The 227854-nt window shown below is 46.5% G+C and overlaps 4 protein-coding genes and 1 long non-coding RNA gene across 7 annotated transcripts; 3 read left to right on the top strand and 2 right to left on the bottom strand.

Moving 5' to 3' along the window:
• The first annotated feature begins 5288 nt into the window (after positions 1-5288).
• Positions 5289-138756, top strand: rxrga (retinoid x receptor, gamma a). The gene is made up of 11 exons (XM_055642007.1): positions 5289-5641; positions 105606-105862; positions 110418-110471; positions 125900-126038; positions 128483-128662; positions 129481-129641; positions 133228-133357; positions 135539-135671; positions 137477-137568; positions 138197-138302; positions 138586-138756. The coding sequence occupies exons 1-11, from the start codon at positions 5566-5568 to the stop codon at positions 138731-138733; spliced, it is 1476 nt and encodes a 491-aa protein (XP_055497982.1). The 5' UTR covers positions 5289-5565; the 3' UTR covers positions 138734-138756.
• A 13089-nt stretch (positions 138757-151845) lies between these two features.
• mrps14 (mitochondrial ribosomal protein S14) lies at positions 151846-158345 on the bottom strand. 3 transcript variants are annotated; one of them, XM_055642013.1, is made up of 3 exons: positions 158187-158345; positions 155748-155915; positions 151846-152657 (listed from the first exon to the last, which is right to left on the bottom strand). In XM_055642013.1, the coding sequence occupies exons 1-3, from the start codon at positions 158238-158240 to the stop codon at positions 152475-152477; spliced, it is 405 nt and encodes a 134-aa protein (XP_055497988.1). In that variant the 5' UTR covers positions 158241-158345; the 3' UTR covers positions 151846-152474. The 3 variants fall into 3 exon arrangements, with proteins under 3 accessions (XP_055497988.1, XP_055497989.1, XP_055497987.1); XM_055642014.1 differs by lacking the exon at positions 158187-158345 and adding an exon at positions 157002-157049; XM_055642012.1 differs by lacking the exon at positions 158187-158345 and adding an exon at positions 156972-157049.
• Positions 158346-158389: 44 nt separating this feature from the next.
• Positions 158390-164303, top strand: LOC129701060 (ankyrin repeat and SOCS box protein 12-like). Its single transcript, XM_055642009.1, has 2 exons — positions 158390-161240; positions 163514-164303. The coding sequence occupies exons 1-2, from the start codon at positions 160397-160399 to the stop codon at positions 163645-163647; spliced, it is 978 nt and encodes a 325-aa protein (XP_055497984.1). The 5' UTR covers positions 158390-160396; the 3' UTR covers positions 163648-164303.
• Positions 164304-181372: 17069 nt separating this feature from the next.
• On the top strand, positions 181373-194597 carry LOC129701065 (uncharacterized). The gene is made up of 3 exons (XR_008724146.1): positions 181373-181927; positions 187217-187383; positions 192255-194597. It is a non-coding gene; the product is annotated as an uncharacterized LOC129701065 (long non-coding RNA).
• Positions 194598-220900: 26303 nt separating this feature from the next.
• Positions 220901-222495, bottom strand: ier5 (immediate early response 5). Its single transcript, XM_055642010.1, has one exon. The coding sequence runs from the start codon at positions 222283-222285 to the stop codon at positions 221491-221493; it is 795 nt and encodes a 264-aa protein (XP_055497985.1). The 5' UTR covers positions 222286-222495; the 3' UTR covers positions 220901-221490.
• Between the last annotated feature and the right edge of the window lie 5359 nt (positions 222496-227854).

Genomic DNA, 227854 nt, shown 5'->3' on the forward strand with positions numbered 1-227854 from the left:
CTGACACCTCTCCGGCACTGCCCCAGAATCCATCTGCTGTTTGGTCTGTCACAGTAATCAGTAGATTGATCTATCACTTAAATCAGTAGTGATCTGTTACTGAAATCAGTAAACTGTCTGAAATCAGTAGTGATCTGTCACTGAAATCAGTAATCTGTCACTGTAATCAGCAGTGATTAGTCACTGCAGTTGGGGTGGAAGATTGCAACCTTCACATGGTCCGCCCTGTTTCGATGAATGCAATCAACCTGTTGTGCACAATCAAATAAGATCAAATAGAACAAGTTGTCCTAGAACTTTAGGCTGTGCACGCCATACGCAAGAAGTTACTGCAATCAGTAGTGATCCGTCTGTAATCGGTAGTGATCTGTCACTGTAATCATTGGTGATCTTAACAAGAAATCAGCAGTGATCTGTTAATTGAATTATCAGTCTAACTGTCTGAAATCACAGTGATCAGTCACCCCTGTCAATCAGTAATGCGAGTCGGGTCACTGTAATCAGTACTTCTCACTCAAACACTGTCATTAATCCTCCTGCTAAAAACATGTAAAAAGACAATTACCAGAATCATTTTTATTCATGACAAGAAGTTTGAACTGATATATGCCATAATCTAACCCACACAGTCACTTTGCATTACAACATTCACCACATTTCAGAAGTATGCTCCCTTTCCACAAATGTTAATCATCTCCAGTCACTCAGACAGCCTTGATCCTCTGCAGTTCACCTCTCAGTCCACTTTGGCAGACACCATGTTCCTGGCCCAACACTCAAAGCTGGGACACCTGGATAACATCTACATTAGACCCCTATTTATTGACCATAGCTCTGCCATCAACACCATAATCCCAGCCAAATCTACCGCCAAACTCCTGCTTATCACTATTATCTCTGTGATAATTGTCAACACAAGTACCCCGTAGGGATGTGTTCTCAGACCCTTACAATGCTGCCAATACAACACGACCATGTTGCCCACCTGCTCTGACTCCAGTTACATGTTTGTAGGTGGCACCACAGAAGTGGACGGGATGTTGAACAATGACAAAATGGAGTTTAGAAAGGAGATAGAGAGCTTGGTAGCAAAATGCCTAAACATCAACTTCCACTAAATGTCAGCAAGATGAAGGAGCTAGTTATTGACTTCAGGAAACGAGGTGGTGGCTCCAGTCAGCATCAACGGTGCTGAAGTGGAGATCGTCGTGAGCTTCAACTTCCTTGGCATAAATATTACTGACAATCCGTCCTGGACTAACCACGTTAAAACGAGGGCCAAGAAAGCACAACAACGTCTCTATTTCTTCAGAAGACAACAAAAATTCAGCAGGTCTCTGATGACTCTTACGATTTATACTAATGCACCATAGAAAGCATCCTATCAGGATGCATCGCAGCTCTGCCCAAGACCGCAAGGAATTGCAGAGAGTTGTGGATGTAGCCCAGTCCATCACACAAACTAGCCTCCTCTCTTCCTCCCATCAACTCCATCTACATTTCATGCTGCCTCAGGAAAGTAGCAAGGATAATCAAGGATAATTTACCCCAGTCATGCCCTCTTCACCCCTTTCCATCGTGCAAAAGACACAAAAGCTTGAAAGCACGTACCTCCAGATTCAGAAACAACTTCTTCCTCGCTGTTATCGGACTATCCCCTCATAAGATAGAAACATAGAAAATAGCAGGAGTAGGCCATTCGGCCCTTCGAGCCTGCACTGCCATTCAATATGATCTTGGCTGATCATCCAACTCAGTATCCTGTACCTGCCTTCTCTCCATACCCCCTGATCCCTTTAGCCACAAGGGCCACATCTAACTCCCTGTTAAATATAGCCAATGAACTAGCCTCAACTACCTTCTGTGGCAGCGAATTTCAGAGATTCACCACTCTCTGTGTAAAAAATGTTTTTCTCATCTCAGTCCTAAAAGATTTCCCCTTTATCCTTAAACCCATTATTCTGGACTTCCCCAACATCGGGAACAATCTTCCTGCATCTAGCCTGTCCAACCCCTTAAGAATTTTATAAGTTTCTATAAGATCCCCCCTCAATCTTCTAAATTCTAGCGAGTACAAGCCGAGTCTATCCAGTCTTTCTTCATATGAAAGTCCTGACATGCCAGGAATCAGTCTGGTGAACCTTCTCTGTACTCCCTCTATGGCAAGAATGTCCTTCCTCAGATTAGTTTGCAATCCCAATCTCCTAACCTACCTCTGAAGAAGGGTCTCGACCCGAAACGTCGCCTATTTCCTTTGCTCCACAGATGCTGCCTCGCCCGCTGAGATTCTCCAGCATTTGTGTCTACCTTCGATTTTCCAGCATCTGCAGTTCCTTCTTAATTATTGCAGACCTTGCATTTTTTTTACCTTCACTTTCTCTGCCACTGTAATGCTATAACGTTGTCACACTTTATTCTGCATTCTGGTATGTTTCTCTTTGCTCTACCTGTTGTACGTGTGTATGGCTTGATAGCACTCATGTAGAGTATGATTTGACTGGACAGTCTGCGAACAATATCGTCACTGCATCCCGATACGCATGATAATAATAAACCGACAATAATACGAAGTAGTACATTGGCTCACGTCATGCTAATGTTTTGAAATAAATAAATGCAAGCTCCTTCCTTTGTCTGTAACTCAGGGTTCAGTGACTTATGATGCCAACTCCGGTTCCTGGAGCTACCGACTCCAGTTGCCCGACATCACAATTATAGAGGCAGACAACAAGAAATAGGCCCTTTGACTCACTGAACCAATGCTAACCACATTTATTCTTCACCTACATGAATCCTACATTATTCCATTTTATTCTTCCCACGGCCCCATAACCCCCCCCCCCATGTTCTTACAGACTGGGACCAATTTACCATGGCCATTTAATCTATCAACCACCACAGGCAGAAACTGGAGCGCCCAGAGGAAACCCATAAGATCACAGGAAGAATGTTGAAACTCCACACAGACAACAGGTCAGGAACAAATCCAGTTCACCGTAGTAGATGGCAGGCAGTATCTTTCTGGAAATTTGAGGAAATCTCACAACTACAATTCAAAGAGACTGCATTTATATAGCACCATAAACTACTTCTGTCGACAAATACGCTCTTTAACATCTACAGGTACACAATAGAGAGCATATTGACTGGTTGCATCATGGCCTGGTTTGACAACTCCAACGCCCAGGAATAAAGGAACTTACGGAAAAATGGTGGGTACTGCCCAGTCCATACTGTCCTCCCCACTATCGTCGGCATCTATTGGAGGCGCTGCCGCAAAAAACATTAGCAAAGATCCACAACACCCTCCCAATGGAAAGAAGGTGGAGGAGTCTGAAAACTGTGACCACCAGACTCAAGAACAGCTTCTTCCCAACACCCATCAGGCTTTTGAATGCTATAAAACACAAACTAAATTATGAACTATGTACTAACTCTGGTTGCACTAAGACTTTGGGGCTTGTTTGTAGTAATATTGGGGGTTATTAATTTGCTACTTTTTTGTTTATTTTATGTTATCTATATGAGTAATGTGTTTACAGGCCTGTTATGCTGCTGCAATGAAGAATTTCATTGATCCGTTGTTGTGACAATTAAACATGTGACAATTAAACACTCTTGATTCTTGAAATGTGGTGAGTGTTGTAAGGCAAATTGAGATTAAAGGGATTGCAATAGAGGGAAATTTGCAAAGGTTCACTAAATTGAGTATGCAGAGTGATAAGGCTTCAGGAATTTTCTACAAAAATTAGAGAAAAAACTGCCGTGGGGAGAATGTTTACAACAGCGGGAGACTCTAGGTTCAAAGGGCACAGCCTCAAAGTAAAAGGACGTACCTTTAGAATGGAGATGAGTAGCAATTTCTTTAGCCAGAGGGTGGTGAACCTGCGGAATCATTGTCACAGATGGATGTGGAGGCCAAGTCATTGGGTATTTTAAAATGGAGATTAATAAATCCTTGATTAATATGGGTGTGAAAGGTTACGGGGAGAAGGCGAGAATGAGGTTGAGATGGGAAAACAGATCAGCCATAATAGAATGGTGGAGCAGTCTCGATGGACTAATTCTATTCTTATGTCATGGTCTTATGATCAAATTTAAATATATAAAATTGTTACAGAGCTTGACTGGGTAGATGTCAAGTTGATGTTTCCTTGGCAGGGAGCCTAGGAGTCACAGCCTCAGAATCGATGAATGGCCATTCAGGTTGGATCAAAAAAGGAAATTTCTTCAACAATAATAAAAACAGAAAATACTGGAAACATTCAGCAAGTCAGACAGCATCTGTGGAGATGAACCAGGGAGAACCCTGTGGAGAGAGAACCAGGATCAATGTTCATAATTGGAGACTTTTGTGAAATATTTTCACCCCGAGGGTGGTGAATTTTGACAAGAGGGCTGTGGAAGCTCCTACGCAAGTGAATTAACACAATTGTATTTTTAGATATTAAATAAATCAATTGATTATGGGGTTGGTACAGGAAAGCCATAACCTTAATAACAGAGCAGATGGGCTCAATAGCCTACGTGCATGTGCGTGTTTGATGCCTCCAGAGCATCATGGTAGAGGATAATGGGAAGCGCATTGAAGCCTACAGTTGGCCCAGGTAACTGGCCCACAAGTACGTCAATTAACAGGTGCCATGTAGATGCCATTTGTCTTTGTGCAGTGGAGATGGGGGCAGGGAATTGTGAGTTGAGAGCATACAATGGTTGACAGTGAGCTTCCTTGCCAACCAGCACTGGGTGTGGGGACATGAGGAGACTCCAGGCAAACAAGGGAGTTAGCGGCTCTCAACCACAAGCAGTGAGGGTGGCAACTGTATTGTGAGCAGGGGTGGCAGGTATGCCAATGTCTGTTGCGGGGATATGGTGGGTGGGTCAGGCATCACTGCATGGAGGGAGGAGGATTAATGCAACCATCCAAGCAAACACCAGCAGGGTATAGCCCAGTGCAAGACGACTCACACAGAACCACCTCTCTGCCCATGCCACAAGGGACATGGCATTCACGGCAAAGGGAGGGTGGGAGGCAACCGGGGAGGGGGCTCGCTTGCATTGGCCACGCTCCAGGATGCCGTGAGGCCGGCAGCATTTCCTGGGGCAGCAGAATTCAGAGGGGCCGAATGGCTTACTTCTACACCTCGGCCTCCTCCCCTCCCCTCCCCTCCCCTCCCAAAATCTATGTTGAACGCAACAAAAAAATCCCCTGCCTCCACACCCCAGCAACGAGGGTAAATCTTTGAAGACGCTGTTCACTTCCAAATATCCCGGCAGGCCAATTCATTAAAGGTCGGAGTCCTCCCGTAATCCCGGAGAGAGGGAGGAGGAAGGGGGGAGGAGAAGGAGAAGAGGGGAGCTGGCCAACCTCTCTATTTCTCTCTCCGTGCACACACACTCTTTCTCTCCCGGCGCCCCCTCCCCCCTCTCAGGGCCCCTTCTGATTGAAGAGGCTGAGCGCGGAGTGAGTGAGTGAGCCAGCGGCTGCGAGCGAGCGAGCGAGACGCCAGGATCCAGCCAGCTATCCAGCTGCAGTCGGGCCCTACCGCGGAGGGCCGCCGGCCAATGCTCCTTCCCAGCCCCGTGCGGGCGGCGGGGATACACTCGTACGCCATGGACGCGGCCACCTACCTCCACCTCAGTGAGTCTGCCTTGCTTATCTTTTATTTAAAAACAAAAAAATAGCGTTGTTGGGGGAGGGAGGGAGGGTTGGCGTGGACCCCTCCTCCCGCTTCTGTCGGGCTTGTAGTGGTATGTGGAGAATGCATGCAGCCCCGGCTCTGTGTGAGTGTGTGTGTGAGTGAGTGTGAGAACGTGTGTGTCTATGATTAACTATGTGACTGTGAGAGAGGCAGACTGTGTGTATGACTATGTGACTGTGTGGGTGAGACTGTGACCAGTCTGTGTGTGTGTGCACAGTCGCTCCCCCCCTGGGGACAGTCACAGGCGGGGCATTGCTGCCAGGTCACACACAGCTGACACCTGAACTCCCGGCCGGTCGACCTGCCTCCTCCACCCCCCCACAGCACCTTCACCAGACGTCCCACGCTGCTGAGCACAGCCCCCCACGCGGCGTTGATACCGCTCAGCTCTGTCGGGGAAAGGAGAAGGTGGAGGGGTAGCAGGGGTAAAGGGCAGATGATGAATGCTCCTCACGGGGCTGCGAAGGGGTTAAACAGTCCCACGCTCGCCCCTGACTGGAGGAAGAGAGACAGTGGGGAGCCGGAGCACAGAGGCAGACCCGGGGCAGGGAGGGTGAATTCAGGCCGCCTGGCAGTGACTCTGGTCGGTGATCTAGTCCCAGCACTCTACCCCCTCAATCCCCTGCCCCCTCCCTGCCCAGGCGAACATGGTAGCCTCTCTCTCCCTCCCCCCTCTATTTATTTATAGGAATCTCTCCCAGCCAAACTGGGTGACAGAAATAAACTGGTTAGCTCTGCAGCAATGCTGGGGAAGGAGGAGGGGGTAGCTGTGCAGTTGGGATGGAGATTGTAATTTAGGACAGAGTGGAGAGAGAGAAGGACAGGAGAAGGCAAGACTTGATGTGAACAAGAGAATGGAAGGGAGGAGGAATCAGAGGAAGGAGGGGAACCAGACAGCCCTGAGGTTGACCTCGTTTCACCTGAGGCTGTTCGCAGACAGCTCACACAGTTGGTGGGGGTGGGGTGGGGGGGGAATGATGATATCCCTGGCCTGGGTTTCTCATCAGGAGGCCAGTCAGCCCCACAGGCTGATCTAGTTACCTCCGCTGTGTAACCTCCAACCCCGGCCCTGCAGAAGGCCCGCAGACTCAGTTTTAAGGTGTCCATCAGTCCCTGCCAGAGGGTTCAGATCAACACCTCCCTTCCTTGTCACCAGTGTCAACGATACGGGCAGACTCTGCAACCTGCAGAGGAGACAGTCTCTCACCACCCACCCTCAACATGCACTGACATTATTAAAAAAACACCTCAATTAAATCGTCCAGTGATCCAAACTCAAGGCGACTCAGCGGTGGCACAGCTGGTAAGGCTACTGCCTCATAACTCCAGCAACCCAGGTTCAATCCTGACCTCAGGTGATATCTGTGTGGAGTTTACACATGACCTCGTGGGTTTCCACCGGGTGCTCTGGTTTCATTTCACATCCCAATGACGTGCAGCTTGGCGGGTGAATTGGTAGCTGTAATTTCCCCCTGACACCTGAACTCCCTGCTGGCCTCCGTTCCATTCCCTGCTCCCTCCCTCACCACCCCCCATCTGCTCTACAGTCCCCCGGCATCATTAAGGGCCTGTCCCACTTGAATGACCTAATCCGCGAGTTCTGGCAAGTTTGCCCTCGACTCGTACTCGCAGCATGGTTGACACGAGGTCATAGGAGGTCTTCATAACTCTCCTCAATGCTCGAGAGTGGTCTCCGCGTACTCGAGGCCTCAGCTAGGTCGCGGCGTTTTCTTCAATATGTTAAAAAATGCCCGCAAGTATAAAAAGGTCGCCATGGGAGAGAGTTGTTGGGAATGTGGGGCGAATGAGAAATGAGATTCATGTGGGATGCGTGTAAATGGGTGGTCGATGTTCGGCGTAGGCTCGGGTGTCGAAGAGTCTTTTTCCGTGCTGCATCTCTGTGATTCAAGAAGCCAGGTCTGTGAGGCTTTCCCTCTCCTCGCCCTCGACAACGTGGGCAGGGGTCTATGATTCGGCAATATCTAAAGATCAAACGTGACTTGATGCTGTTCACGCAACCGCACCCCTTGTTCTCCTCGGATGCTCCCCATCTGAACCACCTCCGTCTGCCACCCACTGTTAGCCATTTACTCGATGGCCCCAGATAGCAAGTTATAGTGAGGATCACAGGTAGAAGCCTTGTTCTATTTGTCAGTGCAGAATCTCAGTGCTCTAATGAGAGTGGGCTACACTGTTGAACGAGCTCACTTTGAGCTGGGATGTTAATCAGGGCTCTTGTCCTTTCTCTTGTGCTGTATTTGAACCCCCCCCAAGCCAGGCAGTTGGGGCCAATGTTAATCCTGGACAATTGCCTATCATCTGCCTGCTCAGTGTGGACAGGTGACTTTTTGTTTTACTCATTCAAGGGATCTGTGCTGAGCCAGCAATTAATTCACATCCATCAATTTCCTTGAGAAACTGGTGATGAGCTGTTTTCTGTGTGGTTCTACCCACGATGCTATGAGGAAGAGAGTTCCATGATTGTGACACAGTGGTGATGAAGGAACAACGCTATATTTCCCAGTCAGGGTGGTGCGTGGCTTGGAGGGCAAATTCCAGGTGGTATTTCCGACCTTGTTTGGCTTTGGAAGGTGCTGACTGGATAGTCTTTTTGAGTTGCTGTGGTGCATCCTATAGATGGTACAAACTGCTGCCACTGCATTGGTGATGGTTGTACGTAGAAATACAAAAAACATTTTTTTTTAAATAGGTGCAGGAGTAGGCCATTCGGCCCTTCGAGTCAGCACCGCCATTCAATATGATCATGGCTGATCATCTAAAATCAGTACCACCCCTCCCCCCGTTCCTGCTTTATCCCCATATCCCTTGATTCCTTTAGCTCTAAGAGTGAAATCTAACTCCCTCTTAAAAACATCCAGTGAATTGGCCTCCACTGCCCTCTGTGGTAGAGAATGCAGTGTATTTATCAAACAGGCAGCTGTTTGATCTCGAGCTTCTTGAGTGTTGTTGAAGCCGCTCCCATCCAGGCAAGGGGAGAGTATTCCATCATACTATGGTCTTGAACCTTGTGAATGGTGGGCAGATCTGAGAAGTCAGGAGGTGAGTTATCCGCCACAGGATTCCTGCTCTTGTAGCCACACTGTGTATTTGGCCATTCCAAGTCAACTTTTGGTCAATAGTCCATCACCAAAACTCCACAGTGATCACACTGCCAAGAGCATTTTCAGGGCTTTCAAGGTCACTCGTAAGCTATAAGCATGCTCTTTCCACGGAGCAGGAATAATAAAAGTGCAATTTAGAACTTTTTTTCACAACAACATCTCAAAGTAATTTTTTTTTTACAAAAGGCAAAACTTTTCTGGTCTGTAATCACTTCTACAATAATCAACATCTGCAATGTTAAAATTATTTTGTTCTAGACAAGGACAACATATTGTAGCAACAAAGAGCTGCAGTTGCTGGATTATACCAAATATAGTTACACAAAGTGTTGGAGTAACTCGGTGGGTCAGGCAACGTCTCTGGAGAAAAAGGATGGGTCGAGACCCTTCTTCAGCCTGAAGGAGGTCCCGACAAACAACATGTATTGCCCATCCCCATTAGCCCTGGACAAGAGGAAAATTAAAACTCAAATGCTGAAAATATCAAATAAAAACAGCAAGTGATGGAAATGTGCAACAGATCAGGCAGCAGCTATGTAGAGAGAACCAGTGTGAATGCATCAGACAGATGGCACTCCACCGGAATTGGGCTCTTCTATCTGAAACAATCACTGTTTCTATTTCCACAGGAGCTACCTGGTGCACTAAAGTGTGTCCAACAATTTCTGTATTTGGACCTTGAGAAGGTGGTGGTGAACTGCATGGTTGAAAGTGCTCCCTCGGTGCTATTGGGGAGAGACTCCAGGGTTCACACCCCATAACCATGGGGACCGGCAATAGATTTCTGATGAAGGGTCTCGACCCGAAGTGTAACCTATTCTTCTGCAGTTGTATCGGGCTCTGGTGAGACCACATCTGGAGTATTGTGTACAGTTTTGGTCTCCTAATTCTCTCTTCGGCTTAAACCAGCATCTGCAGTTCCTTCTCGCACAATGAGACCCAACAAGATGACTTTGCAGCTAGTACCACTCGGGTGTGGGAGGGACGGAGAGAGAGAGAGGGGATGTTAAAGAAATCGATATTCATACTCAATCGGGGAAATTAGTTGATAACTGTCTTTAAATTGATATTTTGTTCATCTTTAAATGCAAGTCATGGATTCATGTATCGCGGGAACAAATAAGCAAAGGCAAGATGGTAAATATAAACTAAAAATTAACAAGAAAATGAAACTTGTAGAGATGAACTTTGCCCTTCACTTTACAAAGAATAACCTTGGGGATTATGCAATAAATGCCAGTCAAGTACTCTGCAGCTTTGGGATTATATTGTTCATGTTCAAATCCGATAGGTAAGTCTTGATTTGTTCAATATTATAATTAATTCAAAGATATAGCGTGGAAACAGGCCCTTCAGCCCCTCGAGTCCGTGCCGGCCATCAATCACCCGTTCACACTGGTTCTATGTTATCCCACTTTCTCATCCGTTCGCTACACACTAGGAGGCAATTTACAGAGGGCCAATTAACCTACAAACCTGCACGTCTTTGGGATGTGGGAGGAAACCGGAGCACCCGGAGGAAACCCACGCGGTTACTGGGAGAACGTGCAAACTCCACACAGACAGCACCCGAGACCAGGATTGAACCCTGGTCTTCGACGCTGTGAGGCATTAATTGTAATGCTAATACTTGGGCCTCCACTAATATGCCGGAATGATTACCCATTATTACTGATTATTAATCCATTGTATTATTGATTATATTTGTTGTGTCGGATCCCCGTTATCTGTACGTTGTGAACGGCTTGCTTGCACTTACCAGATGGCACGGAACAAAAGCTTTTCCCTGTACCTCGCTACAGGTGGCAATAGCAAACTAAATCTATCTAATTACATGTACCTGTGTGTTGTTTCTTTAACCGGCCTGTTAAGGTGCAGCAACTGAGAATGTCATTGTTCTGATGTCGCTGCACGCGACAACTAAACACTTTTGTCTTCATTCTACACTTGAAATCACCACAATGACATTTAAACGGCATTTGGACAGGTACACGTGTAGGAAGGAACTGCAGATGCTGGTTTAAACCGATAGACACAAAGTGCTGGAGTAATTCAGCGAGTCAGGCAGCATCTCTGGAGGGAAGGAATGGGTGACATTTCGGGTCCAGACCCTTCTTCAGACTGAAGGTCTGGTTAATTGGCTTGGTATAAGTGTAAATTGTCCCTCGTGTGTGTAGGATAGTGTTAATGTGCGGGGATCGCTGGTCGGTGCGGACTCGGTGGGCCGAAGGACCTGTTTCCTCGCTGTATCTCTAAACTGAACCCTGTCTGGCTAGCAGGGCTATGTAGGGCCGAGTGCCGGGACACGGCGACATCTGGCTCTGATCTCCACAAAGCCAATCGCATATCGAGCAACGCCACAGGTCAATGGGCCTCTGGTGCTTGGAGTCGGTCCACAGATACAGAGAGGATATTGTCTGTTACTCCGGCTTTTTGTGTCTATCAGCGACTTGGAGAGTGGGCTGGACAACGAGTGACACAGCTGGTCGCGGCTCCCCTGATCTACGCTATTCACACGCACCTATGGGCCTGTCCCACTGAGGTGACTCTTTAGGCAACTGTCAGGGACTGGTTTTACTAGCATTCACCTACAACATCTCGCGACAGCCTGCGACAACCTCTAACAGCAAATATTGTTGCCACTGTCGCTTGTAGTCGCCCAGAAGATCGCCTAAGTGGTTCAGGCCCTTCAGGCTGCACCTCGATGCATCCTGGAGGACAACCAGTGGCTGCTGGAAGTAGGTACCAAGCACCTAGAATAATGAGATATGTGTAATATTAAAATGACATGCAAGGTGTCAGGCTGTCTGTCACAACATACAGCCCCGATAACCCATTATTTCCTTCAGTTAACCCTTCTTCAGACTGATGTCAGGGGAGTGGGTGGGACAGAGATAGAATGTAGTCGGACACAGTCAGACTAGTGGGAGAACTGGGAAGGGGATGGAGAAAGAGGGAAAGCAAGGGCTATTTGAAGACTTCTGCCTTCTCTAACTTAAAATAGCTCTTGCTTTCCCTCTCTCACCATCTTCCCCTTCTCGCCTTTCCCACCAGTCTTACTATCTCTGACTACATCCTATCTTTGTCCGGCCCACTCCCCTGACATCAGTTTGAAGCAGGGCCTCGGCCCGAAATGTCACCCATTCCTTCACTCCAGAGATGCTGCCTGTCCCGCTGAGTTACTACAGCATTTTGGGTCTACCTTTGATTTAAATCTGGTCTTTCCTAAACAAGTATTGGGGTCTGTGTTGATGAGCAATTAAGTGAGACTTTAACCTTCATGTCTATAGGTTGGAAAGTGCCATCAGAATAATTTCATGGAGTGCAGTAATGTTTCCAAGAGCTATACATTATGGATCTAACCACGGAATGGGGTGTGCTGGATTTGGTAATGGGCAATGTTTCAGATTAAATAAATTGCCCCAGAGTAAAAGATGCCCAAGGAAGTGGTGATCACAGCATGATCGAATTTTACATTTATTTTGAGAGAGGAAAAACTTGGATTAAAAGCAAATGTAATAAAAGGGACTATAATGAAATGAGACAATTGGCATCAATGGATCAGGTGAATGGATTAGCTGTGAAAAGAGAGGCAGTCACTGTTTCATTTGAACATCCTTCACCTGGTGAAAGGTTTAGTACAGAGATACATCGTGGAAACGGGCCCTTAGGTCCACTGAGTCTACACTGACCATCGATCACCCGTACACTAGTTCTATGTTATTCCACTTTCGCATCCTACACACTAGGGGGAATTTACAGGAGCCAATTAACCTGCAAACTTGTACGTCTTTGGAGTGTGGGAGAAAACCGAAGCATCCGTAGAAAACCTATGTGGTTTAATAGGGAGAACGTATAAACTCCATACAGACAGTACCCAGAGTCAGGATCGAACCCAGGACTCTGGCGCTGTGAGGCAGCTGCTCTACCGCTGTGCCACTGTTCCGCGTTGTGTCTCGGACCTAAAATATTAACCCTCTTTCTCCTTCCACTGATGCTGCCTGACCCACTGAGTGATGCCAACATTTTTGTTTTTGCTCCACGTTTTTGGCATCCGCAGTAGTGTTTTGCTTTTCAACGGACAAACAAAGTAGCAGGTAAAACAGTCAGCAATCTGTGACAGACGTTTAAGGAGATAAGAATGCTGGAGAAACTCAGCTTGTGAGGCAGCATCTATGGAGCGAAGGAAATAGGCAACGTTTCGGGTCGAAACCCTTCTTCAGACTGATGTGCGGGTGGGGGGGGGGGGGGGGGGCGGGAGGAAGAAAGGAAGAGGTGGAGCCAGAGGGCTAGAGGGAGAGCTGAGAAGGGGAGGAGAAAGTAAGGAATATCTGAAATTAGAGAAGTCGATGTTCATACCGCTGGGGTGCCAACTGCCCAAGCGAAATATGAGGTGCTGCTCCTCCAATTTCTGGTGGTCCTCACTCTGGCCATGGGGGGTTCAGGACTGAAAGGTCGGATTTGGAATGGGAGGGTGAGTTGAAGTGCTGAGCCACAGGGAGATCAGGTTGGTTATTGCGAGGTGTTGGGCGAAGCGATGGCCAAGCCTACGCTTGGTCTCACCGATGTTGACCAGCTGACACCTAGAGCAGCGGATGCAATAGATGAGGTTGGAGGAGGTGCAGGTGAATCTCTGCCGCACCTGGAAAGACTTCTTGGGTCCTTGAATGGAGTCAAGGGGGGAGGTAAGGCGACAACTGTAGCATATCTAAGCATTAAGGAGATAATTTGTGATTCCTAGTAAAAAAAAATCACAAATTATCTCCTTGTTTGGGGTTGGAAGTGGTGTGAACAAACCAGGGCTAACCAAGGAAGTTAAGGAGGTGTTAGGTTGAAGGTATTAGAAGTTAATGATACACCAAAAGACTGGGAAGAAATAAATTCAGAATCCTGTGAAGGAGGACTAAAACATCAAGAAGTAGAAGGTAAACTACGAGGGCAAACTGGTAGGAAATATAAGCAACTAACAATAAAAGCCAGGAGGACATAAAGGTTTCCTGGATAGAGTGGATGTGGAGAGGATATTTCCACTCAGGGGAGTTTAGGACCAGAGGTCATAGGTTCAGAATAAAAGGACATACCTTTTCAGAGGAGATGAGGAATTTCTTTATTGAGAGGGTGGTAGATCTGTGGAGGCTGTCAATGGATTTTTATAAGGTGAACATTGACAGATTCTTGATTCTTACATGTGTCAGGGGTTATGTGGAGAAGGCAGGAGAATGAGGATGCGAGGGAAAGTTAGATCAGCCAGAATTGAATGGGGGACAAGCCTTGATGGGCCGAATGGCCTAATTCAGAACCTATGAATTCCAGATGCTGAAACCTGGAGCAAAAAGCAAACCATGAGGAACTCAATACAGAATCTGTGGAGGCAGAGGAATGGTTGAGTCACTGCATCAGGACAATAAAATCAAAGATGGCGATGTGAATACTGGCCCCTTGGGGATGAAGTTTCGGGAAATAGTTAAGAGGAACAAGGAAATGGGAGACAAAATAATCAGTTACTTTGCATTATTCTTCATGAGGTAAATACTATGACTATCCCATTAATACTAAACACTATGGGGAGGAATAACTACCATCACCATCACTGGATATTTAGGATGAGGCAAACTAATGGAGCTGAAGGCTGAAATGTCTCCTGACTCCATAGCTTGCACCCTTGCATCCCAACAGAAGTGACAACTGAGACAGTGGATGCAGGCTTTAGCCCATATCACTCTAAACCTCCACCATCCATTTAAACAGACATCCATTCACCACCCAGAGATTGCAGACAAAAGTCAAGCTAAGGATACAATCCACACCCGGGAAATTTTGAAGACCTCATTGCCTACTCTGGGAGTTGTGAAGCAGAGAGGTTGTTGCGGTGCAGAAGGTGTACGGTTAATATGGACAGAGCAGGATGACGCAAGCCATAAACTGCCAATGAGCATATCCTCTCTGATGTTAGTTTGTGGGCTAATGGTGGTTGGGACATAAGGAGTCTTGACTGCAATCAAAACCAAATAAATAATGTATAGATGAGCCCCTCAGAGATCAGGCGGACAGCTCTGCGGGTAGTGCCCAGCAGCGTTGGTGCTATACCTCTGTAATTAAAGGCAATGATCTCAACAACATAATTCTCTAACGTGCCCACTGTGTGCAATTGAATTACTTTAATGAACTTCTAACAGTCCCTCTCTTCCCGTCAGAGAGCCCAAATCCCACATGATCCATAAAGAGAGGCATACGTGGCAATATATCAGGTCGCTGCAGCGTGCTTGCTGCAGATGAACACTGGGCTAATGCAGCCCTGTATCACTGCAGGGAGCTGGGGAAGTTGCATTCCAGGCAGTATTTTGGGAGTTGAGTGAAAAGCAACTGGCAGTGTATCTGGTTGAAAAACTCATCACCATGAGTGGAGACGCAAGAAAATTCCTGAGCATGGTATTGGTTTATTATAGTCGCGTGTACCAAGATACGGTGAAAAATGTTCCTTTACGTACTGTTCAGTCAAATTATGTCATCCATAATAAGTGCATTAAGGTCGTGCAAAAGAGAAAAAGAAACAGAATGCAAAATGCAGTAGAAAGTAACTGCAGGTGCTGGTATATACTGAAGATAGATGCAAAATGCTGGAGATACTCAAAGGGACAGGCAGCATCTCTGGAGGAAATGGATGGGTGATGTTTTGGGTGGGGTCCTTTCTTCAGACAACTAGACCATCCGTGGTGGGAGAGTAGTTGGCTGGTCTCTCTGGACAATTTACCAAAGCCAATTAGACCTACAAACGTGCATGTCTATGTAGTGTGGGAGAAAAACAGAACACCCGGAGAAAGCTCACATAATCACAGGGAGTACGTACAAACTCCGTGTAGACAGCACCCATGGCCTCTGGTGCTGTAATGGGCCTGTCCCACTTAGGCGATTTTTTTAGGCAACTACAGGCGACTAGTTTGTCGCCACATGGTCGCCGGGAGTAGTCTCCTCAGTCGTGCAAAAAGTCGTAGCGTCTTTCTGGTCACCGATAAATTTTCAGGATGTTGAAAATTGTTTGGCGCCAGTGGATTTGACACCAATGAGCGTGGCTTGACTTCTCCTGACGTAGGTGCTATGGTAGGTTGTCACCAGGATGACGTAAGTTGTCGCCGGTTTTCCGGATACCTGCTACAACTATGACAGTCACCGGCAGTTGCCTAAAAAATTGACAAGTGGGACAGGCCGATAAGGCAGCAATTCTTCCGCTGTGCCACTGTGCTGTTCTATGGTGCATCTCTATTTTGCATCTATAGAAAATGGTAAGAGTTATTGGAGAGATGCCGAATTTAAAGTAGAGGCGTTGGTATATTTTCTTGGCTGCAGTGTCAATGTAGTTGGATTTGGACAGACTACTGTGGATATTTACACTAGGCAACTTCAAGCTTTCAAGCATCTCCATTTCAGCACCATTTATAGATATGGGCATGTGCTTCACCCTCCTTCCTAAAGACGATAACTAGCTTCTTCATGTTGCTGACATTGAGAGAGCGGTTGTTGGCTTAACACCGTGTTACGGAGCTCTCTATCTCCTTCCTTGACTCCATCTTGTTGTTTGAGTAACGACTCACCACAGTGGTGTCATCTGCAAACTTGTAAATAGAGTTCGAGGACAATTTGGCTGCACAGTCGTGAGCAGTAAGTAGTGTGTTTAATAAGGGGCTGAATGCACAACCTTGCTAATTGCAGTCTGTAGATCTAAGGCAGCACAGTGGCGTAGTGGTAGAGCTGCTGCCTACAGTGCCCGACACCCAGGATTGATCCTGACCACGGGTGCTGTCTGTACGTGTTTGTACATTCTTCCCGTGACTGCGTGGGTTTTCTCCTCGTGCTCCGGTTTCCTCCCGCACTGCAATGACATGCAGGTTTGTAGGTTAATTGCCTTCAGTAAAAAAATTAAATTGTCCGTAGTGTGTAGGATAGTGCTAGTAGATGGGGTGATCGCTGTTCAGCACGGACTCGGTGGGCCGAAGGGACTGTTTCTATACAGTATCTCCGAAGTCAAGGATCCAGTTGCAGCGAAGGTTGTTAAGTCCCAGGTCCAAGAGTTTGGTTGGAATTATGGTGTTGAAGGTGGAGCTATCGTGAATAATTTGTTTCGTTTTAGTTTATTGTCACGTGTACCGAGGTAAAGAGAAAAGTTTTTGTTACGTGCTAACCAGTCAGCAGAAAGACAATACATGATCACAATCAATTACAAAGGCATCTGACGTGGGTGTCCTTGTTATCCTGATGCTCCAAGGATCCTGATGCTCCAAGGATGCTGCAGGGTGCAGCAGATTATGTCTGCTGTGGACATGTTGCCAATGTAGTTGTTCGACATACATTCCTCATCCTCACCTCAGTCTCTGAAGTTCCATTACTTAAACAATGTTAATAAAAGGGGAAATCAATACTCTTGTGAGGAAAGATGTGTAGGAAGACATTGCAGATGCTGGTTTATACCGAATATAGACACAAAACGATGGAGTAACTCAGCAGGTCAGGCAGCATCTCTGGAGAAAAGGAATAGGTGACGTTGTGGGTCAGATCCCGTCAGGAGAAGATCAAGCACTTAGTGTCTATCTGCAATAATAAACTGATTCTTTCTCTGTGCATCTGCCATAGTGGGTTGACCAGAGGGATCTGCAGAGAGATCCCAGAGGCTTGGACTACTGATCGGGGACCAGAGTTCAAATCCCACTGTGGCAGCTGGGAATTTAAATTTCTCTCGTAATCTGGAATTTGGGGAAACAAACACCAGCAGCTCTTAGCTGGTAGACCTGCATCCTCAGAGTGCCAGAGACTCGGGTTCGATCCTGACCTTGGGTGCTGTCTGTATGGAGTTCTCCCTGTGACCACCCGGGTTTCTACCAGGTGCTCCAGTTTCCTCCCATATAGAGGAAAAAAAATTGCCTCAAATGTCTACAAAGTGGATGAGAAAGTGGGATAACATAGAACTGGTGTGGATAAGTGTTTGGACTTGGTGGGTCTGTATCTTCAATCGTATCTTCAAAACGAAACTAATGATGACCAGGAAAAATAAAACTCCTGCTGGTTCACTGATGCTGTACAAGGGAGGGAATCTGCTGGCCTCACTCAGCCTTCCCTGTATGTGGTTCCACATCCTCTCTGCCGTACCATTACAGCTACATTTAATCAGGGCAGGGGATTGCCAGGAGTACTTCAGTGTTTTAAAAAAACCCTCCATGTACCTCCCTGTGCTTTGCTTAGATCCACAGTCAGTCTGCAGATGGATCAGCATCTGCGACCAATTTGAGTTGGCATCGGGAGCCAGAGTCTACCCCAGGAAGAGTGAGCCCAACTCGGGTACGTCGAACAATCCTTGTTCAATACATACCAGGGCCCCATCCCCGACTTCTACCTCCGCTACATCGACGACAGCTTTGGTGCCACCTTCTGCACCCACACACAACGGACTTACTTCACCACTAACTTCCATCCGGCACTCAAATACACCTGGACCATTTCCGACACTTCCCTACCATTCCTTGACCTCACTATCTCCATCGCAGGTGATAGACTTCTGACCGACATCCACTATAAACCTACTGACTCCCATGGCTATCTGGACTACACTTCTTCCCACCCTGCTTCCTGTAAGGACTCCCAATTCCTCCGTCTACGCCGCATCTGCTCCCAGGATGAGGCGTTCCACACCAGGGCATCGGAAATGTCCTCATTCTTCAGGGAACGGGGGTTCCCCTCCTCCACCATAGATAAGGCTCGCAGCAGGGTCTCTTCCATACCCCGCAACACTGCTCTCTCACCCCATCTCCCCCACTCGCAACAAGGGCAGAGTCCCCCTAGTCCTCACCTTTCACCCCACCAGCCGTCACATACAACAAGTAATCCTCCGTCAGTTTCGCCACCTCCAACGTGACCCCACCACTCGTCACATCTTCCCATCTCCCCCAATGTCTGCCTTCCGCAAAGACCGCTCCCTCCGTAACTCCCTTGTCAATTCTTTCCTTCCCTCCCGTACCACCCCCTCCCCGGGCACTTTCCCTTGCAACCGCAAGAGATGCAACACTTGTCCCTTTACCCCCCCCTCGACTCCTTTCAAGGACCCAAGCAGTCGTTCCAGGTGCAACAGAGGTTCACCTGCATCTCCTCCAACCTCATCTACTGCATCCGTTGCTCTAGATGTCAGCTGATCTACATCGGTGAGACCAAGTCTCCTCCCATCCCTCAGCCTTCGGGCTCCTCCTCCTCCTTTTTTTCCTTTCTTCTCCATGCCCCCCCCCCCCCCCCCCCCCCCCCCCCCCCCCCCCATCAGTCTGAAGAAGGGTTTCGCCCCGAAACGTTGCCTATTTCCTTCGCTCCATAGATGCTGCTGCACCCGCTGAGTTCTCCAGCATTTTTGTGTACCCCCAACTTCCCAACTTGCCAACTTGCCCGACCGATCTTCTGTCGCCTTCACCATCTGACTACCTGCTGGGGATCTGGTTTGGAGGGGATGAGGTGTGCAACAAAAATTGGCTGGAGCAGATAGCCAAGGTCAAGCAAAAATTGAGACTGTGGAAAAAGCGTTCCCTCGCGATAACCGGGATAAATGTGGTCATCAGGTGTGAGGGGTCATACCTGGCGCACCCTGGCAATCATGCAGGCTGTCCTTTGATTCATCTGGGGATCAAATATGGATTGGGTCCGACTAGTAATGATGCACAGATTGGCCAACGAGGGGGGGAAGCATGCCCAACATCACCCGCACCTTGATGTCCATCTTCATGTGTGACTGCATCAGGCTGTGCCTAGAGTCAAAGCACGTGGGCACTAAGTGTTATTACCCGCAGAGGTTCTACTTGCCCCATGTGTTGTGAAAGGATGGGTCTGGCACTGCTGCCGTGCAACGTGCCAGTCAGCTGGGCATTGCCGCACCTCCTGCCTTTTGTGGAATAGTTCTTCCACACCAACACCTTTGACACACGTCCATTGGACAATAGGCAGCACGGAACATCCTGCAGTCACTACAGGCAAAGGCTCGCCAGCCGGATCCTGCAGCGTGGTTCCTTGAGCAGGCTGCCCAGCTTGGCTGGTGAAATACCTCATAGCCAGACCTCACCAACAAGCATCATGTCTGGTGGTGAGAGGGGCCCTCCCAGTCAGACCCTACCTCCACCATCAGTCTTTTACTATCAATGCACGGTCCTCAGGACGGCTGCTACAGAGGTAAGAGGTTTCCTCTTGTGATTTGTCGATCCAGAGCGTGGATTTGCAAAGTGGATATGGAGAATGATACAAGGATCCCCATCACAATTCATCCCAGCCGGCTCCATAACTGAGGACTCTTTGATTTATGGGCTGTTCCCAGGGACACATTCTAAGCTGGACATTAAGTAATGCTGGAAGATCAACCACTGTGTGAAAAATGCTCTTTGGTCTGCCAGAAACATTTTGGCCTCCCTGCAGAGCGAGATGACCATCAGGGAATTTTGCTGACTGGCCCGTTCCAGATTGCAGGAATACATGCCGAGGGACATGCAGAAGCTTGGTGTAGTCATGCCAAGGCTCTGGGCTCGGTCCACAGTTTAAGGTCCTTCCAGTGCTGGGCATTGAAGAACAGAGTCTGGTGGGGGCATCCCTCAGACAAGGGCAGGGATATCACCTCAGTGGGGACATAAGAATCTTTCGTTCAAAGATAGGTGCAAATACTACTGAGTATGACACTGATGGATGCATAGACTACAAATACTAAGAAGTATGACACTAATGAAAGTATAAAAGCTGAGTATATGTGAAAGGTTTTTGCAGTTACTGTTTAGTATATATTTTTCATTCTGAATAAAATTTATTTTTAGGAAAAAGATGGTGATCCACAGCCTAGGGTCCTTTCACTGCTGGACATTGAGGGACAGAGTCCAGTAGCAAGATGCCTTAAACAAGGAGAGAGATATCACCTCGGGTGCCTCAAGAGTAGCAAGGGTGTTTTCTTTAAAGATAGGCTTCAACCCTACTAAGAACGACACTATTAAAAGTACAGGTCCTGAGAATGTGTGAAAAGTTTTTGTACATTTTTTATTATGCACATTTTTTAAGTCTACATAAAATATATATTTTGGGACCAAAGAAGGCACCTCACCACCACCATACCAGAGGGTACTTAGAGGTGGACAACAAATGCTGGCCTTGTCAGATTCCAAGCATTGAATTATGCACAAACAGTGCTTCCTGTAGATTTCCCACAGTATTATGCTTTCCTTCCTCTCACGTGAACACGCTCGGGTTTCCCCTTGTTCCCATCCACATTCACCTCTCTGCTCATGTGCTTAGTCATAGAGTGATACAGCGTGGAAACATGCCCTTCGGCTCAACTTGCCCACACCAGCTAACATGTCCCAGCTACCCTTGCCCCACCTGCCCGAGTTTGGTCCATATCCCTCCAAATCTGTCCTATCCATGTCGGACAGGTTTGGAGGGATGCTGTGCCGGAAACCCAGATTCAACCCTGACAATGGATGCTGTCTGTATGGAGTTCGCATGTTCTCCCTGTAATCGCGTGGGTTTTCTCCGGTTTCCTCCCACACTCCATAGGTTAATTGGCTTTTGGTAAAATTGTAAATTGTCCCTAGTGTGTAGGATAGTTCTTGTGTGCGGGGTGACCACTGGTCAACATGGACACAGTTGGCCAAAGGGACTGTTTCCACGCTGAATCACTAAAGTCTAAATGTCTACATTATGGATTGGTCTGAAAGCTGGCGTGGATGCATGGACCCAATGTCCTGCTGCTTTGTCGTTAGGATTCAGAAATGGTTTAGAAAGCAGAGGGTTGTGTTGGAAGGTACATATTGGGGCTAGAGGAGTGTGACCAGTGGAGTTGCGCTGGGACCTCTGCTGTTTGTGATATATATAAAGACCTGGATGTAAATGTCGATGGGTTGGTGAGTATGTTTGCTGACAACACCAACATTGGCGGAGTTGCAGACTGTGAGGAAAGTTATCAGAATATACAGCGATATATACATTAGCTGCAGAATTGGGCAGAGAAATGGCAGATGGGGTTTAACTTGAGCAAGTGTGAGGTGTTGCACTTTGGGATGAATGTAAGGAGAGAATATACAGTTGATAGCAAGGCCCTCATCTATTGCATCCGCTGCTCTAGATGTCAGCAGATCTATATCAGTGAGACCAAGCGGAGGTTGGGCGATCGTTTCGCCGAACACCTCCGCTCGGTCCGCAATAACCAACCTGACCTCCCGGTGACTCAACACTTCAACTCCCCCTCCCACTCCGTATCCGACCTCTCTGTCCTGGGTCTCCTCCATGGCCGGAGCGGGCAGCACCTGAAGTTGGAGGAACAGCACCTCATATTCCGCTTGAGGAGTCTGCATCCTGGGGACATGAATATTGAATTCTCCCAATTTTGTTAATCCTTGCTGTCTCATCCCCTTCCTCAGCCCTCCTGCTGTCTCCTCCCATCCCCCAGCCTTTGAGCTCCTCCTTTTTCCTTTCTTCTCCCCCCCCCCCCCACCCCCCCCCCCCGATCAATCTGAAGAAGGGTTTCGGCCCGAAACGTTGCCTTTTTCTTTCCCTCCATAGATGCTGCTGCACCCGCTGAGTTTCTCCAGCTTTTTTGTGTACCTTCGATTTTCCAGCATCTGCAGTTCCTTCTTAAACCCCTCATCTCTATTGATGTGCAGATGGATCTTGGAATCCAAGTTCATAGGTTAACTGTGGCAGCACAACTGGATAGTGTGGTAAATATGGCATATGGGATGTTTACTTTCATTGCTCGGAGCATTGAGTATGAGTTAGAAAGTCAATATGCAACTCTATAGGACGTTGGTTAAGTTGCATTTGGAGCATTGTGTGCAGTACTGATTGCCCCATTACAGGAAACATGTGGAGACTTTGGAAAGGGTGCAGAGGAGGTTTACCAGAATGCTGCCTGTATTAGGGGGTTTCAGCTACAAGAAGAGGTTGGATAGACTTGGATTGGTTTCTCTGGAACGTCAGACATTGAGGGGAGACTTGATAGAAGTACATACAATTATGAGAGGCATAGATAGGGTAGACAGTCAGAACCTTTTTCCCCAAGGTGGAAATGTCCCACACAGGGCATAGCTAAAAGATTAGAAGGGGAAAGTTTAATGCAGATGTGTGGGGCAAGTTTTTTACACAGAGAGTGGTGGGGAACTGGAACAGATATGACAGTGGTTTTTGAGAGGCTTTTAGATTAGCATATGGAAATACAGGGAGTGGTGGAATGTGGCTCGTGTACGAGCAGATAAGATCAGTTTAACTTACCATCATGTTGGGCACAAACATTGTGGGCCAAAGGGACAATCCTGTGCTGTAAAGTTTTATGTTCTATTCCATGGACTTCACGCCTCCCCATTTGTTTTCAGTGCTCTGTGCTATCGGCCTGATAAGTAATGTCCTGCAGGCATAACCATCCAGGCATTTGGAATGTTTCATGGCGACTTGCGTGTGATGAGCATTCCACACAACATACACGGACCCGGGTCAGCTGCGTGTTCGACACAACCTTCATGCATGTCTTGTACGATCCCTGGGTAGCAAACATGCCAGGCAGTGGAATCTGCCCAGGGGCATATGGTACATAGTTTTCTGTGTAACCTGTGGCACCGTACATGTATACCAGCATTGTGTGTGTGCTTGGATCGGTCTTTTCACTACTTGTATTTATAGTGATGAATTATTGTGTACTCCTTCTTTATGGAGACTTTATACAGCTTCATAGTGCAGTAAAGTTGAATCTTTCTGGCTGAATTCTGCGTGCACATTGTTTGTGTGTGCTGATTGCTAGGCTGGGTCTTTAGCGGGAGAGCAGTTTTTGTGTGTTTCGTACTGATGTCCCTGAGCTGCTCATGCTGCCACCCAGTGCTGGAGCCCCACATTTTCCAGAGTCCGGGAGCCTCTCGCGCAGTAGAACACAATCTCTGAGAAAGATTGGAATACAAGGGTGGCACAGTAGCACAGCGGTGGATTTGCTGCCTTGTAACGCCAGAGACCGTGGTTTTACCCTGACTACGTTGCATGTCTAAAGACTACGGTGGCGGTTAGCTAGATTAGTTGTCAGTTAATTATCGACGGGGCTCCACCTGGTTAGTGCGACCAGTGGCATAGCTGGTGTATGAATAGTGCCACTACTTGCATCCACCGGGGAAGGACGATGAGCCAGTTTCACATCCCTTCGAGACGTCATTAGCTTCAGTCAACTTTCGAGCCAGCGGGTGGACACTGAAACTGCTCCTTGCCGGGGATTAATCAGCTGTGCCAGCCCACCCTGATTCCAAATCCTTTAGACTACTTCCAGCAGGCAAGGGATTTCATTCAGCAGGCTTCTAGCGTGACAAAGACTTTCTTTGATACGGACATTCCCTTGTCAGCAAAAGGCCATTAACTCTAGGCTGCAGGATAAAGCCACGTGCAGCACTGTAATTAGTTCACAAGTTAATGGGGGCCCCCGTTATGGATTGTATCCATTGATCCTTGGTAATTATTCAGCTGGGTCAGCAAGGACTTGCAACCAGTAACGATGCCAATGAACCTCTCGTGTGGAGCAGTCGGCCGGATTCTCCCTTGGAAGCCTGTTCTCCCTCCCTAGGCCGGTAGGATTAGCACCGGCCTGTCATATTTTAATTCAGCCTGTTCCAACGTGCACAATTGTTGGGAGGTTGCTTTTCCCCTCGTCCAGGAAGTCCATTTGAAAGTCAGAAGAAAAGATCTCTGAATGCCAGTCCGATCTCAGCCAGATGATCCCAAGGCAGCTGGCAATTAGAGACTTAAGGAGAGAGCCTGGTTTGGAAAGGGGAATCTGCAAGGAGTCTCAGAGTCATACGATCTTACAGGAAACAGGCCCTTCAGCCCATTGAGACTGTACCTGCCCTCAAGCGTCCATTCACACTAATCCTCCATCATTCCTATTGTATTGTCCTTTGGTCAGCATGATGGCTCAGCAGTAAAGACCTTGGGTGCTGTCTGTTCGGAGTTTATACATTCTCCCTGTGACCGAGTGGGTTTTCTCCGGGTGCTCCAGTGTGTATTCTATATTGGACCTATGGGGCGGTAGAGTTGCTGCCTTACAGCTTCAGAGACCTGGGTTTAATCCTGACTACAGCTGCTGTCTGTACGGAGTTTGTACGTTCTCCCTGTAACCGGGTGCGTTTTCTCCCAGCGCTCCAGCTTCCTCCCACATTCCCAAAATATACAGGTTTGTAGATGAATTGGTTTTGGTTAAATTGTAAGTTGGTCCTAGTGTGTAGGATGGTGCTACTGTAGGGGATGATTGCTGGCCGGCACCTCCTGCATTGCCACTCTTTGCCTCCTGCCATCCAGCCAACTTGCTATCCATGCTAGTATCTACCCTCTGATACGATGGCTCTCCTCTTCTTAAGTATCCTCACCTGCAGCATCTTATAAAGGCCTTCTGAAAATCAAGGTAAACCCCATCCACTGACTCTCCTTTGTCTATCCTGCAATTTACTTCCTCAAAGATTTCCAAACAGATTTGTCATGCAAGTTAGACAAAAATGCTGGAGAAACTCAGCGGGTGAGGCAGCATCTATGGAGCGAAGGAAATAGGCAAAGTTTCGTGCCGCAACCCTTCTTCAGACCTGGTCATGCAAGATCTTCCTTTCACAAAACCATGCTGACTTCGGCCTATTTTATCATGAGCTCACAAGTACTTGTAAACCTCATCCTTTATAATGTTACCTAGCACTGAAGTCAGGCTAACCAGCCTATAGTTTCCACTCTTCTGCCTCGCTCCCTTCTTGAACAACGGAGTAATATTTGCAATTTTCCAATCATCTGGAACTCCTCCTGTGTCTAGTGATGCTTGAAAGATCACAACCAATGCCTCCACAATCTCTGAAGCCTCGTCTTTCAGACCCAGGAGTGCAATCCATCCTGTCCAGGTGACTTATCCACCTTAAACCATTTCAGCTTCCCAAGCACCTTCTTAATAATAGCCATTCCACTAACTTCCATCCCTTGATCCTCTTGAATTTCAGGCACGTTGCGGGTGTCTTCCACTGTGAAGACTGATGCAATAAAGTTATTCCTCTGCTATTTCTTTATTCCCCATTATCACTCCTCCATCATCATTTTCCAGGGGTCCAATGTCTATTCTTGCCTCTTTCGTACTCTTTCTATATCTGAAGAAACGTTTGCTATCCTCTTTATATTATTGGCTAGCTTACTTTCATATTGAATCTTTTCTCACCGTATTGCCTTTTTAGTTACGTTCTGTTGCTTAGTTTTTTGCTGCCTTTGATTTCCCTTGTCAGCCACGGTCGCCTCATTCTCCCATTTTGGAATGAAAAGATCCAAATTATTACAGAAATTCCTGCCGTTGCCATTCCACAGTCATTCCTTCAATCTGACATCTGAGATTTAGAGTCATAGAGTAAGACTTACACAACGTGGCAACAGCCTCTTGGGCACAACTTGCCCATATCGACCAACATGTCCCATCTACACTAGTCCCACCTGCCTGCATTTGGCCCATATCCCTCTAAACCTGTCCTATCCATGTACCTGTCCAAATGTTTCTTAAAAGTTGCAATAGTCCCTGCCTTAATTAACTACCTTCTCTGGCAGCTCATTTCATACACGTACCACCCTTTGTGTGAAAAAGGTGCTCCCTCAGTTGTATTCTGTGGGAGATGCAGGATTTGGACCATAAGTTTAGTGGTGTTTCTTTCACCTCTTCTTCTGTGCTCTTGAGGCAGAAGTTCTAAAGTCCAACTGACCTTGGAGGAAATGCGGTGTCATTCAGCTGATGGGGAACAGAGCACAGTCCTCGAGGGATCGCCTCCTGGATATTTGCTTCAGCATCAGTGGCATGTTTTGTACTGCCTTGGACATGGGCAGAGCTATTTACTGCAAGCCAGCAGTCAGAGGAGAATGTCAGGCCTGTCAAATACAATCAGATTCACGGTGCTTGAGCCTGGTTTAGAGCTCACCTGTGAGCAGAAGTCGCTCATGCCTTAACTGCACACAAGCGTTTATTGATTGATCCTGTCAACTGAAGCCCCCCCCCAACCAATCCTGGCTGCAGTCAAGGTTACGGAGAGTCTTGCAAAGTTTTGCAAAGTGTTCTCAGTTCTTTGCCATGATGCTCGGAGCTGAGATGGTTACATGCTCTCCCCTCGTTACTTTTTACACCTCACCACCTGGGGGCTTGAAGCGTTCAGAGAAATGTGAGGGAGATACTTGATCAGAAATCAAGCTGCTGGAAGAACTCAGCAAGTCAAGCAGCATCTGTGGAGGCAAAGGGTGAGTGGACATTTCTAAGTGTAGAAACAAAGAACTGCAGATGCTGGTTAATACCCAATAGCACCGCAAGTGCAGGAGTAACGCAGCGTATCAGCCAGCATCCTTGGAAAACAAGGATATGTGACGTTTCTAATCAATAGACAATAGGTGCAGGAGTAGTCCATTTGGCCCTTTGAGCCAGCACTGCCATTCAATGTGATCATGGCAGATCATCCCCAATCGAGGGAGATAACTTCATAGGACAGCAAATATAATCCTGGAACTGTACTGAGATACCCTATCCGGACAGCAAGGAAAGATGAAGCATACATTCATTTCTCCACTTTCTCCAACGTAGGATATCGTAAAAATACTTCACAAATATTTGGTGAAGAATAGTGGCAGTTCACCTAAAGCCACCTGATGTCATTGGCATTCTGCATGGAGTCAATCAAACTTTTTTGTGTTTCACGGTGTGGCAAATATCTGCGGGACATGTGCATTTAACGCCTATAATATGCAAGGAGACAATGTGTTAATACGTGTAGCTTCAAATTAAACCTACGGAATTAAATGCGGAAACAGGTCCTTCGGCCCACTGAGTCTGCGTGATCATAGGAAACTCCGCGGAGCACCCAGAGGAAACCCAGTCATGCGAACTCCACCCGGATAGGAATTGAGGTCGGGATCGAACCTGGGTCTCCGGCACTGCTAGGCTGAGGCTCTAACCACTGCACCAATGTGCTAAACCTAATAATTTAGAATTTCTGCTCAACACACTTATTGTAGCCAATGTTAGCCTGATGCCACCGAGTGCAGGTTATAAAACTGGGCGCAGGGTCTCGGCCCGATACCTCAACCACCCCTCTGGCTCAAAGTGCTGCTTAACCTACTGAGTTCCACCAGTTGTTTGTTTTTTGCATATGCACTGAGTGTGTAGACAGGGACACCGAGACAATTAGAAGCCTATCAATTTGTAGTCGTCTGTGATTGCATTTATTTGCCTGCTCTAGTGAGTGACCGTTCATTCATAAAGTGGCATCGGCCAGCGTTGTACAAAATGGGAATGCAAAGAGATTCCCGAGATAATCGTCCGCTGTTACTTTAATTACACGTGCTAGCCATCAGCAATTAGACCGCTCTCCGCCCACTATTAATCCAGTCATTGTATTCTAAGGATGAGGGAGGGTATAAAGAGAAATCCATTTGGAAATAACTGGCGGCTGTGATATAACTAGTAATGGTAGCACTGCCTCCTTTATTCAATGGTGAAAGCAAAACTGTTCCCAATACACATTGCAAACACTTAAGTTCTTTTATGAAATGCTGTAATTCCAAAACATTTTAACTGGACTGTTCAGACCATGTACCACACACATACATACATACTAACACTAGGAATGAACCGCATGAGAAGGCACACTGCTTCAAACCTGCTTCTACATTCATTGTGACAATATAGATACAAGGAACTGCTTTACTAAAAAGAACATAATGCTGGAGTAACTCAGTAGGTGGCGTTTCAGGTTGGGACCCTAGTCTGAAGAAAGGTACTGACCTGGTACGCCACCTATCCATGTTATCCAGAGGTGCCTTTTTTTAAATCAAGATAAGCCTGATCTAATTGTGCCATTTTCCAGAATCATTCTCTTACCATCACAGACCACCACACAAATCCAACCTCCCTTCCATTGACTGCATCTCCACCATGCTGCCTCGGACGAGTCTCACCCCTGTCGCTCCCTATTCTCCCCTCTCCCGTCAGGCAAGAGGTACAAATGTGTGAATATGCATGCACACCCCCAGATTCAGAGACAGTCTTCCCAGCTGTTATCAGGCAACTGAACCATCCTATCAACAACTAGAGAGCAGTCCTGAGCGACCATCTACCACATTGAAGACCCTCAGACAATCTTTAATCAGACTACTGGACCTGTTCTTGTATCTGTTACACAGTGGACGGCTTAATTGTGATGATGTTTAGAAAATACATCAAATTTATAGAAATACATAGAAAATACAGAGGCGCTGTGATGCACTGATAGAGTTGCTGCCAAACAGCACCAGAGACCTGGGTTCGATCCTGACTACAGGTGCTGAGTGTAGGGAGTCTGTATGTTCGCCCCGTGACTGAGGGGTTTTCGCCAGGTGCTCCGGTTTCCTCCCACACTGCAGACGCACAGGTTTGTAGATTAATTGGCTTTGGTAAAGATTGTAAATTGTCCCTGGTGTGCAGGATAGTGTTGGTGTATGGGGATTACTGGTTGGCACGGACTGGGTGGGGCGAAGGGCCTGTTTCCGCGCTGTATCTCTGAACTAAACTAGTCTTTCTGCAGGCTGGTTAGCATGCAACAAAAAGTACACCGGACACAAACTAAACTAAACTTGTCCCGCAATTTCCTGAACGTGCAGAGATTTGCGGCTCTCTGTTGGAGGAGACCCAGGACAGAGAGGTTGCGTGAACACAGTGACAGCCATCTCGGGGAGAGAACTCCAAAGATTCATCACCCTCTGAGTGAAGAACTCTTTCTGCATCTTCTCTGCTCCCATCCCAGCCTCTTCTTCATCCCGGTCAAACATCGTTCCCTGCATCCACTCGGACGAGCGTGTGCGTTTTAAAATCATGTGCCGGCGCTGCGCTCCCAGAACTGCGGTGTTATTGACCGAGCATCCGCTGTGCACTGCTGGTCACTGGCCAAGCATCCGGCTTTGTTACTCTGCTGGCTGCACCTCTCCTGAACTGGAGCTGTTTTGTAGCATTGACCGAAGGGATGTTGGTCCTGTCAGCCATGCAGAGACAGTAATTAGGCTGCAGCATCTGCTTACGCAGATAGTGCGCAGAGTCTTACCAGAAGATTAGTTTGTAGTTGGAGATAAGCTGGCCCGCTCTCCCCAGGGCCACACTCCCTCAGCACGGATTACGGAAATCTCGAGTGCAAGGCTTGGCATCCCAAGAGGGCTCTGTCCGGCTGCTTCCTATCACAGAGCTGTCACCTCCTGCTGTTTCTTTGTTTCGTATATATTTCACCCTCGTGGCTGTAGTACTCATGAAGGATTGTGAGAGTTCCTACTGACTCTGTGGAAGGGTGTGGGTGTGCTTCAGAGGCTAAAACAGTTGTCTTCTGCCCTCTCACACACTGGTACACACACTCACTTATACACACTCACATTCATATACCCTCATGCACGTACATATATACGCTAACACACACACACTCACAGACATCATACGCACACACACATACTCACATATACACACTCACATACCTCTATGCACATACACTACTCACTCACACACCCTCACACGCATACATATGCGCATACACTCACACTCACTTATACACACTCGCATACCTTCACATGTACACAAACACACACGCTCACAGATGCACTCACAAGCCTGCAAACACACCCCCCTCCACACATTCATTCTCTCACACACACACATCCGTGCACATGCACAGACCACATACACTATCTCACACGCACCACTCCCCGCACACCGCCTCTCACACACCCTCCCCGCACACCCTCCACGCACCACACCCCATGCACCCTCCTAGCACACCCTCCTAGCGCACCACTCCCCGCATACCATTGCCATGCACACTCACCTCACGCACACCCTCCACGCACCCCTCCTCGCGCACCACTCCTCACGCACCGCTCCCTCCATGCACGCGCACACACATGCACGTCACACGCATCACTTCCCACACACATCCCAGATGCCTACAACCACATCTGAAGATAAAAGACTAATGTTTAAACGTTTAATTGAGATGATAGTGAACTGGTGTGGCTGGTAATCCTGCAGATAGCACAGGAGCCATTAAATACTCAAAGCAATTAGCATTTCCGCTCAATGCGGATCTTGTTTTCCCAGGAATTAGCTGCGGATGACACTAGTGCGGAGGGCCATAACCACACTGCTCAGCCGTACGTGGGTCCCTGCCCCTGTCACATGTATATCACCTCTTGCTTCTGCCTTCCCATCAGCCCAGACACACCTTCCGATAGATGGAAAGTGCTCATTCCATGCACCTATCACCCTCTGTGTGAGAAAATTGCTCTTCAGATTCCTATTAAATCTTTCCTCCCTCACCTTAAACCTATGTCCTCTGATTCTCGATTCTCCTACTCTGGGTAAGAGCCTTTTTGCATCTACCTGATCTATTCCTCTCATGATTTTGCACACACCCGTGATCTACTACCTGTAGTTTGGACCTGGTGAGAGTGTGTGTGCGAGAGAAAGTGCCACCCCCGACAGCTCAGTGCATCCTCTGTTCCACTCAAAGTATCCTGGACATGAAGCCCAGATTGAAACCATGACATCCCAGCACAGAGGCACTGGTGCTGCCCGCAGGCCAGGGCTAGAGGCAATAAATGGAACCTTGCCCATTCCATAGCAGGGCTCTGGGAGCCACAGTGAAGCCTGGCGCTGTGTGCGTGCGTGCATGTGTTCCCATAGGTGCGGGGATGTATGTGTCTGGCGCGTGAGTGTGAGTGAATGAGAGTGTGTGTGGAATTGTGTGAGTGTGTCGGTCTGTGTTTGTGTGCCTGATGTGTATGTGTATGTATGTGTGTGGGTCTGTGTGTGGTTTATGTGTTTGCATGTGGATGTGAATGAATGTTGGCGTGTGTCTGTACATGTGTGTGCGGCTGTGTAAGTATATGTGTTTGCATGCACGTGTGGTTGTGAGTCCATGTTGGTGTGCATTGTACATGTGTGTGTATGAATGTGTGTGTGTGTGTAGTTGTGGGTGTGTGTTTTTTTGTTGGTTAGATTAGGCATCAGCGATTGTAATCCGGTCCCTTTGCTAATGGTTCCTTTAATGAGGCTTCAGACAATAAGCTGTAGTTTTACAAGGCTTGTTCGTTCTGGGCACCCAGACTTTCAATAGGTTAAGCAACTGGAGATGCTTAGCGAAGGATTAGAGGATTTGGTGTCATTACTGATTAGACTCACAGCCTGACTCTCCGTCAGTGGATATACATTGCATTGGATGTAACATCATGCTCCGTCTCCTCAACAAGTGTTTTTGCAGCTTTTCGACATTTGTTGTTTAAGTGCTTTTCATGTACATGGATAGGAAAGGTTTAGATGGACATGGGGCAAGATGTGGGCAAATGGGACTAGCTTAGAGGGCAGTGGAGGCCGGTTTTCTGGATACTTTCAAGAGAGAGCTAGATAGGGCTCTTAAAGATAGCAGAGTCTGGGGATATGGGAAGAAGGCAGGAACGGGGTACTGATTGGGGATGATCAGTCATGACCACATTGAATGGCGGTGCTGGCTCGAAGGGCCGAAAGGCCTACTCCTGCACCTATTGTCTATTGCCTTAGATGTGGTATCTCGGTGAGCATGGACGAGCTGGGCTGATGGGCCTGTTTTTGTACTGTATGACTCTATGACTTGACATTGCTTCCTTCTCCATCCATCACCTCTAGTGATCAGTATTAATGAAGGGAAACAAAACAAAAATCATTTGTCTTCATTTATTTTCTATTGAGCCATGTCCCCATTCCTCCCTTTCCCGTGAGCAGCCTGATGCTCCAAGATATGTACTCCAACAGATGCATGGATGCGTTATTATCCTTCCTCATCACCACTGCTCCGGGTGTGTGCCTTGCCCCGGCAACAGGCTGGGCAGGAGTACGCAGCATCACCAGGGATGTGAAAAGTAGCAGAGCTGCACACCATGCATAGCCTGGGAGTCTGCAAGTTTGGTGTTAAATGGGCCGGACATAATGGGAAGGAGAATGGATGTGGCTTGCAACCCGGAGCTACAGCAGATCTGGCAGACAGAGCACAAGCATTGGACAAAGCAATCGCCTAGTCTATGTTTGGCTTCACCAATGAAGAGGAAGCCACATCAAGAGCCGCTAATGCATGGATACTGTCTTGATGCTGGCAAATGCGATTAGTGTAAATGGGCAAAAAGATCAGCATGGACGTGGTGGACCAAAGGGCCTGTTTCTATACTGTGTAATTCTAAAATCCTGGCACCTTAAAGATTTGTACTTAAAGATCAAAGGACATCAGAGGTTCATGGCAATGTGGCTACCTACTTCCTCACTTTGAACTCCTATGAGGTTGACACAGAGTGTTTGCATTCTGAGCCTGGTACTTGGCTCTAGTGAGAAACGTTGACCCATCCAGGGCTCTAGGACACTGCTAGAATCCTTTAAACACCATTCAGAGCCAAATGTTGGAGCTCAGACATAAATCAGTGCCCAAGTAAAGACAGCCACCCTCTGTAGCGACCAAAGGCAACGCACACCGATGATGTAATGTGACTTTCTTAACAGGGCAATTGTTCCCTGCAAGTTATGTTCGGTAGTAATGTTTTCCAACTCATGAACTTTCTCTAACTACTCCCCTTGTGGTGTGGCATTGTTCTGGTTCTTGAGTCATCCATCAGACTGCAAAATCTGAAGGAAGGGGGGGGATGAGATTACATTACTCACACGGCTAAAACCGGAGACCTGTCATTCATGTGCAATGGCAACTGTGGTGAATCCGTGGAATTCATTGCCACAGACGGCTGTGGAGGACAAGTCAATGGATATTTTTAAGGTGGATATTGACAGATTCTTGATTAGTCAGGGTGTCGGGGGGTTATGGGGTTGAGAGGGAAAGATAGATCAGCCATGATTGAATGGCGGAGTAGACTTGATGGGCTGATTGGCCTAATTCAGTTCCTTCAGAACTTATGAATTTATGAACTTGTGCACAATCTCTCCCCCAGTAAATCTCACTGACCATTCAAGGATGTCCCACCCAAAATATTAATCTTTGAGTTTTGGGGATATTCAGTTTATCACTGTCTCCTCAAGTTAGCATCTCTGACAGAATGGCACCTCTTCTGATCTGCTCCGAGTTGCCAGCCTGTAAATGAGATCAGGTCTCTGAAGAAGACATTGAACTTCTCAGCAGGAGCACAAGGAATTAACTGACCTTACCATGGAAATAGGGTGCTGTGCATTCTCATTTGAATCTCAAAGTGGAGGAACCTATGGAGTAAGATTTGAATGCTCCATTTACTTAACCTAGTCTAATCACAGAAGCAGAGGCTATTCAGCCCTTCAAAGCCATTCCTTCATGTAATACTATCGTGATGGAACTTCTACTCAGGACCATTGCGGATCTCTGAATCGTCTAATTAGATCCATGCAAGTGTAACCCCAATGTTCGAGGGGAGGCAGAGAGAAGCAAGGAATGGCAACAATGCTATCAGGATATTGTGATGGTACCCTCTCCCTTGCATGTCGCTCTGATCCCTATCACTGGCTGACTGACCAGGACAGGCAAATCCCCAACATTATTGGTAACAGCTGGGCCTAAACATCTGGTATTGGTTGGCCATTTGAACCTTGCCAGTCAGCTCCCTATAAAAACCCAGGAATTCTAGGCAAGAGGGGGTAAGATGAGAAAAGAAGAAAGAAACAAAGTGGTGTGTCACCCTGATAGTTGTGTTCCCCTGTTGCAGGTTTGGGGAAGACTGAGCCACTGGGAAAAACCCAAGGCCACCAGTGCCACTGTGTCGTCAGGACTGGGCTGCCAGGAAGAAACCCTAGACACCCAGTACCTCTGCTGAGACTAAGATTGAGTGGCCAGTTCAAGCCACACACGATGAAAATGGGAAATTGCATATCTCCTTAGGCCAAGATCAGACAGTTCAGAATCTTGAGACTTGAAAATTGCAAGATGCAGCAGAATGTGGCGACTCTTTGCATGCTGCCCCCAGAAGTGGATCCACATGCACTTGTTTCGCTCATTTACTTGTGTATGATTGTATTCATGTATAGTATGATTCAACTAGATATCATGCAAAACATGTTTTTCAATGCGTCTCGGTACATGTGACATACTAAAACTAAACGGAATGAGTCAGGATTGAACTTGGTGTTGTGAGACGGCAGCTCCATCAGCTGTATCACTGTGTTGCCCTGAGAGTGAAAATAAGGAGACTGCCAGTCAGGACTGAGATGAGAAGAAATTTCTTCAGCTAAGACACAATGAATCTTTGGAATTCTCTCAACAAGGGACCATAGAGGCTCAATCTCTGAATATACTCGGGCGTTGGGAGATATTAAGGAAATTAAGGTGGCGCAGTGGCGAATCGGTAGAGCTGCTGCCTTACAGCGTCAGAGGCCCAGGGTTGATCCTGACTACGGGTACCAACAAATAATCCTCCGCCATTTCCGCCACCTCCAACGTGACCCCACCACTCGCCACATTTTCCCATCTCCCCCCATGTCTGCCTTCCGCAAAGACCGCTCCCTCCGCAACTCCCTTGTCAATTCTTCCCTTCCCTCCCGTACCACCCCCTCCCCGGGCACTTTCCGTTGCAACCACAAGAAATGCAACACCTGTCCCTTCACCTCCCCCCTCGACTCCATTCAAGGACCCAAGCAGTCGTTCCAGGTGCGACAAAGATTCACCTATATCTCCTCTAACCTCATCTACTGCATCCGCTGCTCTAGATGTCAGCTGATTTACATCGGTGAGACTAAGCGGAGGTTGGGCGATCGTTTCACTGAACACCTCCGCTCAGTCCGCAAAAACCTACCTGAACTCCCGGTGGCTCAGCACTTCAACTCCCCCTCCCATTCCCAATCCGACCTCTCTGTCCTGGGCAACACTGGAAATTGGAGGAACAGCACCTCATATTCCGCCTGGGTTGCTTGCGTCCGGTTGGCATGAACATTGAATTCTCCCAATTTTGCTAGCCCCTGCTGTCTCCTCCCCTTCCTTAACCCTCGAGCTGTCTCCTCCCATCCCCCCCGCCCTCGGGCTCCTCCTCGTCCCTTTTTCCTTCCTTTTCCCCCCCACCCCCCAGTAGTCTGAAGAAGGGTTTTGGCCCGAAACGTCGCCTATTTCCTTCGCTCCCATAGATGCTGCTGCACCCGCTGAGTTTCTCCAGCATTTTTGTGTACCTACGGGTATTGACTGTATGGAGTTTGTATGTTCTCCCTGTGGCTGCGTGAGTTTTCTCCAGATGCTCCGGTTTCCTCCCACTCTGCAAAGATATACAGGTTAGTAGGTTAATTGCCTACGGTAAATCTGTCTCTTGTACCTAGTGTGTGTAGGATAGCTAGTGTATGGTGATCACTGGTCACCCTGGACTCGGTAGGCTGAAGAGCCTGTTTCCACGCTGTATCTATAAAGTGTAAAGTCTAAAGAAATTAATGGATATGTGGTTAGAGCGGGAAAGTGGGACTGAGGTTAAAGGTCAGCTATGACCTCACAGCATGGTGGAGTGGGCATGATTGCCTCTTTTACATTCTTTGATATTCTTGGTATCAAATGAGGTTTTATATTAAACCATTTTGGAGCATTTGCTTGCATTGTAAGTGTTGCAGAAATGCGAGCTATTGTCGCTCGTCAATAGTGTCCATTCCTCACCCACACTTCTCACACGTGCAGTTGTATCTGGAAGTAGCTATTGCCCAGGTGAGCAGGGGTCACTGGTCTGTGGTGTGCCTTGCTTCAGTACACAATGTTGTCACCGATCAACAAGACCAAAAGTGGACTCCACATACTGGAGTAACTCCACGGGTCAGGCAGCATCTCTGATGAAGGGTCTCGACCCGAAACGTCACCTGTTCCTTCTCTCCAGAGATGCTGCCTGGCCCACTGAGTTACTCCAGCATTTTGTGTCTATCTTCGGTGTAAACCACATTTGTAGTTCTTTCTTGCAGAAGACTAAAAGTAGGATGCGATGAATATTAATGTGACTGCCCTTCAATATTACTGTGTGAAGTGCATACCCTCAATATTTTCCTGCCGGCTTCTCTCACCATGTTGTGCATCAGAGCACAGATGGGTTGTGCATCGGAGACAGAGGCCGCTCTGTTACGGTGGTTGGCACATTCAGAGAGCTTCACTGTGCATACAGTGGGAGTGCAGCTTCTGTATAACATCAGTGCTGACCTTTCAGAGGCTGGGAGTGATCAGCCTGTGATTCCCCCTTCTCTGGCATCCGCTCAGTGCCTGGGTAAGAGCGTGGGTTTCCATTCATCTCCTGGACCGTCACCTGGTCCTTGCAGCCTGATCAAATCTGATGAAACAATGCACCTCAACTCCAAGAGTCCAACCCTCCTCTTATCCATTCCACCCTGTATCTGATCGCATCACCCTCTTCCCCAATCCCCCTCCACCTCTTCCCAATCCCCCTCCACCTCTTCCCCAATCCCACTCCACCCCCATCCCAATCCCACGCCACTCCCTTCTCAATCCCACTCCACCTCTCCACAATCCCACTCCACCTCTCCCCAATCCCACTACACCCCCTTCCCAATCCCACTACACCACCTTCACAATCCCACTACCCCCCCTTCCCAATCCCACTCCCTCCCCTTCCCAATCCCCCTCCACTCTTCCCAATCCCTCTCCACCTCCCCAATCCCCCTCCACCTCTCCCCAATCCCACTCCACTCCCTTCCCAATCCTCCTCCACCTCTTCCCCAATCCCACCACCCCCTTCCCAATCCCACGCCTCTCCCTTCTCAATCCCACTCCACCTCTCCCCAATCCCACTACACCCCCTTCCCAATCCCACTCCACCCCTTCCCAGTCACACTCTTAGGGCTCTTTTATTCCAGCCCAACAGAAACGTTAAGCAAAACAAGGATAAAGCATGGAAACATGCCCTTCAACCCACCAAATCTGTGCCAACCATCAATTACCCATTTTTATTCATTCTACCCTAATATTTTATACTCTCTCCCAACTGGCATCAATCCCCCTAGGTTCTACCACTTATCTGCATTCTATGGGGCAATTTGCAGTGATCAATTAACCTGTCTATGTAATGTGGCTTTGTGTTCTGAGGTCGTGAAGGTATAGAGAGCTTTGCATTGTAACATGAGTAGTAGATGTAATTGTACATGTAATGTACATGTAAGCAGCTCAGCGTTGTAACCATAACAGCTACAGATTCCATTTTGACAACTAACCGCATCTATCCTACCCGCTGCAAAATAAACTATAATCTGTCTGAAGAACGGTGCAGACTCGAAACGTCACCTATCCTTTCTCTCCAGAGATGCTGCCTGACCTGTTGAGCTATTCTGGCACTTTGTGTCTATCTTTGGTATAACCTAGCATTTGCAGTTCCTTGTGTTTAAGAAGGAACTGCAGATGCTGGAAAATCGAAGGTACATAAAAATGCTGGAGAAACTCAGCGGGTGCAGCAGCATCTATTGAGCGAAGGAAATAGGCAACGTTTCAGGCCGAAACGCTCGGGTTTCGACCCCGAAACGTTGCCTATTTCATCAGCTCCATAGATGCTGCTGCACCCGCTGAGTTTCTCCAGCATTTTTATGTATCTGCAGTTCCTTCTTCCTCCGGTACATCTTGTAACTTTGCTTTAACCAAGTGATATGCTAGAATACAAAAAAAGACACAAAATGTTGGAGTAACTCCCCGAGTCAGGCAGCATCTTTGAAAAACCTGGATAGATAACATTTTGGGTCAGGACCAGCCTGAAGAAGGATCCCGACCAGAAATGCCACCTATCAATGTTCTCTAGAGATGCTGCCAGACCTACTGAGTCACTCCAGCATGTTGTGTCTTTTTTTGTAAATAATCAGCATCTGCAGTTCCTTGTATCTACATCCGATAGTCTAGAATGTCTGAACTGATAGGTTATCCCATTGTAGCACAAGTTGGTTTAAATTTGACAACTTGAACGTGTATGTGGATGTGGGAGGAAACCGGAACGCCATGGGGAAACTCACGCGGTCGCAGGGAGAACGTGCAAACTCCACACAGACAGCACCAGAGGTCAGGATTAAACTTGGGACTCCAGTGTAGCTGGTAGTGTCCTCGTGCTCGCAGTTATTGCAAAACAACCCTGTATGGCATTGGAAATTAGTTTCTTTTGGCATGGAATATCAATGCTTTGGATTTTAATAATTGTTGGAGATGTTAGGAAATGTTGTTAAAAGTTCCAGAAAGCCCGTGGAAGGATGAGCAGTGATACATAACCAGCCCCAGCAGATGTGCACAGAGAGATTTGAGAGAGAACAGCCGGTAAAGAGGGAATGGACAATAGAGGCACAGTCATGGTTGCAGAGCACAGAAATAGCCCCTTCACCCCACCATGCTTTGCTGACCAGACTCCTATTTCTCCTCCTTCTCACATTTAATTTTCAGTGGAGACTCTCAAACTATAGCCACTTACAATCTGATCCCAATAGACCCCCACTTGCTCATTGACTCTGGGAGTTCATGTTCATAAGTGATAGGAGCAGAATTAGGCCATTCGTCCCATCAAGTCTATTCTGCCATTCAATCATGGCTGATCCATCTCTCCCACTTAGCCCCTTCCTTCTTCCCATAAACCATGACACCCGTACTAATCAAGAATCTATCTATCTCTGACTTTAAAATATCCATTGCTTGGCATCAATAGCCTTCTGCGGTAATGAATTCCACAGATTCACCACCCTCTGGCTAAAGAAATTCCTCCTCATAAAGGAACATCCTTTAATTCTGAGGCTATGACCTCTGGTCCCAGACTCTCCCACTAGTAGAAACATCCTGTCCACATCCACTCTATCCAGGCTTTTCACTATTCAGTAAGTTTCCACGAGCCTTCCCCCACCCCCGCCATCCTTCTAAATTCCAGCGAATACAGGCCCAGTGCAGTCAAGCACTCATCATATGTTAACTCACTCATTGCTGGGATTATTCTCGTAAACCTCCTCTGGACTCTCTCCAGCGCTGCCACATCCTTCCTCAGATATGGTGCCCAAAATTGCTCACAATATGGGTATTGGACAAGTTGTAGAAGCAGTGAGATTTTGCGGAAACAAGGAAGCGGACAAGTTCGATAACTTTCTGAGGGCGCCGACAGAAGCTGGATAAGGCAAACTGTGGGATAGGGTTCTCCATTCTGTTAGCAGAGTCACCATGCACAAACTTGCCCTTGCACAAGGCGACAATTATGACAACAAATCTTTGACAAATCGCTCCCCTCCTCCACCCTTAAGCCATTCAGCCAGCTCAAATCTCATTTTGAAAGATTCCCTGAGTCCTGAGATCTAAGCATTTATATTACGCTTAATGTAATAAGATCTCGCAAATCTTTTTATAGTTTAAGCTACTTTAGCATGTGTTGTGCAGTGGAGATGGGGGTAAGGGGAGGGGGTGGAGAAGGAGGAAGTGGGGTGAGAGGCAGTGGGTGTGAGAGAACGTCGAGTTTGGAATGTAAGTGTTATGGGGCGGCTGTTAAAATGCAAGGCTGTTTATGTACTCAGCACACATGTGTACTGTTTAATAATTGACCCGGCGGAGATAGGGAGTTTAATGTTCCAAGTGTGGGCTTTGATTTGTGGCAGCGGATAATGAATGGATTTATGAAGAGCTCTGACAGTCTGGATTGAGGGATACCATGTCAGCCCGCAGTTTTGTTTAACCCCGGGCATCATCTGATCTTCCTGAGGAAGGCTGGAGGAGGTGGAAGGGAAGCGGTGCCGTTCGCGTTTTCTCTGTACGCCCTGACCTTTGGTCAAATCTGTTCAGCCTGTGTGGAGTTGCTGGGATTGTACTTGCATGGGCAACGTATCCACCCAAGCTGTTGTCCATCCTTCTGCCATCCCGTTCCCTCCTGGAGAAGCGATTGAATGCGTGCCTAGCGGGCAGAACTGCCACCTTGCTGCCCCGTGACGCCCGTGTAGCCTCGTGGTGCGGCCTCCTCCCCCTGGCCCCCCCGTCCCCCCCGGCCCCACAGCACCCAGATTCCCAGCACAACCCCTCGGTGGCGATGGAGGATTTCTGGACGCTTCGGCCCTTCTATGGTAAGATCAGCTCTGTTGAGGTTCGCTTGCAAGAAGCGGGGACCGGTGTCCTTACACGGGTTACCTGGTCCGTATTCAACTCGTGGTTAACTCACCACAAGGCGAAGCAGAGGTGAGCAGTGGAATTCACCTGATGCCGGGGTCAACACTGGCCTGGAGTTGTGTTGGCATTGAGTGTATTCCCATTTGCCTTGGGTCTGGAGTTTGGTTGTTGCTCCCCATCCTGCATCCCCTCCCCATCCCTCTCTATGCCACCTGCATATTGAATGTGCCCCATCTCCTCAGTCCAGCCAAGCAGCCAATAGAACTGGCCCTACAGAGGAACCGGGGGTTCAGAGAAACTTCATCGAGGTCTTCACCATTTTTTCTGCATGGTCTTAATGGGCCGGAGGGCCTATGTCCATGCTAATTGAATGTGAGGATGTGGGTATCAGAGGCAAGGCCAGCATTTATCACCCATCCCTAATGGCCCCAGTGCAGACTGGCTGACCACTGGTGAGTCGCATAAAAGCTGCACTGGGTGAGCTTTGCCAATTTCCTCTCCCGGGAGAGATGTGAACCAGAAAGGTTTGTATAACAATTCAACAGTCTTCTGATATGAGAACCAGCTGTGTGTTCATTTTTAAATTCCAGGATTGTTAACAAAATCTAAAGCCCAAAAGATACCATGGTGGGACATGAACTTGGGTTATTACCAAACCACTATCCTTATGAAAGTTTAACTAGAGTATAGGGTGGTCGATGTGGACTCTGTAGGCCGAAGGGTCACCCTTTAGTGTAGTAATTTTAGAGCTACTGCCGAAAGCTGTTCTGGACAGGGTGGCGCAGTGTTAGAGTTGGTGCCTTACAGCGCCAGAGGCCCGGGTTCAATCCTGACTACTGATGCTGTCTGGATGGAGTTTGTACATTATCCCCGTCACCTGCATGAGGTTTCTCCGGGATCTCCATTTCCTCCCACACTCCAAAGACGTATGGGTTTGTTAATTGGCGTAGGAAAAGACTAAACTATCCCTAGTGTGTGTGGGATAGTGCTAGTATTCGGGGATGGCTGGTCTGCGTGGGCTCGGTGGCTGAAGTACCTGTTTCTGCGTTTATCTGAGTTTATTGGTAAACATAATTAAACTAGACAGCAGTGGTTCAAGGAGACAGCACACCAGCACTAAGGGCAACTAGGGATGGGCAATAATGGTTCAATGGTGTTTTTATTGTCATTTGCAAATGTTTAGTTTAGAGATACAGCGTGGAAACTGGCCCATCGGCTCATAGAGTCCATGCCGACCAACAGTCCCCACACACTAGCACTATCCTACACACACCAGGGACAATTTACATATAGAGTAAGCCAATTAACCTGCAAACCTGTACGCCTTTTGGAGTGTGGGAGGAAAACGAAGATCTCGGAGAAAACCCACGCAGGTCACGGGGAGAGCATCCAAACTGTGTACAGACAGCACCCGTAGTCAGGATCGAACCCAGATCTCTGGCGCTGCAAGCTCTACCACTGGGCCATCGTGCTGCCCGTCTAGCACATACAGTCCGGCACAGTATTGCCATACCTAAGCACATCCTTGATTAGCAAAGAGTACAGAAATAGTCCACAGAACCCACATGTGAGAGGCGCCATGTCTTGTTGCCATTTCCACCACTCCGCTCTCTAGTTCTTATGAGCGAAGCTCGATCCAGGCAAGGTCTGGGCTGCTGTGGGTCTCCAGCCAACGCCATCCATGGATGTGATGTCCCTCTCCTCACCCATCCAGCTTTGTACCCTGGGGGCCTACCCACAGCCAACCTTGTGGGCGGGGTAGGCCCCTCCCCGGTTCCCTCTCCTGCCGGCCTTGATCCCCACCCATTACATCCATCGTTGGCGACATTGCTGGCTCCATCCTCCTGGTCTCTAGTTTTCAGCGGATGAGCAGGGGCCGGTTCAGCAGCCTCCTCCCTCCAGGCAGTTCTCCACTAGGTCTTGGGTTCAGTCGCAGGGATGAGTACTGGCCGGCTCAGCCGCCCTCTCCCTGTAGTCTCTGGTCTACCGGGTCCTCCAACACGTGGCCGTCTCACTCCCTGTAGACCGTGGTCTGCCTTGTGCTCCAACTAGTAGCCAGTTCACTCCCTGTAATCCGCGGCCCGCCGGGTCCTCCGACTAGTGGCCGGCTCGGCGGCTCGCTCTCTGCAGGCCACGGCATGATGGGAGCTGGTGTTATTAATCATAATAATAATAATCTTAATCATAATCATAGTTTATTAGCCAATTATGTTTTGCAACGTATGAGGAATTTAGTTTGCCATACAGTCATACCAAAAAAGCAACAAGACAAACAACTACATAAAAAATTGACATAAACATCCACCACAGCGGCTCCTCCACATTCCTCACTGTGATGGAAGGCAATAAAGTCTTACCTTCTTTCCTCCTTTTCTCCCGCAGTCGGGGGAGTCGATTGAAGCTCCCACGTCGGGGCAATCGAAGCTCCTGCGGCTTGGAGCTCCCGAAGTCGGTCCTTAACCAGGGACCGCGAGCACCATGTTGATAAAGTCCGCAAGCTACCGCGGTTGGAGCTTCCCAAAAAAATGATGCAAAGAAAAGTGATTTTGGTTCAAAGTGTGCTTTGCTAGTATACATTTAAGTTACGACAAAGTGCCTTGCAAATATTAGTCTTATCTTCCCGGCCGCAATGCCGTAACTTTATGACCTTTTATGAGCAGGTGAGCTGGCATTTATCCAAAACTCATGGGGCGGGATTATTTAGAGGACCTTGCCCTCTTAACAAAGCTTCCTCCTCGTTTAGTATCATTAGAAGTACGAGTTTCTCAGAATACTTTAACAGTAAATGTAGATGTGAGCAAGCAGATTTGCAACTCCAATAGCACGATGGCAGGAGATTAGTTTACACTTCATTACCGCGATTTGAAATAGGCACAATTACATTTGGAAAACAAACCCATTGTTTCCTAAGAGTGTGAAGTGCCAGTTAAAGAGGTATCCCAGAAAGAAAAATTGTGTAGAATTGCTTAAAAGAAGTGAAAAGAATTTCAGTGAGGGACAGCAGAGATGGAGTCTGTGGGGAATGGGGTGTTGTTTGTTGTTTGCTAGGAAGGAGGCATATAATTGTTCAAAGATTTCTTTCATTTGCTGTTAAGACATGGGCAGTGGTGGCAAAGCTGATATTTACTGCCTCTCCAACGGTGCCACTCAGAAGGTAATGGTAGGGGTTTGAACTTTATATATTTTCAGCGTGAATAAGAGATAGTCCTGTAAATTTTTAATTCCTGTAATGTCCACCATTGCCGTGTTATAGTCTGGTGCTCTGGCACTTCATCTCAATCAAGGGAGTGAGACATTAATCTTATGACACTAATTGCTCATTAATATGGTGCTCTTCACAGACAAAACCCCAGCTACAAATCTGACCTAGCAGGTTTATGAATCTTGTTTAAGAATAGGGGGATAGATGGCGTGAATGCGCAGTGTCTTTTACCCAAAGTAGTGGGAATCAAGAACCAGAGGACATAAGTTTAGAGGGTTCAAGAAGGAACTGCAGATACTGGAGTTGGAGTGGGGAAAGGTTTAATAGGAACTGAACAGGCAACTTTTTCCACACAAAGGGTGGTGAGTATATGGAACGAGTGTTCAGTGGAGGGAGTTAAGGCAGGTAGGATTTCAGCGTTTACAAGACTTACATGGAGAGGAAAGGCTTAGAGGGCTTTGGGCCAAACACAAGCAAGTGGGATTAGTGTAGATGGGGCATCTTGGCCGGCATGGGTAAGTTGGGCAGAAGGGCCTGTGTCCTTGCTGTATGACTCTGACTGAGATCTGGGCAAACCTTCTACTTCCTTCTGCAGCCACTTCCATTGTTATACCTTGTCTCTGCTCTTTCCCATTCTAATCAGCAAGTTCCTATCAGCAGTAACTCCGGTTTCCTCCCACATTCCAAAGACGCACAGGTTTGTGGGTTACTTGGCTTCAGTAAAAATTGTAAAGTGTCCCTAGTGTGTAGGATAGTGGCCAAAGGGCCTGTTTCCGTGCTGTATCTCTAAAGTAAAACAAAACTAAAAGCCTGATGACAGAGGGGGAGAGGCTGTTCATGAGCCTGGTGGTACGAGCCACAGCCACAGTTTGTCCCACACCTCCTGCTCCAGGTGAATATGGACAATGCTGAATACTCCCAGCATCATTCACTAGAATGATCCCAACAATGAGTCAGTAAAGGCCAAGTCAATGGACATGTTTAAGGCAGAGATTGATAGATTCTTGATTAGTACAGGTGTCAGGGGTTATGGGGAGAAGGCAGAAGAATGGGGTTGAGAGGGAAAGATAGATCAGCCATGATTGAATGGTGGAGTGGACTTGATTGGCCCGAATGGTCTAATTCTGCTCCTAGAACTTATGAACACGATAAGGAGGAGATAGATGACCAGTTACCACTGATCTTCCCAGCGATGCCCAGTTCCCCAAAATGAGTCGGAAGATTTAGACTTCAGTGAGTCAGGATCAGAGTTCACTGCACTCTGTGATGGGGAGATTTTAATATTTCAGGGCCTGGCGAGGCTCGAAGGTGAGGCAGACACATTGCAATCATGTAACACAGGTTGTATAATTTGTTAATGAGGGCAAGTTGTTCACATTGCATGATATGATAGTTGAATCTACCAGGAGTTCGGATCTCGTTACTAGTGCTGGCCGTCCAAACCATAACAGCAACATAGTTGCTCCTTAAATAAATGTACTTGATTGCCTCACAGATGCCAACAGAGCAATTGCGTTCTGTTGCACAGGGTTACCCTGAGCATGCTGAATTCATCAGACGCTTTGGTCTCTTGCCCCCCCCCCCCCAATTTCCATATTCGGTCCCCCCCCAGCTTCCAGTCACTTCAGCTTCCGTTCCTCTCGTTCCACCTCCCACCTGTTGTATTCACTGGGCCTTTCTCACCAGCACCATGACTACAGGTGATGTTCTCCCACCTGGTCTTTCCCCTGTCTGTTCTCTTCTCTTTGCCCACCGCCCCTATCGCAAAGCTCCACAGGTTTTTCCTGGTTTATCAGGTTGTGGCAAGAGCAGAAGGGACGCACGGTGGCGCAGCGATAGAGCTGCTCCCTTACAGCGCCGGAGACACGAATTTGATCCTGACCTCGGGTGCTGTTTGTGTGGAGTTTGCACGTTCTCCCTGTGACCGCGCTCCAGTTTCCTCTCATTATTCCAAAGACGTGCAGGTTTGTAGGTTAATTGACCTGTAAATTGCCCCTGGTGTGTGGGGAGTGGATGCGGAAGTGGGATAACATAGAACTAGTGTGAATGGGATTAATGTTTGCTGTGGACACGGTGGGACGAAGAACCTGTTTCCATGCTGTATCTTTCCATCAATCAATCAATAAGATACAGTCAGAATAACAAGTGAGGTCTTCACAATGCACAATACTAAATGCAAGGCTGTTTCCAGCACTTCTCTGCTTCCTCTAAGTGTCTATTTCACTTCTCCCAAGAGCTCTCCAAACCACCACCCATAAATATTTTTTCCCCTAGAATTCTACAAAGAAGTTTTAAAAGTTCTGATACACTTGAGATAATTTCTCCACATTCACATCCTCGCCCTCTTCCAAGTCACATTCCCTGTTTCCTAAACCCAGGTTACTGCCCGCCTTTAGCATTGGAGATGCAACCTCTGTAAGAGAGAGAGAAGAGAGACGGGGAGAGTGATGATGGGGAGAAAGAAGAGAGGGAGAGTCTGGAGAGGCAGGTGGAAGAGGGAAATGGACAGAGAGTAATGTGGAGGGACCAAATAAAAAAAGACTAAGATAGAGGGAAAGAAAAAGAAAGAGACACGAGAGTGGGGGTGAACTTGAGTGAGTCCACCTGATAGACACAAAGTGCAGGAGTAACTCAGTGGGTCAGGCAGCTTCTCTGGAGGAAAAGGATAGGTAGTGTATTAGGTCAGGACCCTTCTTCAGACTTTCCGTGTGTGTGAGAGTGTGAGAGAGAGAGAGAGAGAGAGTAAAAAGAGAGAAAGAGAGAGAGAGTAAAAAGAGAGAAATCGGGGAGCAAAATCAATGAGGAGAGAGAGATGAAGAGAGGGTGAAATAAAGGGGAAAAGAGAGACCAGAAAATAAAAAAGAGAGATGGGAAGGGAGGAAGGAAGGAAGGAAATAGTGAAAGAGGGAGTGAGAAAAAGAGAGTGTGTGCGTCTGCACTGTAAGCTCATGCTTATCCAAGCACCAGGCAAGCCTGAAGTGACAGGTTCTGGAGGACAGCTTGTTCCATTTTAGGATGCGCAGTCTATCGAGCAAAACAATCTATTTTTGGATGTACTCATTCATATTTACTTTTGAGCCCAAATGCACAGTTCTAATTAATATTTTCATGGCTTTTACATTTGCCGCCTCTGCCCTTTCTGCAGGCACATGGCAGCAGATGTGCGTATGTTTTATGTATTGTGTTTTGGTTGCACACGGAGTCATGATGAAGAATGCTCAGTGCCTGAAGATAGACACAAAGTGCTGGAGTAACTTGGTGGGGTGGGGGTCATGCAGCACCTCTTCCAGGAAATGGATGGGTGACGATTTGTGTCAGAATCCTTCCTCAGACTAAATGTAGTGGGGAGGGGGTAATGGAGATGGAAAAAGGCCTTTTCCTACTTTCAGTGCCCCCACCCCCCTTTTGCTTTCACTGAGGGCAGAGACCCTGGTTCAATCCTAACTGTATGGAGTTTGGGGCTGTAGGGTGCTGTCTGTATGGAGTTTGGTTGTACGTTGTCCCTGTGACCACATGTGTTTTCTCCGGGTGCTCTGGGTTTCCTCACACATGCCAAGGACGTACATGTTTGTAGCCTAATTGGCTTGGTAAAATTATAAATTGACCCGAGTATGTAGCATTGTGCTAGTGTGTGGGGATTGCTTGTCGGCACAGACTCGGTGGCCGAAGAGCCTGTTTCCCCGCAATACCTCAAAACTAACAAAACTAAACTGCTCAAATGAGTCACTACTTCCCTCACCATCTCAGGCAAGAGTAGTCACCATTGCCATGCACGGTGGTTTGTGTGGAACAAAGTACCAGAAACAGCAAGCTGATGAAGACCAGATAATCCATTGCAGTAATGTTGACTGAGGGGAAGTAATTGACTGGAAATAATTATCGCTGCTCTTCTTTAAAGTGCTGCTCTGGAATTTCTTCTATCTTCTTTGAGGTTAGACAGTGCCTCAGACGAATGTTTCATCTGCAAGATGCACTGCAAAGCAGGAGCCTGCACTGTGTCTCAGGAATCCTCCACATTCTACATAAGGCTTACTGAGTTCCTTTGGGACCCACTGTTCAATGCAACCAGAGGCCAAGTGTTCCATGGGGAATCACAGCACCAGCCGCTGGGCTAATGGGATGGATGAGCAAAAAATGTGGTGGGGGGGGGAATTGTTTACAGGACCAGAGACGCGGATTTGATCCTGACTACGGGTGCTGTCTGCATTGAGTTTGTACATTCTCTCTGTGACCGCGTAGGTTTTCTCCGGGTGCTCCGGTGCTCCTCCCACATCCCAAAAACGGGCAGGTTTGTAGGTTAATTGGCTTCTGTAAATTGTCCCTAGTATGTGGGATAGAGCTAGTGTATGGGGTGATCGCTGGCCGGCACGGACTCGATGGGCCAAAGGGCCCGTTTCCACGCTGTATCTCCCAACTAAACTAAACTTTACAGCCACTGACATGTGGTGACATTACTGCCAGACACAAGGAACTGCAGATGCATTGGAGTAACTCAGCAGGTCAGGCAGCATCTGTGGAGGAAATAAATAGGTGATGTTTGGGTCAGGACCCTTCTTCAGACTGATACATACTGATTAATGTGGTCTTTAGGAGGAGAGGAACACCTCTGTCCCCTGTCTCCATCAAGGGTGTGGATGTGCAGTTTACCAAGGAGTACAAATACCTTGGAGTGTACCTGGACAGTAAACTGGACTGGTCCAGGAACACTGAGGCCCTGTACAAGAAGGTACAGAGTCATCTGGACTTTATGAGAAGGCTACGCGCCTTCAACATCTGCAGTGAGATGCTGCAGATGTTCTACCAATCGGTGATAGCCAGTGCCATCTTCTTCACTGTCATGTGTTGGGGCAACAGGGCGAAGGCTGCTTACGGCAATAGGATTAACAAACTCATCAGGAAGGCTGACTCTGTCCTGGGGGTGGAGTTGGATTCATGGGAGGTGATCTTGGAGGGGAGGATGCTCATCAAACTGCGGAGCATCCTGGACTATACAGCTCACCCCCTCCATGACACACTGGTCAACCTGAGGAGTACCTTTAGCAACAGACTGGTTGCACCAAGATGCAGCACAGAACACCACAGGAGATCCTTCTTCCCTGTGGCGATCAAACTGTACAACTCCTTCCCCTACTGTCGTGGGGTAGACTGGTACAGCTGTGGAGGCAAAATCAATGGATATTTTTTTCTAGGCAGAGATTGACAGATTCTTGATTAGTACGGGTGTCGGGGGTTATGGGGAGAAGGCAGGAGAATGGGGTTGGGAGAGAAAGATAGATCAGCCATGGCGGAGTAGAGTTGATGGGCCAAATGACTCAAACTCAAACGTATGAAGAAATCTGATTCCCACACAACATCCGCCCTCTGCAGATTAGTGAGTGCTCTCCCACATTGAATAATAGTGTACGAAGCAACAGTGAATGGAAGGGCAGAATATGTACCCTGCTGCCTGGCTGAATTTTGATATTTTCCCTTTAGCCTCATGGTTTCTTTCTGCAACGTTAGAAACCTTTTCCTTTGATCCCAAAATATCTTTAACTTAAGTTAACCACAGTTGAACCACTATTCCGCCTGTGTTTTTGTGGTTTAAGGGTTATTTATTTGTTGTAAACTTGGTAGTATTTCGTTAAATGTTGGCCATTGTTTGCCCACTGACATACCTTTCAATATCGTTTCCTGGCTCAGCAGAGCCAACTCACATCTCACACATTTGAGGTTAGCTTTGTTTAGTGTAAAGTCTCTGGTTTCTGACTGAACTAAATCCCTTTTGGTGTTCATATAAAATTCCATCATACATGCCCTCTCTGGTTACAAACACCCAACTTTTGTCCAACCTGCATATAGTACTGAGTGTTTGGGAGAATGACAGGATGGATTTGCCAGCTGCAGCAGGATTGCAGGCATCTTCTGCTCTCTGGGAACTGGGCTTGCAATAATATCTGAAGGCCTGCTTGAACAACACTTTGCCCTTTGATGGCCTATGTTTTTATTTAAATATATTTGCGAGGCGACTGCATTTCCGACGTAAACTATTCGAGTTGCGTTCAGTTGTCTGGAACAGAACCCTGTCTCAAATGAGCGAGGACCTGTATTATAACGACCTTTCCCTAAGGACCCCTTAACTACTGAATTATTAATTAACCCTTGGTAGTTGCAAGTACTCGATCTAAAATAAACTGTTCACTCACGATGCAGGTTCTCGACCCAAAATTTTGACAATTCCTTTGGGCCTCCCCCTCCAGAGATGCTGCTCGGCCCGATGAATTCCTTCAGCAGTTTGTTTTTTGCTCCAGATTTCAGCATCTGCAGACTTGTTCTCACACATGGGCTGTTTACCATGGTGATCTAAAGATTTGCCTTGAATTCCAGAAATTGCTAATTATGTTCCAATGATAATAGTAAGATTAAACGAGAACTTACCAGTTTGAAGTTTGATCTGTATTTTATGAGGAGTTACGATGAGGGATTACGTGAAGAACCCGTCCAGCACGCAAGCACGACATACTTCAAAGCAGCGGTGTGGAATCACAGAAAGACACAGTAATTGAAATAAATATAGTAAAGAAAAGGAGAGCTTAGATACCAATTTGATCTCTATTATTGAGGGTGGGAGCGGAGGGCACGTAATCCCTCATCGTAACTCCTCATAAAATACAGATGAAACTCCAAACTGGTAAGTTCTCGTTTAATCTTACTATTTTACTTCGGAGACGTGAGTGACTATGTGAAGATTTTAAAGCGCTGTGATTTCAAACCGTGTAACAGTTCATACTTCACTCACTACCGAAGTCATTTGAGGGAGGAAGTATGTTATCGTAATCAACCATGAATCTGTTTGTAAAAAACAATAATGGTGTTTATTAACAATAACAAAAAAACAAATTGCTCCCCCCCCCCGGGCTAAATTATATATTTGCAGATTGTAATATTTTCTCTGCAAATGAAGCAGGTTCTGCCAACGGCTTATTATAAAAAGTTCGAAACATTCTTTCCCCAGACCACCCCGCTGTAGCCAGGATGTGGTCTATTGGTACGTCCATTCTCTTAGCCGCCGACGTGGATGCTGCCCTGGTGGAGTGAGATTTATACATGTTAGTATTTATACCAGCGGCTTTCAGCACCTGCTTGAGCCATCTTGAAATGGTTTGGCTCGTCACCCGACCATAAGGTTTCTTGTGGCTGACCCATAAGGCTTTTTCTCTCCCTCGATGGATTTTAGTTGTGTCAATATAGTTCAGTAAGTGGGTCATGGCACATAACCGTGGTTCTGTTGGGTAGGCCCGGAATTCCATGACTGGATTTGATGTTCCTGGCCTGCTCTGTTTGACCAGCCCCTGGATAGTAAATGAGACATGGTCTGGAGTTATGATCATGTTGTCCAGTCGTAATAGGTGAAGTGACTGGACTCTTTGTGCTGACACAAGTGCCATCAGCATGACCATCTTCAGAGTTAATTGTTCCAGGGTCAGGGACCTGGCTGGTGACCATCCCCTGAGGTATGTCAGGACCACACTGACATCCCAGATATGGGTGTACCTTGGTCTAGGGGGGTTGGAGTTAAATATCCCCCTCATGAGTTTGACCACCAACGGGTGGGATCCCGTGGCCTGTTGTCCTGGTGCCTGTATTAAATAGGCAGACAGAGCACTTCTGGCTGTGTTAATGGCGCTGTAGCTGAGTCCTTCATTATGGTAAAGGCCTGCCAGGAACTCCAGTACATTGGTTACTGTTGTGGTTGAATAAGTGGTTCCTGTATTCGAACAGTATTTCTCCCACTTCTTGATACTTGATAAGTATTGTTTCCTTGTGGATACACGGTGGGATGCTGTCATGGTGTTGATGGTGGTTTCTGACAATCCCAGGCCCAGCAGAGGCCTTTTCAAAATCTGCAACCCAGGAGTTTAATTATATCGTGGCATGGGTGGCTTATGCCAGATACTGGGTGGGTTAGCAATTCTGGGCTACTGGGAAAAGTCATTGGGGTCTCGACGATCATGTCGAGGAGCACTGGGAACCATGGCTGTGTAGGCCAGTCAGGTACTATCAAAATACCTGAAGCAGAGTCCATTTGTATTTTGCGTAGTACCCGACTGATGAGGCAGAAGGGAGGAAATGCATAAAAGAAGAAATTTCCCCAGTCCAGCGCGAACGCATCTACCGCTGCTGCCTCAGGGTCTGGTTCCCAAGCGACATACATAGGAACCTGGTGATTTAGTCTGGATGCAAATAGATCGATATCTGGCGTGCCATATTGCTTGGTAATTTTAGCAAATACTTTGGGATTTAACATCCATTCGGTGTTATCATTGAATTTGCGTGACCTGGTGTCTGCCACTGTATTTAGCTTACCTGGCAGGTAAGTTGCTGATAGCCAAATATGTCTGTCGACACACCATTGCCAGATTGTGTTGACCAATTTGTCACATGATATCGATTTTATGCCGCCCATATGGTTAATATAGGCCACCACCGTAGTATTGTCTATTTGTAACCGAACATGCAAGTGATGCATATTTGTTGAATATGCTTTTAATCCATAAAATGCACCCAACATTTCTAGATAATTTATGCCCAGTGTAAGTAGTAACGATGATTCTAGGTTAGTCCATCTACCACCTGTGCTGGATATGGAATTAGTTGCTCCCCAGTCTTGAGCACTGGCATCTGTTTGAATAATTAACATAGGGTTAACGATGATGATAGGGCTGGAACTATGCCAAATGTTCTCTACCCACCACTGTAGCTCTGATATTGCTTCAGTGGGTAATTTCATGATCCGGTCAAAGTGACCTGCATGTCGTTTTAGTGCCTGCACTTTTGCTCTTTGTAAGTTTTGATAGTGCAGAGGTCCAAATTGTGTAGCTGGAAATGCTGCTACCATCTTTCCAATTACTCTCGCCACTTGTCGAATGGTTGGTCGATCGTTGACCATTAAATTGTTACATGTTTGTGCCAATTCTGCTGTTTTGTCTTTTGGCAAAGTTACAGACATGTGGACTGAGTTAATTGTGAAGCCCAGCTAGTCCATGGTTGTGGATGGCGTCAACTTAGATTTATCTGGATGTAAGACAAATCCAAAGGTTTCAAACAATTGTTTGGTAGCTGACACAGCTGATATAGCCAATTCCATGGTTTTGCCTAATATTAAGATATCATCAAGATATGCCATGACAATATGTTTTTGTTTTCATAATATTGCCAAGGCTGGTTTTAGTATCTTGGTGAATAATCTTGGGGCTGATGTTAACCCATTAGGCAACGCTTTAAATTGCCATTGTTGCCCCATCCAGGTAAATTTCAGGTATCTGCGATGTTCCTTATGAATGGGTAATGAATAGTAAGCATCTTTAAGGTCGATGATTGCCATGAAGTATCCTTTGGAAATCAGTTGTTTGGCAGTTACAAACGTTTCCATTTTGAAATGTATATACTTAACAAACATATTTAGTGAAGTTAAGTCAATGATGATGCGACATCCACCATCTTTTTTGGTTTTAGTGAATATATTAGAGACAAATTCCAAGGGTTCATGTTTGTTTTTTTCAATGATACCCTCAGTGATTAGTCTCACCAGTTCAGCTTGTCCATCTCGTTTCTCTTTAACTGAGAGGGAAAAGACCCTTTGGGGTGAGTGCTGAACTGGTGGCAAGTTTTCTAGAGTAAACTCTATTTTGTATCCACGAATGAGTATATACTTGTCATTCATGATAGACTTCCATGCTTGCACAAACAGGTGTAATCTCCCCCCTGTTAGTATAGAACCCCCACTTTTTATATGCTGGTAGGAACCAGACCCTTCTGTTTCTTTGTCGGACGATGAGTCTTTGATGTGTTGTCTGGTGTGTTGCTGTTGGTTGGGGGTGGCGCATTTTCCATGGGGTCCGCTCTGGGCCTTGGCCTAAAAAAGGCTTCCGGTGGTAATGTGCGGACCCCGAGCTTTCACCAGTCCCATAGGGTTGACGTCGACTGGTGGACGCGGTGGGGTACTGCCGCTTGGGTTTAGTGGGTTTGCTCATCCCGGGGCCTGCCCTCATGAGGCCAAATGTTTTGGACTCCTCCTCCATGTCTTTTACTTTTTTGGAGAGGTCCTTGCCGAAGAGCAGGATTTCTGGCTCTGTGGTCGACGTTTTGCACAAACCCGCAAATTTCGGGTTGAGGGCAGGTCTTATTATCTCCTTACGGAGGTTGTTAATTTCGAACTGGGTATTGCACAGCAGTGCGAGTGTATCCTGCTGATTCGTGGTCATTTCCACCCCATCCACGGAACGAGCATATGAAGTGATGGCTGACGTCAGGAGCCTGAGGATCCGCTGTAGTTTGAGCTCTTGATTGCGGATGTTTGGCCCAACGTGCCCCCAGATTTGGCTATTGACAGCCGGCACGTTGAGTGAGGCGCAATTCTCTAGGGCCGAATACAGCTCTAGGGCCTCATTAACTACCTGCTCCTGTAGGGGCTTGAAGGACAGGTAGTTAGTGCTGGCCGCCAGTTTTGGCTCTAATGACCGTCCTGCATGTGGAGCTGCCACGTAGCGGTCTACCACACCCAGCAGCTCTTCCTGGTCCTGTACCCCAAGCGTACTCCCGACATCTTAGGCCAGTGACCCCTCTTCTTGACCAGCCCAGTCCTGGTCGCCAAACCTGCCCTCGGATGAGGGGGAAGCGATGGCCAGTGCGTTGTGAGGCACTGTGGTGGGAGTGCCTGAACTCCCTTTGCGAGACTGCTCCTCTTAAAGCAAATCTCGCTGGAGCATTTGCTCCACGAGCCGCTCCATGCGGCTCAGGCGGCTGTCTCTGCCCCGCGCGGGCGGTGAGACGTCCCCGTCCGAACAATCGGATACCACCGGCCGGTTGGTCTTCCGTGCTGCTTTACATCCAGCCCGCTGCTCAGGCTGCGCTAGCGAGACTGGGATCGGCACGGTGTCGGGGATGGCGGACCGCTGGGTTAGTGGTCCTACCGCCTCTTGCCCCCCACTGATGGAACGCTCCTCCGTTGGAGTCGAACGGGGGGGCGGACTTCTTGGTTTGTCTTGTTTTGCTCATTGTTCCTGGTGAGACAGAACAAAACACTTCTTTTTTCGGAAAAAACGACCTCAGAATAAACTTACCTGACGGTCCGTCTTTTTTAAGCTGTAGCGGGAACGCCCGACTCCCACTGCGTTGCTGTTGCACTGCGTGAACGTTCATGTCGCACATGCGTGCTGGACGGGTTCTTCACGTAGTCACTCACGTGACTCCGAAGTAAAATTGTGTTATTCTCTCTACATGTTTCTCTAATTTCCTGAGTTTTATTGTTCTTTGTGGTTCTACGTACAACTCCCTTCAATGTCTTCTGCAATTCATTTTTTTCTCTACCCAACCTGATCTGACCCAAAACGTCACCCATTCCTTCTCTCCAGAGATGCTGCGACACATTGAGTTACTCCAGCATTTTGTGTCTTATCTTTGATGTAAACCAGCATCTGCAGTTCCTTCCTACATACACTGATTCTACCTTGTTTGCCTCATAGTCTGTTTTTCTTAAGTACCCTCGTATATTTAATTCTCAACATTGATCAATTTGCGACCTGTCTCTCAAATGGCTGAAACCAGGAACTGCAGATGCTGGTTTACTAAAAAAGACAAAGTGCTGGTGCAATTCAGCAGGTTTGAAGAAGGGTCCCAACCCGAACATCACCCATCCATGTTCTCCAGAGATTTTGCCTGACCCGCTGAGTTACTCCAGCACTTTGTGTCTTTTCCACTCTCTGTAATGTCTGTTGGATTGCATCAATCATACAGAAATAGCGTGGAAAAAGGCCTTGTAGCCTGTTGAGTCCATGGCAACCATCAACCACCCATTACACCAGTCCTTAATTAATCCTATTTTTTTAAATCTGAGTCACAGAATATAGAAACAAACACTTCAGCCCACCGTGTCTGTGCCAACCATAATAATCTCTCTACTTTCTTACTAACCCCCCCTCCTGATTCAGCTTTACACGAGGGATCATTTACAACAGCCAACTAACCTATCAACCCACATGTCTTGTGGATGTGTGTGGAAACCGGAGCACCCGGGGGAAAACCCATGTGATTCCAGGGGGAATGTGTAAATTCCAAACAGATAGCACCGGAGATCAGGATTGAACCCTGGTCTCTGGCACTGTAAGGCAGTGGCTCTACCAGTCATGCCCCTGAGCATCCCGTTTATGCCATCAATTTATCTATCTTGCAATAATAATTACTGCTTGCAGACAGATAAAGTGTCTTCAATTTAGCCTTTTTTTTCAAATTTTCCTTGCATTGACATTAATTGGAGGTGTGAATTATTGTTGTGTGCCTGGTCCCTTCTTGACACACGTTGATTATCGTTACTAACTCTTCTCTTCAACACCAGATCCACCACCCCACACTGTGCCCAATGATCAGGCTAAACCCTGATCTACATATTGGTATTGGTTTATTATTGTCTCGTGTGCTTAGATACAGTGAAAAACTATGTTTTGTGAACCCAACGTGAGTACAACAAATAGTACAAAAGAGATTGCAGAATAAAGACTTGCAGTTGCAGAAAAAGCACAGTTTTTTTTTTAAGTTCAAGGGCTGCAACAAGGTTGCTTGGAAGATTTGTAATTTGTCCTTGGCAAATGGCAGTTCAAGCGTCTGAAAAAAACGGGGAAGAGGCTGTTTTTTGTTTAATTCTTTTGCCATTCCCTTACTCCAGAATACACTGACTTGTTCACCACACTCCTCCTGCTAATCCTTTCCTTTTGACATGTCCACAATCTGATTTAATATTTCTTATATTCTACTCTCACATTCCATTTTCCTTTCCTTATACATTTGTTGAAAATTCTTTGGTGAATTATCCATTCATTCCCAATGTTTTTCTAGCAACGTTGTAAGCCCTTTCTTCAATTTAAAACTGTTTTCGCCTCCTCCTTTAATCCATTGTCGGACTTCTCGTCATGTTTTTGTGCCTTGGAAGAATGTGTATTTTCTGCAATTGTACATTAGTTCTATAAATGTCAGCCAATGCCTGTCCGCAGGCATTCACTAATATATATAGTTTGCCGAATTACTGAGGCCAGATTGCCCCAAACTATTAGAGAGTTTCCCTTGTTTGGTTTAGAAACCTCGGTGTCTGATTAATCTACAGCACGTTTGATGTTGATGTAAAATTCTGTCACGTTATTGTCATTCTTCCCTCAGGACGCTTTAATAACATGAGTATTATTTAACCCTCTCTGGTTGCACAGACGAGATCTAAAACAACATGTTCCCCACTCAGTTCCTGGGCACCTTTTCCTGGAAATCTGTCTTGTCTACAGTTCAACATTCATTCTCTACAATGTTGGTGCTGATATGATTTGACCAGTGTTTATGGTAAATTGAAACCGCTTGTGATTATTGTATTACTCTTGCCACATGCGCCTCCAATTTCCTCATTGACATTATGCCCAACAACCATTATTACATAGTGACAACAGAAACAAAGAACTGCAGATGCTGGTTAATACACAAAAGGACACTAAGTGCTGGGGTAACTCAACAGGTCAGGCAGCATCTCCGGAGAACAAGGATAGGTGATGTTTTGGGTCGAGTCCCATTGTGGGTGAGAACAGGAGAGCTTCTTCAAAGTTCGCATATCTTAAGATGTGATTAGGGTGGAGCAATCAGTACCACCAGGGGGCGCCGCACGAGGGCAGCCTCGCCAACAACCTGTCTGTCTTTTCATCTTTGTTTTGTTATTTTAGTGCGTTTTAAAAGTTTGTGTTAATGTTTTGTTTGTTTTATGTGGGGGGGCGGTTGGGGACATTTTTTTTCAATCTCTTGCCGGAGATGCGATTGTTTTCTGGAATGTATCTCCGGTCGCTCTGCAGCCTAACATCATGGAGCTGGAGGCCTTGCTCGGGACTGACTTTGAGCCCAACCGTGGGGATGTGGACTTGCCATCGGAGCTTACGATCCATTGCCTGGGATTGACGTTCCAAACGCGGCCTGTGGATTTCACCATCGGGAGCTCACAGTCTCGGGTGGAGACCGATGTCGGGAAGCTCCAAACAACGCAGAAGGTTCGACCAGCCCCGACCCGAGGTCAATCGCCCAGCGCTGGGGAGCTGAGATTCCCCCCCCCCCCCCCCCCCGATGCAGGAGCTTGACCTCCCCGAAGCGGAGTGCCCAACTGCTGGCTACGGGAGCCAAGATCGTCCCGTCAACAGAAGGTTTGAGACCCCCATCCGTGGGAAAACAAAGAAGGGAAGAGATTGAACTATTTTTCGCCTGCCATCTCAGTGAGGAATGTGGACGAGTCACTGTGGTGGATGTTTATGTTAAAATGTATTTTTGTATGTTTTGTTGCTTTTTAATGGCATGACTGTAAGGCAAATCAAATTCCTCGTATGTTGCAAAACATACTTGGCTAATAAAGTATGATTGTGATGCAGAAACAAAGAACTGCAGATGCTGGTTAATACACAAAAGGACACAACGTGCTAGAGTAAATCAACAGGTCAAGTAGCATCTTTGGAGGCCTATGGTCCTCGGAGATGCTGCCTGACCTGATCAGTTACTCCAGCACTTTGTGTCCTTTTATAATATAATGACTGCACATTTTTCCGCCTCTCTTTTTGACCTTGGCAACAGTGCCCATGGTGCCAGGCTGGTGTATAATGCCCTGGTGAGTGAACACCCGGTATTTAGTTCAGGTATTTAGGTTTTTATTGTCACGTGCACTGAGGTACAGTGAAAAGATTTATTTTGCATGCCATCCAATCCAAACGGATAATACTAGATATAAATACAATCAAGCCAAACTCATGTACAATAGGTAGAACAAAGGGAAAAATACAGAGTGCAGAATATGGTTCTCAGCGATGTAGCGTAATAGTTCAAGAGACAGCGTTAACATCCGCAATGAGTCTGCGGAGAATTGGACTGTATCCTAGTTTGTGGGAGCCTGTTCAGAAGCCTGATAACGCAGGAGAAGATAGATTTGGTCCCCTACCTGAGGGTGTGATTGTGGGATAAAGCAAAGGTTCATCAAAAAGAGTACTAAGACTGAGGTGAATGTCGTAGTTGAGAGATTAAGAGAAAGGATCTCATACAATGATGAGGGCTTGACAGGATAGATGTAAAGATGATGTTTCCCCACATTGCTATGTCTCAAAGGAGTGGCACAGCCTAAGAGATTGGTTATTCAGGACTGAGATTAAATGTTTTCACTCAGGGTCTTGGACCCTTGGAATTCTTTACTCTGATGACCCAATGATGCTCAGTATATTCAAGCCACTTTCTGTGGGAGCTGTGCTAAACGTACACCTGGCTGCGGTTTTCCCAAGGTACAACAGTTTAGAAGACCGGGAAGGAGATAGTAATAGTTACAAAACATTGCAGGTAGAGATGAGCATTTTCCTCATAAGAACACTGAACCTTGAAGAGAATTGATCACAGAACTCTGGCTGGGGCTGAGTGACCATGCATAATCCCACAATGGTGTTGGATTGGTTCATTATTGTACCATGATGCAGTGAAGCACTTTGTTTTATTCTGCTGTCCAGGCAACATGTCCATGCATGAGTACAATCAGCACTCAAAAGAGAAACAGAGAGTGTACAATGTAACGTTACAGCTACAGATAATGTGCAGATAAGTAAAGTGCATGGGCTGGAATGCATTCATAGCATATCAGACCATTAAAGAATCTGATAGCAGGGAAGAAGCTATTATTGAATCTGGTGGTTCATTTTTTCAGGCTGTTGTATCTTCTGCCCAGTAGAAGAAGGGAGAAGCAAGAAGTGAGTTGTTCTTCATCATGTTGCCTGATATTCTAATGCCCCTGTCCCACTTAGGAAACCTGAACGGAAACCTTTGGAGACTTTGCGCCCCACCCAAGGTTTCCATGCGGTTCCCGGAGGTTGCAGGTGGTTGCCGGAGGTTGCAGGTAGTGGAAGCAGGTAGGGAGACTGAGAAAACCTCCGGGAACCACACGGAAACCTTGGGTGGGGCGCAAAGTCTCCAGAGGTTTCCGTTCAGGTTCCTAAGTGGGACAGGGGCATGAGGAAGCATGAAGTGTAGATGGAGTCAGTGGGGGGAGGTAAGTGATGGACTAAGCTGCTTTGCAAACTTCCTGCAGAGTAATTGCTATATGAGCTGTGATGCATCCCGAAAGAATGCTTTCAATAGTGAATCGGCGGAAATTGGTTAGAATCATTGGAGACATCCTTAGTCCTTTGAGGTGAGAGTGGTGTTGAGGTGTTTTCCTGGTCATAGTGTCAATATGGTTCTACGGGGACAAATTGTTGGTAATATTCACACCTAGGAACCTGGAGCTCTCAACCAACTCGACCATAAGAAATTGCAGAGAATTGTAGATGCAACCCAGACCGCAACCAACCTCCCTTCCATTGACTCTATTTACGCCTCGCGCTGCCTCAACCAAGGCCACCAGCATAATCAAGGATGAGTCTCACCCCATCGGGCAAGCGGCATAAAAGTGTGAAAACGCACACCTCCAGATTCAGGGACAGTTTCTTCCCTGCTATTATCAGGCAATTGAACCATCCTATCAACAACTGGAGAGCAACTATAGTTACCCAACCAGATGCAACTAAATTTAAAGTAGCTCTTTCTTCCCAATAACCCTTTCTGGCTTAAGCCCTCCCTTCACCACCTCCAGTTTAAATTCCATTTGAAATATTTTGGAGGACCAAGAAACCAAGAACCAAGCAGTCCTGAGCTACAATCTACCTCATTGGAGACCTCGGACTATCTTTGATCAGACTTTACTGGAAGGCAGATTATTGTCAGAATGGTGTCAGATTAGGAAAAGGGGAGGTGCAATGAGACCTGGGTGTGCTTGTACATCAGTCGCTGAAAGTAAGCATGCAGGTACAGCAGGCAGTGAAGAAACCTCATGGCATGTTGGCCTTCATTGCAAGAGGATTTGAGTTTAGGAGCAAGGAGGTCCTACTGCAGTTGTACAGGGCCCTGGTGAGACCACACTTGGAGTATTGTGTGCAATTTTGGTTTCCTAATTTGAGGAAGGACATTATTGCTATTGAGGGAGTGCAGCGTAGGTTCACCCGGTCAATTCCCAGGATGGCAGGACTGGCATATGATGAAAGAATGGATCGACTGGGCTTTTATTCACTAGAATTTAGGATGAGAGGGATCATTCTTAAAGGATTGGACAAGCTAGATGCAGAAAATATGGTCCCGATGTTGGGGGAATCCAGAACCAGTGGTCACAGTTTAAGAATAAGGGGTAGGCCATTTAGGACCGAGATGAGGAAAAAGAAAGTTCACCCAGAGACTTGTGAATCTGTGGAATTCTCTGCCACAGAAGGCAGTGGAGGCCAATTCACTGGATGTTTTTGAGAGAGTTAGATTTAGCTCTTGGGGCTAAAGGAATCAAGGGCTATGGGGGGAAAAGCAAGAACGTGGTACTGATTTTAGGTGATCAGCCATGATGGCCTAAGGGCCGAATGGCCTACTCCTGCACCTATTTTTCTATGTTTCGATGTTCTATGTTCTATGATTATCTTGACGTTATTCAAGTCATTCTCTATAATGTATTTGTGCACTGTGGATGGTTCGATTATATTTATGTATTGTCTTTCCGCTGACTGGATAGCATGCAACAAAAAATTTTCACTGTACGTCGTGACAATAAACTAAACTCAAACTCTTCTCACCTCTCATAACTTGTTAGGGTCGGTTATATTGAAACCTCATACCTCATTAAAAGCTGCGTGGGAGGGTGAGCTGAAGACGAAACTAACAGACCAGCAATGGGACTCTGCCTTGGATTTGATTCATTCTTCCTCCATATGTGCCTGTCATGGCCTAATCCAATGCAAAGTCCTTCACAAAGTCCACTACACAAATGCAAGATTATCTAGAATTTACCCCACTGTTAGGGACACCTGCAACAGATGTAATCAATCTCCTGCCAACCATAGCCATATGTTTTAGAAACAAAACATAGAAACATAGAAATTAGGTGCAGGAGTAGGCCATTCGGCCCTTCGAGCCTGCACCGCCATTCAATATGATCATGGCTGATCATCCAACTCGGTATCCCGTACCTGCCTTCTCTCCATACCCCCTGATCCCCTTAGCCACAAGGGCCACATCTAACTCCCTCTTAAATATAGCCAATGAACTGGCCTCAACTACTCTCTGTGGCAGAGAGTTCCAGAGATTCACCACTCTCTGTGTGAAAAAAGTTCTTCTCATCTTGGTTTTAAAGGATTTCCCCCTTATCCTTAAGCTGTGACCCCTTGTCCTGGACTTCCCTAACATCGGGAACAATCTTCCTGCATCTAGCCTGTCCAACCCCTTTTGGTCTTGCCCTAAGCTAGCAGCCTTTTGGAGGAGTGCTTTCGACTTGATAAGCAGAGCCTACGGCTAGACTATTCCTCCAAACCCACTGTCTTTTCGCCCCTAACACTCTCTGTTGAAACGGGTTCTAGCTTTTTACAACCTTGTTAGCCCCGACTGATCTTGCTTAACTGGAGGCTCACCTGTCCCCCGACACACACCCGCTGGATTAAGGAGGTGCATTACAATTTAAAGCTTGAAAAACTTAAGTTCTCTCTCAAAGGCTCTACCAAGACATTCCTAGATACATGGAACCCTTTCTTGGAACTTGTTAACTCTCACAACTTGTCCCCGGACTCGGAAGAGGACTGAGTGCTCTCCACCATTGTTCTGCTCTACTGCAGCTGCTCTTCCCTTAACCCCCCCCCCCCCCCCCCCATTTATTTAATTACTTACTTATTTACTGTTATTCGTGACTTTTTTTTTTTTTACAGTACTTTGTGTTTTGTTTATCTTACCATATTTGTGTGGAGTGACCCCTTTTGTTTTTGGTTCTTGATTTTGGGTAAGGGTACTTTTGAGGGTCGCTTACATACTGTTTATCTTACTGTCATGTCTTTATCATTGTATGTATGCAAATTGCTGTAAATTCGATTTAAATCAAACCTCCTCTGAGTGTTGTTTGGTTCCGACCTGATTCGGGTGGGTTGAAGGTGGGTAAGGGTAAGGGCTTTGAGGGTCGCTTACATACTGTTGCACAATTATGCCTTGACTGTCACTCTGTTATCATTGTATGTACGCAAATTGCTGTGAAATTCAAATAAAAAGATTTAAATCAAACTCCTTGCAGAGGGGTGCGCTGAGTCCTAGATTTAAGTTTGGAGATGTTTGGCTGGAATTATGTTGTTGAAGATGGAGTCAGTCTCCAAACAGGAGTCTGATCTAAAAATAGATGCAAAATGCTGGAGTAACAGGGGGCAGGCAGCATCCTTGGAGAACATGTATAGGTAACTTTAGGGTTGGTGCCTGAACATGTTCCCCATGGATGTTCTCCAGAGATGCTGCCTGATCTGCTGAGCTACTCCTGTAGGTCGACACAAAATGCTGGAGCAAGTCAGCGGGACAGGCAGCATCTCTGGAGAGAAGGAATGGGTGACATTTCGGGTCGAGACCCTTCTGTACTTCTGTACTTTGTGTAGTTGCTGCAGTTCCTAGTTTCTCCAGGAGTCTGATCTAGATGTCCTTGTGATCCAGATGTTCCAGGGATGAGTGTAGGTTCAGGGGGATGGTTTCTGCTGTGAACATGTGGCGGTATTAGGTCCACAGTGGAGGCCATCTGGCTGATTGCGTGGGTTATGTCTCATTTAAGTGAGGCTTCCAGCTGTTTAGTAGCTGAGGCAGTCAGGCCGAGGGGCTGAACGCCGGGCTCGGGTGCTGGTGCTGGTGCTGGTGCTGCCTTGTTCCTTTAAGAGAGCGGCGGTGCTCTGCTCTGCGCTGCGAGGTGTGCGAGCTCGCTGTCAGCGGCAGCGGCGGCTGGGAGACCGGGACGCCGGGACGCCGGTGGATGTGTGGCAGCCGGGCGTGGGGCGTGTTTAAAGCGGCCAGGAGCTCCTCGCATGTCCGGGAGCGGGCGAGCACCGTGCATTCGGCACCGTAGGACATGAGAGGCGGTCGCCGGCACCAAGTATGAAGCGCTAGTAGCAGCGAGGCAGCGACATGTACGGCCACTACCATCCCCTGGTGAAGCTCCCTGTCACCTACAGCCGTGAGTACAGCAGCCGCAGCTCCCCATCCACATCGCCCCGATAACCCTCTCCCCGCGATCTTTCCCTCCCTCTCTATCTCTCCTATTCTCATTCTGTCTCTCTATCTCTCTCTTTCATTCTCTCATTCTTTTTTCTCTGTCATTCTCTCTCTCTCTCTCTCACTCTTTCTCTCACACACACTTTCTTCCCCAACACTTTTTCTCTCTCTCACTTTCTCTCTCCATTTCCCTCTCCCTCTTTTACTCTCACTCTTTTTCTCTCTCTCACTTTTCACTCTCACTCTCCACCCCTCACTCTTTTTCATCCTCCCCCCCTCTACTTTTTTCTTTTTTTTCTACTCCCTTTCTTTTTTCTCCTTCGTTCTCTGCTCTCTTTCTCCTTTCCTCTCCTTTCTCTTCTCTTTTTCTCTCTCTCTCTTTTTCTCCCCTTCTCTCTTATTTGTCTCTCACCATTTCTTTCATCACTTTCATCCCCGTTATGCCGTTATCAAGTTTTATTAATTGAATCTTTCCGTCCACGTGTCTCGGTAAAGGGGACATTTTTATCTTTTCCCATGTTCTTTTTCTGGGTGTGTCTCTGGTCCCGGTACAAACGTTCCCTGAGATGGGACAGGGGTTGGACACTGGGATGGGGTGGGGTGTGGAATCTCCACTGCCAGGTTAGTGTTTGAGTCCTGGGGTAGTTTGGTCATTCTGCTTGAGGTGCTGGTCAAATTTGCAGTGAATAAAACTGTTTTTTCCTTTCCCAAGATCCCCTGCAGCATCTCCCCCTTCCCTAACCACCATTCCCCCTCCCACCCTGCTAGCCCACATGTGTAATGGGATGGGATGACCAGTCCCACCCACAAGAGGGACTTAGGACCAGCTCACCAGGCTTGTCATTGTGGTGTGTTCCTGGTTCCTTGTATATTCACCACAGACGGAGAACTCTACCAAGGCAGGATGATTGGCTACTCCCAGCGCTGGATCTGGAGCGAACATAGCGGAGGAACAGATCCTTCGGCCCACAATGTCTGTACTGAACACAATGCCAAGACCAACTCTATCTGCCTGCACATGATCCACATTCCTCCATTCCTTGTATATCCATGTGCACCAAAAGCTTCTTAAATGCCACTATCGTATCAGCCTCCACCACCTCTGGCAGCAAGTTCCAGGCACCACCTTCTGTGAAAAATAAAAATTGCCCTGCACGTCTCCTTTAAACTTAGCAACATAGCGCAACTTCAACTAAATATTGATGTGCAGCAGCCTCCATGGAGAACATTCTGGAACAAGCTACAGCACATACCCACCCCACTTCCTGTTGCTTCCATTTCTGGGCAGTAGCAACTCCTTTCATTGAAGGGCAGTTTGACCAGCAGGCAATATTCCCTCTCTGGGTTCTCTGAATTTGATGATGTTACAGCGCACCATCTGCGTGATCACTACTTGTGCTCCTGAAAGTGCATTCTTTTAAATATCCCTATATCTGATGATCACTGATTTTTATTTTTCACTGTCCAGCAATATTCCGATAATCAGGCATGCTCTGGACCTTGATGCATTTATAACCATTTTTTTCTAGATTACTAGATGTTATTAATAGTCCTACACATTTAATTAGGTTTCTTGTTAGATGTTGCACAGTGTTATACATTTCCAGTGTATTCACTAAGCTTCACTAAGGAAATGTGGGGAGCGGGGACCCAGTGCATTGCAGTGGAACGTGGGCTCCCGGTGAGTTTTCGGGCAGTTCGGGGCCCGGTGAGTTTTAGAGGTGCAGGGTTTCAGTGAGTTTTAGGGGTGCAGGGTCCCTGTGCATTGCAGGGGTGCGCAGAGCCGTGCTGTGTTTCAGGTGACATGAGGCCCTGGCGAATTACAAGGAAGTGCATCGTGTATCATCCAGTGAGCCAAACGCTAAACTATCAACATTTCCGAATGATCAGACAGCGGATTATCAGAATTTAAATGTATTTCATGATGCGGCTTGTTACTATGAAGTACTTCAGGGCAAGGAGAGGATAAGTTAGATATAGTATAAATTGCCATCACCGTTAACCTGTAACATGTTGATGAGAATGAGTTACGGGCTGGAGCCGACTGCAGAGGTCTAGAGTGGTCGACCTTTCATTGCTCAATGGTTAATTGTTCAATGTGAATTCTCCCTCGCGTGTAAGGAAGTGAAAGAATGTGGGTGTGGATAGAATAAGATGGATTGATGTAACGCGGCTATTTGATGGCCAATGTGGACCCGGTGGGCTGAAGGACATGTTTCCATTCCGTCTGCTTCTTCATCCAATGTATCCAGGGTTCCCTGCCAAAATGTCAGGTGAAGTTCTTGGGGTGTCTATTCACACCGCTCTAGACTCTTGTGCTGCAAATTGAGTGGTGGTCCTCTTTGTGCATTGATTGTACCATGAGGACAACATTGCTTTCCAGGCAGAGTGGTGTTACACAATGTAGACGTGGTCTATTCTACTGCAAAATTGCAGCTATGTGTAATTCAGTCTAAAGCCACAGGATGTAAATATTATGGAACCTTATGACCAACTAGAGTCCAATTAACTCTACAGTTAATTACTGCTCGCAGGACCTTTAATTGAAACCAATTTGTAAGTGGCTAGATACCGCTAAAGTCTAACATACCACATATCAGAAGTTTTAAACATTGACTCGCGTATCTGCAGTCCCACAGCTTGCGAGTTATGCTTGGAGTGGTGATAGTGAGGATTGCAAGAGAGTTCAACAAGACTTTGCTGCCTGACGAGAGGCAGGTGAGACTTAATACTGAGGAGAGCAAGCACGCATGTGTTGGTGGAACAAAAAAGGGAGACCATATGGGCCAAATAATATGGTTGTAATGTTTACTCTGGATTGGAGAGACTGAGGTACTAGAATCATAGTCATACAGCGTGGAAACAGGCCCTTTGGCCCAACGCCCAACATGTCCTATCTACACCAGTCCCACCTGTCTGTGTTTGGCCTTTATCCCTCTAAATCTGTCCTATCCATGTACCTGTCTAAATGTTTCTTATAGTCCCTGCCTCAGTTATCTCTTTTAGCAGCTCATTCCATACACCCACCACCCTTTGTGTGAAAAAGTTACCCTTCAGATTCCTATTAAGCCTTTCCCCCTCACCTTAAACCTACATCCTCTGGTTCTCGATGCCCCTACTCTGGGCAAAAGACTGTGCATTGACCTGATTTATTCCTCTCATGATTTTACACACTTCTATAAATCACCGCTCATCCTCCTGCGCTCCAAGGAATAGAGTCTCAGCCTGCTCAACCCATCTCTATAGCTCACACCCATGATTCCTGACAACATCCTCGTGAATCTTCTGTGTATCCTTTCCATCAATATCCATTTTTAAAAGTGGCAGAGCAAGTTGAGAGAGCAGTGGTAGAGCCCTATATATATATATATATATATATATATATATATATATATATATATATGGAAATGATACAGAAACAGGCCCTTTGGCCCAACTTGTTCATGCTGACCAAGCTGACTACCTGATCTAGACCTATTTGCCTGTGCTTGGCCCATATCTCTCTAAACCTATTGAAATCCTTTCAAATGCTGTAATTGTACCTGCTTCGACTACATCCCCTGACAGCTCGTTCCATATACCCACATCATCCGTGTGGAAAAAGCCGTTCCTTAGGTCTCCTTTAAATCTTCCCCTCTCTGAAGGATCCGGAGCCTTCACCAAAACGTTACCTACCCATATTCTCCAGGGATGCTCCCTGGCCCGCTGTGTTACTCCAGTACTTGGTGTCCTCTTTATGTAGTTCCGTGTTTCTACCTCTCATTTTAAACCTATGCCCTCTGGTTTTGGACTCCCTTACCTGGGTCATTCACTTTATCTGTGCTGCTTATGATATTACAAAGTTCTATAACCTCCAATGCTCCAGGCATAAGGAAGAGCATACTGGATAGTACATTGAACACGGTGGGAGTATTGCATCCAATTCTTGTCACCACACTTCAGCAGCAAAGATCCTGGAGAAGCTGGGGTTGCTCTCCAACATAATGGAGATTAGGCAGAGGTGTACAAGATCGTGTCGGGTTTGGACTCATTAGAGAGAAGCTGTTACCGCCAGCACAGAGTTCAAGAAGGTATTGGTCTTTGCTGCAGATCAACAGCGAAACGCATTCCTTAAACCCAGAGGAGGTGAAACGTCTGATGACTGGTCTCGACCCTAAACATTGCCTATTCCTTTTCTCGGGGGATACTGCTTGAACCGCTGAGCTACTCCAGCATTTTGTGTCGATCTTCCTTCAGAGGAGATGAAAGGATTGAAGAGATGGATCTTAAACAATGGCTGGCAACGAGAACAGTTTCGTAAGTTCATGTTATAGGAGCAGAATTAGGCCATCAGCCCATCAAATCAGCCCTGCCATTCAATCATGGCTGATCTATCTTTCCCTCTCAACCCCATTCTCCTGTATTCTCCCCATAACCCCTAACACCCGTACTAATCAAGAATCTGTTCGTCTCCACCTTAAAAATATCTATTGATTGGCCCCCACAGCAGTCTGTGGCAATGAAGTATAAAGTTTTATTATTATCTCCCCACATTCTCATCAACGTCTTCCCACACCACCTCCCCCACCAGACTCTATCTCTCATCTACACTAGTGGGAGTTTTCAGCAGCCAATTAACCTCCCAATGGACATATCTTTGGGATGCTGTCGTAAACGGGAGCGCCCACAGGAAACCAACTGAGGGAGCATGCAAACTTCACGCAGACAGCACCTGAGGTCAAGCATTAAAGTGAACAAATGATCGAGGAGGGATGTATGGGATAAACATTGTTGCACTGCTGCCCTCGGGGATGGTGAAGCAGGCTTCTCAGAAAGAATTGAATTGATGTTTGAGATGCATTAATTAGCAAGGCTGCAAGGAAACAGCCAAAGAATGAGACCGATGGGAGGCTCGACAAGGAACTACATACTGAACAATGTCCTAAAACAGAACAGTTCATCACTAAACTAAATGAATACAAGGTTCCCTGAAATGCAAATTACTGGCAGAGTTTGAGGAGGCATCTGATGTTACTGTTGGTTTTTCAGCATGTGATCATTTCTTATCGTGCAGTCTTGGTCAGCTTCTCTAAAGCAGACTACCTTGTTGCTGTGACATTACAGCTTTTGGATCTTGCTGTGCGCAAACTGATTCCCTGCATTACTGCAGCAGCTAGGCATTGCGTAATAGAGCTGCATGTGAAGTGCTGCAGGAAGCTGTGCAGTTGGTTGAAGGCGTAAGACTCAATGCAACCCCCTCTGCATTTTGGTAGAGTGGCGCATTTGCAACTGATAGCATTGTGATCCGTGTTGATGCAGACGGCTCGCAGTCGCTGTGCATGGAAATATTACCGGCAATGTTTCTGACTTGTGTTGTGAATTCGCAGTCATCAGGCCTGACCTTCCCCAAGGGGCTGGTGTGTGCAGACAGTCACCAGTAGTTTGGACTAAATGTCATCCTTCAGAGCTCACTGCGCATGCAGGATAAAGTCTGATGCTGGCAGCTGCGGCATCAATGGCACCACATTTAGGACATCCTATAATGGGAGAGGACCTCCTATAACTGGACATTTTGGGTTAGGATTGGGGTAGGTGGAGATGGGGCCCCCACTGAGTGGAAACCCTGCAGAGGCAGACAGAACTGTGCTCTCTTCTGAGCTATTAGTCCAAGAACCGCACTCTTCCTTCGCCTCCCAATTTCAGACTTTAGAGATACAGTGCGTAATCAGACCCTCCAGCCCACCAAGTCCATGCCACCCACGATAATCACATATAGTAACACTTTCTTGCACGCTAGGGACAATGTGCAATTATACCTAAGCCCATTAATCAGCAAACCTGTATGCTATTGGAGTGTGGGAGGAAACCGGAGCACCCGGAGAAAACACACCCAGTCAGGGGGGTGAACGTGCAAACTCCGTACAGACAGCACCTGTAGATAGGATTGAACTAAAGTCTCTGGCGCTGTAAGGCAGCAACTCTACTACTGGGCCACCGTGCCACCCCAGTTGCAGAATTGCTTAAATCCCAAGCTGAAAACCTACAGCAAAGTAAATTCCTTAAACCCAGCAGAGGAGGAGATGAAAGCTTGGGTGAAGAGATGGTTCTTAACTGAGAACTGGCAAAGAGAGCAGTTTTATTTTAATCTCCCCACATTCCCATCAATTCCCACCCATACCTTCACCTGATTATAAAGCTCATCTACACGAGGGAATTTTCATCAATCGATTGACCTCCCGATGGACACATCTTTGGAATGCATTAGGAAACTGGAGCGCCCATAGGTAATGGATGCGGTCACAGAGAGAACATGCAAACTTCACACAGACAACACCCGAGCTCAGGATCAAACTTGGGCCCCCAGTGTTGTGGGGACTGATTCTCGATTAGTGCGGTTGTCAGTGGTTGTGGGGAGAAGGCAGTAGAATGGTGTTGAGAGGGAAAGATAGTTCAGCCATGATTGAATGGCGAAGTCAACTTGATGGGTTGATTGCCCAATTCTTCTCCTTGAACATGAACTTATGAAAACTGATCTCGTTGCCAGCTCTTGTTTAAGATCTATCTCAACACTCCCCTCTTCAACTCTTTCATCTCCTCTGAAGGAAGATCGACACAAAGCGCTGGAGTAGCTCATCATCTCTGGAGGAAAAGGAATAGGTGACGTTTTGGGTCGAGACCCTTCATCAGACATTTCACCTCCTGAGCTGGGTTTAAGGAACGTGCTTTGCTGTTGGTCTGCAACAAAGGCCAATACCTTCTTGAACTCTCTGCTGGTGGCAACAGCTTCCCACTACTGAGTCCAAACCCTTCATGATCTTGTACACCTCTGCCTTCTTATAGAAACTTACAAAATCCTTAAGGGGTTGGACAGGCTAGATGCAGGAAGATTGTTCCCGATGTTAGGGAAGTCCAGGACAAGGGGTCACAGCTTAAGGATAAAGGGGAAATCCTTTAAAACCGAGATGAGAAGAAAGTTTTTCACACAGAGAGTGGTGAATCTCTGGAACTCTCTGCCACAGAGGGTAGTTGAGGCCAGTTCATTGGCTATATTTAAGAGGGAGTTAGATGTGGCCCTTGTGGCTAAGGGGATCAGGGGGTATGGAGAGAAGGCAGGTACGGGATACTGAGTTGGATGATCAGCCATGATCATATTGAATGGCGGTGCAGGCTCGAAGGGCCGAATGGCTTACTCCTGCACCTAATTTCTATGTTTTCTATGTAATCTCCATTGCATTAAGGAGAGCAACCTCAGCTTCTTCAAGGTCTTTGCTGCTGAAGAGTGGTGACAAGGACTGGATGCAATACTCCCATGGTGTTGACTTGGTGGCCTAATGGTCTAATTCTACTCCTACAACTTGAGAAATGCGCCACTGTGTCATCCTGCTGTACACAATGGTAAACTGCAAACAAGTCTACGTCAAAGGATGGAGGATCACCAGAGGGAGCAAAACATTTGGGTCTTTAGTCTTTGTGGGACTTTCGGGGATCTCGCAGACCTAAAGACTGACCGTGCACTTTTATTTTATTAACTGTTGTGAACCCCTTTCATCTGCCCCACTTAATGTGAAGCAGAAACTGTGCAGCTTTTCTACCTGTACGGGATGACTGGTTTACGCTCCCTACCATCCTGACTAATAGCCGTCACTATCTCCAGCTCCCTCATGCAGTGGGACATCTTTCCCCGATGACTTGTTCCTCCATGTCGCTGCCGGCCGACCACAGTGGATGTGCATCCCTTGTTTTTGCAGAGGGCAGCTATTAGATCGCTGCTAACATTTTGAATGCGCTCCAAAAGAATTTAATTTTCTTTTGAAAGGGAACAATTTTCCTCATGCTTTCCACAGCTTCACAAAGCACTGTTCATTCAGCGAGGCGCTTTTGAAATGTAGTTGCTGCTGGAATGTAGGGAAAGCAGCGGCCAATTTGTACGCAAGTGTCTGCCAAACAATGAGACTATGGGCAGACAATCTGCTCTCAGTTATAATGATGGAGAGATTAGTTAATGGTCAAGATGCTTGTCCGTCGTGACGTACTCCGCTCAAGAGGAGGTAGACACGGCTTTAACATCTCGTCGGAAAGACCGCTCCTCTGATCCCGGAGGAATACTTTTTTTTTGTACGCCTTACGATGTCAGCTGAGGATTTTCTGTCGAGTCCAGGGAGCAAGACGCATCAATCCTCTGACTCAGAAAATGTGGCCTTAACAATAGACCAGCCTTTATTTGCTGTTCACATTTCTGTTTTGCATGCGGTAGATTAGAAGAATGCCTCTTGGTATATGGTGCCTCCAATTTTAGGTAACCTCCCCCACCCCCTTCCCCAATACCCCACCAGACTCACACAGATTTCTCCCCGCCCCCTCCGCCTACATTCTTACCTCTGGCTTCAATCCTTTTATCTCGCACCTTTTGTCATCTCTGACCATTGCCCAACTATCTGCCTGTCAACCCCCCCCCCCCCCCCCCCCTCCCACCTGTGTTCACCTATTACCTGCCAGGCTTTACCTTGTCCCTCCTCTCTTTTAGCTTTCTTTCCCCCAACCCCCTCCCTCATTCGCACCTACAATCAGTCTGAAGTAGGTTCCCAACCCAAAACATCATCTGTCCACGTTCTCCAGAGATGCTGCCATTCCCGCCCGATCAGTTACTGCAGAATTTTGTGCCCATCTTCGGTATAAACAAGTATCCTACACATTTACTCAAGTCCTACACATTATGCCTGCTTAGTTACTCCAGCACTTTGTATCTTTTTTTTGTAAACCAGCATCTGCAGTTCCTTGTTTCTACATTAGGATAAGATAGCTGGATGATTTACATTTGAGCATGAAATTTGCACTCCCTCGCTGTTGTTCATAGAGGAGCAGAAACAGATCATCTGGCCCATCGATTCTACTCTGCCATTTAATCATAGCTGATCTTTCTTTTCCCCCTCCAACCCCATTCTTCTGCCTTCACCCCATAACTCCCTGACATCCTTACTGACCAAGATTCTGCAATCAGTCTGAAGAAGGGTTTTGGCCCGAAATGTTGCCTATTTCCTTCGCTCCATAGATGCTGCTGCACCCGCTGAGTTTCTCCAGCATTTTTGTGTACCTAAGATTCTGCAAATCTCCACCTTAAAAATATCCATTAGCCTCCACAGCTGTTTGTGGCAATGAATTCCACAGATTCACCACACTCTGACTAAGGAAATTCTTTCTCATCTCCTTTCTAAAGGTACATCCTTTGATTCTGAGGCAAGTCCCACTAGCTGTACACTGCTAACTGCACTGTCATCACATTGCATTGGCTTGGGATCATGTGCGTTGTGTTTTGAAGCATTGTGGGCAGTACAAGCTTGACAGTGACTAGCTGTGGCACTGCATATTTCCAGGACAATGACTTGTGGGTTAGTTAAGTCTGTCACAGGTATTGTTTATTGCTTAGCTCAGAGAGGTGAGTCATGCTTTTCCATAATGATGTCATTCGGGCAGCAGTCGACTTTGTACAGCGTGGAAACAGTAAGGCAGCAACACTACCACTGTGCCGCCACCATGCACCACTCTGCTGAACCTTGTGCATTTCCTATGTCCCCCTCTCGCTCTTCCAAACTCCAATACGTCCAACTCAAGCCGTTCCTCATCAGAACAGCTGCCTGTTGCAGGTATTAGGCTGGTAGATCTCCAAAATGTCTTTGCTTAAATAAGAAGACATGTACGGTATACTGTACTTCAGATGTGGGCTCCCCAATCCCTTAAACAACTGAAGCATAACCCGATGTGCCATCTGGGCTGAGCAGGGGTGAACCATTTAGGTTTGTAATGTTGCGTTAGCTGCATCTGATAGCCGTGTTGTGTAATTTTGTCGCAATGGATGGGAGTTCATGTTCCGTTGAGCCTACCATGCACCAAGCTTTCCAGATGACCTCTGCCGGGGAGGAGGTATTGTCCTCTTATTAGTGTGACTGCTGATGCCTTAACTGCTGTTCCTTTGGGTTATTTCTTGCCTGCGCATTGCAGATCTGGTTTCATCAACTACCTCTTTGCATTTGTTGTGAATGCAGTAGCTTTGGGGTTAAAGGGTCATATGGTACAGAAACCATTGAGTCCCTGCTGACCAACCAACCTTTACACTAACCATACACTAAGCCCAAAATGCTATACAAACTCAATGGGATGAGCAACATCTTTATGGGGGGGAGGGGAGGTGGTGGGGGTGGGGAGATTGGATTTATTGATTGAGGTTAAGAGTCTGTTTCATCCATCCATAAAGAGTCATGACTAAAAACTTGGCAATTCCTTTTCCCTTACAGATGCTGTTCAACTCACTGAGTTCCTCCACCATCTGCAGTCTCTTTTGTCTCCATTCACTGAGCCCATGTTGTTCTCAACACATTCCTATCAACTGCCTCCAGTTTCTACCTCTCACCTAAACACTAGTGGCAACTCGCAGCAGCCAATGAACCTGCCAACCCGCACAGCACAGGACTGTGGGGGTAAAGCAGAGTAACCTGGCAGTCACATCGAGAATGTGCAAACTCCATGTGGCCAGCATCAGAAGTCAGGATTAATATCCAACTGATGAATCTTTGCAACAGCAAACACTGGCAGGGCACACAGTACGAGGCACCTCGGGCAGCTGAATAGTGCTGGTTTCATACACGATCCAACGCCATGCAAATCACTCAATAAAGATCAGCCTAAGCCTGTTGTCAACCAGCCCTTATCATGGAATGGGATGATTTTGTATAAAAAGCTTTTAGTTTGTAATGTAATCTAGTTTGCTATGTCGTCAAATTCACTAACAGGGGCAGCACAGTTGTAGAGTTGCTGCCTTGTAGCGCCAGATCCTGACCACGGGTGCTGTCTTTTAGGAGTTTATACCTTCTCCCCGTGACTGTGTGGGTTTTCTCCACGTGCTCCGGTTTCCTCCTCCTTCCAAAGATGTGCAGGTTTATACAAGATACAAGATACAAGATACAAGATACAAGATAAATTTAATTGTCACGTGTGCCAGATGGCACAGTGAAATGAATTCCCATAAAGCCATACAATAAAAATAAACAGGACTCCACACACTATAGAATTCAACACAAAACATCCCCACACAGCAGAATCAAAGTTTTCCCACTGTGTGAGAAAGCACCAGAGTCAGTCTCTTCCTCCACTGTTCCCCGTGGTCAGGGTCTCCCCAAGCCCTCCGCAGTTGCAGCTACGGGCGGCCCGATGTCCAGGACCGCGCCGGGATGATACCAGTCCGACGTCGGGGCTATAGGTTAATTTGCTTCGGTAACATTGCCAAGTGTACAGGATAGTGTTAGTGTATGGGGTGGTCGCTGGTTGGCATGGGCTCAATGGGCTGAAGGGCCTGTTTCCATGCTATATCTCCAAAGTCTAACTTCATGATGTTGGATTCCAATTTGAAAATATCCATCGCTTCTGGAAACCATTTTGATTTATCAATGAGTACCAAAACTGACTATTCAATGGAAATCACAAGCAAACAGCTAGAGAAACTCAGCGGGTCAGGCAGCATCTGAGAAGGCAAAGGGATAGTTGATGTTTCAACCCAAACCATGATCTATCCCGTTCCCTCTACAGATGCTGCACTCACTGAATTCCAGATTGTTTGCTCCAGATTTCAGCACCTGCAGTCTCCATTGAAGCCAACTTCTTGTTCTTTCATGTGATGTCGATGGTGTTGGCAATGGCAGCATTTATTGCTCATCCCCAATTGCCCTTTGACCCTCTGGCTCAATCCACTGAGATCTTTTTGATGAAGATCTTCCCGCAAATCCATTGGGGAGCGAGTTCCAGGATTTAGAATCGACAGCAGTGAAGATTTACTGAAACATTTCTATGTTGGAATGGTATTTGAGTTCGGAGAGCCAGGTGCAGGTGGGGACGTTCCTTCTGCCTATTGTCTTATCCTTGTGTTAGCAGTTGTTGTTGAGGTACTTGACAGATAAGTTTAGTTTAGAGATACAGCACGGAAACAAGCCCAGCAAGTCCACGTCAACCAGCGATTCCTGTACAGTAACAGTAACGCACTAGGGACAATGTACAATTTTTACCAAAGCCATTTAACCTACAAACCTGTACGCCTTTGGAGTGTGGGAGGAATCCGGAGCACCCGGGGAAAACTCTCGTGATCACAGGGAGAACGTACAAACTCTGTACAGACAGCAACCATTGTCGGGATCAAACGCGGGACTCTGGCGCTGTAAGGCAGCAACTCCACCGCTGCGCCTCCGTGCAGCCCTAATTTAGAGATACAGTATGGAAACAGGCGCTTTGGCCCACCGAGTTTGCACCGACCAGCGATCCTCATACATTAACACTACCCTACACACTGGGGACAATTTACACTTATACCAAGCCAACTATTAACCTACAAACCTGTACGTCTGGCGTGGGAGGAAACAAAAGATATTGGAGAAAATCAACACAGGGAAAAGGTACAAACTCTGTGCAGCCAGCACCCTTATGGGCCTGTCCCACGTGGGCAACTGCAGGAGACTATGCAGTCGCCACATGTTCGGGGGTGGTTGCCGGGGTGTCGCCTTCATGGTCGTGAGGAGTTCCCGCATTCTGGGAATTAGTCGCGGCCTCATTATGGTCGCCGTAAAATTTTCAACATGTTGAAAAATTAGCGGCAACCAGAATGAAGCCGCCATGGAGAATAGCGAGAATTCTCGTGCCATAAGTGGGTCACCAGGAGGATGTAGGTCCTCGTAGGTTGTAGCTAGTGCTGATCAGTGAATTTAATTGACTCATTGGGGGGAAAAAACGTAAGCAGTAGTTTTCAGAACCAAGGATAACCGACCGATAATGTTAAATGTCCGCTGAGCTTCACAGCCATGTATCTCTGGCTTCTTAAAAGTTGTCTCCACTCCTTCTCCCCCTTTCCCCTTCCCCCCCTCCCTTCTCCCCCTCTTATAAAGGACTTGCAGTACACTGTGCTTTAGCTGTCTTAATTACAGCTCCAACCTTCCTGTTCATCATGTGTGTCTGTAACACCTTGGGTTTGCACCATGTGAATTTCACTCAGACAGCGCTCCCCTCGCTTGCCCTGTTCCCCGTCTGCATAACGGGCTGGTGAAGGAAGCGATGTGTGTGTGTGTGTGTGTGTGTGTGTGTGTGTGTGTGTGTGTGTGTGTGTGTGTGTGTGTGTGTGTGTGTGTGTGTGTGTGTGTGTGTGTGTGTGTGTGTGTGTGTGTGTGTGTGTGTGTGTGTGTGTGTGTGTGTGTGTGTGTGTGTGTTCCACTCTGACAGTCGCCGTTCCAGTTGCTGGTTTTACGCCTAAGTGAGACAGGCCCATTATAGTCTGGATCGAAACCGGGTGTCCGGCGCTGTAAGGCAGCAACTGTACCACTGAGCCACCATGCCTCCCTTATGTTGGAGTTGCTCTTACACAAACAAGCAGACTACTCCATCACACTATTGATTTGTTCCTTGATAGTGGCAAAGCATTGGGGTCTCAGGAAGTCAATTAGTTTGCTGCAGGACACCCGAACACCAACAGTTTAAGCAGTAGTATTTAAGCGACTGGTCCAGTTGCGTTTCTAGTCAGTGGTGATTGCAGTAAGATGCTGGAGGCCTGTGTTGAATTTGAAAGTCATTGTGATATCAAAACAGCCCAACTCTAGAGGTTGACCATGTGTGAGGCCTTGGACTGCTTTATTTATTATGAATATTTTATGATGGAAGGAAGGTCGTTGACAGAGCTGATGATGACTGGGCCAAGGACACTGTCATGAGGAAATCTGGCCGTGAGTTCTGTCAGAATGTTGATGCAGCAGTATAGTTGCTGCCTTACAGTGCCAGAGTCCGGCTTCGACCCTGACTACGAGTGCTGTGTGTACGGAGTTTGTACATTCTCTCTGTGATTGTGTGGTGTTCCGGTTTCCTCCCACACTCCAAAGACATGCAGGTTTTTAGGTTAATTGGCTTCTGTAAATTGTCCCCAGTGTATGATAGTGTCAGTATGCAGTGTGTATGATAGTGTTGTCAAGTCAAGTTTATTCGTCACATAAACATACGAGATGTGCAGTGAAATGAAAAGTGGCAATGCTCGCGGACTTTGTGCAAAAAGACAAACAAACAAACAACCAAACAAACTACAAACAGAATCACATATTCTTTTACATATTAAATATTGTGGGTGGAAGGAAAAAGGTTCAGTAAAGTCGGTCCCTGGTGAGATAGGAGTTTACAGTCCAAATTGCCTCTGGGAAGAAACTCCTTCTCAACCTCTCCGTTCTCACAGCATGGCAACGGAGGCGTTTGCCTGACCGTAGCAGCTGGAACAGTCCGTTGCTGGGGTGGAAGGGGTCTCCCATGACTTTATTGACTCTGGAGTTGCACCTCCTGATGTATAGTTCCTGCAGAGGGGCGAGTGAAGTTTCCATAGTGCGTTCGGCCGAACGCACTACTCTCTGCAGAGCCTTCTTGTACTGGGCCGAGCAGTTCCCAAACCAGATGGTAATATTTCCGGACAAGATGCTTTCCACAGCCGCTGAGTAGAAGACTGGTCGGCGCAGACTTAGTGGGCCGAAAGGCCTGTTTCCGCATCGTATCTCTCAAGTCTAAAGTGATATCCTAAGACTGGGGGGATTGACAGCAATAGCCACAACCATCTTCCCTTGTGCTGTGTTACACCCTGTTGGTGCTCATTGTCTTTGGTCTTACCATGGCTCTTTTATGCCCCACTTTGCCTATGTCAAGAGCAGTCACTCCCGTCCCACCTCTGAGAATAAGCCCTCTTGTTCTTATTGAACCACGGCACAAGTGAGGTTTGGAACAAAATAGTATTGATGGAACTTGACCTGGGCATTGGAGAGCAGGTTATTGATGAGCGATTGCTTCCTGACCTATCACTGTTTGTGACTCCTCCCATCAACAGGTTGTGATTGAGCAATGAATGGTTGAAATGGATCTGTCCTGTTTTTTGCAAATAGAACATCTTTGAACATAATTCCACTTCAATGATACCAGGAATGCCAGAGGCATGGTCATTCCTGGAGTACAAGACCTCATCACTGACCTCAGGATGTGGTCCATTCCAGAGTGCCCAGCTCCGAATGTCATACGGAATGAATCAAGTTGGCATCTGTGATGGTGAGAGAGGGAATGGATCATGAGCCCAACCCTTGCTGCTCAAGGTGCAGCCAAGTATGTCGGCTTCAGCCAGTATGTTGAAAGTGCTAGTGCACGGGGTGATCACTGGGCAGCACGGACTCAGTGGACTGAAGTTCCTGTTTCAAACGTTGTATCTCTAAAGTCTAAGGTTAAGTCGAAATCTTACCCAATTGAAAGCAAAAATATGGAGCCATTGAAACAATTGAAAGATTTTTCCTTTCATGATGAGTGTTCCACAGAGAGAATCAGTCAGCCAATAAAAATCATCATCTGGTTAAGGCAGTAGCTGTTGCCAGCTATGGGTTTATGTTGAAAGAGACTCAGTCCGTGCAGGTGGTGCATGGGTTGTTTGACGGGAATGTGAGCCGTGGATGAGTAGCATTCTTGCCCCAGAATTGGAAAGGCTTGTGCCCAGTGTAGGCTGCAAGAGCACAATGCTAAATGAGAGGCCTTTTTTTGAAAGATACTTAAGTTCATAAGTTATAGGAGCGGAATTAGGCCAATCGGCTCATCAAGTCTACTCCCCCATTCAATCATGGCTGGTCTATCTTTCCCTCTCAACCCCATTCTCCTGCCATCTCCCCATAACCCTGACACCAGTACCAATCAAGAATCTATCCATCTTGGCCTTAAAAATATCCATTCACTTGGCCTCCACAGCCTTCTGCGGCCAACTTGTATGCCAATGGATTGAAGGAGTGTGGAGTTTGCACATTCACCTAGTGACTGCATGGGTTGCCTCCGGGTGGTCCAGTTTCCTTCCCACATCGCAAAGATGTGCGAGATTGTAAGTTAGTTGGCCTCTTTGCTCTAAGAGTGCACAGAGTTTATGAGGAAAAGGGATAACGTGGAACTAGTGTGAATGGGTGAGCGATGGTCGCTGTGGCCTCGGCAGGCCCAAGGGACGTGGAACTAGTGTGAATGGGTGAGCGATGGTCACTGTGGCCTCGGTAGGCCCAAGGGTCTTTCTAAGCCCATGCTGTATCTCTAAAACTGAAAACTAAAAAACTAAAAACTAAAACATATATCTTTGCCGTAACTCACTGTTCTACAACGCTGCCCGTCTACTGTGTGTGGACATGGTGGGCTGAGGAGCCTGTTTCTATGCTAACAGACATGACATTTCCCCCTCTTGCAGCAGCACATCCCTCCATACATGAAGGTAGACACACACTCAACTTGAGGGAAGCGTAAACAGCTTGCAACATCAAATGCTCTTGTGCCTGCGAGAGATTCCCTGATGCTTCTGAGGCCCCTCCCAACTCGACTCTTTGCAGGATGAGTCTCCGGAGAGCTGCTTTTAAATCGGATCTGTCCAAACCCTTAATCCTCACAGATGATGGCGTCTCCCATCTCCTCCACGGATTGAAAGGTTGGGGGTGGGAGTTCAAAGAAACATTTTGCCATTGCTGATAGGACTTGCTTCAGGATCTTCAGGTTGAACAGAATCCAACCATCAAAGGCTGGAGGCTGATGAAATAGGCTTACAGTGAGAAGTTCCTGTGCGTTATAGACAATAGACAATAGGTGCAGGAGCAGGTCATTTGGCCCTTCTAGCCAGTACTGCCATTCAATGTGATAATGGCTGATCATCCACAATCAGTACCCCGTTCCTGCCTTCTCCCCATATCCCTTGACTCCGCTATCTTTAAGAGTTCTGTTTAGCTCTCTCTTGAAAGCATCCAGAGAACTGGCCTCCACCGCCCTCTGAGGCAGAGAATTCCACAGACTCACAACTCTCTGTGTGAAAAAAGTTTTTCCTCATCTCCGTTCTAAATGGCTTACCCCTTATTCTTAAACTGTGGCCTCTGGTTCTGAACTCCCCCAACATCGGGAACATGTTTCCTGCCTCTAGTGTGTCCAAACCCTTAATAATCTTGTATGTTTCAATAAGATCGCCTCTCATCTTTCTAAATGCCAGTATACAAGCCCAGCCGCTCCATTCTGTCAACATATGGCAGTCCCGCCATCCCGGTAATTAACCTCGTGAACCAACCAAACAGCTCCAAAATATGTGGGGAATGTGTAGGAAGGAACTGCAGATGCTGGTCTTTACACCGAAAATATGCTCAGCGGGGCAGGCAGCATCTCTGGGGAGAAAGAGTAGGTGACGTTTCGGGTCGAGACCCTTCTTCAGACTGTGGGGAATGTTGCGCTCTGGCCATGTAGCGTGTGGAGATGTGGCCAGGCCTGCGATGCCCTCTGCCATAGTGCATGTGCCTGGGGCTGAGCAATGGGACCTGTGGCTCATCTCTGTAATCCTGTGCAAAGAGTGAAGGGCTTGTGGGTGAGTGGAGGACGTGGCTAACAGGATCCGTTTGTGGTGACGAGGGGGGATGTGGGCACATGTTTGCTCCAGCAGCAGACATGACAGTGAGGTGACAGAGCACAGAGTTCTCTTACCCACTGCCTCTACTCGCATTGATCTTCATCGCCAGGTTGTGACGAAGGATATAGAGAGGCACAACACAAATCCTATCTCAGCAATGAAACACACACAGACGTCCTCTCTTGCATTACCATGGATTTGTTGTCTAATCGTGTTTTTGCACTAATTTCTTTTGCAGTCTTTTGCTTTTCACTGTACTGTAGAATTTGTAGTAATTATTTATGTTTTTGTGGATTGTCTAAGTCTATGTACCTGTGATTCTGCTGCAAGCAAAGATTTTATTGTACCTGTATCTCACCATATTTGTACATACGACAATAGACCTGACTTGTCTTGACCTTTCCAGATAACCGTTAAAATGCAACTCTTTCACCAGCCTCTGTAAAAGAGCTAACCTCTCTGTCCTGGGCCTCCTCCACTGTCAGAGTGAGGCCAGATGCAAATTGGAGGAACAGCACCACATATTTCGCTTGGGCAGCTTACAACCCAGCGGTATGAACGTTGATTTCTCTCATTTCAAGTACCGTATTTCTCGGCAATGAAGACGCACCAGCATCGAAGACGCCTCCCCATTTTGAGTTGCTAAATTTTGAAAAAAGGCTGGCAGGACAGGGTCAAGGGTTTGGTTTAGTCCAGGGGTTTCGGGATCGCGTGCGTGCCCCGGGATGGCTGCAGTTCCCAGATCCCTCGCATCCCAGGACTGGCTGCAATTCCCAGGTTGCCTCTGAGCCCCGGGACTGGCTGCAATTCCCAGGTCGCCTGCATGCCATGGGACTAATCCTTGGTCTCCAAGACGCAGATAAATTTTCAGGCCGTCTTTTAGGGTAAAAAGTAATGTCTTTATTGCCGGGAAATACGGTACCTCCACATTTCTTTCAACTCCTCTGCCCCTCCCCCACACTAGTCATCCCACTAATTCCACTGTGTAGATTAAAACGCTGGAGAAACTCAGCGGGTGAGGCAGCATCTATGGAGCATCTATGGCAGCATCTATGGAGCGAAGGAATAGGTGATGATTCGGGTCGAGACCCTTCTTTGGACTAATTCCACTGTTCACATCCTTGTATCCCTGTCGTTATCAATTCTTCCCCAACCAACAATGGTGCCATTATGAACTCCACCCTTCCTGAGGTCATCTGTTGCTGGCCCTGTTTTGGTCTAGCCTTTCAGCCCGAAGAAGGGTCTCGACCCGAAGCGTCACCTATGTCTTTTTTTCCAGAGATGCTGCCTGACCCGCTGAGTTACTCCAGCATTTTGTGACTACCTTCTGGAAAGCAGCAACTAGTCGTAGTGGCAATGAGTGCAGTGTCGTGAAAGCCCATTGGGTTCACTCGGGCCCCGCGGAGGAGGAATTATCGCTCGTCCACCTCATCTGGCCCATGTGAGACTCCACATCCACCCTGAGCTGCTGGCTCTTAAAAGCTGTGAAAAATGGCTCAGGGTGCGACATCATCCAATAAAGGGGATGGGGCTCGTCGGCAGCACTCAAATCCCGATAACACACACTTAAACAAAGAACAGACACAAAGTGCCAGAAGAGCAGCTTAGCGGGTCAGGCAGCATCTCTGGTGAAAAAGGATGGGTGACACTTTGGGTCAGGACCCTTCTTCAGATTGAGAGTAGGATGGGTGTGGGGGTGGGGGTTGGGGGGAGATCATGAAGTATGAAAAGGCCAGAACAAATCAGGGCCACCCACATTTGTTCTTGCCTTTTCTTACCTCTAGTTTCCCCCCTCCCCCCCCGCCCTACTTTAAGTCAAAGTCCTTTTCCTATCTCGTGTGTCCCCCCCGTCTTCTTTCAGTCTGAAGAAGGGTTCCAAACCGAAATGTCACCCGTTGTTTTTCTGCTGGGCCCTGACCCGCTGAGTTACTCTGGCACTTGGTGTCTACCTTCGGCATTTTCCAGCATCCAGTTCCTGCACATTTAACAAAAACTAGCTCTCCTGGCTGTGTGGCATCTTGAAGTCAGCTCTGTTAAAGACACAATGGAGAAGTGAGGTGGTGGCTGGCTGTTGTTGGTGTGGAGGGCAAGAGGTCAGGCAGAGGTCCCATCGCATGTTGAACCTCCCTCTGTGTAAAGATAATTCATTGATAACCTGACGTCTTAAAAGCAGACAACAATCATTATCCCAGTGTGGCTGCAGTCAAGTTAGGGGCAGATCAGCTCCAATTTGTAAGTATCCTCGTGATTGGTGCCGGCCTTAATGGTGTGGATTAGGAGTGAGCAGGTGCCTGACTTGCCTTGTAATCCAATCACTGCTCTTTTAATACCTGATGATGTTATTTTTGGTTGCTTTATTGGCCTCAGCAGACGACAAAAGTGGACCCTTCCTTTGTCACACTAGAAGCCGGGCTGATGCCGAGTTTAGTTTAGTTTATTGTCACGTGTACCGAGGTACAGTGAAAATCTTTTGTAGCGTGCTAACCAGTCAGGGTAGAGATTATACATGGTTACAATCGAGCCATCCACAGTGTACAGTTACATGACAACGGAAATAACGGCTAGTGCAAGGTAAAGTCCAATTAAAGATATTCCAAGGGTCTCCAAAGAGGTCGATAGCAGCTCAGAACTGTTCTCTAATTGTTGAGAGGACGGTTCAGTTGCCTGATAAGTTCTGAGAGGAAACTGTCGCTGAATCTGGAGGTGTGCATTTTCACACTTCTGTACCCCTTGCCTGATTTGAGAGGGGAGAAGAGGGAGTGACCGAGGTGAGACCAGTTCTTGAATATGCTGGTGGTCTTGCCGAGGCAGCGTGAGGTGTAAATGGTGTGATTGGAGAGGAGGTTGGTTTGTGTGATAGTCTGGGCTGCGTCCATAATTCTCTACCATTTATCACGGTTTTGGATGGAGCGGTTCCTGAACCATGCTGTAATGCTTCCCGATGAAATACTTCCCGGGCGCATCTGTGGAAGTTGGTGAGAGTTGTTGGGGACATGTCGAACAAACTTCCTCACCTTCTCCGGAAATAGAGGCGTTGGTGTGGAAAAGTGTTTGCAGAGCGTGGCCCCAAACCAGGAACTCATGCACGAGCAGAATGGGGTCCCTGTATACACGTATACACACGCGCACACACACACACGTACACACATGCCCGCGCACACACACACACGCTAGCTCACTCGCACGTGACAAGTGTGTGGGTCAGTTTGGTAAGATTTTACTACAGATCAAACTGGACAGGCGGATTGCATTTGTGATTCAGATGTGAGCACAATGGTGTGTGCTGGCACATTGGAGTGTGACGTGTGTGTGGGTCGGTTAGTTAAGATTTTACCGCAGATCACACACACCGAGTGATCCGACCGATTGTACCCTGGGATTCAGAAAGTGTTGATGTGATGGAATGGTCAATTCTTTAACTAGTTGCCGTCGCCGTGGTAACTGCATGAATTGGCCTCGTCTGTCAGACCATCTGACTGTGTCTTGTGTCACTGGTTTGCCCGTTATAACTATATCAAAAGCGGTCTTGAGATGCATGCCAGTTTTCTGGATCTCGGCTAACAATACTGTCCTTCTTGTGTGTAGTAGCTGATCTCCTCAGGCAGTGCACGTGAAGCAGCCAAGAGCGGGTAATATTGGGGCAGAGCGGAACGTCGGGACACATGTTAACTGATCCAGAGCATGTATGCACAGTTCAGTCGCCTGTCAAAACATGGGTGTTCTGGCATTTAGTTTGTGTAGGAAGGAACTGCAAATGCTGGTTTACACTGAAGATAGACACAAAATGCTGGAGTAACTCAATATGTCGAGATCCCAAAACATCACCTATTCCTTTTCTCCAGAGATACTGCCTGACCCGCTGAGTTACTCCAGCTTTTTCTGGCATTTTGTTTGCTCTTTAATTCTCTAGTGATGCTTCTGCAGATTTCCTTAAATTTGGAAGTGTGGTGAACAATCAAATAACACACGCATGTTTTTGTAAATCCCTGTGAGACGTGATGGAGTTTCAAATCCTGGAATGCCTTGAGTTTGTGGTCAGTTTGGTTCCTGGATCTCCTAGTCATCGTCATCACGTTAGTCCTGGTGTTATCCGGTACCAAATCCACAGATGCTGATTTGCGTGCAGTGCAGGTGATGTGGACACTGGCTCCTGTTGCTTGTAAGTCATGATACTGTCTGTGAGGAAGCCAGTGATCCAAGTGGAGCTTCTTTTGCGGGTCCTTAGGATCTTCAACACAGATTTTTCTCATCTCTATTGCCATCATTGTTTGAGGAAAAGAAGCAGATAGATAAAGTAATGATCGATCTAGCAGATGTAGGTACTTGTCATGATGGGAATGTCCTTGGGTCTCTCACATGCACTTGGGGGTGGCACAGTGGTGCAGAGGTAGAGTTGCTGCTTTACAGTGCTAGAGACCCAGGTTCGATCCTGACCTCGGGTCCTCTCTGTACGTAGTTTGTACTTTGTCCCAGTGCTGGGTTTCTCCAGGTGCTCTGGTTTCCTCCCACACTCCAAAGATGTACAAATCTGTAGGTTACTTGGCTTCTGTAAATTGTAACCAGTGTATAGGAGAGAACTAGTGTATGGATGATTGCTGGTCGGCACGGACTCGGTGGGCCAAAGGGCCTGTCTCCACGCTGTATCTCTAAACTAAAGTAAACTAAACTTGCCTGGCAATGTCCTATAGCAAGTTCCCATGCCATGAGGTGATGTCTCTCTGTAGTATTAGGGTGGATACTCTAACCCCCCACAAACAGCACCGTGGTGAACAACCAAATCATTTGCTTCAGCGGCAATCATTAAGTCCATTTACTCTCAGATCTTTTGTATCCAGCTGTGAGGATATAGAATTTAATCTTTCAGCCGCATGATATACCCTCCAATGCTGTAACACTTCTTCTGTGCTGCGTGCCAAGGTCTCGACTGTTTGGGTGGAACATTTGTGTTGCATTTTGAAACCTGGACCTTGCTGATGTAGGTGGCACAGTGGTGCAGCAGCGGAGACCCAGGTTTGATCCTGAGCTCGGGTGCAGTCTGTGTTGGGTTTATTCGTTCTCCCTGTGACCCCATAGTTTTCCAATGGGTGCTCCTGTTTCCTTCTACATCCAAAGATGTGCGGATTTGTAAGTTTATTGGCCACTGTAAATTGTCCCGAGTGTGAAGGGAGTGGATGCAAAAGTAGGATAACATAGAATTGGTGTGAAGGGGTGTTTGGTTTAGAGTTACAGCATGGAAACAGGCCCTTTGGCCCACTGAGTCCAAGGCTAACAGCGATTCACCTACACCACCTCTATCCTACACACTAGAAACAATTTACAGTTTTTACTGAAGCCGATTAACCTACAAACCTTTACGTCTTTGGAGTGTGGAAGGAAATCGGAGTACCCATAAAAAACCCACACCATCACATGGACAGCGTAAAACTCCGTACGGGCATCACCTGTAGTCGGGATCGAATCCGAGTCTCTGGCGCTGTAACGCAGGAACTCTATTGCTGCACCATCGTGCCATTCTATGGTGATCGATGGTCGGCATGGACTCGGTGGGCCAAAGGGCCTTTTTCCGGGCTGTATCTTTCAATATATTGCATCGCATTGGTGCCTGCTGGCAGTCCCGTAGTCGAGCAGCATTTCTGCTGGGGAAAACCACGGGGCCTTTGAGACTTCATACAAGTTTTCCAACCCAGGTATTATCTGTAAGTGTCATGAGGATCAAGTGAATTGGAGCAGACAGCAGTGCTGCGTCAGTAAGCTTCATCGCAGGAAATGAGGAGGGATTTGCTGTGGGATTTATTGCGTTTATTTCACAGATGTTGCCCTAAAATCGTGCTGGATTTTAATGCTGCCAGTCTTTTATGGCCTCAAACATGTTTCAAATATTTCACCGGGACTTGCAAGAGAAATAAGTCTGCTTGTGAAGTGGATCTTTTCAAAAAGACAGAAGCAGGGTGTTTTTGTTAATGGGGATGTTTTAATCCATTGCTTCTGGATCACTATGTCACTGGCCTTGCCAGTGTTTATTGCACTCTCCTCGATACCCAATGAACAGAATGGAGATAAGAGATGCTGCCTGGCGCGCTGGGTTACTCCGGCACTTTGTGTTTGTCTTCGGCTTAACACATGAAAAGAATTGCTTGTTTGCCCATGTCAGAAGAGAAACAGTAGTGGGTCTGGAATCACAAACTGGGCCAGACTTGGTGAGGATGACAGGTTCGGGGGCGGGTGGCGGGGGGGGGGGGGGGGGGGGATGTTCAGTGCATGTATGAGAGAGAACAAGTCACACAGACATGGGCAGGCAAAAAGGCAGAATTAGTGAACCAGATTATGAAAAAGGCATTTATTGACAAAAAAAAAAGGCATTAAAACGCATGTTTTTCCACCAACAAAATATGGTTAAAAATGATAATATAAAGGTATACTACATTAAATGACTAAAGTTGCCTGGTCGCACATAATTACTAGCATTTTTTTTCAAATTATCTGGTGTGTGTCGTCTATGCCTATGCCGTCTGTCAGACAGAATATGCTTCAGTTGTGAAAAACTTATTTCTACCTCAGCTGAGGTTACTAGTGCATACCTGAAACTAGCTACAGACTCTATATTTTCTGTCGATATCTTGTGCATTACTATTACCTTTGAGAATTTTAGCTATGTTTTGTGTTTCTTCAAGATCCTTGTTACCTAAAATCACTCTCTCACATTTTCCTTGTATGTCTTTACCTACATCGCCAGGAATTTTACGAATATCGTCAGTTACTTTGTTAAAAACCTGCACATTATTCACTAATGTTCGCCATGTTTCTCAAGGGAAGTAATAGCTTGTGGGAAGTTTGCAAAATTGGAAGCAATAAACACAAGATCGCAGTGAAGAGACTTTTACTGCATGATTTTACAGACGATCCTGACTGCAGCAGATTCGTCTTTTTCAAAACAGTTGACGATTTCTTTTATCTTTTCAAAATTTGCAGCATAGTAGAGTACAGCAGAGAGCCATGTACCCCACCTAGTCAAAGTGGGCTTAGGAGGTAGCGGAATCTCTGGTGCTATTTCCTTGAACAACATGTGACGGTGCTTTGAGGAAGATTTTCTTGACATTGGAAACTAGGCGATCAACATTTGGAAACAAGCTACATATATGCTTGCCAATTCTATGAAGTCCTTGAGCTAAGCATGTCAAATGCAACATTTTGGGGATTAAAACTTTAAGAGCACGAGTAGTTTTTTTCATGTACGGAGCTGCATCAGTTACAAACAGAAGAACATTCTCGTGTTTTATACCTTCTGGCCAAAGTACAGCAAGTGAAGATGTAAACAACTGAGCAATAGTTGAGCTGTTTGACTTCCCCAATACTTCCAATGTGAAAAATACTCCTTTGATGGTTGCCTCCAGTGTACCGATGACCACATTGGCAACATATCTCCCCACATTGGTTGTCTCGTTTATTGCGATCCATATTTTGTTGCATGCAATTTCATCTCTAATTTTCTGCACAACAATGTTGAAGTTGCTGTCAACATAATTCTTCCATAATGACGACTCGCTTGATATATGTTGTGTATTTCTCTAAAAAACCTTTGAGAGATTTGTTTTCCAATTTCCACAATGGAATTCCAGCATCAATGAATGCCTTGCACAGATCACTCAAACTCAGATTTGCGACTGGAGCCAATAGTGAGGAGACAAGCTTGGGTATTTCGCTTGGGTAGTCTACACCCCAGCGGTATCAACATTGACTTCTCTAATTTTAGATAGCTCGTGCCTTTTTCCAACTCCCCTTCCCCCTTCCCAGCTCTCCTTCTAGTCCTACTGTCTGTTCCTCGTCCTTTCTTTTTCCCCGCCCCTCCCACATCAGTCTGAAGAAGGGTCTCGACTCGAAACGTTGCCTATTCCTTCTCTCCATGGATGCTGCCTCACCCACTGAGTTTCTCCAGCATTTTTTGTCTACCTTCGATTTTTCCAGCATCTGCAGTTCTTTCTTAAATAGATCTTGGAGAAGACTGAACCAGCGGGCAGCGGCACAAAGAAATGAACGACCGACGCCCCCGGTTTTGCCCCGGTGGTGGTGGACATTTTCTTGTAAGTTATACTATGTTAACACGTTAATAATAACATTAATATTAACGTGTTAACATAGAAAACGTCATTGTGATCACGGTACAACTAGAGAAAATAGCACAACCTTTTAGCAAAATGGCAAAAAAAGTGATTTACGCACTCGATCGTGAAAAAGGCATTATCCTGGTGAAATCATCAAAAAAGGCATGAAAAGGCACATGGCATTTATGGCAAAATCCTGGCTCTAGTAATAACCATTTGACAAAATAGTGATATGAGCACAGGGGAGGGGGTGAAAGAAGAGGGGGGAGGAGGGGGGAGGGGGAGGGGGAGGGTTGTTAGAGATGACCCAAAAGACATCTTATGATGTCTTTGGTGTTTCAGTCTCCCATATCCTAGTGATGTGCTGGTAGGAAAGACACAAATGCTGGAGTAACACAGTGGGTCAGGCAGCATCCCTGGAGAACATGGATAGGTGACGTTTTGGGTCAGTTTGAAGATGGATCCAGACACGAAACATCATCTATCCACGATCTCCAGAGATACTGCCTGACCCAATGAGTTACTCTGGCATGTTGTGTCTTTTTGTTGTAACCCAGCATCTGCAGTTCCTTATCTCGACATTTTGATGTGCTGGTAGGTTGACTGGTCAACGTAAATTGCCCCAATGTGGGAAAGTGGCAAAAGCATCAAAGGGCAGTTGTTAGCATGTGGGAGAGACTGGGTTACAGAGCTGCAGGAGAGATGGGGGAAGGACACTGACGAGATTATTCCACTGGGAAACGGCACAGAGCGATGGTCCTCTCCTGTGTGTAGGGAAGGAAAGTTGTGACTCCAGCCCCCACATTGCAGCTGCGAATGTTTGTGTCGATCGCTTTCCCTTCTCTCCACCACCGGCCCAGTCACCGGGAGGGAGTTTGCAGCTGGGATCTCTGACGCCCATGGCTGCAGCTGCCTGCATCAGCTCTGCCTGAGCAACCGTGTTAAGCACCACCCTGGCTCCTGGTGCAAGAGGTGGGGTGTGTGGGGGGGTGTGGGCAGCCTAGAGAGCACACCGTCAGCAAGATGGGGATGGGGAACAGTGCAGTCGATGGAGGAGAGAATTGTCTGTATCCGTCCAACTGCCAGCTACTGTGGGGTGGAATTAACAGCCCTTGTTAAGTTGACTTGCCTTCCTCTCGACATTGATGAAGTGCTCGCTGGTACGAGCTCCTCAGACCCACTTCAGAGTGGCTTTTGATAAATGCCTCCCTGCCAAGGCAGCAGTGGAATATCTCATTTTCTGTCTTACAATCTAATCACGGCATGAATAATTCATGTTCCGTGGCTCTCAATATTAAACACATTTGCAGTAATGTCCATACTTTTCGCCATAAATCATTGGTGATTGATTTGATTTGAGCTGCTTCGAGGGGCCTCAGAATCTGGCTGATTAGCATATGGTAAATGGGAAAAATCCTGTCACCGTTCCCTCTTAATCCTGACCCCAAGATAAACATCTCAGCTGAAATAGGTTTACTTAAAGGTCTTCAGTTGGAGCCCCTGGGGCTTCTGTATCAATGCCTCTTCTTCATTCACTGCAGATGTGTGAGATATGCATTGTCCCGGGCCTTCTGTAAATACTGGCACACTCCTTGGTCTCTCCCGCTCGCTCGCATGCTGACAACTCTCCCTAGGAATCGTTTGCTAAATTTTACGATTAATCCGTAGATAGAGTCATGAAGTCATACAGCGTGGAAACGGGCATTTCAGCCCAACTCGCCCACAATGGCCAACATGTCCCATCTACATTAGTCACACCTGCCTACATTCAGACCATATCCCTCCAAGGTACACAAAATTGCTGGAGAAACTCAGCGGGTGCGGCAGCATCTATGGATCGAAGGAAATAGGCGACGTTTCGGGCCGAAACCCTTCTTATCCCTCCAAACCTGTTTTATCCATGTACCTGTCTAAATTTTTCTTAAACATTGCGATAGTACCAGCCTGAACTAATTCCTCAGGCAGCCTGTTCTATATACCCACCACCCTTTGTGTGAAAAAGTTACCCCTCAGTTTCCTATTAAATCCTTCCCCTCCTCACCTTAAACTTATGTCCTCCGGGACTGATGACAGAAGTGGTTTGCACATGTGGCCGGAATATAGGGGTGAGCTCTCCTGCTCCCTTGGACAGTCGAACGAATTGTAGAGCCAGCACTTCGATACGTGCTGCCCCATGAGGAGAGGGCAGCAGGGCTGGGGGAGGAGGGGGGAGGGGGGGGGGGGGGGGGGGGGGGGGGGGGCGTGAGGGCAGTCAAGGCTGAAAACGTCAGACCTAATCCTCTTTTTCAATCTAATTCCACGCACCAACAGACTCAGGAACAGCTTCTTGCCCCCTATTATCAAACTTTTGTAATGTCCTTCCATAGGCTTGGGGTACAGTCCCGATTCTCCAACCCTACCTCATGTTGACTTTGGACTTTTGCCACTGAGACGGTTAGACTATGCTGAGAACTGTATCTCTCCTTTCACTCTACTTTTTGCACTTGTATTTGGCTTGATTGTATTTATATGTATCGGATTGTCTGATTTAATTGGGTAGCACACAAATAAACGTTTTCACTGAACTTCAGCACTCGTGACAATAATAAACCGTAAAACTAAGTGAGCGGTCTCATGGCCCTCCGTTTCTTCCTCCAACAGAACCCCGATCAATTTCCCTCTACTAACACTCTCCTCTGTCTGGTAGAACCTGTCCTCACCCTCAACATTGATTGAATTGATTGAATTCCTTTATTGTCATTCAGACCTTACGGTCTGAACGAAATTTCGTGCCTGCAGTCATACATAAAATAATACAATAATAAACAACAATAAACACAAATTAACATCCACCACAGTGAGTCCTCCAAACACCTCCTCACTGTGGTGGAGGCAAAAATCTTAGGGCTGCAGTCTTCCCTCCTCTTCTCCCTCTGCGCTGAGGCGATTCCCCACCGGGCGACGGTACAAACAGTCCCGCAGCTCACCGAACCCTGCGAACGGGCCGGTTCAAACACTGCGGTTCAACAACATCTCCTTTGGCTCCTCTCACTTCCTACAAGTTAAAGGAGTAGCCATGGCCACTTGCATGGGTCTCAGCTATGCCTGCCTTTTTATTGGTTACATCAAACAATCCTCGTTTCAGGCGTACACTGGCCTCAATGACTGCATCAGGGCTGCCATCGTGCGGAATTCGTGGATTTCATTAACTGGCAATTCACATTGTCACCTTTCCGTGCCCGCTAGAGATGCTGCTTGACCTGCTGAGTTGCCCCAGCACATTGTGTCCTTTTGTGCAGTATAGATTTGGTGTGTTGAAATCCGTAACCTTTGGAGAGTCATTTTGGTTCCTGCCCAACCACTTACAGGGGTCAACAACGCTCTCAAATTAAACCGTTGCAAAGATAAAGTGCATCAAAAATGTTGCCTGGCACCATCAGTAGACCATACATGTTGGGATTTCCAACTTATTTAAAAAAACAAAACAATATTCTCAACAATTTTACACCAGTATTTTCTTTGTGGATTAGGATGGGGGTGGTCTCACTATTTTGAAAAGAAAAGGAAGATGGTGATTCTGCTGATGCTGTCGGCTGCAAGTGGTTTCCTTGGAGACGAGTTATTGCTGTTAAGTGACTAAGGGGCAAGACATGAAGGCCGGCTACATCGTTGGTTGATCTCTGATTGGTCCCGCTGCACGATGACGAGACATCACTAATGAGCACACGTCTAATTTTAACCTTCAGCCCTACAAGGAACGACTGGTAAAAAATACAATCTGGCATCTTGTTTACACTGTGCTAAAACCCTGCATCTAATGAATGGCTCTGTGGTGCCGCTCTCTGTTGCAAGGGTAGATGGAGTTGTCACTCTGAGCTCAGCAGGCAGGCAGGCAGCACAGCCAGTAACTGGTTAACTGGCCAGTTAGTCGGATGTTTGCAGTGAAGAGGAGAATTGGGTTGGAAATGGGAATGATCTTTCATATCCAGTTGGACTTAGTTTTAATTTAGTTTGGTTTAAAGCTACAGCTTGGAAATAGGTTCTTCGTCCCACCGAGTCCATGCTGACCATCGATCACTCATTCACACCAGTTCCCTGTTATCCCACTTTCGCATCCACTCCCTGCACATTAGGGGCGATTTTTACCTACAAATTGGGCCAATTAACCTGCCATGTCTTTGGGACGTGGGAGGAAACCAGAGCCACCCGATGGAAACCCACAGGGGGTCTGTGCAAACTCCACTCAGACAGCGCCTGAGGTCAGGATCGAACTCGGGTGTCTGGAGGTGTGTGGCAACTGCATGGAGTTTCTCCCTGTGACCACATGGTTTTTCCTGAGTGCTCCGGCTTCCACCCACACTCCAAAGACGTACAAGTTTGTAGATTGATTTGGCTTTGCTAAATAAAATTGTAAATTTCCCCCAGCGTGTAGAATAGTGTTAGCGTACGTGACGATCGCTAGTCGTAACGGACTCGGTGGGCCAAAGGGCCCGTTTCCTGAATCTAAAGTCTAAATCTCAGTATCTAGTCTGGGGCGTGCACTCGGGAACGTGAACGTTCCAATACGATCATCAGAAATTTGGAAGTGCTGTCTTTCCACTCCCTAAACCTCACAGCCCCTCCATTCCCCCCCACCCTCCCACAGCCCTGCTGCAACCTCACGCTCTCCTCTGATGTGAAGGTGAACATTGAGGGGCTATCAGAGGTCTCTAGGTTAGGTTGTGGTTTTACACTGAATGTGTAAAGTCCCTGCTTCTGAGTATTCAGTGAAATCAGATGGATCGCTTTAAATCCTTGAGTTTTCCTCATGGCTAATTTACATTGTAATTGCTGGTGATGAATGTATCCTCCCACGGTTTGGAATCAATATTCTGTCACTGGGTGTATTTAGCGGAACATTTGAACAAGATTGCCAGCCAGTGCCAACTGCTGGATCTAGCCAGGGGCACAAGCAGCTTGGGAATGCGAAGGAGGGGCTGGGGGTGGGGTGCGGTAGGGGGAGGGGGAGGAAGGGCTGTGGAACCAGAGAGGGCGAGTGCAAGAAGGGGAGCGGGGACAGACTGGTGAGTAGGTGAAGTGGGAGCGGGGGGGCCTCAAGATGCATGGAGTGGGGAACGAGCCTGGTGGCAGTTTAGGAGCAAGACCCAGAGTGGGGCTGAGTGTAGAATGGTGCGGCACAAGGTGTACAAAATGGGAGGCGGCAAGTGGAAGATAGGAAGCGGACCACCGGAGACAGAGGCGGGTGCGACTGCAAGAGAAGGGCATGAGGGACGTATAAATGCAATGAAAGTTTAGTGAAACCATCAGCGGTTTTGCCTCTTGTCCTAACTGTTCGGAGAGTTAGGACTCTCCTTACACTGCAAGTCCTGCAGACGTGAACAAAAAATCAGACATTATATCAAAGGCTGGACTTTGAGTACGAAGGTAAGCAAAATGGAATTAGGGGAATCCAGGGATATGGGGATGGTGCAGGAAAATGACACTGAGGTCAAAACAAAACATCAAGTGCTGCAGGACCTCAACAGATCAGGCAGCATCTGTGGAGGGAATCGACTGGCCGGAACCCTTCTTCACACTAGGGATATAAGATCAGCTATGATTAAACTCAGGAACAGAGCAGGCTTGAGGCGCTGAATGGCCTACCTCTGTGTCTTTTATTCCTATGTAATCAGGAGTTGACCACTCAGCCACTTGGCCCTGTGGAGTTATTAGAGTCATAGAGTCTTACAATGTGCCCACCCCTGGATTAGAGTCATAAATACAGTGTGGAAGCAGGCCCTTCGGCCCAACCTGCCCAGACCAACATGCCCCATCTACACTAGTCTCACTTGCCTGCATTTGGCCCTTATCCCTCTAAACCTGTCCTATCCATGTACCTGTCTAATTGCTTCTTCAATTTTACGATAGTCCCTGCCTCAACTACCTCTACCAGTAGCTCGTTCCATATACCCACCACCCTTTGTGTGAAAAAGTTACTCCGCAGATTCCTATTAAATCTTTCCCCCTTCACCTTAAATCTATGCTCTTTGATTCTCAATTGCTACTTTGGGCAAGAGACTCTGTGTCTACCCAATCTATCCCTCTCATGGTTTTGTACATCTCCATAAGATCACCCCACATCCTCCTGCGCTCCAAGGAATAGAGTCCCAGCCTGCTCAACCTCTCCCTATAACTCAGGCCCTCGAATCCTGGCAACATCCTCGTAAATCTTCTCCGCGCCTTTTCCAGCTTGACAACATCTTTCCTATAACATAGTGCCCAGAACTGAACATAATGCTCTAAATGCTGACTCACCAACGATTTATATGAATGCAAAATGACCTCCCAACTTCTACTCTCAATACTCTGACTGATGAAGGCCAATGTGCCAAAAGCCTTCTAGACCACGCTATCTACCTGCGTTGCTACTTTCAACAATCTCCTTGATCCGTCTGCTCTACAGCACCCCAGAGTCCTACCTTTTACTGTGTAGGTCCTGACTGTGTTAGTCTTCCCAAAAGGCAACACTTCACGTTTCTCTGTATTTCCTGACTCCTAGCTGGGTGGATTGTTTACATCTGAAGCATTTCCAGAAGCCACCTGTGGGTTGTGCTATGAAGGCCACATGTTTGGTGTTGGCTGAAGCCTACTGTTTCTCGCTGACTTTGTGACATTCTGGTGTCTCATCCCATCAGTGTCAGAGAGAACCCAGATGGCAGATTCAATAGAGGTTAATGTTCCACTGAAGGCAGTCCCTCAGAGCGCTGACGAGGCAGGCACTGTTAAGTCACACAATGGAGCTGATGTGGACCAGGCCTTTGCAAACACTGGATCCAATTGGACTAAAACCTGAAGCGTTCGATTTTAATTTCAATTTCCGTCCAATTGCACATAAATAACTGGGTGCTGCAGCGTAAATTCACATCACCGCTTGAGGAATGGCACGCTGTTACATGGTGCGCCACAGTAAAAAAACATCCACTTCAAGTGAAAATATACAATTGAGGGGTTATGGGGAGAAGTCAGGAGAATGGGGTTGAAAGGTTATGATAGATCAGCCATGATTGAATGGTGGGGTAGACCTGATGGGCTGAATGGCCCGATTCTGCTCATGCCATGAACATATGAATTCAGTTCGGATTCTAGTTGACTATTGCATAAGATGTATGCACAGCAAGATCTATTGCATAAGGAATGTGGATGGTGCATGAGCAAGATCCACTGGGGTTCTATGTACTTGCACTACTGGTCCTGTGCCATGTTATAAGAGTGTTGCCGTTATTACCTGATATCAAGAGACTCAAGGGAGTTTATTATCATGTGTCAAGATACAAGATACAAGATACAAGATACATTTAATTGTCATTTGGACCCCTTGAGGTCCAAACGAAATGCCGTTTCTGCAGCCATACATTACAAACACATCAAGACACAACATAATTATTTCACATCGCTGTGATTAAACTTATCTCTCCACTGAATGGTGCTGCCCCCGGCTGAGTTGTGTTTTAATTGTGCACTGGGGTCTATGTTAGAGCCCCCGGCGTGCGCTGCAGAGTCCCGTGCGCATGTGTTATAAGGAGTTCTTCAACCCCGCGTTCGCCGTTAGCCTGATAAAGCGGTCAAGGGAGCCGCGGGCTCAAGGGACCTGCCGTTGGAGCCTCCGACTCATGTAGCAGCAGCAGCAGCAGCAGATAGTCCTCCAAAACTCGGCTGATCTCCCCGGCTTCTTCCTGTTGGAGGCCGCTCCTCATTGCGGCCCCAACGACAACGGAAACCCGACGAGAAAAGGTCGGGTCTCCAGTGCTTTGCTTAACAAAAACTACATTAAAACACAGACAGAAAAATAATAAAACGCGGACAAACTGCAGAGGCCGCTGCTGACCAGAGTCGCGCCGCCCACCGGACGCGACAAGTGCAGTTCACATTTCTCTTAGAAAACACCGCCCAGGAGGTCAGCCTCTCGTGGTTTCCACTGGGGCTCACTCACCTCCCCTCCATTGTAGTAAAAGGCTATCTATCTATCTATAGGACAATGAAATTCTTGCTTTGCTTTAGCACAACAGAACATAGTAGGCATTTACTACAAAACAGATCAGTGTGTCCATATACCATTGTATAAATATATACTCGCATGAATAAATAAACTGATAAAGTGCAAATAAACAGATTATGGGCTATTAATGTTCAGAGTTTGTCCGAGCCAAGTTTAATAGTCTGATGGCTGTGGGGAAGTGGCTATTCCTGAACCTGGTCGTTGCAGTCTTCAGGCTCCTGTATCTTCTACCTGAAGGTAGCAGGGGGATGAGTGTGTGGCCAGGATGGTGTGTGTCCTTGATGAAGCTGCCAGCCTTTTTGAGGCAGCGACTGTGATAGATCCCCTCGATGGACGGGAGGTCAGAGTCGATGATGGACTGGGCAGTGTTTACTACTTTTTGTAGTCTTCTTTTGTAGGGGCTTTTTGTCGCAACAGGCCCTTTGATTAGTGTGCGTGTGGCAGAGGTTATGGGGAGAAGGTATCTGATCCCTAGGAGTGTCAAGGGAGGGGAGCGGAGGGATTGATCACTAGGGGGAGTCCGGGCAGGGGGGAGGGGCAGAGGGGAGGTGTCTCATCCCTAGGAGTGTTAGAGGAAGGGGGCAGAAGTGATTGATCCCTGTGCGGGGGGCGGGGGCGAGGGGAGGCGGCCAATCACTAGGGAGAGTCGAGGCGGGGGGGGGGGGGGGGAATGGAGGGGAGGTGAGTGAGCCCCAGTGGAAACCAAGAGAGGCTGTACCTCCTGGGCAGTGCTCATTCTAAGAGAAATGTGAACTGCACTTGACGCAATGAAATCCAATAAGCCACCTGATCAATGGGGTCGGGGCTGCACCCTGCGGTGTAGGGAGGAGAGCTGCCCCAGTGCTGTTAAACCATCAGTGAAAGCAGAGATGAATGATGCTGAGAGCAGTCTGTGATTGATGGGACAGGTGGGGGTTATGGAGGCTACTGTGACAGACCTCGTCCATCCGTGACTCGCTGTCGTTTTCCCTTGGGACAGTGGCCAGCTCCGGCAGGGTTTGCCTCCAATTCCCAGCACAGCTGGAGGGGAGGGGGGTGGGTGGGTTAGATGCATCATTGGCCCAGGCCCAGACCCAGCTGTGGTCAAAGCTGTCCGCAGGCTCACTGCCTCCCCCTGCTGTCTGGGTATGGTAATGCTTGCATCACCTTGGCCTGCAAGTCCCCAAGCACTTCACAACTGGGAACTGCAGTACTCCCAAAGCAAAAAGGACATAGAGTGCGGGAGTAAAGTAGCTGCTCTTTCAGCATCTTTGGAGAACGTGGATAGGTGACGTTTTGGATCGAGACTTCTTTGGACTCGATCTTGGAAAGGCACACAGCAAGATTCTATGAACATGGGCCTGATCATTTCATAAGTTCTAGCAGCAGAATTAGGCCATTCGGCCCATTGAGTCTACTCCACCATTCAATCATGGCTGATCTATCTTTACCTCTCCAGGAAGGAGGATAGCCCTGCAGATAGTCACAGATTCATGCAGTGTGGAAACAGGCCCTTCTGCCCAATGTACCCCCCACACCAGCCAACATGTCCCATCTACACTGGTTTCGCCTGCCTGCGTTTGGCCCATATCCCTCTAAACCTGTCCTATCCATTAAATATTTGAACAGCAACTCGGGTTCTTGGCAGGTGGGAATTGACTTTAAATGACAGTGCCTCCACTGACAGATTCATGATTAGTAAGGATGTCAAAGGTTATGGGAAGAAGGCAGGAGAATGTGATTGAGGGGGAAATATAGATCAGCCATGATTGAATAGCGGAGCAGCCGATGGAAGAATGACCCAACTTGGCCTTTGGTAATTACTGATGAACATGGAGCAGTATCAGTGCAGCCCAGGTTAAGAACACAGAACACAGTGTTGCTGCCTCACAGCCCCAGAGACCCGGGTTCGATCCTGACCTCAGGTGCTGTCATAGAAACATAGAAATGGCAGGAGGAGGCCATTCGGCCCTTCGAGCCAGCACCACCATTCATTGTGATCATGGCTGATCGTCCCCTATCAATAACCCGTGCCTGCCTTCTCCCCATATCCCCTGACTCTGCTAGCCCCTAAAGCTCTATCTAACTCTCTCTTAAATCCGTATGTATGGAGTTTGTACGTTCTCTCTGTGATGATGTGGGTTTTCCCTGGATTTCTCTGCTTGCCTCCCACAATCTAAACACGTACAGGCTTGTAGGCTAAATTGCTTCGGAAAAAAATTCTAAATATTCCGTAGCGTGTGTAGGATAGTGTTGGCGTATGGGGGTGATTGCTGGTTGGTGCAGACTCAGTGGGCCCAAAGGCCTGTTTCCGCACTATATCTTTAAACTAAACTAAACTAAAACAAGACATCATAGGAATAGGTCCTTCACCCCACAATGTCTGTGCCAGACATAATGTCAAGATGAACTATAATCACATCTGTCCTCACATGATCCATACCCCTCCATTCCCTGCATATCCATGTGTCTAAGTATAAAACCTCTTAAATGGCACTGCACCATGTGCCTGCACCATCACCCCTGACAGTGTGTTCCAAGCACCCATTTTTCTATGTAAAAAAAAATGGCACATCTACGTTAAACTTTTCTGCTCTCATCTTAAAGCTCTGCCCTCCAGTCTGTGACATTCCCACCCTGGGGAGAAAGGGTTGGGACTCTCCATCCCATTTATGCCTCTAATAAATGTATATACTCCTGTCAGGTCCCCCCTCAGCCTCTGCCACTGCCGACAGCCATCCAGCATCATTCGGATAACACTAAAAACTGGCAACGTGGTCAGCACAGACATTGTGGGCCGAAGGGCCTGTTCTTGTGCTATATTGTTCTAAACCTGTCAGTGCCAGGTTTGTGTATGAAGGAACTGCAGATGCTGGTTTAAACTAAAGATAGACACAAAATGCTGGAGTAACTCAGCGTGACAGGCAGCATCTCTGGAGAGAAGGAATGGGTGACGTTTCAGGTTGAGCCCCTTCTTCAGACTGACGTCAGGGGGGGTGGAGGGGGAGAGATAGATTAGGAAGTGTGAAGGGTGCCAGGTTTGTCTCTGGGATGGAGCGGTGGAGCTGACGTCCGTATCTGGGCACAGACAACGCTGCTGCAATTAACCTGGTCAAGAAGGCAACGGCCGTATTGTAACGGTCGGTTCATAATAAAATGCACCCTTCGGATATTTTACTGACTGCCATTCTCTCGAATTGTCCGGGCAGTTTGCCAGTTGTGAGTGCGAACTGTGATCCAGGATATTCCTGGATTTTGAGACTTGCAGGGGAATTAAGGTGAAGTGTGTTCCCAATGCCGCATCAGGAGGGCTGCCTGCAGCTGTGAGCATCGCTGGGGCAGTTTTCAGTCGGCTCCCACACAGAGCGTGCCGCGCTGGAACAGAACGGGAAACCTCGCAAAGCAGGGATACAGGCCACCTGGGGTGACGAGTGTACAGCACGCCACCAGTCTGCCAAGGGTGGCACAGCGGTAGAACTGCTGCCTTACAATGGGCAGCATTCTCAGCAAAGGAAGTGGCGGCACAGTGGCATAGCAGTGGAGTTGCTGCCTTACAGCGCCAGAGACCCAGGTTCGATCCTGACTACGGGTTCCCAGAGAAAACACACGCAGTCACAGGGAGAACATGCAAACTCCGCACAGACAGAGGGACCCTGCCTCAGTGGGTCGTGGAGGTGGGTTCTCTGGATACTTTCAAGAGAGAGCTAGATAGGGCTCTTAAAGATAGCGGAGTCAGGGGATATGGGGAGAAGGCAGGAGCGGGGTACTGATTGGGGATGATCAGCCATGATCACATTGAATAGCGGTGCTGGCTCGAATGGCCGAATGGCCTACTCCTGCACCTATTGTCTATTGACAGCGCCTGTAGTCAGGAATGAGCCCGAGTCGCTGGCGCTGTAAGGCAGCAGCTTTACCGCTGTGCCTATAGGCAGCCCACCGACCTCAGCTGGGAACGTTGCCCATTGTAAAGGCACCGAGCTCAGTGTAAGTCAGTGGCTGGTACCAATCAGCTTCCTGTGCCTATGTTCACTCCACCAAACGGATGCCTTGATGCTGAGCAAGGGGGACAGTTGGAGGTCATTGAGCAGTAAGAAAAGATTAAACCAAGCTGACGTGCGCCAAGTAACATTAGCGGAGGGTCCACATCTCCCTGCCTTCACTGAAGCTGACAGAGTGATTACGTCCACTGATCGCGATTGTTAACCTTGATGGGGACAGCGACCGTGCTCACTCTGCAGACGTGGTGAATGGAGGCCAGCCTGAGAACATTCCCCCCTGATGACCCTGACATCAAGCAGGCCAAGAGCTCCAAGCACCCTGCCTGGGGTCAAACCCTGATATCATTGACCCACATCTCCACAAGTCTGCGAGAAGTCTCTTGGAGAACACGGATAGGTGACGTTTCAGATTGGGGCCTTTCTTCAAATTGACCTGCTGAGACACCCCAGCACTTTATGCCTTTTTTGGTGATCCAGCAACTGCAGTTCCTTGTGTCTATACTTTCCAGGGATTCAGCTTGCTACCAGTTTCGATACAAGACTGTTCAGATACTTGAAGCAGTCTGATTCTGAGCCAGGACGTGGGAGAGGTTAAATCACCATTATGGTCAGTAGTGGCAACACTTCCTCTATTTTTACTTTACTTAAAACCTTTGTTACCACTCCCCCATCACTAACTGACCAGTTAACTAATCCAGTTGCCCAAGGCAAATTGATGTTAACTACACGAGTTCAGTTCAGTGATTCTCTCTGATAGTAGGTAAGGATTTCAATCTGCTCTTCCGTTTACCTGAATTGAGCTCAATTTCTGTGCAAGAACTTTCAAGCCCCTAACCAATGCTTCCAACCCTGGCTGTGACTTGGGGAATGATACAAAGGCATGGGACAAAGAAATGCCAAATTTTTGCCAGTTTATTGACTCGTATGGCGGCACGGTGGTGCAGCGCCAGAGACCTGGGTCGAATCCCGACTACGGGTGCTGTCTGCACAGAGTTTGTACGTTCTCCCCATGACCGCGTAGGTTTTCTCCGGGTGCTCCAGTTTCCTCCCACATTTCAAAGACGTACAGATTTGTAGGTCTGTAGAAGGTCAGTCTGTAGAAGGGTTTTGGCCCGAAACGTCGCCTATTTTCTTCGCTCCATAGATGCTGCTGCACCCGCTGAGTTTCTCCAGCAATTTTGTGTACCTTCGATCTTCCAGCATCTGCAGTTCCTTCTTGAACAGATTTGTAGGTTAATTGGCTTTGGCAAAAATTGTAAATTCTCCCTGGTGTGTAGGATAGTGCTTGTGTACGGTGTGATCGCTGGTTGGCGCGGAGTCAGTGGCCTGTTTTCACACTATTACTAAACTAAACTAAACTAAATATCTGCAAACAAAAATATGTTGAGTTCACTATTAACACTATAATATTACAACATTACATTCTGTTAAGTAGAAAATGGGTCAAACACGGGCAGGGGGGCTAGTTTGTCTTCTTTGTCATTGCGGGCAGGTTGGGCTAAAGGGCCTGTTTCCATGCTGCTTGACTATAATTCCATAACAATGTAACAAGAGTATTTAATCACGTTATAATTGGAGCTGAAGGGATTTTTTTTATTAAGTAATCGTGTTTAATCATTCAATTGGGAAAAAAACAATTGTGAGTTAACTGTGTTAATTGCATTGTAAAACGAAAATAGAATACTAATATATCTGAAGAGTTTTCCCAACCCACCCCAGTGCCAATTTATTGAAGTTCTTTGAAGAAGCACTAAGCTTGAATAAAGCGGAACTGATGAATTACAAGGATTTCCAAAAAGCTTAGGTGCTGTATCAAACACGATTGCTGAAACTAAAAGCTCGTGGTGTAGATGAGGTAATGGCATTGTTAGAAGATAGGCTGGCTAACTGGAAACAGATTGTAGGCATGAATGGATCTTTTGCTAGTTGGCAAAATGGAACAAGTGATATAGCAAAAGGATCAGTCCTGGGTTCGCCACCATTTTGCAATTTACAGAAGTGATTTGGATAAAGACATTGAAGATGTACTTGTGTAGGAAGGAACTGCAGATGCTGGTTTATAGCAAAGATAGCCACAAAGTGCTGGAGTCACTCAGTGGGTCAGGCAGCATCTCCAGAGAACATGGATAGATGACCTTTCAGGTCTGGACCATTCTGTCTGAAGAGGGTCAGGCAACATCACTGGAGAACATGGATAGGTGGCGTTTCGGGTCGGGACCCATCTTCAGACTAAAGAACTCCGCCCCAACCAGCGATCACACAGTACACAAACGTCACCTTGCCCTTGGGTTCCAAAACGTCACCCATCCTTTTTCTCCAGAGATGCCACCTGACCGGCTGAGTTACTCGAGCTCTGTGTTTATCTGAGGATGTACTTGTTCCATTTGCTGAAGATTCAAAACCAGGCAGGAAAATCAGTTGTGAAAATAGATCAGGTGCTATAGAGAGATACAAATACGCCAGATGAGTGGACAGGTGGACTAAAAAATGACAAATATGAAACTATCCAATTGGCAAGAATAATGTAAAAGAATTTTGCATATATTTGGGTGACTCTTTAGAAGTCTAAAACGCAAGAGGATCTGTGTGTCCCAATGCATGATTCACAAAACATGCAGAGAATATTTAGGGACGGAGGATGCGAATGCAAAAGTGGAGATGTCGTACCTCACATTATTTAGGGCATAGATGATATCACATCTGCAGTACTGTGTATAATTTCAGGCTAACACCAGGTTGTCTTTCGAGGAAAGATTGGACACCCTGGGCTTGTGTCCGCTAGAGTTCAGAAGAGGGAGTAGATGCTTAATTAAAACCAATAAAGCATGTGGGGCCTTGTCACGTTGGATGTTTTTAAGGCAGAGGCAGAGAGATGCATGATCGAAGGGATGAATGAAATTCTTCCTGACCACCATCCTAATGGATGAGCTTATCCCACCCATGGACATGGTTGTAGACTTTCCATATCCGAGGGAAATGGCCTCTGTGTCAAGCTCCATCAGACCCTGCCTGTCGTGGAGCAAGACTCTCCACCTCCATGCAACAGATGACAACTGCAGCCATGCCATGCCCTGCCAGCTCTGCGGCCATGTACAGCTTGCAGTTCAACACCCGGTTCTGGATGCAAGGTAGTCTGTCCTCCGTGTCGCTGGAATGCGGAGATGGGCAGATCGATGAGAGGCTGTCACAAAAGGGAGGGTGTTTCTGAGACGGCACAGGGAGCTTGTAACATATCACAGCCAGAGCCAGCTCTGGGCAGAGACGGGGCAGCAGAGGACATGGGATGGATGATACCAGCAGAAGGCTGGAGCGAACCGGGCTGTGACAACATCTGGGGCAGCGGTAGAGATGTTGCCTTACAGCGCCAGAATTCCAGGTTCGATCCTGACTACAGGTGCTGTCTGAATGGAATTTGTACGTTCTCCCTGTGGTTTTCCCTGGGTAGTCTGGTTTCCTCCCACACTAAATAGACGTACAGGTTTGTAGATTAATTGGCTTCGGTAAAATTGTCCCCAGTGTTTCGACAGTGCTAGTGTATGGGGAACGCTGGTCGATGCGGACCTGATGGTCTCGCTAAACTAAACTAAATTGTCTGAAGAAGGGTCTCGACCCAAAACGTTACCTATTCTTTTTATTCAGAGATGCTGCCTGACCCGTTGAGTTACTCCAGCTATTTGTGTCTATCTTCAAAACTAAATTAAACTCTGCTACTGGACGGCCTCTCAAAATCCGTGCATGAAAAACGCATGATGTGCTGATAGGAATACATTGACTTGTGCCCCAGTGTAGAGTGGGCCATGGATAATTTGGTAGATCAGAGGCATGAACGCCCCAGGTTGCTCACTATGTTGTTGTGTCTCTGCAGACTCGGCCATACAAGTGAACTCCACGTCGATGAGCTCGTCTCCACACTCGACTGTGAACTCAGTGGTCAGCCATCACTCGATGATCGGATCCTCGATAAACGCTTCGCGCTCTCTCGCCTCCTCCATGGGAAACTTGGGCTCTCCGGTCAACGGGCTGGGATCGCCCTATCCCGTCATCACCTCGTCCATAGGTTCTCCCTCGGTCTCCTTGCTGTCTACCCCAGGCATCGGCTATGGACCGCTCGGCAGTCCCCAGGTAAAACCTCAGCTAGGGCAAAGGTTACCGTTTTGGGGGCTATCTCAAATTAATGAACGGAACAAGGGTAATGTAATAGAGCCACTGGTTCTCTGTCACAGACACCCGGGTTGAACTGCCACCTCGAGTGCTCTCTGTGTGGAGTTTGCATGTTCTCCTTGTGGGTTTTCTCCAGGTACTCTGGTTTCCTCCCTCATCTCATAGACTAGTGGATGGGCAGAAATTGGCCCCTTAGCCCACTGAGACTGCGCTGACCAGATATCCCCGTACATTAGCACTATCCTACTCACTAGAGACAACTTTACCAAATCCAATTAACCTACAAACCTGCACATCTTTGGAATATGGGAGGAAAACCGGAGCACCCGGAGAAAACCCATGCAGTCACAGGAAGAACATGCAAACAGCATCCGAGGTCAGGATCGAAACCATGTCCCCGGAGGTGCGAGGCAGCAGCACTACCTCCTGCAGCACCATGCCGACATGCTGGCGGGCTTGCTCTGTTTGCCTGGTGTGGGTAGCTGTTTGTGATTAACACAGGCAGAGCAGTCCACACTGCACAGGACATCAGCTGCATGTAGCAAGACAAAAACACTCATTGCAAAAGGCTTAACGCATGCTTTAGAGAGCCTTCTCACTGAGACATGTTCCTCATTGAGCAGTTGTTCTCTCAGCTGGACAGCAAAATTACTGGGAGAGGTGGGAGTGGGACAAAGCCTGTCCTTTACCCAGTGAGTGGCGCCTTCTCAAAGCTCACAGATGTGTGCAGGGGTGAGGAAACAGCATGGATGTGTTTAAGAAGTAGCAAGGCAAGTGAACGTGGGAGCAGGAATGGGGTGTGATGACTGCGGGAGATGAAGTGACACAGGAGACAGTTCCTGTGGAGCATAAACACTGGCACAAAACTGTTCAACCCAATGGTTCTTTCTCTGGTATTAAATTCTGCACAATCCCTGAAACACTTCATGAAGAGTTTAAAAACTGCCTATGCTGGAAATCTGAAATAAACCACATAAAAGCAGTGGAAACACTCAGCAGGTCAGGCAGCATCTGTGGAGAAACAGTTTGAGTTTAGTTTATTGTCATGTGTACCAAGGTACAGTGAAAAGCTTTTGTTGTGTGCTAACCAGTCAGCGTAAAGACAATACATGATTACAATCTAGTCATCCACAGTGTACAGATACATGATAACGGGAATAATGTACAAGAATAATGTTTAGAGCAAGATGTACGAGAATAATGTTTAAAGTCCAGTTAGGTCAGAACAAAGATAATCCAAGGATCTCCAATGAGATAGCTAGTAGCTCCGGACTGCTCCCTAGATGTTGCTAGTGTGGTTCAGTTGCTTGATAACAGCTAAGAAGAAACTGTCCCTGAATCTGGAGGTGTGTGCTATCACACTTTTATACCTTTTGCCCGATGGGAGAGGGGAGAAGAGGGAGTGACTGGGGTGAGACTCGTCCTTGATTATGCTGGTGGCCTTGCCGAGGCAGCGTGAGGTGTAAATAGAGTCAATAGATGGGAGGTTGGTTTGCATGATGGTCCGCTCTGCGTCCACAATTTCTACAATTTCTTGAGGTCTTGGATGGAGCTGTTCCCAAGCCAAACAGAGTTAAACTTTGACCCAACATCAAACACCTTCCCTACAACTTAAAACCCCTTGAAAAAATATATTTTACTCTTGCAATAGAGACACAAAGAACTGCAGTTGCTGATTTATTGTGGAGGTCGTTTTGGCTGTAATAGTGAGATATGTAGGATTTTAAACAGGAGCGATTCTGATAACAAGAGTTCCCCCTCTGTGGTCACTCAATGCACAGTCCTGGAGACGCCTCACATTCCTCACTGCTTTGCCCCTATACAGGGCCGAAGTAATTTGTGTCATTCCCGGGACTGGATGTAGTCACAGCTGCTGTATAAATGATGCAGAGGAGCCCCCGGCATGGCTGGTGCCTCTCTGTAATTTAACGTGAGCTGATGTCGGCTCACGTGAGCACATTATATAACAGTCACTCTGCTGCAGGCCACTTGGCAATGATCCCAGCCAGCTGAAGCCCCAGTAAATCTGTTCGACAAACACAATATTGCCCATCACCCAGAATCCAGATACACACAATGTCCCACTAACTCGCCACCTCTGTGCTCCACATCAATGCTGGCTCCCTGTTTGATTGTGCCTCAATTTTCAAGCTCTGCGATTGGCATTGCAATCTCGTTCCTTTCCCTGCCTCCAGCCCTGCACCCACCCAGGTCTCTATGTCCCTGTCTCTGTAGAAAGCATTCTTTCAGGAGGCATTGCAGCCTGGTTTGGGAACAGCTCCAACCAAGGCCACGAGAAACTGCAGAGAGTTGTGGATCTGTACCTAACCTGCGCTGTCCCTGCTTTGGGATTGCGTGATGGGACAGTGTACAGGGATTTTTATTCTGTATATGAACCTCTGTTGTTGCTCTGGGACTGTGTGATGGGGTAGTGCAGAGGGATCTTCATTCTGTATCTAGGAGTGTGATGACAGTGTAGTAAAGTTCACTCCCTGCCCTGTGAGTGTGATGGGACAGTGTCGAGGCAACTTTCCTCTTTATCCAAGCCGTGCTGTCCCTGCCCTGGGAATTTGTGCTGGGAGTGATGTGAGGTAATAGAGCTCTTTGCTTATCCAGCAGTGAAAGGCACCAACAGTTTGGTTCCCGAGAGTTGATGGGGAACTGAGAGGCATGAAAGATTCCTTCTATCATTCATTTTCGCCTCTGCCCCTGATTCTGCCTCAGTATATGGGACAGCACCCATTTCGCACACAGCCTCCTGTGCATTGCAGAATGAGCTGCAGCAGGTAGAGACACTGCCTCGCAGCGCCAGGGGCTCGGGTGCAATGTCAGCTTCCGATGCTCTCCGTGTGGAGTTTGCACGTTCGCCCTGTGGGTTTCTTCCGAGTACTTCGGTTTCCCCCCACATCCCGAAGACGGATCAAAGGGTTCATTGGCTCTACATTTGTTACTGTTTTTTTAGACTTTTAGAGAAACAGGCCCTTCGGACACTGAGTCTGCGCCAACAAGCAATCCCCACACACTATCACTATGCTACATACTAGGTACAATTTACAAATTTACCAAGCCAATTAACCTACAAACTTGTACGTCTTTGGAGTGTGGGAGGAAACCAGAGCACCCAGAGAAAACCCATGCAATCACAGGGAGAACATATAAACTCCATACAGACAGCACCCTGAGAAAGGATCAAATCTGAGTCTCTGGCGCTGTAAGTCGGCAACTCTACCGCTGCGCCACTGTGTCACCTGTGTAATGTGTGTGTGTGTGTGGTAGAATGTATGGGAGGGAGTTGATGGCTTTTGGGGAGAATAATAGTGATGTATGGGTGTAAATAGGGGTTGATAGTCAGTGTGGACTTGATGGGCCGAAGGGCCTGTTACTGGGCTGTAATTCTTTATAAGGTGAGCAGAATATTCCATTATAAAATGCCCACCCAGTGTGCAGTGAGGTCTGAGCAGGCTGTGCTGAGCTGTGAATTATATCCCCGAGCAGTGCAATCCATTCTCCCTCGGCCCAGGCTGTCAGCTGCCTGTTCGGGCTGCTGGTTCAGTACAATGTTACAGCTGCAAGTGTTTGGCAGGCAGACAACATCATGGAGTGGCCGCCACGTTGCTCACTCACCCCAGGCTTCCAGCCCCTCTCCACCTCCCTCCTGCTTTCAGCCCAGCACAGCTTGGCGCTCAGCTCAGCGGAGATGATTGCATTGTGGAGCCCGGGAGCTGTCCACCCATTCCAGGAGATCCACTGGCATGGGTGTGGTGTGAGTGCAGCCCCTCTGAAAGTGCCCAGGGCACATGTTCTGACTCCAGGCAGGGACAAGGCCTTCATCAGTAAGAATAACGAGTATAGAAGGTGGGTGGTCATGTTGCAGTTACATCAGATGTTGGTGAGGCCACATTATTGATAGACACAAAATGCTGGAGGACCTCAGTGGGACAGGCAGCATCTCAGGAGGGAAGGAATGGGTGACGTTTCGGGTCGAGACCCTTTTGTATTGTGTTCAGTTTTGGGCACCGTGTTATTAGAACGATGTTGTCAAACTGGAAAGGGTGCAGAGAAGGGTCACAAGGATGTTACAAGGACTCGACGGCCAGAGCTATTGGGAGAGGTTGAGCAGACTAGGTGGATCAGGGGTGATCATACAGAAATGTACAAAATCATGGGAGGAATTGATCTCTTGAGTCTCTTGCCCAGAGTAAGGAAATTGAGAACCAGAGGACATAGGTTTAAGGCAAGGGGAAGAAAGATTTAATAGGAACCTGAGGGATAACTTTTTACGCAAAGGGTGGTGGGTGTATTGAACAAGCTGCCCAAAGAGGTGTTGAGGCAGGTACTATCACAGCGTTTAAGAGACATTTGGATGGGTATATGGATAGGATGGGTTTAGATGGGTATGGGCCAAACGCTGGCAGGTGGGAATAGTGTAGATGGAGCATGTTGGTGGGTGTGGGCATGTTGGGCCAAAGGGCCTGTTTCCACATTGTATGACTCTATGATTCTAATGACTCCACAGGGCCAAGGAGCTGACTGGTCGACTACGGATTACATACGAAAGAAAGACACAGAGGTAGGCCATTCAGCCCTTCAAGCCCACTCCGCCCTTGAGTATAATCATGGCTGATCTTATATCCCCAGTGTGAAGAAGGGTCACGGCCTGATTCCCTCCACAGTTGCTGCCTGATCTGTTGAGGTCCTGTTGTGTTTTGACCTTAGTGTCAGTTTCCCGCACCATCCCCATATCCCTGGATTCCCCTAATTCCATTTTGCTTATTTTCGTATTCAAAGACGGGCCTGTGATATAATGTTTGATTTTTAGAGGGGGGGGGGGGCAGTGGCAATTGGCATGCAGATGCCCGCAGAAGGTAGGAGATATGTTGAAGAGGATTCCTGTAACCGGCCTCTGGGTGTAGGAGGTGCTATCGCCAAAGTAAGCACCTGCCTGAGGCATTTGCCAATTTGTGCCATGCTGTTACATTGGCACGACTCAGCCACCCAGTACCTGTACCCATGCCTCCCAGTCCGCCACCCTGCACAGGCTGGTACTGCCATGTGGGGTGGCTCCACCGCCAGGGGTGCAGCCTTGCAGGTGATCCATTCCCAGTGGCTACGTGCAGCTCTTGAATCAGCATTAGCACCAGTGCTGCCACACATGCAAAGTGGTTGTGTTGTTTCTGGAGCTTGCCGGACCTGGCTGCGATGATGTTTTCCACTGTCTTGCAGAATGTACGTATAATCTATGTTTTGCTTTCAGTCTGCGCGTCTGTTGGCTGCTGCAAACAAGATATTCATTGATTGAATTGAAAGATACAGCGTGAAAACAGGCTCTTTGGCCCATCTAGTCCACGCCTACCATCAATCGCCCTTCACAACAGTTCTATCCCACTTTCGTTATCCACACCCTTCACACTTGGGGCAATTTATAAAAGCGAATTAATCTACAAACCTGCACATCTGTGGGATGTTGGAGGAAACCGGAGCACCAGGAGGAAACCCACGTGGGCACAAGGAGAATGTGCAAACTCCTCACAGACAGCACCCGAGGTCAGGATGGAATCTGGGTCTGCGGCGCCGTGAGGCACCAACACCACTGTGCCATCCATTGCACCCGTACCTCATTGTGTACCCTTGTGTAGATGACAGTAAACTCAACTGGACTTGGCTGGCTGTCTTGGAATGACCATAAAACACCTCCCGCTTCCCAAACAGTCCCGAGGTACTTGGGAATATCCCAAGGAGATGGAGAGAGGCTCCATGTGTGGTGCTTAAGCAGTGCTGCGTCTCAGAGAGATGCTGCTCCTGTGGTACTTAAACAGAGTTGCGTCTCTCTGGAGGTTGTTAAACGCCACTGAGCTTTACACTGGTTACTTGAGGCAGCAGCACCACAAGCAGAGAGGGCTGGACAGGGTGGAGCCGGCTTTACTGGCAACGCAGTTAATTCCATTAGTGAGTGATGAAAAATGCAGCCAGTCCCCGCAGTGCACTGCACTGCTCCATCCCAGGGCTTACATTAATTGCAATCCCTCATCTTCATTCGGCAAGAAATCAATAGTTAATGTGGAAACTGTCACAGAGGGTTTTTTTTTTAAAAATCTGACAACACTAGTTATTGCTGTAAATATTTATTAACCCCCACGCTCCCCTCCCCCCAGTTTTCCTGTATGCAATGCGGCCCTGCCTTGCACAGTACTGCAGGACTGGGCGGGAAGTCTCAATGCCATGAAGAGGTTAAATGTCCCCAGCCAGAGTCTGCACTGCTCCTCCATAATAGCTCTGGGAATTGAACATTAATCTCCAACATCCTAATGCAAGCATAAAAAAATTAGAGGGCAATTCATCCATATGACAAACAATGTTTATTGTTTTTATGCTTTTATTTATTGCTGATTAATAATGCAAATACCGATCAAATAAGACTGACAGGTGAGCATTATTCAGTTTGGGGATGAGGAAGGTGGCACAGTGACACAGCGGTGGCATTGCTGCCTTCTAGCACCAAGGACCCGGGTTTGATCCTGACTACGGGTGCTGTCTGTACGTAGTTTGCACCTTCTCCCTGTGACCGAATGGGTTTTCTCCGGGTGCTCTCCGGTTTCCTCCCACATTCCAAAGACGTGCAGTTTTGTAGGTTAATTGGCCTCTGTGGTAAGTTGGCCTTAGTGTGTAGGATAGAACCAGCCTATGTTTCCATGCTGTTTCTCTGAACTAAATTAAACCTGTCTGCTCCCTGTTTGTCTAGGAGGCACCCAATGATGGGACAGTGAGGAAAGGATGGTCAGTGGGAAAGTGGGAAAAACCTCCAATAATTTGCCCAATCACCAGGGTTAATCCATGGGCACGGTCGGTATAACCCTATACGTTTTAACATAGTTATGGATCAGGGTGAGAATGGAATTTGGTGAAGTGGTGGGCACACAAGTGACTGCAGATGCTGGAATCTGGAGCAACAAACAATTTGCTGGGGGAACTCAGCTGGCTGACCCCTTGTGCTCTTCCAGCAGAATGTCTGTTGAAGGAGATGTACATGGTGGATCATGAAATCTGGGAGGTATATGGTGAGATTCTAGGTGACATGTCAATATTAAGAATGAGGGTGCGCTGGGTCTCATGAAGAGCATTAGAGTGGATAGGTCCCTGGGGCCTGATGGGAGCTATCCCAGGTTATTGAAAGAGGCAGCGTTTTGTTATTGAAAGTGAGCATGGTGAGATTCTAGGTGACATGTCAATACAGGTGCACAACCTTTTATCCGAAAGCCTTGGGACCAGACACTTGTCGGATTTCGGACATTTTCGGATTTCAGAATGGAAGATTTTTAGCGTAGATTAGGTAGGTAGCGCGGGCGGCTTGAAAAGTCTGGAGCAGCTGCCTCCTCCCCGGAGACCGGGAGAATCATTGCATAAATGTTAGTCAGTTAGTTTGGAGGGATTTATGTGGTGGTGGTGGTGTAGGGGTGAAGGGGGAAACTTTAATTCTTAGTCCCCTACCTACCTGGTCGGCGACTCCCAACCTCGCGGAGCTGGGGGCTCCGTGGTGGCGATTGGAGCTCCGACCCCGGCAAACTCTACCCCTGGTGACATGCTCAATATCCAGCGACGCTCCGCGATGTTGTTGTGTGTCGGCGGGGACCCGGTGGCATTGCTCGCGACGCCGCCGACTCCCGACATTCTCGGAGCTGGGACGTCCGGCCGCGGGCCGCGCTGGATTTGGAGCGCCTCGCAGCCGGGGTCTTGCACAGCGACCCGGTAAGGCATTGACCGCTCCCCGCCTCTCCGACCAGGTAGGGGACTAAGAATTAAAGTTTACCCCCTTCACCCCCCTTCACATAAAAGCCCTCCAAACTAACTGACTAACATTTAAGCAATGATTTACAGATGTTTAAGCGTCTCCCGGTCTCCAGGGAGGAGGCAGCCGCTACAGTAGTACAGACCTGGGTTGACCGTGGGTCATTTTGGGTCAAGTTTGGCGCCAAACGCGAGCTTTGGTGCGCAGACGACATCTGGAAAAAATGGCCGGTTTTCGGAGCTTTTCGGTTTCTGGAACACCGGATAAAAGGTTGTGCACCTGTATTAAGAATGAGAGCTTGGGCCTTGATAGAGATATTTAGCATCAGGCGGCCCAAGAGGACTGGGAATAACGAATATTGTTTCTCTGTTTAAGAAAGGCAATAGGGACAAACCAGGAAATTAACGGATGGTGAGAATTGTATCAGTGGTAGGGAAAATATCAGAGAAGTTTCTTACAGATAGGTTCTATTGTCACGTCTGGAAGCTATTTTCACATCTGGAAATGCATAGACATATTAGGGGTATCAAAGACATATCTTTGTAAGGGGGAGATCATATCCTACAAAATTTTTGATGAGGGAGGGCAGTTGCTGATGCCTGGATAGAACATAGAACAGTACAGCACAGAAACGGGCCCCTCGGCCTGCAATGTTTATGCCGAACATGACACCTAGTCAGACTGAACTCATCTGCCTGTACATGATCATAACCCTCTATTCCCTGCACTTCCACATGCCTAGCTAAAAGCCTCTTAAATGCAACTATTGCATCTGCCTCCACCACCACCCTTGGCAACGCGTTCCGGGCCCCCTCTGCACTCTGTGTAAAAAAAACCCATGCCCCGTGTATCTCCATTATACTTTCTCCCACTCACCTTCTAGCTATGCCCTCTATGCGTAGTAAGGTGGATGTTTCCACCTTACTACATGGCCTTTAGTAAAGCATTTGGCCAGGTCCTTCATGGAAGACTGATCTAAAAGTTTAAAGCACATAGGATTCACAGAGATTTAGTGGATTGGTTTCAAAATTGTCTAGGCATAGAAAACAGAGGATAGGATTAGAGAGGTTTTAATCTGATTGATAGGCAAGTAAAAATGGGTGGAGTTGTGGTTGGTAAGGAAGGTTGCCAAAGCATTGAGCAGGATATGGTTCAGTGGAAATAGATAGAGAAAAGGCAGATGGAGTTTAATCTGGACAATTGTCAGATGTTGCATTTTAAGAGGTCAAATGTAAAAAGAAAGTATAAAGTAAATGCCAGAACGCTTTGGAGCATTAATGTGCAGAGGGATTTTGGGGTGTAAGTGCCTAGATCCCTGAAAGTGGCACCACAAGTGGATAGGATGGTAAAGAAGGTGCATGGCACACAGTCAGGCCATTGAGTACAAAGCCAGGAAGTCATGTTGTGGCTGTATAAAACTTTGGACAGGCCACATTTTATTTCAAAGGTAAATGTGTGTACAAGTACAAAATTACAATTAGAGCACTATTCTAAGGAGACGTCAATCCAAAAAAAAAAAGAATAGACAAACAAGTATCAAAGCAAAACATTATTACTCTTATCTAAGATGCCCTAATGTGGCTGGGCCATAATTGGAGCACTTTAGTGCAGTTCTGGTTGGCATGTTATCTGGAGGATGTGGAGGCTTTGTAGAGGGTGCAGAAGGTTCACCATGATGTTGCCTGGATTACAGAGTAATAGCATTATTTGGGGGTTGGACTAAGTTGGAGCATTGAAGTCTGAGGGGCAACCTGATTCAAATATATAAAGTGATGAGAGACACAGATATGTACGTATTCAGGCCTTTCCCCAGAATGGAAACCTCAAACGCTAGAGGACATAGCTTTAAGGTGAGAGGGGGGAATTTTATTTACAAGGCACCTTATTTTACACGGGGTGTGGAATGTAATGTCTGTGGCGGTGGTGGAAGCAGATACAATAGCAAAGCTTAAGTGGCATTTAGACAGGCGGAGCATGGAGGGATATAGACCAGTGCACGCTGAAGGATTTAGTTTAAATTGGCATCATTTGACATTCTTGCCATAGAGGGAGTACAGAGACATTGTTGCCATAGAGATAGTACAGAGAAGGTTCACCAGACTGATTCCTGGGATGTCAGGACTTTCATATGAAGAAAGACGGGATAGACTCGGTTTGTACTCGCTAGAATTTAGAAGATTGAGGGGGGATCTTATAGAAACGTACAAAATTCTTAAGGGGTTGGACAGGCTATAAACAGGAAGATTGTTCCCGATGTTGGGGTAGTCCAGAACAACGGGTCACAGTTTAAGGATAAGGGGGAAATCTTTTAGTACCGAGATGAGGAAAACATTTTTCACACAGAGAGTGGTGAATCTCTGGAATTCTCTGCCACAGAAGGTAGTTGAGGCCAGTTCATTGGCTATATTTAAGAGGGAGTTAGATGTGGCCCTTGTGGCTAAAGGGATCAGGGGGTATGGAGAGAAGGCAGGTACAAGATACTGAGTTGGATGATCAGCCATGATCATATTTAATGGCGGTGCAGGCTCGAAGGGCCGAATGGCCTATTCCTGCACCTATTTTCTATGTCTCTATGTTTCTATCATAGTTGACACAGATGTGGTAAGTCCAGGGCCTCTTCATGTGCTGTACTGCCCTCGGTTTCTAAAGCTAACCAAATGACGACATACTCAGTCCAATCTCAGTGGAACAAGAGAAGGTTGCCTCGTGAATCGGACAGCACTGGGGCAGATTGCATCTTAGCCCGTTCTTGGCACTAAGCCGCAAAAGGACTATTCAAACATAGGAGGCAATGCTAAAAGGCTGATTGGGTTCTCAGTTAATTAGAGAGGTTGGGTGGATGAAGACACTTCCACCAAGGAAAAAATGCTCAATGTGAGATGTGAGGTAGTCATGGCTACGGAGGGAGTGGGCATGGAACTCACCCGTAAATGTAGCTATTGGTCATTCTTCACACACGCAGTGATCAGCTCTTGGGTATTATGGGCCAACACCCTAGAATGTTTCCAGAGCTGATTAACAGTGATGCATATGAGCATCTCCTTGGTCGGACTGAACAGGATGGGCTGAATGGCCACCTTTGGTGATGAGGGCAGCGCGATCATGAGAACTGGTCAGGAGACTGCTCCGGGTCAGTTGTCAGCTGGCAGGTTCCTCCATTTCTCCCAAATCCAGCCACTTCCCTGGGCATTGCCTTCTGCACAAGGAGCGAGGGAGTTAAACTCCCTGCTGCCGCCGGTGTTGGCATAGCATCGATGGAGTCAGCAGGAAGGAGAGCATCACCTTCTATTTTTAGGGAGTGCCGAGGTGTTGCAGTGACAGGATGGGATGCTCAGAGGGCTCCCCAGCTGTCTGAGTAATGTAGTGTGACACCACTGGCCTTTGGGAGTCAGTGCCTGTGCTGCTAATGGATCCAGATCCTGGCCCCACTCCCATCACACTAGGATCCAGCTCACCAGAAGCTCCACATTAACTCCTGCACCTCTGCCTTCAGTGGCCACACAAGCTTTCCTTCCGCACTTGCCCACCATCACTCACCCCTCCCGGAAGTCACTCCCTCTTTCAATGTCCTCTTACTGATGTCCACACCCTGTCTTTTTAACCACATAGACCATCACAGCCAAGTCATCGCTCATCTCAACCAATAAACAAACACAAAGTGCTGGAGTAACTCAACGGGTTAGGCAGCTTCCTGGGGGGCATGGATGGACGACATTTAGGGTGAAGACCCTTCTTCAGACTTCCCCTCCCGAGATGCTGCCTGACCTGCTGCGTTACTCGAGCACTTTGTGTGTGTTTTTTTTTTGTAAATTGGCATCTGCACTTCCTTGTTTCCTATTATAAAGTGAACATTTTTTATTTTTCACAAGGTACCACATTTTCCAGATCTGTGCCCACTCATTTTACATATTTATAGCCCCACTGTAACCTCCTTATATCCACCATAATTTTTTTCCGACCTGTTCTGCACATCGTTGATAAATTTAGCAATTGTACATTCCATGCCTTCAAAGATTTATAAAAATCATAAATAATTGAGGCCCTAACACCAATCTCTATAATACACCACTCATTACATTACATCTCACCTGCCAGAAAAATAAACATTTATCTTTACCCTTTGTTTCCTGTTAGCCATCCTCTCTTTAACCCTATCTTGGAACAGTACCGCACAGGACCAGGCCTCTCGGCCGATAATACCAGTGCCTAACATGGTGCCAAGACAAACTGGTAGCTGCCTGCACATGGTCCCTATCCCTCAATACCCTGCACACTTCCTTTAAGCTTTGCCCTTGCACCTTACCATCTAGTATATGTTATATCCATCCTGGGCAAAAGCTTCTGACTGTCTACCCTATCTATGCCTCTCATAATATTAAATATTTACATAGATACATAGAAAATAGGTGCAGGAGTAGGCCATTCGGCCCTTCGAGCCTGATCCGCCATTCAATATGATCATGGCTCATCATCCAACTCAGTATCCCGTACCTGCCTTCTCTCCATACCCCCTGATCCCTTTAGCCACAAGGGCCACATCTAACTCAGTCTTAAATATAGCCAATGAACTGGCCTCAACTACCTTCTATGGCAGAGAATTCCAGAGATTCACCACTCTCTGTGTGAATTTTTTTTTCTCATCTCAGTCTTAAAGGATTTCCCCTTATCCTTAAGCTGTGACCCCTTGTCCTGGACTTCCCCAACATCGGGAACAATCTTCCTGCATCTAGCCTATCCAACCCCTTAAGAATTTTGTAAGTTTCTATAAGATCAGCCCTCAATCTCCTAAATTCTAGCGAGTATAAGCCGAATCTATCCAGTCTTTCTTCATATGAAAGTCCTGACATCCCAGGAATCAGTCTGGTGAACCTTCTCTGCACTCCCTCTATGGCAATAATGTCCTTCCTCAGATTTGGAAACCAAAACTGTACGCAATACTCCAGGTGTGGTCTCACCAAGACCCTGTACAACCGCAGTAGAACCTCCCTGCTCCTATACTCGATTTCTATCAGGTCTCCCCCTCAACTTCTAGCATTCCAGAGAAAACAAACCAAATCTGTCCAACCTCTCCTGGTAGCTAATAGCCTCAAATCCAAGCATTAATACACTACCTCCTGCGTCATCTTACATTTTCCACGCTATTGGTGATGTAACTCCATATCAAATGCCCTTTTAGAATCTAAATATCATACATTTGCCAGTTCCCTCTTATCCTCAGCTACTGTAACTTCTTCAATAAACTCATATTCAATGGACAAACGTGATTTACTAAACCATGTTGACTTTGCTTGACTCATTCATGTACTTGCCATGATGCCTTGGGGTCTCATGCAGGACAGAAGCACGTGAGATGCTAGAAGTTGGTATGGAGGATGGTGTGGGAAAGGTTAGTGGGCAGAATAGGCAGGTGAAAGGCGGAGAGCGAGGAAGGAGGGTTGGTTTAAACTGCACGTATTTTAATGCAAGGGGCCTGATGGAAGAGGCAGATGAGCTTAAGACATGGATAGGGTACGAGCGACTGGGACGTTGTAGACATGACTGAAACCTGGTTAACGGACGGCAGGACTGGCAGCTCAATGTTCCGGGGTACAGGAGCTTCAAGAGAGACAGGGGTGAGGGAAGAAGAGGAGGGGGGGTTGCATTGTTGGTTAAGGAGGATGTCACGGCTGTGTTCAGAGGTGACATTATGGACAGTTCGTCTAGTGAGACTATATGGGTGGAGCTGAGGACCAAGAAAGGGATGATCACCTTGTTGGGAATGTACTACCGACCCCGAATAGTCAATGGGAATTAGAAGAACAAATATGCCAGGAGATTGCAGACAGCTGCAGGTCAAGTAAGGTTGTTATAGTAGGGGATTTTAACTTTCCCAATATAGACTTGGGAAAATCATAGCGTGAAGGGTTTAGATGGGGTGCAATTCCTCAAAAGTGTTCAGGAGAGTTTTCTTAAGCAGTAATGTGGAGGCTAGGCACATGGCGTGAGTAATTACTCAGGGTAGGCAGTCAATCAGCTATTAAAAAATCTTAAACCGTGCATGCGCAGATTGTTCTCCTCTCCGTAAACTGACAGTCGACTTTTATAAAGCAATTTGTCTTCAAAAGCCATATCTCTTAATAAAGTACTGTATTTCCTGGCAATGAAGGCGCATCTGCGTCAAAGACGCACCCCCATTTTGAGTTGCTACATTTTGAAAGAAGGCTGGCAGGACATAGAATTTTATTGCTCAAAAAAAAAAGTGACAATTCAATTTGCCCAAGGCTTCCATATCTCCTTCATTCTGAATTACTGAATGGGTGTGGGTTGGAGGGTGACGGCAGGTGGAGAGATGGTGGGAAAGACGGGAGCAAACCGGGACAAGTTGAATCAGTTGTGATCTTATTGAATGACAATACTAGTTTAAGGGACCAATTGGGGGGAGAGTTCCTTTCAGAGCATATGGAGTCTGGCCAGGGGTAAAGTTGCGGGGAGGGCAGGAGCATTGAGAAGGAGGGGGTCGGGGATCATGCCAGTAACTCACTCACCGCTGCCGTGGCGTTCCGGGCGCAGAGCCACCGCATTGTGGCGAGGGAGGGAAGTAGTTCGGGTGGCTGCGAGCGGCCGCCAGGACCGGACAGCGGAACCGGCCGCCACCTCACCACCTTCTGCCAGCCCGCTCACCTCTTACAGATAACAGGACAGCGGGCGGTGGAGCTCACTCCTGTGTCAGCGCGATCAAGGGACCAATTGAGGTTACTCGCGCTGACACAGGCGTGAGCTCCACTGCCCTCTGTCCTGTTATCCGTCGTCCACTGATCCGCTCTTGAGCTTGTCCCCTCACTGTCCGGTCTACATTGAAAGAGTGAATGCTATGCAGTGTCACCCAGCGCAGCAAGTGAGGCCATGTCCTGCTCCCGGCGACAGTCGGAATTTAAGAATTTGCGGGAAGCGGCTGACATGAGCGAGGCCGGTGAGCAACAGGAGAGAGGTGTTCAGACGGAGAGTACTGCCAGAGGTGAGCGGGCCGGCAGATGGCGCCGAGGTGACGGCCGGTTCCGCTGTCCGGTCCCGGCGGCCGCTCGCAGCCACCCGAGCCACTTCCCTCCCCGGCCACAATGCGGTGGCTCCTCGCCTGGAGCGCCGCGGCAGTGGTGAGTGAGTGAGTTACTAGCATGATCCCCGACCACCTCCTTCTCAACACTCCTGCCCTCCCCACAACTTTACCCCAGACCAGACTCGCCACGTGCTGTGAAAGGAACTCTTCCTCCCCCCCCACCCCCAGTGGCACTGTCCTTTTACAGCCGCTCCCATCAGCTGCCAGCAATTGTTCTTGATGTTGCTGTACTGAGGGATGGCCAAGTCTATCTTTCTTGGCAAACATCCTGACCTTCAGCCTCCAAGACACAGGTAAATTTTCAAGCCTTATTTTTGGGTAAAAAATAGTGTCTTCATTGCAGAGAAATACGGTATTTAAAAACATATAGCTCAAAGAAATCTACTTACCACATAATTTGTACACAAACTCCATTCTTCTCTCTTTGTTTCTTAAGATACTCTTAAGATAAGTACAATCCATGTTTGAAAAACCTGCCAAGAAACTTGCGCTGCGCATGTGCAGTACGCAGTCTACGGTGCAAAGGCAGAATTTCAGCTGCCTTCAGCTACCCTTGTCATTGAAGGTTTGAAGCAGTGTCTATGGAACAAGCTGCCAGAGGAGGTAGTTGTGGCTGGGACTATCCCCTTTTAAGAAACAGTTAGACAGATACATGGATAGGACAGGTTTGGAGGGATATGGACCGAGCGCACGCAAGTGGGACTAGCGTAGCTGGGACATTGTTGGCGGTGTGGGCGAGTTGGGCCAAAGGGCCTGTTTCCACACTGTACCTCTCTACGACTCTCTGACATATGAAGTTAATGAGTCTGCAGTTTCCTACTTTTTGTTGCCCGCCCTTTTTGAACAAACAAGCTACATTGACTATTTTCCAATCCAGGTTCAGGAACACCTTCTTCCCTTCAACCATCAGGCTATTAACCACCACAACCTCCAAGTAAGCTCCAAATTGTTTGTTCCCAGGGCTGGGGATGGGCATGTTCATGGAGCCTCCACGTCCAGTTGCATGTGTAGTAATCCACTACCATTCATGTCATTTTTCCTGGCAATCCTGAAGAAGGGTCCCAACCCAGAACATCACCTATCCATTTTCTCCAGAATTGTTGCTTGACCCGCAGTGTCACTACAGCATTTTTTTATCTCTCCTTTGTATAAACAAGCAATTGCAGTTCCTTTTCATTACATTATACCATTCATGACCAAATGCGTTAGGACTTAAGAGCTTCAATCTGATTCATTAGGTTGTGAGGATGTTTAGCTCAGTCTATTGCATGTAATTTTTGCTTTTGACAACACAAGCAGCCCTATGTTATTTCACCTTGTTTGCCCTTCAGCACGCATTCAGTGTTGATGGCGTTTTAGTTATGGTAGAGTGAGGGATATTATAAGCGACAAGGCTACAGACTAAGGTTCTGTACTTAGCCTATTTATACCTCCAATGCTGATTCAAAACTGCTGGATAGATTCTGAATCTATCCTTTATAAGACCAGTATCATTCCCATGCATAAGAAACGGGGTGGCACGGTGATGCAGCAGTAGACTTGCTATATTACAGCGCCAGGGACCTGGGTTCGATCCTGACTATGGGTGCTGTCTGTGCGTAGTTTGTATGTTTCCCCTGTGACCACGTGGGTTTTCTCCGGGTATTCTAGTTTCCTCTCACATTCCAAAGACATACAGGTTTGTAGGTTAATTGGCTTTGGTAAAATTGTAAATTGTCCCCAGTGTGTAGAAAAGTGCTAGCATATGGGGTGATCGATGGTCACCTTGGGCCAAAGGGCCTGTTTCTGCACTGTATCTCTAAAGTCTAAAGTAACAGCGGAAACAAGAGCGGAAGGACAGAATGCCCCTGGAACCAGCTCTGTTATTTTATAAGACCACAACTGGTTTGCCCTTGTGTCCAGGCCCTGCCTGGTCCTTTGAATTCCCTTATAGAATTAATTAATATCTGTCCATCTCCACATTGAATGTGGAAGGTAGACACAAAATGCTGGAGTAACTCAGCAGGACCGGCAGCATCTCTGGAGAGAAGCAATGGGTGACATTTCGGGTCGAGACCCTTCTTCAGAAACAAAGAATGTGTTCGTTGATTCCACAGCTCTCTAGAGTAGAGAATTCCAAAGATGTGTAAAATCCTCTGGAAAAAGCCAGAGCTGAACACACTCCTCGGCACCTGCATACAATGGTATCTATCTTGTCCCTTCCTATGTGTGGTGGTGGAGGAAAGATTGGTGGAAACAGTGCTGTGACGTGAAGCCTCTTTCCTTGACCCCCTCGTCTCTGTTGTAAAATGGCAATGCCTTATTCTGAAACAATCCCCTTATTTCAAGATTGTTCCACAAGGGACTCGGTATTCACCCTATTAATTCCCCTCAAAATCTTATATATCATTTTTTTTTAAAATTATTTTTAGAAGCAATTGTACAAGAATAAAACATTCGGCATATAAAATTATACAATCATTGTACAGCTTCAATTTTAACCTTTTAACGAAAATAATGGGAAAAGAGAAAGGAAAGAACAAGAAAGAGAACAATTGAAAGGTGAAAACTAGTACCCCTCGACTACCAAAGTAGTGTGGCCAAAAAAATCCTATATATTTTAGTGAGATTACTTCTCCAAGGCTCCAATCATTCTTCCCACGGCAACTCCTTCATCTCAGAAATCGAGGCAGTGAATCCAATCGGACCTGCCTCTAATGCCAAAAATTTCCTTTCAGAAGTAAGGAGACCACATAGAAACATAGAAATTAGGTGCAGGAGTACGCCATTCGGCCCTTCGAGCCTGCACCGCCATTCAATATGATCATGGCTGATCATCCAACTCAGTATCCCGTACCTGCCTTCTCTCCATACCCCCTGATCCCCTTAGCCACAAGGGCCACATCTAACTCCCTCTTAAATATAGCCAATGAACTGGCCTCAACTACCCTCTGTGGCAGAGAGTTCCAGAGATTCACCACTCTCTGCGTGAAAAAAGTTCTTCTCATCTCGGTTTTAAAGGATTTTCCCTTTATCCTTAAGCTGTGACCCCTTGTCCTGGACTTCCCTAACATCGGGAACAATCTTCCTGCATCTAGCCTGTCCAACCCCTTAAGAATTTTGTAAGTTTCTATAAGATCCCCTCTCAATATTCTAAATTCTAGCGTGTACAAGCCGAGTCTATCCAGTCTTTCTTCATATGAAAGTCCTGCCATCCCAGGAATCAGTCTGGTGAACCTTCTCTGTACTCCCTCTATGGCAAGAATGTCTTTCCTCAGATTAGGAGACCAAAACTGTACGCAATACTCCAGGTGTGGTCTCACCAAGACCCTGTACAACCGCAGTAGAACCTCTCTGCTCCTATACTCAAATCCTTTTGCAATGAAAGCTAACATACCATTCGCTTTCTTTACTGCCTGCTGCACCTGCATGCCTACCTTCAATGACTGGTGTACCATGACACCCAGGTCTCGCTGCATCTCCCCCTTTCCCAATCGGCCACCATTTAGATAATAGTCTGCTGCCCTGTTTTTGCCACCAAAATGGATAACCTCACATTTATCCACATTATACTGCATCTGCCAAACATTTGCCCACTCACCCAGCCTATCCAAGTCACCCTGCAGTCTCCTAGCATCCTCCTCACAGCTAACACTGCCCCCCAGCTTAGTGTCATCCGCAAACATGGAGATATTGCCTTCAATTCCCTCATCCAGATCATTAATATATATTGTAAATAGCTGGGGTCCCAGTACTGAGCCTTGGGGTACCCCACTAGTCACTGCCTGCCATTGTGAAAAGGACCCGTTTACTCCTACTCTTTGCTTCCTGTTTGCCAGCCAGTTCTCTATCCACATCAATACTGAACCCCCAATGCCTTGTGCTTTAAGTTTGCATACTAATCTCTTATGTGGGACCTTGTCGAAAGCCTTCTGGAAGTCCAATTGAGTGCAGTCACCATTGCCCTGCAGATTGCATATTCCAACCTCCTTTGCAACAACACCCGGCTGTATTTGCTTTTCCGATTACGTGTTGCAGATGTGTTTACATTCCTCAGTTTCATGTGCCAGGACCTTGAGACCCAGTGAGCTACGATGTTCTGTCGTCTCCCTTCGCTCAAGTAGGACGGCCACGGTGGCCCAGCGGGTAGAGCTGCAGACTCACAGCGCCAGAGACCCGGGTTCAACCCTGACCTCCGTCTGGAGCTTGCACACTCTCCCTCTCCCTGCGTGGGATTTCCCCGGGTGCTCTGGTTTCTTCCCACATCCCAAAGACGTGCAGGTTTATAGATTAATTTGCCTCTGTAAATTCCCCCTGGTGTGTAGAGAGTGGATGAGAATGTGGGATAAGATTGAACTAGTGTGAACGGGTGATTGATGGTTAGCATGGAGATGGTGGACAGAAGGGCCTGTTTCCATGCTGTACCTCTAAAACAAAATACACTGCTTCTCTATTCCTCATCCACATTGTGTAACCACAACTTCCTGTGTGTGTATTTAATGTTCCAAATTGTTGCTCTCTTGCTTGTCCTATCCACATCCCCAGGCAGGTTTTGTGTCCTTGTCCATCTGCCTAAGTATCATCTTCGGATTTGGCCACAGTGCACTCCAACCTTTCATCCAAGTTATCTGATCGTTAGCCAATTCTTTGTCCACACTGGTAATTTACCCTTTGTACTATCAGCTCATGCAGTAAAATGCTTTTGGTATCACCTTCACTTTAGACTTGAGAGATACAGCGTGGAAGCAGGCCCTTCAGCCCACCGAGTCCGTGCTGACCAGCAATCACCCCGTGCACTAGCTCTATCCTACACACACTAGGAACAATGTACAATGTTCAGAAGCAAATTAACCTACAAACCTGCATGTCTTTGGAGTTTGGGAGGAAACCAGAGCACCCGGAGAAAACCCACGCAGTCGCAGAGAGAACGTACAAACTTCGTACAAGCAGCATCGTAGTCAGGATCAAACCTGGGTCTCTGTAAGGCAACAACTCTACCACTCTGCCACCCCAAAGGCATTGCAAAGGCATTGGGGTGGGTGGGCTTTGTAATCAGAGGGAGTAGACAAAGATTAAAAGGGTTCTGGTAAACGGAAAATGGCAAAATCACAAATTCTCTTGTGCCTTTCATGCTTTGTCTCAGATTAATGCAGTGAACGATGTCAGCAGCAGGGAGGATATTAAGCCACCCCCCGGCTTGGGCGGACATGGAAACTTCAACCCTTACAGCCCCAACTCAATGGCCAAGCACATCTGCGCAATATGTGGAGACAGATCCTCAGGTAATGCATACACGACTCTGAGGCTCAGTATTGGGGGCCGATGCTCCGGACATTTCATGAGCCATCTCACATTCTGGTTGTTAGGGTCCCCATTTCTCTTCAGCCATCATTATGAATGTAGACACAAAGTGCTGGAGTAACTCAGCGGGTCAAGCAGCAACTCTGGAGAAAAAGAATAGGTGACGTTTTGGGTCGGGACCCTCCTTCAGACTCATCATCCTCCCCAAGTGAAGATGGACAAAAATGTTTCATCTTATTGCATCCCACCTACTGTATGCCCAAGACACCCCACACACACTTTGACTCTTTAATGACTTTCAGTTTCCAGTCCCTCTGCACCTCCAACCCCCCATCAGACCCAACCAATTTCCCTCTAAGAATAATCTCCTCCACCTAGTGGACCTGCAAAACAAACATTATTGCACCCATCCTTTTTCTCCAGGGATGCTGCCTGACCCACTGAGTTACTCCATATTTAGTCTATATTCGGTATAAACCAGCATCTGCAGTTTCTTGCAACACACTGTTATAAATATGTTCTGCCCGTTGCCCATTCTGGACACAGTGTCGAGGAAAGATTGAAATACAGGGCTAACATCCCAGAAAGGGATCATCTGGTAACCTGCATCCAGTACATTCTTACAGGAAGAACAGTGAACCACGGTGAGAGGGAGGGAAAGGCAGTCTGCTCGGATTGTAAATTAACAGAAGAGGTTTGGGTGTTGTTGGAGCTGGGGGGTGTGAAGTGAACAGGGTGGTACAGTGGTGCTTGATGGATCTGTGCAGTCGGTCCCTATAATGATGGGTGGCTGAGAGACGGCTCTCTGCTGATTTTAATTATAGTGTGGCACGGGACTTCATAAGTTCTAGGAACAGAATTAGGCCATTCGGCCCATCAACTCTACTCCACCATTCAATAATGGCTGACCTATCTTTCCCTCTCAACACCATGCTCCTGCCTTCTCCCCATGACCCCTGACAACTGTACTAGTCAAGAATCTATTCATCTCCGCCTTAAAAATATCCATTAACTTGGCCGCAATTAATTCCACAGATTCACCGCCCTCTGATTAAAGAATTTCCTCCTCATCTCAGTTTAAAGGGCAAGAAGTGCTGCACTGTGGAAGGGGCAATACTGCTTCACTGTAGCAGGGTGATGCCCAGTGTTAAGGCATTGCTATGCCTGCTATGTTGAGGCACTGCACTCTCTCAACACCATGCCACCTGACATATCAACAGGGAATACTCTACTGGAAATACATCGCTGGTCAGGCAGCATCTTTAGTTTGCGGGCCTCATCCTGGTCAGGAGCTGCCCGAATCTGCCCAGAGAGGCATGGGGTTTACAATATCTACACCCTCTACACTGTCCCATCACACACAGGGCTGGGACAGCACAGATTAGATATACAGTATCAGTAAGCAGTCAGGACTGATCAACAGATAGAACAGAAAAACCAGGGAGCAGCAAACTGCTGGGGATGGGGAGCAGTCAGGGTCAGTGGAGAGAGACTTTTCTAGCATCTTTAGTTTTAGTTTTGGAGATACTGCACGAAAACAGGCCCTTTGGCCCACCGAGTCCACGCCGACCAGCGGTCCTACACACTAGGGACAATTTCTAGTCTTTACCGAAGCCAATTAACCTACAAACTTGTATGTCTTTGGAGGAAACCAGAACACCCAGAAAAAAACCCACACCGTCACCGGGAGAAGGTACAAACTCTGTACAGACAGCACCCATAGTCAGGATCGAACCCTGGTATCTTGCCCCATGAGGTAGCAACTCTACCGCTGCGCCTCTGTGCCACCGTCTCTGTGGAGAGGGATACAGCGTTAATACAGTCAGAGGTGTTGTCTTCCCCATACCACATTAAGCTGAGACACGGTCTGGAGTAAACCCCATGGGCAGATTCGGGCAGATTCGGGCAGCTCCTGACCAGTAGGATCCTCCTGTGCAGAAACCAACCGCCTGCCCAGTTTTAAGCCGAACAGGAGAGGCTGCGCCTGGGAATTGTTGGCCTTACTGCAGAGAGTCGGCGAGCCCGCTGAAGCTACGGACCCACAGCAGAAATTCAACCTATTCCATTCTCTTTTAATATAAATGAGAGCACTAGAGCTTTGAAATGTTTAAATCTTTGATGACCCCAGCAATTACATTCAAACGTGCTGCATTATGGATGTTTTAATTAGGGCGCTCTGCATTTGTGAGTGGAGTAGTTAGTAGCCGGCACGGGGTGCTCTGATTGATCCCACGAGGGCAAGGGGATGCCGGATGTAATGAGCAGCACGGGTGGCACGGTGGTGGCGCAGCGGTACAGTTGCTGTCTCACCTCAGTGTAACCTGCAACCTCAGTGTAATCCTGGCATTGCCTCCTGGTCGGGCTGTGTCACCGCTGGCCCTCTCTTCACCACACTGGTTCTGACTACTTGCCTCGCTCTGTGCAGGGAAGCACTACGGGGTGTACAGTTGTGAGGGCTGCAAAGGCTTCTTTAAAAGGACTGTGCGCAAGGACCTCACCTACACGTGCCGGGACACCAAGGACTGCATGATCGACAAGCGCCAACGTAACCGCTGCCAATACTGCCGCTACCAGAAGTGCCTGGCCACAGGCATGAAGAGAGAAGGTAAGTCTCACCACAGCAGCAAGAACACCGCCAACACGAGGCAGGGCAGAGTAACGCTCCTTCCTTCACTGTCCCAACACACTCACACAGGGCAGGGATAGAGGGTGGGAGACAGAGTAACGCTCCCTCTACACTGTCCCATCACACACTTCCCAGAGCAGTAAGAGAAGGTTCGATACAGCAATGGGGCTGTCCCACTTAGGCGACTGCCAGGGACTAATTTTAATGGGATTCACCCACGACACTTGGCGACAACCTACGACAGCACCTACGTCAACCTACAACAACAAACATTCTCCCCAATGTCGCCGAACATTTTTCAACATGTTGAAAATTTTGCGGCAGTCGCCTAAAGTTGCCCAAAAAATCACTTAAGTGGGACAGGCCCATTAAGCTCTCTCGTCACTTCTCCATCACATATTGCTAGGGCAGGGACAGCACGGGTTAGATACAGAGTAGAGTATCAGTAAGCAGGCAGGACTGACCACCAGATTGAAGAGAGAAGCAAGAGAGCCACAAACTGGGAGGAGCCAGGGTGATTGTGGAGAGGCCTCCATTTTCTAGGCACTACAGGCATGTGAGATGAATACACGCCTGCTCTCCAAAGGCTTGTCCTGCCTCCCTGTGAGTTGTTTATGGGATGACCTGGACCCTCAGTGTTGGCAGAAGGACAATGTATGAGGAATGGGAGCAGGAGGGAGCTGGCAAGTGTGGGGAGAAGGGGGTGAGAGCCGCAGGGCGGCTGGAGACGGTGGGTGGGCGAGTATTGGCGCTCGGTGTGATTGCTCGTCAGTGTCAGTCCTGTTTCCCATCCACAGCCGTGCAGGAGGAGCGGCAGCGGGGGAAGGAGAGGAGTGACAACGAGCTGGAGCCCAGCAGCAGCATCAATGACGACATGCCCGTGGAGAAGATTCTAGAAGCCGAGCTGGCTGTGGAGCCAAAGACGGAGACGTATGTGGAGGCCAGTCCGGGAAATTCGGTGTGTAGACAGAATCCCTTCCACCTCTCTTTCTGCTTAACTTCAGGACAGGTGGATATTTGTGCCATTTAATTGTTATGATTCAGACTCTCCTCCTCTGTCTGGGCGGTCTCCCGTCTACCACCATCTTCGCCTGCCTCAGCCGGTGCCAGCATTCACTGCCGGGCACGATGCCCGTCACCCTATGTCGGATGGAGGGCTGACCCATCACAGCCCAGCAACCGCTAGCCAAATGACCCTGACCTCTGACCTGTGTCATGTGCATTGATGCCCTGGTGTGATTCTCATAAGTTCATAAATTCTAGGAGCAGGATTGGGCCATTCGGCCTATCAAGTCTATTCCACCATTCAATCATGGCTGATCTATCTTTCCCTCACAACCCCAAACTCCTGCCCTCTCCCCATATCTCCTGACACCCTTGCTAATTACGAATCTATCAATTTCTGCCTTAGAAATATCCATAGACCTGGCCTCCACAACAATGAATTCCACAGATTCACCACCCACTGACTGAAGAAATTCCTCTTATAAAGATATGTCCTGTTATCTGAGGCTATGGCCTCTGGTCCTAGACTCTCCCACAAGTGGAGACATCCTCTCCATGGTTACTCTATCCAGGCCTTTCACTCTATTCCGACAATCAAATGCAGAGTGGCCGCTGACCTCGGTTAGAAACCACCCAGCACCTGGAGTGGTGACATCTCTGTGTTATGTAAACTGAGCGTCCTCCATCACTGCTTCACTAGATTCATGTACTGAACACAAGGTCACCTCAGTGCTACTGTGGAGAGACATCCTGCTATGTGAGCCTGTTGGCCGGGGCAGGTAGGGGAAGCTTTTGTTTTATCCCAGCCACAAGGGACTGCAGATTGTGGAATCTTGAGCAAAACACAAAGTGCTGGTGGAAATCTTAAATGTTTAAGAAACATTTAGGTATGTGTAAGAAGGAACTGAGGATGCTGGTTTACACCGAAGATAGACACAAAATGCTGGATATACTCAGCGGGTCAGGCAGCTTCTCTGGAGAAAAGGAATGGGTGACATTTCGGGTCGAGAACCTTCTTCAGACTGAAAGTCAGGGGAGAGGGAAATTAACAGTTTGAACAAAAGCTCAGAACAAATCAGTGCCGGCACTGATGGCCAAGGAAAGGTGGAGCCCACAATGGTCCATTGTTGGCTCTGGCAGAGGTGATAACAAAGGGATAAATGGATGTTGACGGTGGAACTATCAGAATGACTAGGGCAGTGGTGGAGGTGGGGGATGGATGAGAGAGGGAATGCAAGGGTTACTTGAAATTAGATACGTCAGTATTCATTCCACTGGGTTGTAAGCTGACATTTGGAAGCCTTTAGACAGGTACATGGATAGGACGGGTTTAGAGGGATATGGGCCAAACGCAGGCAAGTGGGACTATATTTACTGTTCAAAATGCTTATGATCGCACAATGGCAGAGAGAGTGGTAGAGTGTGTGTGTGTGTGTGTGTGCGCGTGCGTGTGTGTGCGTGTATGTGCGTGCGTGCGTGTGTGTGTGCGTGTGTGTGTGTGCGCGTATGTGTGTGCGTGTGTGTGTGTGTGTGTGTGTGTATGTGTGTGTGTGCGCACAGATCAGCATGTCGCTGCCCTCTGGTGGTTATTTACAAACTGCCGATCCATCGCACTGAAGTTTGCAGGGATAGGAGGGAGACTTCCCCAGTGTCGTGATTCAAGGTTGAGTTAAACCGTTCACAGTCTGCTCCAGCCCCTGCTTGCAATCCTGTGCACACAGTGTTCAGCGTTGATATATCATGCAGAGTTCATTGAGTGTGTAAACTGCTGGTACATAAACTAGAGGTCTCTGATTTGTGCATGAAAGTCTCAACTAATGTTCAGTCTGCTCGACCTCAGTATATATTAAAGAAGGAAGTTGCCTTGGTATCATTCCTCTGAAAATCCCAGAGAACTTAACAGCCAATGAGGTCCTCCCTTAGGAGCGTTGCAATGTAAGAAATGCAACGCACGCTGCCAAATACTGCAATTAGATTTTTAAAAGTTTAGAATCATAAGTGTGTAATTGTCATATTCACCAGGATACTTGTTGCAGCATTACAGGCACAATGTACACAACACAACAAAAATAAAGGCAACAGCACACTTATAAACCCGGGCTAAACTGGCTACTCTGGCTAAACCAGACGGCGATTATGCAAGCCAAAGTACATCAATGCAATCAAGTCAAGTTTATTTGTCACATACACATACAAGATGTGCAGTGAAATGAAAGTGGCAATGCCTGCGGATTGTGCAAAAACTATAGAACAGAAACAGAATCACTATTTACATTTTAGAAAAAAAAACAATTTAAAAAAGACACAACACCACAGTAAATTAGTCCCTGGTGAGATAAGAGTTTACAGTCCTCATGGCCTGTGGGAAGAAACTCCGTCTCATCCTCTCTGTTTTCACAGCATGACACCTCGGAGGCAGCTGGAACAGTCCGTTGCTGTGGTGGTAGGGGTCCCCCATAATGTTGCTGGCTCTGGATCTGCACCTCCTGGTGTATAGGTCCTGCAGGGGGATGAGTGTAGTTCCCATAGTGCGTTCAGCCGAACGCACTACTCTCTGCAGAGCCTTCCTGCCCTGGGCAGAGCAATTACCGAACCTGATAGTGATCTTTAGTAGCACTAAGTATAGTTTAATTTATTGTAACGTGCACCGCAGTACAGTGAAAAGCTTTTTTGCTGTTTATCCGGTCCGGGAAATTACTATACATGCTTACAATCAAGCTGTCCAATACAGGATAAATAGCATAGTTAGAGTAAGAAATGCTGTTGTTGAAATAAAGATTTAAAAGAGTGGAGTGATTGTAATGAACAATTGCAGATCCACTTCTGGGACGAATATGCAAAGATTCACCTGGCTAAGGCACCAGATGGTGGCAGGACTTTGATGCTGAGGTTGTTATGATTATGGTGGTGCAGGGGGACTCAAAAATCTGCCAGTTGATGGGAAGAAGCTGCTCTAGAACCTGGAGATCACGATTCTCAGACTCCTGTACTTTCTTCCCGATGGTAGCAGAGAGATGCTGCTGACTAGATTTTCTACTAGTCAGAGAGTCTAGGACCAGAGGTCAGAGCCTCAGAATAAAACATTGTACCTTTAGGAAGATGAGGAGGAATTTCTTTCATCGGAGGGTGTTGAATATGGAATTAATTTCCACAGAAGGCTGTGGAGGTCGACAATTAATATTTTTAAGGCAGAGATTGATAGATTCTTGATTAGAACGGGTGACAGGGATTATGGGGAGAAGGCGGGGGAATGGGGTTGAGAAGGAAAGAGAGATCAGCCATGATTAAATGGAGTCGACTTGATGGGCCGAATGGCCTAAGTCTGCTCCTATCACTTAAGAACTTATGAACTTCCCCTGCCTTTTGTCAGACCACCTTCAGACCCAGAAGGGACTCAGCAGTGGGGTTACCTGCGCTATTAAAGGAGGGCGAGAAAATGAGTCTGAGGAAGGGTCCATGGCTTTGTTTTAGCTTGTGTGATCTGTGGTAACATTGACTAAAACCGCTGTCTGTACCTTCTCCCCCCCCCGGTCCTCCAGTCCAACGACCCAGTCACCAACATCTGTCAGGCGGCAGACAAGCAGCTGTTCACGCTGGTGGAGTGGGCCAAGAGGATCCCTCACTTCTCCGACCTCCCCCTCGACGATCAGGTCATCCTTCTTCGGGCAGGTGAGTGGAAGCTCCGAACCCTCGACCAGGCCCAGCCTCGCCCAGTGTGAAAGCATATGTTCGTAAGTCATAGGAGCAAAAATTAGGCCATTCGGCCCATCGTCTACTCCACCATTCAATCGTGGCTGATCTATCTTTCCCTCTCAACCCCATTCTCCTGCCTTCTCCCCATAACCCCTGACACCCTTACGGATCAAGAACCTATCAATCTGCATCTTAAAAATAGCCATTGACTTGGTTTCCACAGCCGTCTATGGCAATGAATTCAACAGATTCACCACCCTCTGGCTAAAGAAATCCCTCTTCATCTCCTTTCTAAAGGTACATCCTATAGCAGGAGTGCAAAGCACAAAGGGTGCAGGGAGGAAAGGGGATTGGGAGACGGGTATGTGTAGAGGATAATGAAACAGATTGGAGTTTAATGGTTGAGGCTCTGGTTAACATAGGGCAGGTGGGAAGAGTCGGCCAGGGGTGCAGAGGGAAGGAAAATTAACAAGAGACTGTAGATGCTGGAATCTTGAGCACGAACCTGTGACAGAGGTTCACATGCACCTCCTCCAACCTCATCTACTACATTCGGTGCTCCCAATGTGGCCACCTTTATATCAGCGAGATCAAACATAGACTACTTTATTATAGTCTAGAGATACACCACGGAAACAGGCCCTTCGGCCCACCAAAGATAGGCACAAAATGCTGGAGTAACTAGGCGGGACAGGCAGCATCACTGGAGATCAACACCCTTCTTCAGAATCGATAGTAGGATTAGGTGAGAAGAAGGGTCTCGACCCGAAACATCACCCATTCCTTCTCTCCAGTGATGCTGCCTGCTCCACAGAGTCACATCAGAATGTTGTGTCTATCTTCAGTGTAAACCAGCATCTGCAGTTCCATCTTGCACCTTCCGCCTACTGTACACTAACAGTGTCCTACACATTAGGGACAATTTACAATTTTTACCGAAGCCAATCAGCCTACAAACCCGCACGTCTTTGGAATGTGGGAGGAAACCAGAGCATCGGTGGAAAACCCACATGGTCACAGGGGGAATGTACAGACTGGGTACAGATAGCACCCACAGTTAGGATCGAACCCGGGTCTCTGCCGCTGTAAGGCAGTAACTTTACCGCTGCACCACCTTGCGCCAAATACTTTGTTGGGTCTGCCAAGGCCTGCTAGATCACCCGGGTTGCTAACTCCGCTTCCCGTTCCCACACTGACCTTCCTGACCTGAGCATCCTCCATGGCCGGAATGAGGCCACACCAAACTGGAGGAAAGGAACCTCCGATTCCGCTTGGGTAGCTGACAACCCACTGGTATGAACATTGAATTCTCCAATTTTAAGTAACACCTGTCCATTTTCTCCCCCATCTCTTTCCTGCCCAACCATCCACCCTGGTGCACCCATTACCCTCTCCCACAGTGGGCCCAAGGGCCTGTTTCATTAGTTCTAGAAGCAGAATTAGGCAAGTTGGCCCATCTACTCTGCCAGTCATGGCTGATCTATCGTTCCTTCTCAACCCCATTAACCATATAACCATATAACAATTACAGCACGGAAACAGGCCATCTCGGCCCTACAAGTGCATGCCGAACAAATTTTTTTCCCCTTAGTCCCACCTGCCTGCACTCGTACCATAACCCTCCATTCCCTTCTCATCCATATGCCTATCCAATTTATTTTTAAATGATACCAATGAACCTGCCTCCACCACTTCCACTGGAAGCTCATTCCACACCGCCACCACTCTCTGCGTAAAGAAGTTCCCCCTCATATTACCCCTAAACTTCTGTCCCTTAATTCTGAAGTCATGTCCTCTTGTTTGAATCTTCCCTATTCTCAAAGGGAAAAGCTTGTCACATCAACTCTGTCTATCCCTCTCATCATTTTAAAGACCTCTATCAGGTCCCCCCTTAACCTTCTGCGCTCCAGAGAATAAAGACCTAACTTATTCAACCTATCTCTGTAACTTAGTTGTTGAAACCCAGGCCCATTCTCCTGCCTTCTCCGCATAACCCCAGACACCCGTACAAATCAAGAAACTGTCGATCTCCGCTGTAAAAATATCCATGACTTGGCCTCCACAGCCATCTGTGGTTTCCATGTTGTGTCTCTAAACTAAAACTAAAAGGTGTGTGTGCTGTGGATTGGAGGCTCACCCTGTGCGTCTGCCCTGCAGGCTGGAACGAGCTGCTCATCGCCTCCTTCTCGCACCGTTCCATCTCGGTGAAGGACGGCATCCTCCTGGCCACCGGGCTGCACGTGCACCGCAGCAGTGCCCACAGTGCCGGCGTCGGCTCCATCTTCGACAGGTAGGGGAACCGCTGGCCGCGCTCCAGTGCCCTTCCTCCTCTCTCCCTCCTCCTCCCTACGGCTCCACGCCAGTCGCTGTCAGTGCGTTGGGAGACGATGCTTTACCCACCCTTCCGCACCACCCCGTACCCGACCCGCCGCCTCCCCCTCCATCACCCCTCTCCCCTCCCCTCAGGCCCATTCTGGAGCGCTGGTGCCCTGTGACACCTCCAGTGAGAGGGCAGTTGTTCGGGTCGGGCCCCTTCACTGTGTGAATTCGCCCTGGTGTAGGGCAGCGGAAACAAGTGGCCGAGTGTGGGAGAGAGGAACGGGGAGGTCATTAGTGGGACTGATGGGCCTGCTCCACTGGGGGCTGGCAGGGAGTCGATGAGCTGAATGAGTTTTTTATTCGTTCAGCCCATGTCTCTCCCTCAGGACACGTGACACCCTGTTGTGTACCGTGTCTCCACACACGTGACCCTGCTGTGTACCGTGTCTCCACACACGTGACCCTGCTGTGTGTACCGTGTCTCTCTACACACGTGACCCTGCTGTGTACTATGTCTCCACACACGTGACCCTGTTGTGTATGGTGTCTCTACACACGTGACCCTGCTGTGTACTGTGTCTCTACACACGTGACCCTGCTGTGTACTGTGTCTCTACACACGTGACCCTGCTGTGGACCATGTCTCCACACACGTGACCCTGCTGTGTACCATGTCTCCACACACGTGACCCTGCTGTGTATGGTGTCTCCACACACGTGACCCTGCTGTGTACCGTGTCTCCACACACGTGACCCTGCTGTGTACCGTGTCTCCACACACGTGACCCTGCTGTGTACCGTGTCTCCACACACGTGACCCTGCTGTGTATCCGTGTCTCCACACACGTGACCCTGCTGTGTACCATTGGTGCCACCACACACTTTGCTTCACGCTTCATTTCCGTGCATCAGGGAGACCAGAGCCCGCCCTGACAACAGTGTTGTGGAGGGCTCGACAGAGGCTGAGTCCGCCCTGCATCTCTCCCTTCCCTGATGACCCATGTAATCCCATCGCATGCTACACTTACCCTGACCACAGCGCAGTGCCCATCAGCATCTGGCAGCAGCTTAGTCGGGTAAGGGAGAGACACCGAACCATCACACAATGACCAATGTACATTCAGGCCAGCACTTGGTTGATGAGTTTATTTTTCAGGGGACCTGTTGGAGGAGGGAGAGGTGGAGAGGAGGTTGGGGCGGAGGTGGCAGAAAGCTGGTGGTCTGAGGTGACAAGATGCCAGGGTGGGATGAGTGCAGGGATTTTGGATGGTTTTGGTGTTGAGGGGTTAGACAGAGTCCTGGAGAGGAGAGGGATTTGCCACAGAGTAACCATTTTATAAATGTAGTTTAGTTTATTGTCACGTGTACCGAGGTACAATGAATAGCTTTTTTGTTGTGTGCTATCCTGTTGGCGGAAAGACAATACATGATTGCAATCAATCCGGCCACAGTGTACAGATACAGGATAAAAGGAATAACGTTTCGTGCCAGATTAAGACCAGTAAAGTCCGATTGAAGATAGTCCAAGGGTCTCCAATGAGACAGATAGACTGCTCTCTAGTTGGTGATAGGATGGTTCATTTACCTGATAAACTGTCCCTGAATCTGGGTGTGTGTGTTTTCACACTTTTATATCTCTTGCCTGATGGGAGAGGAGAGAATAGGGAACAAAAAACGTAGCCCATTTTGAAATTGAACATTGGGGAGTCAAAATGGCAAAATAATATATGAGATCACATACAAATGCAGCTCTGATCCTTCTAACATCTCTACTAGGGTTTTGACCGAATTGGTTTCCAAGATGAAAGACATGCAGATGGACAAGACAGAGCTGGGATGCCTGAGAGCCATTGTTCTATTCAATCCAGGTATGGCCTGCACCAACACTTTCACAGCGACGGATGAGGAAGGACCATGTGGGTGTGAGGACATCGATGCCATGGGGGGGATCAATGGGAACCCGGTGTGGGGGGGCCACTGTGACGGAGGGGGGGAAGAACAATGGACAATGGAGGACCCGGCACTGCTGTGAGGGAGGGGGAGGGGTAGAGAACAAAGGGAGACCTGGCGTGGGGTGTACTTTGTAACTTTGTAAGCGCCCTCTATGTGGCGACTATTTGCATACCTTGGATATGCAAGCAAGGAAGTTCACTGACTTGTCACATGTGACAATAAAGTATTCATTCATTCAGCTAAGGGTAGTGTTAGTGTGCAGGCTGATCGCTGGTCGGCACAGACGCTGGGTCGAGGGGCTTATTTTCATGCTGTATCTCAAAAGAGTAAAGTCTGACAAGACAGGCGGTTCTTCAGGGCAGGATGAATCAGGAAGGGGTTTGGCCGACATAAGTGAGAAGGATGGAGTGAGAAGGATGGCTTTTTTGGTGGAATGGTGTGTAGTGAGTGAATATGATGATCGTGCTGGTGAAATGTTTGTATCTGGCCTATTCTGTATGTCTGTATTTTAACTAACGTGAATATTTTCAATATGCTTTTTAGATGCTAAAGGCTTATCGAACCCAGGTGAGGTGGAATCTTTGAGGGAGAAGGTCTATGCATCTCTAGAAGCTTTCACAAAGCACAAGTACCCAGAGCAGCCAGGCCGGTAAGAAACTCCACACATCTCTGCTCCTCTGTTGCTGTCATAGCTTCTGTGTAGGGCTGTATTCCCTTGTTCTTAACGTCTCCGCCGATCCTGTCACAACACTGGCATCTACCCCACAGTGCGGAACATGGAAAAATGCCCAGGTAGCGAAGGATTAAAAGCACCTGGTTTTATCCCTCGCTTTGGGAGCGGCTGCAGACATTACGTGGGCTCTCCACCACTATCTCCTCCATCAGTCTTGTCACACCAGCTACTGACGAGAACCTTCCCTCTGTCTCCCCAGGTTTGCCAAGCTGTTGCTCCGACTGCCGGCCCTGCGATCGATCGGCCTCAAGTGCCTCGAGCACCTGTTCTTCTTCAAGCTGATCGGCGACACCCCCATCGACACCTTCCTGATGGAGATGCTGGAGGCTCCTCATCAAATGACGTGAATCCATTTCCCGCGTCCATCCCCCCCCCCCGCCCACCCTTCCTTAATGTCAAAATCTGTAAATATGTTCACTAATTGTGTGAATAGAACCAAGATAATGCCATCCGTCTAACTTGTAAAACAACACCTTGTATTTTGTACCTTGAACAAGCACAGCGTAGCAATTATTTGATAGTTTGTTACAGGGATTTTAAAAGACAAAGTTCTATTTGGAGACGATTGAATCAGGTTGACAAATCGGTACCTCTCACGCTTCAGTCCGCACTGTCAGCTAGCTCCCCACTGCCTGGGTTCATGTTGCCTTGGGGCCCCACTCACAACCTGAACCTGCAGCACATTCTCCACCACTGTGATGCACTGATGGTTTAAGCTGCAGGGCTCCCCCCCCACTTCACCACACAGCCAGCCAGCTCCCATTCACAAAGCACCCTTGCAACCCAGTCCTGCTTCACTGAACCCTCTCCTGTTCGTTACTCCCATGCTCAAGACCTTGTCAAGGCTCCCCAGATACCTTGTCAAGGCGAGCCACCTTCTTCTACCTGGCACTGTTTCAGGATCAGCTGCCCCTACTCTCAGGTTCAGGGTCAAGTCTTTGAGCTGCTGATTAATCATGAAAGCAGCTTCAATCCCCTGCTGTGTTTGTTTCTCCAGTGGCCCCGTGTACTGGGAACAGACTGGGGTCACTCTGGAATCAGTCGGGTGCAGGCAATCGGTAGCAGGATGGAGGGAGCTTGACAAGATGCTTGCATCCATTAGAGGATGGGCCAGGTGAATGGGAATGGGCAAGGGATGGGAGCTGGAATAAGCAGCATAAGTGGGAGGATGTAACCCCTTCACCGAGACTGTGTGCTCAGCTGCACCTCAATGTCCCGAGCACCTTTACGTATCCTGTCTTTGCACGCAGGTCCATTGCCTTTTTCCCATCCCTTGTCGCCCTGAGTGTGCGGATAAAACTCAGGAGCTTTTCACTTTGACACGAAACTAGGAATTACCAGCGTGGGGAGTCAGGTTCAACGGGTTGCTAAAGGTTTTCTATAGGGACTAGTGAACCAGTTGGATGTTTGTGTCAATCTAACCCTCAGTTACAGCTGTTGTCAGGGTTCTTCACAGTTCACGCTGCCCTGGTTAGATTGAACATCACCTTCCCGGTTTATTAAACGCACGTCAGCAGTGCGGAAATCAGTTGTCATCTCAGTAACATCTCCCAAATGCTCAAAGTAACATACTCTTCTAGTTTTGTAACATTTAACGTGATATTTTGGACTGCAGCCTCGTGAGCGTTTATTATGTCCCTGTGGGATCATCAGGCACCGTGTTTTATTTCCAATCGGTTTATCTTCATCCCACCCTTTAGGTGCTGTCCAAACTTCACTGACAACTCACTACCTACATCAATGCGTTCCCCAGTGAAGACTAGCTAGATTGCTCCCGATGTCCCTGGCTCCCTCCCCTTCCCACTCCGCTGTCTGGTCCAGCTTATCCCTACACTGCCAGCTCTCAGTCCCCACTCTCATCAAATCTTCCTTTAAAACCCACTGCTTTGACCAGGGTTTGCGCTCCTCTCACCAACCACCTCCACCAAATGTACAACTATGGATGTTAAAACCAGCACTGCTAAGGCCTTTCAGCCCATCAAATTAGTCCTAATGCTTTGTAGAGCAACCCATGTTCAATCAGTCCCACTTTCCTACTGACAATGTTCCCCCCAGTGTCCGTCCTAGTCCCTTTCAGAAGCCCTGACCGACAGCTCTCACCACCTGTACATGCAGCGATCTCTGGATCATGGCAATGCTGCTTTACCTCGCCTCACCGTACTGTCCTTTGGCCAGATAACGTATCTATCTGCCTGTTGCCACAAGTGGTGCGGTTTGCAAAACCCCACCTGGTGCTGCCACATCTTGCCTGAATCCCCTACCTCCATTTGCAAAGCACAGCTTGTACTTGGAGGCAATCTTATTCCCATGCCAACACATGTACAACACCAGGTGGACTCCAATTACTGCTGGGTAGCACTGTGGTGCAGTGGGTAGATCCACTGTGTCATAGTACCAACAAACTGGGTCCAATGCTGACCTCTGGTGCTGTCTTTGTGGAGTTTGCATGTTATCCCTTTAGACTTCAGGGATACACCATGGGAACGGGCCCTTCAGCTCACCGAGTCTGTGCCGACCAGCGATCACCCCGTGCACTAACATTATCCTACACACTAGCGACAATTTTGCATCTTACTGAAGCCAATTAATCTACAAACCTGTCCGTCTTTGGAATGTGGGAGGAAACTGTCACAGGGAGAACGTAAAAATTCCCTGCAGACAGCACCCGTCGTCAGGATCGAACCCGGGTCTCTGGCGCTGTAAGGCAGCAATTCCAACGCTGCTCCACCATGCCGCCCTGTACCATTCTCTCCTGCATGCTCCAGTTTCCCTCTACATCCCAAAGACGTGCGGGTTGTTAGGTTACTTGGCCACTGTCAATTGCCCCTGGTGTGCAGAAGTGATGAATCACCCTGAAGATTCAGGGTAGTCGGGGTGTTGTGTTGTTGATAGGAATATGGACAGAATAGATTGCAGGGAGTATTCGTGGAGATGCAGGACTGATGCGCTTGCTCTCTGAGCCCAACAAAATGAGTCCAATGTGTAGGAAGGAACTGCAGATGCTGGTTTACATCCAACGTAGCCACAAAATGCTTTTCGAGTCTGGACTCTTCTTCAGACTCAGGAGTCAAATTACCTCATTGTTTGAAGTGTGTAAAAATGAAATGCAGGAACACAAAATGTAGTGGCCCTCACTGTAAAGACAAATTGAAAAACTTGCTAAACAGTAAGGGATGTGACACTGTCAGGGGAGAAGGCAGGAGAATGGGGTTGAGAGGGAGAGATAGATCAGCCATGATTGAATGGTGGAGTAGACTAATGGGCATAACGGCCTAATTCTGCTCCTATCACTTATGAAAACATTGTGGAGACCCACGCACCACAACATTGTGAAAGATAACATACAGGCAGAAATATCTAATATACGTCTGGCCTTGGAGGCTTGAAAATAAAGGGAAGATCCATTTAAAGTGTACAGAATGTTGGTCAGGTCCCACCAGGATTGGTGTAGTGGGGCCATACACCAGGGAAACGGGTCCCTTTAGCCCATCATGTCCACTCCAGCCACCAGTTACCCAATCCAGTTTCCAGTATCAGCCTGTGGCCTTTTATACAATGTTTTAGGTGGTCAGCCAGATAATTGTCCAACATTGTGCCTGTTCCTGCCTCCATTAGCCCCCTGGGCTAGCAGATCAGAGAGTTGCCTGCCACAATGAAGGAAGACGCTTCAAAGGTTGAGAATGGTTTGCCTGAAGTTATATTCTTCTGAGTGTGAGTATTTGAGGGGTGATCGCAGTGAGGTGTTTAGGGTAACTAATGTGCTAGATTCCAAGAACTGATTTCCTATGTGGTGGTTTTAAAACGGGCTGGGGAACAAAGTGAAGGACAGGGGAAAAGCAGGAATCAGCTGTTCATCCAGGGTTGAGAAACCAGGATAACTTCCGCCCCACCTCCCACAGAAAACTGAAAAGCAGTTGTAGTGTGCTGAATGTATGTAGTGTGTGCCGAGCCATGGGATACACAGCAAAGGTAGGGAAATGAAGAAGATGCATCGCAGCATCGGGGCGGAGCTCCCTTCATTTTGAGCCCAGCCATTTTGACTCCACGTCATGAGCTGTTTTTGGACACCGGATGTTAGCTTCTAACAATGAACAGCATTTATGTGGCACCTCTGATGCTGGAGCACTGCAAAGTACATCACAAGACCGTTATCAAATTAATTGCCTGACCGTTTATTGGGGAAATGACAGATCCTTGATCAGAGGGAGGTTTATTAGAGTGGCAACTGAATGCTCTTCTGCCTTTTCTCTTTGCCCTTTCCCTTAGATGACACCTGGACTCCCCAGTCCCTTTACCCCACATTTACAGTGGGTCAGAGAGGCAGGTGGGATCGCCGGAGTCTGAGGGTTGACACTGCAGCCCGTTTATGCCTGCCATGCACACTGTGCGTTACGTGGAACCAGACATACGCTGTCCCCAGCCATGCACACCCTGACTACAACCCACGCACTGCAACAGAACACACGGTCACTCCACACTGTGTGCCCAACTGCTAATGTTGGTAGGTAGACAAAAGTGCTGGAGAAACTCAGCGGGTGCGGCAGCATCGATGGAGCGAAGGAGATAGGCAACGTTTCCCGAAACGTTGCCCGTCACCTTCGCTCCATAGATGCTGCTTCACCCGCTGAGTTTCTCCAGCACTTTTGTCTACCTGTTGATTTTCCAGCATCTGCAGTTCCTTCTTAAACATGCTATTGTTGGTAATTGTGCTATTGTTCTGCCTGTATATTTTATATATAATACATATAGTGTCTAGTTTATTATTCATGATTGAAAAGTCATCTCAAAAATAGCCCATTGCGCCATGTGGCGTGCACCTTTGGGTCTGAAGTCTGCATTACACATCTTGCTTCCATTACCACATCTTTATTGCAAGCATCAAAATCACAGCCAGTAACACAAATTGAGAGGTTAATTGACAAAGAAATAAACTATGCACTGTATACGTGTGTGTGTGTATGTGTACACTTATTGTATACATATACATGCCTGTATACATACATATATACCCGCTTTGTTTATATTTATGTAGTATAAGTATGAAATAAATTGGCTGTGAGTGGAAGCTACTCTTATTCCAGACCGGGAGAGTCAGGCCTTCATCCAATGCTTGTCCCAGCTTGTATTCTTTCTGTTGTACTGCCACTGTACAGATAGTCCAAGAATAACTTTCAAAGAAAGGGCGACAGTTGCAGAGATTTGACATCCATTTTCCTTTCACCTGAACAAATGCTTATATTTTTGTACTGTATAAATCGGAGATAATGAGCCACTTGCTGCAAATTAGCTCCAAGACACTGCCCCAAGCAGCAGGCACGAGGTATAACATGAAGCTTGACATCACTATGTGTCTGTTTGGAGGAGTTTATTCTGTACCTGTCTGTCTTTGGACTGCTCTGCAGCATCTATACAGCTTTGGTATAAACTCTCTTTTAGCAACAACAACAATTTAACTATTTTGTCTGTAATTGTTTGCTTTGTAAATACACTGTTTAAATTCTGCCTTGTTGTTTGGTGTGTGATTGCTTCTTCCTTCGGCAGTCTGAGTGAGGGGTTATCACTGACTACAAACAATCAAGTCTTTCCACCCACTTACCATGTAACTGGGGGCAGCACAGTGGAGCAGCGGTAGATCTGCTGCCTTACAGCACCAGAGACTCGGTCCTGACTATGGGTCACACCACATGGACCCAGATAAACATAGACTCACACAAACCGTCAGTGTTGTGAATGGGAATATTACCCTCTGCACCCGGACCAAACTCTTCTTGGGAGGAGGTGGGGGAATTGTGAGCTCTGGTTATTTAAATCTACACACAGATCGGCAACGTTGCACAACCTCATTGGCTTTCTGCGGCTGAACGAGAAAGACAGCATGTCTTTCCTAACCCTGACACGATGCTTCTGCCACAAAGTACTTTTGAAGAAAGGTAGCCTTGCTCTATCGATTATACTTGAGTTTGATGATTGTATTCATGTACAGTATTATCTGACCTGATTGGATAGCGTTAAAAACAAATCTTTACACTACCTCGTGACATGTGATAATAATAAACCGACACCCAAACCCAGGTGTTGCACGGTGTTGCAGCGGTAGAGTTGCTGCCTTACAGCGCCAGAGACCCAGGTTCAACCCTGACTACGGGTGCTGTCTGTGAGGAGTTTGTACGTTTTCCCTGCGATCACATGGGATTTCCCCGGGTGCTCTGGTTTCCTCCCACACTCCAAAGGCATTGGTTTCAGTTTAAAAAAAAATCTAAATTGGTTGATCTGAGAGATTAATGCTGGTTGATCATGAGAATTGATGCTGGTTGATCTAGAGGATTGATCTAGAGGATTAATGCTAGTTGATCTGGAGTATTAATGCCAGTTGATCTGGAGTATTAATGCTAGTTGATGTGGAGTATTAATGCTAGTTGATCTGGACTATTAATGCGAGATGATCTGGAGGATTGATGCTGGATGTCAGTTTAGGTCCATGGTACATTCATACCAAGGATCAGGACCATGAGTGACAGTGGATGGGCCAAGCAGGGTGAAGCCAGCCTTGGTGTAGAGGGGCAGGAGTTGCAGGTGGCAGATGAGACAGATCCTCCTGGCGGTGGGGCGGGAATGTCGTACGACCTCCACAAAGTGCCGGAGCAGGCTCAGGGCGATCCCACGGCGCCGCCACGCCTGGTCCACACACACGGAGTGAATGCAGATGGTTGTCCCTGCAGATTCATGGACTTCCATGGACCTCTGGGTGATGTGGTCTGCAACCGATCGAGTCCCACAAATAAATCCCACCAGCTTTCCGTTGATAAAATTACCTTGAAAGAAATTTAAATAGTTACTTTCAGATCACCGTCCCCATCCCCAACCGTGGATATTTGTGGAGGCACGGTGGCGCAGGTGGAGTTGCTGCCTTACAGCACCAGAAACCCTGGTTCGTTCCTGACTACGGATACTTTCTGCATGGAGTTTGCACATTCTTCCTGTTACTGCATGGGTTTTCTTCGGGTGCTCCGGTTTCCTCCCACATTTAAAAGATGTGCAGGTTTATAGATTAATTGGCTTTGGTAAACATTGTACAATTGTCACTAGTGTGTAGGATAGTGTAGTGTATGGGGTGAGCACCCGGAGAAAACTCACGTGGTCACAGGGAGAATGTGCAATCTACGTACAGACGGCACCCAAAGTCAGGATCACACCCGGGTCTCTCATGCTGTAAGGCAGCAACTCGACCGCTGTGCCGCCCATGAATGAGAGAATCTGGAGAGGGAAATGATGGACGGGACTGTGGTGAGAATAAGATGAATGCACAAGTTCACAAGTTATAGGAGTAGAATTAGGTCGTTCGGTCCATCGAGTCTATTCCGCCATTCAATCATGGCTGATCTCTGCCTCCAAACCCTATTTTCCTGCCTCCTCCCCAAAACCCCTGACACCCGTACTAATTAAGAATTTGGCAATCTCCGCCTTAAAAATATCAACTGACTTGGCCTCCATAGCCCACTCTGGCATTGAGTTCCACAGATTAACTACCCTCTGATTTAAGAAGTTTCTCCTCACCTCCTTTCTAAAAGAGCGCCCTTTAATTCTGTATGACCTCTGGTCCTAGACTCTCCCACTAGTGGAAACATCCTTTCCACATCCACTCTATGCCTTTCATTATTCTGTAAGTTTCAATGAGGTCCCCCCTCAACCTTCTAAACTCCAGCGAGTACAGGCCCAGTGCTGTCAAATTCTCATCATATGCCAACCCACTCATTCCTGGAATAATTCCTGTAAACCTCCTCTGGGCCTTATTCAGAGCCAGCACATCCTTCCTAATCTATGGGGCCCAAATTAGTTTACAGTACTCCAAATGCGACCTGACCCGCGTTTATAGAGTCTCAGCATTACTTCTCTGTTTTTTGTATTCCAGTCCTCTTGCTATAAATGTTAGCATTGAATTTGCCTTCCTCATTACGGCTATGACTTGCAAATTAACTTTTTGGGAGTCCTGCACCAGCACTCCCATGCCTCTTTGCATAGATTTACGTATTATCTTGCCATTTATAAAATAATCCACGCCTTTATTCTTATTACCAAAATGCATGACCCCGCACTTTACAGAATTTCATCTGCCATCTCTCAGCTCACTCTCCTAACCCGTCCAAGTCTTTCTTGATCAGAGGGATCTCAGAGTACAAGTAGCAGGTGGACATTGTAGTGACGAAGGCTTTTGGCACGTTGTCCTCCATTCAGTCAATTAATTAAGAACAGAAGTTGGGACGTTATGCAAGAGTTACACAAGACGATGGTAAGGCTGCATTTGGAGTACACATTGTGTTCAGTTCAGGTCGGCCAACTCCAGAGAGGTTGCCTGCTCCGAATCAGACACTTTTTGTTGGATGGGTCGTTGATAAGTGTGCGCAGAGGGTCGTGCAATTTCTCTCTAATCTGACAGTGTTCCAATTAAGATCCTGACAAATTCTGCATTGCTAACATTGCACGGTGGCCACGGGATTTAATCCGCCGGCTGGCTGCACACGCTGACGCAAGGTATTAGTAGTGGCCGAATACTTGCAATGGACAGAATGCAACAGCGCACACAAATCCCCGAGTTGCAATTAAAGCCCAGTCTCTCTCACCTAGGAATAACTCGCCCACTTCTCTCTGCCTGTATTGCAGCTTTCTTAAACTGGCCGCTTCCTCCGGCGGAAACGCGGACACTTCCAGAGCCAAGGCGGGGGCTACCTCCTCTGCCGACAAGGTGCGAATCTCTCCCTCCGGTTGCATTTTACCGGCGCCCGCCAGACCTCTTCTCCAAACCTCGGGCTGCGCTAAAGTGTTCGATCTATTAAAAGAGAGGGCGGTGCCTGCGGTCAGAGTGTACTCTGCGGTATTCCCTGCACTCCCACATGTACGCCCACAGTTTACCCTGGACGCTCCCCCGTGTGTACACAGCACCCCTTGGGTGTCCCCCACTCCACTCTACCCCGCTCTCTATTCCGCCTTGTGCGTTGCACAAAAACAAGATCAAGTGCTGGAGTAACTCAGCAGGTCAGGCAGCGTCTGTGGGGAACGTGGATCAGTGAACTGTCGGGTCATGCCCTCAATCCGCCGGCACGCTGCTCTTTCGCAAGTCAGTGAGCAGCAGTGATTTTGGCGGCCTTCTCTCACGGTCACCCCCTATTTCCACCATTTTTTACAGCGCAAAAATTGAGTTTTTAACAGGTAAGAACGTACGTGTTGCGTGCGTTTACTAGTGGATGCCGAAAGCTACCTTGTACTCCAGAAGGATTGAGCTGCTCCGTGCGACACGCCCTTTGACCTGATGATCTTACGCGCAACCTCATACCCAGGATACTTCCTCGTGTGAACCACAGTATTCTCTGGGTTCCCTATTGTACACAACAGTTTACCATGGCCTGTAGTAGTACACTCCACAATATTCCCTTGGGAATATCCCTTTGAACAGTCAACAGCACTCCTCCGTGAACACTCCAGGTTTAATTTACTTTAGTTTAGAGATACAGCATGGAAACAGGCCCTTCAGCTCACCGAGTCTATATCGACCGTGGATCACCAGTTCACACTAGTTCTACATTATCCCACTTTCCCATCCACTCCCTATACACTTGGGGCAATTTAACTATAAACCCAAACCCGTACAGATATCTTGTGGGATTTATTGGGATGTATTTGGCAAACTTTTATTCCATACACCCCCCCCCAGCAGTAATCCCTACAATTCATTTTATGCACTGCACCGCATCTCCCATTCACTCCCTTCCTCACTGTATTCCCTGGGAAATCCCTGTAGTCCATCAGAACTCCTCACTGCACACCCCACTGTCATTCCTGAGCCCCCCCCCCCCCTCCCCCCCTCGTGCACTCCACGGTATTCTCTGGGTACTAATACATGCCATAATATTTGCAGGATATTTACCCTTACACACCCTCCAGTGTTCCCTAAGTTTGCCACAGACACACCACAGTATTCCCCACACTCTCCCATAAACACTGCAATATTCCAACTTCTATGCTCTATCTAAATACCTGGGCAATCTTTGCCTTGGTCCCACATTTCTTTTCAACACAAATTATTCACCAGTCTCAGAGCAACCAAATCAATCTCATTCACCCACCAAGATTCCTGTCACATTTTCTCTCCCTGTCAATTCTCACACCAGCCACCTACACTGGGGGATAAATCCCTGATGTCCACCACGTCTTTGAGATGTGGGACTAAACCAGAGAACCCACACAAACACTTATCAGTTTGAGACTGGGTTACAGGAGCAGTGAGGGAACAACTGGGTCTTGGCTTCATGTTCAGCACAGATGTTGTGGGCTGAAGGGCCTGTTTCTGTGCTATACTGTTCAATGTACTAGCTGCATCTGTGTGCCTTATATGATTCCCATCACCACTGCTTATACAGCCAGTGGTGTTTCCCTTGGAAACATTTATCTAAATTAATGTCATTTGTAAAAATCTCTCACAGGAGGTTGAAGCATGTTTACTTTAGACTTGAGAAATATAGCACAGAAACAGGCCCTTTGGCCCACCGAGTGTGCGCTAATCAGCAATCACCCCATACATTACAACTACCCTACACACAAGGGATAATTTACAATTGTAAGCCGATTAACCTAGCAACCTGTACGTATTTGGAGTGTGGGAGAAAAGCAGAGCACCCGGAGAAAACCCACGAGGTCACAGGGAGAACATACAAACTCCATGCAGACAGTACGAGTAGTCCGGTTCACACCCAGGACTCTGGCGCTGTAAGGCAACTCTACCGCTACGCCACTTCCCATCCCTTATGGTTTTAAGCTTTGCACATCAGTAACCCATGTTGCTTTTGGCTAAACCTGTCACAATTTAACTCCCCACCTAAGGCCAGCTGTAATTGGATTTGCCAAGAGAACCATAGAAACATAGAAAATAGGTGCAGGAGTAGGCCATTCGGCCCTTCGAGCCTGCACTGCCATTCAATATGATCATGGCTGATCATCCAACTCAGTATCCTGTACCTGCCTTCTCTCCATACCCCCTGATCCCTCTTTTCCTATTTCTGCAGGCAGTAAAAAACAGTTCCCTGTTTCATTGTCTGTCCCTTCCACGAGTTAAAATAACAACTGGAAAATATTAGATTAAAAAAATGATGGGATTGATTTAAGAGGTAGGGTTCACCAGGCACCGAGTCACAAGAAGCAAGATGCTGCCAAGTGAACTTTTGGAACAATTCTAAATGCACTGATTTGAGTTCTAATTGATCAATAAACCATCCAGAGGGACCAAGATGAAGAAAGCTTTTTATAGACAAACATTAAAACATAATTGCCCAGTCGTAAGAGTCGCCCATTGAAGCTGAAAGCTTCCTTCAGATCAATGAACTGAGCTGGGGACTTTGCTGAAAATGTCAATTTAGATGACTAGAAGCTCTATAGGGCAGAGAATTACTGAGCTGAAGGGACATCCAGGCAGTCACTGTGGAATTAGTGTGAAAAGGAGCGGAAGAACACCAGGAAAGAAACCAAAGACTTATCTTAAATTGTGATAAAATTGGGCCACAGAAGGCAAGCAAATCATGGGGACATATTTTCAGTGACTGAACTGGAAAACAAATTACTCTGAATTTGTATTTAACCAAAAGCAGACCTAGAGCACATTTGAGTAATGTGTACATTGTTTATTTTCTAAAAAGACCAAAACAAGTAGAGAAGTATTAGAGAAGGCATACGATGGAACCACATGTGCCTTCTCTAATTGTGTTTCAGTGTTCACAAACTTTGCATTCGATCCAGACAGGATGCACTTTCCCATGCAAAAGGTGGCAGTAATGTTGAAAATACTTCTGCAAATAGCAGTTGATATTGGGTTATTGTAATTTTAACTCAGATTTTTATTAAGTATGACTGAAAATGGGACAAGGGCATACTGATCATCCCCATGCGGTCCAGAGGTAGGAGGACTTGTCCATGTACCTGGTCCCATTTTCCCCCAATACCTGATATCCCACATCATTGGAGCTACAAGGATGTACGGTAACCCCGACACCCTCTGTTCCTTTTTTCTGATCCACCCAGGTCCTCTCACACGCATTTCCTTCCAAACCACCACCCAACCCTTTTCAACCTGGTTCCTTTCACCTATCACCCACATAATCTAATGGATCCTCTTTTCTCTTCCCATACATGTCCTATCTGCCTACCATCCTTCCTTCCTTCCTTACTGAGCTCTACTTATCAACTTCTGCTTTCTTCACTCATCCCACTCCCCCACTGCCCATCAACCCCTCCTCATCTGCATCCAGCATGCCAGCTTTTTATCCCACATCATCTACCAAATCTCTTCTGTACTCCTTCCAGGAGTTTGGCATCCTTCCTACAACTGTTTGTGGGATAACTGTGCAGATGTCCTGGTAATGTGAAAGCTACTTTGGACATGAACCAGGCACTTTCCATTAATTGTCTCCAAAATGTGGTTCAGTCAAACATCTTAGAGTTGACGTGTTACTGAAAGCACTCTTTCACATTGAGGGGCTGTACTTGGGGTGGGAGATTGCAACCTTCACATGGTCCGCCCTGTTTCGACGAATGCAATCAGCCTGGCGTGCACAATCAAATAGAACAAGTTGTCCTACAAATTTAGACTGTGCATGCCATACGCAAGAAGAAGAGGGGCTGTACTGAAATCACCCACCTGTACTATGAACAGAACGGAGGCAAAACTCCACACCACTAATATATTATATGGTCCGAGAGGGTATCAAGTGCAGTGAGTCACCAGGGAAAACAAACATCATTCCGTGCCTTCAGTGGGAATAATAGATATGACCAGCAATCAGAGAAACAGGAAAACAAGCAACGTTCCGAGGTTGGCCAATCATCCGTCTGCAATAAAAGCTGACAGAGATAAACTGGGGAAGAGGTGGGGAAGAGGTGGTGAACAGACTTTAAAAGAAAGTAATCAAATTATAAAAGCAAGCAGATTACCAGTGTTCTTAGACCAAGCTTTATTTGAGTTCCATTAATGTATGTTATGGGGTCAAGGAAAGAGCATTCATGTCGTGGCCCTCTTTCCACCAATCTTACCACCACTACGCACAAGAAGCGCAAGACAGACACCATTGTATGCAGATGCCGAGAAGTGTGTTCAGCTCTGGCTGAACAACTTCTAATCTTGTGTGTGGACTCGATAAGAAGAATGTAAGTCCTATCTCTATATGAGCATTACAGAATACTTACCTGTACACTGGTCAAAGAGCAGCAGGGAAAGATAGGTGGGCACAATAAAACGTGGATGTTCAAGGGAGATTTTTAGTGTTCATGCAGCAATATGGCAAATACAGCATGATAAGGACCATAGCAAATTTATCTCTTCAAGTGCAAAGGGTGTTATAGTTAAAATGGTATTGTTCCCCCCACAGCACAACTTGATAGTTTTCTATGAAAATAATATCATTTACTCATAGTTCCAACATAGAGTTTAGTCATCTTTTAATCATTTAAATAATGTGGGGTCTTAAATCCAGTTGCATACACTTTTTTCTAAGTACTGATGCATAAAAAAACATGAGATTCTGACAAGGAATGACTCCAGAGTCTGGTGTACAGAGCAGGAACACTTCAAAACCGGACAAATTAAACCCAAATAAAACTCACACCGTGTTTTTCATAAGTTGGGCAGAGGTAAAAGAGAAACATTAGAACATCACTGTTTTCCCCCTCAGTGAAAAAGTTTACTACACTGGTGTTTCAGGAAAGGAAGAGGCTATTTACGATCAGTCTTCGAAGCACTGCCCCCGTTCTTGTCCTTTTCACTTCAAGGGAGAAGGTTTGGAGTAAGAAAGGCATTGCTCATATTCCATCAAGAAAGGCATTTTTTAAAACAACATATTTTATAACAATATGAAACTCCAAACACTAGAGCCTGGGAAGTATTCTTGAGATGCACTTGCTGCTGCATGTTATGGCAGTAATTCAGGTCGCAGCCCACTCTCCAGCTCCAGAAACAGTCAGTGCAGTTACGGTGGCTCCAGTGATCAGGTGCCCATTGCTGGGGTCCCACGGGCAGGCTGCTCGAGCCAAACCCTGCCAACCCAGTGGCATCTACCACATGGCGCGCTGGATCCCGGACATCTGGTTGTGGTCAGCGAGGTGACGGAACATGATCCGGCTGAGGCGCCATCTGCGCTTGACCCCTCGCGGACGCGAGGTGAGGACGCAGCGATTATGGATCCGGACGGGACAGCTGTCCCTTGGCAGAGCTGCAATCTCCTGGTCGGCAACCTCCTGTGGGAACACACCACCAGATTGAGTAAAGTGCACAGAATCACTGACCCTCACAGCAACCTACAGCAAGGTCATACCACTGGCCTGGATTCAGTGCAAAATATTCGTGCTGGAATGTCATCTCTCCCTGTACGACCAAACTATCCCCAGCCTACAATCCTCCTGATCTTCCTTCTACTGGTCTCTGGCCTTTTTCTGCAATAGCGACACAGTGGCGTAGCAGGAAGAGCCGCTGCCTCACGACATCAGAGACCCAGGTTCAATCCTGACCTCGGGTGCGGTCTGTGTAGAGTTTGCACATTCTTCCTGTCACCATATGAGGCTCCTCCGAGTGCTATGGTTTCCTACTAAAGATGTGTGGGTGCGTAGGGTAACTGCCCACTGTAAATTGCCCCTAGCATGTAGGGAGTGCATAGAAAGTGGAATAACATAGAACTAGTATGAATGGGTGATCAATATTCAGCATGGACTTGGTGGGCTGATGGGGCCCCGTTTCCATAATTCCTTCATCCCATTAGCCTCGATGTCCTATTCCCAGAGCTCTTGGGCCTGAGCCTGTTTCCATTTCCCCTTTAAGATTCTCCTTTACCTCCTACCTCTACCTCAGCTAAGCTTTTGATCACGTGCTGTAATATCTTGCGTCAATGTGTCAAACTGTGACAACCTTTTGCTAGGTAACGCTCCTGTGAAATATCTTGGCAGGTTTTATGCAAACCTGCTACTTAAAAGCAAGTTGTTGTTGTAAAAATTAGAACGTATAAGGTAAGTCTGTTGAAGCGCTCCTCATGTGAAAAGCCACCTTCTTTACAGAGATCGATCTGCTGAACCTTCCATGAACTTCATCTACTGCAAGTAGATCCCTCCTCAGGAAGAGAGATGTAGGGTGGTGGTACCTAATTTCAGCAGCCACTGGTTGTCCTCCAGGATGCACCGAGCTACAGCCTGGTCCATGCCGGCACAGAGACTCTTACGGCAGCGGTGCAACGCTTCCGACGGCACGGGACTCTTGCACTGAGGCTGCTCCATGGCCGGAGCTGCAGTGAGCGACTCGCAAGCCGGCAAACACTCGCCAGCCCCGGCTCTCCGTCTGCATCAGCCCCCGCTGCTGCTTCTGCTTCCATCCCTCCCTCCCTCCGCCCCGGCTCTCCAACACCCGCGGCCCATGCAGTTGATATTAGTTTTGAAATTCTCGTTGATCACAGAATTTCTCACGACAGGGCGTGAGAAATTCTGTGATCAGCGTGAGAAATGGGCGAAATGCGTGAGTCTCACGTTCAATGCATGAGAGTTGGCAGCTCTACTCAAAATGACCCATTTATTTCTACAAAAGAAGGCCCCTTCCTGACTTTAAACCTGAAGGGCCAAGACCTAATTTTAAGCTCATGTTGTTTTGTTGTGGAATCCTCCACCATAAGAAACAGCTTGAATCAGTTCAACGATGGAAATATTTTTTACTGACATCTCATTTTGCCTTCAATATTTTCTCATTTCAGATTTTTCAGTACAAGAGTTAATGATGCATCATGTGACTTCATTCGATAAATACTGACCTCTTCTGATTCTGATCTGCAGTTAAACAAAAGACAAATGGTAGATCTCTTCAATTGTTATGGTGTATAAATGCTGTCAGCCGAATAGAGCAGCTTCCATTGTAGGTCAGGCTACCTGCATACAGCCAATAGACAATTGAAGATGTAACTTGGAGGTTAGGTACAAGGCCACATATTAAAGGCCAGGATTCGCTGTCCACATAACTGAAACGCAGTGGAATGGACTGTTTCTCGGCCTCCTTCTAACCCTTTCGGCTACTTTTGAGGTTTTGTTCCAAGGTGATCATGTGCAGGGAATTGATACTGATGTGAAGAAAATCAAGGGATTATGGGGCATGTAGGGAAAATACCACTGAGGTAATAGCTCAGCTATGGCCTGCCTACAAAGCATTTCTGCATGTGCCAGAACAATGACGAAAAAAGGGATTTTAAAGAACATGGAAATAAAATCATGAGTTTTAAGTCTGCTTGCTAATTAGTGCATTAACTCCAACCACACACATGGGCAGCAATGGTTCTATTTTTATACAGCTCATAAACAACTTTATAAAAACTATTCAAATTTGGCTTCACAATACAGATCTGAACAGTGAATTTTCATTTTCCAACGTGTCCTGACCTATGCCATCTTTGCTACCGTGAACAAGACAACATCGAACGTGTGAATGGGTGACTGATATGTGTAGGTATGTTACAAAACTTACCTTCAGCGGTGCTGCAGTTCTGCCACTGCCCGTGTGCGCGACTTTGGCGCCTTTGAGAGGGGGGCGGGTTTAAAATGCGATTTTTCTGCAGCCTATTTAAATCGATCTCTGTTAGGCTGTTTAGTTGCTAAAGAAAAATCGCTCCGACTGCCGTTTTATTAAGTTTATTAAAATTAGTGCTGGATAATTTTAATTGTTAGAGTAAATTAAAAATCATCTTCTAAAGCCGTAACATTTTTAATACTGAAGATATGAATTATATGTCAAATTAAACTTCTTTTTATGCTTTATCTGATGGGATAAATTGCAGACTTGATTTTAAAAATCTCAAAATTTTGTACCATTGCTAATATGTGCACTCTGTGGGCCAAAGAGCTAAATCTCTGAGGAACAAACTCATGGATCCACACAACCCACAAGAGACACGCATTCATCTTTCCTCAATCTCGCTGCTCAAGAATCTTGGAACTTCTAACAGCAGTGTAGAAGGAGCTCTGATACAAAGAGCATCACACACCACCCTCGCAGAGTAAATCAGGATGGGCAATCAAAGTCAACCTTGCTTCCTGCATCAGACGTGTAATGATCAAATAGGTCTAATGGATGTGTGGTGGGAAAAAAAGGCCTGCTTCTATGCTACAGGATCTCTGAAGTGACTGCCATTTTGACCTGGGATTGTTAGGTGCATTATTAAAGCATTATTTCGATCCAACTTGATTCACCGCTTCTCCAAACTCCAGCCAGAAAATCAAAACAGAAACTCAGCAAAACAGTTAACAGTCCCTTGATATGTAATACACATTTCACTATACCCCACTATCTGTGTTTGATCAGACCTGCAGTTCCTTTGGTAAGATAGTGTTTTTCCGAATTGCATTGAGTCGCCGCCTCTCATCTGCAAAGTCAAAAGCCATCTTCCTCCTTTTCACATCCCTCAGCATTCGCCAATCCACATAGTAATTCCGAACCGGTCCCGTGTTTCCTCCGGGAATCAATGCCAACAACTACAAAGGAAGAAATATTAGCATTAAGTAACTGAAAATTATTCTGCCACATGTGCTACAACAATAGGAAAATAAGCTTTAATCCAAATTCTAATGCATTCGCTTCAGAGATGGAAGACTCCACTGCACAAGCTTGCCTGTGATTTTCAAACAAATATGTCATGCTTAAGATGTATGTGCACTTGAAAAAAAAACTACAGGTCGGTGAGGAAAGAGTGGAGCGGTTGGTAAACTCCAAGGAAGAAAAACTACCCCAGGCTATGGCATTCTGTTACTGAGTACTGTTCAAAACCCTGACAGTTTGCAAGTCAAAAATGTATCCGTCTGGCAATATCTACATACTATTAAAAGTCTCGTCTTTTGTTTCTACGAGTGTGTCTATGATGGTATCTACGCCAAAACGGTACACTGGAGCGCTAAAATTTATGTAGAACTGTACTCAGCTTTTTCCCGTCGTCGCCCTTATCAAATTTCCTTCAGATTTAATGTTATATCAAAGTTATTGATATTTAAAGCCAACTTAAAAATATATTTTTACTGCTAAATCATTGCAGCTCCACCTTACAACAAACTTCCATATAAAGTTGCAATCCAGGAACACTCTGTGCTGCCACCAAATTTTCATCTGAATGGAATCTCAGTCCCCTGACATTTGCAACAATGTTGCTACCATACATTTACTCCTGTTCCTGCCAGCACAGGAGGGGAGGGGCCAGGGGAAGTGGAATTGGAAGTACACAAAAAAGCTGGAGAAACTCAGCGGGTGCAGCAGCATCTATGGAGTGAAGGAAATAGGCAACGTTTCAGGCCAAAACCATTCTTCAGTGGAATTGGAAGTGTTGGGGGAGGCAGGGGAAGTGCAGTTGGAATTTTTTTAAGTCCAGTACTGGGGGAGGCAGAGGAGTGGTGAAATCTTATGTAACTGAACGGGTTGCAATGGGGGAACCAGGCCTCCCATGGGGGCTATGGGTGAGTGGTGGAATATTGCGATGGGGGAATGGGTTGCGTTGGGGGACCAGGTACCCGCTTGACAGGGACACAACGGGTCCCACTTACTCCAATATTTAAATAAAAAGATGAGCCAACCGAGAAGGCTGCGGCCCTGCAAATCCATTCCATTGGGCTCCCAAATTCTCGGACTTGTGTACGGGCTGTACGGAGGTTGGGTGTCCATACCTGGGGAGGGCCAACACATCCAACGTCAGCAAGCTTCAGAGGTTGGGAGGGTGAGGAGAAAGAGATGAAAACCAGCACTGGATAGGAGGAACAAACCCAGCGCGGAAGGTCAGGGGACTGTGGGATATCCGGAGGCTGGGAGGAAGGGAAACCTGGGTGGGAGATTAGGTGGCAAGGAGACCCTGGGCAGGAGGTCAGGGTGCAAAGAGACCTTGGTTAGCAGACCAAGGACCACGGAGACCCTTGGTGCGTGGTACATCAGAGGATGGGTGGCCCTAGGTAGGAAGCCTGGGGGTGAGGAGACATTAGGTGAGTCAAGAAGCAAGGAGAGATTGGTTAGGAGGTGAGGGGTGGAGGAGACTCTGCGTGAGGAGTGAGGGAGATTCTCTGTTGGTCAGGGTGCGAGGAGACCTTGGGTAAGAGATTAGGAGGCAAGGAAAGTCTGGTTGGGAGGTGAGGGGTTCGAGCAGACTCTGGTTGGATGAGACTGGGTTGGAGGAGAGGGGACCCTGGTCGGTTTCCCCACGTGGCCAATGAAAAGAAACAGCACACCCCTCAGTGCTGGTTGGGAGGTGAGGAGATCTGGTTGGGAGGTGAGGAGATCTGGTGGGTCAGGAAGAGATGAGATCGGGTTGGGAGGTGAGGGGATCTGGTTGGGGTCCCCAGATCGTGGTTGGGGAAAGGGTGAGCACAATCTGGTTGGGGAGGGGGGTGAGGAGATCTGGTTGGGGGGGGGGGTGAGGAGATCTGGTTGGGGGGGTGAGGGGATCGTGGTTGGGGGTGATGAGATCTGGTTGGGGGGGGGGGGGGAGGAGATCTGGTTGGGGGGGGGGGGGAGATCTGGTTGGGGGGGGGTGAGGGGATCTGGTTGGGGGGTGAGGAGATCTGGTTGGGGGGGGGGGTGAGGAGATCTGGTTGGGGGGGGGGGGGGGGTGAGGAGATCTGGTTGGGGGGTGAGGAGATCTGGTTGAAGGTCAGGGGGTCGGGGGGTGGAAGTGTGTATCAGTGGCGGCCCGGGATCAGCACAGAAGCCCCGTCCTCCACCCCTGCCCCGGCCCCGCGGCCCCGCGGCCCAAGCCCCGCTTGCTCGGTCACCTGGCGCCCGGCGCTGTGGATGAGGCCTAGGGCTCGGCTCCACGCCGCCGCCATGTCCGCGTCCGCTGCGCGTCCCCGCCCCAGAGAGCAGAGCAGAGCGCGTCCGGGACCGCCTTCCCCAGGCGGCCAATGAGAAAAACACCAACAGCCCGCAGAGCAAAGATACTCGAGGAGCCGAGGAGCTGCAATCCCGGCGCGGATGAGACCAGAGCCCGTGGCCACAGGGGATCTGCCGGCCGGTGTTACTTGTCCGGATCTAGCGCACAGAGTGAGGGAGAGGACTGCAGGTTACTGTGTCCTGGGCCAAACATCTGCAGCAGCAGCAGCAGCCCGTGGTAAATGTGCGTTGCAAAAGAAAAACTGGCCTGCATTTATTCAAAACATCGCCACAGAGCGTCCTTTGCAACACAAGACTCGTCGATGTTTAGTCATATCCTTGTTTGTCCCATTTCCACGACTCCAACCTCCTGAAACGTCCACTGCATTCCAACCCCCTGTCCTTTAACTCCAGTCTCCTACTTCTCAGTCCATTCCTGCCCCCATCCCACTCAGAGTCCCAGTCTGCTGCCCTTCCAAACAGCTGACTCCTGGTCCATCAGAACCTGATCTCCGTTACGGTGCTCTGTCCTTTCCCTGGTTAAATCCTCTGACCCTGGCTTCACTAATCCTTGTGTTAAAAAACAAACTGCAGTTGGAACTCAGCAGTGTCTGTGGAGGGTTACACAAAAAAGCTGGAGAAACTCAGCGGGTGCAGCAGCATCTATGGAGCGAAGGAAATAGGCAACGTTTCGGGCCGAAACCCTTCTTCAGACGTGTCTGAAGAAGGAGGGATCAGCGTCAGTGTCTGTGGAGGGATCAGCCACGATTGAATGGCGGGCTAGACTTGATGGAACGAATGGCCTAATTCTGCTCTTAGAATTTATGGACGATGTTTCAAGTTGATCCCCTTCATACTATCTCCACAGTAGCTGCGACCTCACTGGATCTCCACAATGCGCTGGGCAACTTGGAACAGAAATGTCAGGCAGTTCTTCATCAACTACAGCTCGGCATTGAACACCATCATCAGTTTATGTTTAGTTTATCAGTTTTAGTTTATCGTCACCTGTCATCTCTTTAAACTTATCAAACTTAATCAACTGGGTCTCTGCTCGTCCCTATGCAACTTTACTGGATCCTCGGTTTCTCATTGGCAGACCTCAAACTGTACGAATTTGCAACCACACCTCTTTGTTGATTATAATCATAAGGACACTTCAGGGTTGCGTCTTCAGTCCTCTGACCAGAGGGCATAGCCTCAGAGTAAAAAGGACGCACCATTAGAAAGAAGATGAGGAGTTTAGTCAGAGGGTGGTGACTCTGTAGAATCTGGAATTCACGGCCACAGAAGGCTGCGGAGGCCTTGATTGGGTATTTTAAGGCACATTTTTGATTAGTATGAGTGTCAAGGGTTATGGGGAGTTGGCAGGAGAATGGAATTGAGAGTGAAAGATAGATCAGCATTGATTGAATGGCAGAGTAGACTCAATGGGCCGAATGGCCAACTTCTGTTCTGCTGACTTATGAACTAAACCTAAATAGTAACTTACTTTACTTACTTGTGCAATCAAAGTCAAATGTAATGTTGTCCACTTATCTTTATGGCCAGTGGCAAGCTGACAAAAGTCGATCGAAGAATAGTACACATGAGGTTGGCTTGGCAGCGCAGTTGCTGCCTTACAGTGCCAGAGATCCGGGTTCGATCCTGACTACGGGTGCTGTACGGGGTTTGTACGTTCTTCCCGTGACCTGCGTGGATTTTCTCCTGGAGCTCCGGTATCCTCCCAGGTTTGTACGCTAATTAGCTTTGATACAATTGTAAATTGTCCCTAGTGTGTAGTGTAGGATAATGTTAGTGTGTGAGGATTGTTGGTCAGTGTGGGCTCAGTAGGCCGAGGCTGTTTCCGCACTGTATCTCTTCACTAAAATAAAGAGAGATAACTTCAGACTCGTGGCTTTACAAAATGCATAATTAAGGTCCATTCTAAATTGGCAGGACGGTTTATTTCCGGGGGTTTTGCTCACTATCCATGGTCTGACCAGTGAAGGGGACAATGCAACACTCTGCCTACCTTGACATCATAATCACCACTACATTGCATCACTGGTAATGCCAGGTCAGCCTGCAAGGAGTAACCGGCAACATCATGAATTGCTCTGTGTGATCCCGCATGCCTGACATGGAACCCAGTACCCTGCCGACTGTGGAGATCATGTCCCCAGTGAAGATGAGCCTGGTGGATGTCAGTAAGATCTTCTCCAAGCTGCAGCCCAGAAATCAGGACGACAACGCAGAAATAAATCAAATCAACCAGGCCGTGACCAGAAACGATGCCAGCCTTTTGGATGACCTCTTGTCTCAGGAGCGTTACGGTCGTCTGATCAATAACCGGAGTGGCTGGGGTGTCCCGGGTACTCCCCTCCGTTTGGCTGCCTCGAAAGGTCACCTAGGCTGCCTGGAGGTGCTCCTGAGGCATGGTGCCGAGGTGGACAGTCTAGATGTTAAGGCTCAGACCCCTCTCTTCACGGCCGTCAGTGGCAGGCACTTGCATTGCGTCATAGCTTTGCTCAGGGCAGGGGCTAACCCAAACGGAAGCATCTACAACAACTGCTCGCCTGTACTCACGGCAGCCCGAGAGGGGGACATTGGGATCTTGAAAGCTCTGCTGGAGCACGGAGCTGAAGTCAACGTGCGCTCCAAGGTGCCAGACTGGGCTTCCAATGCTTGTGCTTGTAGTGGCCCTCTCTACCTTGCTTCAGTATACAGGCACTACGACTGCTTCAGGCAACTGCTCCTCTACGGTGCAGACCCCAACTACAACTGTACAGAGCAGAGGGTTTTGGCAAGGATCAAGCAACCAAAAACAGTTCTGGAAATGTGTCTCAGGTATGGCTGTGGGCCTCAGTATATCCAACTGCTCATAGACTTTGGGGCAAACCTTTACCTGCCTGGCCAAGCTCCGGTCAAAAACACACAACAAAACAAAGCTGCCGAACTTCTGGTCCGAGCTACAGGTAAGAGCCACTTTCCCAGGAACTGCTGCAGTGAATGTGAACACCATTTAAACAGTGTTGTGGTTCATCCTGCCGTTACTCTTAAAAGTCCCATCAGGATTGCGTCCCTTGTGAAGAGGCTGTATCTGCACTGTATCTCTAAAGTCTAAAGTCAAATTGTTTCCTGTAGATTTCCCAGCTAGACAGAAAGGCTGGCTACCTCGGTCTGTGGAGAACAAGCAGCTCCAAGGGAGTGATCAGGGTCTGGTCACAGAGTGGGAATGGATTTGTTCTGATAGCCGGGGGGGGGGGGGGTCGGAGGATTCTGATCTTACTGAGAACAAATAGTTTTGTGAGAAACTTTTAGGAATTATGAGAATTCAGAGCACCCCCTCAAAAAAACAAACATCATCGTGGCATGTATAAAGGTCAATGTTTTAAAATTTAAAAACAGAGATTAATGAACTTTTATTAAGGTTATTGAAACATATAAGATTATTAAGGAATTGTACCCGCTAGAGCAGTGGTTCCCAACCTTTTTTGGCCATGCCCCACCTAATCACCTCTAAAATCCTGATGCCCCCCCTTGCTTTCCCTTGAGAGAAAACGGAGGAAATAGATATTATAAGGGTAACTTAGCAAAAGCTCTTTGAATCGCATTTCTAAATCCAATTCAATAAATAAGGTTCTCCCATGACCTCGCGCGCTTCGTGCGACGTGCATGAAGAGCGATGGCGCGGTGATTATGTAATAACTACACAATAAAGACCTTTTTTACCCCCAAAAAATTATTTACTCAAAATAACATCTGAAACATAAACTACATATGTTTACCTGATGGAAAATCCAAAAACATAAAAATCGAAAATTTGGACCCAGACCTCCTCGGTCGCGCTCGATTGCCCCCCTTAAAAATCGAATTGCCCCCCTGTGGGGCGTACACCCCACGTTGGGAACCACTGCGCTAGAGGCAGGAAACGTGTTCCTGATGTTGGGGAAGTCCAGAACCAGGGGCCACAGTTTAAGAATAAGGGGTAGGCCATTTAGAACAGAGACGAGGAAACACATTTTAACCCAAGAATTGTGAATCTATGGAATTCTCTGCCTCATACGGCAAGGGATATGGGGAGAAGGCAGGAACGGGGCACTGATTGTGGATGATCAGCCATGATCACATTGAATGGCGGTGCTGGCTCGAAGGGCCGAATGTCCTACTCCTGCACCTATTGTCTATTGTATGGAATCAAGGTGTTTGGATTGAATTAAATTCCATTTAAATGGAGGAACAGGATTAGAGGGTTTAATGGACTCCAACTGTCCAGCAAATAGGATGGAATAATTGAATGCTGTACCTTATGTTAAGGAAGGAAAATTAATTATCATGTGACCCTCTTCTGATTACAATGCCCGTGCCCATTAAAACACCACTTGTGTATGTAAACCAATTGACTGCAAACATGTGAGGAAGAGTTATCATGGTCAGGCCAGCTGGGAGGGATAATCTTCATGGAATATGTGCTGCCCTGATCAGTGCGGAGACTGCATTGAGTCACTCTCTCCGACATTACAGTTTGCTTCAATTCATTCGCTTTAGATTTCACATAGTGACTCAAGGCAGAACTGTACAGTAGGTGATGTCACTGTCAAATAGGTATACACATGTAGAAAGGAACTGCAAATGCTGGTATATGTGGAAGACAGACACAAAGTGCTGGAGTAACTCAGCGGGTCAGGAAGCAACTATAGGGAAAAAGGACGGGCGGTGTTTCGGGTCGGGACCCATCTTCAGAGGGTAAAGGGGAGGGAACTGGAGGTAAGAAACGGCCAGAAGAAAGTAGGACTGGCAACAGGGAAAGGTGGAGCCCATAATGGCCCATTGTTGGCTGGGGAAGATGTGACAATGAAGACACATGGGTGCGAACAGCGGAACTAGTAGCACAATTAGAGTTTGGGGGGGGGGGGGGGGTAATGTAAGAATTACTTGAAATTAGATAAATTAGCATTCATACCGCTGGGTTGTAAGCTGTCGAAGTGAAATATGAGGTGCCGTTCCTCCCATTTGCATGTGGCCTAACTCTGACAGTGGAGGAGGCCCAGGACAGAAAGGTCAGTGTGGGAATGGGAAAGGGAGTTAAAATGTTTGGCAACCAGGAGATCACACAGGCCAAGGAGGACTGAGCATAAGTGTTCGGCGAAACGATCGCTCAGTCTACGCTTGGTCTAGCCAATATATAGACACAAGTAAGTAATCTCTCGATGCATAATCAATTTACCACTGTGTCATTGGTTTCCAGCTCAGCCGAGACCCTTGATGTCACTAACCAGACTGGCCATTCGCAAGCACCTCAAAGTCATCGGCAGACTGCATTCCATTGACCAACTGGACATACCATCAATCCTGAGGAAATACTTGGACCATCAAACCTGAGAGGATTAGTGTAGTTCCATGCGTCCTGGAAGCAGTGTGCACTCACTCACTACCTGCCTTACTGAGAGAAGGGGGGGGGGGGGGAGAAATCAACCCTTCTTACACAGGGTTCCTTGTCTCCCAACCCTTTTGTAGCTTGTAGCTTGGTTGTAATTGCCCCAGCCATCTGATTACAAGTAGAATACCTTCAATGCACTCTATGTAGTAAGTTATTCTATAAGTTATAGTAAAATAATATATTTAAAGCAAGAGATACTTTCTATGTAAATTTCATAAGGCTTTGAAAGATTAGTGATAAAGAGTAAATTCTCTGACATTGGTCAGGGTCTGTGCATGAGCCTGTTTTATTTTGAAACACAAGTTGGCTACAAAGCAAACTCCAGTCTGGAAATTAGAATGTAACTATTCCACCACTCTAAAACATGGTGCTTAGTGCCAGAGCTAAATCAGGTCCCTCCAAGTCATTTCAAAACAAGCTGGCAATAATGTACAGTGGCAATAAAAGACACAAAGTGCTGAAGTAACACAACGGGGGTCAAGTAACATCACTGGAGGATATGGATAGGCCACATTTAGGGTTGGGACCCTTCTGCAGACTGATTCTTGGGGTGGTGGGGAGCAAGCTGGAAGAAAGGAGGGGCAGAACGAAGCTTAGCAGGATAGAGGTGATAGGGGGGGGGGGGGGGGGGGGGGGGGGGGGGGGGGGGGTTGGACAGATGGTTGGACAAAGTCCAAAGATGAAAAGACGCGGTGTGAGACAAAAGTATGGAATAAGTTTGAATTGTCAAGCTAGAAGAAGGAATATAGGTGGGAGGAGGGGGGGAGGGATAAATAGTTGCAAATCCAGGTGGGGCACAGAGGAGGGGGGGGGGGGGGGGGGGGAGAAGGTGAGGGTAGACGGTTGAGGGAGGTGTAGCGCCAGTGTTAGGCAAAACGGTCGCCTAGTCTACACTTGGTCTCACCAATGTACAGGAAGCCACATCAGCTACACCGGATGCAGTAGATGATATTAGAGGAGGTGCACATGAACATTCACCTGGTGGAGTTCAGGGCTTCTGAGGGGACGTCAAAGAAGTTTTGCCAATGTGCTATTGTCATTTTGTGAATGGCCACAGTTTAGCACTAAAGTGAAGAATGAATGCTCAGACAGCATGCATCAGTTGCAGGTCAAGCAGGCTGCCCAGGCTTGGACGGTTCCGAGTTCTATTGGAGCTGCACTCATCCAGACAGGTGGAGAGGATTCCTTCACATTGCTTACTTGTGCCCTGTAGGTTGTGAAGAGGTTTTGGGGAGGGCAAATCACTTGCCGCAGAATGTCCACTCAATGACGTGCCTGCAGCCACAGTATTGATATAGTTCTCAATTCCCTCAGTACCTGAGCCTTGGTGAGTTTGCTCAAGTTCCACACCAGAAGTGAAGATCAATTCCTCTTCTTCATCAAAGCATAAACCAGACGCATCCAGAGACAAGGGCTGCGTTATGGGGGGCTGAGCAAATTATCACAAAGTGACGAGGTGGGGGAAAGGGAACGTACATTGGCGCAAAGGGTGGCGCAATGGTAGCGTTGCTGCCTTCCAGCACCTGACACCCTGGTTCGATCCCAACTACAGCTGCTATCTGTACAGAGTTTGCACGTTCCCCCTGTGACCATGTGGGGTTTCTCCCGGAACTTTGGTTTCCTCCCACACTCCAAAGATGTGCAGGTTTATAGGTTAATTGGCTTCTATAAATTGTAAATTGTCCCTAGTGTGTAGGATAGCGCTAGAGTACAGGGTGGTCGCTGGTCGGTGTGGACTCGATGGGCTTGTTTCCACGCTCTATCTCTTTTGTCCAAATCCTAAAGAGGAGGAAAGGATGGAAGGGGGGAGAGAGAGAGAGAGGGAGAAAGAGAGAGAGAGAAAGGGGGAGAGAGAGATACTCCGTAGAATGTCCTTCACAGTGATCTAGGTATTGAACGCTTTACTCAGTCCATTATTAGTCTCCACAAACTTAAAGCACAAGGCATTGGGGGTTCAGTATTGATGTGGATAGAGAACTGGCTAGCAAACAGGAAGCAAAGAGTAGGAGTAAACGGGTCCTTTTCACAATGGCAGGCAGTGACTAGTGGGGTACCGCAAGGCTCAGTGCTGGGACCCAGCTATTTACAATATATATTAATGATCTGGATGAGGGAATTGAAGGCAATATCTCCAAGTTTGCGGCTGACACTAAGCTGGGTGGCAGTGTTAGCTGTGAGGAGGATGCTAGGAGACTGCAAGGTGACTTGGATAGGCTGGGTGAGTGGGCAAATGTTTGGCAGATGCAGGATAATGTGGATAAATGTGAGGTTATCCATTTTGGTGGCAAAAACGGGAAAGCAGACTATTATCTAAATGGTGGCCGATTGGGAAAAGGGGAGATGCAGCGAGACCTGGGTGTCATGGTACACCAGTCATTGAAGGTAGGCATGCAGGTGCAGCAGGCAGTAAAGAAAGCGAATGGTATGTTAGCTTTCATTGCAAAAGGATTTGAGTATAGGAGCAGGGAGGTTCTACTGCAGTTGTACAGGGCCTTGGTGAGACCACACCTGGAGTATTGCGTACAGTTTTGGTCTCCAAATCTGAGGAAGCACATTATTGCCATAGAGGGAGTGCAGAGACGGTTCACCAGACTGATTCCTGGGATGTCAGGACTGTCTTATGAAGAAAGACTGGATAGACTTGGTTTATACTCTCTAGAATTTAGGAGATTGAGAGGGGATCTTATAGAAACTTACAAAATTCTTAAGGGGTTGGACAGGCTAGATGCAGGAAGATTGTTCCCGATGTTAGGGAAGTCCAGGACAAGGGGTCACAGCTTAAGGATAAGGGGGAAATCCTTTAAAACTGAGATGAGAAGAACTTTTTTCACACAGAGAGTGGTGAATCTCTGGAACTCTCTGCCACAGAGGGTAGTTGAGGCCAGTTCATTGGCTATATTTAAGAGGGAGTTAGATGTGGCCCTTGTGGCTAAGGGGATCAGGGGGTATGGAGAGAAGGCAGGTACGGGATACTGAGTTGGATGATCAGCCATGATCATATTGAATGGCGGTGCAGGCTCGAAGGGCCGAATGGCCTACTCCTGCACCTAATTTCTATGTTTCTATAAGTGGACTCTGCTCTTGAACATGCAACATGGTAGCTAGTAATGTAGTGGACACTGCTGATCACTGCAAGAAAAATGAGTTGCGAGGACTCGGCGGGTTTCTGGCATTCCCCTTTGGTTTAGGTTCACACACAGTTTGGACCGTCAAGGGTAGAATTCCACATTATCTGAACTCTAAATAAGCGAGTTCGGTATTACAACTGATCATGCCCAGGTCATTCGGGATAAACATTCTCGCCAGCTGAGCTACTGTGTGTGTACGGACCTGCGTATTCATTTCAATAGATTTATAAATAAATGTATCCGTCAAATATATCAACAGGAGGCCTGCAGGCTGCACAAATCCACAATTTTATCAATTAAAATTATTGACTCAATACAGCACCAGCCTTGAAAACGCAAGAATGCCTGGAAAGAACCTGTCAATTATCAAATCCCTGGCATTAGCCTGAGTCACAGCCATTCAAATTCGATAATGATTAACACGGATTACAAATTGTAGTCAACCAATTTGAGACAGTCCTTGCATTACTACCTAAACAACCTTCCTGGATTGAAGGAAATTAGGAAAATGTGCTGTGTGGGGGTTGGTTGGAAAGTTCAGATTGGATTCGAACAAGCTGGATAAACTTTCAAGGTGGATTGGCTTAAATAAAGATTCTTAACCTCTAAGGGGTTGGTCCCAGTCTGCCAGGGCACACAGTTGGGAGCCGGGTCCGGTGATAATTATGAGGAATTGCAGCCATTTGAACCGCAGCTAAACTAGAGGCTTCACTCAGGAGTGGGTCGCAGCTCCCCAGCTGACGGGACTTGTTCTCACTCTCTTTGAAGAAGGCGCTGCCCGCCCCAGCGAGTGGACAAACGCGGAGCCAACCCATAATATGAGTGGAAGCATTTTCTCAGTCAGACTTTGTCGACAGTTGGGGTGGGGGATCTGGGAGAGAGAGAGAGAGGCTGGCGATGCCGCACAGATGGAACAGTTTAATAACGACCCATTAAAATCCGCCCTTCGGCCACTCGGCAACCTGGGCTGATCTGATCTGACAGCCTTCTCGCTAGCTTGCTGTGTGCCCGATCCTAACGCAGAACCTCCACAAAACCTTTGGGTTTCGGGTAACACCTGCACAACGAGCCTCTGCTAACAAGGGCTGGCGAACTGTGCTGGTCAACATGCACTGGGTGAGATGGCTGGGGAAACGCACTGTAATCACCGCAGACTTGGATTGGCTGCTCCTTCACGGGGCCAACCCTGTACTCAGTTTTCCTCAAAGATGAATCTTTGCCTTAACGGTACATTCACACCGCCTGTAGGTGAAGCATCAGCCCACATCACACTGATACAGTCGCTGCCTGCCTCAGATTAAATATATTTTTACACATTATGAATAAAGATAAGAAAATGGTAAACACATTAATGATTAAATGAAAATAATAAATTCAGTAACTTTTTGAATATCTCATAATTGCAGATTAAACTGAACTAGAACTGGGACTGTGTAAGTAGTGGGTTAACAGCAGAACAAGAAAGAAAGCTATTGAGTTGACAGAATTCTATATTAATTCCTTAGTAGAATAGTTAATAATTTATACAGTTTTTACAGTTCGCTTTTTTAAATCCCGAATGACCTTTGACAAATCCCATGATTTCTTGCGTTGATCGAGATACTGAATTCGCTTCTGCACCATGTGTGCAACCTATCTTCCCTGCAGCATGAGGAGTCCTGCATTAGTAGTGATGCTCTGTGCTCCTCCTATAGGGGAAGGGGCTTCCTTGTGTACAAGCTCTCTATCCTGTGTGCATTGCCTCTGGTTCCAGACAGAGGGGAGCCAGGGGCAGCATGTTATGCAGACACATGCTCTCCAACTGCAGCTCTATCTGTAGTCCGGGGCTTATACCCACTTCCTCCAGCCTGTCTCTGCAGGTGTTACTCCTCCAAGAGGTGCTCCGTAGACAGGTAGATTAGCACTTCCAGTCCAGAACCCGATCCTGCTGATCCTGCTGCCTGCTTGGCCTGTTATCTACACTCTCCTTCACGGCTGGAGGCCCAGTGCAATACACAACAAACCAGCACCTTTTAGCACTAAAAGAGGTCGCCGAGATGCTGCAAACACACAGCCACCGCATTCTGTGCACTGATAACAAAGGACTTAACTTTTTGTTGCCTTTCCCCACAGTAGAACATTTAGATTCTGTTGTGGGGGGGACGTTCTTGTTGAATTCTATAATGTGTTGTGTCATTTTTCTGATGTTTAATTTTTCTATGGATGTACGGAAACTTATTTCTTTTATTATTTATTTTATGTAAAGCTCTTTGGTTTCAACGTGTTGATTTAAACGTGCTATATAAATAAAATGTACTTACTATTCACTCACTAAATGTCCTTTAGTCATTCTCAAAGGTTCCCTGTGACGGAGCTTCCTAATGCAGCCAAACACCAGGTTTCCCCTCTGTCAACTAGGACCCAATTGGTATCGATTCAGAATGTATGGCCATACAGCAGGGAAACTAGCACATCAGATGAATTCATCCATGCCGACCAAGATGACCCATCTAAGATAGTCTCATTTGCATGCATTTGGCCCATATCCCCTCAATATTTCCTATCCATGTACTTGTCTAAATATAATTTAAATGTTGTTATTGCACCGACCTCAACTACCTCCTTTCGGTTCGTTCCACATACCCACCATCCTCAAGGAACTCAGCAGGTCAGGCAACATCTGTGGAGTGAATCGGCCTGATCTTTTGGGTCGAGCTCCTTATTTAGAATGATTGGAGAGAGCTGGACATTAAAGTTAGGGATGGGACACAGTTTGGCAAGTGATAGGTGGATACGAGTATGGGGGTTAATTGGCTGATGTATGGAGTAAGTGGCAAAGGGTAGAAGTAAAAAAGAGACAAAAGGGAAAGAAGAGGAGGAATGAAATCTAAAGCCAGACAGAGGAATATGGCGGAAGGGGACAGAGAGGGGAAAGAGGGAGGATAAAAGGGAAACATGGGGCTGAGGGATGGAGATGAGCATATGAAAGATGGGGAAGGTGTAGGGTAAAGGTTAGGGATGGGACAAGTGTGGCAAGTGATGGGTGGAGTAAATGACAAAAGTTCTTAATTTTTTATTCTTTCCCCTCCCATCTTAAACCTACGCCCTTTAGTTCTTGATTCCCCTAATCTGGGAGAAATGACCCTATCTATTCCCCTTATGATTTTGTACTCCTTCATAACATCACCCCCTCATCCTCCTGCGCTGCATAGAATAAAGTCCCAGCCTGCCCAACCTCTCCCTATAGCTCAGGCTCTCAAATCCTGGCAACATCCTTGTAAATCTTCTCTGCACCCTTTCCAGCTTAATGGCATCGTTACTGCAGTAGGGTGACCGAAAATCAAAATTTCAACAGGATGGATGTCACCATGTGGCTGCTCAACGCGCATCCAGTGTAGGCGCCGGTCACAGATTGCAAAAATGTGCACTCTGTATCAAAACTGGCAGCAAATCCATGCCCAGAGTATCGAATAAACTGGCACCAACGTGATTTCTTCCAGGGAATCTTAAATAAAAGGTAAACAATGGGGATTACAGTGACAACAGCAGACACTAGATGTCAGCCTTGTTGCACCGATAGTCCACACAATCGCACTCACTTTACATTATAATTCCCTCCAAAAACCTTCCAGGTTAGTAATGTGCTTTATTCAATCTGGACCCAGGCCTCAGTCGATGTTCATATGTAACTGTACACTAGTCACACATATCAATTACTGGGAAAATGCGCACAGTTTCAACAATAAATGGTAGAATCGGAAGGAACTGAGAATGCTGGAATCTTGAGCAAGAACAAAAATGCTGGAGGAACTCAGCGGGCCAGGCCGCATCTGTGGAGGGAAGTGGACAGATGATATTTCAGGTCAGGATCCTTCTACGGACAGAATGGAAGGGAGAAAGCTGGAAAAGAAAGGTTGGGATGGGCCAAGTAATAGGCACAAAGTGCTGGAGTAACTGAGCAGGCCAAGCAGCATCAGTGGAGAAAATGGATGGGTGATGTTTTGGGTCAGGACCCTTCTTCAGACTTTAAACTTGTTTCTACAAGTGATAGGTGGATGCAGGTATGGGAGGGTTGATTGGCAGATGTGTGCAGTAAGTGACAACAGGTAGAAGTAAAAAGGAGACAAAAGGGTGTCAGACAAGGAAAGAAGAGGAGGAGTGAAATATAAATCCAGAGGGAGGAATATGAGCAATGGGGCCAGGGAGAGGGGAAAAAGGGAGGATAAAATGGAAATATGGGGATGGAGAGGAGAATTCGAAGCAGGGTGACATTTCATGGGAGATGGTGGGAGAAATGTGTGCGCACTGGAGTGGAGGTTTGGGCAGGGGAAAGAGGGAGTGTATTAATTGAAATTAGAAAAATCAATGTTCAACCAGTTATGTTGTAAGCTACCCAATTGGAATTAGAGCTGTTCTTTCTGTTGGCGTGTGGCAATCAGGCAATGGACAATAAATAGTGGAATTCCAATGATTCCATTGTATAATTATTAATGCAGTCATGGGTGTATAAAGCATGCAAAATTATGATGAAAGGTTGTTGACCTAAAACTCCAAATCAGTTTCTCTCTCCACACACTTCCTGGCCTGCTGAGTGTTTCCAATATGTTCTGTTTTGTTGAACAAAACAGTTTGAGTGACAAGATGTAAGAAAATTCGGTGGAGGAAGACGTGGCTTCTGTTAAAACTGGCCTGGTGCAACGTTAGAAAATTGAGTTTCAAATAATTTTACCAGCTGAGAAAAAAAAGTCCTTTCTATTTTAAGCAATTCTTAGTTGTTTTTCTCCCCACTGTACTTCCTGGAATGACTAAGTTGCTGCTGTTGGGTGGTGACAGGCAGTTTCTTGTTGTTAGTCTGTATTATGTCAGCAGAAGTGAGGTTGTGAGTGTAATTTTAATGGTTTTTCTGTGAGAAAACACGTTCTCCCCTTCCTCATCTCTCCCTTTCCCAGATGATGTCAACAATAACACTGTGTGCAATTTTGGGTGACAATTCATTTAATTAATTCATTTGAATGAATTAAATCACATATTGTGGATGTAAGTCAAGTGTCCATGAATCTAAGTGTCCATTTAATTCAATACACAATAGACAATAGGTGCAGGAGCAGGCCATTTGGCCCTTCGAGCCAGCGCCACCATTCAATGTGATCATGGCTGATCATCCCCAATCAGTACCCCCTTCCTGCCTTCTCCCCATATCCCCTGACTCCGCTATCTTTAAGAGCCCCATCTAGCTCTCTCTTGAAAGTATCCAGAGAACCGGTCTCCACCGCCCTCTGAGGCAGAGAATCCCACAGACTCACAACTCTCTGTGTTAAAAAGTATTTCCTCATCTCCGTTCTAAATGGCTTGCCCCTTATTCTTAAACTGTGGCCCCTGGTTCTGGGCTCCCCCCAACATCGGGAACATGTTTCCTGCCTCTAGCGTGTCCAAACCCTTAATAATTTTATATGTTTCAATAAAATCCCCTTTCAATAAGATCCACACTTCCCTCCACTGAAAAACAGCTCTTCACTATTTACTAGCTAAAGGATGCAACATCAACAGAAATGGGGTCAGAACAAGAGCTTGGATACTTAAAACAGAAGTGAGAAGGAATTTCTTCTCAGAAAGCTACGAGTCTCTGCAATTCATAACCCTCGAGTGCTGTTGAGGCAGAATATTGCATATATTCAAGGCAATGAACAAACCACTGGAGGAACTGAATGGGTCCAGGAGCATCCGTGAAGAGAAATGGATGGACGGACGACATTCAAGGCAATGATTGATAGATTTCTTTTGTCGACAGGAGAGAAGGTGGCTGCAGGGAAAGACATGAAATTGGAGCTGAGACCAAGGTCAGGTCAGCTGAATGATGTACAATGTACTCGAGTGGCCACATAGCAACTTCTACAACCCCATTCCCACATCCTGACCCTGGCTTCCCATGGCCTGCACCACCACACCCGGAGCTCTTGGTTGGGAGTTTTTTCACACTTGCATTTGCTGAAGCTAACCTAATAAAACTGGTCTGGCAACAATCCTTGGTAAATGAGAAGCAGCTCCCTGCAACAGGAAGCAAAAAGCTGAGCTGCACTGCTGATATCTCCCTTCACACCCCAACCTTACCAAATAGTGGCGTGAATGTTGAGAGGATTTTTCCACGAGTGGGAGAGTCTTGGACCAGAGGCCATCGCCTCGGAATAAAAGGACGTGCCTTTAGAAAGAAGATGAGGAGGAATATCTTTAGTCGGAGAGTGGTGAATTCATTGCCACGGACAGTTGTGCAGGTCAAACTAATGGATATTTTTCAGGCAGAAATGGACAGATTCTTAATTAGTAAGGATGTCAGTGGTTATGGGATGAAGGCAGGAGAATGGGGTTGAGAGAGAAAGATAGATCAATTTTAATTGAATGGCAGAGTAGACTTGATGGGCCGAATGGCCTAATTCTGCTCCTATTACTTATGAACTTTTTCCAATAATGCCACCCAAACAGGACGCTGCCAAGGATCAACTAATGAATCCTATTACCAACAGAGAGTGGTCCTGACCTTTTACCTCATTGGAGATCTTTGGACGATCTTTAATTAGACTTTACTGGACTTTATATTGCGCTAAACGTTAATCCCTTTATCCTGTATCGGTGCACTGTGAACGGCTTGGTTGTAATCACGTATAATCTTTTCGCCGACTGGAACAATAAACTAAATGAAAACTAAACTAAACCAATCGGGATGGCAGTAGAGGAGACACCTCTAATTAGTCACATAACTCCACAATATGTCAAATGTAGGTTATGGCCACAATCCCCCATCACTGGCAACATCATCATCATTTTCAGTACCCTCCTTAAAGCCATCACATAGAGTAGTGATGTTACAAAACTTACCATCAACGGCGCTGTAGATCTGCCACTGCCTGTGTGGGCGATTCCGGAGGCTTGGGGTGGGGGGGGGGAGATTAAAATGCAGGTTTGTATTGATTTCCTCGGGCTGCTAGCTGATGAAAACGGATGGAAGCTGCATACCAAATCTCATTGCGCTTATAGAAACTTACAAAATTCTTAAGGGGTTGGACAGGCTAGATGCAGGAAGATTGTTCCCGATGTTGGGGAAGTCCAGGACAAGGGGTCACAGCTTAAGGATAAGGGGGAAATCCTTTAAAACCGAGATGAGAAGAACTTTATTCACACAGAGAGTGGTGAATCTCTGGAACTCTCTGCCACAGAGGGTAGTTGAGGCCAGTTCATTGGCTATATTTAAGAGGGAGTTAGATGTGGCCCTTGTGGCTAAGGGGATCAGGGGGTATGGAGAGAAGGCAGGTATGGGATACTGAGTTGGATGATCAGCCATGATCATATTGAATGGCGGTGCAGGCTCGAAGGGCCGAATGGCCTACTCCTGCACCTAATTTCTATGTTTCTATGTCTATGTGCAATGACAATAAAATATATTATTATTATTATTATTATTATTATTATTAGGTTGTACGTCATGTTTCTTAAGTTTGCAGATGACAGTAAACATATGATATCATAGACAGTGAAGATGGTTATCAAAAATTACAGTGGGATCTTGGTTACAGCTAGGCAAGTTGGCTGAGGAATGCCTAATGGAGTTTAATTTAATGTGAGGTGTTGAATTTTGGGAAACTAAACCAGAATAGGACTTTGACAGTGAATGGTAGGGCACGGAGGAGTGTTGTAGAACAGAGGGATCCAGAGGTACAAGGTCCCTGAAAGTGGCATCACGGAGAAATAGGGTGATGAATAAATCTTTTGGCAAGCTGGTCTTCATCAGTCAAGGAAATTAGTACATAAATCAGGACATTATGTTAATTGTACAAGCCATTGGTGAGGCCACATTTGGAGTGTTCACTTTTGGACACCCTGTTATATAAAGATACCTTCAAGCAGGAAACAGTGCATGAAATATTTACAAGGATGTTTCCAGGACTCGGGAACCTGACCTCCAGGGAGAAGTTGGACATATTAGGACTTTCTTCCTTGGAGTGCAGGAGGCTAAGTGGTTAATCTTATAGATGTGTGTAAAATGATGAGGAGAATAGATCGGGTAAGAGCACAGACCCTTTTTGCCAAGATAAGGGTTTGAAGAACTACAGGTGTGAGGGCAAGGATTTCATAGGAACCCGAGGAACAATTTTTTCACACAGAGGGTGGTGGATATATGGAACAATCTGCCATTTGAAGTAATTCAGGCAGTTTCAATAACAACATTTAAAAGACATTCGGACAGATACATGGAAAGGAAAGTTCGAGAGAGATATGGACCAGGCACGGGGACATGATATGATATGCCATTTATTGTCACTATACATGTACAGTGAAACTGAAAGCTGCTCGTACTCAGTGCATACATACAATTTAGTACAAAAAACAAGAAACAGAAAAACAAAAACAGAAGGGAGAAGTGGGGGGGGATAGGTGCACAATTCTGCGGCGCTACATACATATATACATATATACAGATGGAAGTCCGGGTGTTGGGCTGTGAAGTCAGTGCATGTGTGAATTTGAATTCAGAGTAGTTATAGTTTTCGGAAAGCAACTATTTCTGAGTCTATTTGTCCTGGATTTGATGCACCTATAGCGCTTTCCAGAGGGCAGCAGGTCGAACAGTCCAAACGCAGGATGGGAGCTGTCTTTGATGATCTTCTTTGCCCTGCTAAGGCAGCGGGAGGTGTAGATATCCATCAGGGAGGGGAGAGGGCAACCAATGATCTGCGCTGTCCTAGTTACCCTCTGAAGCCTCTCCCTGTCTGCCATGGTGCAGCTGCCATACCATGCTGTAATGCAGTATGTCAGCAGGCTCTCGATGGACGAGCGGTAGAAGGTCAGCAGCAGGTTAGAGTCCAGGTTGTGCTTCCTGAGGACCCTCAGGAAGTGCAGCCGCTGCTGAGCCTTCTTGGCACTGGCACTGGCATGGATGCGCATCCTGATTGGCATGGATAAGTTAGGTTGAAGGGCCTGTTTTTGTGCTGTATGTTCTCTTTAATTCATGTAAACTTTCTTTGTTCAGGCTGTGCATCTCTAAATGCTGTCTTTCAAACATTTTACCAATAGTTTTTCCACCTCAAATGTTGAGTTTGTGAGCTATTCAATGTTTTTTTAATGTTATCAATGCAGGTGTTACGTTAGTTATCTGGCAGTCCTGTAGCCAAAACAAGTAGGGCAATTTATGTCACTGTTTTGTCTAAATGTCCAACTATTTTATCTGGGCCATATTTTATCTGGACCTGGTGATTTATTCTCTTTAACAAATGCTAATTGCCTTAATATGTCCCTCTCCCTATGTTCATCAACTCCAAGATGTCAATTCCAAGGTCAATAATTGTGCCATCTCCTCTTTGAGTCATAGAATCATGCAGCACAGAAACAGGCCCTTCGGCCCAAGACGTCCATGCCAACCATGATGCTCCATCTAAGCTTGTCCCATTTGCCTGCATTTTGTCCATATTCCTCTAAACCTTTCCTATTCATGCACCTGTTTAGATGGCAAGAATATTTATTTGGAATAGTACACCTCTCCCACCTCCAACTCACACCTGTTTAGGACTAACATTTTCCCTTTTTATAATACTCTTTCCTATAATGTAGTTATTAAAAATCCTAAGGCATTCCTTGATTTCCTCAGGCAATATACTTTCATGCCTCATGCCATCTCTAAGCTTTTTTGACTTCATCTTTGCATATTCTAAGCTCCTCCAGGCTTTCTGCACTGTTGAATTCTCGGTATGTGTCATAAGATTCCCTGCTTTTCATATTGTATGTTTGCTTCTTGCAACACAGACGGATTGATTTAGGGGTTTCCCTATCTGTTTATTGGGAACTCATTTGGTCTCAACCTTCATGGTCTCTTTAAGTGTCTCAAACAGCTGAAATACTGATTTATCAAAGTTGCTTTTTAAGTCCTCTTTTGGGAAGACTCGCCAACCTATTGTCCAATCTCCGACTTCAAGGCCAACTTCATCAGTTTCTACATGTGGTCATCTATCCATTCAGGATGCTGGACGATGGAGTACAGCATGATATTAAATCCACTTAACGTAAACTCAAGTAGCAAATAGCCCACGGCTCAAGGAACCTCCGGTGCTGTCTGATTAGAGTTTGCACGTTCTACTTTCAGGCACTTCCGTTTCCTACCACATTCCAAAGACATGTGGGTCGGGTCGATAGATCAAATTGGCCGCTGTAACTTGCCTCTGGTGTTCAGGTGGGTGCTAGAATCTAGGGAGAATCGATGGGCACTTGAGGAGAATAAAATGGGATTTAGTCATAAACTGCAAGGAAACGGGCCCTAGGTCCCTACATACAAACTAACCAAGATGCCCCATCTTAGCCAGTCCCATTGACCACATTTGGCTCAAATTCTTCCAAACCCTTCCTATCATTGCACCTGCCCAAGTGTGTATGATTAGTGTGGTTGATGGTCAGTATGAGCTTCGAGGGCTGAAGGGCCAGCTTCCATGCTGTTTGAGTCTTTGACTCTCTATAATTGGGCAATCATATCGATCTTGGATCAGGAAAGGGTGAGAAGTTGATTAGGGCTTGAGGAGGCACATGGATTTTTAAATACTCAAAGCCATCTCAGAGTGTCTCAGGAACCAGCTAAAGGCACAGTTAGTAATTTGGCAAAAGGGACATTGTAAAATATCTCCACTTCTTAGAGAGGGATGTAGAAATTTTGCAGTATGCTTCCAGGGATGAAAGATTTCAGTTATTGGGTTTGACCGGAAGACCTGGGATGGCTTTTGTCTGATCAACAAGGGTTGAGAGAAGATTTGATGTTGGTGAACGTGATCACAATGGGATTCGATAGAGGGAAGCTCTTCTCAATGGTAGAGAGCTCAAGGATCATGGAATGTAGCATTAAACTGACAGGGAAATGTCTTGCTGGGGAGAATGGTAGTGCCTGAACATGTCAGGGTGGTGGAAACAGAACTAATCAGGGATTCCAAAAGGGAGGTGATGGGAAAAAATCTTCTAGGAAAGAGTGAATGGAGTGAATAGGCAGATCTACTAGGAGTGGGGATGGACTCTAGAAACACAGAACAGCAGAAGCTAACTTATATCAAAGGGAGACCCAAAGTGCTGGAATAAATCAGCGGGTCAGGCAGCTTCTCTGGAGAAAAAGGATGGGTTCATTTTGGGTTGCGACCCTTCTTCAGTCTGAAGAGCCCCGACCTGAAATGTCGCCCATCCATTTTCTCCAGAGATGCTGCCTGACTCCCGCTGAGTTACTCCAGCACTTTGTATCTATCATTGGCACAGGCTTGATGGGCTGAATGTCCTAATGTCTCCATGATGGTGTGATTGGTGATGATCCAGTGCCTGGGTTAGTGAGCTTGACTGCGCCACTCTCGAGTGCCGTGTGAAATCTGACCGTTGCCTTTCCCTCCACAGAGTGAGCTCCTGCACCAGTTTACCCACTAGTGGGAGCCGTTCAGCATCAAGCTCAACACGTGACGTGTGGTTCTGGAGCCCAGAGAGCCTTGCTCACTTCCCCCTCCATTCTCATCCCTGATTCAACCTTAGCCTTCCTGACTCACGGTGAGGCCTAAATAACAAATAATTCAGTTCCCTCATCCCGGAAAGAAAGAACCTGCCTATAAGAGGTGCTTCACATGATCACGAGACATTCAAAATATTTTACGAGTGATGAACCACATTCTTTTTTAATCATACCAGCGCATCTGGCAGAACTGCTAAATCACATCGCTAGGTTCGATCCTGGCCTCGGATGCTGTGTGGGGTTTGCACGTTCTCCCTGTATCCATGTGGGTTTCCACTGGGTGCTCCGGCTTCCTCCCACATCCCTAGGACGTGGGGTTTGTAGGTTAAATGGCCATCTGTAAAATTGCCTGTAATGTTTAGTGAGTAGGTGAGAAAGTGGAATAACATAGAACGAGTGTGAATAAGTGATTGACAGGGCATGGACTTGGTGGGCCGAAGGTCCTGTTTACATGCTGAAATTCGAAACTAAACTATTGTGATAAAGGAGATGTTGTAGTGAACCCGTGTAGGACAAGCTCTTTCAAACAGCAGTGTGAAACTGAGGAGGTAATCAGTGGCTACAAGGTGCCGCATAGGCAGGAAGGATTCATTGGCTGCCATTCACACATCCATGGAGACACATGCAAACTGCAGACGCTGGAATCTTGAGGGGGAAAAACAAAGTGCTGGAGGAACTCAGTGGATCAGAAAACATCTGCGGTGAGAAATGGGCAACCGACATTCCAGATCTGAAGAAGGATCCCAATCGGAAATGGTGTCTATCTATTTCCTTCACAGATGCTGCCTGACCTGTTGATTTATCCCAGAACTTTGTGTTTGGCTTAATCATAGAATCAATGAGCGTCATAGAGACATACAGCACGAAAACAGGCTCTTTGGCCCAACTTTCCCCATGATGTCCAAGATGCCCCATCTACAGTATTCCCACCTGCTTGTGTTTGGTCAATATCCCTCCAAACATTTCCCATCCATTCCATTAACTGTCCCAATATCCCCAGTCTTCATGTTTTTCTCCATGTTAAAAACAGAGGAGAAATACTGTTCATTCATTCATCGTTCATCCATTCTAGCCCTTGGATCCTGCGTAAGTGCCGGAGACCTGGAGAGCGGGTATGAGTGTGTCCGACTTCCCTTTCTGGCACCAAACCCACCACTGAGCCCAGTGGTAGTGCAGTAACATGCTGGCCACTTGGCATCCAACCCTCAACATTGCACCATGTGTGTATGTATCTATATTATTCTCTCTCGTTTTGTCATATTGCAGAGAGACAGATCAAGACTGAGAGAGACAGATCAAGACCGAGACAGAGACAGATCGAGACCGAGACCGAGACAGAGACAGACCGAGACAGAGACAGATCGAGACCGAGACCGAGACAGAGACAGAAGGAGACGGAGACATATCGAGAAGGTGACAGATCGAGGCGGAGACAGAGACAGATCGAGGTGGAGAGACAGACCGGGAGACAGACACGGAGAGAGAGAGAGAGACGGAGAGAGACAGACACGGAGAGAGAGAGAGAGAGACGGAGAGGGACAGACACGGGGAGAGAGACGGGGAGAGAGACGGGGAGAGAGACGGGGAGAGAGAGAGAGAGAGAGAGACAGAGACCTGCTAGTATAGCATGAGAGAAGGAGAGGAAAAAAGAAACGCAGAGAAAGAGAGAGACATGATGAAGAAACAAAGATCAGTCAGTAAAAGAAATGAAAGGCTGAAAGGAGGTATAACATCCAGCAGTTGAGGGAGGGAGTGATCAGACATTCAGCAGAAATCCCTGTGGTGATCCTCAATGGAAAGAATTCTTCAGCAGGAAGCTGAAGTATTACTAATTAGGAAGAGCCCTGCCCCTCGGGGTGAATCACACCCACTCTGGGTCCTTCCTGGCCTATTTCCCACACTGATGGAGCACACAGCTGCCTACCATTGGATTGATGAGATTTCAATCTTTGTCTGTTCTCCTGGTGGGGTGGGGGAGGAGACAGGGGTCCAGGACTAATGTTGTGGGGCAGGGTTTGGGGGGGGATGATGCAGATCAGGAGAGCCTTTCCTGATGGAATATCTGACCATTTCGAGCGGGAGAGGTGGAGAAACGGTTACGAGAGTTTGGGCTTTACACTGGCCCTAACTATGTACCTCCAGGATACCCGAGTACCTGTATTCATTTCACTTGCACTTCACTTGCACTTATGCGCAATGTGACAAATAAACCGCATTGTATTGTATTGTTTGTTGTATTGTACAAGTACACAACAATAATACTCAGCCTTACTGTAGCTTTCCAAGTTTTTTCAAATCCCTAAGACTGCCAGAATCTCCCAGCACTAAAGATGAATTTCCAGGACAACTGCTAAGTGTAAGTAACCCAGAAAAACAAAATCAGTATCTTGCTTTCATTTTCTTTAGATTAGCTGTTATCGAGAGTGGAGAAATTGAGCAAAAACGGTGGCTTTGTACTGAAGAATCACCATCATCTCAGTGATGAAGAGTTTTGTTTCTCTACAGTTAGTGCGGGTAGGCTGGGTTGCAGTGGAATGGGCTATGCTGATAGTTGGCCACCTGGTGAGGGAACACTCACTCACTCACCTCACAATGGTGTATGTAAATTCAACTTCCCTTCCCACTCCTACACCGACCTATCTATCTATCCTCGACCTTCTCCCCCGCCGTGGTGAGGCCAAACGCAAAGTAGAGGAACAGCATATTCAACTTGGGTAGCCTGAAACCTAATGTTATAACTTATGAACATCGAATTTTCCAATGTCAGATAACCCACACCCCCAGTATTCCTTTCCCACTCCTACTGGTTCACCTTTTCCATTCACACCAGCCCAATCCCACTCATGTTTTGTAGATGTGTTACCCTCCCCCCATTTGGTTTAAACTCCCCATCATCCCTCCCTTATCTGGTTCCATTCATCACCTTCCATCCTCAACCTTCCCTCCTCTGCAACTTGGCTCCATCTGCTCACCTTTCGTCACCTCATATTTCTACCTATTGTGTGCAAGCCCCTTGTCCCATCCCAACCCCTCCCCCTCTTTATTGTGACTATCTCCCCTCTACACTCAGTGCTGCTGCAGGGTCTCAGCCATTCACTCTCAATCCCCATGCAGCAAGGTCTTAACCAGAAATACACAGGCTGCAGGAGGGGACCCAGGACACAAAGATGGCTGGATGTGGAGAGGAGAAGGGGGACTGCTCCGGTACATCAAGCGAGGGGCCCAACCAGACTTTGAATGACGGCGCCATAAATGGTGGCGCCAGCATGTGTAAGATATGCAAAAAGAATTTCCCTGTGCAGTTGCATATGTGACAAATGAAGCACTATTGAACAGGGAGGAAGCTGCGGCTGCTGGAACAGACAGGGCAGTTGAATGACTCTTTCTGAACAACATGCGTGAGGGTGAGCTGGGATTGGGTGGATTTAACACAGAGAGGAAGATCAGAAGTGGGAGGGTGACCTATTCCGGTAGAAACCTGCCTGACCACTTCCATTTAGATGAGCGAGAGGAAATTGTGTGGCTGCAGAAAGAGGCGTTGGCTTCCGAAGAGGATCTCACGTTTGCCGATGGTATATGAGTGGGGTAATGTGAGTGCAGTGGGTGAGTGTGGGAATCATGATGGGGCCAGCCAACAAATAAGAGAGAGAGAGAGAGAGAGCGAGTGCGAGAGCCATGGGCTAAGGTTTTCCTGATTCATGACTCATGTACTCAGCAACATGCCTGGCTTCTTCTAACTCTGACCTTTTCCCACCACGAATAGCCATGATGCAGCTCATTGTTAAGCCTGGTCTAATTTAACTCCTGAGAATAACCTATAGATTTATGAGTTTCTATACAGATGCTGCTCTCTGTGGGGCAATTTAATTTAGTTTAGTTTAGTTTAACTTAGAGATACCGACCGCATCCGAGCCGACCCACGACCGCCATACACTAACACTATCCTACACACTCTAGGGACAATTTACAGTTTTACCAAGCCAATCAGTCTACAAACCTGTACATCTTTGGAGCGTGGTAGGAAACCAGAGATCCCAGAGAAAACCCACACGGCTCACGGGGAGAATGTACAAACTCCGCACAGACAGCACCTGTGGGTCAGGATCGAACTCGGGTCTCTGGCACTGTAAAGCAGCAACTCTATCTGCGACACTGTGCCGCTCAATTCTTGTTGCTCTGCCCAGAGTGAAACACACAGCGGTAAATAAAAAACATCTAATCGGGGTGGGGATGAGATAGCATTTGTGTGCAACAAGCCATGCCAAGACTAATCATATTGGAATATAAATATTGTAAGAATAGAACAGGGATTTAGAAACAGATGCAGATACAGACTGGTGGTGTAATTACTTTAATAATATCTTCTGCTCGGTTATCACTGCTTACATTCCTCAGAGATAAACAATGCTGATAGAAGGAAAATTGAACAGCATTTCCAATTTGAACACAACCGACAGCATTTTACATTTGACTTGAATCTCAGCATCAAACACACATTCCCTCCCCCTCCAATATATGGCACTCCAGAAATTCATCTCTCTCCCCCTCACCCAAACAGCGCACCAAATCATCTCACGCACACCCAAAACCACCTCCCCCTCACTCACTCACTCCCCAAGAAACCACCTCCCACTCACTCACTCCCCAAGAAACCACCTCGCACACCTGTAAATCACCTCCCCCTCACGTACACATACTCACCCCAACAACTCCTTTCACACACATGCCGTCTTTTAAAAACTCTCCACATCCAAGTTCAAGCATGCTCCCTTTTTTTTCTTTTCAGGTCAAATGTCTTTACTTCTCCCACTGCCATCTCTTTCATTCTTGTTTTTCTCTCACCTAATTCACTTCTCTCTTCATCCTCTTGATTTTCACATTTCTCTTTTGCTTTCTCCGTTTGGATAATTCTCTCCATATCTATAAAACCTCTCTGCTGCCTTGTGCCCGTCTGTTGTTCATTGATTCTCGTGGTTTTCACCTCCCTTCCCTCTCTTTATCTACTGGCTTTCCGAGTCTTTGCTCTCTCTCTCTCTCTCACACACACATTCACCACACATTTCCATCACAGCTGTCTTCCACATCTCCTCCAGTCTACCACGCTCTCCTCCATTGACTACCACATCTATCTTTTCCTCTCTGTGCTATACTTCCTACTTGCTGCTTCTTGTTCTATCTTTGCTTCCCTCCCACCATTTTTCCATGACAACCATTCTCTCGTCTTTCGTTCTTCCTTATTCTCACCATTTTCTCTCACTTGCGATCCCTGTTCCTACAATTGGAGACTTTTTCCTCTCACTTGTTGCCAACTATCTGTCCACATAGCTCTTCAACTTCCCCGGGTTTTCTCTCTATCCTGAGCACTCACTAACAAACTCTGTGCTGCAGACTGTAGGTCAAGTCCTTTAGAATTGCCTGCCTTAAGCCTGTCCTTCTCTGAATGCAAGCCAGTCTTGGCTCTTGTGTTTATAAAGCTGCCAAAAATATGAACTGGAGCCCACCTATTTCCTTTCTCACTTCATTGAGCAGTTTGTGGTCTTGCCCTTCATGCTCTCTGAAAACACAGCTTACTGTTAAGATAGTATGTTCCACTGACGTGCAGGATAAGGGACGCAGGATACTGGGCACTTTAGTTCAGAAGTTTTTTCCATTGTGCTTTAGACCTGCCTGCCTCTAGCCACAAACTCATAGCAGAAAGCACCATCCGGTCATCAGATATAAAGTTGGGCACTCTTATCCTGATGTAGCCATGGGAAACTGTCAGGATTGGGTGGAGCACGTGCAGTATGCCCAGTCGGATAATACAAGTTGTTCAGAAAGATAATGAAGGCGGGTTGCCAGAACTGAGTAAAGACATTACTACAGTGCTGTAAAGAGAGGATGTTCTTGAGAGGTCAGGGACAGAATTCACTCAGTTTGATTTAGGAAACAAGCAGGGGGCATTGTGTATTCCTTTAAATAGTGAGAGTGACAGAGGAACAAGTCTCCCAGAAAAGTACAGAAGTGTGTGACAGCTACAGGGAAGTGATACAGGGGGGATTTCAGTTGAGCTAACATTGATTAGAATACAGTCCATCTTCTTTGGCATTCTCACAAACCAAGAGCGATTGTTTCCATTCGAGCTCTGTTGGTTCGAAGATGGCAGAAGAAGCTATTATAGACAATAGATGCAGGAGTAGGCCATTCAGCCCTTCGAGCCAGCGCCGCCATTCAATGTGATCATGGCTGATCATCCCCAATGAGTACCCCGTTCCTGCCTTCTCCCCATATCTGCTACCCTCTTCGAACTCTTAGTCTGAAGAAAGGTCTCGATCCAAAACAGCACTTATTCCTTTCCTCCAGAGATGCTGCCAGACCTGAGTTACTCCAGCTTTTTATGTCTATCTTCAGTTTCACTTAGATTTAGTTTAATTTTAGTTTAGAGATATAGCGTGGAAACAAGCCCTTTGGCCTACTGAGTCTGCGCCGACCAGCAATCACCCATACACTAGTTCTATCCTATACTCTAGGGATAATTTTACAGAGGCCAACTATCCTACACATCTTTGAAATGTGAGAGGAAGCCTGACACCCAGATGGGAAACCGGAACACCCAGAGGGGAGAACGTGCAAACTCTGTAAAGACAGCACCAGAGGTCAGGATTGAACCCGGGTTTCCAGCGCTGTAAGGTAGCAACTCTATCACTGCGCCACTGGGCTACCCATGTACCTAATGAAGAAACTCAAGGTTTCTTCCTAACTGCTAATACCATCCTAAATACACCTTCTCCATTCTGAGCAGTCATGGCCAAGGATTCGTTTGATGATATTACACAATCCTCCAGATTGCACCTCAATTGGACAGGGACCAATATCTCAGTGGGAATATTTGCTAGTGCATCTGGGGCGAGTTTAAACTACATTTGGTGGGGCATGGCGCATGGGAACGAAGGAAGTAATGAAGCAGTTGACAAGATTGAGGTTGATGCAAAGGCCAATGACAGCAAGTTCAGTAGACAAGTGCAAGGTATTGCATTTTGGGAAATCAAACCAAGGTATGCCATGCAGACAAATCTGCCACACTGCCCTCATCAATCTTCTTGGCCACCTCTTCAAAATAAAACTCCATCGAATCTTTGAAAGCAGCTAAGTGTGAGTGCAAGCAGACCACTGATGGTAACTCTAGGCTGCGGCAGCACCCAGCACCATCTGCCAGCAAAATCAAAACATATCTGATTTCTCAAGTGAAGTAAAAGATCTCAAGATACTATTCCCCAGAGGGGCAGGGAAGTGTTCCCAGCTGTCTCAGTTAATATCTGTCCCTCACCCACACCCGAAACACAATAACTCGTCTTTATCATCTACTGTTTGTAGTTGCTTACTTTTTAAAGTTGGGGGCTGTGTCTCCAATATTTAGTTTAGTTTAGAGATACAGCGTGGAAACAGGTCCTTTGGCCCACCAAAACCGTGCTGTACACTAGCCAACCTGTACAGTAGTTCTATCCGGCTAGTGACAATTTACAGAAACTAATTAACCTACAAAGCTGCATGTCTTTGGAACGTGGGAGGAAACCGGAGAGCCCGGAAAAAAACCCATGTGGTCATAGTAAGAATGTGCAAACTCTGTAGAGACAGCACCCGCAGTCAGGATCGAACCCAGGTTTCTGGCGCTGTAATAGAGCATTCTACCATTGTGCCACCGTTCCACCCCATTATAGTATTGACTGCACTTCAATAAGTAGTCCATTGGTTGTAAATAGTTTGGGGAAGCCAAATAAGCATTTTTCCTTCTTTCTGTGGTTGGAGTGATAACAGCTTGGAGTGTTGATGTACAGCTGATTATTATTGCATGGCAGCTGTATGTGTCAATACATAGTTGGCACAGCTTCCGTTTGTAAAGACAATCAAGAAAGACAGTCATGGTCTGTGCCCTTGGCTATCTTTTATTCAATCCAACGGAGGCTGTAATCTTCTGCAAATTGAGTTATTTCTGAGGCATTACTTATATCTAAACTGTTTCATTCAGCTGGTTCCATTGAGATTAAGAGCCACCATCTGGACTAGGTATCTATCTCAATGAAGGAAGTTCCCTCTATCTGCAACTGTTGGTGTGAGAGGCTGTGGGCCAGCCAGGCTGGCATTGCTCATTGCTCCCTCTGTCCTTCCGAACAACACTGGCACAGATCCTCACTTAGAACCAACTGGTGCTAATGCAAACATTCGAATTACAACAATTTTCACTAAAGCAGAAGAAGGAAAAGAATGCATGTGCTCTGACCTATCTGTAGCTCTGCTATGGGCTATAACTGTGAATGCTTATTTCATATTTCAGGTCATATCTTGTGCTACCATTAGGTTCTAAACAGGTCGAAACAAGACATTCTCCTATTAGATACCACCTGATAATTCCCCTACCCATTCCCATACTGGCCTTTCTGCCCTGCCCTGTCCCCCCCCCCTCCACTGTCAGAGGCCACACGCAAATCAGATGTATTCTACCTTTTCTTTGAACTTCGTCCCCTATGATGTCTCGTTTTCACACCTTACCCTTCGATATCCCTGACTCTCAATCAAAGGAAGGGTCTCGACCCGAAACATCACTCATTCCTTCTATCCAGTGATGCTGCCTGTCCCACTGAGTTACACCAGCATTTTGTCCATCTTCAGTATGAACATTGATTTCTCTAATTTCAGGTAACTCCTGCAATCCTTCCCCCTCCCCTCTGCCCCTCCCCCACCCTAGTCATCCTACTAGTTCCACTGTTCGCATCCTTGTCATTGGCACATCTTTCCCAGCCAACATTGGGCCATTATGGACTCCCCCCACATTGCCAGCGCCGTTCTGGCCTTCTTTATCTTTCAGTCTGAGGATGAGTTCCTAGCCGAAATATCATCTATTCCTTTTCTCAAGAGATGTTACCAGACCAGCTGAGTTATTCCAGCATTTTGTGTCCACCACCTGTGATTTCTGTTGGTTCGATAGGCAATGACCTAGGCTACTGTACAAAGAATGGTAATCCAGAAAGGCAACAGAGATTATAAACCCAATTGGGGGAGTGACGGGAAGAGACGGTTATCAGGTAAGGAAATCCAGAATTGATCTCCCCCAAGGAGCTGGGAACTCAAGAAGCTGGGAACCTACCCAGCCCAGACGTTGCACTAGGCTTCAACTGGGAAGCAGTTAGGAGCAGAAGGAGAATGATGTTCAGCATGGTATGCCTCAGGAAGAAGGATGATTCTGTGGATATGGACTAGAAAAAAAATCATGAATCAAGGAAGAGTCCTCAATATAGAGAGATTAAAGGAGGAGCAAAAATCTTGGAGGAGAACAGAGTGATGAGGAAAACAGGAGGCGATCTTGGAGATGCTGTAGATTGGTAGAGAAGGCAAGTAGTTTGCCAGGCATCGTGAATCAAGAGGGGAAAATCGCAGGGAGCGGGAAGGATGGCAAGAAAGGAAAATATTATGGGAGAAGAAAGATTGAAGAAAGGTTGGAGAGGGTCATGGGGAGGCCACAGAGCACAAATGAGAAGCTGCAGGAAGATAGCAAGGGCCTTAAGGATGTTGGGAGGGCACCAACTTGTGGAAGGGAGGTCCATCACTGGGTGGGTTCTTGTTTGGCTGGTGGCAAGTGGTCCCACTCCTGGTCCTCAAGAATTCCAGATAACAAACCCCATTTCTCTTTCACTACTGAGATTTCTGCAGCCCCTTCTGTAGAAGCCAGATCGCCCAGTAGAAATCATGGAGCCTATTAGGACCCTACAATCTCCCATTAGAAACATACAAAACCCGTAAAACCTCACATCAATCAATGCAGTTGAAACGCAGAGAGCCCCACATCAGAATAATACATTCTCCTCATTTGGAACTTATTAAAATTCCATTTGTAACCTGTAGTTCTTAATTAGATGCAACAATTACTATTATAAGCCTACAGCACCCACCCCAAACCCCATTTGAATCTACAACTTTATTTAAAGTTGAGTACCTCAAAGCTGTGGAGAGCTATGAGATTTGATGAAATGTCTCCATTCCCTATAGATTAATACTCAAAGATTCCTGTATCGGGACCAAATATTTTTTCCTCTCTGGTTCAAAGACTTTCTGCTCCTCGGCGCTGACAAATCATCAGGCTGAGCATTTCCGACGACTGTAAGAACATAAGCAGTATCACCATGGCAACAGGCCCAACATTCCAGCTACTCCCAATTGTTGCTGGCCTGGTCTCCCCTAGCAACCAAGGAAATATTGTACCTGGAGATCAGACCAATCTGCAGTTTGGTAGCTGTTGTTTCTTCCTATTCTCAACACTCAGTGTTTCTACTGTTATTTATCTTCACCCTTTCCAAGAAGTTGTCTAGAGAGCTGTGGCCACTGTAAGTGAGGCCAAGATTTACTACAAGCTTTGACAACGAACGCCCTGATTATACCACTCAACCTGTCAAGATGAAAATCAGGAAAAGATATACAGCAGCAGGTGTTTTGTGTGTGTGTGTGTGTGTGTTGTGTGTGTGTGTGTGACGTGATTTTTAAATTACTTACAGATGAACTCAGCAAATACTGCTGAACACTGGGGTTTTCACCCTTCCAGAATGCGCTGCAGTCCTCAGGATACTGTAGCAAGTACAAAATAACTTTGATTATCAGTTATACAATTACTTGAGGCAGGGCATGTGGATGTAAGTAACTTGACTGGTCGTGAAGATACATCCATTTGGATTTGTAACTGCCTATCTGTTTTCCTATCTTATTTGAGAACATTGTGTTTCAGTAGCCTGGATTTAGCAATCTAACTGAGCAAAGATATTTAATTTAAATTAGTATATATCTAAAAGTATATAATGTGTGAATTCCACCTTTGTTATTCTGGTCAGATTTCTGCAGGTTAGGGCTATTCCATGTGGGCTTGGTTTAAATCTCAGCTTTAACAATCACCTTCAACTTATCACACAGTCTTTGTTTAAAATAACAAGTAACATCTATTACAAAAAAATAACTTGATAATGTTGTTGGCTTTTGGTTGAATGCAGTTTTTGACAACAATGCTGGAAACACTCAGCAGATCAAGCCACATGTACAGAAAGAGAAACGGAATTAATGTTTCAGGTCAATGGTCCATCATTGGTTTTGATTGTCATTCTCGGAAGAGTTCTGATAAAGGTTCTTCAACCCGAATCTTTAACTCTACTTGCAGCAGCATCACAGACATTACCATGCAGACATCATACATATTCTATAGGGAAGGACCACAGTCTACAGTCATGTTGCTACTGAAGGCCTGACCATGTATAACAACCTCTCAATCCGTTCACTGACACAAGGTTTAAAGAGAAAACATGGTGCCATTGACAAATAGTAAAGAAATGTATTGAATGGCTTGGTGTAGTCACGGAGTACAATGACAGGTGACAATTGTACTTACTGAATAAAGTATATCACAATGAAACAAAATACCATGTTAAAACCAGATGGTCCACCTGGGCAACCTAAGCCCTGAATTCAGACATGCCATCCTCGACAACCTTTCACCTCATGAATAATCTGCAGACCAGTGTCTCAATCGATACACAGGAAACTGCTGATGCAGGAATCTTGAGTAAAACAGAAAGTGCTGGAGGAACTCAGCAGGTCAGGCAGCATCTTTCGAGGGAGTGGACAGGCAGTATGAATTAGAGTCCTAACTCAAAATGTTGCCTGTCCATTCCCACCACAGATGCTGCCTGACCCCGAGTTCCTCCAGGATTTTGTGTTTTGCTCTAAATTGAGATAACTGCTCGTCAAAACAAAGTTGTACTCACAGAATCAAACCGTACATACAATGTGAAGATTTCACCATCGCTCTCTCTGCACAATTTTCAACTCCATTCATAGCTTCCCAAGTAGTGAAGTCTATACTTCCATTCAATGAGGTCTAAGCAACATTCAGGCATCAGCTGATATGACATAACATTGGAGCTAAAGATATGCCAGGCAATGGCCTATTTCCTTCGCTCCATAGATGCTGCCGCACCCGCTGAGTTTCTCCAGCAATTTTGTCTACCTTCGATTTTCCAACATCTGCAGTTCCTTCTTGAACATATGCCGGGGAACGACCATCTTCAAAAAGAGAACATCAAATCCCCAACCATTGACATTCCATGCCAAATCCATTGCCAGATTCCCTACTACCAACATCCTAGAGGTCAGCATTGACCAGAAACTAAAATGGAAGAACCCCATCACTACTGTGGCTACAAGTACCTGGGTCTTCAGTGGAGAGTGACCCAGCTCTTGAAACATAAAAGCCTTTCCATCTACTTCAAGATGGAAGTCTGGAGTGTAGTGGAAAACACTCTCTACATGCCTGGATAAATCCAATACCAATAACTCAAGAAGCTAAGCACCAGACAGGACAGAGCAAGCCATCGGAATGGTATTTCATCCATCACCTAAACATTCATTCCCTCCACCATCGGCAGCCAGTGACTCCAGTGTGTTCCATCTATAAAATACATCACAATCACTCACCTTGGCTATTCTATCCACAGCTCCTAAACCCACAATGTTTACCATCAAGAAGGAAAAGATTAGCAGGCACAAGGGTACTTTATTATCATAAGGTCATAAGGGATAGGAGTAGAAATAGGTCATTTGGCCCATCATGTCTACTCCGCCATACAATCATGGCTGATCTATCTCCCCCTCCTAACCTCATTCTCCTGCCTTCTCCCCATAACCTCCGACACCTGAACTAATCAAGAATCAATTTTAATCTCCGCTTTAAAAATATCCACTTACTTGGCCTCCACAGCCTTTTGCGGCAAAGAATTCCACAGATTCACCACCCTAACTAAAGAAATTTCTCCTCGTCTCCTTCATAAAAGAACGCCCTTTAATTTTGAAGGCTTCCCTCTAAGTTACATGTTATCATGACTTGGAAATATATCAATGGTCCTTCATCATTGCGGAGTCTAAATCCTGGAACTGCCTCCCCAGTGGACTGAAGAAGCACCCTGTAGTGGTTTAAAAGGCGACTCACCACCGCTTCTCAAGAACAATTAGGGATGGACAATAAATGTCGATCTTTCTAATCCAATGACACCCACAACCTGAAAAGCAAATTACAAATGTTGTTCAGAACCAATATTGCACACACTGCAATGTCCCACTCACACTATCATTTAATTTCTTCAAACCCCCAGCTTTCTATTGAGCCATCCAAAAAAGTTATTGGATGAAATAAAAACATAAACACAGACACAGACTAGGATTTTAAACTTGGTTCAGTACTATCTTTAAATTCGGTGTGGAAAGAAATAGATTGGTTCATTAACTAACCATCAATTTCACACCACACCAAAAATGTAAAGTAAAAATCTGCAACCTTGTTCCTTTGTTAAAGATCTTAAAATCTTACCCTCTGGTTATAAGCTTAATCGCTAGGAATCTCCCTAGATTAAAGCTCCTCTCATGACAAAGTAAGGCTTAAGAAACATTAGAGAAAAAGATTTTTACTCAAAGGGAGGATTCACCTTATTAAACATGTCTTGATGTGTTCCTGAACACCCTAAGACACTATTTATCGCATATTGTTACCTGACACTCAAACTGCAGATTCCAATTTAAAGGGTTGCTGCCTCTAAACATAGATTTTTTGACAGCACAATTACCAAAGCCAGTTAGCCTTCCATCTAATCTTATTCACTACCGAGAATAAATCCTTTTCTTCATCTATTCACTAGTTGAGGTCATCGATGTCAAAGTCATCATTTTTTGTCTGTCTCTATTACACATGAGAAGGTGGAGTGAGCAGCCTTGCTCCTGTCCACTGAAGTCCATTTGTACTCCAGAGAGTTGCAGGATATTAACCAAATGGCAGTGGTGGAAATCAAAAGGCTGCACAAGCTGAAATAAATTGTGACATATTTCCAAGTCAAGGTGGCGTGTAACTGGGAGACAAATTTGATTGTAGCATTCTAATTTGATCGGAGCATGCTGACCGGTTGCATCGTGGCTTGGTTCGGTAACTTGAGAGCCCTGGAGAGGAAAAGACTACAAAAAGTAGTAAACGCTGCCCAGTCCATCATCGGATCTGACCTTCCTTCCATCGAGGGGATTTATCACAGTCGCTGCCTCATAAAGGCTGGCAGTATCATCAAAGACCCACACCATCCTGGCCACACACTCATCTCCCTGCTACCTTCGGGTAGAAGGTACAGGAGCCTGAAGACTGCAACGACCAGGTTCAGGAATAGCTACTTCCCCACAGCCATTAGGCTATTAAACCTGGCTCGGCCAAAACTTTGAACATTAATAACCCATTATCTGTTATTTGCATCTGTTATTTATTCATGTCAATGCCTACTATGTTCTGTTGTGCTGAAGCAAAGCAAGAATTTCATTGTCCTATCAGGGACACATGACAATAAACTCATTTGAACTTGAACTTGAACTATTGTGTTGTTTTTTTTTGTTCTAGGAAGTAGAAGCCATGGGTTTCAAGATGTTATTAACGCAGCCTGGTTAGTTATTGATGGTATTGCAGCGGGTGGACTGTGGCGGAAGGAGATATTGTGAAACTATGCACATGGTTGATCATTCATTCTGAGGACTAAAAGCCAGTCTAAAGATTGTAAAGGGGTTAGATCTAGTGTTGGCCTTTATTGCAAAGTATGGATGTCTTTGGTTTCATCTGTACAGATCATTGGTGAGATCATACCGGGAGTGCTGTGTAAATGTTTAAGGAGGGATATCCTTACATTGGAGGTGGTTCAGAGAAGGTTCATTTGTTGATTCCCAAAGGTTGGCTTATGAGGAAAGGTTGAGCAGGCTGGGTGTGGCTCACTGGTTCTGATGAATGAAAGATGCTTTTATTGAAAAATATAAGCTTTTGGGGGGAGAGGGGGTCTTGACAGTCTGAGAATGCGATTCCTTATTTCAAAAGGAAGTGAGGAGGAATTTCTTCTCTGAACGAGAGGCATCTTTGGAGTTTTCAAACCCGGGGAGCTGTGGAGGTGGGGACTTTGCCCATGTTCAAAGTTGTTAGATATTTGGCTTGTCGAGAAACCCAAGGTTCTGGGGAACAATCAGGAAAGTGGAGCTGAGGCCAAGATCAGATGAGCCAGGATCTTATTGAATTGCGGAGCATGCTACTAGTACTAAAAGGCTACTTCTGCTCCTATTTAAGTTCTTATATAACTGGAAATTTTTATGTTGGCGTGTTTAAAAAACAGCAAATGCCTGATGAGGTTCAGTCGCTCATTAACTGAAGCTGCGGTACAACAGGGTTCAGGTGCAGGAATAATCCTTTCAACCCACCAGGCCCCGAGGCTAGGTGGATAAACAGCAGCCGCAGAGCAAAGCTGGAAAAGCTATAACTATAACAGAGCCTCACAGTGATTATAACATAGCGACTGATTACAAGTTATAATAATCACACTGATTATAGCAACCCTACTTGTGGCTCCAGCGAAGGATATCAAACAATGAAACGCAGTCAAAAACTCCCCTCCAATCCTCTCCAGGGCATGTGGCACATATTCAATGGATGCACCTGGCACCAGGTCATCAGTTACCACCAACCCCTTCCCCTAAGATTACTCTTAGGCGGTCTGACTCTCACACGGACTACAACAATGTAGAAACAAAGAACCGCAAATGTACGAGACTCTATTAAGCAAAATCGATCATCGGAGCACTTGTTGTAGTCGGATCTAGACACAGAGTGCTGGAGTAACTCAGTGGGTCAGGCAGCATCTCTGGTAGTAGGGTAGATGGCTCTCTGGGGGAGGTCAAGAGGAGGAAGAGTGTTAGAGACAGGAGAAGGGGGGTTCATCGCTGGACCGTGAGGACTTCTTCCCATAGAAGAAGGCATGGAGGTGGAGAAAAAGCTCTCTGTCATGACAAGGGTGGATGTCATTGAGGAGTCTGAGGAAGAGTCCCAACCCAAAATTTCACCTATCGTTTTGCTCCAGAGGTGCTGCCTGACCCGCTGAGTTACTCCAGCACTCTATGTCTATCCGACTACAACAAGCGATCTATTATAAGATTTTGCATAATAGATTCTCCCACAGGGGGCCTGCATGGCTAGTGGAAGAACAGGGGCCACAGCCCCCTTATAATCATTAGCCAAGTTAAATGTTGCGCAGAAAGTGGTTGAAGGTAAAACCCTGCATGCTGTTCTGGCCTCACTGATAACATTGCTCACAGCGACTGTGGTTTATGTCTGCGGAATGCTGTCTGCTGTGAGCTCACAGGCAGTGGGTGCAGGGATCTGCACAGTCATTCGACATGTTGGGACATGCCTGCTTCTGATCTCAACCCTTGCACTGCCTGCAGCCCTGTCTTGCCTATTCTTGCCATTAAAAAAAATGTATCCACAATCCAAGTTACATTGAAAGATCCCAGCTGTCAAAGGCTTTATCTGAAGGGGTTCAGGAATTGGAGGCTAGTCTACAAATTGTTGCTCTCGGGAAAAATAATTGTAGTAAAACATATATCTTTTATTAATTCTGTATTAATTTTTTTAAATATTGATGATTAGAATACTAAAGTCTGATTGACTGTTCAGATAAAGAAGAAGGTCTCAAACACGAGCCACCCACCAAATGCATTGTCAAGTAGTAAAAACAAAGAACTGCAGATGTTGGTTTATGAAAAGGACACAAAATGCTGGAGTAACTCAGTGAGTCAGGCAGTATCTCTGGGTCTGAACAAGAGCCCCAACCCCAAACATCGCCTATGTTCTTCAGAGTTGCTGCCTGATCTGCTGAGTTACTCGAGCATTTTGTGTCCATTTTCATCTTCAATACTACCCTAGTGTGACAAATGCCGAACACTGGAACCATGTTTAGCTTCTCAGAACCAGCAAGTTGTTTATTTTACCCACTGGCTGATAGGTTATCTAGAACAGATCAAGGGTAAATGGGAGGAAAGGTAGAGGTAATCTGATGACAATCCAGCTCCCACCATCAAAAAATTCCTTTACCAGTTCTTTCTCACCACTCCCTCTCCCCCACCCACACCAACCTATTCTGCCACCCATCCAGAACAGTATTGCCGCTGCCTCGCAGCAACAGGGACTCGGGTTCGCTGTGAGGCAACAACTCTACCGCTGCTCAAGATCTAGTTGTTATTTTTCATAACCATCTTCACTGTCTATGATAGCACCCACTTTAGTGTTGTTTGCAAACTATGAAATGTTGTAGGTACCTGTGGAACCCTAATCAGTCTTCCAATTACAAACACATTCATCAATCATTAGCTTTTCTTTTCTGTTACTCCACACTTAGGAATCTTAGGACCCAATTTGCCCCTTGGCAAATCCATTTTGCCACAGTTATCATCTATGTGCCTCCAATACATGTTATTTTGCAACTACTGGCAGGAACAGTGCTTGAGTCTAAATTATTTCCAATCTTTATCAATGACTTAGATGGGGGTGTGATGGTATTGAATCCAAACTTGCTACATTATAAAGATGGGTGGGATAGCAAACTGTGAGGAGGAACCACATAGTTTTACAAAGGGAGATAAAATGAGAGGGCAAAAGCATCGTCATTGAAGTATAATGAAGAAAATGTTTGATTATCCGTGTGTGTGTGTGTGTGTGTGTGTATATGTATGTATATATATATATATATATATACACACACACACACATACATACACATACATACACATATACACACATATATATACACACACACATACATATGTATACATACACACACACAGATTTATATATATATACACACACACACATATACATATACATATATCTCACTGTGGTGGATGTTAATATGTGTTTATTGTTGTTTTATTGTATGGTATTATATGTATGACTGCTGCAATTTTGTTCAGACTTCGGTCTGAATGACAATAAAAGGCTATCTATCTATCTATCTATCTATCTCCTTCGATATGACCACAGAATGGTCCTATCAAAAGGATCTGGGTGTTCTCATACATGAAACACAGAAGGTTACATGCAGGAACAAGTAGTTAGAAAGGCAATTGGAATGTAGAGCTTTACTGCAAAGAGAATGGAGTATAAATATACAGAAATATTTTTGTGGTTGAGCTGGGTATTGGTAACCCTACACCCGAGGACTGCATCAAGTCTCTTACTATAAGAGAAATGTACTTTTATTTGAGTTCGCAAATTGCTGGAGTAACAGCAGGTCAAGCTGGAGGACATGGAAAGGTGAAGTTTTTAGAGACAGGTACTCTTGTGTTAGAAGGTAGACACAAAATGCTGCAGTAATTCAGCGGAACAGGAGCATCTCTGGAGAGAAGGAATGGGTGATGTTTCGGGTCGAGATCCTTCTTCAGACTGATCCCTCCGACTTGTATTAGAAATAGTTCAGAGAATGCTTAAATAGTGCAGAGAATCCCTGGAATTAAGTTGTTTTATGAGAAATGGTTAGAGCATGTTAGGTCGAAACTCAAGGGAGTTTAGAAGAATAAGCTAGCTTATTGAAATACAAGGTTCTGAGGACGCTTGACAAGTGATAAGATATTCCCTTCAACAAGGCATGGTTTCAGAATAAATGTTTGGCCATTTAAAAAGTCAAAAATGAATTTCTTCTCCGAGTCTGTCATTGAATATATCCATCGTCATAAAATAGTACTGGGTAGAAATAGGCCCTTGCCCCATCATGTCCATGCCAACCACCGTGCCATCTATACTAATCCCATTCACCAACACTCTTATGCCTTGGTGATTCACATGCTTGTCCAGATACGGCTGTGGGTCTCTGCCTCCACCACCTTCCCAGGTAATGTATTCCAAATTCCAACCACCATCTGGTTGAATTTAATTTCCCTTCAAATCCCCTTCGGCTTCACGGCTTCACCTTAACCTATGCCTCAGGTCTTAGACACCGCTGTCATGGAGAAATATTTTTCATTATCTACCCTACCTAAGACTCTCATAATTTAGTACAGCTCTATCAGGTCTCCCTCAGCCTCCGCTGCTTTAAGGAAAACAAGCACAACCTATCCTGTCTCGTCTCATAATTGAAGCCCTCCGAACAAGGCACCACCCCGATAAATCTCTGCATTCTCTCCAGGGTATCGCATCCAGAACTGCATGCAATATTCTAGCTGCAGCTTAAACAAAGTTGTATGAAATGATATTGTGACCTTCATGCTTTTATATTCCATGCCCTAGCTAATGATGGCCAGCAACCTTCTTCACTACCTTTTCTACCCGAGCTGCCTTCTTCAGGAATCAAGGGACTGATGCACTATAAAGTCTCTTTGTTCCCCATCATTCTTTAGGGGTTTGACATTTATAAGTGCATGTCCTCCCCGAATTAGGTGTCCCAATTGTTGACTTTGTACTTTTCAGGATTCAAACTTCATCTGCCAGTGCTCTGCCCAACTTGTCAGCAATATTATTCCATAATCTAAGACTAACCTCAGTGATCAACAACCTCTGCCAATGTTCAAGATATCTAATCATTAATGTAAATGGCAAACTGCAAGGGTCCCAGTACAGGTCCCCGTGACACACCATTGGTCACGGGCTTTCAATCACAAAAGCAAAGTTCCACCATCACACATTTGCCTCCTTTTATCAAGCCAACTTTTAATTCAATTCACCAATTTATTTTGGATCCTATGGACTCTAATCATTTGAATCAGCTTGCATGTAGGATCTGGTCAAAGGCCTTAATGAAGTCCAAGCAAACCACATCAACTATATTTCAATACATTTTATTACTTCTTCAAAAAGCTCGATTAATTTAGTCTGTGCTGACCAATAACACTATGCTGACTATCCCCGATTAACCCCTGTCTTTTCAAATGCAGATTAATGCTGTCCTTAGAACTTTAAAAATAACTTCCATATCCAGAGCTAAGGAAGACATATTTTGGTTTCAGAGGTGACAACGGTTAGGGGAATAGGCCAGAAGAATGGCACTGATGTCAGGATCAGGTCAGCCTTGATCCAAGTGAAGAGACTACAAAAAGTAGTAAACACTGCCCAGTCCAGCATCGGCTCTGACCTTCCTTCCATCGAGGGGATTTATCGAAGTTGCTGCCTCAAAAAGGCTGGCAGTATCATCAAAGACCCACAACATCCTGGCCTCACACTCATCTCCCTGCTACCTTCAGGTAGAAGGTACAGGAGCCTGAAGACTGCAATGACCAGGTTCAGGAATAGCTACTTCCCCACAGCCATCAGGCTATTAAACCTGGCTCGGACAAACTCTGAACATTAATAACCCATTATCTGTCATTTTGCACTTTATCAGTTTAATTATTCATGTGTTTTGTAGTCAATGCCTACTATGTTCTGTGTGCTGAAGCAAAGCAATAATTCATTGTCCTATCAGGGACACATGACAATAAACTTGAACGTGAACTGAAGCAGGACTGAAGGGCTGTACATCCTACACTAACACCTGTGGTTATATTGTCACCATTTACAGTTTAGAACCACTCATGGCATCTGGAACCCAACAAAGAGCAGGATGAAGGTCAGAAAAGATTTGCAAGGATGACACCAGAATTGAGAGCTTATAACTCTGCCAGACAAATATATCCTTCTGGATCACCACCAATTCTCTTTGCCATTCCACGAATGAGAAAACAAGAAGAGGAGTGGAGCTCAAGGAATTGGACTCCCACGGAGAGTCAGCACCTTGAGGAAATCCCAGGCCCAGTATAATATAGGATGGTTCTTAAATATTTATTTTATTAGAAGGAATTGTACAAGGAGAAGGTAATCGACATAACAATTATACAATTTTCGTACAGCTTCAGTTTTAACATTTTATGAACTGATAAGTAAATCGGAAAAAGGAAAGAAGGGAAAGGAAGAAGAAAGAAAAGAATTTCGAAAAAGAAAAAAAACCCTGAACTAACGAAGTGAAAAAAATGGAGATATATCCCACTACCCTTCCCTATACCCGCTCACCCGACCCTAGCGTCGGTTTTGAATTTGTGTTCAACCGTTATGTTGTTGAAGAAATGCAATGAAAGGAGACCATATTTTGGAAAATTGATCTGATTTGTCAGACAAGACAATCCTTATTTTTTCTAAATGTAGTGTCTCAGTCATTTCTGTGATCCACAGCTTCACTGTGGGGACTGTTATCTTATAAGTTTTTTCGCAGTTATTAAACCATAATCAAGGAAACGTCTTTGAAATATTGTTAACTTAGGGTAGCCCTCTGACAATCCTAATATTATTAATTTTGAATCCGACTCCAATTGAATTTTGAGTGTTTTAGAAATGGTATTGAATATTCCCAACCAGAAGTTCTGTATTTTTATACAGGATACAAAATAATGGATTAGGGCAGCTTCTTGGAAGTGACATTTGTCACAGAGAGGGGAGACAGTTGGGAAGATCTTGTTCAATTTGGTCTTTGAGTAGTATAACCTGTGCAATACTTTGAATTGTATCAGGCAATGCCTGGCATTTAAAGAGCAGTAATGTATGTTATAGTAGGCTTTCCTCCCATTTATCTTTTCAAAATGGGTAAACCCAGCTCGTCCTCCCATCCTCGCCTGTTATTTGCACTTTGCACTTTATCAGTTTATTTATTCATGTGTCTATATATTTATACAATGGTATATGGACACACTGATCAGTTCTGTAGTCATGCCTACTATGTTGTGTTGTGCTGAAGCAAAGCAAGAATTTCATTGTCCTATCAGGGACACATGACAATAAACTCTTGAATCTTGAATCTATAAATCTCAGAAGGTAGGGTGTCAATATTAAGAAGAGTGTTATAAATATAAGATATCAACTTACTTGTATCGGCATGTCTATTCAAACAATCGTCTAATATATCTGGACCCATGAGAGGACAGTCTTATGTATATGTATTCACATAGTCTCGGATTTGAAGGTATCTAAAAACAATGTTGGTGTTCAGGTGATATTTCTCCTGTAGTTCTTGAAAAGAAGAGAGAATCCCCTTCTTGTAGAGGTCTCCCACATAGGATGGTTCTTTACTGGCACTTCAGTAGCCTGTACAGGGATGCCCAGTTCTAATTTGCTCTGTATCACTGGTACATTGAATATGGGAATATTGCTAAGTGTACCGAGGTACAGTGAAAAGCTTTTGTTACATGCTAACCAGTTAGCGGAAAGCCAATACACGATTACAATCGAGCCATTCGGAGTGCAGATACATAAGGGAATAATGTTTAGTGCAAGATAAACCCAGTAAAATCAGATTAAAGATAGTCCGAGGGTCACCAATGAGGTAGATAGTAGCTCAGAACTGCTCTCTAGCCACCCTCCCCACCCTGCTTTTTGTGAAGTCCTTTTGCAGTCCTTCATCTGGGAATAGTCCCTCGACAATAATGTATCTGCGAATGTGCAGGGCCTGGTGACTGACCCGCACCACCCACCAAGATCATCGTCCTGCATGCCAGCCAAGAAGAATTGATCCTCCAACTACTTGGCAACATCGTCAATCATCTCAGCTCACAAGTTTCTAATTAGCATGTGTAGAATAAACAGGCTTTTCAGAAGCATGGACTTCCATTTCATGCATCAAATGAACTGTCTCTAGATGACTAGGACCATTCACTCCCCTCTTCATTTCATCTCGCATCATGCACTAAATCCAGATATTAATTTTGATTAGAAACAAATGCTGTTTTTTTTTTTGTTTTTTTAAAACAAAAAGGCACATTCAGCCCATCAAGCCCATAATAGACACAATGTGCTGGAGCAATTCTGCAGGTCAGAGAACACGAGTAAGTGACGTTTCGGGTCAGGACACTTCTTCAATAGGATGAAGGGTCCTGTCCGAAATGTCACCCATCAATGTTCTACAGGGATGCTGCCCGACCCGCTGAGGTACGCCAGCACTTTGTGTCTTTTTTAATGGATTTCCTTTGTCCTATGGCATCAAACCATTTCTGCACCGGAAAGTCCAGTCCTCCTCCCCAACATAACATATTGAACCACTCCTTGAATTGCTCTGAATCCAACATTCCCTCGTCTTCAAATGCTTTGGCTTACTGTCCTTTACCACTCCTTTAAACCTTTGGCTTCCTCGAGCAAAATCTGCAATTTTACTGATTGCACTAATGCATGTCCGAGACTCTGCCTCATTCTTTCCACTATTCCTACTCTTCGTTTCCATCTTTCCCCTCATTCTTCCTCGTCCCAAGCACCATGCTATTACACCACACATATTCTTTCTTCTCCGTGCCTTGCTGCTCCAGCAATCTTTAGCCACCTATTTCACTCCATCACATGGACAATTCCATGTGCTTCCCCAGTCCTTTTCCCTTTTTCTTCTTCCTTTCTCCTTTCAATCTTCCTGGTCCATAATTCCTCTTCAGAATACTCATGTTCTGATGAGTGAAACATTGTCTATTTCTCTCTCTACTGCCTGGCCTGCAAAGTGTTTCCAGCATTTTCTATTTTTATTTCAGGTTTGCAGCATCTGCAGTTCTTTGCTTTTTAATTCCCTTTTCTGAAACCACTCATTCAATTCCCAGACCTCTTCAACATTTACTTTAAACCTGAATGTCCTTCCTCTCGTGAACATCATGAATACATTACAACTGCATACTTTGCTCAGCTCCTTTACACTCTCCCACTTTCCCATTAACACATCATTCTGTCTACGCAGTGCCCAATTGTTCTTCCCCATCAGTGCAAACAGCTTCGACACATACTCTTGCACTGTGTGCCACACTTAGTGAGAACGGTTCTCGCCTTGCTCCGTTCCACATAATCCAGTGCTGGTGGAGAACTGCATGGTTAGTAATGACACATTCAGATGTGTTATTGAAGCAAAGCCCCACTGGAGTCCCTGCATGATTGTAAAACATGTCACTGAACAATAGTCAGGGAGCTCCCACTGATTATTCTGGACAATATTTACCTCCCACACTGAGAACCAATGCAGATTACTGGCTCATTATCACATTAGGATTTGTGGGACCATATTGTGTGCAAATTGGCGACTGAATTTCCTCAACTACAACTGGGAAAATCTCCAGACTGATTGTACTTGCCCATGACCCCCACTAAGGCTGTGTTTGGAAATACCTGCACCTCTCCCTCCCACCCACCCACCCCCACACTGTTGTGCACTATGAGGTCCTGGATTTGGTTATTAGTTCAATGGAATTACAGTTTCATTTGGGCCTTGATGTCCTTCATCACAATGCGGTTGTTAACCTTTCAGGGATTTAAGGATACAATACAATACAATACAATACAATACAAATTTATTATCATTTGAGCCCCAGTGAGACTCAAACGAAATGTTGTTTCCACAGCCATACAAACAAAGACACTGTCTTACAGACATACACATAATTAAATTCACACAAACATCCATCACAGTGAAGCCACTGTGATGGAAGGCAAGTCTTTTCTCTCCCCTGTTCTCCGTGTCTCTCCCGATGTCCAAGCCCCAGGCGGGCGATGATGAGTCCCACGCCCATTTTAGGCCGCGCGGGGCGATTTACGGCCCCGCTCCCGGTCTGAAAGTCCAAGGTTGGAACCCCCACGGGCGATGGTGAGTCCCACGGCCATGAAGCCGCGCCGGGTGATGTACTGTCCCGGTCCGGGTTGTTCCAACCCCGTGACACCGGCTGGAGAAGTCGCGTTGCGGGAGCTCCGGGAAGCGGTCTCTCTCTCTCCTCCCAGACCCGCGAGCTCCCGATGTCACAGTCCACCGGACCTGCGGCTGCGTTGCTGGAGCCTCCGAGCCCCAGGAGTCGAGTCGCAGCAGCGAGTCACCGCCGCTCCCCACGCTCCGAGGCCGGCCACCCCTGACGATGGTGAGTCCGCAGCTCCGCAGTCTCCCGAGCCCCCAGGATAATAAGTGCCAAACTATTCCGGCAGCACATCATTGAAGTATTAAATAAAATGGCTTGTTTTTTGTATATTCTTTGAATACTTTTTAAGTTCAGTTGCTATAAAATTATGCGGAAAAGGGGCATTTGAATGGCACTTAGGGTCTTTACCCGAAACGTCACCCATTCGTATCCTCCAGAGATGCTGCCTGTCCACTTTTTGTGTCCATCTTCATTAGAAAACAGAGTTTGTGCATAGCCCAGTGGTGAGTTAATGCCGTAGATCATATGGATGGACAGGGTCAAACAAACAATGTGATGATGCAGCATGAGCAGGCCATTCAGCCCTTTGAATTTCCTCTGCCTGTCAGTTAAATTGTGATTGGCCTGCATACTAACTCCATATACCTGCCTTAGTTTCATAACCCTTAATACCCTTGTATAACAATCAGTTTTTGATTTTTAATTGCACTCTGCTACCAACTCGCCCACCACCCATTCTTCAGCATTTTGGAGAGAGACCCTCAGATTTCCACTGCCTGAGAGTGAACTACCCAACTTGATTTTAAAGTTCTCCATTTATCAGTAGAGTAGAACTGTTTCACAGTGCCGGAGACCATGGTCTAATTCTGACTTTGGATGCTGCTTACGTGGAGTTTGCTCATTTTCCAAGTGACCACTTGTTTCCTCCAGGTGCTCTGGCTTCCTCCCACATCCTAAATAAATGCAGTCATAGATTCATAGAGATATATAGAACCCAGAAACAGGCCCTTCGGCCCAATTTGCAGAATATTGTTTACATATCTGTTGTGCTGCTCCAAGAATGTTATTGTTCCATTTCGGGACATATAACAATATAACACTCCTGACTAGTCCCAGTTGCCTGTGGAACCCATATTCTTCCAGACATGCCCAGTCCAAGCTCATTCCATAAAGGACGGCACTCTACATGAAAATATTGCCTTTTCACATTAAACTTATGACTGGAGTCAAGAGAGATTTATTGCTATATGGCCCAGATAAACAATTAAATAAACTGAATTTATTTACTTGCAGCAGCACAACAGGAAATATGACATAAGAATAACTCAGAGTTACTCCAGCACAGTGTTTTTCTTTTAAACCTACACCTTCTAGTTTTAGATCCCTCACTTAGGGAAAAGACAATGGCTACTCCCCTCATCTGTGCCCACCAAGAGTTAATAAACCTCTATAAGATCCACCTCAACACTTGTTTAGATTAGTAGGTTAATTGCCCTCAGTTTGAAAGAGACTGGTAGAATCTAGGAGGAGTTGATGACAACATGGGTGAATAAGAAATTGGATTAATATTGAATTAGCGTGAATGGTCAATGCACAGTTGGTGGGCCAAAGAACCCATTTCCATGCTTTATCTTTCAGTGACAATATTTGGCTTCTTTCAATCTTCACACCCTCTATTGTGTTATGTGACAGCAACATTGCTCCGAATGGAATAAATTCACAGCAAACCTTGCAACTAAAAACAGGATATTTATGGGATGTCAATTCAAGTTTATTCGTCACATACACATACGAGATGTGCAGTGAAAAGAAAAGTGGCAATGCTCGTGGACTTTGTGCAAAAAACAAACAAACAAACAAACTACAACCAGAATGGAACAGAATCACATATTCTTTTACATATTACATATTGTGGGAGGGAGGAAAAAGGAAAAAACCCAGCAATTTAAAAAAAAAAACAGTAGAATGGTACAGTAAAGTTAGTCCCTGGTGAGGTAGGAGTTTACAGTCCTAATGGCCTCCGGGAAGAAACTCCTTCTCAACCTCTCCGTTCTCACAGCATGCGGAGGCGTTTGCCTGATTGTAGCAGCTGGAACAGTCCGTTGCAGGGGTCTCCCATGATCTTATTGGCTCTGGAGTTGCACCTTCTGATGTATAGTTCCTGCAGGGAGGGGGGGGCGAGTGAAGTTCCCATAGTGCGTACATCCAAACGCACTACTCTCTGCATAGCCTTCTTGTCCTGGGCAGTGCAGTTCCCAAACCAAATTGTGATATTTCCAGACAAGATGCTTTCCACAGCTGCTGAGTAGAAGCACTGGAGGATCCTCAGAGACACTCTGAATTTCCTCAATTGCCTGAGGTGGTAAAGGCGCTGTCTTGCCTTACTCACGAGTGCTGCAGCGTGTGATGTCCATGTCAAACCCTCAGAGATGTGGACCCAGGTATTTAAAACAGCTCACCCTATCCACAGTATCCCATTTATCCTCAATGGTGTGTACGTCCTCGGATGATGTGCCCTCCTAAAGTCCACGATAAGCTCCTTAGTTTTTTTGATGTTCAAGAGGAGGCAACAGCATCAGAAATACACTGTCTCAATATGTCAGGCCAGGCATAGATTTTAAACCATCATTACTGTCGTCAGGGAACCAATAGTGGTTCAATGTTGAGTGTAGGGCACGGCAGGAGAAACGCAAGGTATTTAAACTAAAGTGTTAACATGACAAGCTGTGACACTGAACTGCACTCACGCTGAAGAGTGAAACCTATGTGAACCTTCAGCCAAAGCACAAGATCAAAGCTCTACATTGTCCTGCCACATCCAGTCATGATTAGCAGTGGGCAATTAAATATCTAACAAAGGATTGCGTTCCATGAACGTACCCATTTTTTGTCCCAGCAAAGCTTAAGTCGCGTGTGCAAAAGTAAAGGCCACAACTGTGTTCAGCCAGGTTGCTCAGAAGATGATCCCATTTGCCCAATTACTGGGTCCCTCTCAATCACAAAAATAGCCTTCAGCCAACTTAGTTTAGAGAATTAGTGTGGAGACGGGCGTTTTGGCCCACCAAGGCTGCGCCGACCAATGATCACCCGTACACTAATTCTATTCTACACATTAGGGGCAATTTATAATTTTACTTAAGCCAATTAATCTACAAACCTGTATGTCTTTGGAATGCCTTTGTAAAACCTACATGGTCACAGGGAGAACATACAAACTCCGTCCAGACAGGATCTCCAAACTGCAACATTTTGGGCAGCACAGTGGCCCAGCGGTAGAGTTGCTGCCTTACAGCACCAGAGACCCGGACCCGATCCTGGATAAGGGTGCTGTCAGTACAGAGTTTCCCCTGTGACTACGTGGGTTTTCTCCGAGTGCTCCGGTTTCCTGCAACACTCCAAAGACGTACAGGTTTGTAGGTTAATTTTCTTTGATAAAAATTGTAAATTGTTCCTAGTGTGTAGGTTCGTCTCATGTACAGGGGTGACACAGTATCTCTAAAGTATAAAGACTGACATGAGAAGGAAGAGTCTGAAGAAGGGTCTCGACCCGAAACGTCACCTATTCCTTTTCTCCAGAGATGCTGTCTAACCCGCTGACCTACTGAGTTAATCCAGCTGTTTGTATCTGTCTTTGGTTTAAACAACCATCTGCAGTTCCTTCCCACACATCTCTCAGAGGGTTGTGAATCTTTGTAATTCTCAAACCAAGGACACAATATCATTCAGTTTAACCAAGGTTGAAGTGAAGGCATCATAGAATACATTGTTGAAAGCATCCTATCACAATGCGTCACAACTTGGTTTGGCAAGAGCTCTGTCCAAGATTGCTAAACTCTTAGAAATCAAGGCTCATAGGGATCAGGTAGCAATGTAGCGTTGAAGCCAAGATTAGCCATGTCTCACTGAATGGAGAAGCAGACTCAAGGGGCAACTCCTGTTCCTAATTCTTATGTTCATATGGTTACAGACAACCGACATGGTGAAAATGTGCATTAACTAAGACCTGGCATTCTCCAATTGTGCCAATGAACACACACAGACACAAACCAAGTGCGCACACACACAGCCATATTCTCACAAGTTGATATGCTGGCATTGGCATATTATTGCAACTTGCAGTAAGATGCAGTGAAAAACTTTGTTTGCATGCTCTGGAGGGAAATCATGCTCTACACGGATGCAATCAAAACATTGTACTCAAGTACAATGAGTAGTGCAAGGAGAAAAATACCAAACTGCAGAATATAGTGTTACAGCTTACAAAGAAAGTGCAGTTAAAAAAAGTTCATAACGAGGTAGGTTGGAAGATTGGAACTACACCCTTAACCTGAGAGGACCATTTAGTGATCTGCCAACAATGGGGGTGGATGTTCCTGAACCTGGTGGTACATGCTTTCAAGCCTCTGTATCTCCTGCCTGATGTGGAAGGTAAGACCTCCCTGGTGGAATAAAACTGGGTGAAAAAAAGGGCGTGCTTTCCACTACCTGCAACCTGCGGTGACCACTAGCATCGCAAGTCAAGTCGTCAAGTCAAGTTTATTCGTCACATACACATACGAGATGTGCAGTGAAATGAAAGTGGCAATGCTCGCGGACTTTTGTGCAAAAAGACAAACAACCAAACAAACTATAAACACAATCATAAACACACATATTCTTTTACATAATAAATAATGGAAGGAAAAACGTTCAGTAGAGTTAGTCCCTGGTGAGATAGGCGTTTACAGACCGAATGGCCTCTGGGAAGAAACTCCTTCTCAACCTCTCCGTTCTCACCGCATGGCAACGGAGGCGTTTGCCTGACCATAGCAGCTGGAACAGTCCGCTGCAGGGGTGGAAGGGGTCTCTCAAAGCAACCGGCTTTGATTAAAAAATTACCGATTTTTAAAACGGCAGTCTATTTTTAGTCGAGACCGGTTTTGAATTTTTTGAAATAATCGCCGAAACATAGAAGAAGTTCGACTACGTGGAAACCACTTTCGACCATTAGGGAGAGTGACAAAAACCTCCAGGAACCTCACGGAAACCTTGGGTGGGGCGCAAGGTCGCCAGAGGTTTCGGTTCAGGTTTTCTAAGTGGGACAGGGGCATATAGGGCTAGGGGAGAATATGTGTTCGGCACGGACTAGAAGGGTCGAGATGGCCTGTTTCCGTGCTGTAATTGTTATATGTTATATATGTTATTACTACATACTACATTCTCACTCGGCAGATAAACATTACACACTCCATATGCCAACATGTATACACATTACATACAAAACGCATCATACAAATAAAAAACATGCTCTACTTTCACACACACAATATTTTCTCTCTTCAGGATCACCAATAGCCTGTTTATTTTAAAATGCAAAAAGTGACTGGGCCCCACCAGGGTTCCTACATTGCACTACCTTAATAGCAGAGTTTATACTTAACTAACAGAGGGGTTAGCCAACCATACTTTGCAACCAGCAGTCACTGGGTTGGGAATCTGTAGCTGATTTCCTGAGCAGAGATGTGTAATGCAGAAAGAATTCCTAAAGCTGCATTCCTCATCCCCAGCCTCCTGCCAAATAGTAAATCAACTCGGGAGAGCTTTTCGCCTGACCTGCTTTGGAAGTGGGTGGAAAGGCCGTGTCTGGACATGACAAAAGCAACGATAAAGTGCAAACGAGTTAAAGTACAAGAACTGTCAGGCTCTCAGGGTGTGGGAACAACCATTCACAGCATTGTAATCCTGCCCTTAGCTGATCCCCAGTCGTAATCAAGAAACTGTCGTATATTTTAACAGCATGCTGGACATACCGCCCCTTTTTCTTGAAATGCGAGAATATGCTTAGTGGATTGTATTGTGCATTTGAAATTCGGAGAGACCTGAAAGAATGTTTGATAAGTGCTGATGGCCTGTGATAATTCACATTGGAGTTACTCTGATGTTGCAGACTACTATTAATAAATACATAGTGGTATTCAACCACTTGATTGAAAGGAAAAGAGCAACATTGGTATTGCTACTCTCAAGAATCGACTTTTCCTGATCAGCCTCCAGAGATACCTATTCATCAATATGAACTCAAGCTGACTAACATCAATTGTGCTTGTACTAACTGGCCAAAGTTGGCTTCCAGAGCCATAACCTGAGAGTTTAAAGTGTGAAATATTTGCAAGGTAATTTCCATGGGTGGAAATTACCTTGCTTTCCATGAATTGCCACTCACTATCCCTGTAGTTTCCTCCAGGCATATGATGGGATTCATCTCCTCAACCCAGGACACAGTAGCAGCCATCCATCTCCAGAGCTGTTCAAAGTGGATAATAAATATTTGATCTACCAGCAAATCCCAGGATTATTTTTTTAAATGGGAAGAGTGGGGAATCGTTTTCTCACATGACTGTAGTCCACAGGGTGAAGGTAACCTCTTAGTGCTGTTGGGAAATGCAACGTTGAACTCTGCCATCCGAGACAAGAAAGAAAATGCAATACATTTCCAAATCAGCATGGCGTATAACTTGGAAGATAATATCAAAAACAAAACAAGGTCATTCAACCCCTTCTCCCCATTCTAAATGTTCATGGGCAGCACAATGCCACAGCGGTAGGCTTGCTGCCTTACAGCAACCAGAGACCAGAGTTCAATCCCGACTACAGATCTGTCTGTATGCAGTTCGTACGTTCCCCGTGGCCAGCTGACCGCAAGGGTTTTCTCCATGTGCTCCGGTTTCCTTCGCAGTCCAAAGACCTGCATGTCTGTAGATTAATTGGCTTCTGTAAATTTTCCCTAGTGTGCAGAATAGGACTAGTGTATTGGTGATTGCTAGTCAGCACAGACTCGGTGGACTTGTTTCCACGCTGTATCTGCAAAACTGAAACTAAAGATAATGGCTGATCTTGTACCACAGTTCAATTTAATACTGAGAACATAGTCCTTGATTTCCTTAATATTTAAAACTTGATCCCTTCTCTTGAATATTAGTCATACAATCATGGAGCTACACACCACGGAAACAGGCCCCAAGGCCCAAATTATTCATGCCAACCAAATGGCCCGAACAAGCTAGTTCCATTTACCTGTATCTGGCCCATATCCTTTCAATCCTTCCCAGCCTAGGCCCACCGCATGTGTGCAATCAGGAAGGAGCACCAGCACCTCTACTTTCATGAAAGTTTAAAGAGATTTGGCACATCTCAAAACACTAAACAAACTTTTACAGATGTACCGTACAAAGTAATATGGCCAATTTCACCATGGCCTGGTATGGCAATTTCAATGTACACAAATGCAAGAGGCTGCAGAGGAAGGAACGACAGATGCTGCTTTAAACGGAAGATAGACACAAAAAGCTGGAGTAACTCAGCGGGACAGGCAGCATCACTGGAGAGAAGGAATGGGTGCCGTTTCGGGTCGAGACCCTTCAAGAAGAATAGAATTTTGTGTCTATCTTAAGCAGCAGAGTGTGGCAGACAGCCCAGCCCAGCCAATCACAGCCCCCCCCCACCATCAAAAGCATTTACATTAGCCAGTTCCTCAAGACGACAGCATCCATCATCAAGGATCCCCACAGTCATGGCCATGTCCATTTCACACCGCTATCATCAGGCAATTCAATCCGGAGAGGTTCAAAGGGTTTAGAAGCCAAAAGTCCAAACCATCCAGATCAGGAAGAGCTATTGTTCGACAACTTTCACCTTCTTGAACCAAAATCCAATGCAACAGTATGGCCTCCTCTTAATAACAAAACTCTTAATAGGGTTTGACAGGCTCTATCTACATGGGGTTGTTTCTCCACGATTGGGTATTCTTGAACCAATGATCATAGTCTCAAAATAAAAGGTTGTTATTCTGGACTGAGTCGGGACTTGTAGCAGCATCACAGGCACAGAGGTTGAGATAAACACATGGGCCCAAATTATACATTAATTGCACAAAAGTTCTGTAAGACTGCAAAAAAAAAGCAAGACATTAATGCAAAAGCAGTTTTCCTTTTTCAACACATGATAGGCCCAAGTACCATGGTACTTCAGGCAGTTTGCTTATTCGCCCTGTGGTCTCCACTCTTGTCCACACATACTTCAAGAATCGTATGCATGTTGGACAGGTGCAAGGGCTGATCTCCATAACACTCATCTATATTCCTGCCTTGGTCATAAGCACATCTTCCTATCCCAGGGACTTGACCCGAAACGTTACCCATTCCTTCTCTCCAGAGATGCTTCCTGACCCGATGAGTTACTCCAGCTTTTTGTGTCTATCTTTCTATCCCAGTTAACTGACAAATTTCTGAATACCTAATCTAAGGACTGCAAAGTATCCAGATTGCTTTCCCCCTCATTGATGCCTCAAGGTATCCGAATATCACACTTGAGGTCACCAACTGTGAACTAATGTTCCTTGAGCTGCAAACACTAATTGCAGATATGGTCACCTTTAACTCATTCTCAATCAATTTCCACCTCTTACAGCTGTCACACATTATACCTGACTTGCCATTTGCCATGACTTGCCATGACTTGCCATGACTTGCCATGATCTTAAAAACACAATACTGTCAATGCTCAAAGTTTACACTGATGAAGCTGGCCCAAAAATGTTTCACTTTTAATTGGGACTTCAAATTTAGTTTTCCAGCTATCAGTGCCTTGTGTCATTTGACTTCAATTAGCTAGTTCTAGCTGATTACTCAAATACCTAAGATATGAAAATCTACTCAATACTTTATAACACTACAATTTAAAATTACAAAGTTAAGCTATTTTAACTGCAAACCCAAACTAAACAAGTTACTAAAATCAAAATAAAATCATCCACTACTCACCAAATTCAACACCTAGGGACACTGACAGAATATATTGCTAGGAAAATGTTGTTCTTTTAGCTGGAGGTGTAGAATTCTACCCTTGAACAACTATTGATGACTTGAGGGTGACAGTTCCCATACATGCACACCCTTGCCCTATAAGGTGGTCGATATTGTGGACAGGAAGTGGATTTTATAGATGTTTCAGAGCCGAGGTAAGTTAGTGATGGAGGCAATGAAGAGGTAAAAGTGATGGATGAGGTGTCAGTCAAGAATGTTGCTTTGAACAAGAGGTCATCAAACAATCTTGATTGTTTTGTTGGGGTTGCAATAATCCAAACAAGCGATGAGTATTTCTGACATTTCTGACTGGTGCCTTGAAGATAATGGAGAAACCTTCACTGTACTTATCTGGTTGAATGCAGCATCATGGAGAGTTAGTAAAATAATTCATAGAAATTCAGAGGAAAACCCTTCCACTGACTGACTTCATTCGGTATGATGAAAGCTACGATTGTAGGATGTCAACCAACCAAGCAGCAGGACATTGCTGCAAGTGTTCCCAAGGTAACTACTAAGTCGCCAACTTGGGGCGAGTGACTTGTCCGTCTCCCGAGCTTTCCCGTTAAATCTTGAATGAACATTGTGAACTGTCAAGTGTAGTTAAATCATCACGTGGCACAAATTATGTCACTTTTTTTTTCACACACTATAAATATCCTCCCTTGGTTGAATTGGCTCATTTGGAGACATGCCTGTACTAATGCCGTGACTTTACTGCAGGAAGATGCCACATTACTTAGGAGAGAGGGGGAGAGAGACACAGAGAGAGGCACAGAGGCAGTGTAATGTACTTCGGGGTGACTGGCGGAAGAGAAAGAGCGCACATGACCTTGGTCTATCTGTGTGTGTGGGAGCAAAGAGAGACTAAGCAGAATACATCGGTCTTATTGTGTGTGGGGGGGAAAGAGAGAGGTGGGGGAGGGGGAGAAAGAGAGAGGTGGGGGAGGGGGAGAAAGAGAGAGGTGGGGAGGGGGAGAAAGAGAGAGGTGGGGGAGGGGGAGAAAGAGAGAGGTGGTGGGGAGGGGGAGAAAGAGAGAGGTGGGGAGGGGGAGAAAGAGAGAGGTGGGGGGAGAGAGAAATGAGGGGAGATGTATATACACACACAAAGCAGAGTTTTACTGTGTATGTGGGAGACACAGATGGACTGAGCACAGTACCTCGGTCTTACTGTGTGTGGGAGAGGGGGAGAAAGAGACGTACACTCACAGAGGCAGAGTCTCAGCCTGTGTGAGAGGGAGGGAGAGAGAGAGAGGCACACACAAGGTGGATGTGAAATCTCATCTGCCTGTTTCAGTGACAGACACCCACCGCCAGTAAATGAAGACACCCCCATCTGTCTCCCCCTCCTCTCCGACTCCCCCACCTTTCCCTCCCAACTCCAGTCCCGTCCCGACCCCCTGGGAAACTGAAGGGAGCAACAATTAACTGCTGCCTGCCCGCTGAGTTAAAGAGTTCCCACGGTAGTAAGACGATGTTAGTTGCGCCCAAGTTTAAATTTCCAACATGTGTTTCAGGGTAAAGAGTCAACGCATAATCCTTGATAATCAAAAATTGTCTGAATCAGCAAGTTAGACACAAAATGCTGGAGTAACTCAGCGGGCCAAGCAGCATCTCTGGAGAAAAGGAATAGATTCCATTTTTGGTCGGGACCCTTCTTCGGGATGACTGTAGGGGGGAACTGGAAGCAAGAAAAGACCGGGACAAATCAGGGACAACAACAGATGACCTCAGCAGGGTATTTTGAAGAGGGATCCCGACCCGAAATGTCACCTAACCCTTTCCTCCAGAGATGCTGCCTAACCCACTGAGTCACTCCAGCACTTTATGTCTATATTTGGTTCCCTGATAGGCCAATTGTTGGCTAGGGATAGTGGGATCCCAAGAGGGAACCATCGTTGCAAACCTTGGACTGGTTAACCGACATTTACTGCATGGGGGAGGGGGAGGGGGAGATAGAGAGAGTGTAAATTACCTAAAATTAAATAATTCAATGTTCATAGTGAACACAGACACAAAATGTTGGAGTAACTCAATGGGTCAGGCAACATCTCTGGAGAAAATGAACAGGTGGCGTTTGTGTCTATCTTCGGTAAAAACCAGCATCTGCAGTTCCTTCCTGCACAATGGATCTCAGTGTCAAGTCTCTGACTCCCGTTGGCAGGCCATTCGGCCCACAGCCCGCCCAGCGATGACTAACCCATGTCACAGGGGGATGGTGTGAAGGCGGAGTTAGACAGAGCTTGATTAATGTAACGGTTGGGGAATGGGCCATAATATGGCCAGGGAAACGCTGTTATTCGTGACGCCCCCTCCGCCCTTTCCCAGCTGTTCTCAATCGCACCCCTGGCCACACAAAAATTTATACTTTAAGAAGGAATACACAGAACATTTAAACTCAGAACGCTTCTAACAGAGTGAGCCATGTGAGCACTTTGATCATTCTCCCTGTATTTGCATTTGACAAAATAGTTGGAAAAAAGTTTAAAAGTGTTCATACCTTTTGCTATGCCTAATTGGCCCTTACCTCTGCGAAAATAGTCTGATATTCGTAGGTGAAATGTCACCAACAATAATTGATTCTATTATTAATTGACTAATAATTGACTCTATTAGCGGAAAGATGCAATTCTGATCTAATATTATAAGTGCCTCTGTCTTTGGAAGCAACACCAGCAATTTATTAAATCTGACTACATGCGGCACAGTGGTAGAGTTGCTGCCTCACAGCCCCAGAGACCGGGGTTCGATCCTGACCATGGGTGCACCGGTTTCCTCTCACACTCCAGAGATTACAGGTTTGTAAGTTAATCGGCTTCGGTAACATTGTAAAATTGTCCCTGGAGTGTATAAGAATAGGTGGTCGGCGCGGACTCGGTGGGCCGAAGGGCCTGTTTCCGCGCTATATCTCTAAAATCTGAAGTTAGGTAATGTCTAAAGGAACTGCAGATGCTGGTTAATACGCACAAAAGGACACAAAATGTTGGTGTAACTCAGCAGGTAAGTCAGATTTGGGAAGAAAAACATAAAAAGCTGGAGTAAGTCAGCGTGTCAGGCAGCATCTCTGGAGAAAAAGAATAGGTGGCGATTCGAATCGGAACCCTTCTTCAGACATCCTAATCGGAATCGAGTTTGAAGTTGTGTCTCGTCCTGAAACATCACCTATTTTTCTCCAGAGATGCTGCTTGACTCGCTGAGTTACTCCAGCTCTTTGTGTCTGTCTTCGTTTTAAACCAGCATGTGCAGTTCACTCCTTTACACGGGTCTCTGGAGAACATTGATTGGTAGCGTTCCGGACCCTGCTTTGGAAAGGCATCGATCGCTAGTCGGCGAGGACTCCGAGCTGTATCTCTCAAAGAAGTACATGTGAAAAATTTCTCACGGACCATAAAAATGCGGGACCTTTCAGTAAAGTCCCTTTTAAAGATTATAGTTATTTTCTTGAATCTCATTAACATAACTCATGAATAAGTTGATGTCCATATGCAGATGCAAATCTTTATTTTTTAAATTCAATCCCACAGAAGACAATTTTTACTCGCATTCTGTCCCCTCTGTCCAGCTTCCGGGTTTACCGTTCGCAGGGGTTCCCACGGTAACCGCAAGAGTTATTACGGATATCACACGGATATCGCACTGGCCACTACGTTCATAAAATGTTGCAATGCTCAACCACAAGTGTACAAGTCACTCTTGGAGAAATTCAAGCTTGCTTGAATTTTCTCCCGAGTCACCAAGTTACACGATTACCTGCCGTTAGCACCACGGTGGTCCACGAATGCCGTACTGTTATCGCACGAGGTTCCCACGATGTTAAACTCTGGTTACCTCTTGCGTCAAGTCGCCCCGTGAGAAAGGGGTTTAAGTGGGACAGGGGCATAACTCTTCAGCAGTGCAAGGCACCAACTCACCACCAGCACCAAAATGGCAATTAAGATTGAGCAATAATGCTGACTTTGCAACACCCACAGTCCTGTACAGATTAAAAAAAAGTTCAGCATTATCTCTAGGAAAACTAGCCGATTCCCACATACAAGAAACGAGTAGGTTATGGACATCAGATTTGGTTCCCATCCAGGAAATTAAGCTAAAGACCTGCACATCTCTGGAATGTGGCCAGAAATTGGAGCACCCGGAGAAATCACACAGGGTCACAGGTAGAATGTGCAAAGTCCACACAGACAGCAGCAAAGTTCAGAATCAAACCAGGGTCACTGGAACTGGGAGAGAATGGCCCAACCCACTGCGTAACTGTGCTGGCTCATGCAGCAATGTAGATCACCTCAAATCACAAACTCATTATTCAGACCTCACATTATCCCTAATTACCCATTTAATCTCATCATCTCTTTTGTTCTTCTGGGTAATCTAATTTTAATGCAAATTTCAGGCTCACCAACCGTTTTAAAAGTTTTACTTCCTCAAAACACTCCGGGTCCTGAACATGTCTTATCAGATTTCCTAACACCTTTGTTACTCAAGGCCCAGTTACACCAAGCTTAACCAAAATCGCGCTTTCATGTATTTCCTAACCACGGAAGCTATTTGATCCATTCAGTCTTCACCAGCTCTTAAAACAATCCCATCCCCTTAGTTTCCTGTAATCCATTTGTTCTCATGTCATCACTCTCCTGCCACCCACATACACTGCTTTAAGTTGCCCTTAGGCTATTAAGCTACTGGTTTTCAAGAGGAAACCATAGCACCCAGGGGAAATTCTTAGTCATGTGCAGACTCCAGTCAGATAGTAGCAGAGGTCTGGATTGAGCCTGGGTTGCTGGACCTGCAAGGCAGTAGCTCTAACAGCTGCACCACTGTGCTGTCCTTACCCATGAGACATTTATTGTAGTCGAACAAATGTGCATGATCTTGATCTCCTCTTTATGGATTACAGCATATCAGTATCTTAATCAGTCAATACTCAAGTGACAAAACTCAAGACTAAACGCTCTACTAAAGGAATTTAAAACAAATCTAATGACCTGACTATTGAGACTAGAAGACAATTCAATTGATAATTTTACACTCACATGCCTCCAAAACGTAGGACAGACTTTACTCTGGTGAAACTAGTTTTAGATATACAGCATGGAAACAGGCCCTTCAGCCCACATCAATCATCGATTACTTATTCACACCTGTTCAATGTTATCCTACTTTTTGTACACTCAAGGGAATTTAGAGGCCACCCAACCAACAGGAAACCAAGAACACCCAGAGGAAACCCACGCAGTCACAGGGTTAATGTGCAAGCTCCACACGGGCAGCACACGCCTTCAGGTCTCTGGTGCTGTATGGCAGCAATTCAACCAGGTGTGCCACCAGGTACAATACACAAGATCGAGAGGCCCATTTAGCCCCAATGCCTGATCATTTCCTCATTCATAATTTGGATCAACATTCTTCATGTGCATGAAAGATCCACATCAGATACCCTCATGAACTATTGTCTTGCAATTTTCAACAAAACCTCAGGATATCTTATGTGGAAAATTCTCAAAATTATAATTTCAAACAAAATTAGTTTACATTGGTTTCAGTGCAGGACAACATTTTTTTAATCTGAATTTCCCTCCCCAATTATTGAAATACAGCAAAAAATATTCCTTGCAGGGTATAGATAGTGAAAGGCAGAATCCACTCTCCTACAAGCTAAGATAGCCCAGTCCCTGGCACATTAAGTAGGGCAGTCAATGAATCTCAGTACCAGCAAGCTCAGAAGAGAGTAGTGAAAAAGGCCACCATTCCCACTTTAGGCTGGAAAATGAACATGACTGCTTGCAAAGATTTAGATGCTTGGGAACCACAGTAACTTGGCAGCTTGGGTTCTGAACTGGCTTACCCATAGAAGGTAGAGGGTAGCGGCAGAAAGGTGTCATGCTGGCTGTAGATCTGTGATGTTCCAGTGATCAGTGTCTGGGACGCGTTTTTGAGAGTTTTGTCACAATAATACGAATGGGCTCTTTACTAAGTTTGTAGACAACACAAAACTTGGCGAAGTTGCAGAGTGAAGGCAGCTGTCAAAGGATACAACAGGATAGAGATCAGTTGTAGATATGAGCAGAGATCTGGCAGATCTGGAGTTTAATCTGGAGTTTAATTAGGGCAAGTATGAGATATTGCACTTTGGGATGTTTGTGTTACATTTATTGTGTATTGTGTTCTTTTTTTTTTTAAATAGTACCGCTGCTGGCAAGTTCATTTCACTGCACTTTATTTTGCACGTGACTAATAAATCTGACCACTTGACTTGGAAAAGTATAGAATTAATGGCAGGACCCTTAACAGCATTGATTACACAAGGGGTTGTGGGATCAACGTCCATCACTCCCCAAAACTAGCAACACAAGAGGATAGTGGTAAAAAAGGTTTACAGTTTCAGTTATGGCATTGACTGCAAGTGTAAAATCATGGTGCAGCTTTATAAATATTTGGTTAGGCCATATTTGGAGTATTATGTGCAGATCTGGTCACTCCATTGCAGGATGTGAAGGCTTGAGAGGATGCACAACAGGTTTACTGGGATGCTACCTAGATCAGTATTAGCTACAAGGAAGGGCTGTATGAGCTTGGATTATTTTTTTCTGGAGCATCGAAGGATGGGGAAGCCCCGAGAGAAGTTTATAAAACTAGGAAATACATCGATTTAGAATTTTTATCCCCTCCAGGTAGCACAGCTTTAAGGTCAGAGGTGGAAGATTTTGGCATATGTTGGGCAAGTTATTTTCTCAAAGAGTGCAAGTGCCCACAGTGCTTTACCAGGTGTGGTGGTGGTGGAAGTAGATGCAATAGTGCCATTGAGGTGGGTTTTAGATAGGCACGTGAATGTCAGAGGAGGGATATCAATCCTGTGCAGACATACAAAATAGGTGCTTTCGGCCCTTCGAGACAGCAGCAATATGATCTTGGCTGATCATCCAAAATCAGTACCCCATCCCTGCTTTCTTCCCATATCCTTTGATTCCATTAGCCCTAAGAGCTATATCTAACTCTTGAAAACATCCAGTGAATTGGCCTCCACTGCCTTCTGTGGCAGAGAATTCTAGATTCACAAACTTCTGGGTGAAAAGGTTTTTCCTCATCTCAATCCAAAATGGCCTAACCATATTTTTTTTAACTGTAACTCCTGGTCTGGGACTCACCCAACATTGGGGACATTTTTCCTGCATCTAGCCTGTCCAATTCCTTCTAAATGTTATGTTTCTATAAGATCCCCTCTCGTCCTTCTAAATTCCAGTGAATACAACCCCAGTCAATCCATTATTTCATCATAGGTCAGTCCAGCCATCCTGGGAATTAACCTGGTGAACCTACACTGCACTCCCTCAATAGCAAGAATGTCCTTCCTCAAATTAGGAGACAAAAACTGCACATAATATTCCAGATGTTGTCTCACCATGGCCCTGTACAACTGCAGTAGGATCTCCTTGCTCCTATACTCAAATCCTCTTGCTATGAAGGCCAACATGCCATTTGCTTTCTTCACTGCCTGCTGTACCCGCTTGCTTACTTTAGGACAGAAGGGATTAGCTGAATTTAACATTTTATTTTTGAAGTGATGCTGAAACTGTCAGATCGATGAGGCAATTGGGCTCTTACAATGCATTTAAGAAAAAGAAGCAGGTGAGAGCTATAGGGAGAGGTTGAGAAGGCTGGGTCTCTATTCCATAGAGGACAGGAGGATGAGGGGTGATCTTATAGAGGTATACAAAATCACGAGAGGAATAGATCGGGTAGATGCACAGAGTCTTTTGCCCAGACGAGGGGAATCGAGGACCAGAGGACATGGGTTCAAGATGAAGGGGAAAAGATTTAATAGGAATCAGAGGGGTAACGTTTTCACCCAAAGGGTGGTGCGTGTATGGAACAAGCTGCCAGAGGAGGTAGTTGAGGCTGGGACTATCCCATTGTTTAAGAAACAATTAGACAGGTACATGGATAGACAGGTTTGGAGGGATATGGACCAAGCACAGGCAAGTGGTAGTGTAGCTGGGACATTGTTGGCTGGTGTGGGCAAGTTGGGTCGAAGGGCCTGTTTCCACACTGTATTACTCTATCTATGACTATGACATCATGATCAACACACACACCACGAGCTGAAGGGCCTGTTCTTGTCCTGTGATGTCCCACGTTTCGTGACTCACTGGCAAAGCCAGGATCCAAAAAAAGGCAGCCATTGCAAATGTAATCATTTTTACTTAAAGAAAACCTGGCATCAGTATGTGATAAAATCTCACTTATCTATCTATCCTGAGACTCAGTTTAAATTCAAAGCATTAATATCACCAACAACATATTTAAGTACTTACTATCAAAGTATCATTGCTTACTATATCCTTAGGACTGCACAAAGCTGTTTGTATCTATTTAAAATCTCTGTACGCTTTTTGGGGTTGAATGGACCAAAAATGAAAGTAGATTGCCTGCTTAGCCAATAACTGGAGATTGCAAAAATCTGGAAGCCTATTTAGATCTAACATGAACCAGCAGATCAGGGAAGACTGTGATCCTCGAAAAATGACAGAAATAATGTCATGACACTCAGTGCTCAAGCTTCCATGAAATATCTAAATCCTCGGTATTTGAGTACACCCCACGTGCACACTTTTGTTGTGCTCAGCTGCTTTAACTACGTTGTCCCTCATTCTCAATTTTCTTCAGTACAAAAGCGAGACTAAACGGCGAACAAAATAAAGTGTACAGCTAGCAGCACTTTTTGGGGGGTGGGGAGGGAGAAGAGTCGAAGAAACATTAGGCCCACTCCATTCCCGATCATCCAAACAATCCCTCAGCAGGATACATTTTCAACAGTCGACCAACTCTTCTGGTGGGGGGGGAAGGGCATTAGAACGCAGGAAGTAAAATGTTTGTAACCAGATCTCAAATAGGACTATATGGAATGGTGGAGGAAAGTAGTTGCAACGATTAAGCCTTCGTCTGAAAGCCACTCGAAAAAGCCCGTTTGAAAGTGGAAAAAATTGCCAACTCTGGGCGGGTGGTTCGGTTTAAAAAAAAAAAAGTTGCGGTTGGAGCAGTGTGAACTTTACCCTACTTAGAGCTGACAAAAGCAGCACTGTCTCTTTAAAGAGCCCAATGCATTCCTCCCAACAATAGCCACAAAGGAAACTCCCCTCCCCCCCCCCCCCCCCCGCCAGTACAACGGCAGCAGTTAACCCATTGAGGCCCAGTGCGTACGTGCAAACAAGCCCAAAGAGCAAAGTTAATTTAAAATAACCTTTTAATTCATGTAAATTACACCAGTCATACAACAATGAAACAGTATTACAAAAACGGTTAATAATCGAACGTTTTTCATGTCTTTATAAAACAAAGACGTTAAATTAACGTACAGCAATGTACCCAGACTGCCCATTGCGAGTCCAATGCAAATTAACATCTGCGAAAGGGCGTAGAACAGTCGGGAAAAGGCAACTGACTCAGCAATTTGTATTTTGTTTCAATATACAATAAAACTTCCAACTGAACACTCTTGCTACCTTGAAACCTTTAGTCGGGCTGCAAAGATACACAATTAAACCCAAATAAATTCACAGGAACTCCCAACTCTCAAACAAATGCCCTCCGCCCGAGTCCGAACACGCCCGTCGGGGCCCGCCTATCCGCTCCGTTTCCTCATCGGGGGTGGTGAATGAACCTGCTCTCCACGTGGTGCTGAGGGCGCCTTTTTTTAAGAGATGTGCAGGTTGCTCCGAACCAAATCTCTCAAGCCGTGCTTGCTCCAGAAGTGAGAACCAATCGAAACCGAAAAAGTCCTGGTCTCCATCACTCCCGTCCCAGAGGGCGAAACTTTCAGAAGGCGACAATCGCCCTGTTCCAGGAGCCCATGTTTCCCAACACTTGATCACAGCAGATCTGCCCGCTCTCGCCCTCGCTCTCCTCTTTACTCAGGAGCCCAGAGAAGCTGGAGCCAAAGATGTTGATGAGACTGGAGACGTTGGAAGTCTCCATCTCCTCTTCCTCTTGGCTGGCAGCCGGGATGGCCAGATGCTGCTCGGTCCTGGGCCTTTTGAGCGGGCTTTCAGGCTCCGATTCCCCCTGCTCTCCGTTTCGCCTCTTCCGACCAGAACTCGCTTTGGCCACCGAGTCACAATCCGAAGGAGCCCCCAACTCTCGGGACCCCCTCGCCTCCAGCTGCTGGGCGCATGTAACCGCAGACTGGCGGGGGGTGTCCTGCTCCTGGGTGGCCTTTGCTTCTGGCCCTTGGTCCTGTGAGAGCGGGCACAAAGTCCTTTCCACCTCAACCCAGCTCGGCCCTTGCTCCTGGGGTTCTGTCCTCTCCGCCTCAGCCCTGCTCACTCCCTGATCGCCCGAGGACTCGCAGGCGATCCTCTCCTCCATCTCGGCCCAGTTGGCAGACTGCTCACCGGCCGCTGCCGCTGCTGCCGCCGCCGCCGCCTGGAACTGGCCCTGAGCCTGTAAGTAGAGTTCTTCCTGCTCGCTCAGGTAGACCTGCCGGGCACTTCTGAGCACCAGGGACACCAGCAGGTTCTTGTGCAACTTGATGCCTCCGCGCTGTACCCGGGAAGAGTAGATCTTGCCGAGGGAGATGGTCATGATTCGGTGCGCCTCCACCTTAAACTCCATCGTGCGGCTCGCAAGTTTCCGCCCGGTAACCGAGCCGGGACTGCCCCGAGGTATCAATCGATGGCACCCAAGTTCGACTGAGGAGTGGGATGTGGTGGGAAGCTCCCGCCGGGAGTATTGGGAGAGATTCCCGGGGTAACCGGTGCCTCTAGTCCGGCTCCCGCCGCGCAGCTCCGGGAAATAGTAACCGTTTAAAAATAGCTCACTATTTATACTGGCCCGGCCACCGCCGACGACCAATCCCCGCCGCCCCCTGCCTGTCACAGCCACTGGGCCCGCCCACAATGGGGCAGGTCTCGGCCAATCAGCGCACCAGCCCGCAGCAGCGTTATTTGAATTGGAGCCGTCACCGTGAAACTCTTAAAGCGGCACCGGCCGGCCCCCACCCCCACCCCACACACACCCCCCCACACATACACACACACACCCCCACCCACACCCGCTCCATCTACACCCCCCCACACACCCCCACCCACACACACACACACACACACACCCCCCACACACATCCCCACCCCCACTCCACACACACACACACACATCCCCCCCACACAGACACACACACTCCCCCCCCCCCCCCCCCCCCCCAAAAACAGGCACACACTACCCCCCCCCCCCCCCCCCCCACACAGACACACACACTCCCCAACCACACCCACCCACACACCCACACACTCTAAGGTGCGCACCTGAAATTCAATGGAGCCCAGACTTGGAAGTGATTTTGTTGTTGTTTATTTTACTTCGCTGAAAGGAAAAGGTAATATCCAGTGATGGAGCTGAGCAATACAGTCCAAAAATAGTTTTCCGTCTGTGCTGATTTAGTTGACTTCATTTGCAATCGCAAGGTCCAAGCTATGTGCCTCTCTTCCACACGTCAGCTCATGGCAAGGGGCATTAGAGAAGAGGGATCTAACTTCAAATGATAAACTCTAAACCTGTAAAGATCATAAAGGTAGGCTCTCTTTCAGATAATGCCAGATTCAAATTATTTCATTGTCATGTACACCAAGGTGCAATGAAACTCCTTGTTCGGAAACTTGCAGGGTCAATAGTATATACAACAATAATGAGAAACACAATAAATACAAGTGAAAAACAAAATACAACGATGAGTGCAAAAAGAGTTTGCATTTAGCTCGCACCTTTGCCATTGGAAACTGATTTAATACTCAAAAATCTTAAAAGAATGGCCAATCCTCAAAATCTGTCCCATTAACCTGATCTTTTATCACCTTGTAGACTAGTTCAATCAGAGGATCTCTTTGCCACGTGCCAAGTAATCATTAAGAGGTCCAGGCAGTTGACCGCCTGGACTTTTTCCAGCTTAATTTAATTCCAAGGTTGTGTTTCTAGCTAACTCGCCCCCAGAGAGCGTATGCAGTTTCTATTTGCATACTCAAGGCCATTGATGACTGGTAGGCACTTGAGTGACTCAAGTGCATTCATTATAGAATAAACATTTACTTTTTGTTTTAATTCTGATAACAGATATTTAGTACAACATTTAAAAGAAGCACAAAGTACTTTGAATTGGAAATTTTATCCGGCATTTAAATAAGGGATCATTGCTGTGGGTTTCAGCAGAAGATAAATAGAGGCAAAGATGGGAGAGTCAACCTGGCTGATCACCTGGCTGTGCTTCTTCCTGAATACGAATAAGAGACTGAAGAGAGTGGTACCAGCAGAGGATTACAAAGAGCTGGGCTGGGGTGGCAGAAGAAAGGTTACAGGACTGTTTCATATCGGTGGGCTAGGCCATGTTCAAGGATTCGTCAGCAGAGCTGTAAGAATATCCTACAGTTGTCTTCGACTTCATAAAGAAATACATGGGTGAATGTGTACTACAACAACATTGTCTTCCCCAACCCGATGCCCTGAATGAACCATGACATTTGTACTCTGCTGAAGGCTAGATCTATGGCATTTAATATTGGCAATCTAGGCTCATTCAAGAAGTTCAGGTACAGCCTCCTCAAGACCATTGTGAGTGCAAAGAGACAATTGAGGACTAAACTGGAGTAAAGTCGAGCAACTTGCAGCTAAGGCAGGGCTTGCACACTATCACTTGCTACAAGATGAAACTGGGCAGCTTTAGTGTTAATGATGCATCATTTCCGGATGAGCACAATGCCTTTTATGCTCAATGAAAATGACAATTCAAGAGCAATGACACAACCTACTCAAATCTCCATAACCCCTGACCTCCATGTGATGTCAGTCTCTGGGGCAGATGTCAGAACATCCAACAAGATGGTAAATGCATGCAAAGTGTCTGGTCCATACAGCATACCTGGGCGAGTGTTAAAGACCTGTGTGGACAAACTGGCTGAAGGATTCAAGCATGTCTTCAACCTCTTGCTTCTGCGGTCTGAATTTCCCACCTGCTTCAAACGGACATCTATCCAGCCAGTACCCCAAAAGAGCCTGGTGACCTGCCCCAATGACTAGAATCGAGTAGCACTTAGATCCATTGTAATTAGGGTTTTCAAGGGATTAGTTATGGTGCAAATTAACTCCTGCCACAAAAATGACCCAGATCCACTCTTCGCACAACAGGTCACCAACAGATGCTATTTCACTGACTCATGCTCGCCAAATTCATTACCAAGCTGCAAAATCTGGGCCTCTGTACATTCCTTTGCAACTCTATCCTTGACATTCTTATCGGTAGATCCCAATCAGTGTGGATCGGTAGCAACATCATCTCCTCATTGACCATCAACACAGGTGCATCTCTGGGACTCATGTTTAGCCTCCTGCTTCATTCTTTTTACATCCATAACTGTGGCCGTAATGCCATCTTCAAATTCACTGATAACACCACTGTTGTTGACCGAATCACAGCTGGCAATGATCAGTGTCCAGGGTAGAGATAGTGTTCAAGAAGGAACTGCAGATGCTGGAAAATCGAAGGTACACAAAAATGCTGGAGAAACTCAGCGGGTGCAGCAGCATCTATGGAGCAAAGGAAATAGGTGACGTTTCGGGCCGGAAGAAGGGTCTGAAGAAGGGTTTTGGCCCGAAACGTCACCCATTTCCTTCGCTCCATAGATGCTGCTGCACCAGCATTTTTGTGTACAGGGTAGAGATACCTGGTTGAGTGGTGCCACTACAACACGTTCTCACTCAACATCAACAGAACCAAGAAACTAATTGTTGATTTCAGAAGGGGAACATAGACATAGAAATTAGGTGCAGGAGTAGGCCATTCGGCCCTTCGAGCCTGCACCGCCATTCAATATGATCATGGCTGATCATCCAACTCAGTATCCCATACCTGCCTTCTCTCCATACCCCCTGATTCCCTTAGCCACAAGGGCCACATCTAGCTCCCTCTTAAATATAGCCAATGAACTGGCTTCAACTACCCTCTGTGGCAGAGAGTTCCAGAGATTCACCACTCTCTGTGTGAAAAAAGTTCAGGAGATGTCAGAGATGTCAGTTTACATTGATGGGTTGGCTGTGGAGAGAGTTAGATGACCCGTCTTGGACCCAGCTCATAGATGTAATCACGAGAATCCCCACCATTTGGGGCCAGGCCCTCTTCTTGCTACTAATAACAGGCAGAAGGTGCAGAAGCCTGAAGTCCAATAGCACCAGGGTCAGGAACAGCTATTTTCCTACAACTATCAGATCTTTCAACCGACCTGCACAACCCTAATTCTACCCGTGACAGAACACAGTGGATCACCTCTTGCGCTAACATGGGCGTGTTTTCTAATTATGTTTTTGCACTAATGTCTTGTTTTTGCATAGTCTTTATCTTTTCTCACTGTCTTGTATAACTCAAGTATAATTGATGTCATGTTGCACTTGTACCTCATAATACATGTGCATTTGATAAGGTCGACGACTTAAAAATGGAAAGGCAGAAGTGGTTCCTCTAGGTAATATGGATAATATGACCTAGAAGCTCAACTCGGGATCAAAGACAATTGTAAAAGTGAAATGGAGTATATAACAGCAACCAAAGACAATAGCCATACTGATATTATTTGCTGCATGTTTTCTTCATCCAGCAGAAATGTAATATCACTGAACAAAAAGTGACAGAATCATACATGATCCTTGAGAGACTTCAGAAAGGTTTTACACAAATGTATCCTGGGATAAAGGATTTTTTAAATTAGACTGAAATGAGTGAGGATATTCTTATAATATGGTTGAGGGAACATTTCATAGAAATGTATTAAATCTTGATAGGTTTAAATAGGGAAGAGAGAGAAACAGGAGACACAATTAAAAATGACAGGCAAAGATACACATGAATGTAAGGAATGTTATTTTTAAATGCAAAATATGGTTACCACTTGCAAGGATCGTGTAGATAGATGCATTCAGGACTTTCAAAAGGGAGAATGAGAACAACGATCTACAGATGCTGGTTAATACACAAAAGGACACAAAGTAACTACCAGGTCAGGCAGCATCTCTGGGCAACATGGACAGGTGACGTTTCAGGTCAAAACTCTTATTCAATGTTATGTTTAAATAAACAGCACAAAACAAATTATCTGTTTGTTATCACATTGCTTTCTGGGAGCTTGCTGTGCACAAATTATCTGTCGTGTTTCTCTCATTACAACAGTAACTATTTTTAGCATTTACTTCTTTTTGCTGCAAAACATTTTAATACGTGTTGAGGTCATCAAAGGAATTATGTAATGCAAACTAACTCCATGAGATACTGACAATTTAGTTAATTTAAAATCTGAAATTGACTTTTTTTAAATATCCAAATATGAAGAGATGTGGAACAGAATAAGGAACATTTGAAGTTAGATAACAGGTTAGCTATGATCCAAGTGAATGGCAGCAGGTTTAAAGGGCTGTCTGGTTTCTATTCTTAGAGCCACAAGATTGCAAATGCTGATATATTGAGCATTCTGTTCCCAAACGAAAGACCTATCTTCCATCACCAAAATGACCCTGCAAAGACAATTTCATTCGTGCATCTGCACCTTTCTCGTCTGACGACGAGTCCCCCTTTAAGAGTACTGTGTTTTGATGAGGCAGTTCCGCTGATGTAATGTTTATTGTCAGTTTCAGTCAGTCATGTGCTAGGGGAGGGCCAGATTCAACTTCGTTTTAACGTGAAATTGAATTATTTATTAGAGTTTGCTAACCGGTGATCAGAATATAAGACTTACAGTCTCCAATATTCACAGCCCGTCAATGCGGGGGATAACACATGAGATCATATTTTAAAATATTTGTGCATTACGGATGATGCACAACTAATTATTGTATTTCGAATCTTAAAAATAGGTGCCCAAGTCAACTAACTTTTGATTTAGACAGTTCCATTATTTTGTGAAAACCTTTCATAAGAGCTTCGGATGACCCCTAATATTTCCGTATAATTAACTCTTAATCCCAAGTGTTTTAAACCCTGGCAATAAAGCGATACCAATCGATTTGTTTAGATTTCCTCGTTTGTATGGGGAGGGGCAGGAGTTATGCATGTGTGTGGGGTGGGAGGGGAGAGGTGGGATAGTAATGTGTGTGTACGCCTATAATCCATTGAAACTAAACGAGGCGCATCCTCTCAGATGATGCTATTAAA

This window comes from Leucoraja erinacea, chromosome 10, assembly GCF_028641065.1.
Source record: "Leucoraja erinacea ecotype New England chromosome 10, Leri_hhj_1, whole genome shotgun sequence".
Classification (NCBI taxonomy): Eukaryota; Metazoa; Chordata; class Chondrichthyes; order Rajiformes; family Rajidae; genus Leucoraja; species Leucoraja erinaceus.

Coding starts and splice junctions, on each gene's coding strand:
- rxrga (XM_055642007.1), top strand. CDS start 5,566: ATGCTCCTTCCCAGCCCCGTGCGGGCGGCGGGGATACACTCGTACGCC. Junction 110,472..125,899: donor TACGAAAGAAAGACACAGAG/GTAGGCCATTCA, acceptor GCTTTGTCTCAG/ATTAATGCAGTGAACGATGT. Junction 137,569..138,196: donor CATTGTTCTATTCAATCCAG/GTATGGCCTGCA, acceptor TATGCTTTTTAG/ATGCTAAAGGCTTATCGAAC.
- mrps14 (XM_055642012.1), bottom strand. CDS start 157,034: ATGGAATGGATTTGCAGGGCCGCAGCCTTCTCGGTTGGCTCATCTTTT. Junction 155,916..156,971: donor CTTTTTATTTAAATATTGGA/GTAAGTGGGACC, acceptor CTTCCTTTGTAG/TTGTTGGCATTGATTCCCGG. Junction 152,658..155,747: donor TCTTACCAAAGGAACTGCAG/GTCTGATCAAAC, acceptor GTGTTCCCACAG/GAGGTTGCCGACCAGGAGAT.
- LOC129701060 (XM_055642009.1), top strand. CDS start 160,397: ATGCCTGACATGGAACCCAGTACCCTGCCGACTGTGGAGATCATGTCC. Junction 161,241..163,513: donor ACTTCTGGTCCGAGCTACAG/GTAAGAGCCACT, acceptor ATTGGTTTCCAG/CTCAGCCGAGACCCTTGATG.
- ier5 (XM_055642010.1), bottom strand. CDS start 222,285: ATGGAGTTTAAGGTGGAGGCGCACCGAATCATGACCATCTCCCTCGGC.